This window comes from Sarcophilus harrisii, chromosome 3, assembly GCF_902635505.1.
Source record: "Sarcophilus harrisii chromosome 3, mSarHar1.11, whole genome shotgun sequence".
NCBI lineage: Eukaryota > Metazoa > Chordata > Mammalia > Dasyuromorphia > Dasyuridae > Sarcophilus > Sarcophilus harrisii.
In genome coordinates, this window is record NC_045428.1 from 295,960,108 (window position 1) to 296,211,602 (window position 251,495).

At 34.5% G+C, this 251,495-nt stretch overlaps 1 protein-coding gene across 1 annotated transcript; it reads left to right on the forward strand.

Moving 5' to 3' along the window:
• The first annotated feature begins 108,169 nt into the window (after window positions 1-108,169).
• Window positions 108,170-242,081, forward strand: GAP43 (growth associated protein 43). The gene is made up of 3 exons (XM_003763604.4): window positions 108,170-108,418; window positions 177,118-177,727; window positions 241,395-242,081. Exons 1-3 carry the CDS (start codon window positions 108,389-108,391, stop codon window positions 241,481-241,483), a joined length of 729 nt encoding a protein of 242 aa, XP_003763652.1. The 5' UTR covers window positions 108,170-108,388; the 3' UTR covers window positions 241,484-242,081.
• Window positions 242,082-251,495: the final 9,414 nt, after the last annotated feature.

The window sequence follows — 251,495 nt, forward strand, 5'->3', positions numbered from 1 at the left end:
GAAACATTAGGCACAAAAGAGAGCAATCAATCTGTCCTTTTTCTACTGAAATCTATGGGCACAATGATTTATTGGGAAAGGCCAAAGTCTAAGTTGGTAAGATACTCAAATACAGATCAGTTTTTACCAATAATAGAAAACTATTCAAAGAATACTTAGTGCCTAGAAAGGAATTTTTAACTTTATTTAGTTCAGCAAATCTTCATTAAGCACCTATTATATATACTTTGCTAAATTCTAGAGATTGAAAGAAAAAGCCCAAAGTGACTTTTGCTCTCAGATTTACAAAATTCTTCAAGGTAACACAATTTGTGGACCAATTTAATTTTAAAATGCTCTGCCCTGAGTTAAATTGTCTAAAATATTCCTGAAATAGACACATTTCAGTCAACTATCTTTGCTCAAAAATTATTTTGCTTTTTTTCCCAGTTAGTTTTCAACTAAAGACAAGGACATTCTCTGACGTGATTAAAAATCATTCCTATAAAATATGGCATAGTTCCTCTAATTTAGCCATATTTACAGTATGGTATTGATCAGTATCATAAAGCTATTGATCAGTGGCTTTATTTTTCAATTTAAAAAATAATAGCTTTTCATTTTCAAAATACATGCAAAGATAATTTTCAACATTCATCCTTGCAAAATCTTGTTTTAATTTTTCCTCCTTCCCTTCTTCCTCTCCTAAACAGCAAATAATTCAATATATGTTAAACATGCGCAGCTCTTCCAAACATATTTTGACATTTATCATGCTGCTCAAGAATCAAAAAGGAAAGAAAACAAAAATCAAGCAAACAACAAACATGGTAAAAAAACATTATCTTGTGATTGACATTCAGTTGCCACAGTCCTCTTTCTGAATGCAAATGGCTCTCTTTATAACAAGTCCATTGGAATTGGCCTGACTAGTTCACAGTTGAAGAGAGCCACTTCTATCAGAATTGATTATTACATAATCTTGTCGTTGTGTACAATATTCTCTTGGTTCTACTCACTTCACTCAGCATCAGTTCATGTAATTCTCACCAGACCTTTCTGAAATCAATCTGGAGATCATTTCTTATAGAACAATAATATTCCATAACATTCATATACCATAACTTATTCAACCATTCTCCAAGTGATGGGCATCCACTGAGTTTCCAATCTCTTCCCCCGACAAAAGGGCTATAACAAAACTTTTTGCTCATGTGGATCCTTTCTCCTTTTTTTATGATCTCTTTGGGATACAGACCCAATAGAGACACTGATGGATCAAAGGGTATGAACAGTTTGATAGCTTTTGAACATAGTTCCAAATTGCTCTTCAGAATGGTTGGATCAATTCACAACTCTACCAACAATGTATTAGTGTCCCAGTTTTCCCACATCCCCTCCAACATTTACCATTATTTTTTCCTGTCATTCTACCAGTCTGAGAGGTGGGAAATGGTACTTCAGAGTTGTCTTAATTTGCATTTCTTTAATCAATAGTGATCTAGAGCATTTTTCATATGACTAAAATGGTTTTAATTTCTTTGTCTGAAAATTACTCATATTCTTGTATTCTTATAAATTTGAGTCAATTCTCTTTATAGTTTTGAAAGGAGGCATTTATCAGAACCCATGGAAGTAAAACTTTTCTCCTAGTTTTCTGCTTCCATTCTAATCTTGGCTGCATTGTTTTTGTTTTTTATAAAACTTTTTTTAATTTAATATAATTTTGCATCTCATAATGTCTCTAGTTCTTCTTTGGTCATAAATTCCATTCTTTCTTCAAAGATCTGAGAGGTAGACAATCCTTTGTTCTCCTAATTTGCTTATAACATCACCTTTTATGTCTACATCATGAATCTATTTTGACCTTATAATATCACCTTTTGTGTCTAAATAATAAACCTATTTTGACCTTATCTTGGTATATATAGGGTATTAGATGTTGGTCAATGCTAGTTTCTGCCATACTATTTTCCAATTTTCTCAGCAATTTTTTTTTTTTTGTCAAATAGTGAGTTCTTATCTCAGAAGCTGAAATCTTTATTTCACTAGGTTATTATAGTCATTAGCTATTGTGTTTTGTGAGCCTAACCTATTCCACTTAATCAACAGCTTTAGATAACCCTGAATAGGCAGCAATTTTGAACAGGAAACCTCTCTGACTGGGAAGAACCAATATTTTATTGATCCATCAAGATTTTCCATTGTTCTTTATTTTCAAAGCCATGGATAGACTTCAGTTTTCCTTTTAAGAGAAACTTGATCATGCTTCTACTCTTTGCCTTTTAACAAGATATTTGGAATCTAGGTAGGAGTCTGCTGGAGCTAGCTCCAAAAGGCTCATGCAAGATTTGGTTATTAGATTTTCAGGATGCTCTTTTTAAACATGAAAATCAGCAACTGCTATAAATTGGATCTTGATTTATTGTTTTGTCTCATTTTGTTTTTTGGTTGTCTAGTTTTAGTGAGGGATAATCTTAAAGGTGTGTCCTGCTTTACACCCCCTTCCTCCCAAAAAGCAGTTGTTACACAATGTCTAATTCACATCAAATAATAGTTTCTGTTTTTTATAGAAATAGTTCTGTTTTTAACTATAGCTCTGTTATTGTACTTGCATATACATCACTATACTACAACATAGTATTCTATTGTGTCTATTATAAAAAAAAACTGAGGCCTGAGAAAACTGAGGCCCCTGAGATATAAAATGATTTACTAAAAGTTGCCCAGTTTGAAGTCTAAATTCAATTCCTTTCCAGCTATACTATACTACTACTATCCTTATAGCTTATTTTGGTCCGATACATTTTTAAATGCCCTCCATTCCTCTTGTTCAGAAGTTGCTGAACTCCTCTGGGTGGCATGGTTGAAATTCTTCTCATTGATGTCCTTAGGGGATGTATAGGTCTATGGCTTAAGAATTTTAGGTGACTCAAAAAGTTGGAAGAAGCTGAAGCTAGTTATTCAAACCTCTTATTTTATAGAAGAGTAAAGTATAATTTAGAGAAGGAATTGATCAAGATCATATAAACAGTATATGACCATTTATCTATTGCAGAATGCCTTGTTATCTCACCTCATAAAGACACCATCAACCAATTAGAATACTTCTTACTTATTGGATAAATGATCAATCATAGCATGATAATTTTTGAATCTTTGGATCTTCTTGACTATTTTCATTGCTCCTTGGGTACCAATACTTTTCTTGGCCCATTTCTACTGATGCTTCTCTAGTTATTGGGGGATCTGTATTTCACAGACTTAGAGTCAGAAAAACTCATCTTCCTGAGTTCAAATCCAGTCTCAGATACTTACTAGGTATATGACCCTGGACAAGCCACAACCTTATTTGCCTCAGATTCCTTACCTTTAAAGTTAGGTGGAGAATGAAATGGCAAACCATGCTAGTATCTTTACCAAGGAAACCTTAAATTTAGTCATGAAGAATTAGACACAATTGAAATAACAGAAAGCTTCTTGAGAATACCAGGATTAAGGTTTCTGGATAAATATGATTGATTTCAACTATTTATCAGAAAATTCTGGAATTTTAGTCAGCTCAATTTCCTGAAACCAAATTATAGTCTTATTTGCTACCTGGATATGCAATTGGTCTTTCTGAAAGATCTTTGTCATAATAATTTGAGAAGGAAAAACATAATCAACTAACTCATAGTTATCACATTCACCATAGAATCTTCAGCAAAATAGAATTCTTCCCCATTATAAATTTTGCTACTGGGAACAATGTAAGAATTAGGCTTGAAAGTGGTGAGAATTTTGTTTATTTCTTTTTTAAAGTTTTTATTCTAGATGATAACTAAATGTATGCAAGTGTCCTTTAATATATAGGATAAAAAGAGACAAGGTCAATCTTAAACAAATACAGACTAAGTGGCTGCATACTGTCCTTTTCTCTAGACAGAAATGTAAAGGAAAAGAATGTGAACTTCTTGGGAACAGGAACTGTATCTTTGCCTTTCTTTTTATTCTCAACATTTAACACTGTCTGACATTCTGTAAGTCTTTAATAAATACTTGTTGCCTCTCTATTATCCTCTTCTCTTTAAGGGCTTATCCAACATTCTGTCCTCCCTGGCCAGACTTTGCTAATAACAGCAAGTTTTTATAGAGAGACTTTAAGATTTGCAAAGCACTGGACATGTTATGTCATTTCATCCTCACATCTACTCATCTTTTAACTCATTAATATTTTAGTACTAATCCTTTGCCTACAATAACAGCTAACATTAGGGTGTGTGTGTGTGTGTGTGTGTGTGTGTGTGTGTGTGTGTAAATAGTCACAGATATATCCATACCCATCTATCTATCTATAATTTGATTCTCATAATAATCTTATAAATTAGATGCTATTATTATTCCTATTTCACAGACAAAGGATTCAGAATAGTGGAATGATTTACCTATAATCCCAGAGCTAATGATTGTCAGAAGAAGGATTCCATCGCCTGGTACTCTTGACTCCAAGTATAATACAATCTCTGCTGCACCATGTTGCCTCTTTGCTTAAAATGATTTATGGTATAAATTCCTTAAAGTTCACAAACCTTTATTAAGTGCTTTACTATGTGCTGAGAATACATGTACATAAAAAAAGATAGTTCCTCCTCTTAAGAAGTTTATATTCTAATGGAGGAGAGAAGGGAAGACAGAGAAAACATAAAAGAGAACTGAAAAATGTGTAAGGCAAGATCAAGAACATCATGAGAGTTAAGAGTGGATCCTGGGCAGGAATGAACACATAGCTAGCCTGGATATTTTCCTTAGAATGGAGAATTTCAATAAAATGATATCCAAATATTTTAATTTAGTAATAAAACAATTTAATAGGGAACTTTTGAAGACCAAAAAACTTTAAAGACACCAGGGATGAATATTTATTAATTCATGGAATTAATTCCTACATGCAGTAGGAAAATAAGAAAGATGTTTTTTGAGGAATGCAGGGTTCTTCTCTACTCTCTAGAGCAGTAGTTCTCAAAGTATGGTCTAGAGAATGCTGGGGATCTCTGAAACCCTTTGTAGAGGGTCTACAAATTCAAAAATAATTTTTATTTCCAATATGGTAAATGTCTATAAATATAACCCAGATAAACAAAAATGCATTGGAGAGATCCTCAATAATTTTTAATAGGATAAAGATATTGAAAACAAAAGTTTGAGAACCACTGCTCTAGAGTAAAAGAGTAAAGAAGATTATTTAAACTCTTGTATCCTAAGAACACTCCTAGTGGTCTTTAAGACCTTCAAAAATCTTCCTTTTCCAAGATAGCTTCTGCAATAACCTACAATGAAGTCTTTAATTTCTATGATTAGACTCTTTCCTTTGGATATGTGGCATTTTATCTCTAAATATCTATTGCCAAATTGTAAATATATCATAGTAGAACCAAATTTAAATAGGGGACCTTACTTTCTACCAGTTGACTAGTCATAGAAAACTCTTCCCAGACACATTAATTTTATAGCCTTGTAGCTGTCAAATCACTTAATCAGCCTTGTTTTTGTAAAATGAGAATAATAATAACTGTAATACCTCACAGGGTTTTTGAGGAGATCAAATAAGATAATCTATGTAAGTTGCTCAGTAAATTTTAAAATATTACAAAAATGTCAGTTATTGCTGAAGTTATGGGCCATGCAACATGTAATTACATTGGAAAATTCAGTATAATCTTAAGAGAGAAAAAATCAAATGCATTATTATAGGAATAGTCACAAAGAAGTTAAGGATTGTAAGAAACCCATGTGAGAAGAGAAGGCATTGAGATATGGAGGATGGAAGAAGCAACATATGCAAAGCCATGGACATAGAATTGTGAAGGTGAGTTTGGATGGAAAGGACAGTGCATGAAGGTTCAGGTTCAAGTGGAGTGTTCTAATGGCTTTTGTGCAATTGTTTGCAGGTACAAGAAAGTAAGAAAACCTCTAAAAGTAAACAATTTAACAATTTCTCCAGGGTCATCAGGCAATGTTCTCTTAGTTTAAAAAAAAATGTTGTAGGGAACAAACATGTTTCAAGAGTAGAAAACTATAAAGATAAAACACTTCGGTTTAGTATCAAAACTAATGATTTATTGTTAATATGTTGCATCATCGCTAAACAGATGACTAAAAAAAGATAACTATGAATAAAAAAATTAAATTACCAAATAAAATAGCTAGTTTTTCTCTTCTCACTTTGTTGTTTCTTCAGTATTTATATTTAGTATCAATATCCTAATACTCTTTAAACATTTTTGCCTTCTTTGACATCAGAGCTGACATTTGGATAGTTTTAAGCTTTTTTGTGCATTTGATTTTTAAACAAGTCCTGTGAAATATGCCCTGTAATTTGTATTATTCCTGTTTTACTGATGAAGATAGTGGAGGCAGAAAGAACTTTAGAGATTTGTCCATAGCCACATAGATAGCAAGCATCACAATTGAGATTTGAACACTGATCTGCTGGTTCTGAGTCTATCACTCTTTCCAATTTTCAACCGACATATACAACATTTATTCCTCTGAATATAAAACACAGAACAAATTATATAGGCATAATAATGATCACTTGCATTAAAAAAGACATTTCACTCCCCAGTGAGGACAGTGCCTTTGCCCTGCCCCCACCTCCTGTTGCCCATATGGGCACCAATTCTAATATTCTCTATCCCCAACACATCATGATTCTAAGATTGTAACAATATGATTTTCTTGTGGAAAAGAAGGAATTGGAGAAAGATGTTCTAGAACAGGGGTGGTAACATAAGGGAAAAAAGAGGAAACAGTGAGAACAGTTTTTAGTTTGGGGATCTGGTTATCTTCGGCAAAAGGATGAAACTCCTTCCATTCCATTCTACTCTCACTGAAGAACCAGAAAACAAAGTTCTTAGCACCATGAATACTTCAACAATGTTTAAACAAATTTAAATGAGGATGAAAATATTGTTTTATTATGTGCCAGCCACTGGAAATATAAATAATGGTAAAAAAAACAAAAACAAAAACCAGTCCCTGCTCTCAAAATAAGTATATTCTAATAGGGGAGAGAAAAGTAAATAACTAGTTATATACTAGATGTGTGGGCAATATATAGAAAGGTAATTTGAAAGGAGAAAATCCTAATAGTCCAGAGAATTAGAAAAGGTTTATTAAAGTTGTTACCCTCTAAGAACCATGAGACTTTTTAATCTCACTTCTAGCTGAAATTTACTATATCTGTCCTTTATTAGGATATAACCTACTTGAAAGCAGAGGCAATCTTTTCTCTTTATATTCTTTGTTTTTTTTTTTTTTTTTAGAGCTTTATACATAGAAAATGCCTAACATATGTGTGTAGAAACATATCCTATTTATGTGAACACCCATTATACACATACACATATGTTATATATGTACACACACATATTATATATACATACATGTGTACTATATACACACACACACACACATATATATATATATATATATATATATATCACATATAACTCATTCATTCACTTTCAGACAAAAATAAGCAAGGCACTAAGGTACTGCAGGTTCTATGTGGGAAACTCACATACCTTTTTATGAACTACACTCCCATATATTCTTTTTATTTTTATCTTCAATCCTAAGCACATAGATGGAGGTTAGTAACACTTATTGATTGATTAATTGATTGTAGGGGAGGTACTTTCAGGAAAGCTGGCTAAGTGAAGTTCTATATTTCCCACTGATTTCTCTTTTTAAATGGGGAAAATGTCTCAATGAACCATAAACTTTTTAAATAGAGGGGTCCAGTATCCTCTGGTATCCCATCCTACTGCTTTAATTGACTTAAAAGTAAGATGTAGCAGACCATCAGGAAACATCTAGATTTTTGTGCCATGACTTAATTTTATTTTTTATCTAGATGTGGCTGTGTTGAATATAAATAAAGAAATCATATTTGAAATGTTTGCAGGGGCCATAAATTGAGATAATTCTAGTTACTCGGGCTAACATTTGAAATTTTCCTTGTGTTACAGGTCACAAATAAAGGAAAGGAGAATATAAGCATTTATTAAATGGGAACTGTGTGCCAGGAACTGTGGTAAGCACTTTACAAATATCAACTAATTTGATCCTGAGAAGTAATTATTGCCATTATTGTCATTTTTATAGATAAGGAAACTGAGGTTAAATGACTTGCCTAGGCCACACAGCTTGTAAGTTTCTGAGCCAAATTTGACCTGACTTCCTGATTCTAGCCAAGCACTTAAGCAACTGTGCCATTAAGCTGTCTCAAGGAAGGAAGATGGAGCAGTTCGTGTTAATCTTTTTCTAAGTAGAAGGAGGAACTTAAGAAGAGAAATAAAGAAGGAGAATATTCTTGTCCTTCTCTTGAAACTTTTTAGTTCCTGGAATTTTTAAGCAACACTAAAAGTGAAGATAATTTTATTGGTAATTATTTCATTATTCTTAATCCTGTTCTACTCCCTCTTACCCTAAAAGTTTTCCTTTCTTTACCTTCTCTTATCTCTTTCTTGGGCTCCCTTTGCCATAATGTCCTCATTCTCCTTCCACCTTTTCTTTTATTTCATTCCATTTTCCCCTTATTTTTTTCTCTCTCCTTCGTCCCCTCTCCTTGTTTTCATTTTCAATGATGCTAAAGTAGGAGAGCAGTTTCTGAGGGAATGAGGAGCTATGTTAGTGATAAAGTAGGTCAAACACTGGATTTGGAAACAGAGCAGAGAAATGGAAAAGGAGAAGGAAAATGCTTATTCAAAGATTCCTTTATTTTCTCATTGTAAGGATTCACCATATCCCTTTAAGTTCTTCTTGGCTCCTCTACCATTGGACCCAGTGAGTTCAGCTGTGTACCTTAGTTTTTGCAGAGATGATCATAATGGCTTGATCTTTAGGACGTGGCTTAAATCCACGTACATGACCTGAATAGATATAAAGATAATACTGATTTATACAGGCAGAGAGTGAAATATAATTAATTACATGTTCTAAAAATGTGCTCTGAACCTCTGAAATGAATGCATTTCATAGCAAAACAACAGTAATGATAATAATAGTAATAGAGTTGTGCTTACTACAGGAACCACAAATGCACGATAAGTCGCATGATATGAATTCCTGAGAATTCAGTTCAATGTAAGGTATACAAGTTACTTAGCAATCAGTGAATCCTGTCATTTTCCATCTTATTAATGATTTATAGAGCACTGTGCTTGACAATTATGGGATAAAAGTTAGCCCTGAAAATATTTAAGTAATAGAAAATGTCCTCAAATACAATGAATTACCCATGGCTTATAATAACATAGGAAGATACACAAGTGGCAAAAGCTCCAGCTAATAAATAATCTACTGTTAGGTATTGCCAGGGACTGTGGGTTATAGACCTCCTTTTCTGAAATGAGGTTTCTGAAAAACAAAGAGACATTTTGAAAAATGTTATCTACTCTATAGTACTATCATAACAAAATGTTACATTCAATATTTTTTGGTACCCAGATCTTAACTCAATTGAGCCAGTATGACTTTGTTTGATATATTATATCAGTACCAAGACAAATTAAAAAATGAATGATGAGCTGATTTATGATATTGGAAGCATTTTACTAAAAATGGTCCAAAAATTATTAATTTTAGAGAAAAACAGGTATTCTTCCTATATGGGCTCTGTTGACATTAAGGAGAATACATGCCTCTGTTATCATACTTGCAAATTTTGTTGCTAGCATCATTAATTGCTTTCACTTTTTAAATCCTAATCATTTATGGCCTTATCATGTCTAATAAAGGAAGCAGGTCTCCTTTTTTAGGAGACCAGGATGATTAGGAATGAGTACTACTCATTAAACCATCTACAGAGTTCTTTTTTTTCAGTATCATGTAGGATGTGGTGTTCATAAAAAGGCTGAAAAACAAAACCAATATCAAAACAACAACAACTACAGACCAAATATTTTCTGGAAGAAAAAAATGTCAGAGATATGTATAATATAATTCTGAGAAACATCTGCAATTTTAAGGAAGGAGATGCACAACAAAGGATATTGATCTGAAAGTCAAAAGTTTTGATTCACTTCTGATTCTAATTTTATGCCTTTATATGTTAAATGACAGAATTAGGAATCCAAAAGGTCTGGTTGGGTTAGAATTATGAACCAAACCTAGTGACATGCAATTTAGTAGAGCTAAATGCAAAGTATTAATTTAGATTAAAAAAGAACAAAATTAGTAAGTACAGCATGGGGAGATATATAGTGGTTATTTTGTTGTTTATATAAACAGGCAGATATAGTGTCCTACAGCTTCAATATAGAGAAGCTAAGTGATACAATGGATAGAGCTTTGAGCCTAGAGTAAGGAAAACAAGTTCAAATACAGCTTCAGACACTTACTAGTTGTGTGACCCTGGTTAAGGTAACTTAACCCTGTTTGCCTCAGTTTTCTCATCTGTAAAATTACCTGGAAAAGGAAATGGCAAACTACTCCAGAAAATCCTAAATGGAGTTATGAAGAATTGGATGTGAGTGAAATAATCCAATTTCAACAACAACAATAAATCTTAATGTGACTGCAAGATGACTTCTAATTGATGTTAGGCTGGATAGAGTTCAAATTCAGTGGGCCATTTATTGGGCAATATACTCACTACCCTTTTTAGACCACTTTTATAGGGTTGTGCTTAGTTCTTGGTGTCACATATTAGGAATGATTTTGACAAATTGGAGTATGCTCAAAAATGATGACCCAAATGGTAGTGGGATGATAGTCCATTCCATATGCACTTTTTTTGAAAAACAAAACAAAACAGGGAATGTTACTTGAAGGGAGACTTGTATTAGGACATTATAACTTTCTTCAAATATTGAATAGATTGTGATTATGGAAGAAGTATTAGGTTGCTTTTTAAAGCTGCAATATTACAAACTGAAGAACAGTGTCCAAAGCTGTGAAAACATGGATTTTTAACTGGTTATAAAGAAAAGCTTCATAACAGAATTGTCTAAAAGAAGAATAAGTTACCTTAAAGGTTAATAACCTCTTTCTCTATCCCTATAGATCTCCAAGAGGAGAATTCTAGTATCTCAGAGCTGGAAGTGCTATCAGGAGTCAACTAGGCCACCTCCTCCAATATCCCTGACAAACTATCATCAGCCTCTACATAGCTCATCAAAAGGTTAAGAATATGATCTGTAATCATCCAACATCTTGAAACTTAAGGACAATTTAGTACTCTAAACAAGTGTGAAGGGTTAGAGAATTTTTCAATGCTTTGCTTTGATTGTGCCATATTCTTTTGTCTTCTATGTTCAAGTGACTGTAGTCTGTGTTTGAAATACAACCAAGGCTCCATTTTAGAGGAAGGAGATGCACAACAAAGAATATTGATCTGAAAGTCAAAAGTTTTGATTCACTTCTGATTCTAATTTTATGCCTTTATATGTTAAATGACAGAATTAGGAATCCAAAAGGTCTGGTTGGGTTAGAATTGTGAACCAAACCTAGTGACATGCAATTTAGTAGAGCTAAATGTAAAGTATTAATTTGGGTTAAAAAAGAACAAAATTAGTAAGTACAGCAGAAGTTTTAGAAATACAGATTATGAGGGGAAATAAAGTGTTCAGAATGAGGGAGAGGAGGAAAAAGGATTTGATGTGAAAAGACAACAAATTTGAAAAGTCAAAAGGGAATCCTGAACAGGACATGGTGATAGAGAATGGGGGAAAATAACCATTAAACAGAGAGTTAAGAAACAAAGTTGAGACTTTTCCTGTTTGTTGTCTAGTGTTTAGCATTGAGCCTGGCAGATGGTAGGTACTTATCAAATGCTTTTTGATTTGATTTGACTTGAGTTGAGCAAAGAGCCACTTGTCCTCCAAAAAATAATAAAGTAGAGATGTCAGCTAAAAGATCATCCTGTAAAAAAATAATAGAAGAAAAAAAAAAGAGTAGTAGTTATTAGTAACTTCCTACTAAGGGATACTAATGGATATTTACCACCATGATATCAACAAAAGAGAGAGGTCTTTCCAGGACACGTAACCAAGATATGAGAGTGTGTCCCAAGATTTGTCAAAATGAATGACCACTATTCACTTCTGGTGAGTAACATGAGCATAAATTAAATGGATAGGAAATATTATTAAATCTTGGACAAGGAAATGAAAATCATAGGGTCACAAGAGATTTTCATCACTGCTGCCAATCAAAAACAAAGAAAGATAGGTTTAGAATGTGAACAATTGACTAAGAAGACTGTGAATATGAATGTGATTTAAGTTTTTGGACCATGGCCTAAAATACAAGAAAAATAATTTCTTGGAAGATGGAGTAAACCTGTCAAGATCTAATAAGAATATATTTACCCAGAGTCTTGCACATTTAATCAAGAGGGCTTTAACCTCTTGGTTGATCTGAATGGTATAATCTCAAAATGAGATAGCAAAAAGTCTAACTACAATGTAGAGAGAAGTTATTAAGGAGACATCATCCAAGAAAGGCACCTACAGAAAAACCCATGTCCTAAAATATTTATACGCAAATACATAAAGAATAGGAACTACCATGAATAAGGGGTCCTCATGTGTGGAGGTACCTTTGACCTCTCAGGTGTCAACAAGACTTCAATGATGACATGTGATCCTATGATTTTCATTTCCTTGTCCAAGATTTAATAATGTTTCCTATCCATTTAATTTATGCTCATGGTACTCACCAGAAGTGAATAGTGGTCATTCATTTTGACAAATCTTTGGACATACTCTCATATCTTGGTTACGTGTCCTGGAAAGACCTCTCTCTTTTGCTGATATCATGGTGGTAAATATCCATTAGTATCTCTTAGTAGGAAGTTACTAATAACTACTGCTCTTTTTTTTTTCTTCTATTAATTTTTTACAGGATGATCTTTTATCTGACATCTCTACCACATGTTTCTGAGAGTACATACCTTATTCAAAAGGAACAAAATATACCAAATTGTACAATGTACAACATTAAGGAAGCATAATCATGTGAAGAAATCCAAGAATAAGATTTGTGTGGGGGGTTGGGATTGGGAGAGATATCGTACAGAGTATTTGTGTGATCTTCCTAGAAGAACAATAAAGGCAGAATAAGAAATGATATCTATTTTAAGTTGAATACATAATGTCTAGAAAGAAAGAAGAAATAAAGAGTTTGGAAAAACAGGTTACAAGTCTGTTAAAGAGGCATGATATGGTTGGGATGGGAGGTTTCTATCATCCAGACAGTTGTTAGAGCTGATTTCTCCATACCAAAAGCAGAGCAGCCATATAATCTGACATGTACTTTTGATTTCAGGAAAGCATTATTTTCTTCAGAAGGACTATTAGTAGGATCTGATATATTACATGAAAGGGAAAGACAAAAAAAATGGGAAATTCACAAAAATGAAATTCTGATGAAGAAAAGTTATAGAAATTGTCTGAAGAGAATTTATCTTGAAGGCAATATGGTGCACTGGAAAAAATGCTGATTTGGAGTCAAAATACTGAATCCTGTTTTGTCTCTTACTACCTCAATGACTCTAGCACACAAGTCATTCTTTTCACTCAGCCTCAGTTTTATCATGGGCAACTTAGTGCACAGACTGCCAGACCTGGAGTCAAGAAGACTCCAAAATGAGTTCAAATGCAGCCTCAGAAACACTAGTAAGTGTGATCCTGAGCAAGTCACTTAAACTAAGTTTCCTTATCTGTAATATGAATTGGGGAATAAAATGGCAAACCATCCAGTAACTCTGTAAAGAAAACCCAGAAAGGGCTCACAAAGAGCTGGATATAAATTAAAATAACTGCACATCAAACAGTTTCACCAGCTGTAAAAAGATAAGAGTATATTGGATAATCTCTGAGGTCCCTTTCATCTCTGAATATATTATCCAGTGACTATGAAGGTCTTTTTTACCCAAGAAAGGAGATGTTTTATATAGAGTGAGATTAGATTAGATGATCTATAACCAATCTTCCAACTCTAAGGAGCTCATTCCACCACTAAGCCCCACCTCCTTCCCTTTCTCTATTAATGTAGGGAGCAATACTATTTTCCCAGTCTCCTCAGACTCACAAGCTATGAGTCATTCTGGATTCCTCATTATCTCTCACTCACTTCCTGACTCCCATATACAAAGGTGCCAAGACCACCTTTGTAATATTTCTCCAATACCCTTTGACACTGCCCTCATCACCTCATACCTGGATTATTATAATATGGTTCTGCTGCCTCAAGTCTTCCCCCATTCCTTTCTATTCATCCTCTATTTAGTCACTAAAATAATTTTTCCAAAGAGTCATTACCTACTCAATTCTATTGCTTCTAGGAGCGAATACAAAATGCTTTATTTGGCATTCAAAGTCCTTCATAACCTAGGCTTTTTCTACCTCCTCAATTTTCTTATATTTTATTTCCTAACACATACTCTTTGATCCAATGACACTAGCCTACTAGTTTTTCCATCACACTTTTACTCTAGGTTCTGAGTATTTTGTCTGGATGTCCTCTGTGTCTGGAATGCTCTCCTTTCTCCTCTCCATCTACTGATTTCTTGGCTTCCTTTAAGTACCAATTATAATTGCATCTTTTACTGGTAGCCTTCCACAAACCTTCTTAATTCTAGTGCCTTCTCTCTCTTAATTATTTCCTATTTACCCTGTATTTAACTTGTTTTCTGTGTATTTGTTTTAATGTTGTTTCTTCCATTAGATTATAAGCTCTTTGAGGGCAGGGACTGTTTATTTTATTGCCTCTTTTTGTATACTCAGTGCTTAGCACAGAACCTAATATGATAAATGTTGACTGATTGATTGAAGATATTGCTTAAGGATAGAAAGGCCAATGAGATATAGGGGAAGTAACACTGGATTTCGAGGTATACAACCTGGGTTTACATCTAGTCTTTGCTACTTACTAGCCATGTGATTTTGGCCAAGCAATTTAACTTTTGACCATAATTTTCTCATCTGTAAAATGAGGGCGTTGAAACAAATTATCTCTGAAATCTCATCCAACTCTATATCTGGGGAACCTTTAATTCCTTGTAAAGAAAACATATTAAGACAAGACATTGGGAATACACACAAAAGTACACCAAGGGGAAAATTATTCTAGTGACCATTGATATAAAAGGAACTTAAAGTCTTTGGTGTTTAGAATGTGGAACAGAATGGCCCCTCAGATTGGATTACTCTGCCAGCTAGAAGCAATAGAGAGATATTGCTTTAAAGAGTAGAGGTTGATTTTGAAGAGCAATTTGGAAATTATGCCCAAAGGGTATAAAACCAGGTTTACCCTTTGATCCATCAGTGTCACTACTGAGTCTAAAGAGATTATAAATGAGATTAAAGGAGGTACATATGCAAAAAATGTTTGTAGTAGCTTTTTTTATGGTGGCAAGAAAATGGAAATTGATTGGATGCCCATCAATTGAATGAATAAGTTGTGGTGTTTGAATATAATAGAATACTATTGTTCCTTAACAAATGATAAGCAGGTTGATTTCAAAAAAGCCTGGAAAGACTTATATGAATTGATGCTGAGAGAAGTGAACCAGAAGACAGCAGCAGCAAGACTATGTTGATAATCAACTGTGACAAACTTAGTTCTTCTCTGCAATATGGTCATCCAAGACAATTCCAATAGAGTTGAGATGGAAAATGCCACCTACATTCAGAGGGTGAACTATGGAAACTGAATGCAGATTGAAGCATACTATTTTCACTTTTTTTCCCTTTCTCTTGGTTTTTCTGTTTTTTTTTTTCTTTTACAAAATAACTAATAAGGAAATATGTTTTAACATGATTCTGCATGTATAATTATATCAGATTGCCTACTGATGGGGAAAGAAGAGGAAAGGGAGGGAGAGAGAAAAAGAATTGGAACCCAAAATCTTACCAAAGTGAATGCTGAAGACTACTTTTACATGTAATTGTAGTAAAATACTATTAAATGGAAAAAAAAAAAAGGAGTGGAGCTTGATAGTGGTAAGAAAGGTAATTAGGCAGGCAAAAATCACTAAGAGAAGATTGCAGTAGAATATGAATTACTAAAAAATAGGGAATATTTCACTTTTTTTGGTACCTCTAGGGCTCTGGTGGCACCTTGCATTTAGAAGGCATTTAACAAATGTTTGTTAAATTGAATTGGGTTGACATTGAAAGGAAGATCAAATGTCATCTAGTATTCAAGTCAGATCCTTCCCTATCTCAGTAGTTGATGGTACACTTGAATACATGTTAGGCCTGGAGTCAGGAAGTTCTGAGTTCAAATTTGGCCTCAGATGCTTACTAGCTGTGTGATAATGGAAAAGTCTCTGTTTGCTTCAATTTTCTCAGCTGTAAAATGGGAATAATACTAAAACCTTCAGAGTCATTGTGGGGATCAAATGAGATATCTATTTAAAAAAAAATGTTCAATGTAGTGCCTAGTGAATAGTAGGCATTGGACTTGGAGTCAGAAGATTGGATTTTCAGCCTTCATTTTAGTTGTCTGGTCTTGAGTAAGTCTGCTTGCTTAAGGGTTCTGGCAAAGGATGTTCTGGGAAGATCAGCTAGGTGTACAGAAATGAAAACAGGATATATATAATCTGTATCATTAGTATTTTCTGGCTCATTGTCTGAAGTTTAGACCATAAATAATCAAACTCTGTTTTGCAGGCCATTTTCCTAATTGTTAATAATCACATTGTAAACTTAATTGGTTCCCAGAGCCAATATGAGCCATCTCCAATTCACCACTAGTTCTGGGTCTCAGCTTTTTTTTTTTTTTTTTTTCCAATCTGTATAATGGAACAATAATACTTGCAGTAATTCAAAGGGTTGTTATTAGGAATAGATGAGATGAAACAGAGAAACTTTTCACAGCTGTAAAGCACTACATAATCATGAATTGTTTTTTTGTAATTCCCTGAAGAGAATTTGGAACCAGTAGTCTTATTTCAGGAAGCTAGATGCCAGAAGACTAGGATTTCTCTTCTCCCAAGCTCTGGCCAATAATCTCCACCAATGAGGAGAATATTATATAAAAATAGCTTTTGAGCCCCAGGCTATGTTCTTTAATCCATAAATATGGTCGCACTATTGTATGTACCAGCTTTCTGTACTCCCACCAGAACCACTCCTATGGATCTAACTGTAGCATGCACATTTAAGCTCACACAAACACATGCATTGTCACAGTGATCATAAATGTATTACCCCCTAGAAAATAAAGTAAATGCTCAACCATTCATATAAATTTAATTCAGTGCTCATCTACCTTTCCAGACACACTCACTCAATGTCTTCTGCATACTGATGAAACCTATGTTAAGCTATTACTCTATAGGACTATCATTCTTGTATGTTTGGGCTTTACATACTATACACTTATATACTTTGTCTTGGTTCTATGCTCTCTAGAACATGTAAGTAGTAGGAACTCCTTCAATTCTTGTACGCACAACATTTATCTACATGGCTGCATATACTCCAGAACATTTTACTCCTAGGTCTGTTCTCATGTAAATAAACAGCTCCCATTTTAGACAGGTTATAGTAACATCCTGTCTCATGAAGTTGTTTTTGGTTTAACAGTCTCTTAATTAACCCTATAGACTATTCCTTCCCCCTTTTCTTTTTCATTCCTCCCTCCCATTCTCTGCCTTTCTTTTTCCTTCCTTTCCTCACTCTGGGATGTTTTTTTCTTATGATACTCTGATCTCTGGAATCTATGTCTTGGTAAATAGACAATTCCAGAAAGAAAGTGATGTGCACAAACAAAATAACCTGGGGGTAAAAAGGAGCTGGTTCAGAATACACAATTAGATGTCCAATTTCCGCTTCCTTCATAAGAGGTATGAAATTCTTTTCAGGGGTGTCTTGACTGTATGGAAATTGAATGTCATTGAGAATTTTTTTCCTCCTCTTGTTTCCTTGGCAACAGGTTGGTGATGCAGGAGCTGAAATGCACTTTGTCTTCTTGTCATTGTGGAGATGTGGGACGTGGGCGGGTCATAGACCCCTGGTGACAGCTGTGATGGATATGGAACTCTACCAATCCCTCTGCTCTGGCTCTTCCTTACACATTATTTAAGAGGGTTCAACCCCAGGAAGGGAGGTGTTTCTTTTTATTATTTTTAGCTACATAAGTGTTAATGCTGTGTTTTTAAAAATCACTTTGCTTTTGCACATATACCAAGACAGCAGGTCTTGAGATTTAAAGGTCTAAGTAATTATATCAATTCAGTGTGAGAGCAACAAGTTGAAAAATAAATTTCTTTGTGTTAATGTAGAATTTGGGAGAGGTGGGCAAGGGAATAAAGGTCAGGGCTCTTCCCTCTGGATTCATGTCAGGCATATGGCAAGCCTTGTGCCACAGTGACTACCAATTTATTAGGCAGCCCCATCCTATAGCCTGTCTCTATCCCTCAAATGTTCTGAAACAAATCATGCCTATGAGCTGCAGAGAAAATGTGAAAGGATTGTAAATGGAGATCATCTGTCAGTGTTCTCTCCTAGAAAGCTAGAGAGAGAGGGCAAATGAAGAGGTCAGCCAAGATGAGAATGCTACTCAGAAGGAAATGTATATGAGGAAACTGGAAGGATGAGCCAACAGAGTCTTTGGAGTCACAGATGGACAAGACAGCTGGGACACAGATGGGATGGACCCAGCTTCCAAAGGATAGATGACTTAGACTACTCAGGGTTAGATAAGCAAAGAATCAAAAAAAAAAAAAAAAAAAAAAAAAAAAAAAAAAAAAAAAACAACAACTAGAGAGCAGGAGCAAGGATACAAAATGCTAAGGAGGAAAGAGCAACAGGTGAATATGGGAGGGAGCACAAATATAATGAGAATGATTCCATATATACAAACTTATGAAGAGTAATTGTCTGAAATCAATCAAATAATTACTTTTTTTTTAATTGAATTCAATTAATTAAAAATACTTCTTTAAACTGGCTTATTTGGATAGATTTTAGTTTCATACACAAATGATTGGGAAATGAAAAGAAGTACAAAGAGAAGAAAGGAGAGAAGAAAAAAGAGAGGAGAGGAGAAGAAAAGAGAAGAAAGGCAAAAGTAAAGATGGTAAGTACAAGGCTGACAATAAGGACTGAAGACACATAGGTTAGATGGTCAGGGATGAGAATAAGGAAAAAAGTTGTGGGGACAGATGGAAAGTGAAGGTACCCGAGAGAGTGCAAATGTAAGGAAAGTTCAGAAGATAGAAAGCAAAATAGTTGAAATGGACAGATATATTTATTATATCAATCAAAAAACACTAGTAAAGTGCTAGCTATGTATTAGGAGGGTGAGGAGGTATTAAAAAACAAAAACATAGTGATTACTGATGACAAATAGCTATTTTAGGGAGCTTATGGTCTAATTACATATGTATTTTCATCTTACCTCAATGGAATTCAGTGACCAATATTATGGACTGTGAATATGATCATTTAGAATTTCCTCCAGAGGCCTACTGTCTTATCAATTTCTTGTTACCACAAGTAGTGGGGAGGCATTGTGCCAAGTACTTTACAAATATTAACTCATTTATTTTTGGCTATACCTCTGAAAAGTAGGTGCTGTTGTTATTATATGCATTTTAAAATTGAGGAAACTGAGGCAGACATTAAGTGATTTACCCAGAGTCATACAGTTAGTAAATATCTAAGACTGGAATTGAACTCATCTTCCTGACTCTAGGTCCAGTGATCTAACCACTGCAACTATCATTTTCTCCAGTGTCCTATTTAAGTCATTCTTTGATCCATTGTACTCATCATAATGGATAAGACTTTTGAAGCAATAATCAAACTTGTATCCCCCAAGATTTCTTCTGTGATTTGGAAGAAGACACAAATTCAAGTACACAAATTAAGAAATGAAGGAGGGTGAGAAAAAATTCAAAGGAGGAGTTCAACCAAAGAATTATCAACATTAGAGGAAAGATAATTCAAAAGAGAATTCTTCTCAGAGTAGGAGAAGGTGAAGAGGAAATCTTTATGAAAAACATGCTGATCAATTGAGATTTATAGGAAGGAAAATAGGGATTTTGAAAAATAGGTATGGAAAGTTAAAGTAAGCACATGGGGATGAAAGATAGTAGAAACTATTACTCATGAATATGGGCCCCACTTCCATGAATGCCAATACCAAAATAGGCTGCCAAGCTAGAAACTTGATATGCAAAAATCATTACATAGACTCAGATGAATTAATTGCTCACATAGATCACAACAGGGTAATCATTTTAATATCCTGTGTAAACATGACAGATGAAGGATAGTAGAAACAACTCTCCATGAATATAGCCAAGGTAGGCAGCCAATCTAGAAACTTGAAATCTAAAAAGCATTACATAGATTTAGTTAAATAAATGATTCACTCATATTGATCACAATGGGATAACCACCTGCTTTCTTATATCCTATATAAACATACATTCAACCTCTTTAAGTATACACTTCTTATTCTGGCATTCAACTCCCTTGGCCATCTGGCACACTTCATCTTTTTTGCTTTGTCTGATACTATTCCCTGTTGCATACTTTATTTTCTATCCAATGGTGTAATCTCCACATTCCTTTTTATTTTGCCCCTTCCTTATCTCTATAACTTTACTAAAATCATCTCCATGTCTTCTCCCCATCCCCATACCTATTTTTGGAAGTCCCCATTTCCTTTCCTACAAATCTCAACTGAGCAGCATTTCTTTCATAAAGATTTCTTCTTCATCTTCTCCCACCCTCAGATGAGCCCTCTTGATTTATCTTTCCTCAATTTTTTTAATTTTTTAGTTGGACCCTTTCTGTGCATTTTTTTTCCTCAATCTCCATAATTTCTTAATGTATGTACTTGAATTTTCTTCCATCATATTGTAAACTCTCTGATAGTAGTCAATCAAAAACTCTATCAAATTAAGTTGGGAGGAATCTAGGAGAGTATCAGTGAATCTAAGTTCAGGTAGCAGAGACAGATTCAGTTTGGATATGTGTTCAAATCCTGCCTCAGACACTTATTGGTTGTGTGACCCAGGGCAAGTCACTCAAACTTTCTAAAACTCAAGTCTCTCATCTGTAAAATGGAAGTAATACTTATACCCATCTATCTCATATTATTTACAGTGTGTGTATATATATATATATATATATATATATATATGTATATATATGTATGTATATCTAGTGCTTCTCAAACCTTAAAGTATTACATAAGTGTTATTATATACAGTATATAAATTATATACAGTATATATACATACAGTATAAATATATATGTACATGTACACATAGTGCTTTTCAAACTTTAAAATTTTATATAAATGTAAGTGATGCTGCTACTACTACTGGGTATACATATTATTTACAGTAAACAAATTATATACAGTATACATTTTATATGTAGTATGTATATATATATATATATATATATAATATATATATATATATCTAGTGCTTTTCAAATGTTAAAGTATTACGTCAATGTTAGTGGTGATGATGATGAGGATGATGACAATGATGATAGGTCCTTCTAGAGACAAACAGAAGTGACTCAAATCCAAGGTTAATAGAGAGGGCTATTTGATTTTAAAGAGAGGGTGGGTGAACATAAATAGACTCATAAGAGCATAATTAGTGAGTTAAACTGTTTTAAGCTAGTTGAGTTACAAGACTGTTGCTTTCCTATATATAGCTTATATCCCCAAACTTCCTAGCACTATTTTAAAATAGTCTTTGCACTTTAAATGGCTGACAGGAATGGTGTGCTGAGCAGAATACAGAGGAAAAATGCTAGTGAATGTTATAATAAAAAAAATACAGAATTAGGTCTATGAAAGAGAAACCTCTGAGTACTTGCAAAGTGGTGACCGAAAATTGCCAGAATCGCACTGCAATAAAATTTGATATTTGTCAGTATTCTGATTGGTTTTACAATGATTGTCATGTGTTCTTCACATCTTCATAAGGTATTAAGTTTATAGATGGTGAGCTGATAGAATCCTGAAAGACTATGTCATTCTATCCTCTCATTTTATAAATGAGAAGACCAAGGTCAAGGAAAGTTAAATTACTTGTCCAACATAGCCATTGCAGCAAAATAGAAAAATTTGAATTTGAACCCATGATTTCTAATTCCAAACCCAATGATCTTTCCACTGTATCTCACTGTATGTAGGCCTTATCTCTCTCTCACTTAAAAAAACAAACAAACCTATTTTTCCCTCTTTTTTTTTTTTTTAAACTCAGAGACTAGTACAGTACCTTGATCATACTTATAGGGATTGTGATATGGGGTAGGTATATGATTTCATTGATATAGAGAACTTCCCCCTCTCCCAATACAAACCTTTTCTGCAACTGAGCATCTTAGAGGGTCACTACTTAAATGACTCATCCAAGAGATCATGTCTCATAAGAGTCAAAGACAGAGGAAAACACTATGATCATACAGGGGAAATGAATTTTTAATGAAAGAAGGGAGTTCGAAACATTCCTGATGAAAAGACCAAAATAGCATAGAAATTTTAAGTTCATACACAGAAGAGGAGAAACTTAAAAGAGTAAAGACTAATTAACAGTCATAAGGGACTAAACAAGGAGATAAACATTTTAATATAGGGAGATGATACAAGTGATAGAGTTCTAAGTTTACTCTCGGAATCCTTTCATCAGGAGTTATAGGAGTCTAACTAGACAAAAGGTCTGGCAGTCTTGATGTCTTGATGTGAAAAGAAGAAAGGAAAGAGAAGAAGAGGAATATATTGGGGGAGAAGAGAACAGAAAGTTAAGAAAATGTATCTCACATAATCAGAGTGTATACAGAAGTCTTTGCAAACATGGAATAAGGGAGGGAGCAGACATTTAAACTTCAGTCTCATCTAAACTGGTCAAAGAGAATACACACACACACAGACACACACACACACACACATGCAGTTGGATTCAGAAATATATTTCACTGAACAGGGAAATGGGAGAAAGGAGAAGGAATAAAGGGGAATTAGAGAGAGGGATTCATCCTGTACAAAACAAACTTTAACAAAGAATATACAAGCTTATTTACAGCTCATTTTAAGGTGGCAAGGACTGAGAATCTGAGTAAGTGCCCTCCATTTGGGGAATAGGTTAACAAGTTATGGTATACAAATGTGATGGAATACTAATGTGCTGTAAGAAATAATTAATTGTTTCAGCGAAACATGAGATTTGATGGATCAATGCAGAGTGAAATGAATAATTTATACAATGACAAAAACAACTTTGAAAGTCTTAGCTATTTTAATCAGCATGACCAACTATAATCCTGGTGTTCTAATGATGAAACATATAATTCAAATCTAGGATCTACCTATCTATTTCTAGGATCTACCTATTTGTATATATTATACATATGCATACATTTGTGTTTATGAAGACATATATATATATATATATATATATGTGCTATATAAATATGTTTGCATGAGTATATTTCTTTTGAACATAGCCAATGTGGAAATCTGTTTTGCTTGACTATGCATGTTTATAGCAGGGCTTATTTTCCCTTTCATTTTCAATTAAAGGGTGTGGTGGAAAGGAAAAAAAGCAAGATTTTTGCTGATTGAAAAACTTATTTTAAAAATAGAAAGTCAGATTTTTGAGAGTAGGAATTATTATTATTATTTTGTATTTGTCACCATAGTGACAAAGGCATAGCACTTGCCTGGCCCATAGTAGACACTCCGTCCAGTCAATTCATATTGTTTGATGCCTTCTGAGGCTGTCTGCACTGCTTTACAGATTCTAATCATTAGGAACACTTTCTGTTGAAATTAAGCTACCTTTACGTGGATTCCACCATTTGCCCCACTTCTTCACAATGAAACCAAAATTAAACTTATTCTCTCTTTCATATCATATTTCAAGTATTTAAAGCCAGCTTTCATGCCTCAGGTCTCCAAGTTTTCTATCAGCTAAACATTCTCAGTCTATTTAATTAATTTAAAAATGTATTAAAATATTTATACTATTTCAACAAATTTGTTGTTTTGTTAAAGCACATATATTGTGGAATAGGAACTTTTATTCACATCTGGAGACTAGCCTAAAAAGAAGTGATATGCACTTGGCACTTTGGCATCTGATGAAAGAAATGTGACCCAACCTGGACCAATATGTAATGGGTGACTAATCAGCCAATAATCAAGTTAGCCAGGTCAATCGCAGGTTCTGGGATTGAAGAGGCTGAGAATTCCAGGGTTCAGTTTCTGGATTAAGTGCTATCTAGTGATATATGAGTGATGAAAAAAGTAATATGAAAATAGAAGTTTTTCTTACTTTTCTTTTCTCATTTTGATCTATTCCTTTTTCTCCCTGGCCCCTGTGACTTTTTCCTTATACTTGTTGGTTTTTCATATTTACATTTCTCTTGGTTTCTGTTCTTAGATACCTAGCACTTTTATAGCATTTCACCTATGCCACAACAACTCTCTCTTCTCCTTTTCTTTTCACAAAATGACCTTATCTTATTTGTAGTTCTCCTTAGCATTATCTATGGTTTGAGTTCTCACTTCTCTTACTCCTGTTCTCCTAGGACTTACTCTTCTCCTTGGAGGGAATGGAGGTTTGAGGAAAAGGACATTTATTCCTGGAGTTATCTTTTTTGCCTGATATAATTAGAAGTTCAAAGATGCTGAAAGTGGGCAAAAAGTTGATAAAAAGGTCTTCAAGTGGTTACCCCTCTGAAAAAATCTTCAAAGTAGTTATTAGTATTCCAACATTCTAAGCATTTTTTTCATTAGATAAGAAGATTCTCTTCAGTCTCACTTCCACAGAGCTTCATAGAAATTTCCAGATCTAAAAGTCTAACTTTTGTCTAGTAATTAGGAAACTGAGGGTCAGAGAAATGAAACAATTTGATTTGAACCACACATAAAGTAAGTGGCAAAAATCAAGATCTGAACCCAGGTATTCTCACTCCAAATCAATTACAATTCTCTTCCAAAAGACAAATCTGATTTTAGAGGTAAAAGGTAACACTGTGTTTGTATTTTTTCTCATCTGTCAAAAAAAATTTCAAGTTGCTACCTGAAAATTCATTTCCTTTTTTTTTTTTTTAACTTTCTTACACTTCAATTCAATTCAATCCAATTCCACAAACAATTTTTAAGTACTGAAAATGTTCAATCCATTACACCAGACTTGGGCTAATATAAAACTGCCTCTAATCAAGTCACTTCAGTGATTGGCCATTTCAACTCAATGGCAATGGAACCAGAAAAATCTTTGCCGCTTCTCTGACTGACCTTACTGTCAACCAGTGAAAAGTTCCCTTTTGCTATCCCCAGATTTCTAAACTCAGACACACACACACACGCACACACACACACACACACATTGACAGAGAGAGACAGAGACAGAGAGACACAGGAACAGAGACAGAGACAGAGAGCGAGGTAAAGAGAGACAGATACAGAGAGACAGAGAAGAGAGAAAGAAAGAGAGAGAGAGAGAGAGAGAGAGAGAGAGAGAGAGAGAGAGAACAAAAAGGGGAAAAAAAACATTGAGAGAGGGAAGGTTCTTACTCCCACTTGTTTTACAGCACAGACCCTGAGGCAAAACAGTTGGAGGGAACTCACACTTGAAAGGAGGGTGGTGGTAGCATTGTTTAATTTTGCTAAAACTGCAAAAAATAAATTTTCAAGGCTTGAAATGTCTAAGACTTGAAGTACATTTAATGTTCATATGCATCTTTCATTGTAGAATATAAAAATTCAATCTAACTACAAGCATTTATTAAGTACTTACTATGAGCCAGGTGCGGGGAGGGGGGAGGGAATAGAGTAGCCTACCATCCCTCCCAAGTTTCTGTCCTCAAGAAACTCATATTCTGCTGGAAGACAGATGTGCACAGATAAGTAAGAGGAGATAGTTTGAGGAGAGGGAGAGGGGGCATTAGGAGCAGAGAGGATGAAAGGTGTAGCCCCAAAGTTGGCTCAGATCTGGGTGGGGGTGGGACAGGTCCGGATCTTCTATTGGAATTCCAAGGGATGAGGATTTGTGAACCAAAAGGTAATTACATTAACTAGGAGGGGTTGGGAATCTGAAAGAAAGGAATCTTAAAGGGACCAGATCCTCATCATGCTCACTTTACTCAGCATAAATTCATTTAAGTCTTTTCAGGCTTTTCTGAAATCAGCCTGCTCATCATTTCTTATAGAACAATAATATTCCATTACATTTATTTACCATAACTTATTCATTTATTCCCCAATTTTCAGTCCACTCAATTTTCAGTTCCTTGTTACTATAAAAAGGATCGCTACAAACATTTTTGCATATGTGGGTTCTTTTTCCTTCTTTTATGATCTCTTTAGGATACAGATATAATAGTGACACTGCTGGATCAAAGGATCTGCACAGTTTTGTAGTACTTTGGGAAAATTTCCAAATTGCTCTTCAAAATGGTTGGATTATTTCACAACTTCACCAATAATACATTAGTATTCTGATTTTCTCAGATACCCTCCAACATTTATTATTATCTTTTATTATTTTAGTCAATCTGAGAGGTCTGAGATGGAATAGCAGTTATATTAATTTGTATTTCTCTAATTAATAGCTATTTAAAGCATTTTTTCATATAACTAAAAATGGCTTTAATTTCTTCAACTGAAAATTTTCTGTTCATATTCTTTGTCCTGTTATCAACTGGTGAATGCCTTAAGTCAATTCTCTATATATTTTAGAAATGAGGCCTTTATCAGAAGCACTAGATAAAAATATTTTCCTCCAGTTTTCTGGTTTCCTTTTACTCTTGGCTGCATTAGTTTTGTTTGTGCAAAATCATTTTATTTTAATGTGATCAAAATTATCCCTTTTGCATTCTATAATGCTCTCTAGTTCTTTATTGGCCATGAATTTCTCCCTTCTCAGATCTGACAAGTAAACTGTCTTCTTGATCTCCCAATTTACTAATAATATCACCCTTTATGGGTAAATCATGAACCCATTTTGACATTTGTTGGCATTGGGTCTTAGAGGTTGGTCAATAGTTTCTGCCATACTAACAAAGAACCTAGATACCAAGGTGAGGCATTATCATGATTGATCCATCCTTCCTTCATTCCTCCTTGCCCTTCCCCCACATACACACTCCCTCCATCTTAAACTAAGGAAGCTTTTGTAAGAATGTCCCCAGAACAGTTTAGGTAAGAATCTGAGGTATGTCAAAGCATCAGATTCAGAGTCAGGTGAAATAATTTCTTGTCTCCATTTTTTGTTTTTAAATAGCTATGTGATTTGGGACAAGATATAACTTCTTTGTGCCATACTTTCTTCCCTGGGTAAAATAAGGGGGTTGAATTAGATGATATCTGAAGTCATTTCCATATCTATCATTCTATGACTGTAGTCTTGGATGACATATAGTATAGGAAACAATTTTCAACTACCTCTTAATATCTCAAAAAGAATATCTTTTTGGACATCTTAAACTCAACATGTCTAAAACAGAACTTATTATTTTTCTTTCCAACTCTCTTTCTTTAAGATGGGTTTAGAGAAATCTGGGAAGACTTCTATGAACTGATACAAAGTGAAGTGAGCAGAACCAGGAGGACATTGTACACAGTAATAGCAATTACAATGATGACCAACTATTAAAGATTTAGCTACTCTAATCCATACAATAATCCAAGATAATTCTAAAGGACTCATGATAAAAAATACTATTACCAGAGGAAAATGGAGTCTGAGTACAGATTGAAGCATGATTTTTTTTTCCATTTTCTTTCTTTTTTTTTTTTTTTTCCTGAGACAATTGGGATTGTGATTTGCCCAAGGTCACATAGCTAGGAAGTGTTAAGTGCCTGAGGCTGGAGTTGAACTCAAGTCCTCCTGATTTCAGGATAGGTGCTCTATCCACTGTGCCTTCTAGCTGACCCAATTTTCTTTATTTTTTTCTTGCTTTTTTTCAACATTGCTAATATATATAGCATACATATATAATGAATATAATATAATATAGTCATGTTTTTCATGACTTCACAGGTATAATTTATATCATATTGCTTGCCTTTTCAATGGTTTGGGGAAAGGTTAGAGGAAGGAATAGAATTTGGAATTCAAAATGGAAGAAAAAGAATTTTAAAGATAAAAAAAATAAACAAATCGTTCCCTTTAAAACTTCTCTTCTTTTCCTGTTGTAGACACTAGCATATCATTAAAACCGATATATGTGACATTCTCAACTCCTTATTTTCACCTAATTCATACATCCACTTCATTGCCAAAATCCTATCATTTCTACCTTTAAAGTCTCTCATATACATTTTCTTTTTTCTACTCATAAGGCTACAACCCCAGGTTAGGTTATCTTCTAGACTATTGCTATAGTCTCCTTAACTCATCTCCCTGACTTAAAACTCTTGCCACTCAAATTCATTCTCTTCTAAGCAGCCACAGTGATTATTTTTCTATAGCATAGGTTTTAACTATGTCACTACCATCTAGCAAATCCCAGTGCTTCTGTATCATCTCTAAGAGTCAATATAAAGACTTCAGTTTGCCATTTAAAGCTAGTCACCACCTGGTCCCTTCCAACATTTCTAGCTTTCATCTACCTTATTCCTTTCTATGCATTCTACAACACATGTACATAGTCTACTTGTACTTCCTCTAATACAATATTCATCTCCCATTAACTTTGTACTGGAATGCTCTGTCCCCAACTTCTTGAAGATTGCTCTCAACTTTCACCTTCTTCTGGTTTTTCCTGATTTCTCCCCCAACCATAACTTCCAATGACTTCATTTTCCACACTAACCTTCATATTTTATGTATGCATTATATATTTATATATATGCATATATGCACATGTATATGTTTGGTATACATGTGCATACCAAAGAAAGAGATTTATATGTTACCTTCCCCATTAGAATGTTTACTTCTTGAAAACAGGATTATTTTCATCCTCCTCCCCCACTCTTCACCACTCTGTATTCCCAGTGCTAAGCACACTTCCTGGAATATAATAAATATCTGATATTTGTCAACTGACTTATTGACTGAAACAATGCAATGACTTTAGGGAGAAAACCCATTCTCTTCCTTCCTTCCTTCCTTCCTTCCTTCCTTCCTTCCTTCCTTCCTTCCTTCCTTCCTTCTTTCCTTCCTTCTTTCCTTCCTTCCTTCCTTCCTTCCTTCCTTCCTTCCTTCCTTCCTTCCTTCCTTCCTTTCTTACTTTTCTTCTTCTTCTTCTTCTTTCTTCCTTCTTCTTTCTTTTCTTCTTCCTTCTTCCTTCTTCTTTCTTTTTCTTTCTTCTTCTTCTTCTTCTTCTTCTTCTCCTTCTTCTCCTTCTTCTTCTTCTTCTTCTTCTTCTTCTTCTTCTTCTTCTTCTTCTTCTTCTTCTTCTTCTTCTTCTTCTTCTTCTTCTTCTTCTTCTTCTTCTTCTTCTTCTTCGCTGAGGCAATTGGAGTTAAGTGACTTGCCCAGCATCACACAGCTAGGAAGTGTTAAGTGAGCCACATTTGAACTTAGGTCATCCTGACTTTAGGGCTGGTGCTCTATTCACTGTGCCACCTAACTGCCCCAAGAAAGCCCATTTTCTTTTTTTATGTTAAAGTATATGTTAAATACAATATATGTGTACATATTTATACAGTTATCTTACTGCACAGGAGAAATCAGATCTAGAAAGAAGGTTAAAAAAAAAACCTGAGAAGGAAAACAAAAATGCAAGCAAACAATAACAGAAAGAGTGAAAATGCTAAGTTGTGGTCTACACTCATTTCCCATAATTCTCTCTTTGGGTGTAGCTGAATCTCTTCATTACTGATCAATTGGAACTGGTTTGAATCATCTCATTGTTGAAGAGGGCCACGTCCATCAGAATTGATCCTCATATAGTATTGTTGTTGAAGTGTATAATGAAATCCTGGTTCTGCTCATTTCACTTAGATCAGTTCATGTAAATCTCTCCAATACTCTATATTCATCCTGTTGGTCATTTCTAACAGAACAATAATATTCCATAACATTCATATACCACAATTTATTCAGCCATTCTCCAATTGATGGGCAGCCATTCAATTTCCAGTTTCTGGCCACTACAAAAAGGGCTGCCACAAATGAAAAAGCCCATTTTCAAGAAAAGAAAGAAAACACTTAAGGATGCCTTTGGAAAGGAATATGCTTTTATTGGACGACATGGTCTTGATTTTTGACTTGGAAAATACCACTTTATTTCTTTCCTATGATGAATAGATGGATGTCAAAGTGATCTGGGAAGAGTGCTCAGTATGTGCCATTCTTAACAAACTGATATAAAAAAACTGCTTTGGAACCAGGAAGTTAATTCCTACAGTGAGATTTGAGGACTGCCCTTAACTCTGGCCCTGGTGATCTCAATGCTGATATCTGTCAGAACCAAGAGTGTTCCTTGGAACATTGAACTGTGTGCCACTAGCTTCTTTCTGTCATGGGGATAAGGCTGCATTCAATGGCCACAAGAGCTGATGATGACCTCCAGCAGTGAGCCTGGCAGGAGAAGTGACATAATTTCAGTCAGGATGCTCCTGGCTAAACAAAGGTCTTTTCTTCAAGGAATCCTAAACTTTCTGGATAGAAGTTTCACTCCTTTAAAATGCAAATTCCTTCCTGAGTCATAATACTTTAAAAATTCTAAGTTATTTTAGCTTTATAATCTGCCTGCTTGCCTTGAAATATCTTAGGGGTCATTATGATTCATGGAATTATAGACTGAGTTGGAATCAACCTTAGAGGCCACTTAATGGCCATCTAGACCAACTCCATTTTAGAAATGAGGAAACTCAAGTGGAGAGGTAAAATAACTTGTCTAATGTCACATAGATAATAAGTAACAGAAATGAGATTTGAATCCCTGTCCTTAGACTCCAAATTCAACTGTTCTCCCATTATTACCACATTGGGGTTCCCAAACTGAGAATTTCCTTTTGATATTTCTAGCAAATGGCCAGTTACCTAGTCTCTGAACAATTCCTATAATGGAACCTCACTAGTTTTTACTCTTAGAGTTTTTCCAACTCTAAAATTGAAGTATTTTCCCTCACATTGAGATATAATTTGCCTCTCTATAAGTTCCATCTAACAATATGAGGTATCTACCTTCTTCACATGACAGATATCCTTCCTCTTGTCTTTTTTTGGACTCCTTTTCCTAAGCTAGTTGCATGGGCTCCTATGTTAAACACATCACTTAAACTTTATCTGGGACCATCCCAGATACTTAACAATTTTTAATCTTGGAAAGATTAACTATAGGCCAAATAATTTATTTATCAAATAACAACCAAAATTCTGAAGTTTTGAATTCCCCAGGTTTTAAACCTTATTTATCTTCTATTTTTTCATGTGAGTCAATGGGCAGAGAAAAGACACAGACAAAAGGGGTGTGTGTGAGAGTGTGTGTGTGTGTTTAGAGCAAATTCATTATTTTTGTTACCTTTAGAATATCATTCTTTTTTTTTCCTAGAGAGATCTGACCAATTATTTTCAGCCAAGCTGAACTCAATCTAGACCACAGATTCAAGTTCAGGTTACAATACAATGGAATAGTCATGGACCATAAAATGAAATCAAGATAATTTTATAATAAAGGATTTAAATCATTATTACTAAAATCAAGTGCTGCTTAGATATCTATCTCTACATTTGACAGGCCAGCAAAGTTGGATCAGAAATCTAAAAGAATGGTATGAACTTTGCTAAAACTCAGAAATGCCTTCCCATAGGCAGGGCATTTTATACCCCTAGTCCTCCAGATCCAGTAGGACAGAATCCTTGCTTTTTTTTTTTTTTTTTTTTTAATGGGAAATGATTCTAGCCTTTGTAAAAAATAAACTCTGTTTTTAAATCATCAGTAAAGGTCTGAAAGGGACTTTGCTCCACATCGTTCTGCCTACATAATTTCAAATAGTTTTCCAGAAGGTTTGGGGAAAAAATTCACAGCTCTGTCAACAGTATATTAATGTGCTTATCTACCCACAAGGACTCCAAAATCAACTATTTCTGTCTTGTTATCATATTTGCTAATTTGATGGGTGTGAGATGAAACCTCTGAGTTCTATTGTGCATCTTTTGTTATCTCTCATTTTATTAGTGACATTTAAATCCCTTCTGACCAGTGTATTCTGAAGTCTGAAGATCACAGGATTTGAAGCCAAAAGAGACTTCAGAGATAATTTAATTCAGGACCTTAACTTTAGAGATGAGAAAATTGAAAGCTTGTACTGTCAAGTGTCTTTCATATAGTGTCTTACATATAGTGAGTGAACAGCCCAGCCCAGATTTGAACTAAGGTCCTCCAGCTTCAAAGTCATTGCTCTTCCTATTACAAAGGATCAAAGAATTTAGAGCTAGAAGGTACTTAAGATGTCCTCTATTCCAAATTCCTATTTTTCACATAGGAAAAAACTGAGATCTAAAAAGGTAATGCAATAGTTCCAAAATCACATAGATAGCAAGGAACTTATCTTGGATTCCAATCAGGTTGTTTGACTCCCATATTTAGTACTCACTCAATTACATTACATAGTTGGCCTTTTCAGTCATATGTGACAGGTTGCCTACTGGATATCTCTATCTGGATGTCCTACAGGCATTTATTTATTATTATTTTAAACTCAACGAGTCCAAAACAGAACCCATTATATTTCCCTACCACTTCCATCCTATTACAAATATTCCTATTACTGTTGTACATCCTCTTAGTCACCCAAATCCATAGACTTATTATAATCTTCGACTTTTTACTCTTGTCCTATATATCTAATCAATTGCCAAACCTTGTTATTTCTATTTCTACAATAACTCTTTTTAAAAATAGTATTTTATTTTTCCAAATTCATGCAAAGATAGTTTTCAACATTATCCTTTGTAAAATCTTGTGTTCCAAATTTTTCTCTCTCTCTCCTTGCCTTCATCCTCCCCAAACAAGCAACCGATATAGGTTAAAAATGCAATTCTTCTAAACATATTTCCAAATTTGTCATTCTACAATAACTCTTGCATATGTCTAATCTTTTCCACTCACACAGATATCTCTCTAATTCAGGCCCTTGTTACTTGTCTCCTGGTCTAGTAAAATAATTTCCTAACTGGTCTCCCTGCCTTAAGTCCTTCTCTTTTCCAATTTTTCATATAGCTGTCAAAATAATTTTCATAAAGTACAGATAAGATGTCTCCCCTCTACCCAAAAAATTCCAGTGAATATCTATTACATTTAAGGATCAAATATAAACTCCTCCATTTGGCATTTAAAACTTGGCAAGACTGTCCCTTCTTATCTTCCTACTCTCCTTAAACATGATTCTGCTATTTAGCTATATTGCCTTATTTTTTGTTTCCCATATAGGATATTTCTATCTTTATATTGTAATCCTGGTTTACACACACACACACACATGCACACACACACACACACATACACATGATACACACACCTTTCTATTTCTGCAAATTTCTGGTTTCCATATAGTAACAATAATAACAACAATAATTAGGACTGTCATAGAACTTACTATGTGCCAGGCTTCTTAACTTTTTGGTGCTCTGAGAAATTTTTTAAGGCTAAAAGAGGAAGATCTATATTGGTAGAGAGAGGTTTGCTTATCTGGATATTCCCCTAGATTATTGAATTTATAGATTCAGTAAATTCCTATTTCTACTAAAAACAAACAAAAAGTCTTAGTTTTAACGATCAATTGTTTAGTTTCTTTTTCTTTCAAATTTCATTTTTATTTCCAGAATTTCCAAATTGTATTTAAATTTTTTTGGTCTAACTTTTCCTTTTTTTTTTTTTTTTTTCTTTTTTAGTTGTGTGTTCAGTTGCATGTTTAGCTGCATAACGTCAGACACTATGTGAAGGGCTTTATATATATTATCTCATTTGATCCTCATAAGCACCTATTAGAAGAAGGTGTTATTATGAGTACCATTTTTTTACACTTGAGGAAACTGAGACAAACAGAAGTTCCCTCCTGATGACAGTTTCCTTGTATACCTTCCAATTCACTGGGCATGGTAAGAAAGTTGGAATACTGATTGCTTCCAACTTTGAGGCTCATCTTCTACCACCATGACTTGGTAATCTCAACTCCTTTGAGGTTCAAGAAGACTGTATCTACTATCCAAACAAAGTGCTGATAACTATTGTCTACCAATCTCCAGGACACTACTCTTATGTGCTTGACACCACAATCTCCATTGCAGTCTTCTGTCTCTGGGATTGTTGCCAGCAAAAGAAAATTACTGCTGTTCCTTTTAAAATCTTGTTTTGGTAGAAACATCATTACAAAAGCATTTTTCAATGTTGCAGGATTTAGGTTAAAGGGAAAGAGCAAATGTTAACTGCTGGTCTAATATGATTTTCAAAAATTATCTTTTCCAGTCAAGTGAAACAGTAATATAATATATATGTATAAATAGTTATTTGAATATCTTAAATTTATTTGTGTATGAAGCATTATCTTGTATCCTTGTAATAAGAGCTCACAATTCTATAATGAAGTACAAAATGCTGTAGTGCTTATAGAATCCCTTCTGCATAATAAATCAATGAAGTATTTAGTAAAAATATCATTTTTCCTCTTACTGATAAGAATATGATGTTGGGAGGTTTTATTTTCATTTTTGATACCAAAAAGAGGATTTTCCTCTTTCTTTTTAAAAATCATATTAACTATATGTTTACCTAATTTTTTCTAGGTTGTTCAAAATAAAAAAAAATGCTAAGTAGTAAGGTAGATAGGGAGTCTGCTTCAGAATTAGGTTCAAGTCTAACACATATTGGCTATTTTACCCTAAACAAGTTACTTAGCTTTTTGGTATCCTAAGAAATTCTCAAAAGATAAAAAGGAAAGATCTGTATTGGGGGAAAGGGGGCTTACTTATCTGAAAATTCCCCTAGATCACTGAATTTATAGGTTCAGCAACTTCTTATTTCTTGAAAACATACTTAAAAGATTTTTCTTTTAAGGATCAATTGTTAATTTTTTCTTTCAAATTTCATTTTTATTTCCAGAATTTCTAATTTGGTGTTTATATTATTTTTGATCTAATGCATGTTCAATTCATTGATTTGCTTTGTCATTTATTAATGCAAATATTTAGAGCTATGAATTCTTAATGTGATTGATTTAGCTGCACCCCCAAAGTGTTCATATGTTGTCTAATTACTATAATTTTTTAAATGAAATTTCTATTGTGTCTATAATTTTTCTTTGACTGCCAACTCTTAAAGTTTATAATAATTTCTTTGACTGCATTTTATTGAATATAATTTTTAGTTTATTGTGATCAGTAAAATTTATATTTAATCTCATTTTCTGTATTTTAAGAGGTTTTTAATGCCCTAATACAGAAATAGTTTTTATAAATATAATGTGTAAAGCTGAGAAATCTGCATACTACTTTCTGTCTCCATTCAGGAACAGGCCAGACATCTATCTATATAAATTATCATCTATATAAATTATCATCAGGTTCTTAATTTCTTCCTTGCTTACTTTTTGGTGAAATTTATCTAGGTCTGAAAGAAGTATATTGAAGTTCCTTACTATTATCATATTATAATATTTGTGCCTTTCTCCCTTGTAATTAGATTAAATTTAAAGTGCTTAGATGCTATGTTATTTGGTAAAGATAAATAGTAATAATGAATCACAATATTATCTGGAATATGGAAATGATTCCAGAGACAGAGGACTACAATAGAGAATGAATCATAATCTCTGTTGTAGTCCTCTGTCTCTGGAATCATTTCCAGTAAAAAATAACTTATTGCTCTTTCTTTTAGACTTTTTTTGTATAAACATCATTATAAATTATCTTTTAATATACAGAATTTGGGTTAAAGAGAAAGAGCAAATGAGTCTTTAAGCAGTGGCTTTACAGTTATCTTGGCACTTTTAAGTACAATATAGTTATATTTGTGTTTTAATTGTGTCCATTTTTACCATAGTCTTGCCTGAAATCATAGCTAATCTCCCACAGTTTTTGATTATTTTCCTAAGCTAAGCATAATAAATTTTGCTTCAAGTCCTTATTTTAACACCATGTTAATCTTTTTTGTTCTATATGATTTTCTTACACAATTTACCATTGGTTTCTGCTTTCTAATCCTTTTTACTATCTTATTCTAGTCCATATAAGTAATTTCATGTCATTTGCATTTATAGTTATGGTTATCAATTGTCTCGTTCAGAGGGGAGAAACAACTAGCCTACAGGCCATGTAAGGCTGGCAAAATTATTTGCTAAGGCAACTGCAGGCAGTGATAGTCTGAAAGGTAGGTACAACAACCCATCACTGATTGAGTTCTGCAAGTTCATAATGTATGGCCCACAAATGATGTTATAATTATCCAAATGGCCTTTGGCAGAAAAATAAAAGTTCCCCATTCCTGGTTTCCTTCTATCCTGCCATCATTGTACTTTTCTCTTTCTTCTGGCTTTCTCTCACTTGTTTTTTTCTTTTCAAATTGGCATTAGGAAAGAGGAATTTTGCTTAACACTAGCAATCTAAAATGGTTGTTGTTTGTTGAATGCACAGCTGACCCTCTTCTCTTCTCCTTATCCCATCTCTTTACACCTTACTTTTTTCTAATAACCCTTCACACTATATCTTCTGATATTACATTAATTTGCATATGTCCAAATCAATCCCACCTTCCCTTTTAAATCCCTCTTTCTTTCTGTCAATTTCTCAATTAAATACAATGTTGTTATACATAAAACTATCTGTGTGCATTTGTGTGTGTGTATTTGTGTGTTTGTGAGAGAGAGAGACAAAGAGAGAAAGAGAGAGAGAGAGAGAGAAAAAGAGAAAGAATATGTTCAACCCTTCTTTGCCAGTTCAGATCAAAGTAAAGTTTAGGTGAAACTTGTCCTCAGATTCCCTTTTTCATTTTTTGCAGACTATTCATCATCTGTACTCCTGCTATACATAACAAAGATTGTTCTTTTCCCTTCTTTTTCCTCTGTTATATTCCCATTTCCCCCCTTTTCCCTCTCCTGTTAAAATCAACAAATTAGAACAAAGTAGTAATCCCCTGTTTGTCTATATTATTTAATTTTTTTCAGTCCTTAAAAATATTAGGGTTTTAAAGAGATAGATTTTTTCACTCCAATTGTAATGTAAGGATTTTATCATCATATTGCTCCTTCTAAACACATAAATATCTAATTTTCTTGTTTTCTTTGGACTCCTGTGTTTGTTTTTCAAAACTTCTTCTCATCCCTGTTCTTTTTATCAGGAGGACCTGAAAGTCATCTATCTTACCAAATGTTCTATTCCTTTCCTCCCCCATCATTTCTTCCACAATTATTTTAATAATATATCTTATATTATAAAATATTTTTAAAGTTCTTTGATTTTGTTTTGAAATATATGTATGTATATGCATATATCATATATTTAAATTTTTATAATATTTTTATTTTGATTTTATTTTGTTTTTGTTGTTTCATGAGGGTTTTGAATTATGTTTAGCCTATTCTAGTTTTTTGAAAGTCAAGATTGAAATCAGATTTACCATCTTATGTTCTAAGTTATCAATTCTTTTCTCCAAAGTTCTGATTTCACTTAAACTTATATTGTACATCTCTTCCTTCATTTTTTCTCCAGAAACTGTTATAATCCTAGTATTCTGGTTGTTAGGCTTTTTTGAATGAGCTTCTCTCAATTCATAGTATTTCTTCATTGAGTTCACCATTTTCTTATTTTTGCTTAATTCTCCAGCCCAATTTTTTGTACTGAGAGTATGTGTTTGGGTAAAACTATTTTTTCTGTATTCTTGGATGATGTGGAGAGGGCCTGCTTGCTCAAGGTTGTACTATGATGGGGCGTTGGTCTCAGTAGGAATTCTTCAGTTTTGGCTGATTCTCATGGTAATTCAACTCAAGTTTTGGCCCAGGCCCTTACTTTTGATGTGGGTTGTGGTCCCTTTAAGAATTGATTTATTCCTTGCTTTCTGCTTCCCAACCCCTCTTAGCTGATGCATTATCAATCCAGGAAGCTAGGACCTTTGAATCACAAATCCTGGTCCCTTTGAATCCCAATAGAAAATCTGGGCCTGTCCCAGCCTCCGCCTGGATCTGAGCCAACTTGGGCTGTTACAGCCCCTATTCTAATGATCTGCTCAGGTTTGCAAACTCAAACCCCCACTGAAAGCCAAAAGGAGCCAACATGGGACTCTACCCACAGGCCCCTTTCCTCTCCTTATAAATGAATCAAACTGGAGCCCTCTCTTTGCAGAGGGTTGAAACATGCTGGCACCATACCTGGCACCCTAAGGACCCTCTGTCCACTGGAACCTGTTTCCGATACCCTCCTCTCTCTACCTTCACCTATTTCCTTAACTAGACTTTAACCTTACTTCCAAACCCAATAATAAACCTCTTTTATCAATCTAGCTTTTCAGGCCTGTAAATTCCTTTACAGGGGACTCTTGTGCCACTAGTAAATCTCATTTAACTTTGTATCCTTGTGCTGAATCCAATGGGGTTGCAGGGGAATTCTATTTGACTCCCTGTACCCCGAACCTGCCACTAGACCTCCTAATTTCATTTAGGTACCCCATATCTAAATCTCATCACTTTGACTTCTTGAATATTCCTAATCTTACTTATTTTACTTCATGTAATCTGACAATCCTTAATTAAATTAAATTGATGTAGACTTCCTGCAAGATCTTGGATACTTTGTTTCTCAAATTCTGTCTTTGGCCCATTTTCCAGCTCTGTCTCCTACATTTTCCATCACAGCACCTCAGGATCTTAGATCTAGAAGAAAACTTGGAGATCTTTATTTTTAACACCATTTTATAAACAAGAAAAAGAGAGCCCACTGAGGTTATGATAGAAGTTTCCTTTTCTTTCAATTCCAGTAGTCTTTTCTTTGTTATTGCAAGTACTGAATACAAATGAAAACTTTATGAAACTAAAGAACCTAGATTTTACATTGTACATGAAAGTGTGTATTGGAAATGTATAATTTTTCTCCTCTTAAACAGTTTTTGTTAAGGATTGTGACCTTGGTGTTCTGGGGAAAAGCTTTTTGCTTTTGTTCTTTTTCTTAATTTTAAATTTTTATTAACTTTTAAAATAGTATTTTATTTTTTCTAATTACCTATAAAGACAATTTTAAACATTCATTTAAAATTTTAAGTTCCAAATTTTCTCTCTCCCTCTCTTTTTATCCCTAAAATGGCAAGCAATTTGATATAGGTTACATATGTGCAATCATATAAAATATTTTTTTTTCTATATTAGTCATGTTGTAAAAGAAGAAACTGACCAAAAGAATAAATATGGGACACACACACACACACAAAATGGTATGCTTTGACCTGCATTCAGAATTCATTATTCTTTCTTTCTCTGGATGTGGATAACATTTTTCCATCATGACTCCTTTGGAATTGTCTTGGATCATTGTATTGCTGAGAAGAGTTCAATCCTTCATAGTTGATTATCTCATAATTTTGTGGTAACTGTGGACAATGTTCTCTTACTTGTTTGCATAAGTTCTATGTTTTTCTGAAAGCTGTCATCTCATCATTTCTTACAGCATAATAGTATTCCAATACATTTATGTACCATGTCACAATTTATTTAGTCATTACCCAATTGGTAGCCATCCCCTCAATTTCCAATTCTTTCTGGCAAAAGCTTCTCACAGAAGTAAGAAGTTGTATGAGAAGATTGGGGGAAAGGACTTGGGGAAGAGAGGTAATAAAGGGTAAAAGAAGGCAGGAATTCCAGGTACCAAAGAATAGAATTAAATAGGTGGGAAAGCCCTTTTGTTCTCTCTTGGCACACCTTGAGGCCTGTAAAAAAGGGGGAAAAAGGGAATCTGGAGTCTATGAGAGTGGTGGAGAAAGGATGAATGACAACACAGAAGATAGTGTAGGTGGGAAGGAATGTTTTTGTGGCAGCAGCACATGCTATTTTCCTTTCTATGGACCATTTTCTGGTAGTCCTATAGAAATTGTAGCAACACTAAACTAAATCCCTCTGTACTAGGACTAGTGCCAGTCTTTGTTGTGATAAATATAGATGCTCGAAGGCATATGAGCTGTTCTCAAGAAGGAAATTTAGTCTTGTTACAACAGTGTGCATACTAATAGTAGGCAATATTGGAAAAAAGAGGATAGGAGAACTGGAATCATAGCTGATTTCAATCATGTGTAATGGTGAAGATTCATGGCTTCTTTTTCATAGACTGTTTTCTTTACTTTATTTGACCTTAGCCCTAGCATAAGCATTTTATTTAGCTTTGGTCCCTAGAACCTATAATGCAATCATTTTAAAAACCGATTTATGAGATGCAAATACATTTTGTATAGGTCACACATATTATCAGAGGTACAATACAAATCCAGGTGTGAGTTTGACTACAGAGACCAATACTTTTTTTCCTGTATTATAATGTCTCGTGTGTGTGTGTGTGTGTGTGTGTGTCTGTAGTGTGTAGTGTGACTGAACTTTTTGCTCTCTTTTGTACCTGTTCTCATCTGTACTCCTAGCCACTCACATCATATGAACATTTTGAAATGCATGGGTGAGAGGGGGAAGGGACTTGCTCTTTTCAGTTCTTTTTTTTCCAGCCCCTTTGCAAAAAATGAGCCTGGGGATATTTGTTTCTGCTTGGGGTTGTTTATCTTTAGTTTCAGGTGCTGGAGGTGATCCTCATAGGACTAAGATTCAAACCTTTTTTGACTTTGGATTCAAGATTCAGATGGGATGGTACATCATCAGTTATAGCAGCATAGATACTGAGCGAGATGAGGTGAGATCTTTTAAGACAGTTGTGAAAATCGAGTAAGGCTTCATCTGTTTCAAAGTTTGAGTAGGCCTGAAGGACTTTAAGCAGTAAGTCAAGGGCATACTTAAGTCCCCTCCCTGCTATCCTCCTAAGGGCATACTTAAATCCCCTTATTATCCTCCTATGACATCAGTGTCTTTCTGTTTAGGTCAAATATGGGCATCTATGTACTTATTGGTCAAGTTCAATTTCTTGGGTAGTTCCCACATTTAGAATGTAAGATCCTCAGCCAATAAGGATGAGGGTCAGTGGTGGGAGGGGTATTTGCGTTAGGGATTAAAAATGTTGATCCTGCCCCCTAAGGTGCCTCCTCTCTTCAATTATCTCGATGGGTGGGACACCTGATTCTCTTGAGAACATATAATAAACTTTGCTTCTAGAGATCTCTCCAGATTTTTTATTAAATGGTATCTGAACCACACAATACTTTGAGAATCCGAGGTGTCTAGGACTGGGAGAGTTGCACTATGAACTGGGACTGTGCTTTCTAGGGGCAGAACTAAGCTATGAATCTAACATCCTTTCCCTCCTCAGGTTGAGATGATACAAATGAAGAGGAATATTACGCCTCATGAATTAGAGAAAGTATATGTATATGTGACTATCTTTTGAAATAAATGTATTCCTTTTTGTAGTTACACACATATGTATGTAGAGATATAAACACATAAACACATACACATATATTTTTATACATATATGTATTGTATTCATATATTAAAAGTTTGCAAAGGGATTAATATGCTTCATTTTAGTCTCATTAAAATGATGTAAAGTAAGTACTATAAATCCCATTTTAATGACAAGAAAACAGGTCTGGAGGTCAAGGTTGGTTACAGGCAGATTGCTAGTAAGAATCAGGGGAGGTCTTGAACCTGAGATTAGTGATTTTCAATCCAGCATTCTAAAATCTAAGTGACATAAAACATTGGGTTGAAAACATTAAAATTTATTTCTTTGCCTTCACACTGCTGGAGTTACAGAAAATCTAGTTTTTATTTTATTTCTTAGGATCTCATGAATGTTTGCCACTGGGCTGCTAAAAACAGTTTTTTACTGACTTCTGATTCCATACTTCTTTGGAATTTTCTACATCCTCCTTCACAGCCTTCTTATTCTGGAAATGTATTTCAGGGATGGAGTATAACACTAATGTTACAGGACAATGTCTGTCCCAAGCATGTGAATATTTCCCTAGTGAAATGGGCAGGAGAGAATAATTTGTTCTAAGATCCATGAAGATGACTGAAACAGGGGTTGGAGGCTCTTAGAACTTGGTCAGGCTCAAAGATACCAGGGTCATCCATTGCATCTTAGCCAGTCTTCCTGACTTTTTTCTTGCCACTTCAATGATTCAGGAAGAGAGTGTAGCTAATGACTATGTACAACTCTGGCTCACTTAAATCCAAATTACATGCAAGTCAGGAGAACACCCATTATGTCACATTAGTCCTCTTCAAACCCAGAAGACAATAGGCAACAACTCAGGAGAAGTCTTGTCTCTGCTGCCCTTTTTTCTGATCAGAAAGTCCATGGTCCAGATTGCCTTGTCCACTTTACTTCTGGCTTCATTTCACATATTATAGACTATTCCAACTCTTTCTCAGAAACTTTGAGATTCCTCAGAACCTTATTCTTTCCTTTTTATATGTCATCTTTCTCCATTAAAATGAGAATTTCTTGAGTGTAAGTTCTCTTTTTTGTACTTATGCTTAGCAGTCAGTCAGTAAACATTTATTTAGCATATACTATGTGCCAAATACTGTGCTAAGAGCTGGGAATACAAAAAGGCAGTCAATGCTCTCAAGAAGTTCACTGTCAAATGGGGGACACAATAAACAAATACAGGAAAACAAAATCTATATAGAATTCAGTATGGAAACAGAATGTTTTGTGATCAATAAAATGAGATTGTCTTCTTTGGGGCACTATATTTTGAGAGCCATGTTTACTGTGTACAAAAGCTGAGCAGGTAGCATGGCAGAGAGCCCAAGGAGAAACTTTCCACTGCTTTAGATTGAGTTAACATATTTTTCCTAAAAGAAATAAGATACATAAACATGGGTCCATGATCATTGGTGAAGCAGTGCTGTGGTTGGAGTACTGGTTGTAGAGTCAGGAAGACTTGTTTCATTATAGCCTTAGACACTTACAAGCTATGTGACTGGACTTTTCTGGGTCTCAGTTTCTTTAGAAAAGAAGGCTGTTGGTTTGAAAAGATATACAACTTTGATCTGCTTAAGAACCCTGATCAACCTAATGACCAGCGATGATACCAGAGAGATATTGATGAAGCATCTTTCTGGCAGAAATGAGATGGATAGATTCAGGAGTCATACTTTTGGACGTTGTCAATGCAAGCATTTATTTTACTTAACTATGGATATATATATATATCACAAGTTTTTATTTCTTTCAGTTAAGGGGTGGTAGAATGAGGAGGGAAAATGTTTTTATTAATTGAAAAAGCAAAATAAAATTTAATGAAATGAAAATGTTCTTTAGGGTCCCTTGTAGTTCTGGATTTATAATCCTGGATTCCTTTCAGGTTGACTTTCTGAATTTCTGCTGTTCCCAGAGCTATGAAAATCCCTGTGTGTAACTTTGATCCAGTAGTGTTACTACTGGGCTTATATCCCAAAGAGATCATAAAGAAGGAAAAGGGACCTGTATGTGCACGAATGTTTGTGGCAGCCCTCTTTGTAGTGGCTAGAAACTGGAAACTGAGTGGATGCCCATCAGTTGGAGAATGGCTGAATAAATTGTGGTATATGAATATTATGAAATATTATTGTTCTGTAAGAAATGACCAACAGGATGATTTCAGAAAGGCCTGGAGAGAATTACACAAACTGATGCTGAGTGAAATGAGCAGGACCAGGAGATCATTATACACTTCAACAACAATACTATAAGATGACCAGTTCTGATGGACCTGGCCATCCTCAGCAATGAGATCAACCAAATCATTTCCAATGGAGCAGTAATGAACTGAACCAGCTACGCCCAGAGAAAGAACTCTGGGACATGACTAAAAACCATTCATTACATTGAATTCCCAATCCCTATATTTATGCCCACCTGCATTTTTGATTTCCTTCACAAGCTAATTGTACAATATTTCAGAGTCTGATTCTTTTTGTACAGCAAAATAACAGTTTGGTCATGTATACTTATTGTGTATCTAATTTATATTTTAATATATTTAACATCTACTAGTCATCCTGCCATCTGGGGGAGGAAGAGGGGCATAAGAGATGAAAAAATGGGAACAAGAAGTTTGGCAATTGTTAATGCTGTAAAGTTACCCATAAGGCTATTAAATAAAAAAATGAAAATCCCTGTGTGTGCTAATCTGGAATAATGCAGACTGGTCCAGTTAATCAATCCAAATAGAAATTTATCATTCTGCTTCAGTTTGCTGACTGCATATTAGCACGATGCCAAGAGATCTTAATGAAACACAAATATTTTGGATTTGAATAGGCACAATTTTCATTGAACAATAATCCACTCAGATTTTTTCCCCTGAAAACCTCGTTTATGCTTTGTTTGTCAAGATACTTAAATAGATATTCTTTTGTGTTTTTCCTGAAACTGATCATTTCCTGTCAGGTTAACATACAGTTAGAATAGTTAGTCAGTCAATACACATTTATTAAACACCTAGCATGTACAAAATACTGTGCTAAGCACTTGAGGTACAAAAAAATAAAAAAGTTGTCCCTGACCTCAGAAACTCATAGAATAATGGGAGAGAAAGCATGTAACCAAATATGTAAAAATGAGCCATACTATGTAGGGAAAAAAAATAATTTTAAGAGGGAAAGGACCCAAATTAAGAGACAGAAAAGCTTCCTATAGATCATGATATTTTGGTTGGGATTTGAAGCAAGATAGGGAAACCAGTTAGTAGAAAGGAGGAGGGAGACCATTCTAGGCACGGATGGCAGTCAGAGAAAATACCTAGATTTGAGAGATGGAGTTTCTTGATCATGAAGCAGCAAGGAGGCCATCATTATTAGATTGCAAATATGTGGCAGGGAGCAAGGTATAAGAAAACTGGAAAGGTGCATGTGTGTGCATACTTATGAGTCTTTAAACACCATTCTTAGTATTTATTCCTGGACACAGTTGGATTGTGCATTTCAAAAATCATTTTGGCGGCTGATTGGAGGATGGATTAAAATGGGGAGCTACTTGCACCAGGCAGAGCTACTCTTAGGTTTTGCAGTTGTCCAAGTGAGGTGATGAGCACTTGCACCAATAGTAATAGTGGAGTAGAGAAAGAGGTGTTTTTGAGAGATGATGTAAAAGTGAAATCAACAGGACTTGGAAACAGACTAGATATGGTAAATGAAAGGATAACATCTAGGTTCCTTCTACAGTAATAAAGAAGCTAGAAAATTTAGTGGAAAAGATATTGAATTCAGTTTTGTTCTAATGAATGGTTAAAACAACAAATCATAGAAGCAATCTATAATTTTATCCAAGAGAATGACAATAATGAGATAACATACTAACATTTATGGTATGTAGTCAAAGTGGTTATTAAGGGAAATGTTATTTTTCTAGATACTTACTGCATAAAATAGAAAAAGAGAAGATCAATGAATTGAGCTTGTAGGTGAAAAAGCTAGAACAAGAACAAATTAAAAATTCCCAATTAAAAAAAAATTTGAAATTCTGAAAATAAAAGGGGAAATTAATAAAATTAAAAGAAAACTATTGAGTTAATAAATAAAACTGAGTTGGTTTTATGAAAAAAATCAACAAAATAATTAAATCTTTAGTTAATTTGATTAGAAAAAGGAAAGAAGAAAATCAAATTGTTAGTCTCAAAAATGAAAAGGGAGAACTTTTTACCAATGAAGAGGAAATTAGAGCAATAATTAGGAGTTATTTTGCTCAACTATATGTCAATAAGTAAAATGGAAGAATACCTACAAAAATATAGATTGTCCAGATCTCTGTTTTTGAAACAGAGAAAGAAAATGAGAAACCAATTTCCTCAATGAATATTGATGCAAAAATCTTAGATAAAGTATTAGCAAAGAGATTACAGAAAGTTCTCAGAATAATACACTATGACCAAGTAGGACTTATACCAGGAATGCAGGGCTGATTCAATATTAGGAAAACTATTTACATAATTGATTATAACAATAACCAAACTAAAAAAAATTATATGACTATCTCAACAGATGCAGAAAAAACCTCCAAAACCCATTCTTATTAAAAACACTAGAAAGCATAGTAATAAATGGAGTTTTCCTTAAAATGATCAGTAGCATTTATTTAAAACCATCAGCAAGCATCATATGCAATGGGGACAAACTCGAACCATTCCCAGTAAGATCAGGGGTAAAACAAGGTTGCCCACTATAAGCATTACTATTCAATTTTGTACTAGAAATGCAAACTTTGGCAATAAGAAAAGAAAAAGAGATTAAAGGAATTAGAGTAGGTAAGGACAAAACCAAATTATTACTCTTTGCAGATTTTATATTTAGAGAACCCTAGAAAACCAGCTAAAAAACTACTAGAAACAATTCACAACTTTAGCAAAGTGGCAGGATACAAAATAAATCCACATAAATCATCAGCATTTTTGTATATTACCAACAAAGTCTGTCAGCAAGAGATACAAAGAGAAATTCCATTTAAAATAACTGTCAATAGTACAAAATATTTGGGAGTCTATCTGTCAAGGCAAAGTCAGGAACTATATGAATACAACTACAAAACACTTTCCACATAAATAAAATCAGATCTAATTGAATTGGAAAAATATCAAGTGCCCATGGCAGACTGAAAAAATATAATAAAAATGGCAATACTGCCTAAATTAGTCTATTTATTTAGTGCCTTACCAATCAAACTCTCAAGAAATTATTTTACAGATCTAGAAAAAATAATAACAAAAACAACAAAAGGTCAAGAATTTCATCAGAATTGATGAAATAAATGCAAATGAAGGAGACCTAGCTGTGCCAGACCTAAAACTATGTTATAAAGCAGTGTTCATCAAAATCATTTGGTACTGGCTAAAAAATAGAGTAGTTGATCAGTGAAATAAGTTATGCTTACAGGACAAAATAGTGAGTGACTATAGTAATCTTGTGTTTGACAAATCCAAAGATCCCAGTTTTGGGGAAAAGAACTGACTATTTGACAAAAAGTGCTGGGAATATTGGAACTAGTGTGGTAGAAAGTAGGCATTGACCCACGCCCAATACCATATTTCAATATAAGGTCAAAATGGGTTCATGATTTAGACATAAAGAGTGATATTATAAGCAAATTAGAACATACAATGGTTTACCTCTCAGATCTGTGGAGAAGGAAGAAATTTGTGACCAAAGAACTAGAGCTCATTATTGAACACAGCATAGATGATTTTGATTATATCAAGTTAAAAAGTTTTGTGTAGAAACAAAACAAATGTACATAAGATTAGAAGGAAGCAATAAATTGAGAAAAAATTACATTCAAAGATTCTGATAAAGGACTCATTTCTAAAACATATAGAGAATTGACTCAGATTTATAAGAATTCAAGCCATTCTCCAGCTGATAAAGGTTCAAAGGCTATGAACAGGCAATTTTCAGATGAAAAAATTTACACCATTGTTAGTCATGTGAAAAGATACTCTAAATCACCATTGATCAGAGAAATGCAAATTAAAAAAACTCTGAAATACCACCATATACCTCAGATTGGCTAAGATGAGAGGAAAGATAATGACAAATATTGGAGGGAATGTAGGAAAATTGGGACACTAATATATTGTTGTTGGAATGGTGAATTGAACTATTATGGATTTATTTTGTTTCCATTCTGGAAAGCAATTTAGAACTATGTCCAAAGGGCTAACAAACTGTGCATAACCTTTGATCCAGCAGTGTTTCTATTGGACTTACATCCTAAAGAGACCTTAAAGGAATGAAAAGGACTTACATGTACAAAAATATTTGTGGCAGCCCTTTTTGTAGTGGCAAGAAACTGGAAGCTGAGTGGATATCCATCAATTGGAGAATGGCTGAATAAGTTATGGTATATGAATGTTATGGAATTTTATTGTTCAATAAGAAATGATCAGGAGGATGATTTCAGAGAGATATGAACTGATGTTAAGTGAAGTGAGCAGAACTGGGAGATCATTGTTTTTGGCAACAGAAAAATTATAAGATGATCAATTCTGATTGACGTGGCTCTTTTCAGCAATGGGATGATTCAGGACAGTTCCAATGATCTTGTGATGATGAGAATCATCTATATCCAGAGAGAGAACTGTGGAAACTGAGGGTACTTACAACATAGCATTTTCACTTTTTGTTGTTGTTTGCTTGAATTTTATTTTCTTTCTCATTTTTTTTCTTTTCTGATTTTATTTTTCTTAAGCAACAAATAATTGTATAAATATGTATATCTATATTGGATTTAACATATATTTTTGCTATGTTTAACATATATGGGATTACTTGCCATCTAGGGGAGGGATGGGGAAAGGAGGGGAAAATTGATTTTGCAAATGTTAATGTTGAAAAATTATCCTTGCATATGTTTGGAAAATAAAAAGCTTCAATTAAAAAAAATAAAAAAAGTTCCCTATACTATTGAAACTATAGATCTAGTTTTAAAATTTTATAGATGAAGAAGTTCAAGATCTGAAAGGTTAAGGATCTCACCAATAATTGCTTAGCAATAAATGTGTGGGGGGCAAAAGGCAAACCCAGATCTTCTAAGTCTTCAGTGGGAATAAGGGAGGAAAATGCTAAAATAATAATTAATAACAACTAGTAATTAATAATAAAGTAATAATAAAATTCATTTTGTACTTTAAGATTGATAAATCACTTTATAAATGTTATCACATATAATCCTCACAACCCTAGAAGGTAGGCATTATTATTCACATTTTACAGATGAGAAAACTGAGGCTAATAGAGGTTAAATGATTTGCCTATAGTGACTTGCACAGAGATAATGTGTTTGAGGTCATTTTTCACTTATGTCTTCCTAACTCCATGTCCAGATCTTTATCTATTGTGTCACTTTGTTGCCAAAATGCAACTTGTTTAGAACATACAAAGAACAGACCAGATTAAGCTGTCTTCATTAGGATGAAAAGTTGGATACAGAAAGGGTTAAAATCATATACTTTATACTTCTTTATATGCTTTACAACTCTTAGCACAATACTTTGTGCATAATAGAAACTTATAATAAATATTTGTTGAATGAATGGATGAGTGAATAAATGAATGTCATCTCAGAAAACCTCCAACTTCCTTGTTTCCTCCACAATTCTTTAGTTTTAGTTTTTTGTTTGTTTGTTTTTTTAATGACCTAGAGACCTCAATAGTCATGAAAGAGGAAGATTTTGAATTATACTTCTTGATAGAGATCCTTCTATATTGTAAGGAACATGGAATATGCTGTTCAGAACATTTAGAAAGCCCTCAAAGAAAAGCCTCTTGGGAGCTAATTAAAGTTCAAACAGCAACAGGAATCTAAGAAAAGAAACTTTAATGCTGGAACAGCCAAGAAATGCCCTTAAGGCTGAAAATACAATATAAAAGAGGAAGGACACTGATTGACATCAGTAGACTGGCTATCTAAAGGGTCAAGCACCTTTGGCCAGATGGCTGGTTCCAAAACACCTCCAGGGAATCTCTATTGGTCTCTGTGTATTTGGAGGGAGTGCTTTGGAATATGAGATACTTCCTAGTCTGTTTAGTATTTGGAAATACATACTCCCAAACTTGTAATTGGAATGTATTGTTTGACTGAAATACCCTTTTCTGTTTTTTTGACCAATCAAATATAAAAATCTTACTGGATTATATAGTCTTCTGCTGCACATAATTCTACCTCTATCTTGTGTATACTTAATACACAAAACTCTGCCATGCTGAGCAATCTGTAGCTTCATAACACTTCACAAATGTTGTGCTAAGCATTGAACTAAGAACATCGCAGACCACTTTTCTTGTAGGGACAGATGGTATTCCACTGATCCATTCAAATGCTTGGTGTGCTCCAAGCAGGCCAGGAAAAGATATATAAGCAAATTCTAGGATATCAAGGCTACTCTTAGCAAGAAATCTTCCTTAGTTTTCCAATAGATTATTTATTGGACTCTTCCAGGGTTGTCAATGAACCCACTCTGAGAACTTCTCCAGTAGTTGACATAAGCAAAGGAAGGCAGATGATCAGAAATCCTTCTTGCTGGTTGTCTCTGAGAAAGCCTATAGATCCCATCCTCTGGTTCTCTGGCTATGGAAGAATGTTTAAAACCTAATGAATATTACTTTTCACACAAATAAAGTCAGATCTAAACAACTGAAAAAAATATTAATTGTTCATAATTAGGCTGAGCCAATGTAACAAAAATTAGTAATGTATTCAGTGATATACCAATTAAACTATCAAAAATTAAACAAAATTCATCTGGAAGAACAAAAACTTGAGGACAGTAAGAGAATCATGAAAGAATTGCAAAAGAAGATGATCTAGCCATACCAGGTCTCAAACCATATTATAAAGTGGTAATTATCAAAACAATCTGATACTGGCTAAAAAACAATATAGGGAATAGATTAGGTACAAATTATATTATTGTAAATGACTATTATAATCTAGTATATGATAAACCCAAAGATACAAACTTTTGGAACAAAAATTCATTATTTGACTGGAAAACAGTATGGCAGAAAATAGGTTTAGACCAACATCTCATAATGTATACTAAAATAAGGTCAAAATGGGTATGTGATTTACTTATAAATGGTGATACCATAAGCAAATTAAGACATCATAGAATCATTTATCTGTCAGATTTATGGATAAGGGAAGAATTTAGAATCAAAGAAGACATAGCATCACAAAATGTAAAATAGATAATTTTGATTATACAAAACTAAAAAGTTTTTGCATAAACAAAACCAAAGCAAATAAAATTATAAAGAAAACAGAAAAATGGGAAAAGATTTTACAACTATCCCTGATAAAGGCCTCATTTCTCAAATATTATGGAGAATTGAGTCAAATTTATAAAAACACAAGTCATTCCCCAAATGATAAATGATCAAAGGGTCTGGAACAAGCAATTTTTGAACAAAGAACTCAAAGCTATTTATAATTATATGAAAAAATGATCTAAATCACTATTGATCAGATAAATACAAATTAAAACAACTCTGAGGTACCACCTCACACCTATCAGAGTACCTAACATGATTTTTAAAAAAGGAAAATTGTAGATGATAGAAAATGATAATGTGAGAAAACTGGGACATTAATACATTGTTAGTAGAGTTGTGAACTGATCTAATTTCTCTGGAGACAACTTGGAATCATGCCCAAAGGGTTATTAAAAATGCATACCCTTTGATCTAGCAATACCACTATTAGACATCCAAAAAGGGGGGAAAGAGTTATTTGTACAAAATACTTATATCAGCTCTTTTTGTGGTCCTAAGAATTGGAAATCAGTGGAATGTCCATTTATTGAAGAATGGCTAAACAAGCTGTGGTATAAGAAATGATAAGAAGAATAATTTCAGCAAAAACTGAAATGACTTACATGATCTGTTGCATAGTGACATGAACAGAACCAGGAGAATGTTGTGCATAGTAACATCAATATTATTCAATTAAGAACTTTGATGACTTAGCTATTCTCAGCAATACGTAAATCATTGAATTTAAGACAGTCCCAAAGGACAAAAGATGAAGCATATTATCTGACTCCAGATAAAGAATTGATTGAATACAGACTAAAACATGCTATTTTCACTTTTTAAAACTTGTTTCTTTTATTTGAGTTTTCTTGTATAAAAATAATCAATATGGAAATGTTTAAATGGCATGTATAACTTGTATCTGATTGCTTACTGTTTCAGAGAGTCAGGGAGGGGAGGAGGAAGAAGGGATAGAATTTGAAATTCAGAACTTTAAATAAGAATGTTAAAAAAAAAATTGGAAAAAAAAAAACCTTCATGGTTTTGCTCTTTTTAAATGGGCACCTGGGGTTTCCACAGGTGTTGGATCCAGGCATCCCTGGAGTTAATTGTTACAAATTATTTCTTCTTATAATGATCTTATAATTACATTTTTTTCTCCTGTTCTGATGTTGTTTCTTGTTTAATGTCATTTAGCGTAACCCCTGGCGAATGGAGCTCCAAGCTGTTCCAGCACATGTCTGTGGGTTAGCTTGCTGCCATACAAAGAGCATCTTTAAAAAAAAAAAAATTCCTCTAGCCCTTTTGGCTACTGAGTGAAGAGTCTGAGGGGCAAATAAGCCCACTTAGGACAAGGTGCTCAGAAGTTTATTTCAGGAATCTACAATGATGACTGGCTGGGATGCATAGGATCAAACCTGGGTTGAATCACAAGGGGCCTGGGACAATTGGGTAATTATAGTTGACAACACTTTATTTATAGCAACCTAGAATAATATAATCCATGAATCCAGTGAATGGTGTCATTGTTTTGAGAGAGAGAGAGAGAGAGAGAGAGAGAAGAGAAGAGAAGAGAAGAGAAGAGAAGAGAAGAGAAGAGAAGAGAAGAGAAGAGAAGAGAAAGAAGAGAGATAGAAGAGAAGAGAAGAGAAGAGAGAGAGAGAGAGAGAGAGAGAGAGAGAGAGAGAGAGAGAAAGAGAAAGAAAGAAAGAAAGAGAGAGAGAGAGAGCCCTAGATCATGCAGCTTCCTGGTTTCCTTCCTCAGCAATAATGAATCTTCCATGACCTCACTTGTCTATAGAACCCTCTTATCAAGTAGTGGAGTCCTATTGGAGAGGAGAGGATTCCCTAGAATCCTATTTTGACCAGATTGAGTGCTCCACATTTTCGGGGATCCTGAGATCCCGATCATCATCATCAATAACAACAAAAAAGCAACAAATCCTTCTAATCAGAAAGACCAATTAAAAGATTAAGTGGGGAAAGGTTAAGTCTGTGCCAGAAAAAAAAGAAGGGTTTCTTCTTCTCGTCTCTCTTGTTTTAATTTTAATCATCTCTGTGTGGTATTGTTCCTGGATGAATACCCTTGAGACTAGGTAAGAGCACCACTAGGACAGAAAAAAATGAACAACTCATGCCGGAACAAACAGGCAAAATAGAACTGAGATGAATCCCCATCACTTAGGGCAGCTCAGCTTTGTTGATCCCATTTTCTCCTCCATTTAAAAAAAAAAAAATTCTTCCCTTCAGTTTTAAAGGCATGAGGAAGATTTGTTCAGACTTTGGAACAACTTTTTCATTTGGATTTCAAATTTTGTTTGGTTCAAGGAATCACACATATAGAAGAAGCTACAGGGTAGGAAGAGACAGATCCATTAAATACAGGACCACCACCAAGACCACCACAAAAACAAAAGTAGTTTGTGCCATTGAAAAGTGAGTTCCCTGTGTTTACTAATAATTTTTAGTATTTCCCTACTCTGAGACATCTTGCTCCTTTTACTAGCATTCCAGGTTATTGGAAGAGAAAACAGTACTGAGTAAACTTTATGATTCAATAAAGTATTCAATAAATGACTATCACTTGATAAAAGAGAAGGTGCTTTGTTGAGATTGACATATTAATGTCCGCATGAGGCTATTCATAAAAAAGATTCTGATTTTTTTCTACAATAGAGGATAAAAACTGGACCTATGATTTCAATGATATAGGGAAATCCATAAAGAGGAAACTCACTCTACCAAAGCAGGTCTGTATCTCCTCTGTAATGGACAATCTTAAAGATTTGTTAGAGCAATAACATGTTTGGTCACTTGCCCAGGATGTTACAGTTAATATGTGTCAAAGAGAGAGAAAGAGAGACCAAGAAAGAGAGACAGAATTGGGAGGTGAGGTGGAGTTCAGTCATTTTGTAGTTAGGGTTTCATGAATCCATTTGGAGTTTTCTTGGCAAAGACATTGATGTTATTTGTCCTTTCCTTTTCCTTTTCAGATGAGGAAACTGAGACAGAGTTAAATGATTTTCCCAGGGTCCCCCAAGTAGAATGTAGCATCAGGAAGATGAGTCTTTCTGATTCCAGGCCAAGAACTATATCTACTGTACCACCTACCTATCTCCAGGTGGGACTTTAAATCAGGCCTTCCTGACTCAATTACAGTGTCTAGAATCACTATTTCATAGTAGCCTAGTATATATTATATTATACAGTAGTATAATATCTTCAGATATTTCCTGAAAAAGGAAAAGAGAGGTATTTGGTATCATCAACCCTGAAATGTTATAGTTATTTTTTCTTTGGGGGGGGGGGAGGGAGTGGGAAGGTAGGGATATGGGGTGGGTAAGACCCAGTGCTTGCAATTTAAGAGACAAATCACATACAACACATACACAAGAAACAAAGATAGCAAACAAAAACCAAATCTTTATTTTGATCATTGATATGACTCGTGCCATGAAGAAGTAGTTGACTTACAAAAAAAAAGGGAAACCCTATGAGATAAGCAGACTTCTCAATATGAGCTACTTACATATAGCAGAGAAAGCATACAATTATTTTCAGTTCACAAAGTCTGCCACTGGTCTTTGGGACAGTTTGTTGTATTCTAAGGAATCTCTTGTAAATCTGCTAGCTTGTCACTGGACTCAAGGTCTGAGATAGGGAGACTTTGTGTTTTGGATAGCTTTGTACAAGAATCAGGGTACTGAAAAAGCAAAACTAGAAAGTGTAGACACAAGTGCCCATTTACACTGAAAGGACAACAAATTCTGTAATAGAGTCACTAAAGTGTAGAGGAAAATACAATTCCTCTACCATACCTCCATTTATATGTGCTCAAAACCAAATTGAGATTTTAAAATATTATTTAGTATTAACATTATTTCTTCCCTGAGGGCTTTCCCGATTTGATTATAGAATCAGAGATTTGGAGCTGAAAGCAAGGATGTCCTGGTAAGAGGTTAACAAATAAATCTCTGGAAAAAAAATATATATATAATATATATATATATATATATATATATATATATGTATATATACATACAGATTACACATTGAAGTTTAATCTGCATTATTAAGATTTTCTTCACTATTTTCTTAAATCATTATTTGCAGTTCACCAATTTTTGAGATATAAATGTTCATACTCAGAATTTAACAAAATCTGTATTCAGTAGACAATTTGAGTTGGCTTAAACCAAATCCTGCCTGAAATGGACCTCTAAAGAGATGGATGAATACAAACTCCTCATTTACAGAGAAGAAAATGAAGCCCTGGAATGTGTGGCAACATGTTTTAGTAATAAATTTGAACCCGCGTCTTCTCATGCTAGTACAAAACCTCTTTCTGCACTTCTCTGCCTCCTTTGAAAGAGCTGTGGAATGAATGGGAACAACTAGTCCAAGAAAAATCTGGAATTCCTGAAGATGGCTTCTGCAATGCCAAACATATCAAAATATGTTTTGATATGATATTTTCTTAGATAGCATGGTAAAGTCTGCTACCTATTCTCATTGCCTGTATGGACAGATGAGAAAAACTTTTCTGTTTTCTTGAGAAGAAAACTATTCTTTTCCAAATACATACCAAAATGGTTTTCAATAGTCACCTTTGCAAATTTTATGTTCCTGATTTTTCTCCCTTTATCCCTGGTCACCTCTCTGTCATCTTCCCTCCCTGCTCCCCAAGATAGCAAGCAATCCAATATAGGTTAAACATGTGTAATTCTTTTAAATATTTTCATATTCTTTATGCAAGAATATGGTGGAAGAAAAATCAGATTAAAAGTAAAAAAGTGAGCAAGGAAAAAAAAAAGGCAAAGAACAACATTAACAACAAAAAAGTGAAAACTATGCTTTGTTGCATATTCAATCTCCATAATTCTCTCTCTGAATGACAAGTCTATTGTAATTGCCTTGAATCACCTTATTGTTGAAAAGAGCCAAATCCATCACAGTTAATCATCACATAATGGTGTTGTTGCTGTGTAAAATTTCCTCTTGGTTTTACTCACTTCACTTAGCAACAATTCATGTAAGTCTTTTCAGACTTTTCTGAAATCACTCTCCTCATTTCTATAGAACATTCATATTCCATTGTACATATATACTATAAGTTAGTCAGCCATTTCCCAACTGATGGGCATCCACTCAGTTTCTAGTTCCTTGCCACTACAAAAAGGGTTAATACAAACATTTTTGCACATGTGGATCCTTTTTCCTCTTTTATGATTTTTTTTGGGATATAGATCCAGTAGAAATACTGCTGGATCAAAGCATGTGCACACTTATATAGTCCATTGGGCAAAATTCCAAAATGCTCTCTAGAATTATTAGATCAGTTCACAACTCCACCAAGAATGAATTAATGTCCCAATTTATCCACATCCTCCCCAACATTTGTAATTATTTTTTCATGTCATCTTAGCCAATCTGAGAACCAATATGGCTTTCAGTTGTACCTCAAAGTTGTCTTAATTTGCATTTCTCTAATGAATAGTGATTTATAGCATTTTTTCATGTGACTAGAAATGGCTTTAATTTCTTCATCCGAAAAATGTATGTTCATATCTTTTGGCCATTTATTGATTGGGGAATAGTTTGTATTCTTATAAATTTAAGTCAATTAATTTATACATTTTAGAAATATCAGAAACACTGTCCATAAAATTTTTTATCCAGCTTACTCCTTCCTTTTTAATTTTGGCTGCATTGGTTTTGTTTGTGTAAAGCATTTTTAATTTAATGTGGTCAAAATTATCCATTTTGCATTTTATGATGTTCTCTAGTTCTTATTTGCTGTCATTTCCTCCATTCTTCACAAATCTGAGATGTAGACTATCCCTTGTTATCCTAAATTGCTATAGTATCACCCTTTATATCTAAATCACAAACCCATTTTGACTTTATCTTGATATAGGAGAGTTTTTCTCCTTTTTCATGACAAAATTAAAGCTCATCAAACATGGACCTGGGCATTGGCAATTTTAATCACTCCTATTTCTATGCAGCTCACTTCCAAATCTATGGTTTTGACCCCAGTCTCTTCCTAATCTCCACATGGGTCCCAGAATAACTTAAAACTCAGCAAATCTGAAAGTGAAGTTTTTCTCTTTCCATTAAACTCCCACATGATTGAACATTTCTTTCAGGGTCAGAGCAATTCACCTAATTCCCAGGAGTTGAAACCTTTCCTATTTCTCTTCTCCCTTATTGCTCATATACAAGCAAAACCCAAGTTAATATCCATCCTCTACTTTTTATTCCTGTTGCTACCAGTCTAGTACAGGATCTACCTTGTTAGGAAACAGAATTTAGTTTGGACTTTTTTTTCTTATTCTTGCCTAGACATATTGGGGAATATGAATCCATTTGAGTTATCTTCCTACCTATAGCAAAAGATAACTGCTTAAGTGTAAAGAATAATAAAAAAGGAAAAGAAAACTATGCAAAATTATTCATCAATTTTCTTAGAATATTTGACTCTTTGGATGTTCATTGATATTAGTAAGTTGTCCTTTGAGAATGTAAGTTCTTAGTAAGAAGCAAGGGCTAAGTTCTCTTTGGAATATGTATATTTCTCTTGTTGGCCCAGGAGAACATTTTATGGGAGGCAATGTGTGTCAAGGCATTGGCAGGAGGTTCCATCATTATTGCACCATGGAGGAATATCATTTAAAGAAAATTGCTTCATACTTCTTTTCAGGAACAAAATCATAGATTTAGAGTTGGAAGGAACTAAATCCTTCATTTTATAGATAATAGAACTGAGCCTCAAAGAGGTTGTTACCTGCCCCTGAGTCACACAGGTAATGTCGGACATAGGATTTGAATCCAGCTTTTTTGTATCAAAGTTGATATGCTTAGGATTTAGAGACCAGAATGATAGTGTTTTTCCTAAAGTCTGTGTGATTTTAGCAAAAAGTAATAATTAGTAAAGTTGGTATTCTAACTCAGATCTTCTGACATCAATATAACATTTCCATTATATTATTTTAATGCATTCAGTTTGATTTTGTGTTTTAAAAGTATGGATTTCTTTTGGGGTTGAGTAGGTATTGCCTCTTTATGAAACAAGTTATAGTTTTCGGTCTTCACAGAAGTCTTGTTAGAAGTTTTCAGGCAATAAATGGTTAGTGCATATGATTCAAAAAGTAGGGAACTGGAGAAGAGAAGAAGAATCCAGAGAAGGAAAATGTCCTGACGCAAAAGGCATCATCCTAGGGTTTTGCTAAGACCCATAAAGTGCATAGAAAATTCCAACTTTTTGCATTTACAAGAGGAAAATATAACAAGAAAATTAGAAGGACAAAGAGGCTCACTATCCTGGGAAAATAGATACTGTGAATCTGAACAAAGGTGGGAAAAAGCTGATTTTGGCACCCAGCTTCCTTGATATCCTGCAACCCCAACCAGAGCTTAGTACAGACCTGAAAGGTTTTAGGCCAGTCATTCTCCACAAACAACTCTGTCTTGAAATAGAACTAGCTTTAGATTAAGTAGTAATTGATAATGTTTGAGACTGTGTTCCTCATTGAACTTCTTATTTATATTTTTCATATTGGATAAATGCATCAACGCATTTTAGCATAAAAATTGCTTTGTTTTGCTTTATTATTTTAATAGGATACAACCTAAATCTGTGTTTTCACTGACATTCATTGTATGAGGAATCTCTCTATACCAGACCAAGTCCAGGACTCTTTCTCAAATTTATACTCATAGAGGGACGCAAAGAGGACAGAGATGTCAAATATCTTGTCTGGGTCACAAAATCATACTGAGAGAGGAGGTAATTGAACACAGGTCTTCTTGGCCTTGAGGTCAGCTCTTTATCTAGTAAGTCATCCTTTCCAATTAATAAAGAGTTGATTTTATATATATATATATATATATATATATAAACATATATATATATATATAATGTTTTATTTCCCCCAATTGCATGTTAAAACAATGAGTTGATTTTTTTTTTGTTTTCTGATTATAATTTATTCTACGGAATATAAATATAGTTCTTTCTCTGTATCACTGCATTGTGTGTGTGTTTTTTTTTTAATTTAATAGCCTTTTATTTACAGGTTATATGTATGAGTAACTTTACAGCATTAACAATTGCCAAACCTCTTGTTCCAATTTTTCACCTCTTACCCCCACCCCTCCCCAGATGGCAGGATGACCAGTAGATGTTAAATATATTAAAATATAAATTAGATACACAATAAGTATACATGACCAACCTGTTATTTTGCTGTACAAAAAGAATCAGACTCTGAAATATTGTACAATTAGCTTGTGAAGGAAATAAAAAATGCAGGTGGGCATAAATATAGGGGTTGGGAATTCAATGTAATGGTTTTTAGTCATCACCCAGAGTTCTTTCAATGAGTTGATTTTTTAAAGGAAAGGTATAACTGACTGGATCATATATTCTATATACTTTATGCATATGGAAAAGTTATTTGTTTAAACCATGATAGAATAGTAACTCTGTTTAGCTAATTGAATAATGCATATATATGTATATATAACACATGTGTATGGGTGTTTAAATGCAAATTGAGAAAATAGCAACAAAGGTCTTATTTATACCCACCTATAAACAATATCAATTTTTCCTTTTAAAGGTATCTCTCTAGGGAATAAAGAATGGATGGAAGGATTGTTCCAGTTCTGTGCTGGAGGTTCTTCTAATTGCTGAGAGGCTATTCCTTATTATTGTTCTATAAGAAATGACCAACAGTGATTTCAGAAAGGCCTGAAATGACTTACATGAACTGATGCTGAGTGAAATGAGTAGGACCAGGAGATAATTATATACGTCAACAATAAAACTATATGATGATCAATTCTGATGAATGTGGCCCTCTTCAACAATGAGATGAACCAAATCAGTTCCAATAGAGCAGTAATGAATTGAACCAGCCACAACCAATGAAAGAACTCTGAGAAAAGAGTATGAATCACTATATAGAATTCCAAATCCCTCTATTTTTGTCCTCCTGCATTTTTTTATTTCCTTCACAGGTTAATTGTACACCATTTCAAAGTCTGATTCTTTTTTTACAGCAAAATAAATGTATGGACATGTATACATGTATTGTATTTAACTTATACTTTAACATATTTAACATGCATTGGCCAACCTGCCATCTGGGGGAGGGGTGGTAGGAAGGAGGGGAAAAATGGGAACAACAGGTTTTGCAATTTTCAATGCTGAAAAAATACCCATACATATATTGTGTAAATAAAAAGCTATAATTTAAAAAGAGAGGCTATTCCTAGGATGGAACTGAAATTAGCTACCTGCTGATGATGGTTCTTCTATGAAGAGAATGGAATAATTCCATTCCCTGAACTGAACATCTGCTTTATGTAGACCAGGTACCCTGGGGTGGACTGCGAATGTACAAAAAACAAGATCCCTACTTTCCAAAAAGCTTTGATCTAGTGGAAGAGATGAGAGCTAATTAAATAGCTATAATAAAAGGCAGAGTACACTATCATGTTTGCTGAACTGAACTGAATAACATGTGAGGGCTATCTCCCTCATTCTCTTCTCAGCATAAATTCTTGTTCTTATTTGAGAAAATGCTCAAGAGTCAATATCATTCCTTTTAATGTTCCTTTTTTCTTTGTTCCTCTCTCCTATTAGAATGTAAGCTCCTGGGCTACAGGGATTTCTGCCTGTTTTTTAATATCCCTGGTGCTTAGTATAGTGCCTGTCATGGGATACTTATTAACTTACCATTTTTCCGTACCTTATAACACTCTCCTTGTTAAAGAACTTAAGTCAGAAAATTCTGGCTGTTGAAGAGACCTTAGAGATCAAATCTTCATTTTATAGATAATCTACGAGTCACTGAAAGTTACAAAAGAGTTTTGGGCAGAGACTGGATCAGAAATGAGAGATGTTTTCTCCATTTCCCTATACTGACTTCCTCCTGAAGGGAGGAACTCAATGAGATCAGTCTGCATGATATCAGGATTTCTCTCCCCAAACTAGGTCTTTCCCTCCCTCTGTATCTTTTTCTAATGTGATGCAGGTTCTTTAGGTAGACCCAGAGTATTTAATTGGGGTAAAGAGAGGATGAATGAAGGTTTTGCTTGATCTTCCATTTCTTCTGCCAGTCTCATAGAGCAAGAGAATTTAGAGTTAGAAGGGATGAGGTCATTCAGTACAAATCATTTTACTGATGAACTGAGGCCAGAGTAATTATGTAACTTGCCTCAGATATGCAGATACTTAATGGTCTTATGGATTTTTCTTTTTTTCTAGTTCTACTATGACCTGAAGGTTTTTATACTATATAGGACTGATGTCAACTCAAAAGCTCATGTAGTCTTGCAAAGAATACCCTCTCTTAGAGCCCCTAGATTTTTTTTTCTTTTTCCCCAATTCAAGATTCTATCCTTTTCTGAGAAAAATGCCCTTAGCAGTTCCTTTTGGTTGGGGTATGAGGGCATGGAATGAAGCTCCTTCCTCCTTAAGGCTGAAACTATTGAGAACTGCACGGACTGGGAGTGTTGTAATCTTCTCAAGTCAGCAAAGGCAGCAATGGGCAAGTTCCTGAAGAGTCAGCAATTCGCTCAATCCATGCTCTGACTGTCTTCTTCCTCCACACTAGGAAATAAGAGTATACTCAAGAGAGAACCTGATCCTGGAAGCACTGACTAGAGATGGTCAGCAGTTTTCTTAGAGCATCTTTTGTGATTCTCTAATTTGAGTTTTGATCTCCTTCTATCTCACCCTCCTTTTTTCTATCTAAGTCCCCTGATTTCACTGGTATTGGAATTCCCAGAAAGGAAACTGTCTCTATCAGTTTATGGATTGGTCTCAACAAATATACAAATGCTTTGCAACTTACAAATATCAAGTCAAGGATTCTCAACCTTTAGACTGCTGCTATGGACCTGTTCAGCAGTTTAGTGAAGCCTCTGAACCCCTTCTCTGAATCATGTTCTTGAAACATAAAGTGAAACACATAACATTGTAAAAGAAGTCAATGACATCAGAATACAGTTATCAAAATGCAAAAAATAAGTTCATAGATCCTAATTTAACAAACTCCATTTTAGTGGTTGAAACTGAGGAAACCAAGAGACTGAGTGACTTGCCCACAGATACTATATATATATATATATATATATATATATATATATATACACACACACACACACACACACACACACACACAAAACAGGTCTAATATAGATATAAAAGGTGGGACTTGAACCCAGTTCTACCTATATTTAAATAGAATTAAATTATTCCCAATTGATTAACTTAGCCAATTATTTTATTGCTGTATAGACACAACCAAGTTAGGAACTAATTTCTCCTTCTCGATTAGAATAAGGATGACAGGATGACACTAAAAACCAATTGTATTTTTTATCCTTGTGTAACCCAAGGTAGAAAGTAGAATATAGTATCTGTTGGCTCAAATGTTCCCTATTTATTTAAATTATTTAGAAGGCATAGTACATGGCACATAGTAGGTATTTAATAAATGCTTAATGAATTCATTTAAATAGCCAATTCCCTTCTTATCCTTTTTGTCCTCTTCCTCTGGAAATATTCTGTCATACTGATATGAACATTGAATTAGGCAACAAAAGACCTGGCTTCTTGTCCCAGCTCTGACTCTTGATAGTTATGTGACCTTGATCAAAACACTTACCCTCAGAGCCCCAGCTTGCTTATATATAAAATAGGGATGACAGACCAGACATCATCAAACAGAAACTTAGAAATGTTAAATTAACTTAGCCAAGATCACATAGGTAGGGTGGAAAAGCAGACTGCAGCAGGGATGTGAAAGGGCTCAAATATTAGGTATTTGAATTTTCTCATAGAGAGAATAGTGAACTACCAAAAATTTTGAACAAATGAATGACAGGGTCTCATCTGAGATAAGATATGAATTTACATCCTATATAGATGCCTTGATTTCCTCATGGGATTATTGTGAAAATCTGGAAAGATAATGTACATAAGGCATTTTGTAAAACATGACTGTGAATGTGAGGAGGCATTATTATTAAGGAGAAAGTCAAAGCTGATGCTTGCTAAATGTATAATAGTTTATAACAAGCTGTGCTAATTCTTCCAAAGCCCACAAGCTTATTCAGGACAGCAGAAATAACCCAGAGGTGAGCATTCAGTTGAAACCATGCACCCTGTTGTTGAAGGGGAAAAAAACACCACAGATCTTTCTTTAGGAAAGAGTGAAAAAAAAAAGCAGCATCTTTCATCTGCCTGATCTCTCTGGAAACCCTCTTTTTACCTCTCACATGCATAGCCATGCACACTCCAGCCCAGATTATTCAACAAGGATAATTTCAAACTAATATTCATAGCTTGGAACGGAGAACACTGATTAATCAATTAGCTGCCCTATGTAATAAGAAAAGGAAATACTGCGTCAGCTGCTCTTTTTCTGGCTCAGCACTGCAGTGCTAGGGCGGGGGCTAGCACACAGGGAGGCATCTCTTGGTTTCTGGCTCAATGGGGGATGACTGTGGAATGGGCAGAGTTGGGAAGGTGTCAAGGCTAGGCCCTTAAGCGTGGGGAGCCTGTGGGGCTGGGGCAGGGAGTGCAAGTGGATCTGAACATCTGGTTCTATAGGTAAGAGGATCTATTTCTGTCCCCTTCTCCCTCACTTCTGAAATACCTCTGAGGCACACAGGAGGGGGAAAAGCAAAGTTAAAAAAGTGAATGAGATTTGCACAGATAACCAGGGAGGAAATGTATACTTTTTTTATGTGGCAAGGCAGAGGCAGAAGGAAAGAATAAACTAAAGGATTGTCTGTGGGGGAGGGAATGTTATATTTGTCATTGAAACCATGGTTTTGAACAGCTCTGCCTGGAGCTGGAGAGACTGCAGGCAGGCATTGTGCTGGTTTCTCCCACACAATGCACCTTCATCTTCACCTGCCGACACCTCCTCCTATTCTGGGCCTGAATAAGAGCTAGCAATTATACTGAATTGTGTGGTGTCTGTGAAGGGGAGAAACATCCACGAGAGACTAAAGTCACTGTGAAATGAGATAAATGGCCTCAATTAAATTCAGATTGGAGCCGAAATCACTGCAGGTTGCAATCCAGCACCGTCAGTATTCCTCTCCCCCCATCCCCCCTTTATTCCTGCTGCACTTCCTAATTCCTTAAGAGGTAAGGGAGGCAGGAGGAGATATGTGCCCTGTGGGACTGTCTACGGGTGCCCCAGAGGCATGTTAGGCAAGGAGAGGACCTAAAGGGAGAAGAAAGTCCTGGAGTTGATGAAGTTTGGCTTTGGTGATTCCAGGTTCTGTTTTCTTTAAACCTTTCTGCCATCCTAGAATTCCTTAGTCACTAGGTTTGTCTTATCTAAATTCACCTAGCTATAAATGCTGCCAGAGTCTTCCTATAAACTTCTGATTGGATAATTCATCCCAAGATATGAGAGATATATATGTTACCTCTTTTAGAGTATTTTCATTTTGGGGGGAAAACAGAAGTAAGGAAAATTCTAATATAAAGTAATAATACTCTCAGATTTTACTAGACCTTCCTAGACCTAGTTCCTATCACTTTTTAACTAGGATAATGCAATGGACTTTTTTTTAAACACATTTTTGTCAATTACTTGCTATATAGACACAATAAATCGTATTTTCATAGAGCTTTAGAATTGGAGAAGTATTTTTTCATAAGATTTTATGAATAGAGTAGTACATGGATTTCTCATCCCCATTTTTAATATATGGAAACTGAGGCCCAGAAATATTAAGTGATTTCTTTTTTCTTTTTTTTTTTTTTTGGCCATTTTCACACAACTATCCAGCATGGATGTCATAATTATATTATAGGCTTCCTGATTCCAAGTTAATTATTCTATTTCACTTTTTGTCTAGCACTTTTATGCAATGGGATTCTCTTAATTTCCAGTGTCTTCTCTCTTATCCAGCTATTACATGAGACTGACCATATAAAGTGTCTAAAGAATGGGTTAAATTCTGTTAGTCACCTGCTCAAGAATCTTCAGGAGCTTCCTATTTTCTTTATGATAAAACCCTAATTACTCATTAATATTTCTGACTCCTATCTACCTTTCAATATTCACTTTCTATCACTTCCTATCATTCTATACTATAGTCATACTGGTCTCCTGCTGCTCCTTGAACTTGGTAGTCTATTCTCTACCTCCCTGACCTTGCACAGAATCTTTTCATGCCTGGAATGGCCCCCTCTATCATCTCTACCTCTAAGTTTCCTTTAAGGTTCCTATTACTTAGTCTTACAGGAAGCTGATCCTTAATCACTCAGACTTTCTCCCTCCTCAAGTTAACTGTAATATTATTTGTAAATATATTATATGCTACCAGTAAAACATAAAATTTCCATGAGGTCAGGATTTGATTTTGAAATTTTTTGTATGGTACTTTGTACCTAGTGGATATTAAATTAATGCTTGTTGATTTTAATTGAATTGAATCACTTTAGGAATATTTCTGGGTGGAGATTAACTGGAACCACAGAGGCAGAAAAATATAGGAAGCTATTTTTCCTGGCTTCCACCTCCTCATTTTCCCCTTCAGATCCAGAGTCCAACAGCACCTGGAGAAAATAATCAAAATTGAACTCCATTTTAGTGTCAACCAAATAAGCTTATCCCATTTTTTGAAAAGAGAACGAGATAATTTGATGGGCTAGAAAATTTAAAGAGAAGATGCATTTGAAAGTATGCTACATTTGAGTATTTTTGGAAGAATCAGAAACCATAATGAAAACTGGCCAATATTCTTGGCAGTGAGCACTTAGATAAGACATTTCTGTTCACTGGAATTAGATTTATTCATTAGCAAGATGAAGGAGCATCTCAATTCTAAAATCCTATCACTCCATTGCATTCCATTGCATCTCATCCCATCCTACCCTGTGCAAGTTAGTTAATGGGCATTTTCCATGACTTTCATCAAACTGCATGTTTGGTTCTCCCTTCCTAAATACAGAGGAATGAAGAGTCTCTTCCTACTACTATGTTCATAGAATCATAGCATTTGAGAAATGTAAGTCACTGCATATTCCAACCAGTATCTGTCAAAAATTGCTTTTATAATATACTTGATCACAGAACCTGATTACAAATTTCACTTCTGATTTTTACCATTTTTACCATCACCTTACAAGTCATTTAACCTCTGACTTAAATATCCTCATCTGTAAAATGAAGTAGTTAGAAGATGGCATCTGATGACTCTGCTCTTAAAAGTGCCTCTGCTTAAAGACCTCCATGGAGAAGAAACATGTTAAACGCTTGAGAATAATCCCTCTTACTTTAGGGTAGCTCTAATGGTAAGAAGAATTATCCTTGCAACAAGCCTTGCTTCTAGAACTCTACCTGAATCTAGTCTTGCCCTCTGGAGCCAAATAGATCATAAATAACATATTCTCTCTTTCATATTACACAATATTACACAGATACTTAAAGGTTGCCAAATATGTATACCATACGTTTCCTCTCTTCCAGGCTAAATATACCAGTGTCTTTCGCTGATCCTCAAAGGACATGAACTTGAGACTCTTTACCAATCTGGTTGCCCTCTTTCTGATGTTCATCAGCTTGTTAATAATCTTCCTAAGCTGTGGTACCTGAAACCAAACCCACCATGCCAGAAATTGTCTGATCAGGAAGAGTAGAGTAGGTCCATCACTTCATGCTCAGGAGAGGTAGGTGAACTGTTCTGATCTGAATTTTGAACATTCTACACCGAGGAATTCCTTCTAATGCTTTACAAGCTTCATTGTCAGGCAACGAAGGGCCCAGGTGGTGCAGAGAATAGCATGCTGGCTCTGACATCAGGAAGAATTGAATTGAAATGCTGTCTTAAAAGCTGTGTAATGCTGGGCAAATTACTTCCAAAAAAACCCCTCGGTTTGTCTCGGTTTTCTCACCTGTAGAATGAGGATAGTAAAAGCACTTACCTCCCAAAGGTGTTGAGAAGATAAAATGAGAAATTTGCAAAAAAAAATTTTTTTTGAAAGCTTATAGAACTATATGATTGCTAGTCATTGTTATTAAGTTCTGCTATTCCACACCCCCCCCCCCCCCCCCCCCCCCCCCCCCCCCCCCCCCGCACCTTGGATGTCTAATACCTGTACAATGAGCTGGAACAAAAACATGGCCCTATCAATGTCATTCCACATTTCAGGTTTCAATGATGTCTGGTTAACTATAGTATCAAGTTCACAGCAACCGTGGAAAGGATTTTCTGCCTGTGGAATTTCAGGGTGGAGATGAACAGGCTGGAAGAAGTAGATGAGTCCAATAGTAGCTACCATTCGCATAGTACTTTTAGGCTTTTAAAGTGAAATATATTATGCATATCTTTATTTATATCTATCTTTCTAATGTATATATATACATCTATATGTGTTTATATGTATATTCATTTGGTCCTCATAATAACCCTGAGGTTTAGGTGCTATTATTATCCCAATTTTACAAATGAGGAAAGAGACACAAATAGACAAAGACTTATTGAAGGTCATATAAGTATCTGATGCTGGATTCAAGCTTAGGTTTTCTTAACTCCAAGTTTAGCATTCTATTAGCAACCCATCTCTGCCTTCTATTGTTGAGCCATTTCAGTTCTGTCCAACTCTCTGTGACCCCATTTGGGGTTTTCTTGGCAAAGACCCTGGAATGGTTTGCCATTTCCTTCTCCAGCTTATTTCAAAGATGAGGAACCAAGGCAAACAGGATGAGTTTCTTCATCACATGATGTTTCTATCAGTCACATAGCTACTGAGATTGGATTTGAATTTGGGATCTTTTCCTGGAAGGCCACCATTTATCTCTTATCCTACCAAGCTGTCCCTCTGCCTCCTGGAAATTTAAAAAGTATGAAATGACAATGTCTTTCATGGGGCCATAAGTTTCAAGCAGAAAGGTAAATTCAAGCAGAAAGTTGTCAAGTCCTATCTCCTTTTATAAATAAGGAAACTGAGACACAGTTTGTATGGGAGGTAGCATTTGAAGCAAGATTTCCAGATTACAAAGAGCAGCACTGCATCTACCATACCTTTCCACCTAGCTTTGTTCTTCCATGTCTCTGTGGATACAGGATATACAGTACAGAGAATGTCAGAAATGGGGCTGCTTTAACCATATCCCAGTGTGAGAACTCTTGAATTCCCTTACCATTCCTAGTATAAATAGACTGATGTCAGTGAATATGTTTGTGCTAGCTTGTTCTCTCCCACCCAGCAGGCTGAGTCATAGTCAATACATCTAAAGGTTAGTCAGAAAGCAATGTCCCCTGGTTTTAATCTCTTTAGTAATCCAACAACATCAAGTCAAACAATTCCTAATGAAGAATAATCTCTTGATCTGTTCCAAAAGTTATTGAAGGGATTTTTGGCAAATATGGCATTGTGGAAATGTGTAACTGAGTATAAGTTTTTGAGAACTATCTCAGGAATGATGAATAACAGCCCCCACATGAATCAGAGGAACTACAAGACTGAAGAGAAATATCAGTGAGATAACACCCCCCCCCCCAAACAACCCAAAAAATAGCCACACAAAGACCATGATATAAGTTCTGATTCCAAGCCAGTACTTAAGGACCCTTGTCCTTTACTTCCCAGCTCCACCTAACCTGATAGAGGGATTGGGGCATAGATAAAAAGATCTCTTTTGAGGGGTCCTGTTTCAGGGAGGCATATTTGAAACTGATAACAGACTTCCAATCCAGGACTGTGGCCATGGGCAGAATGCAGGCCTAATGATCCAATTTAAATTTTTTGAGAAGAGGAAGAGAAGAGTATTCTAATAGAGTTCTCATTCATTATGACAGCAAGAGGGTACAGATAAGAAACTACCAAGTTTGATTACTCTATCCAAAACTATGAGACTAGACAAAGACTAAGATATAGGCTTAGCCCCTATTTTTAGAATAACCTCTCTATTGGTATTGTAGACTAGGTAAATCAGTGGGGACAAGGCCAAAAAGTTACTAGCCAGGAGTGCTGGTGTGCTATTCTAGGTTTAGGACTAAGAGCTCAAAGAGCCTTTCTAAAGCCCTCTACTCCAGTGACTAGTATAACAATAATTTCATAAATTATACATGCAGGAGAAGTTTGAAGAAATATCAACAAACCACAAAAAGGAATTTCTGAAGATCTGAGCAAAACAAAAACTAAACCTCTTAAAACAAAACAAAACAAGCAAAAAACTCCCAAAACAAACAAACAAAAAAGAATAGGTCTAGAAATCTGATTAATTCAATGATAAACCATCAGCCCAGAGGTCTAAAGATGAATCTTGCTAGTTCTAAGTGCCAGAGAGATAATGGACTTAAATCTTAAATGAAAAATGCATTTTTAAACAGCCAATGACCAACATGGGGATTTGTTTTGTTGGATGGACATTGTGTGTTTTGAGGATTTGGGGTTTGTTTGTTTATATTTTTGTTTAGTCAAGAGAGATTATGAGAAAGATAATAAGCACTAGTAAAAATCAATGTAGTTTTAAAAGAAATGGACAATTTATCTTAGTTACAATTTTTTTTTTTTGCATAAACCAAATGTAACTGGAATTAGAACAGAAATAATTGGAAAATATTTACAGCAAATATTTATGGGGATAATCCAAGATATATAACACATTTGTATGTAAATACAAAAAAAACTATTCTCCATTATACAACTGGCCAAATGATATGAATAAGAAATTTTCAGAAGAAGAAATGCATACTATCAATACCATATGAAAATATAGTTCAAAACACTAATAATAAGGGAAAAAATGCAAATTAAACAACATATTTGGCAAAGATTAAAATGGTATATGGTAGAAGAACTATGGGAAGATAGCCGTACTAATAATATAGTAACAGAATTGTGAACTGATCCAAATTGGAATTATGATAAAAACAAAAAAAAAATTAAGCGGAATATAACCTTTGGTCCCAAAATACCATTACTTGGCATATAGCCCAAGGAAGTCAAAAATAGGGGGAAAAGCCCCTTATATACAAACATAGTTATAGCAGCATCTTCTTCTCATAAGAAAGAACTGAAAACAACAATTCATTTCTGAATGACTGAAAACATTCTGATAAATGTTATGGAATAATATATCATATAAACATATTTTTATGAAGAATTCAGAGAAATATTTGAAGTTTTATATGAACTAGTACACAATGAAGTAAGTATTCTGTTTGAGAAAGGGGAATATTTTTTCAGGAACTATTATAAAACCAAATATTTCATAACTATGCAATAATTGACTGTGACCTCAGAAGACAAGAAACATTCCAACTTTCATCTGAGATGTGGTATATGTTAGGAGAGAAAACACTTAGAGATAATTTAATTCAATTCATCATTGGGTCAGAAACCAAACATTCTTGGGAAGTTTCTGGGATGAGAAAGAATAGATATTAATCAGTCAGGTGTTGGGAAAGCAATCTGACTAAAGATATTATTAGGCCTTAGAGTCATCATGTATTTCAAATTCTCCATCTCTAAAGAAAGGGATTTATTTATATTAAAAGATTGCCAGTATCCTTTCTAGATATAACAATGTAAAACCAATAGCAAAAATAATAAGGTCTTCATAGCCCAAGATCCCTCAAAGATAACTGTACTCAAACAGACCTTTATCTAATCCGGAGTCCCTGAACTACCAAGGCATCAGTTTTTCTCTTGACTCATGCTTTAGCTCAAGAAAGTTAGGGTAAATTTCCTGAGTTAATCTTAGTTTCTTCAAAGGTGGATATGAGCTTTCCCAATTTTCAATCAGGCACTTATTGTATAATATGGGTATTAGATTAGAAAGTCTTTATTTCAACCACTGGAAAAATACATAAAATGAACATAATTCACAGGTACCCCTGCACAAATCCCAAAACATAAACCACTAAAATGTCCCATTATATTCATTAGACTTCCCTATGGAGAATAAAGAAACTTCATTGGACTTCTGAACAAATAATTTCCATTCATGTTCCACCTGCATTGATTAAGCAATTCAAAGCAAGATTAAGGATTTCTGACAAATCCCAAGTCTCTTAGTGCTCTATAATATGAAAGAAACATATAGGCAAAACAAAGCTGCCTTTGGCAGCCTTATTTTGCCTGTATGTTTCCTTCTGTGAGCACAAGTCAGAGAGTAGAAATATTAAGGAAAAAAAAGGACATTTCCAGAATTTGGGATTTACCTTATGGAAAATGCTGAGTTCTAAAATTCCCAAATTGGAAAGTTCCCGAGTTCAAGAGATCTTGAGTTCATAAACCAAATACTAAACTCTCAGAAAAAAAAAAAAAGGTTTCCTTAATAGCATCCTTCTCTAACAAAGAAAGCCATCATATTACTATTCTTTCTTTCTTTATCAATTTATTTATCTATTCATTTCAATTTCATATTCAATCATTCATTTTTTAACACACATTGCTTTATGAATAATGTTGGGAAAGAAAAAATCAGAGTAAAAGGGAAAAACCATGGGAGAGAGAAATAGAAAAAAAAAAAAAGAAATTTAATATATATTGATTGTCATGTGCTCCTTCTTTTCATTGTTTCCTGTATCTACTCTCCATTCTGGAAATTCAGGGAAGAGAAAGCATGGATAAAGAGGAGAAAAATGTGTTACTCTATTTAAAAATTCAGTCCTATAGACCATAGAGGAGGCAATTTCTCCAACCAGGTACATGCTCCTTGATTATTAGTCACCATTTCATTATAGGGTAGTCCCAATCTTTGGAGACTTTCCAGAGAAGCAGCTTCTTTGAGAACTTGTTTATTTTCAAGTGTATAAGAATATGTTGTCATTGGGACAATGAGCAATGGAGTGGGTCAGTTTCTGGTTGAATTTTAGATTAGATTAAAGTATTATAATTTAGGGTACCCCCAAGTCACTGAGGATTTATCTGAGGAATTCACATTGTCCTCTCAGTAAGATGAAAGTATGCATTCCTCCATAGGAATACATCTTCTGACAAAGGATATTATCCTGTAATCTAATGAAGTTGATGGGGGCTGGGAAGGAACTCATGAAATTGATCATGTTCCCTGATCAAGCCCCATTATAACAGCTGACATTTATATCACATTTTAAAGTTTGCCAAACACTTAAGATATATTATCATATTGTAGCCTCACAAAGTCCCAGTGACATAGCCTCTACAGGTGTCATTATCCATATTTTTTTCCTGATGAGAAAATAAAGACATTGAGTAACTTGTCTCTGACCAAACAACTAGTAACTCCCAGTGGTATTATGAGAACTTAGTCTTTCTTGTTCTATAACTATAAGTCTATCAATTAATCAATTAACAAGCATTTGTGAAACACATGCCATATGCAAGGGACTTTGCTTTATGCTTGGCCCTATCTATGCTGAATTTTGGCCACATGAATTATAGGGAACTAAAAAAACAAAAACAAAAACAAAAATAACATCCAAAAAAACCTCACCAAATCTAGTGAAATTTATTAGAGGAAGGGAGAAAAGTTAATTTCAGAGAATATTGTACTTCATGGAAAAGGCCACCTGGAAAAATGTTATTGGAAATATTTAACCATCAGAATTCAACATGGAGACAATTGGTTCCTAAAGAAGTAAGAATAAAGGGAAAAAACAAAGTGAAAAGATTCTAAAAGCAAGCTTTGCTTCTCACTTTTTCTGAGATTCATTTGTATCCTCAACTATTCTCCTAGCAAAACACAGCTGTTATTTAACTCTTCTCAGGTCTCAGTCCTCCCCCTACATGCATCCCTTTGCCCAGTGCCTTTGAGTATCTAGGCAGGGAGGAGGGGTGAGTCAGCTTTAGTGAGCCAGTTCCTTGGTGATGCACAAGAAAATGCAGGGTATATGACCAGCTGTGCATAGCAAACAGAAAATTTGAACAAGACTGGGGCAAGTCTGCACTTGGAAGAAAAATTCTGAAGAGCAGAAGTCCCTTTGGATTTCAGTAAAATAGCTTTATGTTTTAAATACTAAAAAAAGGACTGAGAAGCCACAGTGTGTCCAAAGGAGAGAAACCAGATTGACACAAGGACTATAAACCATTATATGAGAAGATTGATTAAAAAAGAATAACCAAGATAGGAAAAACAAAATGAAGCTAGTCGAAGTAGCACATGTTTCCATAAAAACAAGGACTGGGATCTATCCCTTAGGAAATAGAAGAGAAGATTTTGAATGGATATTACGCCAGGCTATTTAGATTTGTCCCATTCTCCGAATGGATGAGAAGTGAAAGTAACACAGGATGAAATAGAAAGAAGATGACTTGTGACTTTATAAGGTATAGTCACTAGGCATCAAAGAAATTCTTTCCACTAAGGTATGCATTCATATTTGTCTTATTCATGATTAGTATACCCATGAGAACTTGTTTACTCTCAAGCATACAAGAATATGCTGCCAAAGGGACAGTGGGCAGTCTGCAATCCTCAACAGAGAGGATCAGTTTCTGGTTGAATTTTAGATTAGATTAAAGTATTTATTAAACAGTTACTAGAAGTAAGGGACAGTGCTAGACTATGGGAATACAAATTCAAACCAAAAGGAAAATCATCCCTATCCCTAAGGAGCTTCTATTCTAATGGGGAAAAGCAACACATAAAGAGAACTAAAAAGTTTGGTAGTGAGGAGTGGGTGGAAGTGGAATGAAAGTTTAAATATCCAAGGAGTCAGGAAGAGATTGGAATTAGAAGTGAACACTAGAATTGTGGGCACTTTCTTAAACAGAAGTTCAAAGCAGGACCTCTATAATGTATACATCTCAGGAAGAGAAGAAATAGTGGAGATCCAGAGTGGCAGTATCACAAAATTCTGATTCAATTCCTTGGGCATGAACCATGTTTTTTCACCTGAACATGCAACTAGTTAGTAAGTTTGATTTAGGATTTGAACTCAGGTTTTCCTGATATAAAGTCCCTTCATATTACCCACAAGTCTGATTTGTTCTATCTGATTCTGTAAGGCAGCATAGAACATATGGATTGCATAAGAACTCACTGTTTGACAAAAGTTCTGAGAAAACTGGAAAACAGTATAGCTGAAACTAGGTATAGTTATTATACCTTATATCTTATACTTTATATCAAAATAAGGTAAAGAATAGATACAAAATTTAGACATAAAGGTTATACCAAAAGCAAATTAGGAGAGCAAGAAATAGTTTAACCTATTGGATCTATGAAGAAAGGAAGAATTCATGACTAAATAAGGTAAAGATTATTACAAAATATAAAATGGGAAATTTTGATTATAGAAAATTTAAAAGATTTTGTATAAACAAAACCAGTGCAACCAGAAATTAGAAGGAAAGCAGAAAGTTGGGAAACAATTTTTAACAGCAAATGTCTCTGATAAAGCCCTCATTTTTTCAAATATATAGAACTGAGTCAAATTTATAAGAATACAAGTCATTCTCCAGTTGATAAATGGTCAAAAGATATGATAGTTTTCAGATGAAATCAAAGCTATCTATAGACATATGAAAAAAAAATGTTCCAAGTTGTTATTTATTAGAGAAATACAAATTAAAAAACTCTGACGTACTACTTCACACCTATCAGATTGGCTATGATGACAGAAAAGGAAAATAAAAAATGTTGGAGGGGATCTTGGAATACTAATGCATTGTAGGTGCAATTGTGAATTGATCCAACCGTTCTAGAGAGCAATTTGAAACTGTTTTAACTTTTTAATTTTGAACTGTTTTTTCTTTCATACATGACTAATATGGAAATAAATTTCACATCATTGCACATATATAATCTATGCCAAATTGTTTTCCATCTTGGGGGGAACAAGTTGAGAGGAGACAGAGAAAATTTGGAACTTAAAAATTTTAAATGAATTTATCTTCATGTATAAATAGAAAAATAAAATATTCATTATTATTTACAAAAGAATATATGGATTGAATTTACATAGGAAATTATTGATTTTGTCTCAACCTAAAGGGGGAAGAAATCTACCTAGCACTCAAAGTTATCTATCACAAAAAAAAAAAAAAAGGGCAAGGTTTTCTCAGAGAGCAGTGAGTTCATCCCTTGTTGGTAATATTCATGCAGATTTTGTATGGCTATTTGTCAGAACTGTGGAATTGTACTATATAGCCTCTGAGATTCTATGGGTTTGTGATTTTGTGGCTATAAAAAAATGCTAAAACATAAAACATTTTCAACTATCTCTGTATTTGACATTATATAAAAAATCCAAATGGTTGAATGGATTTTTCTTTTTTTTCCCATCTTAATGATGAATCATTGTGTAGATGCCTTAGAAGACTTAGCCTTCCCACTTCTAGGCTTGAAAAATTGAAGATATTGACTCATCACCATTTCTAAATAACGCAGTTTATAGAATAGCCAAGCTTGGAAACATGTCAAATGAGGATGGCATAAATTGCATGCATCTTCACAAGGACAGATTGGGATCTCTCACTTACTAGCATACCAATTTAAATGGAAAATTGTAAGTAGCAGAAGCAGAATAGGGGATCAAGAACATTAGAAAGGGAATCTTATCTGTCCTAATGGTGCAGTGTTAGCTACAATTCAATAACAAAAGGTATGGTGATTAAATACTCAAATTAAATTAACAAATTAAACTCTAAACAATTACTGTATATAGAACATTTAGTTGCTAAAATTTAAACAAAGTTTAAAAAAAACAGTCTCTGCCCTCATAGACATGACATTCACAGATAACACAAGTGCCTGGGAGGAAAATATCAAGTGGTAAGCCTTACAGAGATGATAAAATGTTGAACTTGGATTCAAGGCATAGGCAGGGATTCAAATCCTTCTGGCATTTATAAACTCTATGACTGCACAACTTCTTTCTAAGCCTTAGTTTCCTTACCTCACACACACACACACACACACACACACACACACAAAGGAATACACAGAAATACTAATAATGTTTACTTCATAGAATTGTGAGATAATGAACATAGTTCTTTCCAAGATTGAAAGTGCTATAGAGATTTCAGTTATTACTGTTGGAGAAACACTAAACTAGAAATGAGGGAAATTAAAAGTAGGAATAGCCAGAAAAAGAGAATAAAAAGGTATTCCCATTTAAAGTAGCTCTAGATTTAGAATTGAAAAATCAAAGAATAGGGAAGTTGTGGTCACAAAATTGAATTTTGAGTTTCAGGTCTTGGTGATAGTATGTGTCCATAAAATGATGAAGTCTAAGCTTGACTATATTAATTTATACCAGAAATGGGTTGAGAAAAGGGCTGTCAGAACTAAAGAGGTTGAGAAATTGGGTAGTTGGGTGGTTACTGGGGCCATTGAAGTAAGTATTGAAGATCTCAAGTATTATAATGAGAGATGAGAGAGGACATGAAGAAGATGCTGAAGTCATTTAGGGAGACAATATTGATCTAGAGAATGATAGATGGAAACCAAAAGGATGGGGAGAAGGTGGTACAAATGGCTTGCATAAACTGTAATGCAAGAGAGCCTATTGAAGGATGAAGGCAACAGTCAACTCTTGGATCAGGGAATGTAGAAACATCTCATTGCTCTGTCACCTATCAGGAAAGAGCAGTAATAGGCTCCAAGAGAGGCAGTTATGAGTGAAATGATATGCTTAAAGAGAAGCGATTTTTTTTCAGTTGAATTAAAGAAATAAAAGAAGTATTAAAGGATGGAATCCAAAGAGAGTTTGTTAAGGATAATTGCTTATATTTGTATATCACTTTAATGTTTCCAAAAGCATTTCATATAATTTTTTTCATTTGTTCTTCACAACCATATCATCCCCATTTAAAAGATTAGGTTAAATAAATTGCCCAGGATTGCCTAACTAGTAACTATTTGAGATAGAATTAAAATCCAAATCTTCCTAACCCTAAGTCTGGGGTGCTATTCATTAGAGAACATTGTTTCCTAAAATGGCTTTTCCATAGAGGACTAGTAAACATGGGCCTAGGGAGAAGTGGGAATGGTATAAATGAATGATGATTTGGTGGTAAATGAATAAAGATTGCTTCTAACATGATAATAATGAATGACTAAGCTTGGGGGAGCAAGTCTGACTGGGAGTACCTTTGAATGACATATTGGAAGTAGGGAAAGATGATTGCTTATCATATAAAAAAATAGGTAATTAAAGAACTTGAAGTTTCCACTAATCCATAAATTCTAAATGGAATATAGAATACCATAATTTGCATGAGTTAATAAATTGAGGTATTCTTTTGAAGGACTCTTATCCAGGATTATGATAGCAATACAACTTCCAGAGAAATAGTAAGGATATGATGTTCAAAGAGTTCACGTGATTTGCTTAAGGTTGCAGCAGTGGTATACAGTAGATCCAGAAATCAAAGTCAAGTTCTCTGACCCTAGATTATTTGACCTTTTTACCACACCATGGGATTTGGGGATTATGGAAATTCTCTTATTTTACCACATTTCTCCTTAACTACCATACTGGCCAGTTTACTGCAAAATAATTGTATGTTCCAATGGAAATTATCCATCATATATATAAAGCTCATTCAGGGAAATGAGGGAGGGGCTAGCCCCATGAACCTTGTTATGAAAAGTAGTGATATTCACATCCAATAGTACGTGATCTTCACCTTCTTGAAACTCTTTTCCTAGCATCTTTTGATTACCCCCATTCTGTATTACATCTGGATGCAGAATCAGATCCCCAGTAGTAATCTCTGGACTAGTTTTCTTCCAAAATGATCAATCATGATCTTAGCATTTTTCATTATGTGTGTTTTTCCCAGAAGCCATTATTGAAGGTAACTATACCATATGGGAGGAAAATTGTTGTTGTCTGGACTACCTGTGAGGTCTGGGACATTCCCTTTGATTAGTGGAATTTAGAATACCTCTAGGCTGCAAAATTACTTAATCAATGCAAAATCTATTAGCCTTTCTCTTCCTCCTCACCTCTGGCCTTCCTAGTCAAGTTTTCAGAATCACTATAGTCAATGTGGTGAATAAGTACTAGACTAGGATTCATGAGACCTGAATTTAATCCTGGCTCTGACACTAAGCAGAGGTTTATTCTTAAATAAATCACTTCACTACTCTTGACCTCAATCTTTAAAATTAGGTTGTTGAACTGAAGATCTGTTGAACTTGTGAGAAGACTTTTCCTCTATCTCCCCACATTCAAACAGTGACATTATACTTAATTTTCAGAAATCCAAGGGCTAATGCTTAGTATCTTACCTGACACATAAAAGACAATTAATAAATGTTTATTGATTGATTGATAAAAACAGAGTACCTGGCTTCATACAATGATGTCCATTTGGCTTATTTACTGTGCCCAAGGAGATTATGTAATTTGGAATTTACCTAGATCAAGAACAGCAGCAGATGGAGATTGCACAGGAGGAAAACTAAGCTCTCTAGCATATGCACCCATCTGTCTTCCTAGCATGTGCAACCTTTTGTTTTCTGTTTAATGAACTTTTGAAAGTGAGTCTCACTTATATTTCTGAATGGTCTAACAGAGAACCAAGTCCTGTAGTTGAAATGATACCCTGCCAGCTCACCAGTGGTCAGTAAAAAAAGTCCCTATCAAGAAGCATGAAAAGTTTGATAGCCTCAAATATAAAAGGTCACATACAGGACAATGGCCACATGAAAAATCTGAGCCTGGGAGAAAGACTAGAAGGGCAGATGTACACTTCTTATTTTATTATATTCAATCCTGATCCTGATTGCCAACAATTTGATACTGACTAATCTCATCCTTCTTTTGCAATGAGTCAATATCATATTTTTCCATCTTGTATGAATTGATTAAGAGAGATAATGCCATTTTAAATAACATCATCACTGTCAATAATTATCAATTTTTGCAGAACGAGGTTCATCTCTCAGATTTCTTATCCACATTACCAATATAAAAGCTACCAATTCATATCCATTTTTCCCCCTCTAGAAATCTTCTTTTTTTCATTCCTGTAAATCAAAGATCACTACCATAAACTCAATATCCTTAAACAAGTGAGAACAAGCCAGATCTTATACAACAATAATTATGATGTCATATCATATACTAATAAACACATTTCTTTCCCTGATCTTTTTTCCTTGAATAGTTGGATTTGTATACAATAGTGGAGGCCACTTCTCTATTATAACAACTACTTCTTTTCTCCTACAGTTCCTTTCCCCTATCACATTTATTCATAAAGTAGAATTAAGCAATCTATAAACTATAGGCTGAGCTCTAAATCATTCTTATCAAGTCAAAACAATATACAAAGTAGCTATTAATTTCCAGAAAAAATTCCAAGAAAATTTCTAGGTAAGGGACTACTTGCTTCCATATAACTGGCTTCTTTAAAGAAGAAACAAAGAGCCTATGAAACATATCCTATGAAGCATTCCTTCTATTAGGCAAATATCTGACCCAGTTTCATCACAGCCTTATTCCTATTGTGATTTGGCCAATTCTGGATGGTCTCCAGATTTCCTTGTTCCCAAAGAACAAACACAGACCAACTGATTAGCTCTCTAGCCAAGCATCTCAACCAGACTTTTCTGGATGAATATACAAGACCAGGGATTCTATTTAATTTTTTTTTTAATTTAAGCTTTTTATTTTCAAAACATATGCAAGGTTAATTTTTCAATATTGACCCTTGCAAAACCTTGTGTTCCATTCCCCCTTTCTCTCACCTCCTCCTCTAGATGGCAAGTAATCCAATATATGTTAAACATGTTAAAATATATGTTAAGTCCAATATAGGCATACATATTTATACAATTATCTTGCTGCACAAGGAAAATAAGATCAGAAAGAAAAAAATGAGAAAGAAAATAAAATTGAAGCAAGTAACAACAAAAAGAGTGAAAATGCTGTGTTGTAATCCACATTCATCTACCACAGTCCTCTCTTTGGGGGTGATGGCTCTCATCATCAGAAGATACTGGAACCGGTCTGAATCATCTCATTGTTGAGAAGAGCCACATCCATCAGAATTGATCATTGTATAATCTTTCTGTTACCATGTGCAATGATTTGGTTCCGCTCATTTCACTTAGCATCAGTTCCTGCAAGTCTCTCCAGGCTTCTCTGAAATCATCTTGCTGATAATTTCTTATTAAACAATAATATCCCATAATGTTCATATACCATAACTTATTCATCCATTCTCCAACTGATGGGAATCTACTCAGTTTCCAGTTTCTTGGCACTACAAAAAAGGCTGCCACAAAATTTTTGCACATTGTGAGTCCTTGTTCCTCCTTTAAGATCTCTTTGAGATATAAGCCCAGTAGAAACAGTTCTGGATCAAAGGGTATACACAGTTTGATGGCCCTATGGGCATAGTTCCAAATTGCTCTGCAGAATGGCTGGATCAATTCACAATTCCAACAACAGTTTTCCAACTTCCCCTCCAACATTCATCATTATCTTTTCCTGTCATATTAGCCAATCTGACAGGTATGTAGTGTTACCTCAGAGTTGTCTTAATTTGCATTTCTCTGATCAATAGTGATTTAGAGCACTTTTTCATATGATTAGAGAGGGTTTCAATTTCTTCACTTGAAAATTGTCTGTTTATAACAGACAATTCTCAGATGAAGAAATTGAAACTATTTCTAGTCATATGAAAAGATGCTCCAAGTCATTATTAATCAGAGAAATGCAAATTAAGACAACTCTAAGATACCACTACACACCTGTCAGATTGGCTAAGATGACAGGAAAAAATAATGATGATTGTTGGAGGGGATGCGGGAAAACTGGGACATTGATGCATTGTTGGTGGAGTTGTGAACGAATCCAACCATTTTGGAGAGTAGTTTGGAACTATGCTCAAAAAGTTATCAAACTGTGCATACCCTTTGATCCAGCAGTGTTACTACTGGGATTATATCCCAAAGAGATTATAAAGAAGGGAAAGGGACCTGTATGTGCACGAATGTTTGTGGCAGCCCTTTTTGTAGTGGCTAGAAACTGGAAACTGAATGGATGTCCATCAGTTGGAGAATGGCTGAATAAATTGTGGTATATGAAAATTATGGAATATTACTGTTCTGTAAGAAATGACCAACAGGATGATTTCAGAAAGGCCTGGAGAGACTTACACGAACTGATGCTGAGTGAAATGAGCAGGACCAGGAGATCATTATATACTTCAACAACAATACTATATGATGACCAGTTCTTGATGGATCAGGCCATCCTCAGCAACGAGATCAACCAAATCATTTCTAATGGAGCAGTAATGAACTGAACTAGCTATGCCCAGAAAAATAACTCTGGGAGATGACTAAAAACCATTACATTAAATTCCCAATCCCTATATTTATGCACACATGCATTTTTGATTTCCTTCACAAGCTAATTGTACAATAATTCAGAGTCTGATTCTTTTTGTACAGCAAAATAATGTTTTGGTCATGTATACTTATTGTGTATCTAAGTTATATTTTAATATATTTAACATCTACTGGTCATCCTGCCATCTAGGGGAGGGGGTGGGGGGGGTAAGAGGTGAAAAATTGGAACAAGAGGTTTGCCATTTGTTAATGCTGTAAAGTTACCCATGTATATATCCTGTAAATAAAAGGCTATTAAATTTAAAAAAAAATTGTCTGTTTGTATTCTTTGACCATTTGTCAATTGGAGAATGGTTTGAATTCTTATAAATTTGAATCAATTCTCTATATATTTTAGAAATGAGGCCTTTAGCAGAATCCTTGAATATAAAAATGTTTTCCCAGTTTTTTGGTTCCCTTCCAATCTTGTCTACGTTACTTTTGTTTGTACAAAAACTTTTTAACTTAATGTAATCAAAAGCATCTATGTTGTGTTCAGTAATGAGCTCCAGTTCTTTGGTCACAACTTCCTTTATTCCCCACAGATCTGAGAGTAAAATATCATATGTTCTTCTAATTTGCTTATAAAATCACTCTTTATGTCTAAATCATCAACCCATTCTAACCTTATCTTGGTATATGGTGTTTGATGTGAGTCAATGTCTAGTTTTTGCCATACTAGTTTCCAATTTTCCCAGCAGTTTTTGTCAAATAATGACTTCTTGTCCCAAAACCTGGGATATTTGGGTTTGTCAAACACTAGATTGTTATAGTCATTGACTGCTTTGTCCTGTGAACCTAACCTATTCCACTGATGGACTATTCTATTTCTTAGCCAGTAGCAAATGGTTTTGATACTGCTGCTTTATAATATAGTTTTAGATCTGGCACAACTAGATCACCTTTATTTGCATTTTTTTCATTAATTCTATTGAAATTCTTGACCTTTTGTTCTTCCAGATAATTTTATTATTATTTTTTCTAAAGCTGTAAAATAATTTCTTGAGAGTTTAATTGGTATGGCACTAAATGAGTAGATTAATTTAGGTAGTATTTTCATTTTTATTATATTTGCTCACCCTACCCATGAGCACTTGATATTTTTCCCAATTCATTAGATCTGATTTTATTTGTGTGGAATGTGTTTTGTAGTTATGTTCATATAGTTCCTGACTTTGCATTGACAGACTCTCAAATATTTTATATTATCAACAGTTATTTTAAATGGAATTTCTCTTTGTATCTTTTTCTAAACTTTGTTGGTAATATATAAAAATGTTGATGATTTATGTGGATTAATTTTGTAGCCTGCAACTTTGCTAATGCTGTAAATTGTTTCTAGTAGTATTTTAGTTGGTTTTCTAGGGTTGTCTAAGTATATTGTCATATCACCTGTAAAGAATGATAATTTGATTTCCTCCTTATCTACTCTAATTCCTTTAATCTCTTTTTCTTCTCTTATTGCCAAAGTTAACATTTCTAATACAATATTGAATAGTAATGGTGATAGTGGGCAATCTTGTTTTATCCCTGATCTTATTGTGAATGGTTTGAGTTTGTCCCCATTACATATGATGCTTGCTAATGGTTTTAAATAAATGCTACTGATCATTTCAAGAAAAAAAAAAAACATTTATTTCTATGTTAAATTTTTTTTTTAATTTTTAAATTATTTCTAGTGTTTTTAATAGGAATGGGTGTTGGATTTTATCAAATGCTTTTTCTGCATCTGTTAAGATAATTATATGTTTTTTTGTTAATTTGGTTATTGATATGGTAAATTATGCCAATAATTTTCCTAATATTGAACCAGCCCTGCATTCCTGGTATAAATCCTACTTGGTCATAGTGTATTATCCTGGGGATGACTTTCTGTAATCTCTTTGCTAATATTTCATTTTAAGATTTTTGCATTAATATTCATTAAGGAAATTGGCCCATAATTTTCCTTCTCTGTTTTCACCCTACCTGATTTAGGTATCAGTAACATATCTGTGTCACAAAAGGAATTTGGTGGGATTCCTTCTTTCCCTATTTTTTCAAATAGTTTGCATAGTATTGGAATTAATTTTTTAAATGTTTGGTAGAAGTCACATGTATTTATCTGAAGGGCAGAGATTCTTAACCTTTTTTGTCTTGGACTCCTTTGGCTGTCTCAGGAAGGCTATAGATATTTTCTCAGAATGTTTTTAAGTAATATAAAGAAATGCTAAATTTCATTTAGAGGTTAATAAAATAATTGTCATTATTCCCCCATCTAAACTCATAGCCCCCTGAAATCTATCTTCTAACTTCTAACTTCTTGAGAATATATGGAACTACGATTAATTTGGCTAATTTGAAACTACCCAAAAAATCACTAAAGTATACTTTGAACCAACAACATAACTATTAGGTTAAAGATTTTAAAGAAAGAGAAGCACAAAATACTTAAAGTAGTTCTTTTGGTAGTATTGAATAGCTGGAAAGAAGGGGGGCACTCATAAATTGGCAAAGGGCTGAAAAATTATGGGAAATGAATGTAGTGGAATATAATTGTGCTCTAAGATATGATGAAAAATATAGCTTCAAAGAAACCTGAGAAAACATGTAAGAACAGATGCAGAGTGCAGTGACAAGAACCAGCAGACTAGTTTATATAATAACAACATCATAAAAACAATCTTGAAAGCAGTAAGAACTTGTATCAACACAATGACCAGCCATAATTCTAGAGAATCAATGATGAAGCATGCTACATACCTTCTGACAAAGAAGAGATGGATTTCGGTGTGCAAAATAAGGCAAATATTTTTTTGGACATGGACAATGTAGGAATTTGTTTGGACTGAACATATATATTATAAAAAGGTTTGCTTTTGGTTTTTATTTTTTTAGTGTTGGAGAAAGTTGGTGGAGCACATTGCTTTTTCTTAATTGAAAATACAAAATTTAATCAAGTGCAAAATAAGAACTCTTAATCCTGTATCTAAGCGACATAGGCACCTGGAAATATACATTCAACTCACACAAAGAGGTACCAAAGAAGATTCCTATAATCTTGTGAAGTATAGAGGTTTCTCAGGTGCACAGTTTTGAAGAAATTTCATGTATTTCCACTTCACAATAACAATTCTTCAATACCTTTCCCAAGAAAGGCTTATGGGGAAGGAACTTTGATCAACAAATATCTACTTATATCTATATACAGATAACAAGTATTGATTTGTCTCTTCTGTTAGCTATCATCCTTGGCTGGTGGCTAGTTGACTGGAAGAGCAATGAAAATGATGCTAAATACACAATATTTGAGGAATTGTGGTGTCTACCCAAAGACAGAGGGATTATCTTCTCTCTTCATATATATATATATATATATATATATATATATATATATATATATATAATCTCATTCCTGCTTGATTACATTACATATTGGACATGACTGGGGTTACATATGATGATGTTCTTCTTGTCTCTTGTGCCTTAGAATTATCTCTTTTCAAACTCTGCATCTAGGGGACCAGATTAAGATTTTTCAACAAAGCCCATTGAGCCTGACTATGACTTCCATGCATAGTTTATAGTCTTAAAACTTCCTTCTGTCTTCTCAGTGGAGAAGAAGAAAATGAAGTGAACACAATTTTGTGTTCTGGATAACATAGATAGCTATAGTATTTTTTAAAACTGGAAAGATGTATTCCCAAATATCAGTTTTGCTTGGTAGTCACAAAAATCTTTTCTTCTTCCTCTCTTCTACCCCTTCCTATAACTCTGTTAAATTGCGACACTACCAGCATTCTGTGAAGACTAGACATCTTTTGGGTAAAAAAAAAAAAAGCTTTGAAGTGAGTTTGTGAATTTCTCAAAGACATGAAAAAGTGCATTACCTCTTTTTCAATGTACTAATGATTTAAGTGATGAAAATATATGCCCTTTATCAAAGTAAATCGCAACTAGTCTTATGGTTCTACTACCACATTATTCTTATTAATTTCTTCTCAGCTTCTCCACAGAAGATACACCTAGGCTGCAAACAACATTATTCTGGATGTTGTTATATCTGGGGAGACCAGTGGAGCATTGGACTTTTTATATATTATTCTTCCTTCTTATTACATATAAAACTGTTTTTCTTATCATATCATTCTTTAATGTATGTCTTGAGAATATATCATCATTAAAAATATTCTGCAGCTTATTTTCATATACCATTATCCTTTAGGCAGCCAGCAACTTGATTCCTTAGAGACTGTAGTAGTGTTTCATAGTGTTTCATAATCTCCTTGAGAGAATTTTTATACTCAAATGATGGGTCTTTGCATTGAGGAGCAAGATGGAGTAGTAGAAAGGATGGTAAACTTAATTAAACATAATTCATTCCATATTTTTCTTTCTGTTCACTTTGTTGTCAATTTCCAATACCTGTGCCAAACATAGGTATGTTATTTGATATACTATCTTATTGGTCTTTCAGTTGGACTGGCCATTTAATTAAATATCTGAACAATGAATATTTTTCATGCATTTGGATTTTTTTTGTTGTTGTGAATTATAGGGAAATTTCTTTTTAATAGTTATAAATCCCACTGAAGATTATTATTGGAATAATCATCCAGAATTTGTAATCATCACCAAATCATCTGCAAACAGGATTGACTTGAAGGATTTCATTATTTATAAGAAGTCCTTCTTACATTTGGACCTTTTAAAAGACATCTTCCATGAATATCAAATATTATTAATGAACATATATATACATTTTTGTACTTTCTTTGATGCTAATAAAATTCATCAAACAGGATCATTTCTAGGATTGCATTTGTCAAGGAATGTTGAATGATTTATTCATATATATATGTACATATATACATATCTATGTATGTGTGTGTGTGTGTGTGTGTGTACATGAGACTGCTTGTTGGAGAAAATCCTCCCCCCCACACACACACACATTTAATTTGTGGTATACTTTACCTAATAAAGTGCTTTTTGGTCATCAGAAACAATGAACATAGTGGTATCTTGTATTCTTTACAAATCAGCTGTGAGATAGTAAGATACTCTCTTTCATAGGTAATAATTTATAAACATTTACTTGTTTCCTTTCCATATTTTCATTAAGGTAAGCCTTAATATGTAGGAAGATCGTATGGGGAAGTAGTCATAATAACTGATAGTTATTGATGTTTTCTCCATTGATTTTTTTGAGTATTGATGTCATTCATATTTTTCCCATTCATTTGTTATTTTCTCTTTGTTAAGATATGTTGTAATGAAATCCTTTCCCTCAGTGCTTTTTTGATTGTATCTCCTCAAGAATGGAATTCTTTTTTATGTAGTTTGATTCAATTCTTCCTATTAAATTTTTGTTCATCCTCCTCAATGCCATTTTTATATCTTATACAACATGGCAGGGACTAGCATAGTAGAATCCAAGTATAATAGTTCTTCTGTGAAAGAAACTCATAAATTTGCTTTATCTCAACCCATTTTTGTCCTTCCACCTTCAACTAAGAATGTTCTTGAGATAATGTGGTTCATGTTGGTTTTAGGTCAATTTTTCTAAAAACTTCATATATCCTAATATATTTTTGCAAGTTGAAATTGCTCATAATATATTATCTTCCCTTATATCGCTTAACAGATCAAATTGTATTCTTAACTAGTTTCATCCTTGACTGTTGCTTTTTTTTTTTTTTTTTTTTTTTTTTTTTTTTTTTTTTTTTTTTTTTTTTTGCCATGGATATCAAATGAATGCTGACTAAAGAAGTTACTGTATTATTTAACCTCCATATTGTGGTTCTTGCTTTATATCAATGAAACATGTAGAATAATGTGACAATTGAAATTAGTCTCTTTGCTTCTTTCTCCCCATTTCCCAAACTAAAAATCATTTAAATAGTTCACATTAAAGATAGTGCAATTGTTTCTACTGTTTTCTTTTTAGTCTTTTTTATTCTGATAGTTATTTTGATCTTTAATTTGATAGTCTGACCTCACATAGATAATTGATTCTGTTAGCAATTTAATAATGGAAACATGTTCACCAGCTGTTAAAATATAAGCAATTTTCTTTTTTAAAAAGTTGTTCAGTATTTATTATTTGTAGCACTTTCCACTCTCTTCTGAAAGAGAGTATTTTTGTTACATAGGCACAAAGTTTCTTAGTAAACCACATATTTTTGGGCCCTTTAATTTCTTAAGCTACATTTTACCAACACATTTCTCATTATCTTCCTTTGTGACCACTTTCATATTGAAGTTACTGGTTATTCAAATATATGTTTATTTAGTCTTGGGTATCATGGGTTTCCCACTACATCCTCTTTAACAGATATTGCCACCTAATTTGCAGTTATTTTCATGATAGTCTTTTCATTTATGCTCATCATAAACACTACAATATAAGAAGATAAAATGCTCCTAGGGAAAGCTCAAACAATCATACATTTGAAGCTGGAAGGGCCGTTGGTAATAATCTAGTTCTACTCTCTGATTTTCTAAATGGGGAAACTGAGGCTCACAGAAGATATGATTTACTCAAGATTATACAGGTAATAAATACCAGAAGAAGCAAAATAACACGATACTTATTGCCTTGTAGTCATGGAACATATTGCAAAATTTTTTATTTGTCTTTTCAAGTAAAACTGTGAGTCATTCAGTCATTTAATTGTAACTTCATTCTCTCTCCAGGTTCCATTTATTGTAAGCTCAATATTGAAATGGTTTAGTTCTTCATATAATTATGTCAATTCCTTCCTTATTGTAAAGATTTCATATTTAGAACAACTGAAGTTAAAGTAATACTTGTAAATGCTCTGAAAACTATATAATTTAAGAATCCTGGGACTCCTATTCTCTGTCCTATTTCCCTCTCCCAATTAGTCCCCTCCAATAAAATAAAAAGTAGAAATACAGGATGAGTAGTACATAGATTTTTTTTTTAATTTTGCCTCATTTTTATATAAGAATTCATCATCTGGTATCAAAACTAGTATTTATTCAAAATGCAATTGAATAAAATTTTCTTGCAGAATAAAATATTCTTAAGGGAGTAATATATTTAGAAGTTGTTTTTAGACTGAAATCCTGGATATCTAGATATAAAGTGAGACTATTTTCTGTTGAGATGAAAAGTGGGAAAATAGTATGTTATGGTGGAAATAATATGAAAAGGAAGTCAGATAATCTGACTTTATCTTGCTAGGTAAATGCTTATAAGTTAATTCATTTCTTTGAGTACCAGTTTGCTCATCTTCAAAAGGAAGAGGCTGGACTCAATAAGCACTAAGACTCTATCTACTACTACTATCCTGTTTACAAAATAATATGCATTTATTGTGCATGTGCTTACAAGAAGCATGTGGGTTTTGCCAGTACTCCAAATGTTTTCCAAGAGGATCAAAGCAAATAAGAATGGTCTACATGTGTAAATCAGAAAAAAAAATGAAACACAGAAAGAAATACACTATCTAATGAGCAAAGGGGAAGAGAAAAGAAATGAATGATGACCAAAAAAAAATGAGAGAATCAATTGTTTCATATATTTGTCACTGGTAAGAAGAATGAAAAAAAAAAAAAAAAAAAAGCAAAAGGAAAGTAGCCAGCTAGACACACAAAGAAAAGAAACTCTTCATTTGAATATTTTCAAATACCCAGAATGCAAGATATATAGTCAGGATGACAAAACTTCAACTTTAGTAAAGCTTAGATGATAGTCTAATCTATACATCTTTATAGAATTGATCCAAACTAGAATAGATTTGTTTTTGTTTTCTTTTTGCTGCCATCATAGTGGATGGTCACTGAGCAATTGATTGTGTAGTTGGGTGGTTGGTCTGATTTGGTCGCTAAGATGGATGAAATAATTGGACTATTTCATGGTTCAGTTATCCTGGGTATGTTAATGACAGAATTAGATTCACTATATGGCAATGTGATCCAAAGCATAAAGATCAATTTATGAATACTAGATCCAAGCAGTCCCTGTTTCTTTGTTGCTTATATTGTTGGAAAGTCAAGAATTAAGGAAACACTAAAGAAAGTCTGAAATGAACACTTCAATGAACAATATAACTATAGAAATGCAAATCTGTAAATGTTTCATATACAATGAATGTATGAAGATTTAATGCTAACATGATGTAGTTGAAAAGATGAGAAATGGAGTCAAAAGACCTGGGTTTTAGACTAAATTTCACTACTTATTCGCACTGTGATCATGGGGAAACCATTTGACCTTTTTGAGGATCATTTTCTCATATATCAAATAGGAATAATAATCAATATCTGCCTACATCACAGGATTATTGAAGAGATAAAGTGAAATAATGTGAAAACAATAGAAAAACAATGTAAGGAAGCTCCTAGAAAGCTTTTGAAAAACAGTGACTAGAGAAACTTTATCCATAAAATTATCAAATTAGTTGTGGTAGATACTGACATTATTCTCTCCTTGTCTTCTCTGTCATAATTTTATGTAAACAGCACTTCCAGTTGCTCTATGTTGCCTTATAATTGCATGGATTAAAATCCGGTTTAGAAATGTAAACAAAAGATGGTAGGAAATGAAAATGTATGAACTTGGTGGGAAGTGTGCTCACAGACGGGTGTAACAGAGCTTGATATTTTAAATTTTGGTTAGGGACTATTTAATATTTTTGTTAATCATCCAGGGAAGTGATTAAACAGCATGCTAATGAAATTTGCAAATGATATTAAATTTTGAAATATTACTTCTATCAATTGTAAAAACAAAAACAATACAAATGGACCTTCAGAGGTTATACATATGAACCCCCCAAAATGAAATAAAATTCTCCTCAGGGAAAAAAATGCAAACAAATATTATATCAAGGGAAAAAAATTATTCAAGATAGACTATGCATGTGTGTGTAGTTACATTAACAATTCACATTTATAGGTCACTTTAAGATTTATAAAGCATTTCATCTCCCATACAAGCTATAATTAGTATGATTGTTATCTCTATTCTGTTCAGGAAACTAAGATTATTAGTAGGGAAGTGACTTGTCCAGAGTCATACAGTTTGTGAACTTAGACCCCAATATTGCTGGATGGTCTTGGGACACATTATGTAAAATAATGGATCCAGTCTTCACTTAATATCGGCTCAAATAAGGAAAATTTGTTCCAAATTTTACTTATATAGAGAATGATGGAGAGGAGAAAATTATGAGTGGGAAAGAGTGTCAAATTTTCCTTACTAACATGTCTGCCAGTTTATAATGGAATCAACATGCCTTAAATAGTAAAATAGCTAGGAAGTCCATTTATTTAAACTCCCTTTTCTCTGGTTTCCTTCCAGCTCTCCAACAATGCTTCTATAATCCTATGATTCTATATTTCTTCTTCCATTCATAATCCAAGAACTAGGATAAGCCAATTAATTACTTGCCTCTATTTCTTCTCTTCCCTCTCCACTGCTTTTTCATAGTTCTCTATCTTCTCATTCTCTTCTATTAGATCTTGTCTCTTCTTTCTAACTATGGGTATTCTCTGAGATGAAACTCTTCTCTCTCTCTACATTTTCTCTCTTGGAGATTTCATCACCTTTCCATCGATTAAATTTCCATTTCTTTGAATATAAATCCAAGATTTAAATAGATAGCCCTGGTTTCTTTCCCAAGTTTTAGTCCTGCACTAACAGTTGTCTGTTCAATATCTCCAACTGGCTATCCTCTTGGCATCTAAAACTCAGAATGTTCAATAGAATTCATTATATTCTCTCAAACCCACACTTCCTGCAAATTCTCATATTTTCTTGACTCCATACACTCAGATACAATTTCTATGTTCTCCTTGATACATCCTTTTCTTCATATCTCTATAAAAGTCTCTTATGTGATTGTTTTAACCAAAATCACAGTGCCAGTAAATAATGAAATTTAGACTTAAACTTAATCTCATCTTTTTAATTACATCATGTTGTGATGTCACAGTTTCCTTTAATTGTCTTGCCTCAGTTTCCCTGAACTATTCTACCTCAGTTTCCCTAAATTGTTCTATTTCAGTTTCCCTGAATTGTTCTGTCTCAGTACCCCTGGTTGCAACCGCCCTTCCTGACCATTAGGACTAATATAATTTAGGGCTGGCTACTCTAGGGTCATAAATTGTAAATGTTTAATCTCAGACAAGGGGGAGATCTATTTCAGACATCCTTGCTCCTAGGTCCCCCTAAATTATCAAAAATTTATTGTCCCCACCCCCAACCTGTCAGAACCAAATTTATGGTCTGCTCACCAGTGCTCTACCCCTTCCCCCTCTGCCTTTGTCTCTCCTGATCACTGGAGTCCTATAAAGAATCCCTGGAATTCTTCACTCATTGCTGAATGTTTTGAGACTCCAGTCCCATTCAGTCTACTGGGGTCAAAATGGCCTGTTTTGGCCTCAGACAATCTCTCCCTCTCAAATAAAATATTAAAAACTCTCTAATCTCTATCTTGCCTCAGTTTCTCCGGCATTACAATGTTAGCATTAAATCTTCATGCAGGCATTGTCTATGAACACTTACAGATTTGCATTTTTGTAACTACATTGTTCATTGAAATGTTCATTTCAGACTTTAGTCTTTCCTTCACTCTTGACTTTCCAACATCATGAGCAACAAAGAAGTAAAGACTAATTGGATCTACCATTCACAGACTGAGTTCTAAGCAAATATCAAAGATTCTATCTCCACATTTTTGAGATCCATCTTTTCATTATTATTAAACCTAATTTAGACCCTCATCAGTCATGGATAAGAATTTTTATTATCATCTTAAACTTCTATTTTCCTCTCCAAACTTCTAATGTCTTCTCTTTACTTTATCTTCCACTAATTTACCTAAAGCTGAAGACTATGTTATTTCCCTCCTCTGGAAATTTCTATGGTACCCTGTTAATTAATACATTTCTCCTTCACAAAATCCATGATTTTCTTTAAGGTTCATCTCAAAAGCCACTTCTTGCCTGATAATTTTTCTAGATCTCAGATGCTAGATTCTTTAAATAAACCTGAATTGCTTTTGTATAGATTTTCTACACACTTATACATGTGCATTTTTTCCTCTTCTGATAAACTCTTTGTGGTGAAGTACTGATTTTTTTTTTTGTCTTGCACTCTAGCACCTAGCACAGTACCTTACTTATAGCATTAGATTGGACTGGAAAACACCAGGTAATCTACAATGAGTAATCTTTCCCTCTCACTGATGCTCTTGTGTGCCAGGGTCTTTCTCCTTCAGCATCAACTAACAACACCTTTTCTGACTCTTTCTGGCTCCCGGGTGCAAAACAATCCTCTTTATGACTCCATTTGGGAGTGGAAATCAGGAACAACAGCAAGGAAATAGAGTGACCAAAAAATCAAGTTTACTAAAGAAAGTGCTTGAGAAAAAGGGAGAGTACAAATATAATATTATCACTGTAGTTTGCTTAACTGTGCAATAGATATTCTGTACCTTAAAATTCTGTCTTATTTTAATAAGAAGTCTTTGTGCTTTAAAATGATTGTGTACAGTGGCCCCCTCTAAGGGAAGATGACAAGTAAAGGATCAAGAATCCCAAAAGGTGTAGTCTTTGGAAGAGAAATCTCTATTGGTTCCCCAGATAGTAAGGAAGTAAGGAAGGTAAGTCAAAAGAATGTGAATAAAATCCAGCATGGAAGCCTTCTTTCCAACACTGGCCTTAGGGGCTACCTTTATTTTATATTATCTCCAAGCTACATATATTCTAGAAGAAAGTTTAAGTTGGAAGGACGTCAGAAAATTAATAAAATCATGGACACAATAATTACTAGTATAGCTTTAAAATTTTTTTAAAGCACTGGATAAATATTATTTTATCTTGTAACAATCCTGAGAAAGAGGTGCTATTGTTCCTATTTTACAGATGGGGTAGACAGAAGTTAAATCACCTGTCCAGGATCACAAACCTAAAGTAGTATCTTAAATAATATTTGAATTGGTGGATAGAAATGACTACACAATTCACTTGAATATATACATAAATACATGTAGCTATATTTTTGGGTTTGGGAAGTTTTTTTTTCAGACATGAAAAAATGCTAGTTATGGCTCTGTGAATATTTAGTCATTTTTTTTTTTTTTTTTTTGCTCAAACAGCTCCCTAAATTTATTATTTTTTAGATATGAAAGAAACTGATTGAAAATGAACTTTACAAATGGTCACAATGGATGGACATGGGTATTGTAAGAGAACTTGGGCCCAATGTGAATGAAGCATGTGCTTATTTCATGATTATTTTCATGATTTCATGAAAAAAAAATCATTTTTTTGCTCATTATCTGGAAGTAAGATAAATGAGAAGAAGCTGAATTGAAACTCGTAAAGGTTGAGTTGGAAGGCAAATATGAGGTGAGTTTGCTTATCTAACCCAATTTCTTCTTAGTCCAAACATGATTTTTTTTTGAACAAAAAGAAATAAGTCTGATATTTGATTTCTTTGCTTTACTAATTTTGATGGTTGACACTAGTGAATGAATTACTAAACATTAGGTTTGAAATAGGTGGTACTCATTACAGTGCTCCAAGGACAGTTCTTTGTCAGCCATGATCACATAAGAAAAAACCACATGCTATTCAATTTGTGTCTTCTTAGTATTGTAGGGAGACCAGTGATTTTTGTGTGTGTGTGTGTGTGTGTGATCTATATCTACAATAAAGACAAGACTTTAGTACAAAGGAGAAAAGGTATGGATTGGTAGTCCTGCCATCTTCATATAGTCCTTTTATTCTTTCTTTGATATTTATTTTTATGCCAATCAGTCATATTATGGGGGTCTGAAGGGAGTCAACCTAATTACGTAAAAGATCTTGGTGGTTTTTGTTCAATTGAGCCAGAAAAATGCTAAAAAGTGATGTTGACAAATAATCCAGAATTTCATAGGAGTTAAAATGAATTTTCTAACTCTATGATAGATATATAACTAGAGCCAGAGCCTTTGAATAGTAGTAGAAAAAGAATAATCAAAAGAATAGACTAAATCTTTGCCTGGGGCTTCTTCTGCCCTTTGTTGGCTGTCTGACTAGTAACAGCTGTCATGTCCCTAGGCAATGCAGACTAAATTAACTTTAGCCTTCCTTAGAGAAGAAGAGAGGCTTACCAGCCACTGCATTTCTGCAGATAGTAAGAGAGTGGCCATATAGTCTGAAGACCAACAGATGAAATCCTAATGTAGTTTAGGGAAGATAGTAGTTAGAGGCCAGTAGTAGTATCCTCCACACAATGGAGACTAAATACCCAGCACAAAACAGCATGGTGAGTCTTGCATCTGTTGTTTATGAAAGAGCTTGTGTAAGGAACATATGTTCCCTAGGCACACTCAAAGAACGATGAGTTGTTTTTGCCATGTCTCTTTATGTGTGCCTATCCATGTATGTGCTTGATTCCATTTGTTTCCTGTATTTTTCTACATGTGCTTTTCTTGATTACATTATGCTTCATCTGTGCATGTGTGTGCATACTTGTGTAGGTATGTGTGTGCGTATTCCTCTCTTGATAATACAGTAACTCATGTGAGATTGTATCTCTTTGAGTATGGGGGGGATTTTTCAAAACTTAATTTGTTAAGTTGTTTGGTCGAATAGCCTTTAGCCTTGGATATTTTGCTTTTAATCCTTTCTGGTTGGCATAGGAAAACGAATATATCATTAGAGGCTTTGAATGGATTCTGAGCCACAGAGTATGTAAACCTCTGGATAATATTCAGGGGAACTCTACTTGAGGGGACCTTAAGTGTTACAGTACCCAGAAAACCTAGTTCATTCAGTCAAATCAGGAGGAAAAAACCACTCCAGCTGACTGTGATTAATGTGTTTCCTTTTCAGTGTATTGTAATGGTATCATTTAGACACCAAGCCTCCAGCTAAGGACATGGTGGAAACACATGTTGTAGCTATACTTACATGATGCTAAGAATGTTTATATGATGGCTGAGCCAAGCAGATGTTGCACTGTTGTCTAATCTTGAAATTTTGGAATAAGTGAACAAAGAATTCATCACTGAGGAGTTTACATATTGGTGATGAGAATCACTTTAACTGGACAGATACTTCACAGGCAGCAAACACAGCAGTCTATCACTGTGATAATATTCAAAACTTTTGCCAGACTAAATTGCCAGAGTGTGTACTTTGTTGGTAAAGCCTTTAAGAACCTAGGGTCACTTCTATATTACAGTGAAGTATCAGATGGTAACAATCTGTGAAGTTCAAATAAAAAATGAAAATTTCAATCATTCCTATTATTTTCCTGAATAGTGCCAATAAGCCCTAGCAGCTAATGTCTTTCCCTCCTTCTGAAATGAATGTGTGTGCGTGTTCATAGTTCATGGTTCTATTTTGGAAACAACCATGGGTTTGGTATTCCACATGGAAAACATGTTGAATAAGGGTTTTTACTTTGGATCTGTGAACTTGTTAACAAAATTATTCAATAACAATATTTCAATATAAGTGTTTTCTTAGTATTCCTGTGTATTGGGATTTGGTGATTTGGGATGGATGTTTCACTTGCACAATGCTTTCTCCCCTCTTTTTTAACTTTGGTATTGCATGGAAGAAGACTCAGAGCCATTGATGTTGTTGGAGAAAATTAAAAGGTTGATTCTGCGGAACCATTCATTATAGAAGCCTTGAATTAAAATAAAAGGCAGATGGTTGCTTTCCAGCCTTGAATAAGTCAACTCACTTCAAGTAGAGGTGTCTTAGAACAATAAAGTATTATTGACACTAGAAAATTAAAGTGATGAAATATCACTACATAGAATTGGACTGAATTTCATGTCAAGTCAAGTAAATAACAATTTATTAAGCACCTACTATGTGTCAGACACTGTGCTCAGCACGGGGATTACAAAATCATGAAAAGTTGAAAAAAGTCTCCCCTCCTACATAGTTAATAGTGTAATGGGGAAGAAAACATGCAAATACCTATGTATAAACAAGCTATATACAGGAAAAGTTGGAGATTATCACAGTAGGAAAACACTATCATTAATATGGATTGGGAAAGATTTCTTCCAGAATGTGGGGGTTTAATAAGGACTTGAAAGAATCCAACAAATCCATAAGATAGAAATGAGGGAGAAAATTCCAAACATGAGGTAGGGAGCAGCCAGTGGAAATGCTCAATCAGGTGATGGCATGTCTTAGATGAAGAATGAAGTCACTGCACTGAAGAATACATAATATGATCTAAGAATACTGGAAAATTAGGAAAGGGTTAAGGTTGAGAAGTTTAAAAGCCAAATTGAGAACTTCATGTTTCATCCTAGAGGCAATAGGATGCGACTAAAATTTATCAAATAGGGAGGTGATAGGGTTGTCAGATTTTCCTGTTGTTTGGCAAGATTAATTTGACAGTTAGGTAGAAGATGGACTGGCAGGAAGAGATACTTAAAGGCAAGGAGACCAATTAGAAGACTATTGCAATAGTCCAGCCATGTGGCAATACATTGTCCTCGTAACAATATCAGCAAACAGAAGGGAGCAAAGGAGAGAAATGTCAAAAGATAGAATTGATAGGAATTGGCAATTGATTTTTTGGGGGGAATGGGACAGATTAAGGAGTTGAAGATGAAACTTAGATTTCAGTTCTGGATAACTGGGAATATGGTGTTATTCTGGACAGTAATAAAAAAGTTAGGAAAAGGTGAAGGCTTGGGGAGAAAAATTTGACCTCTCTACTACCTGTAGGAAAGTAGTAATGTTATTATTCTCACATTCATGACTCATCTATTTCCAATTCATTGCCATATCTATACATATGAACTTTTATGATTGCTTTGATTAGGTTGCTTGGGTAGTAAAGTATAATATCTGATTGATTCAGTCTACTAACAACTTACTTTTACTTCCCTTTTTGCAAATTACCAGTTTAACTGAAATTTTCACCTTTTATATGAGTATTTTGGCATTGTGTAGACAACTTCCAGAAATAGGTCCTTGTAAAGAATTAGTTTTATATCACCTACACAGTATTTTTACTTTACAAGCACCTTAACTTCTATGATTTCCTTTGATGCACACAAAAATCTATGAAAATAATTAAGGTATTATTATTATACTTTTTTCCCCAAGGAAGTATGTGGGGCCTCAGATGGGCTCAGTCAGAGTCTAGGTGTAGAACACAGGTCTTCTGACTACTAATTAGATGTCATTTCCACTACATTAGACTTCTTTTGAGTGGGGAATTAGGGTGGGCAATGAAGTCTTAATTCAATGGCATTTGGGGAGAGATTAGGGGAGAAAAGAGTCTCTGAAAAAAAATTTGTCAAGGGTTCCATGATTTTAAATTATGTCATTGTATTTGCCTATTGTATTGCTAACAAGAATAGTTCATATATTCTCTACACTGGCTGATACAAAGACTATAATTTATTATTCAATTAATCAGTGATTGGCTTATTAGGGTAGTATTGAACATGCAAGATATACTGTTTAGGAACTTATATTTTGATGAGAAACATCACTATTTGAGGGATCATGTCTTGATACTAATGCTGGATGTAGGGGAAGTTATGATGGATAAATATGGTAATAAATAATGGTTGGTAAGAATGGCTCCAAGTGATCTAGATCCTGCCTCTTTGCCCAATAGGAATTAGAAAATTACTCATTATACCAACAGTTATAAGTTGATTCAGGGGATAATAGCAATACTTTATATTGATTTTATATATTATTTCAATTGGGCTTGGAAATGATATTGTGCTAATTACATCAAATCACAGAACACTGCAAGGCTTGTTCATTCATAAATGTTTTTAAAAATTTGGCTTTACTATTTACTCAAGAAATAAACAAATAAATGGAAGAACCTCTATTATCCAGGCTCTGAAATGAATGACAACATACAGAATGAGTCCACAAGTATGTACTTCTTGGATACACACTGGATAAACAATGAATTAGGCTAGAATTTAAGAGGAAGAAGAGAGTAGGATGGATTGCTTTTGGAAATCTGGCAGGTTTTTTTTTAATGACTAAGTTTTGCATAAACAAAAGCTAATAATTTAAGCATCAGTGTTTCCCCCCCCCCCCCCCAGGGATTCTACATGGCTTTAAATCATGGAATGTTATTGCCTCCAGAGTGAAAATTGTACATCACTCAAAAGGCAAGGGAGGTATAGTGTGAACAGATTACAAGATATTACTAATGAACTGAGCAGAAGAGGTAAAGAACATCATTAAACAGAATTATGACAGAAAAGAAAGTGGTTTGCTCATGTAGAGGAACTGAAAAATAGCTGAGAGATAGTCCATATGTTCTACTGGTTTTAATGAAATATCAAGAGATCTTTTCTAGAGCAGAGTTCAACAGTTTGCCAACTCCTGATCCAGTGAAATACCTCAGAATGTTGCATGGTGTGGAATATTTAAAAGAGGATGTGTTATAGTAAGAACCATATCTAGTGTCCCTTCCAAAACTATCTAAAGGTATCATTTTACTTTTTACAGACAAAATGAGCTTTTCTATAAGAGATAAGATTCCTCAAGGCCATATTAGTCTAAGGAACTCAAACTCATACTATTTACATAGCTTGCTGGTTGCTTAATTATCAAAACCTAGTACAAGATGACTCAAGAATTTTGACATATGCTCTTTATTTGGTATGACACCATGGCAAATATGGAGGAAGAATAGTTATAGTCAGTTGGATTAATGTTGTATTCTTGTTGTATGTCCTTTCCTGATTTAGTTAAGTATATTTTTCTTTTAAAAATGTTAAATGGTCTTTAAGTATCTCATTTCATTTTAATTACAATTCTGATCCATCAAATTGGTCTGAGTAAGGTCTGGGTCAAAAGACATGAACCACAGTCACATAGGAAGAAGAAATATGAAAGAGTTTCAATCAGTGCTGTTGGATTATTCAAGTTTATGAGATTACAGATCTACTTTTTGGATAAATTGATGGATTAATCTACATTTTCATCTTATTTGAGTTCTAAAACAATCTTATGAGGTAGGAGTAAGGATATAATTCTTATTTTCTCTTTTTTTCCTCCTTGAAATTGAGCCTGAAAGAGGTTAAGTCACTTACCTAATGTCAATCAACTAATAACTGCAAAACTAACATCCAAACACAGATATTTTGACTCCAAGACTTATGTTTTTTTATACTTTACTATACTGACTCCAGCAATTTGGAATCTTTAAGACAATGTAGTAGTGGTTTGTGGCCATAAAATCTCAAATGTGTCAAACAACAAAGTAATCATCCTTGAATGACTGGTTTTTAACCTTAAATAAATAAATATTTAAGAAGTCTTTTGGAAATTTAAGATTTGCCACTTCTAAATCTGCTCTTAGTTTGGTTATATACTGTAGTATAAATATTACTAGACGATAACATCACTAAGAAAAAAATCTTCTTGACAAAATTCTCTAACAAAGGTAACAAACCAAAATCAAGAATGGATACAACTATAGAAAATAAAATGTCTTTCCAAATAGATTGGAGGTCAAAGAGTATGAATAAGCATTCTCAAATGAAAAAAAAAGAAAAGAAGCTGCTGACATTGCATGAAGATATGATACAAAATCCTTATTACAAAACAAATGCACAGTAAAACAACTTAGTGAATCCACTCTTTCCCCATCATATTGGCAAAGATGACAAAGGGGGAAAACCATAATTGTTGAAATAGTTGTGAGTGAGATAAGCACTCAAATGCAGTGTTGATGGAGATCAAAACCATTTTGGAAAAGAATTTAGAATTGTAACCAGCAATAATTCTATTAGGTATATACCCCAAGGAGGCCAAAGCTAGAGATAAAGGGAAGCTTATGTACAAAAATAATTATAGCAGCATTTTTTGTTAAGGCAAAGAATGGAAACAAAATAGGTATCCATCAAGTCAGTAATGGAGGAGTAAAATGTGGCATATGAATGGGATTGGCTTTAATTGTACCATAACAATTATGAATATGATGTATTCAGAGAATTATGGAACACTTATATGAACTGATACAGAGTGAAATGAGTAGAACCAAAAGAACAATTTTATACAGTGACCAGAATAATAATAATGTGAAGGAAAATAATTCTGAAAGATCTTAGAAACTCTGTTAAAAGTTGTAACCATTCATGAGCTTAAAAGAATAATTATGAAACATACTTCCTACCTCTTGCAGAGAGGATATGGACTACAACTATGAAATCAGACTTAGAAATTAACTGTTAAAAGCTTTTTCTTGATTCTATATTTGTAATACAGTCAGTCTTCTACCCAAGATGAATGATTGGAGGTGGATTAGTAGATGGTAATAGATATGGAAAAGCATCAATTAAACATTTTAAATGGTTAATGAATAAAAAAGTGCAGAAGATGTAATTGAAGCAATTTTGTTACTACTTTACAAGAGATATGTACAGATAATTTTTAGAACTTTGTAACAGAAAGTGGTTTCTTATGTAATGATTTGTCCCATTAATTTTAAGACGCATATTGATGACTGTTGAGTTCATAATGAAAAAAAAAAAAGTTGATATATAAAGAAAGATTGGTAGGTTTGGAATATTAGTATTTCAATTCAAATCCTGACATCTTTGATGCTAAGGTCCCCTTCATCTTACTTAATGAATCCTTATCAAATGCTTTTGAGTTATTTAGGATTATAGATTTAGAGCAAGAAGGGAACAGAGTCTTTCTTATTCATTCACTCTCCTATTCAATCATTCAAAAATATTCACTAAATGCATACTACATATTAGTTTCTATGATAGGTGCTGGAGAAATCAAAACCAAAATAAAATAATACATGACTTGAAGGATCTTACATTCTATTGGAGGCATTTACACAGAAAAATTAAAAACCAAACACATAGGAGGTATTTTCTGAGGGAAGAATAATAATTTTACAAATGAAACTGAGGTCCAGAAAGGCTGATGACTACTTAGACAAAGTTACTCATTTCACAAGATTTAGGATTCAAATGTTAAGTTCTCTGACTTCAAACCTAACATGCATTCTACAGAATTTCATTTTCATGCCCCTATTCTGTTGCCTTTTACATAGGGCTGAGACCCCATATTCTTATTGGATTCACCATACTACTCTGATGCATAGATACCATCAGAGAGCAAAAGGGATTCTGTTATAGTAGGGAGGGCATGGGAATCTAACCCCCCCCCCCAATTATCTATGAATTCTAACACTGGCAAGTTCTCTCTCTCTCTCTCTCTCTCTCTCTAAAGGACTGAAACTCTGAGTTGATGCACTGGGGTTGGACAAGGGAGCACTTAAGGCTAATTACTGATTGGACAATACTCTATTGGCATATGCTTGGAAAATGGCCCTTCCCACTATTCTGTGCTGGTTCAATCTTTTGGTGTATACAGAGAATTGTGGGAGGGATTAGGGGGTGGAGTAAGACAAGCCAGAGTCACTTTGGCAGTAGAGGCGGAGAAGAAGAGTGATGGAAATCCTGTGTCCATTCCCTTCACTTCTGCCCCTACAAACCAAAAAATAAAGACCAAGGACTTTTGCTTATCCTGACTCTAGCTGATTCTAAGGTATCTAGGGTGCTAACTCTGTCCTCATATCTCTCAATATCTATATTTTTCTTAATATTTATTGTGATGGCATTAGATTTGGAAAATTTCTGTTCAGAGTCTTTGAAAATACCATCCTAAGGATGTACAGTGCAGAATATTCCTTTTCTATCAGCATAAAGATATGTAATGTTCTTAATATTTCTAGCTGTGAATCCTTTTAAAATCATAAGTCTGTGTATTAGGCAGTACAAGTATTTAAATAGCTACATAGCAATTTCCTAGCATTCCATAGCAATTTATAACTGAGAAGGAAAGACAAGGTTACTTTTTCAGTCATCAGCATGAGAGGCCTCTTTTACATATGATGCTTTTATCCTGTCTCTGCTGGCCCTGCCTGGGGATGTAAGTGAGGTATCCTTGGCAGTGAACCAGTTCCCTTCCTCTTAAAATGTGTTGAGTAAAAATGAGGCAAAGCATTTATCAATATATATGATGCCAATGTGATACAATTGATTGTATTGATTGATCCCAAATTCATTACTTGATTGATATCAAATTAATACAATTTGAGACCAACCAATGCAGCACTTAAGATAATTTGAGCCAACAGAAGGTCTATTCACAAATTAGCTAATCATTGAGAATACTTGAGGCCATGTGATATGTTGGAAAGAGCAATAGCTTTTGAGTCAGAGGATCTAGTTTTAGAGAAGTCACATAACTTCTCTGAGACCCAGTTTCCTCACTTGAAAAATGAGAAATCTGAACTAGATGGCCTTTCAAGTTCCACCTCCAAATCTGTGATACTATGATCTCTAGGATATTGATCTCCAATAATTGTGTCTAGGCAGAATCAGAGAGCATACATTCTAGATTTTAGGCCCTTTGATACCATGCTTCAATCAGTTCTTCGATATATCAATGTCCTCATTGAACTGCCAGGTCTCTGTCCTGCTTCTTTCCCCATTCACTCCCCTCCCAAAATAAACAACAAAAATCAACCACCATCAACAACCACAGTCACAGCTACCTTCACCACCTCCTCTACCACTATCACAAATCACAATTAATGCCTGCAGATGTTGATAAAGATACTTCTTTTTCTTTGACCATTCCTTCTTTAGATATTCTTGCTCCTTGCTCCTTGCTCCCTGTACCCCTCAATGGTGCAGGCTTCTGCTTTTTTTTTTTGTCAAGTTTCCTTCCCTGACCATTCTAGTTATCATCTGTATGGAACACCTAGAAATTTACATCTCCAATACTGTCTTCTCTTCTGAGCTCTAGTGCCATATCTCCAAATACACTATGTGCACATATTTCCTTATATAGCTACACCTTACTTTGTGACTGAAGACATCAGGGTACAGACACAGTTGAATGGAAAGTGCTGGATATGGATTCAGAGAACTTGTGATTGAATCCTGGGTATGTTACTTTCTCTGTAACCTTGGGCAAATAACTTAACCAATAGTGGGTCTCAGTTTCCTCATCTGTAGTTAATCAGTCAGTTACCATTTATTAAGTGCCTACTATGTTCAGGCATTGTGTTGAGAATTGGGTCTACAAAACCAAAAAAAGTGTTCCTGCTATGAAGGAGGTTGGACTAAAAGATCTTTGAAATTTCTTCCAACTTTATTTCTATGATTCAATGATGTTTTCCCCACATTTACCAATTATGTCATCATTACTTTTCTAATCATCCTGGCTTACCTTCTCAGAAATATATATGACTCTTCTCTCTTACCAATCCCTACCCCATATCCAGTTAGTTATCAAGTCATCCATTCTTACTTTGTAATTTTTGGCACTAGCTGGAAAGGACTCAAAGTCTATTTAGTTCAAATGTTTATCCCATGTACCATGCTGCCTTTTAATCCTTTCATTTCTTCTGATTTCTGCTGCCAGATGCTAATACAGGTCCTTTCAATTCACATGTGACTTGCAATTGGCCCCAACTGGAATCTTTGTCTCCAGTCTTTCCTTACCATCCTATCCAGTCTACAAAATGCTGCTAATTTAATCTTCTAAAATGTGTTCATCACATCACTACCCTGCTCAAAACTCTTTAATATTTACCAAATGAATAAAATCCAAACTTTTTAGCATGGCATTTAAACCTTTTCAATTCCTCCCCCCTCTTAATGCCCTGTTACTATTCTCAGTTAATAAACTCCTATCAGGGAGAAAGACACACCTAAAAAAGTTTCATTTTCGATATGAACAGGGAATCTGAGCCAGAGAAATGAGAGGACAAGTCAATATTTCATGGATTCATGGTTTCAACAATGTGAGTTCTTCCTCTACTGGTACAAAGGGTAACTCAATCATGCCTGCTAATGTTGTAGGACTCTCATCCTTGTCTTCCTACAATTCTCCAATACCTAATTACTATGTACATTCTATTTTTTAAATATTACATCAATAATAATTTAGTATTTGTTTTCAACCTGTTAATACTCACTCTTGCTATACTACTAGGTGACTTACTTTTATGATTTTTTTTATGTTCTTAATTATTTCTTTTGTGCAACCTCTTAAAACAAAAGTTTGTTTTGTGTGTGTACAGCACATTTTTGTGTGCATTAGGGAATGAAGTAATAGAGTAGGAGGCATGTACTTGTGATTTCAAGGAATTTGAAACATGGGAATTCCCTCTATTGTAGAAGATCTGGAACTCATATGTCATATAGAGCCTTGTAGAGTTGACACAGGCATGAAAATATTGTCTACTCACTCATTCATTTATAGTTTTGTTCCTCCTCTCAATAAACATTTATTAAATACTTACTATGGGCCAAGCACTGTGTTACATACTAGGGAAACAGAAAATACAATGAGAATAATATCTGTCCTAAAGGGATTTCCAGAAGGGAAGGCAAACTATATACAAATTAACATGATGTAATTTCAGGATAGGGAAAGGACTAACAGTTGGGTAATGAGGAAAGGCCTCCATAGGAGGCAGCACTTAAGCTTTGGATATATTAACAGATAGTGAGGTGGGAGAGAATCTTAGGCATGAGAAGGACTTGTACAAAGGAGTGGAGATGGGACATTTTGTGTACAAAGAGGAAATAGGTCTATTGACATATAGAGTTTATGAAAAGGAGTAAATCAAAATAGGTCTAGAAAGGTAGTCCAGTCACCCATCTTATATCTAAGTTCAAATACTATTCCTTTTATTGTGTGATATATTTTTCTGCTGTTATTTGAGTCACTCCCGATTCCATTTCTTTGAGATCACAATGTTCCATGATGTGCAGCCATTAGTATTTCTCAGAGAATATTGGACTTATAAAAATGACCTTTTGCAGAAGGGAGAGTGCTGGGATAATTAAAGATGCCAAGAAATTTTCAAAATATAATCCATAGTCTTCATCTCATGTTATTCAGCTCATTGTCCATCATTAGACTCTGTCTAAAATATATTCACTTGTGAACTAACTCAACAAATAGGCAATAAATTCAATTCTGAGTCAAAATCTGGGAGAGAATCTTTTTCTATTTGATTTTTCTCATGCTGATTTCTAAACTATTATCTTTCAAATGACTACTGGGAATTTGTTCTTATTTTAGATATCTTGAAAAATCAACTCTTGAATTTTTGAAACTCTGTTAATTATAACATGAATGTTTTTTCTTTTGTATTTGATGAAGTCTTGTCCCTCCCCACTCCCCTTATGCCATTTATACTTCTTCATATTAGTACTCCAGGCATATGGTCTGCTGTTATCAATAATTCCACTGTCATCAATGATGAGAGTAGATCTCTGTTGAAACATTGGAAAAACCAATCAGTTCTCTTGTGATATATGTTTTTTTTTATCATAATCTGGATTATTTGTCTCCATCAAGAATTCTGAAAATGTATTTTCCCTTCTATTGCTTTTTTTCTAATTTGGGTAGTAATACTATCATAACTTTTACCCTCCTCAATAAGGCTTTTCAAATGAGTCTGTACTTAAATGAGTATTTCTCTTGGCTGCCAAATTTCTCTGCTTGAAAAAAAGAATGAATTTATCATATAAGGTATCATATCATATCATGGGCTCTTTTGGTTTGCTATTAAGGAGATTTTTGTATGAATAAAACTTCCCTAAGCATTGTAAACATTTGGATTCAACATCTTTACTTTTATCCATTTCCCATTTTGTGAAAAAGGCTTCTGCATTTTGGTAATCCCTAATGTCCTTAATGACTTAGATTTTATGATTGTATTAAACACCAAAACCAGTCTAGAAGACCATAAAAGAATCTTAAAGAGCTGCTTCAGAGATGCTTAGAAAGGAGAAGTAGCACCATCCCTCTGCTGAAGCTAAAAATATTGACTAATTAAATTTATAGATTGTCTATGAGGTGAGTTTTTAATACCAAAGTGCTAACTAGTTCAACCAACTTTTACTCTACCATTGACTGGTTTCCATATATATTACTATGAGGCTTATCAGATAAGACTAAGAACAGGATCCTGAATCACTGAAACCTAAAATGAATCTGACAAGGAAAAGGAAAGATTTGTTCATTTTCTTCATTGATGCCCATTTAAACTCATAGAGGGCTATTTGGAAAAAAATGAATTTATTCTTTAAGCTTCTTTTATCTTCTCATCTATAAAATGAAACCAGCATCTATCAATGTTTAATTCTTTACAGGATTATTGAGGTGATCAAATAAGATAATGTGTGGGAAAATAGTTTGGAATTCTATAAAGAAATTTTTAAAGGTATGGCATTATTGCAAATGATTGATCATCCTGATTGCTCAATTGTCATCTCATTGTGACAGGCAAAATTTGAATTTCAGAAATTAAATCTTATTTTCAGTATAAAATATGAAAATAGAAGCATACTGAGAAAAAGGAAAAAAATGGATGTCTACATTGACTAGTCATCTGGGTAAAACCTTGGTGGCACAGTAATTAAATTCCTTATACTGAGGATATAGTTCTCTCTAGGAAAACTTAATCTATGACGGGTGTGGCATGAAGTTTGTTAAAAGCCAAGATTAAATATCATATTCTGCATGATGCTGAACAGGAGGAATTTACCATTTAGACCAAAGGAGTCTTTTCTATTCTATATTCTCTTACTAGAATCCCCAGAAAGAATCTCTGTACCAAATTGGTAGTGTTATCATCAATTGGTGGGGGAAGATTTGAAAAATTCTTTTCAGTGTGTAAATATATAAAACATCAAGGGTCCCTGAAGATAGGTTACCTGAATGTCTAAATATTGTTGTAGGTATAATTAATGATCTGTTTTAAGAGAAATATTTTTCTTCTCTTAAAATGTCCCATATGTAGAAAGAATGCACAAATGTATTAACCATACACACATATGCTGCAGTATGCTAACAGATGCACTTTCATGTTATGCATTATATATTCCACTTTAATAAATAATATTTCTTTTCCTTTCCAAATTATAAAATTCATCAAGAACAATCAATTGTAACTTCAGAGAAATAAGATGTGGCTTGTTGATCCCTCCAAGGCTAGGCAAGCAAGGTATTTTACTTTTTTTTTTTTACTTCCCCATTCTGATCCATGACACCATGGTCAGCATCAATGTGTTGCAGCTTTCCTGTTCAACTGTACTGAGTTTCAGGGTAAATTGATAGAAGCCATGCATGTCACATAGAAGTGTGAGGACTATGAAAGGACTTAATGCTCTAAAAGATTTGAATTTATTTACCAAATTCTTTATATTATACCTATATATTAATTTTAAGTATTCAGAAACTTAACAAAAACATAATTAATGTGAAGAATATGACTCAGTTAATATATGAAGTGTGTGTGTGTGTATATATATATATATATATAACATATATATGCACACACACATATTGCTTCTGTAGTCAGCATATGTAAACCAATGTATGTTTCTGAAAATTTATGTAACTTATAAACTGTGTATGTATATGGGAAAGGGAGGGGTAGATGATCTCCTACATATGTTGCTATTCTTGAAGGATCATAGCCTAGGTGGGGTTTACCTATGTATGAAGCTTAAGTGGCAGAAATAACCTCATTCACTGCATTAGCATTGGGGGGGAACCTATCTAGTGAGGGTGTTCCTTTCTTTTACTACTCTGACAGAAAAAGAGGAAGTCAAGAGTTTCATAAAATATAAGGACCCCTTCAAACCCCCTGTAACCCAAATATACGTCACCCAGTGCCCTATAAAAGCTGTAATATCTTTCTTCGCACCCCCCACCCCCTTACTCTCAGTATAGTGGGAAAGTCAGTGGGTAATTGGGTCCAGATTGGAGATGTTTAAATATTCATGAGACTGGCAGGGGACTGGGAGGGGGTGGCTGTCTAGAATGGGGGTGGGGGCTGGGGGAGGTGACTAGTCATTGAGAGCTAGTGAACAATTCTGGGAAAGATACTGAGGGAGAGAGAGGAAGAAAGAAGCAGAGAGAGAAGGGAAGGAGAAAGTGAGGGAGGGGGTAAAAGAGGAAGGGGAGAGAGCGAGAGGGAGGAGGAGAGGGAGGGATAGATTGAGAGGGAGAAAGAAGGGAGGGAGGGAGAGAGAGAGAGAGAGAGAGAGAGAGAGAGAGAGAGAGAGAGCGCCTATGTGATGAGCAATAGCTGAGGACCTTACAGTTGCTGCTAACTGCCCTGGTGTGTGTGTGAGAGAGAGAGGGGAAGCAGAAAAGAGGTGGAGAGGGGGGAAAATAAGAAAGAGAGAGAACAGGAAAGGAAGGAAGGAAGAAGAAGAGGGGAAGGGACAATACAATCATGCTGTGCTGTATGAGAAGAACAAAACAGGTAGAGCTAAAGATTTTTTTTTCTACTTACTGGTAAGAAATTCCCAGACTATGTATGTGAGGGAAGAAAAATCTTTTAACTGCTTCTAGTCTGGACAAGATGTTTTACATTTCCTTAACATCTGGTAACTGAATGCTACTTCCTTGTCTTTATTCACATTGTCTTTATGGTTTGGGGTTAACGTATGGTCTTTGATTGGGGTGAAAAAAAAAAAGCTTGAAGATGTGCCTGACCGGCAAGAAATAAGGATTCTTTGGGCTACTGTCAAATGCTCAGGATTTTATGTCTCTGATTTTCAGGATATGCATGTAGAAAGGTATGATGTGGTAGTGATCGGGAAAGAGAAGAGATGGTCTGAGAAAAAGAGAGTTCTTTATATTCTGTACAAAAAGGGTGTGTATATGTATGTGTGTGTGTGGGGGTGATTTTTAGTGCTAAATCTGCCTTTTCTGTCATGCAGTTCTGATGTGCAGCCAGAGATGATATTTTTTACATGCATGTGCCCTGGAATGGGAGCAGGTGTACTTTAAAAATCAAAAACGTGGGAAGGTTTTTTTAAGGAAAAAAAAATCAACTCTGAGCATGTAGATGACTAATTTTTTTTTTTATTAGACTAAAGGAAATAACTAATTTCCAGAAAAAAAACAATTGGCCGTGAAGAAAGGGGGAAAAGCCCTCTTCATGATCCCCTTCATAGTAAGAGCAGTTAGACAACTGTGCACCAGCTGGTCTGAGAAGAGGGTGGACCACGCCCCTAGGAGCTTTGAGCTCCGATGGGATGGGAAAGACTAGCCGGGTGTTACCTGTTGGAGACCAGTTTTTTGCCCCCCTTTTTCGTTTTTCTGAAACAAACAAACAAACAAACTAGTTCCCTTTAAATCCCTCTGGTGCTACCAGTGGCCAGGGACACCCCAGACTGAAGATAATAAGCAGATGAGTCGTTTTCATCCGGAAGAAGGACAAACACCAGCTTTCTAGCCCCCCGGCTCCTTCCCCCACTCCCACTTTTTTCTTTCTCCATTTCATATTGCTCACTTATGTCTTGAAAAGCATTTTGTAAACTTGACAGAGGAAATAAAGAAAAGGATGGTTCACAGTATTCCGCAGTTACTGGCTATCTCGAACTAGGATTGGAAAATCGTTGGCATATAGTGTAAATCTTTGAGGAGGATTAAGGGGAAAAAATGCATGCAGGGGTGTGATTGTGTGTGTGTGTGTGTGTGTGTGTGTGTGTGTGTGTGCACACGCTCGCGCGTGCACGCATGAAGCCCTGGTCAAAGAAATCGATATAGAATCATGGCCACGGGGTGGGGGTTGGAGAGAGGATTTGGGCATTCTTCCTGTGCAGGTATTGGATACTTGGCAATTTGTAATCCACTCGGTAAAAATCTGAAAGGGGTGGGGTGGAAGGGAGTGGGCTTGGTGCAGACTGTTAGCTAAGAGCATGTTCAGTTAGCAATGTGGGATGAGGGGTGGAGGCAGAGGCTGATGAAGTCGGAAGAGGAACAGGAAGGCAGACTAGTAGAATGACTGAGCAGGGAGGAGAGAGACAAGACAGATTTTTTTTAAAGTAGCAGATTTTGGGGTTTTGTGGGTGCTGAGGTGTTCAGGAAAGAGTAGTGGGGGTGTGGTCCTTTCTGCAGCATTTCTATAGGGCTGGTCCGTGGTTCTGGCAATGTCTGCTTCATATGCCCTTGCTTTAAGTGAGGATGCTCCTGTCATATCTTCATTTTAGCAATCCGGAAGACACAGGTGTCGGGGTTATGCACACTGATGAACTAAGGTTGCTTCACCAGAGAAATTATATTTGGGAAGGGGAGCCCTATTTGGGAAGCCAACACTTTTCCTTAGAGAAGCTTAATTTTTGGAAAGGAAGCAATGCCCGTTAAAGAAACTGGTTCCCACCCTATTTCTTCAGGGGCAGCACACACACTCATACATACACACTTTGACAAAGAAAACTAAGCATGATTTTAAAGGAGAATTAAAATTAAGGAATCCTCCTCCTAAAAAGAGGCCAGCAGCCATCATTCAAATCCTTCCTTGATGGCAGCCTCTTATATCGTTTCTCTGATGTGCAAACTGCTGAAGTTACAATTTTTGATTTGGGAGAGCATATATGCACACACATACTTAAATTCATGTACACCCATCCATATGCAATCATGGTTTCTATATGGCTCCATATGTTTAATCACAAGCAGAAAGAGGAGGAATGGGAGAAAAGTATATACACATGTATGAGATATGTGGTCTCATATGTATAGCCACATATAGGTACATGCTTTGCAGATATATGCAGTTGGATCTGAAAAATCTTTACATAGGGTGTGTACCAGTACTTGGACAGTATACTGCATACTCCATAGATGAGATGGAAACTGTATTAAGGGTGTGGGTTCACTGGGACACTGAGTGACATTTGTATTACATGAGAGATTCAAAAAGTGGAAAACAGGCTTCCCACTTGTGGGTGATGTGATCATAGAATGTCAAAGGTAGAAACTGAAGGCTTCCATCCTTGTTCAGCCATCTATTCATCATCCCTGTCATTGGTTGGGGGAAAAAACCCCAGCAAGATCCAGCTAAGGTCTCAACTCTGCCACACCCATAAAATCCAGCAGAGCAGAATGGGAGGGGGTGGAGGGCTTTAGGCTTCCTTCCTCTTCTGTTAGAGAAGCAGAAAAAAAAGCTACCATATATTTTCAAGTTGCAGTTTACTGCAAAAAGGTGGGAAGCCAGCATTAATGAAGTATTTCAACAAATAGCCTTTGCTAGGTCTTGCTGTGTCAGGAGCCCAGGAAGAGAAGAGAGGTGGAGAGGGATATAGAGAATGGAGAAGAAATAGAGTAAAAGAGTAGGAGGAGGAAAAATTAATGACTAGCTGACATTTTATTGCTTTAGGATATTAAAATGTCTTGGGCCTCATTTGATATAGTTCAATTACAGTGCACATGAAAGACACTGAAGAACTTGCAAGGTGTGTTAGTATGTAGAGAAACAGGCAAGAGAAGAGATGTGGGTGCTTCTTTTGTTTAAAAAAAAAAAGCATTTAGCTTTAGCCAAAATGAAAAGAGCCATGTTGTGTGCTGGGACCTCCCTAAGCAGGGAATATAATGTGGTTTAGAGTCCTCATTTTACTGGTTTCTCTTTTGCAAGGTTTGGACAGATTAGAAATAATGTTCTTATCCCTTGGTTCCAAGAGATTCCTCCTAGTGGTGAATTGGATGCTTCCTAAATTTTGTATCACTAAGCCACACCCAAAAACTTCCTGCAATAATTAAGTGTAGACTATTCTCAATGCAACAGAAGGTATATTTTAAAAGATGCTTCAGGCAATCTTTCAGCTATCCAAATTTAAACATGAAAAGAAATAAGGAAGGAGTATTCTTCCAAATATCTGCACAAAAAACCTCAGAAAATTGTAGTGAATTTAAGCATGTATTCATTTCTGGTGAATTTATTTTATAATCTAGCCGAAGGCTAGAAAGTGAGCATATAAAATGAAAATTTTTTTTAGCCTTTCAGGCTAATTTTCCTAATATATATTTATATATATATATATGTATATCTATATAATTTATATATATATATGTATGTATATATGCTTTCCAAGGTCTCTTTTCACTCTCATATTATATGAGACAATACTATAATTAGAGAGTTAATTCTTTTTCTTGTTGATTTGACACAATTACAGAGATCTTTTAATGTTTCATGTTAAAGAGCATCATTGAGAGGGAGATCTTTTACTGGTCCCACAGTGAAATCAAGAGCATGCCTGTTTTTCACTGAATATAATTAGTAATTGTCCCAAAACAAGATTCTGTGTTTAATCATTCCCTCATTCTAATTGTGGCACCATAGATTTAGAGCTGAAAAGAACCTTAGAAATTATCTAAGCCATTCATTTTACAGATAAGGAAATTTTACAGATAAAGATACAGAGACTTGGGCCTTATAGAAATACTTGGATTCTTAAAGACTATGTTTTCTAAACACATTCTCTGGGAAGTTCTGTGCTGACAAAGTTTCAGTGAATTATCTCCATCATTGACAGATGATCTACCTAGTTAAATTCCGAGAGATTCATTACTGGGAAGTAAGTACTCGATCATGAATTTTTTGTCCATAGTAATTCATGAAGACCGTTTACTAAGGTACAGAGTGATGTAATCTACCATGAAACCAAGAATTATTAAAATATTGAATTAAAAGATGGTGGCAGTAAATATCATCTCTATACTTTGAAAATTGTGTGTGTCTATTTGCTCTACTATTTTTATAATGGGTCCTTGACCTAGAGTTGTCATTTTTCCAATATGATCAAGTAGTTCATCTAAAAATTAATGACATCTGGTTCTTAAATTGATTTTTAACTAGGGGCAAGTCTATTTTTCACACTGTCAACATTTCTAATCCTTCTCTAGGATCTGAACTAGATCAGCTAACTGGTGGTTGTAGTTGAGGCAATTCCCCTCTCACTTTCCTGGCAGAGAATCTAAAGTAGAGGAGGATGTCTAAGATCATAGGTTGCATAGATTTAGAAGTTAAAGGAACTTTGGAGAACATTGAATCCAACTCTTTTTTTTTTTTTTTTTTTTTTTTTTTTTTACAAATAAGAGAACTGAAAGCTAGAAAGGTTAAACAAATTGCTTAAGATCACATCACTAAATGGAGCCTGAGGCAGAATTCAAACTCAAATCTCCTGATTACTGCTTCAACACACTGTCTATAATGCCACCTAGCTACCTAATCATTATCATTCATATAGACACAGTGTGAAATTATATTTCTGAAGCAATCAGGGATACTTTTTAGGATCTCTATTTGCATGTGATCTGGCAAGTTCAAATAAATATAGTACAATGGATATTGGTTATGAAGTTAGATACCATGTTTCCTGTATAACTTTGAGCAAGTACGTTTTCCTCTCTGCCTTCAATTTCTTAATCTGTAAAATGAAAAGATTATATAGATGATCTTTAGAGTTTTGTTGGGCTCTAAAGCTATCATCATTTATCCTTATTACCTAATTTGAAGATGGATTTAGAGAAGAACAAAATTTTATGGCTGAAAGATATGAATTCCACACTCTGGGATGTTTAACAGTGCTGATTACAAAATGGCTTCCCAACTTTCATTGTACTTGTGGAATTTCTTTCTTTTAAAATTTTTGATGACACAGTGGCACTTGCTATCTTGTACCTTCTGTTCTTTCCTCCAAAATCTACCTTCCTTCTCTTGCTGCAATGTTTTCATTCCCTTATGCTGACAATGTACAGAATGCTCAAGGATTTATTATGCATTCTGGATGGTTTATACTAAAGTGCATGAGTTTGCAAAGATATTTGAGCACAATTTAGAATTCTTTGCAAGTAACACCTAACCTGCCAACCATGTAACAATAATACACAAAATAAAAGAATAGTAAATAGAAATAAATGCATGGAAGACCTTTGCCATCCCATTTAAAGCTTGACTAGGCTAAAGAGTATTGGACATTCAAGTAGTCAAACAGTCTGAAATCCTGACTTTGATAAAGAATTCCTCTCATCTGGATATATCACAGAGGTGTGCTGAAGTCAACTCTTATGTAAATCAGAGAGTTGATAGTTAAATTTTTGTTGTGATTATTTCTACCTCAGAAATCAGCAAACTCTACAAATTAGGATTTGAGATTTATTGTTTGTTAATTATCTAGATTTACAAAAATTATGGAGAAATGTGAATAATTTAGATTAAATTTATAACGTATATTTCCCTTCTCCTCCTTCTTTCTCCCAAGCAGAAAGCTGGTTTTTAAACATTTACCAGTACACTTTTGTATGTATGGTATACACTTCTTCCCAGTGGGATGACATGTATTTAACAATGTGGTATCCCTCTGGTGCCATAAGAAAAGGTTAGGAAACTTAAAGCTTCCTTTCTACTACGTGTATATTTGAATGTGCACACCTTTTATTTAAAGGTATGGTCAGCCCTTCACATAGAAGTGAATCTCTGACCCAACTATAGTTTTTCAAGATATCCTTCCTCACATGCTCATGTTAAATTTCCACTCTCCCTCCCCCTGCCCACTTTTTTCTCTTTAAAATTTTCCTGTTCTCTTCTCTTCTTTATATCCTCCTTTCACTCCTTTTTCTAAATTAAATTGGAAAAAAAATACTTAGTCTTATTATATGTATGATCTTAGACATATCCTTAAACACTCTGGGTCTTAGTTTCTCCATATGCAAAATGAGAGGGCTGTATTAGATGATGTTTCTTTCAGTCCTAGAGTTCTGATTTCTGTGATCCCAGAATCCATTATTTCCCTTATCTGCAGACTCCCTTCACTGCTGCAGATTTCAACTCCATTTTTTTTTTTTAGTGTACTATTTACTATCTTCTAGAATTTCTATAGCTGAAAAATTTATCACCTTGTGGCCAAAATTCAGATGATGATGACGTGTCAAGCTTTGCAAAGCACTTTATAAACAGCTCTAACATTATATCCTCACAATTTTGCTAGGATAATACTGGGATTCCAACTTGGTAGAATGTATCAGAATCACCAGCATGGTGTCTGATTTCTGATCCCTTTTTTTAAAGGCACGCCTTCCATTGATGTAGATTGCAACCCCTCTATACCTTTGTGAATCAGAATTTACTGCAGCCTCCAAAAATCAGCACCTGGTACCCAAATTTCCAGTAAAAAGTTTTTCAACATAACTAGACTGGTCCTCTGACTATGGCTGACTCATATAAACTATCTTAAGTGGACTAAGTGTGAAATAATTCATTATTTAGTGGCCAAACCTCTGTTGATGAACCTATTCTAAATGTTTTAAAAATGGTCCTGGTATTTTATATCTAATTGAAAATTTTTCATAGTGATAGAATCTATGAAACTATTAACATAGTCTTGAGCATACAGTGTTGCCTCCACCACAAGATGAGAAATTGAAATAGCAATAGGAGTATCTTAAAGGGGAATAGATTGTCTCAGGAGATAGCTATAGCTTTTCACAGGCAAGTTTCAGAATCTGTATGAACATTTAACAGGTAGAATGCTGGAAGGATTCTTTTTCAAGTATGGATTGGACTTGGAGATAAATATGAAGACGTATAATTGGGCTTAAAAAAATAACTTCACAATTTGATGATGGAAAAGGCAGAAGTTCCACTTTGAAAAAAATTCTCAGAGTTTTTGTAGACTTTATCTGAAAAAAATATTCAAGAGTTTTTGTGGACTATAATAAAATGTGATATGACAATGAATAAAGCAATCATTATCTTGGATTGCATTTCAAGATGTATACTTTTGGGGATACAGGAATGTTGATCACACTATACTTTGCCCTATTCTCACTGTATTTAGTTCTGGCCATCTCATTTTAGCATGCTGGTATTGTTATTGTTGTGTTCTTTCAGCTATGTCTGACTTAGGGTGACCTCCCTTTGGGTTTTCTTGTTAAAGATACTGGAGTGGTTTGCCATTTCCTTCTCCAGCTCATTTTACAGATGAAGAAACTGAGGTAAACAGGGTTAAGTGACTTACCTGAAGTTGTATATCTAATAGATGTTTGATTTGATCTCATGTCTTCCCAACTCCAGGCCTAATGCTCTATTCACTGTACCACCTAGTTACCCATTTTAGAATGGACTTTGATAAAATGAAGATGCTTGAAAACTAGTTTCATGTTCATGTTATATGAAGATATCCTTAAGTAAGTTTAGATGTGGGAATTTCTATGAGGTCAAAAGGGAACGTTCTCTGTGTCATGGTAATAAGGAAGATATAATGGGAGAAGAGAGGGTCTAGTGTCATTCATCTGCCTTTTTAGAGCCTATTGTATTTAAAGTCTTCTGTACCATTGCAAGTATTCAATAATATATTCTCTTTGGAAGTTAATCACAAATTATTTTCCATCCCATTGGAGTTTCTGTAATTTGTATTTAGACTAGTATAGAATGATAGCAAAAATTAAATTGAAAACAACAACTTGTGGTCACAGGACAATCTCACCCCGCCTTTTTTTTTAAATCATATTTACAGCTAATGATCAGGAAACAAAAATTAAGTATAACTCTAGCCGTAGTTACACACATATATGCATATATATTTATACATATGAATATATACTCACATATTTATATGTGCATATAAACATATATAAATATATTCCATAGAAATTATAAATAGAATTATATATGTAATTAATATAAATATAAATTTTATACACATATATGTTCTATCCTATATCTGATCATGGCATGGAGATGACCCTCTGGTAGATCCTGCCAGCTAATGATGCTAGGAGTTAGGAGTCTAGTGAAACAAAATCTTTTCCTTTTTTGGCATTCTCTGAATCTGTTGGTCTTTTTCTGAGATACTTATCAACTCTTTACTCCTGTAATTCTTCCTTTACAACTTTATGGAAGGATTTAATCAATTAATACCTCTTAATCATAGGTCTTACCAACTTACAAGCCTTCAAATAGGAATAAAATGAAAAAAAAATCATGTCTTTTGCTTGAACTAGCAAAGTTTATGGAGATTCATGGTTACATGGTGATACACAAACACTCAATGATTATCTAAAAGCCATTGAGGGGTTGATACTTTCTCCTTAAATACAGAGCAACAATTTAAAGTCCTAGAAAATTGTCTGAATCTCTGAGTGGTTAATAACTTGCTTATGGTCTCACAGTTCACTAGTGTTACAGTAAAGACATGAGCCCTTATCTTTGTGACTTCAAAAAAACTTTCAAAGAGAACTCCTTTTACTTTCCTTCCCACCCATCCTGATATATAAATATGCACTTGTGCACATTCTATTCCTATTAAGTTCACTCGAGATTTGATGAACATATTTTTACCTTCAGTGAAATTATGTTTCATCTTTGGCCATTCCTATTTGTTACTAATTTGCACTCTCTTGCTAAGACAGTCTGCCTACTGTTATCTGTACCACTCTCTGAGGGCAGAGTTTATCTTATTTTTGTCTCTGTCTTGCTGGAGTCTCATTCAGTGTCTCCTTTCTTGTTCATGACTTCAGTTATGTCTGATTCTTGTGTCCCTATTTGGGGTTTGCTTAGCAAAGATGCTGGAGTGATTTGTCATTTCTTTCTCTAATTCCTTTTACAGATGAGGAAACTGAGGCAAGCAGGTATAATAATAGGTTAACAAATACTTCCTTCTTTTCTGCCCATTCTTAACTCCTTTTTTTTATTTTATGAATCTTGTATATTGCTATTGAATGGAAATAGTTTGAAGTCAGAGAGTTTTTGTTTATATTTGCATTCCTATTGCTTTGCACAGTGCCTAATATAATAGTGTTTCTATTGCTGTTGTTCAGTCATTTTCAGTCAAGTTTGACTTATTATGACCCCTTTTGAGGTTTTCTTGGCAAAGATACCAGCATATTTGCCATTTCCTTCTTCAGCTCATTTTACAGATGAGGAAACTGAGACCGAGAGGATTAAATGACTTGCCCAGGGTCTAATGCTAGATTTGAACTCAGAAAGATGTCTTTTTAACTCTGAGCTTGGCACTCTAGCTGTACCACATAGCTATCTTGCCTAGAATATAGTAAATGCTTAATAAATACATCTTTTCTTGTTGATGAAGTCCTACTATTAGTAGAATGCTTATCCTTTTTGTCCCCAGCATGTCAGTCTATTTAAAGGTAGGACCCTTCAGTCAATTTTGGGAAGAGGGACAAGGATAAAAATTTATGAGAAGCTTCACTGGCAATTAGTCTAACTAAAGAGATGATAATATGAAGTGTTGTTGCTCAAGAGTGTGTTGTTTGTTCCTAACTTTTCTTTTTTCACTTAAAAGGACTAGTAGGACCAGTTTCCTCAAAAGGATTACGGTATGTAGGGTATGAAATTTAGCTCCTTGTGAAATGGTATTCCTTAACCTTAATCATCTCATTTTGGATGTTCTTGAATTAATTCCAGTGATAATCACCATATTTCTCTATTTTTAGAAAGCTGGCGCATCCGAAAACATTGAGCTGTTATCTCCATATGTACCAGTTTTCTCTAAATGTAGGACTTTGGGTAATTATCCTTTCTAGCCACTATTTGTAATTCCAGTTCCAATAAATAATGCCTCAGAAATGTCATCTTTCTGTGAAAATTTGACAGATCATAATATATATCTCATCATTAATAGTTCGTATGACTACATTGCAGAGCCTAGAGAAGGGAATGAAGACAAAATGCAAGATCTTCAAAGGTTAAAGACTTATATGGAAAAATTAAAAGGATTTGCTCCTTTTTCACATGGTACATGTGAAATCATGAATCAGCAGAACAAGGGGGTGGGGGAAAGGTAAAAAAAAAAAAGAGGGGAGAGAGTCTGCAGTGGTAGAATGCTCATTTTCTTTTCAGTAATCCTAGTTCCTACTTGTGATCATGAGAAACACTACACCCCCTTTTCAAAAAGGGAAAAGTACCAGGCACTGTGCTAAACCCTAGAGATAAAAAGACAAAAATCAAACAGTTCTTGACCTCAAAGACCTACAAAAGACAGATGATTTTTAGCAAGAGAGGGCATATTGGAAGCAACTAGAAGAAGAATCAAGATGAAACATGGTCTCATCAAAGGTAAAAACTTGCTAGTCAAATTTCATGAGTGCATATAAATTGAATAGAGTATGCATAAATAAGCCAGTCACATTGATTGAGGTAGTTGTAGCCTATGAATAAACTTGCTCTATCTACCAGTTTCCATTCTATATGATAGAGGAATGACCCTAGTGACTTGAAATATAAAAATCCTCATTTATATGATAGGTTTAGAAGATAATTATAAAATGATTCACTTATAAAAATTCACTGCAGGGCTCCTTTAAATAGGGAGTTCTTTATTTACAAAAGAAAAATCAATTTACATATAGCTTTTTAGGAACTTATTGATTTTGTTAAGTGCATTACACCTATGTTATTTCTTATTTGCCACTCAGTCCTTATAGAGGGCCATTGAGATTATAAAAGCTTAGGAGAATATGCACTGAATCCTTTCCCTTTTCTTCAGCACATGGTATATTCCCAAATTCTGTTTCTAGAATTTGGTAATTTTAAAGGGAGAGAAGATAATAGCAATAGTTTAAAGTATTTTGCACACATACATACACATATACACACATACATGTTATTTTCTGTAGTAAAATGTGAAGTTTCTTTTCTTTTCTTTTGTAGGGTAGATGCTATTTTCACTTTTTTTCCCCTTTCCACAGCCATTAGCATAGTGACTAGTACATAGATAGTGCTCAATAAGTATGTATGGATTGAATGTATAGAAGTTTAGAATTATAAAGTACTTAACCAGCATGATCTCATTTTATGCTCAACTTTTGTGAGAGAAGCAGAGCAGGATTATTCCTGATTTCCAAATACAGAAATTGAGGCTCAGAGAAGTTGTTACTTGCTCTGGGTTATACGTCCAATGGAAGGAGGAATGAGATTTGAATATTGGTCTTTTGATTAAGAACTGGTCCATTCGTTGCTTTTTTTCACTAGATGACCCCCACCCCCACCCCACCCCATGAAAAAAAATTCTGAGACTTTACATCTAAGTTATCATAAGTCTCTAATTTTATCCACAGTTATGAGCTTGATAATCTTTTTTCTAGTGCCTGTTGAGGCTTGATTGGATTACTGTTTGTGGAATACAAGCATCTCAAAGCAACCAGTTTTTATGTTTTTGAAGATTAGTGATAGGAATCAAGGATTCAGATCTCTTAGTTACTTTCCAGAGTTTTGAACTTTATCTTTAACTCTTCCATGCCCCTTGGAAAAAGGAAGATATTTTCAAGAGTATTAGGAAGAAATCATGACTTACAGTGTGGTATGCTATACTGACATTGCAGATTGGTGTTTGGCAATTGCTTGGAATAAAATCTTGCATGTTAATCCCCTTAATCCATTGCTCCTTAGGGTTCTGGGAACCTTTGATTAAAAGACACAGGATGAGAGCATCAGCTGAGCCAGATTCTGAATTGTGACCACTATTAAATATTTTGCTTCAGAGCTATATAGGAAGAAATGAGAAAATGACTTAGAGCCCAACATTGTGCCCTTTTTATCCTGAGAAATCCAAATTATATGTGAGCTTCATGTAATTTTCACAGAGGAGGAACCTAACATGTTTAACAGACACTCAATCCTCCATTTAAATGAAGAATGGAAACTGTGGAAATAAAATATTACCTTAAATTTTGTTGTCGTGGTTCAGTCATTTCTGATTCCTGATGACCCCATTTGGAGTCTTCTTGGTAGGGATCCTGGAGTTGTTTGCCATTTCCTTTTCCAGCTCATTTTATAGATGAGGAAACTGAGGCAAACAGGATAAATGACTTGCTAATAAATGTCTGAAGTCAGATTTGAATTCATATTTAAACTTCCTGTCTCCAAATCCAGGACTTTGTCCCTTGTGCCACTTAACTGCCCTTAAAAAAAATTAGAACACAAAATTCCAGCAAAAAAAAAAAAAAAATAACAGTTATAGGTACTTTAATGACCCAAACCACACTTTCTAAGTATCATTTGGATAATGGCATGTTTAAGAATACAGGACCAGTCTTTATCAAAAAGCCTGAGATTTAAGTTTATAGCCCAAGTTACCTCCTTTGGCCTCTAATCCAAATTCCATCTCAATCTCAATTTGCTTTTTGATAAGAAATGGCTGCTGCTTTTCTGTGAAGTGAAGATTGGGAGTTATTGCCCTCAAACCTTTGCTCCCATTCACATATCCACTACATGGTTTAGCACAAATCATTGTTTCTTGACCAGGCTTTCACTTTTCTGCACAATTATAGAATTATAACATTTTCGATCTGGACAGGACCTCAGAGATCATTTGGTCCAATGCCTTCATTTTACAGATGAAGAAACAGTCAGGCCCAGTGAGATGAAGTAGTCACACAGCTAGTTAGTAGCAGAACTAAGGTTAGAATCAAGTCTCTTGCTGGCTCTTAGTGTTTTGTTCTTTTTTCTTTTCTTTTCTTTTCTTTCTTTCTTTCTTTTTTTTTTTTTACTTTACTCCAGCGCTTTCTAGTGTTCTATGAAATCAATATCACATAGCCCAAAGTTGGGTCTGTTTTATTAAATATACTTTATCAGTTCAATTCAATTAAGCATTTCTTAAGCATCTTTGTGCTAAGCACTGTGCCAGGTAGCTTACAAAGACAAAAAATTCAAACAGGTACTTTTTTAAAAGGAATATATTTTTATATCCATTAGTTCTAGTCCTGACTTCAAGGACCAGTTAGAACACAGCTAATCCTTTTTCCATATGAAAAAAGCTATTAAAACTTAAAACTGCACTGAAGACTTTTGGGATATTGATATCTCACATGTACATAGTTGTTTAAACTAGAATGTGATCTTCTGGAAAGCAGTGACTCTGTTTTTGCCTTTATTTGTATTTGCATTTAGCTCATTGCCTATTACATATTGAGCAGCTCAGTGGTACAGTAGATAAAGCACTGCATTTGAAGTCAGGAAGACTCTTCTTCTGAGTTAAAATTCAGCCTCAGACACTAACTGTGTGAATCTGGGTAAGTTACTTTACCCTGTGTGTCTCAGGTTTTTCATCTATAAAACCAGTACCTTTGCCAAGAAAACTTTAAATGGGGTCTACATATATATGTAGATATGTGTGTGTGTGTGTGTGTGTGTGTGTCCAGACATAATACATAATACAAAAAATACATGACTGAAACATGACTGAATAACAATCAACAGTATCTGGCATATAATAAGTGCTTAATAAATGTTCATTGACTTAATACAATATGATATTATTTCATGACTAAATTGTGCTTAAAATTCGCTAAGATCTGCAGGTTCTTATTTACATTGATTGTTGTCTATATGTGTTTTTCCCAACCATATTTTAAAAATAGATATTTCCATGGAGAACAATTTGGACTGTTGATGGTCATGAAAATTAGTACAAGCCTGAAGAAAGTTATGTGTAGTAAACTGAAAAAATCAGGCTCCTGTTTTCTTGTTATTCAACTAGTATGATTCTACCCAGACCACATTTATTCTCTTGCTACTTTAATATAGGCTATATGATGCTTATATCTTGTTTCTTCTCCTAAAATAATTTTCTGCTCTTTCTCAATTCATCTTAGCAACCAGTATCTTTATTACTTCTTAATGCATTAGAGTTTTGCTCTGAAATACAAAAATCAATGCCAATCTGTGCCCCCTTTCCCAAAAAGGAAATCTTCCATTTTTACCATTGAATTCTGTCACTTCATTTTATGGAGGAAATTTTACCAAAGGTAATCACACATGTGACTTGCTGGCTTCATGGGACTTACAACACTTCCAAGTGCTTGAACTATATTAAAATTAGGAAATATTTAACAATATAAATAAAATCTAGTATATCTTTAGATAATATTAATATATAGTTTTTTAATTCAATATGAGGCCTGCAGGGATCCTTATATATGGTTAAATGTTCTCTGATAAAAATGAACAAAAAGATGAGGAGATAATTCCTGATGACTGGTCTGCTACAGGAGTAAGGATGAACTTTCCCAGGAGATGTGTACTGTGAAAAGTATGTTCCCAAGATCTCTCCTTCTCCTATCCCCACTCTCTCCCATCCACCTACATGTCCTTTTCTTTTTTTCCTATTTGTGAAGCTAGTGGCTGATTGGTTTTCAAAAGTAGACAGGCAAAGCTAATAAAGTGGTTGGCAGAATAAACAGTTAAAACATCTTGATAGAGTAGAATAGTGGGATTGCAGCTAACATGAGGAAATGTATGATAAAAGTAAAGTTCTACTCTTGCACTAAAAAACCAACAATAATGTGTTATAGCTAGAAAGTTCATGTGGAAATTATTTTGAGTTTTTACCAGATTTAAAGTCAGCAGAGTAATATGAAAACCCAAAGAATTAACATGAACTTCACCTATATGAATAGAACTATGGTTCCCAAAAGGAGGAAATGAAAACTTTGCTATTTTTTTGGACTGATCAGACCATTATATAGAATATTGTGTATACTTCTGGGTGTTATCAATTTCTAGAGGTACAATATTATAAGGAACAGAGTAAATAGATCAAAGAGGGGTCTTGAAACTATGAGATGCAATGATTTGTTAAAGGAAATAGAGCTGCTTGACTGGAAAGGAGGAAACTAGGTAATAATAACAATTGTCTTTAAATATCTGAAGATTTCTCAGGTGAAAAAAAATTTTTTTCTTTTGTTCCAGAGGGAAAGACAAAAGTCAATTGTTGAAAGTTATAAGGGGATAAATCTAAGTCCAATAATTGAAGAAAAATAAATCTCTCATTCATTATAGTTATCCAACAATAAAATGGTCTGCTTCAATTCATATTGCACTGCCCACCAGCATAGATCAGAGACTGGTTGACTTATATAGGGAGAGGGAGAAGGGGTTACAAATCCTCTAAATGAAATTCTTTGGTTCTTTGACAGTATAGGCTAGAAGAAAAGGGAAAACAATATAGCTTTATTGTGGCATAAAGCTTTTGTTTCATCTCATAAAGATGATCTAGATTTAAATAATGTTATAACTTGGTCAGATGAGGGGTTACAAATAGTTCAAAACAAAGGTACTTAACGAAACAATATAGCAAGAAAATATTAATAAAATAAACCTTGGGTCTGATTTTCCATAAATACATCATCATGGAAGAGAAGTGGATAAATCTAAGAAACATACTCACAGACATACGTAGGAAATAATTGTCTAGAGAATGTACTTGGAAGAGAAACTCATTGCAACATGACTTATGCTTTCTGGTACTATCATTATAATACTTCCACTGGGCCTAATCCAATTGGTGTCCTGTGGTCATGATTTCATTGGGCAGGAGGTTGTAGAATTTCCCAATTCTTCCAGCTTCTAGCTTCAAATGAGGTGTTAACTTCTCCATATGAGAAAAAAGAATAAATTCTGCTCTCTCTCTTTTAGTTTAGAGCCCAGAAGTTTTTCTTCTATATCTCTTGAAAAAAAAAAAAAAAAAGATTTCACACATCCAGTCAATGGACTGGGGGTGGTAGGGATCTAAACTTTGGCAGATTTTCCCAATGTAGGGAGGGTTTTTCTATTCAAAGAACCTTGGCCATAATAAGAAGTTTTTTACCTAAAGGAAATTTATTGCCCAAGGAGTTAATAGCTTTAAAAAATGCAGAACAATATCAGTTAATTAATGTCTGCAGGTTTGAATCAATTTTATAGACTTTCTGCTTACCAAGGAAAGCATTTCTATATGAAAGCCTAATTTGACTTACAGTTGGAAATCCTTTGTGGATCTCTGTGCAGTACCTGTTTGCTAAAGTTTACTCAGACAGCCAGTCAATACACTGACAAGGAGACTCCCTACCTCTAATATTTACAACACCAAAATTCTCTTATGCAAAAAGATGAGAGACAGAAAACAGACAGGGACAAAACAATATCCAGAAGTAAATATCCTGGTCTTCCTTTTGCCTGAGTCATAAACATGTCATTATCTCCATCTATCTCTAACTGTCTATATACTCATTTCTATATCCTTCCCACTCACTCTTTATCATCTCTATCTATATGAGTATATAGGTTATCTATGTGTATATAGATAGATGTAGATATCAATATAGAGTTGTAAAAATCTCTGTAAAGAGATATCTAGATATTTATATGCAGGAAGTTATAATTATCTGGGTATCTCTATGTCTACACATACACACATATATATATACACATACATATCTATGAAATATTAAAATGGCACTAAGACTTTTGGAACACTCTATATGTCTTATACCTATCCCTTTATTTCATGAAGGAAATAATATTCCTAAGGGTATCAGTATATCTTATTTCACATTTTTGTCTCTAATGCCCAAAACAGTATTTTTAACAGTAGCTCTTGAATATTGTTGAATTGGATTGGGCTATTTCTATAGGGAAATGTCTTCTCTTTCCCAATAACAAACTTACAAATGTGCTTGGCACATGTTTCATTTGTAAGGTGGAGACTACTTGTCTTTTCAAATCTTTGATTAACCTGGAATTCTCAATACTTGATTATGAACATGGTTGAACTCCAAGAAGACCTATTTTCTCCTTAGTGATTTCAAGTAGATGAGCATAAGGAAAAAGAGATGAAAATGATTTCAACTGAAAAAAATGAGTCATTTTTTTCGGTTGTGCATTTATTTCAGTGATTATGTGGGAGGCAGAGAAAGCACTGCATAGTTGAGTAAGTAGAGAAGCAAAAGTCTTCAATGCACAAAGGACTAGATTTGAGGCATGAAAATTTGAAAAGAGAATAATATTACAAGTGAAGGCACTTGATTTCTCAAAATTTGAAGGAATATCACTTTTATCCCACTCATTTACCTTTCTATTTTTCATCTCCTACCTTCCTTAAGTCTTCATATGATTCTATAGACAAGTTCTGTAAAAAAAAAAAAAAAAAAAAAAGATTCCAGTAATTCCAAAGAGATTGTAATAATAACTGTTTTAACGTTTGCAAAGTATTTCACCTATATTTTCTTACTTGAACTTCATAAGGAATCTGTGGAATATTCCACAGATATTATTATCTATTTTATAGATGAGGACAGTGATGGACCAAAATGTTATAGACAGGCAAATTTTATCCCAGACCTTCCTTACTGTAAATTCAGCATTTTGTCCAGCATGCCATACTACATCTGCTCACAACTCTTAACCAAGATCCAGGATACCTCTGCTGATTTAGCACAATTTAAAGAGTCTGGACCATATCAAAATGTCAGCTCTCAGTAATCATTAGATTCTTGAATCAATCCTCAAATCTGAGTGAGTCTTCTTATATTCGGGCATTTGTTTAAACAATAGCTTATTATTCTTTTTGTAATGACAGGCCCCCTTTTGGCATAAAGATTTCTAGAGGGGAAGTATTAAAAGAATGTCAAACCTACTTGCCATTCCAAGTAAATACTTCATCTCTTTCTCTATTCTATCAAAGCATGTTCTGCTTTCCCAATTTTATTTGAGATTCCTCCATGAAGATTTAGTAGACTGTTCTCAACTTGCTCCAGTTATTGCAATCACAACTGGAACCTATACCCCTTCTAGCTTTTCAACTCCTTAATTTACTCCCTTCCTCCCTCCCTCCCTCTCTCCTTCCTTTCCTTCCCTCTCTCCTTCCTTCCTTCCTCTCTCCTTCCTTCCTTCCCTCTCTCCTTCCTTCCTTCCTTCCTTCTTTCTTTCCTTCCTTCCTTCCTTCCTTCCTTCCTTCCTTCCTTCCTTCCTTCCTTCCTTTCCTCCTTCCTTCCTTCTTTCCTTCCTTCTTTCTTCCTTCCTTCCTTTCTTTCCTTCCTTTCTTCCTTTTCCTCCTTCCTTTCCTTCATTCCTTCCACCCTTCCTTCCTTCCTTTCTTCCTTTCCTTCCTTCCTTCCCTCCTTCCTTCCTTCTTTTCTTCCTTTCCTTCCTTCCTTTGTTCGTTCGTTCGTTCCTTCCTTCCTTCCTTTCTTCCTTTCCTTCCTTCCTTCTTTTCTTCCTTCCTTCCTTTCTTCCTTCCTTCCTTTCTTTCTTCCTTCCTTCCTTCCTTTTCCTCCTTCCTTCCTTCCTTCCTTCCTTCCTTCCTTCTTTCCTTCCTTCCTTCTTCTTTCCTTCCTTCTTTCCTTCCTTCCTTCCTTCCTTCCTTCCTTCCTTCCTTCCTTCCTTTCCTTCCTTCCTTCTTTTTTTCTTCCTTTCCTTCCTTCCTTCCTTCGTTCATTCGTTCGTTCCTTCCTTCCTTCCTTTCTTTCTTCCTTCCTTTCCTTCCTTCCTTTCTTCTTTCCTTCCTTCTTTCCTTCCTTCTTTTCTTCCTTTCTTCCTTTTCCTCCTTCCTTTCCTTCCTTCCTTCCACCCTTCCTTCCTTCCTTTTCTTCCTTTCCTTCCTTCCTTCCCTCCTTCCTTCCTTTTTTCTTCCTTTCCTTCCTTCCTTTGTTTGTTCATTCCTTCCTTCCTTTCTTCCTTTCCTTCCTTCCTTCCCTTTTTCCTTCCTTCCTTCCTTCCTTCCTTCCTTCCTTCCTTTCCTCCTTCCTTCCTTCCTTCCTTCCTTCTTTCCTTCCTTCCTTTCTTCCTTTCCTTCCTTCCTTTCTTTTTTTCTTCCTTTCCTTCCTTCCTTCCTTCGTTCATTCGTTCCTTCCTTCCCTTCCTTTCCTTCCTTCCTTTCTTCTTCCTTCCTTTCCTTCCTTCCTTTCTTTCTTCCTTCCTTTCCTTCCTTTCCCTACTTCCTTCCTTCCTTTCCCTCCTTCCTTCCTTTCCTTCCTTCCTTCCTTTCCTTCCTTTTCCTCCTTCCTTTCCTTCCTTCCTTCCTCTTTTCCTCCCTTTCTCCCTTCCTCCTCTCCTCCTTTCCTCCCTCCTTCCCTCCCTCCCTCCCTTTCTTCTTTCATCCTTCCTTCCTCCCTTCTTTCCTTTTTTCTTTCTTTTCTTTCTTCCTTCCTTCCTTTTTTCCTTCCTTTCTTTCCTTCCTTCCTTCCTTCCTTCCTTCCTTCCTTCCTCCTTTCCTCCCTTTCTCCCTTCCTCCTCTCCTCCTTTCCTCCCTCCCTCCCTTCCTTTCTTCTTTCATCCCTCCTTCCCTCCCTTCTTTCCTTCTTTCTTTCTTTTTTTCCTTCCTTCCTTTTCCCTCCTTTTTCGCCTCCTTACTTCCTTCCTTTTTCCCTCCCTCTCCCTTCCTTCTTTTCTTTCTTCATAGAAATTCTAAGTAAAGTCATAGAGAAAAGCCTTATTAAAATTATGGTCGTAGAGGCTATCTCCCAGGGTAACCTATATGATATTTGGAATGATTATTATATACAGGAAACTCAGCTCTGTCCCAAGGTTCACTTGAAATGTTGAACAGTTTATTTCCCCAAGGTAGAGGAGTTCCAGAGGCATTTTGTTACTGCATATATGGCTATTGTCATAGAGGAATAGTGATAGGTTTACTCTAGGAATACAGACAAATTCTTGATCTGAAAATAAGCTAATCATATCTCCTAATATCTTGACATCCTTGATATTCCATAAGCAGATGCTTGGTTTTAAGGATGTCATGTGGGTTTCAGTACAGGCAAGACTGGCTGGCCAGAAAGGGAAGAAATAAAAGCACTTTCTTAAAATTTCTTCATACTATATGTCCTCTAGTCTATTCTTTCAGTGCAACATCTATTCTTTTAGTCTTGCTCCCAGTATATTATCTCCATACCTCATAGTTAGGGCATAGGTACCAGAGCCTCCCATGTATGGAATTCATACTTGAATCTGTGTCTACAGTGCATCCCTAGACTATTAGTATCTTTTCCTTCTCTCATCTCTCAATATCCAATTCTTCCCTCATGACTCAGCTGCCTGCTAGGACCTACTCCCTTAATCTGAACTTTAGGACCTCTTATGTTTTTTATCTGGAAGTCATGGGAGATGTAGTGAATTAGAGAGTGGAAGGGAAGAGGAGTTTGTTTGCCTGACACAACAAAAGCCCTATTTATTTATCTTTGTAAGTTTTAATTGTTTAAATATTTGGGGAAGATTCTCTTGCTGTGGTAAATTTATACTCATTAAATTGTCAAATGCGACTTTATTATTTATTTATTGCTAGAGCTCTAACAAGGAAACGCTAGTTTGTTTCCCCACCCCTATCCCTCACTGGCACAATTTGGTTTTGACTGATTATTGTATTTTACCTTGAAAGTCTCTAGATAGGACAATCACTATGATGAATGTGTGACAATGGGAGATGTCAGGATGTTGAGTGAAAAGCGATAACAAACATACATAACACCAAGTCTGGGAGACAATCTAGAACATACTAGGAGAGAGAATCTATGGTGTTATTACATTTATATTCCATGTTGATTTTCTCAGAACTGTCAGCCCTGAAGTATCTTAAGAGGTCATTTAAATTCCCCTGTGACCTGTGGGCAAAAAGCAGCTAAACTAAATCCAGTGTAATTTTACCTACACAGAATTCCTCAAATACTCCATGTTGCAAAAACATTCAAAGATAAAGACAGTGAAATCACAGACTTAAAACTAAGAGGGACCTTTGAGGCCATTCAGTCCAATCCCTCATTTGAGACATATGGAAACTGAGTCACAGTAAGTGACTTGCCCAATTTCATATAGGCTCAAAATTGACAAAGTTAGGATTACAACAAAGGTCTTCTGACTTTAAATCTAGCGATTATTTATACTGTACTAAATGATGAATCTTGAAATCCCAAGGAGTAAAAGAAATTTACTTTACAGCTTCTGAATTTCCTATGATTCTTCATAGTTGTAATTACATATGGGATTCTGTGGTTTTATTTCCAAGCACCATTGCTTTAAAATATAATTATTTTTGAAAAGAAAATATTTTCTAGATATATTCTCAGCCCAATATACTGTAATTTGATTTGTGGGAATGCTTTTCACAAGCAAACCATTAGAATGGCTAATGTCATAGTGCCAAACTTTGGTCTCAATGAACTTGGTGGCTAAAATCTGAGTGCAGATTGGAACCAAATACCACTGGGATTCTCTCAGCCAGGTTTTATCCGAAGATTTATTCCAGATAAAAACCCAGGCACTATTATTGCTGACCCTGCAAACCTTCAGAATTTCAAACTCATTCTAAAGGTAAAACATTTATGTATCAGATTAATTTTGAGGAGATTGGAACAGTTTGAATTTATTTATTGTCTCAACATTTTCCCTGATAAAATCTCTAAAGTCAAGAGAATACTGTGGGGTCCCTTCCTATCTTTCATTGTCTTAGAGTTTATATATCAATGACCTGTCTTGAGCATCATTGCTGTACTCATTCTTACTTCCCCAAAGAATCCCTGTGAGAGAAAGCAAGTTTATCTTATCAAGAATGGTCATGAGACCAAGCAAGAAGGACTGAATTACCTCAGAAAAAAATCTACTGCTTAGGGATCTGAACTGTCAATTAAGTGAGCCCCTCTCTCTCCTTTAATTCCATATTTGCAAGAAATTGAAGAGATACATACATAATTTTAATAACAAATATTAATCATGGTATGGTATGAAAAAATACTGAAATCTTTTTAGTAGTGTTTCAGAATACTTCCCCCTCCCCCCCCACCCAGGAGTAGCTGAACCTAAATTGGCTCAGAAATTAATTTCTGTTTTCATAGAAACACTATGCTTTGGAAATGAGTCCAATATGTTAATACAGAATTCTTGTGTTTGTAAAAATGCTTAGAATATTTCATGAACAACATTTTGTGCCCTTCCTAGGGATTAGAAAATGAAGCAATCCTGAAAAAGAGAAAATTAGTTGGAGGAAAAAAGATGCATCTCAGAGACACCGAGGAATACCAGGAATGCTCTCTTTACTGCCTACTATTCCAGACTTCCCTAGCTTCCTTTGAAACTCATCTCAAATCCCATCTAATGCAAAACAAACAAACAAACAAAAAAGCTTTTAGTTTCTTTTGTCTTCCTTAAGATTGTTTTCCATCTACTCTGTATATATCTTGAATATACAAAGTTATTTGCCTATAGGCTTGCTGCTGAGAATGTAAGATTCCTTGAGGTAACAGACCATGTTTTTACCTTTTTACCTTTCTTTGTGTTCCCATTGCTTAGAACAGGGTCCAGCACATGGTTGAGCATTTAATAAATATCTCTTGATTGAGTAACTTATATTTCCACTTTTAGATCAAGATGTAGGCCAAAACTCATTATCGGAACTCTTTTATTTTTAAAGTTAAACACTATTGCATTTAATAACATGACAAAAAAAAAAGTGTCATCAATCAAAATATGTCAAATCATGTCTATTAGCCATGATTATTCCTAAGCTATGACTTAATATTACCTCTCTGCCAGGATCCAGAAACTCAGGACTTCGGGTAAATTAAGCTTTGGTAAACAGCTTGTCTGGCCTGATCTAGCAATCTGTCCAATATTTGTGACCTATAAAGATTTTTCTTGCTCATTCTATTAGTGCCTACTGCTTGTATGCTCAGTGGAAACTCCCAGTGCTCTCATTCCATATTTAAGTTTATTTTTAGTTGCATTGCTAATCACTATAATAGTAAATATAATGCAGTATGTTTTACTATTCACTGGAGATAAGCAAGATTCAGCAACACAAGGTCCTTGCTTTAGTCTGGAGATGGGGGTGAAGGCATTACCTCTTGGTTGCAGTCATCCCAACTCCCTTCCTTGAAACGGATGAGTGAATAAATCAGGCAGCAGAGATCTCCCAGGGTTGATGGAAGAGTGAAATTACATAATGACTACAACATTTAAGATGAAAACATATGGAATCAGTCTGAGATAAAGATGAGTTCATCTCTATAGAGATGTAGGGATCTTGAATAAAATCTGATCTCTAAGAATTAAGGGGGGAAACAAGTTTATAGTGCCTTTGGTCACAATTTTTTTTTTAAATTTGAAGATTCCAATGATGCTAATATCTAGCATTAATATGCTCTTTTAAGGTTTGAAAAGTGCTTTTTTGGGATAGGTTTTATCATTGTCCTTGTTTTATGGAGGAATAAACTCAGTCTGAGAAAGTGTAAGTGACTTGTCTGCATTGTAAGCATGTGAGGCAGGATTCAAACATATCTTCCTGACCTTGTTTTCTCTTTCTCTTTGAGACAATTGGTGTTAATTGACTTGCTAAGAAGTGTTAAGTTTCTCAGATGGGATTTGAACCTCAGGCCTTCTGACTACAGGACCAGTGCTCCTTCCACTGAGCCATCTAGCTGCCCCAAAGTTACTCTCTCTTAACTACAGCACTTTATGAAAATGTCTTCTGTGGAAACTGGGGGTTTTTTAATAAGAAAGTGATACCAAAAGACTCCTTCTGTGATGCTTATTTGTTCCCTGATATTTTGGTTTGTGTGGATAGAGTGCTGAGTCTGGATCAGGAAGACTCAATTTCTTGAGTTCAAACCTGACCTCATATACTTACTAGCTGTGTGGCCCTGGGCCAGTCACTTATTCCTGTGTGCTTCAGTTTCCCCACTATAACATGAGCTGGAGGAGGAAATGGCAGTATCTTTGCCAAGAAAACCCCCAAAACAGGATCACAAAGAATCAGACATGACTGAAAAAACAATTGAACAAGTAATCATGGTTTATGGAAAACTTTTAATCATCTTATTATTATACTAGGTTTTAGTCAGCAAGAAATAAATATTTCTAGGCATACTACCTTAGATTTAGGGAGAGTGGGAGGAGATATAGAAGCTATATAAGATAGAGGTCCTGACATCAAGGAGCCTCCAGAGTCATTAAACAGGCAAGATATGTCGTGATACAATGGCAACCAAGGAAGGAAAGAATGAGCATTTTTACATCTATTATGTGCCAGCCACTGTGCTAAGCACTTAACAAATATGATCTCATTTGATTTTCATAATGACTCTGTGAGGAGGGTGCTATTATTCTTTATTTTACAGATTAGGAAGATTAAGTGATTTGCCCAAGATTACACATCTACTAAGTATTTGAGGTCAAATTTGAATTCAGGCCTTCCTGATTCTAGACCTGGGGCTCTATCCACTACATAATTAATTCCTAAGAATAGAATTTATGTGGTATAATACTCCAAAGACAGCAGATTATAAGAACCAAAGTAGTCAAGCCTGCTTATGTGGGATTTGAGTTGGATCTTGCAGGTTGGGTAGATATTTTGGATAAGGAAAGTAACATAAATACAAATTTGGAATAGAAAATTGAGTGAACATAGTGAACATAGATAGACCACTCAATACATTTTGCAATAAATGAAATGAATAATTCAAAATTAGTAGTTCATTCAGTGGAAAGGCAGTGTGTCAGAATGGACAGAGAACTGTCCTCAGAGTCAGGAAGACCTGCCCTTATCATAAATTGGTTGTGTGTCTAAGCATTAAACTCTCAGTATCCCCATTCCCTCAGCAACTCTGAAAAGTCATATATTTCAAGGCAGTTGCTAATTTGAATTTGGGATGGAGTTTCTTCATATCAATGAAATTATGGGTCTGAGTAAAAAAAAAAAAATCAATTTAGTTTTGCAAGACTTTTAATGAGAAGAGATTGAAGTTTCTTTCAAGATAAAGAAGTTGTCACACAGATAAAGGCAGAGGGTACCATGCCAGTAGAGATGGAGAGATTTAAGATACTGAAGAGCAGTGTGAAATAAAGGTGGGATAATTTTAAAGGCACAGGTCCAAATGTAAGACTTGGAAAGGCAGGAGAATAGCTATTCTTAAAATAAAGGAGGGAAGGATGAGAGTTCAGATGTTGAGATGAAAAAGGGATCAAGTTCAAGAGATCCTCGGATGATCTTACTCTCCTTTTTTTCTTCTTGAAGTTGACTGCAGTTCAGACCATCTCTTGAGAGAGATAAAAGTATTTGGATAATTTTATAAGTCATGAGAAGTATATAATAAAGACTTAAAAATTGTGCCATAAATCATTAACAACTTGGAAATGAAATGAGAAACAATAGTCCCCTTTATGACATGTCAGGTCCTGTCTTCATATTCTTAGTTAATCTTTCAATCCAGTCTCTGTTAGATTATATAGAAAAAGAAGAAAATAACATAATATATTGTAGTAGTGGACAGAGGAAATGGCTGTATGATTTGAGATTTCCTTATTAAGGTTCTCCAGGCAGGAGACAATAAACAGTCCCAGTAGTTCTATTAATTCTTTGGTACACTAGTAGGTGATCTTCACTTGATTTAATTTAACTTACGTATTTTTAGGAATATTTGGGGAGGTGAGAGAGAAGGGGGATTTTATTCAAAAGACTTAAAAATCTCTATTTATGTGTTCATCTCTATTTCTCACCCCCCTCCCCCCCTCCTGCTTTGTCTTGCATGATGTTTAAATAAGGTTTCTTTTAAAAAGTTTATGTGACCCTTTCATGATGGTTGAATTTAAGGTATGAAAATGGGCATCATATTGGTCTTTCAAGGTAATTATTATCTTTTCCTGTCTTATGTATGAGACATATTTTGTTTCAAGAGTAGCTGCTAAAAAGCAGCAATGGATGCTGCTATGGAAGGTAAGTGGATCCTGAAACTAAATAAGGAGTAACTATAGGGCTTGACAGCTAGGTGTTGCAGTGGCTAGAGTGACAAACTCGGAATCAAAAAGGCTTGGCAGTCTGAGATTTAATAGCTATGTAACCTTTTTTGCGTCAGTTTTCTCTTCTGTAAAAATGAGCTGGAGAAGGACATGAGAAACCACTCCATTGTCTTTGCCAAGAAAACCCCAAAGGAGTACAAAGAAATAAAGGTGGTGTAAATTTAAAGGCACAGTTCCAAATGTTAAGACTTGGAAAGGCAGGAGAATGCTACTCTTATAATAAAGGAGGGAAGGATTAGAGTTCAGATGTAAAGAGAATTGTTGGGGTACAAAAAGAACCGAGTTCAAAAGGTTCTCGGATGGTCTTAATCTCCTTTTTTTCTTCTTGACATTAAATTCAGTTCAGATTATCTCTTGAGAGAGATAAAAAGTATTTGGATGAACAACAGTAAACTATATGACTCTCAGTAGCCCAAGGGCAGGCTTTGGAGAGAGGAAAACCTAGTTCAGTGGAATCTCTGCCACGTATCATCTGTAAAATTCTAGGCAACTTCTTTGTGCCTCCAGGTAACTCTCTAAGACTTTGAATTATAGATGGATTTCTGATTTGAATTGATGGAAAGCTTCCACACCAGGGAACTTTTTATACCAATGAAAGCACAAGTCTAGACAAAATGGGAAGTAAAGAGGTCTAGTTTTTCCTTCTTTCCCATCCATTTAGTCTGAACAAAGTGCCATGTGTAGTTCTCTCCTTCCTGTTACTGTTAAATTTCTTTAAAAAAGGATTTTTTTTATATGACTGCTTCCTATTTCTTCATTGTCCATACATTTTCTAAGTGCTGATAATCCAGTTTTCCCTCTTATCATTCTACCAATACTGATTTCTTTCAGACCACCAGTGAACAACCAATTTCTATAGCCAGTGGACTCTCCTTAGTACTTATTGTCCTTGAGTCTTTTCTAAGTCAACAGTTTTAACAATTTCTTGTTTCTCAGCATTTGCTTTCCCACTGGCATCTAGATTGTGCTGGTTCAGTAACTATCATTACCTGGTTATTCTGTACTTGGATATAGTTTCTCCATGTTCTGAGACTGTCATAAGATCCGTCCTCTGTATGTACTTTTTTCTTTGGAGCTCTTATTCATAGGCAAGGTTTTGATCACTGTTTATTTCTACAGAGGTGACTCTGGAGACAGCTTGCAGTTTTAACTTTTATAATAATCTCTAATTTCACATCTGTAGTTACCTGCTGCACATCTCTATTTGTATGTAGTAGCACTGATGCATCTAAATGGCACAATAGTCAGCATGATGGGCCCGGAATCAAGTTGACTCATCTCCTTGAGTTCACATCTGGTCTCATATGCTGATTGTGTGACCCTAAATCATTTAATCCTGTTTGCCTCAGTTTACTCATCTGTAAAATGAATCAGACAAGAAAATGGCAAACCACTCCAGGATCGTTGCTAAGACAACCCCAAATGAGATTATGAAGAGTAAGTAGTGACTGAAAAATATCCATGAAACATACTAGCACTTGCTCCAATTCAAAATCTCTAAAATAATTTATTGTCCTTTTCCCCCAAAGAGACTTTCAATCTGGATCTCCCTTTTTTCTCCCTATAGTATCATGATAGTGGCAGTACTTCCTTCTTGTCCTTCCTTCAAAGTTCAGTTTTTTCCCTCTCTTCCTATATTGAGTAAATTTTAAAGTTTTGTGGATTCTCTCAAAGTATCCTTTTTCTTTATTTCCATTGCTATGTCTTGTTCAGATACTCATTGTCTGATGATTGTCAAAACACTCTTCTAGCTCATTTTCATTTCATCACTTGCTCACCACTTCCATTCATTCTTTATACTTCTGTTAAATATATCTTTTAATAACATGTATGTCTTCCTTCAGTGACTTTTTATATACAGGATGAAAGTGCCACTTCTTAACTTGGGACTAAAGATTCTCTTTAATTTTTCTCTACTTCTATATGTTTGAAATCCTTTTCTCTCACTAGTTGATGTTTCAAGTAAGCTAAAATCCACTCCAACTATTTTGCAAAAACTACTCTCTCAAAAATTGCCAATGATCCCTTAAATGCTCTATCACCTCTGTTCTCATTTATCCTTATTTCTGCAACATTTTGAGATTCGTTGGTCACTTTCTTTTCCTGAATACTTTCTCTTTCCTAACACTGCCCTCTCTAGATTTTCATTATATCTCTCTGGCCATTTCAATCACCTTTGCTAGGGCATCATCTATTTTCTTTTAAGTATGATTGTCTGCCAAAACTGTCTCTTTGTCCCTCTTTTCTTCTTTCTTGATGATCTTACCCACTCCCATGGGCTTAAGTGTCATCTCTGTGTGGATGATGAACTAACAGGATTTTTTTACTTATACATTTTTAATTTTTTTTTTTTTTTTTTTTTACTTTTAGACCATCAAGGCCACCTAGTCAGAAGATCATTGATCTATAGCTGGAAGAGAACTCAGAATCCATCTAGTCCAAATCTCTCTCATTTTTATTTGTTTATTCATTCATTTATTGTCTATCCCTCTTCTTTCCCCCATTGGGGAAAATAAGAAAAGTAGAACCCTTGTAACAAATAGGTAAGAATAGACAATTAGGAAAAACTAATTTCTCTATTAACTATGTCAAATATATATATATATGTCTCATTCATCCACCTCACTTTCCAGATGAAGAGATTATAGCCTATAGGTTAATTTTCTTACCCAAAGCTCAAGAGTAGGTATTGGAAATTGGGCTGGAATCCAAGTCATATGACTCTGTTTTCTGTTTCAGTCTATCTGTTTTCTGAAATTCATGCTTCATTCCATCTCTGTGCATTTGCAAGAGCCAATGTTTAAAATGTTTAGAATGCATTCCTTTGTTATCTGTACCTTTCTTTAAGACACAGTTCTGGTGACATTAGAGGCATCCTGCTCTTGTTAATCAGTCTTTCTAATTATGTCTGACCCTTCCTAACCCTATTTGCAGTTTTCTTGGCAAAGATACTGAAATGATTTGAAATTTCCTTCTGTAGATCATTTTACAACTGGGGACACTGAAACAAATAGAGTTAAGGGACTTGCTTAGGTCAAATAAATGAGACCCAATTTGAACTCAGATCTTCCTGACTCCTGTCCAGCCCAAATTTAATTGCCCAAAGCATTCTACAACATAATTTTAATATTTTCTCACTCATTAAATTTTCTTAGAGCATTTTGTTTGATCTCTCTCCAACCTCCTTCATTCTAGAACAAATATTTTCATCCTCTGTGTACATGTCACATCCTCTCAATAAAATTCAAGCTCCTCAAGGGGATAAAATCTTTCATTTTTTTTGTCTTTTCCCTCCATATTACCTAGAATTTTTAAGTGTATGTTCATAGGTTAATGTATCTAAATGTAAATGTAGCCAAAACTAGAAGTCCAAAGACCTCATTTTACAGAGGAGGAGGTTCCAATTATTTTATTTTAATTTACAAAATGTTCTCAATCAGCTATCTTTCAGATTGATTCAAAAGATAAATATATTTCTGGCATGAAGATAAACTGACCTGTTCAAGATTATAGCATGTAAGAATCAGAATGTTGGTCCTTTGACTCAGAGACCATTAATCTTTCTTCTGCACCAAGATTTTGTTGTTATTAAATATTATATCACAGTTAAAGTGCTCTTTGCATTTTCTCTTAAATATATTGTTTTTGTCATTATTATTATTATTTTCTTATGTGTACAGCATCTCCCCAAAGTCTTACTACATTCATTATTTTGTCTACTAAATGGTAAGTTCTTTGAGTATAGGGAGTTCATCTTATACTTTTTGTATTACAAACTTTTAGTTCAGTGCCTGAAAACAGGAGGCCTTCAATAAATGTCTTCTGATTAATGAGGATAATTAAAAAAAATATATTATTTGATATTTTATAGTTGTCTACTTGGTCTATGGTAATATTTGAAAGAGATGCTTGACTTCAGTACTAAATACATTATCAAGATACATTTTCAATCTGATTTGTGGTTCAATTTACTATCTTAAAATAGTAATGATAGTAATTCAAATAGATCTTTCATTATTTTAAAGAATTTCAATGAAATTTCAAAAAAATAGGAATGTTACAAAGATATGTTTCATTTAGTGAGGTCCACAATTCAAAGAATAACTAGGATTTTTTTCTGGGAGAAAATATCCTAAATTTTTATCTCCTTAAGTGAAAGGGTTAAAGCTAAGTGGCTAATCAAAAGTGGACATATCTACATTTGACGAACAGTGATACATTTTTTCTTTGTTGACCAAAGAAGTTACATCTTTTACTACTAAGACAACAGAAGATGGTGTGATTTTTTTGGCCCTACATTAGGCTATATTTGTGATATATATTGATATGAAGAGAGGCTTAAAATAATCATGGACTCCAGAATCATAGATTTAGAAATAGAGGGATCATTGTGATCAACTACTTTAACTACCTTCATTTGACAGATGAGGAAACTGATGTTCAGAGAATAAAGTGACTGCATAGGTAGTAAGTTCTAAAGTCAAAACTTGAACCCAGATTCTCTTGGTGGTTTAAATATTGTTCTGTTTTAGTATGTATGTTTAAGGCCAGAAATCATTGATACATATCTATCTTGCATTGTTACATCTCATGATCCATATCAGTGATTAGTTGCCTTTAGTGGTCAATATAGCAGTTTTGGTCCTACTTCTCCAAGTCTTAATTTTCCTTATTTTTTTCCCTATTTTCCTAATTTCCTTATAAGAGACATGATGTCTTGGACCTGACTTATCCTGGAGTCCAAGCCTGTCTTTCTCATGTCTTTTTCACATTTCCTGGTTTCTGACTTTACATTGTCTCATCTTGAAGCCTTTATTAAAAATGAGTTTGTGACAGAGACCTGCATTCAAATTTATCCTCTCACATTCAGTGCTTGAGTAATTATGAACCATGCACTTAAACTTTCTGATTCTCATCTGTAAAACATAAATTGTGGTATAAGTCTTTTTTTTTTTTTAATGCTTTTTATGAAACCAAATTTAGAAGTAAAGCATCTCTTAAAACTTAATTATAAAAATGTTAACTATTATATTTATTTCTGATTTTGTAACCAAAGCAAATATATAGCAAGTGCAACTTCCTAAAGGTTATGTTCTTAAATTATTATAAACAAATTTTCCTATGCAAAGATAGGTTCTTTTCTAACTCCAAAGACGTATAACCTTTATCATTGTAACCCAAGTCTTACTTGGGTAGATCTATAGTTACAATAAAAGAGAAAAAGGAAGGAGAAGCAGTTGTCTTTCCTACTATCCTTTTCTCAGGTGTCAATAATATGAGCAGTTGTCTGTCCTAGACAAATGATCTAGGAGAACATTTGTCCTTAATTAAGGTTAAAAATCTCAAATAGGTCACTTATGAAAGTGGTGATTTCTCAACTGCTGAACAAGATCTGGGATTGGCAAGTTACTCGAGTTCAATTACTGATTTGGAATGTGAACTTGAACAAGTCACGTACTTGACTTGTTCTCTGTCCAACTCAAGTAGATGACATAATAAATCATAAGATTTTTTTCCCCTTCTTGTCAAGAGCTCCTATGGAGAAAGACACTACAGAAATACAAACCGTCAGTATTGAAGAGCTCAGCTCTTCACAGGAAGATCTGAGAAAATGATGAACAAGGCCATCTTCCTCCTTAGCAACACCCTTTGCAAGACTGTTTTCAAGCCTATTTTTATTTGGACACAAGATGACTGAAGCAAGAGAGTACTTCAGCAAACTCTGCCTTCCATAGGGCAAAGACAATCTAACACATTCACACCCTTAGAGAGGAAATGATTTGCTGAAATATCAACTGTTCTAAAGCCATCTTTCAAGCAAAAAAAAAAAAAAAAAAATCACAATTGCATGATAAAGGAACACATTATGATATTTGTGATTGTTTACAGATGTTTAACTGGTACCCCTTCAGAAAGTCATGAATCTACAGACAGGGCCCTTATAATTATATCAATTTCTGCAAAGCACAGATGTGTAAATTAGGGCCCTCTTGGAAAAAAATAATTTCAAGTTGACTTTGCAGAATTAGGAAGAGTATGGTGCAGCTGTCAAAGTGAGGGTATAAGCCTCAGTAACTCCTACAAACTCAATGCCAGGACATTTCAGGAATAACAGCGAAGAGAGATCTTACAAAGTCCAGAAACCCAAAGAAATAGATATTGAGGCAAAATTGTTTTGTTTTGTTTTCTTTTATTTCCATTTACTATTAAATGGATGCTCTACCAAAAAGTACAATAAGGATGTCTATGGCTAGAAATTTTCTTTTTTCTTTAAAAAAATATTTCCACTTCCAAACATGAAAAATAAAAAAGGAAAAATGTTTCAATTCACAGTCTAATTTGATCAGGTCTTTATCTAGAGGTAGATGGAATTTTCTATTTTATGAGTCCTTTGGAGTTGTAGTAGCATGTTGTATTGATGTCATTAGGTTTTTCACAGTTAATTATTTCTACCTGGCAGATTGTGACATTATGGTATTTAAAAATTGATGGGACCTGAAGGAATGTCCAGTTCCTTATGTTACAGTGGAGGAAATTAAGGGCCACAGAAATGTGGTGACTTCTCTAGGTTCACATAAGTAGTAAGTTGCAAAGGAAAAGGAGGAAACAAGAATTTAATAAAGTCTACTATGTGTCAGACACTTTATCTCATTCAATCTTCACCATAACCTTGAGAAAACTAAGGCAAGCAGAAATTAAGTGACTTTCCTGGGGTTGTATAGCTAGCAAGTGACTGAGATCAGATTTGAACTCAGGTTTTCTTGCCTTTAGTCCCAGAACTCAATTCATGGAGCCACCTCACTATCTCATTGATTCTTGTAGAATTGGGATTAAAGCTTCTCCTTTTTGCAATGTATGTTTGTGTAATACATACATAAATTATTAACATAAAATTTCACCTTGACATATTTTTAAAAAGGACAGCATAATGACAGCTAAAATTTTGCAATAATTGAATAACCTCTTATCAATCATGAGTAAATAATCATACTTTCCTTAAATTCCCTCTGTATGTTCAAATGTAAAACATTTGAAAGAAGTTTCTTTATTTTTTTTGATCTTCAGCTCTATTGTCCTGGGACAATCTTACTAAATCCAAGTCAACCAATCCAAGGGGGAAAAACCCCCAAATAATCTCTTTTAAGATAGTACCATCTTTATTTACTGTCAGAAGTAATTTTTAAAAGCTGGAAGCATTTTATATTGTCAAATCAAATCAATAGTAATTTTCTAAGTGTATGTTATGTGCCAGGCACTGGGCTAAGTGTAGGGAATTCTTTGTATGCAAACTTGATCCCCAACTTCAAGAAGCTCACAGTCTTATTTGGGAGAAACTTGCAAACAACTATGTCCAAACAGGAGACATTGAGGATAAAGTGAGGATAAACTCCTAAGGAAAGCACTGGCATTGTGGGGAATGAGAAAAGCTTCTCAAAGAAAGTGGTATTTGAGTTGAATCTCTGGAGGCTGGGATGAAGAGAAAAGGAGGGAGAAAATTCCAGAGATGGGAGACAGTCGTAAAAATCATAGCATCTAAAGATGGAGTGTCTTGTGGAGCCATTGCCAAGGAGGTCAGTGTTACTGGAATGTAGAATATTTGGAAGAGAAAATTTTTTATATTTTAAAAAAATATGTCACATTAAGTTATTTGGGGATTTTGCGTACAGGGAAAGGTAAACAAGAGCTTTTCTTTCAAAATGTGTTCTATTTTTGTGGCCATGGAGAAATGACAGTAGGATAAAGCTAGATTTCAATAATTAAGTCTGCCTTATTTAGACTCAAAGCAAAAAGAAAATGAATGAGCCCCATCTATATTATTAAGCAAAATCTCTTTCTGCCTTCAACCATCCCTAGCTCAATTCCATCCAAATATAGTCCAAGAGTTGCTTATGTCTATTATGTGTAAAGTATTGTGGTAAGCCAAAAAGGTTAAAGGACAAAAGGAAAAGCAGTCTTTCTCTTCATGGAGCTTGCATTCTTACATAAGTATATGCATATTAATTTGAAGAAGAAAGCTTTTCTTAGGAGGAGATCCATGAACTCAGCTTTAAATGAAGTTAAGAGATAGAATTGAAGCAGGTGCATATTGTAAGCAAGGGAACAGCTTATGCAAAAAGAAAGATGAAGAAGAAAGAAAGTAAAAATGTGGGAAACAGCAATAGGCCATTTTGGTCAGAGTGTAAAATGTACAAATGGATATAATGTAAAATAAAATAATATAAAATTTTAAAAATGGAAGACCGAAATCTGATTGTAATGTTCTTTAAATGCCAAACTAAACTGTCAGTTTTTTCTTAGCGACAGTAGGAAGCCTTGAAGTTTCTTGAAAAATAAAATATCTGGTAAATTTTGTGCTCTAGATAGCACACAATAATACAGCACACTGAATTTGAAGTCAGGAAGACCAGGTTCAAATCTCACCTAATTTGCTTACAATGTAGCACTCAATAAGTCCCTTCACTTCTCTGGACTCCAAAGGAATGAATTTCATCATCTGCAAAATGAGAGACTTGAGCTTGATGGTCTATAAAGTCACTTCCAGCTTTATGTCTATGATCTATGTTTAATGAATATTTTGACAACTGTGTGGAAAAATGTGTTAGAGAGAGAAGAAATGGGAAACAGGGATTTCAGTCAGGAGACTATTTCAATAGTCTATATAATTAGTGATGAAGGTTTGGCATATGGTCATATGAGTATGGCCATTATTCACATGAGTGATGAGAGGATTACAGATATGAAATATATTGTAGAGATATAATTGACAACATTTAGCAAACTTATTAGATGGGGTAGTGAGAGAGAAGGAAGAGTCAAAGATAATACTAAAGTTTTAAACCTGGGCAGCTATAAGGTGATGTTCACAACAGAAAAAGAGAAAGATGGAGGTGGGGTGGTTTGGGAGTGAAGGATAAATGAGTTTCATTTTGAATGTGCTGAATTTGAAGTGGATGCTTATGGAACATCCCACTGGGGATGTCCAACAGACATTTGTTGATGAGTTACTTGAGGTCAGAAGAGATTCCAGGTGGATATATAGCTCTGGAAGTAATCTTCATTAAGATAATAACTAAACCTGCAGGAGACTATGAGATCACTAAAAGAGAAAGTAGGGAAGCAGGGAAAGGTCTCAGGAGATACTCAAGTTTAGGGAGAAAGTTATGGATGATGATTAATAGTTCATAAAGAAAACAGAGTGCAAGGTGGTTCAATAGGTAGAAGGAGGACCAATTCAGCTTTAGAGGATTATGTAGTCCTCTTTTTTGTCAATACTAAATCCTTCACTTGTGCCTTAATTCTATTTCTTGTCCCTGTAGGACCTCACTCCACAGATCATAGCTCACTCCACAGATCATTAGCCATACCCCCCTCATCATTATTTTTCTTTCTCTCTGCCTTTAAGTTCAGGATTCCCTTAAAATAATAATTTAAAAAAACCCAGCAAAACCATTTCCCTTCTTCTTGCCATCTTTCAAGAGCCTATTTCTTCTCTTCCTTTCACTGCTAAAATCTGTACACAAAGTTCATATTTACTGCTTCCACTTTCTCAGCCACCTTACCATTCAAACCTTGGCAATGAGGCTTCCATTCTACTACACTTCTCAAATACCTCTCTCTTTGGTTATCTGTTACCTTTTCACTGTCAATCTAACTTTTTCTCTGCCTTCAACATACTTGATATAGGCACTTGATGTCATCCTACTTTTGAAAAAAATTTTTCCCAAGTTTCCATAACATTTATTTCTTCTTCTTTCTGTCATATACCTATATGACCATTCTTCAAGGTCTCCTTTGTTTTGTCCTTCTTCCTATTTTCACTTCCTAAGTATGGGCGAACCCCAAGGCTCTGTTCCAGCTTTTTTTTTCTTTTTGATCCTTTAGTTATTTAATCTACTCCCATGGCTCCAATTATTACCCATATGCACCTGAGCTTTATCTTCATCACAATCTTTCCCCAGTATCCCATTTTATATTTCTAATAACCTCCTGGGCAACTCTAATTGACTTTTTTCACTAGTACCTCTAACTTTACATGTCCCAAATTGAATTCATTATTTTCCCTATTAAACCTTCTTTCTAGTTATCCATTTCTGATATTGACATCACCAGCCTCTTAGTTATCTAGGTTCCTGCACTTATACATTTTCAATGGATCCCTATTAACTATAATATGAAACATAAACATATCTTAACATGAAATTTAAGGCCCTTCATGATCTTAATCTGTTATTTTTAACCTTTGTTTCACATCCCCTTGTGCCTTATATTTCTGTCATATTGAAACCTCTATTTTTTCTTGAACTGATTCTATTATCTTTCCATGTTCACATAAACTATTTCACATGCCTATATATATTGTATTTTCTTATCATCTGTGTCTGTTGAAATTCCTTGCTTCCTCCAAGCTTATCTCCAGTGCCATATCTTCTACAAATCCTTTTCTGATTACCCCCAATCAAAAATAATTTCTCTTTCCTCAAAAGTCACTTTTTCTTGATCTTTCCTTTACCTTATCATATGCTAATTTGTGTGATACTTCCTGTCTATATTTCACATTATCTCTAATAGATTGGAAACTTTCTGAAGGCATCCTCCTGAAGGATTAATCTTCAAATCTCCAAAAGTAGCATAATGTCATGTGTATAAAAGAAAACTAAGAAATAGTTGTTGACTAATCATTTACAACTTTAAAATAAGAAATAAAATATTTATATGAATACTTAACAATAGTTATTTAGCTGGTTGAAAAATGCACTATGGGATAGCTGAGATTTTAAGAGAATTTTATTTGAATCCTTTCAGGTAGACTCACTCTGTGGCTCAAAATGAGCTTTGCAAAACACTTTGCAGACAAAAGCATTATGGATTGGTCAGCTATTACTATTATTATGAATGGAAATCTATCTATAAACATGTATTTATAATTATCTTTGTAAACAGAGATAAGTATCTATATCTTTATCTATGTCTACAAGTACACAGTGCCTGGACATATGGCAAGATGTCCTGTGTGAATGAATGTGAAATATGATATGCTACCAGCTAGAGTAGGTGAGTTTCCCAGTTTCCTTGCTTTCATTCACCAGTTATGACAACTAATCTCCAATGTGAAGTTTTGATGATGAGTGGATTCATTTCTCCAGGTAAGAGGATGTAGTCTTTGGAGGTCTAGACTGGAATGTGCTTTTCCAAGTGTAAAAAGGTAGGCTCCACCAGGGAGGATGGCAAGATCCTACATAACCAAAGATTCAGACTTTCTCTAAAAGCATACCATTAATGTTGTTCTTGTTGCATTCTATTTTAGGGGGAATTAAATATTTCTTTGGAACAGGCATTTTAACCAGCAATACTGAAATCAATAATAAATCTTTATTTTCATATATAAATGTACTAACTTTCTCACTTTTTGCCAGACCCTGGTGGAAGAGTTACATTTTAAGTTAATCCTTTAATTCATTCATTCACCAGACACATGTGTATTGAATGTTTACACATGGCTTTGAGGAAAGAACAGTAGATTTGCAATTACATGATTGGTATTCAAGTATCAGTTCTACTACTTGAAGTCTCTATATAACTTTGGATAAGTCACTCAAAACTCTCTAGATCTTAATCTCCTTTTCTGAAAAATAAAAGAGTAAAGCAAGATGATTTCCAAATGCTACTTTCAGCTTTAATTCTATGATTATATTACCCTTTCTGATTTGGTGAATTTTCAGTTCTGCCAATTAAGGGGCATGATCTGGAGAAGTCTTTAAATCTCTCTGAGACTTAGTTTCCTTACTTATAAATTGAGGGAGATAGATTTTTAAAACTGTAGTAAGTTTTTTTTTTTTATTTAATACACATTGAGAGAGAAAATCAGAGCAAAAGGAAAAAAAAAAAAAAACATGGGAGAGATTAAAAGAAAAAAAAAAAAACCCAGGAAAAAAAAAAGTAAATATAGCCATGTGTTGATTACAGTCTGTCTCCTTAGATCTTTTTCTGGATGCATATGGCATTTTCTGTCCAAAGTCTATTAGGGATTGCTTCAGATTACTGAACTGCTAAGAAGAACCAAGCCTTTCATTGAACATTCTTGCTGTTATTGTATACAATGTATTCTTGGTTCTGCTTGTTTTCCTCAGCATCAGTTCATGTAAATCTTTCTAGGCCTTTTTATAATCAGCTTGTTCATCATTTTTTTTATTGAGGAGTAATATTCTATTACCTTCATGTACCATAGCTTGTTCAGCCATTCCCCAATTAATGGGCATTCACTCCTTTTCCAATTCTTTGCTACCACAAAAAGAGCTGCTACAAACATTTTTGGCTCCTTTTGAGGAGGATACATTAAAACTAGTTAACTTCTAAAGAGGTACTTTACAAATGAGTGTATTATTTTTGGGGGGTTAATTATTCCATAGGAAAATATGAACAAAAATAATCCTTTCAAAGAGAAATGTTGAGATTAAGACACTTGTCTAGACTTGAAAGATTTTGTTGTTCTGCCAATTGACTGAAAACTAATCTGATAGATAAATCTATGCTGACGGGTCACCTTTTCATTACCCCTTTCTATCCCTAATGCTCCTCTATAATTTCATACCGAAACAGAAAAGGGATTTAAATTAAAATATCAGGGAAAAGGGCAGATCACTGAGGGGTGATTGTCTTGGAGGGACTGACAGGGCCCCTCAGATATCAGCAAACTGGGAAAATCCTGGTGACTTAACCAGCGTTGATCATCTAGGGGATCTATTTTATTTTATTTTTGTGACAACTTGCTTTTTCTCTCATTGCCCTTATTTTTTAACCATGCTCTCTCTCTCTCATTTTCTCTCTCTCTCTCTCTCTCTCTCTCTCTCTCTCTCTCTCTCTCTCTCTCTCTCTCTCTCTCTCTCTCTCTCTGTTTCTCTCTCTCTCTCTCTCTGTCTGTCTCTGTCTGTCTCTGGTGTGTGTGTGTGTGTGTGTGTTTCTGACCTCCATTATTCCTTCTTTCCTTAGTCTGCCTTCTGTGGTCTTCTGCCTTTGTCTCTGTGCTGCCCATCACTCAGACCCTCCCTTCCTTCTACCTTAACATCATTCAACCTTCCCTAGGCAATCTGCTTGGCTGGGCTGGCTTGATCTCAGTGGAAGGCACTCCAGAGGAAGGGCTAAAAGGGTGTGGCTCTTGTGTTAAAGCCTGAAGTCAAGTCTGCTCCTTTTAGCCACTAGCTGCTAATGCAGCAGGAGAAAAGAACAGACATTGCTCTTGCTGCTACAGGCAAAGAAAGCAGAGGCACTCCTCTCATTCCTGACACTCCTGGGAATTCTCTCCTTGCTTTCCTTGATCATTAGGGAGTTCTGTTTGATTTTAATGAACCTCTGCAAACTCTTGTTTGGGAGATAATTGCTTCTTTCCATGACACAGAGAACAAAAGCAGGGACCCAGACCCTCTTCAAAGCAGCCAGGAAAGAGGGATGCAGCGACTCTCTCTTCCTTCTTTACATAATGTGGCTTCATTGCCTGTCTGCAGCTGTCTGACTTCTAGAGACAAGACCTCTGTGCTAGCAAGGTTATTCCACCATGTTGTAGGCTAAGAGAAGGTGGGAAAGAGAAAAGAAAGAGATGGGTGGTCTGGAAGTTGCTTCTCATTTTCCCTTATTGATTTTTGCCTTATACCAGGGCTGAGATAAACACATTAACATTCCTAATGCTTGTTAACTGCCAGTCCCTTTAGGATGTTAAAAAGAGCCATGGATCAGAGGTTAGGTGGAGTTTCTATTTGTCAGGGTGAACATAGTATTATTATTTTTAAACATAAGAATAGTAAAGGAGAGAGGAGAAGGGCAGAGGGGAGAGAAAGTAACATCCTTTGGGAAAACAAATCATCTTCCATTTTAGGGAAATGATCACCTGGTTCCCCCAGAGTAAGCTAGTTAAGCATTACTATCACAGATTTTAGAATTGCTTTTGAGCTTGAGTATACTGGGTGTAAACTTTTCCATTATCAGTGGCACTTTCTGCAGGAATGCGGAAAACTGGGTCACTGATCCTGTGGGTGTGGTAGGATTGAGAGAGTTGGTTCAAAAATTAAAATGATTAGGCGTATAGTATTTCCCACTATCATAAAACAGTATTAAGGTCTGATGGAAAAAAAAGAAAAAGGAGAAAATGAAGGGGCAGTTTGAGTAGGAACAGGAGTCCCTTAAAATAGAAATTTAGGAACAAAGAAGTCTGAGAGATTGACTTGGGAATATTTATGATGTAAATGGGAAGCCTATAGGAAGTTGGAAATTTTTTTCCCTTTTCTATTTTCTGACCTCCTTTTATTTCTGTAACTAGGTTGAAACCAACTGTGACTGAAGCTAGGGGTAGATTAGAAATACGTTTTCCCAGGATTTTTTTAAACTAGGCAGAGAGTATCCATCCTCTCCACCTTGTCCCCATTCCACAGATACCTCAGCTTTGCAACGTTTGACTCAAACATGATTTAAATTCTTTATGCACCATTGAAGCATTTTCAGAAAGAAGGCTAAGAAAGGAGTGTGCTGATTAATGAATAGTACACATAGCAGAGAACTGGGCATCCATCTCTCCTGCCAGAAATTGGCAGATTTTCTTGAAGGAAGGGTCTTCTTTTGGTGCTCAAAGCATTACATGTGACTATGAGAATGAAACAGAAGAAATAAACTGGATTAGCACTTAAGCTTGGAGAAAGATGTGTCAAAACAACTCCTCTACTGGGTAGTTTAGATATGTTGTGCCACAGTTCTCTTTAATTGTCCTGACTCAGTTTCCCTAAATTGTTCTGCCTCAGTTTCCCTAATTGGTCTTGCCTTGGTTTCTTTAATTGTTCTGCCTCAATCTACTTTCTTACAAACTCTCTCTCTGGTTCATTAAGACTGGTATAAGTCAGAGTCATAAATTGTCAATGTGTAAACTCAGAAAGGGGGACTCCAGATATTCTGTCTGCAGCCAGACACTTTCTTAACTCCCAGTTAGTAAGAATTTATAGTTCTATCCCCAACCTATCAGAACCGAATTAATGGTTCCTGCCTGGAGATTCCTGCTCACCAGACTTTGCATTCCACCCCCCTGCCTTTATTTAGCTACGTGTAAATATGTCATTGAGAACTCGAATTGGGTGCTGACTGCTGGATTCTTGGAGATGATAGTCTCATTCAGCCCTGACACCAAACCATGGATCCATTTGGTCCCAGTAAATCTCCCTTTCAACAGAATATTAAAAACTCTCTAATCTCTATCTTGCCTCAGTTTCTCCAAACTGAGGTATTCTCTAAGAATACCTGAGTTCAAAGGTGGCCTCAAACACCTGAGTGATCTTGGGCAAATAAGCTAATAATTGCAAAGTACTTAGCACAGTGTCTGGCACATAGTAAATAGTGTGCAAATGTTAATTATTATTGTTTTCTGCTTTAAGAAGTGACAACTAAACACAGTAGGTACACTTTCTAAGGGACTACTGAGAGCTTCTCTGCTAAGGACTTAGCATGCAGAACCTTATAGTTCCTTGCCATCTAAATCTGAAGTGACTAGTCATGCTTTTGAAATAATCTTTCAGAGATGTGTTTAAAAGGATGCTGAGATGCTCAAAACAGGTATATTTAGTTTCAGTGCTGTAGGCAGTATGCTTTTCATTTACTTTACTCTTCTCACAGAAAACACTGCCTTGGAGATTTTAAGTTTTCCCTTTGCTCTTGCCAGCAGGGTCATTGTGTTCTCAGAGCTCATCTTCTGGATGTCTCTCACAGCTTCGGTCCTCATGCAGACCTTGAAATTGTTAGAAATCGTCCCTGGAGGCAGACATGTTGAGCTGGAGAGTATGATCTTCTGTCTGGTGACTTAACACCATTTAACTTAGTGCCACAAAACCACTTTCTCACATAAAGTGATTTCCTTATCTCAGATGGTTAAAAAAAAAACAAAACAACAACAAAAAAAACATTTTCCATCTCACAAGTGTCTTTCCAGATGCATCTCATTTCCCTCCTTCTGGGCAAGCAGCTGGTATGGTGTTTTCTCACTTCAGCTGGGGCTCAGAAAATCTTCCACAGACTTCCACATCTTCCCACAGACCAACAACTCTTTCATTTTGACTTGATACCTTGTCTAAAATTCTTCTCTATAGTTTACCTCTTGATCAGGATAGTATTTCTGGCAATTTCTCCTATCATTAGTTTTTTTTTTTTTTTTTTTTTTTTTTTCTGTTAGGCAAGTTATATTGGAGGAAGGGGGAATATCCCTCTTTTCTCTTAGGAGTTAATTTATTTTTCCACAAGAGAATTTGGATAATTAAGAAAGTTAGTAAAGAAACTATCTAGGAAGTTTGGGTTCAACTTATTTATTGTCCTTGTTATATATTATTCATAACAGAGGGTAGTGGTGTATTTGCTATTGGTTAGATGGGGCTGTGATATTCATATACTGTTACAAGAGAAAAGCCTACAGAACATTAGATGCATTCACTTTGGAGTACTTCAGAGCAGCATGGAGAAGATGAGAATTGGATGAGAAGAAAAGATAGGTTGCTACCTGCACTCTTTGAGGGAGTAATACATTAGAGGCCATTATTCTGGGACTCTGCCCTACTTATTTTGGTACATCAGTGGATCAATGAGTTCCTCAATGTATGTGTAGGGTACATTTGCATTTGTGTGTGTGTGTGTGTGTGTGTGTGTGTGTGTATTTGTAAGCGTATGTGTGGGTTCATGCCCATACCTGTGCCCATGCCCAAGCAGGTTTATGTGTGGCCTCATGGTTTTTTCTAAATGTAGCTCCTGAAGGAGACATTCATTAGGTATCTGTAGAGTCTTCTCCATCAGTTTTTCTCTAAAGGAGACTTGTATTCCTTCCAAGAGGGCAACAAGAGATTGGGGCTACAAGGCTATCCATTTTATTCTTCTTAGAGATGGGATACCAGTCTGGAGTCTAAATATCCTAAATATTGCTAGTCTGGAGGGGTACATCTTTGGTTAACTTGCCCCAAACTGTATATCTGTAGACTTGATTCCTTTCCCACTCAATGCCAATTATACAAAGATATAGAGAATAGCATATAAAGCTATTTATTCCAACCAATAGCAAAAAAAAAAGTTAGAAAATTTATACAGTTTAAAATTTAACATACAACATACAGAATAAATGAACACTTCCATTGAGAACAAGATATTTCAGCTTTTCCAAAACTCAATCTGTCAATCAATAAAGATTTATCAAATGCTTACTATGTGTCAGACACTGTGCTTAGCCAAAAGAGAGAATGCTTACTCTAACCCAAAGGGAATTCCCTGAAGTCTCTAGTGTAATAATCTGGGAATAGGGACATGATTATTGGGGTATTAGCTCATCTACATGTCACCTTTTCCCCAAAGTCGTTCTTTCTAAGAGGACCTGGAACAAAGTAAATTCACACTTGAAGCTGGAAGGCAGAAGACCAAGAATCTCTACTCTCTTGAGATCTTGCCAAATCCTAGTCTCACTTTGGCATTGAACATCACGTAATCACTCTTTACCAATGATGAGAGTCTTGGGCAAATGATTTTGAACCCCAGATTACATTGGTTTTTTTTTATAAGGAGCAAGTTGAAAACATGTCAGAAAAAACAATAACAAAACAAAATGTAAAAATGCATATAATGATCACAGAGTCAGCATTATTTTATAAAGAATTTTTTTTAAACAGTTGCTAAATTGGTATAGCATATGACACCACAAGCTTATGAACCTGGATTTCAATGAAGTATTTGAAAAAATTTCTTAAGCTAGAAAAGGGCATGGTATACTAAATGAAGTGCTGGACTTAGAGTTACAAAGAGCTACTTAAAATCCTATCTTGGATTTATTAGCAGTGTGATTTAGGATGTTACTTAACTTATCTGTCTCAGCATCTTCATCTACCAAATGATAGAGTGGGATGAGATGGCCTTTTATGACTTTTCCATTGTTAAATCTATAATCTTTGTGAATGGGATAGATAGAAGTGGGTTAGATAGTAGTTAAAGTGAATTAAAAATATGTTGGAAGATTGGATCTAAAGAATACCCATTAATAGGTCAATATCAAGTTGGAAGGAGGTCCCCAGTGAAATGTTTTGTTTTGTTTTGTTTTGTTTTTTGATCTGGATCTGTGCAAAATTTCCATCAATCATTTTGTTGACTATATAACTCATGATTCTTCTCACTTTAGTGTTATTTGAAAATTTGGTAACACATGAGAAAACCGAATCAGAATTCAAGAAACTCTTTAAAGACTTAATCAATGGGCCAAATCTAATTAGACAAAATTTAGCTAGGATAAATGGAACTATGTGCAGTTTTTTAAAATTCACACATAGTTTAAAAGTCAGCTTGGAAGTATATGAGAGGAAAAGGTGACTGGATGATAATTTTGGGGAAAGATTTAGGAGATTTGGGAGGTGAAAGTTCAATATGAATCAACAGTGTGACATGACAATCAAAAAAGCAACCTAATGTTAAAATAAGAGACAATAGTATTAGAAAGAGCATTGGACTTGAAGTTAGAGAGATAAGAGAACAAACCCCACTTCAAAAACATTAATTATATGAGTTTAGTTAAATGCTTTACTATCAACTCTGTTTCATTGTCTGTAAAATGGGGATAATAAAATCTCAAGTACCTATTTTTAAAGACTTATTTTGAGGAACAAATGAAATTACATATATATATATATATATATATATATATATATATATATATATAAAGTGCTTTGTAAATTTTAAAACAATTAAAAGTCCAACTTTGTGCTGCCATGATTTCACTTCAACCATGTGACGTGAAACTTCAATTTTAGTCTTGTTTTCAGATCTGGATATTACATTTCAGTCAGGAAATTGACAAGCAGGGATGCCTAGTGGAGAATAATCATAATGGAGAATAGGCTATGTGAGGACCCTTCGGTGTTACTGGGGTTGCTTAGTTTAAAGAAAAGATAGAATAGATATGATAATTGCTTTCAAATATTGGAAAAGTTGCCATATGAAGGAAAAATTAGGGAAGGAGAAAGGGATGAAATAAGCCTTTAGATAGTTTTAGGAATTGTATTTTTTTGTTTATTTGCTTTGTTTTAATAAACATTTTATTTCACCTCACTACAGCCCTGTGAGATATGTGCTTTTATTATGCCCATTTTACCATGCAAATGATAAGTGTACGAGGCCAAAGTCAAGAAATGGTCTGGACTATTAATTGGGGAATGATTGAACAAATTGTGGTATATGAAATTATTGAAATATTGTTCTAGAAGAAATGACAAACAGTATGATTTTAGAAAGGCCTGGGAAGAGTTACATGAACTGATGCTGAGCAAAACAACCAGAATCAGGAATACATTGTACACAATAACAGCAAGAATGTGTGATGATCAACTATGAAAGACTTGGTTCTTCTCAGTGGTTCAGTGATGCAAAGCAATTCCAATAGACTTTGGACAGAAAATGGCATCTGTATCCAGATAAAGAACTAAAGAGACTGAATGTAAATCAACACACACTATCTTCACTTCTTTTTTCTATTTTTCTCCTGTCCCATGGTTTTTCCCTTTTGCTCTGATTTTTCTCTTCTGACATGATTCATAAAGCAATGTGTATTAAAAATAAGGAAATTTGCTACAATAAAAAAAAAAATTACAAAGCTAATTTCCTAAGGATGATGTTGGAAGAAAAGAAAAAGAATCATTTTTACAAAAATATCTATTGAAGGTCTTTATAATGTCAAAAACTCATATGTAATTTATGTGTTTAGCAGATGAGGGATGGCTGAATGTATTGTAATAAAGAAATGTAATATTATTGTGGCATAAAGATAACAAAAATGAAAAAAAATTTAAAAAAAGAAGAAATGGGCTGGAAAAATTAGCAAATAACCAAAAAGATTCCAAATTGCAGCAAATCTACCATTAATTGATTTAATCTTTAATTTGGGCCAGGTCCTTGTGTTTTCAGAGGTTCTAGAATTTGTCTCAACTTTATAGATATGTTTCAATAGAATCCCTGCTCATTAAGCATGACATAGTGCCTGAATCAATTTTGTAGACATCTGGGATAATGAAATGGTACTCATGCAACTTACCTTTTTTTTCCCCTGGAGGATGTGGAAAAATTCTAGGACATCTTACTTATTTGATTTTGCTTCTTCTTTGAGCATGGAGTGCTGTCATAACATAGCATATCCCAGTATGACCAAATTTTAATAATATGATAAATAATTATAATCATAAATAGTAGGATCATAGATCTGGAAAGGATCTTAGATAACACCTAGTCCAATCTCTTCATTTTTTTCCTTTCTTTATTTTGCTACCCAAGGAATATTAAGGATCAAAGATAGATTTTGAGTTTTTTAATTCCCCAACTAGAGTTAATTCAGAGGATAATAAGATGAGATAGAAACAGTTCAGAATTGTTTGTAAGGGGCTTTTAATCAAAAATTCAGTCAGTGACTGAAATCATAGGGACTATTCTCCCCACTTCATCCTCATACTTACTCTTCTCTCTTAAAAAAATACTTTTTCAAGTATTCATTTTTTCTTTCTTCAATCTCCCCATATTTACTGAAAAAAAGGAAAGATAGAAGTACAGAATCCTTGTATGAAACAAACATAATTAAGCAAAAAAAAAATTCCCATATTGGTCATATCTGGAAATGTGATTCTTTTATTAATTTTAGTCCATCATCTCCATGTTTGTGATGGGCAGCATTTTTCTTCATCATTATTTTGGAAATGATTGATTACTTAGTTGACATAAGTTCTCAACTCTTTTAGAATTGCTCATTTTGTTCATATTAATGCTGTGTCAATAGTTCCTCTGGTTCTATTCATTTCATTCTATATCAGTTCATTCAAATTTTTCTAAAAAGAGAACAAATTCATACATTCAGACATGGTCTCAATCAACATCTTTCAATAAATGTCTCTTGAATTACTTTCCTCATTTAGTAAAAATTTTGCCTTCCCTTGAGACTTGCTTGATTCTTGCTTCTGGTATAAAATAGGAAACCTGATCTCTCTGCAGTCCTTAGCAGAACAAGTGGGAAGCTTCTTTCCTTGCAAGATCTTGACACTGGAAATGAGTCACAGCATCACCTTGGTGATCACTTCCTGATGCCATAGTTTGTTTTTAACTCCATGATTTGCAATTTCTTTTTATTTTTACATTTTAAAGAGATTTTCTTTGCTAAGTAAAATAGCAGGAGGTGGCACAAGTCTTTCAAGTCCTAACATTTGCTAAGTTAAAGCCATAAAGAATGGAGTTTAAAAAAACTCATTGTACCATAGGCCAAATTACATCTTGGCAGGTATTAGCAAAAACAAGCTCCTGGAAGACATCCCCACCCCCTCTAGTGATCTCAAGTCATTTACTAAGATAATAACACTCAAATGTGGCAAGACAGATACTAATAACATTTTCATACTAGTAATAGTAGTGATAATAATAAGCTAACATTTATAATATACATATTTTACAAATTTACACATTTTACAAATGTGATCTTATTTTATCTTTATAAGAGGCAGATGATATTTTATTCTTTATATTTGAGTACAGGTTTGAATTCAAGTGTTCTTGATTCAAATGTTCCAGCTCCAGTATTCTATCTGCACCCCTGCCTGTCACTTTTGTAAAGAAATTTACAGATGCCACTTGTTACACAGGAGTCACCCCATCTCCTCATGAGACTCCCACTCTGGACTCCTGATGACTGAGTTCACTCTTGAGACAGACAGTCTGACTCCAAAGAGAAGATTGACTGGATTTTCTTATTCTTTCTTGTCGATCGTGGTCCTACCCCAAGAGTTCAGAGGAAGATCTCTTAAAACTTAAGATATTTTTCAGGTGTACAGTTTTTCTAAATGGGATTAACTGAGCCCTTTCTAGGAAAAAAGCTTCTCAATGAACAAAAAAGTAGATACTAGGTATAGAACAACTATTTATTGCTATTTCACAAAAGAATTAAACATTGTAGCAACTTAAATTCATAAACTCTAATTAATATATACTTAAAATGATCTATAAAGTATCATTCCTATTATTTTCTCCTGGGAGTTTGAGAAACTTTCACAAAAAGTTCTTACTATTGAACAGAATTTCACTTCAGTATGTACTTTTTGAGCAGCAACTCAAGATCATAATCTGGGCAGCCAAATTATAGTTTAGTATTTGAGGTTCAAAGAATAATCCTTTAACTGAAAAGCAATATAGTTGCAGAAAGCACCTCCCTTTGCCAGTCAAAAGTCAGGAATTCCTAAGTTCTTGAAGTTACTAGGGCTGGAAAAAAAATCTATCTTTTAGTATCCTTGCTTGATCATTTGTGCTAAAGAATAAATTGAGTGCTTCAGGTTATACATACTTTTTATTTAGCATGTTTCTCTCCATGGAGCCAGAACATGTTCTCATATTCTTGAGAAATGTTCCAATCCAATTCCCTACACAAAGAATATTTCACTGAGTTTCACAATGACCCTGTGAAGAAGATACTGCAAGAATTATCACCCTTTTTAGAAGATGATGAAATAGATGACTAGATGCATTACATGACTAAGCATTTATGATAGAATTATGAAGTGTCAGAGAAGGAATTTAAATCCAAGTCTTGCTGATTCCAAATCTAGTTCACTCCTGTGTCTCATTACTTAAGAGTTCAGTGTGTATGGATTCAATATATAAAAGTAACTGACAAAAGGATTTAGTGAGTTTTATATGGAGTGCTATCAAGTGCAAATAATTTTTGAATTTGAATACCATTGCCATTATTACTATTAAGATATTACCTCCAATTGCCAACTGTCATTTTTCAAAAGAGCTTAAGGTTATCTCAAATTTCACTATTAAATTTAAATTTATTCAACATTTATGTATTTCATTAGTTGTAGTTATTTTTAAATAAGTGACATTGAGCCATCATAGAGTCTTGGATTTGTAGACAAGAAGATTTCAGTTCAAATTTAACCTCTGACATTTTTAGAAACTATGTGACCAAGGGCAAATCAGTTTCATTACCTGTTTCTCAGTTTCATTATATGTAAAATGGGATAATAGAACCTATCTCAAAGGATTGTGATGAGGTGCTAATGAGATAATGTATGTAAATTGCTTTTTAAATTTTAAAGCATTATATTTTTATTTCATAATTTATACACTCATCAAATAGGTCAACATGGTCACTTTTTGTCTTTGTAGAGATGTACTTTATTTCATCAATCCTCATTCTTCTCAGTAGTATTTGACATTGTCAATCGCCTTTTCTTCTTAGACACTTTTTTCTTTTTTTTGTATTTTTGTGATACTGATTTCTTTTATTTTTTCTCTTTTCTGTTCTTGATGACTCCTCTTTCCTTGTCTCCTCTGCTAATTCTTGACCCTCTATTCTTGGCTCTGTCCTGGTCCTTTTTTTTTTTTTTTTTTTTTTTTGCTCCATCCTATCTCACTTATTATTCACAATGGGCTTAATTACTATGTATATGCATATTATTCCAAGATATGTATAGCCTTCCTTACACTCTCTCCTGAACTATCGTCATACATCATATGGATGTCCTATAGGTACTGCAAACTCAATATGTCCAAAATAGAACTCAGTATTTTTTCCCCTAACATATTCCCTTCTTTTTAATTTTTCTGTTTCTGTCCATGGTACCAACAGCCTCCTAGTCACCCAGCCTCATAAGTTTGATGTCAAACTTGACTTCCTATTCTCACCCTCATATTTAATGTTGCTGAGTCTTGTTATTTCTGTCCTCACAACATCTCTCATATGTGTTCCTTTCTCTCTAATCATACAACCACAACCTTGTTAATTCTACAATCACCTCTTGTTGGGAATTATTGCAATTGCCTTTTAACTATCTCATCTGCCTCAACTCTCTCCCCATTCCAAAGCATTCTCTACTAAGTTGCCAAGATGATTTTTAAAAAAAATCTATGTCTGATAATGTCCAGTATCCCTCACCCCAACTCACTGCTTAGTAACATCCAGGATGAAATATAAGCTCCCTTTTTTATTTTGAGGAAGGAAATTTAAAACTATCTATGATGTTGAGAAAGGAAATATAAAGCTATCTATGATGTTTCTTTCTTTCCTTTTCAATCTTCTTAGGCTTGACTTCCTTTATACCTTATCCATACAGTATCCAAATCCATTGGCCTATTCTGTCTCCTTTGTACCAGCAATTTCCCATGCCTAGAATATCCTTTTCCCTTACTTCTTTGTCTTGGTTTCCTTGGTAGCTCAAGTCCCACTTTCTGCAGGAAGTATTTCCCACTTTCCCTGTTCTAAATGTCTTTCTTATAAGATTACTTCTATTTACTCTGTATATGTGTGTGGGCATGTGTGTGTGTGTTTGTGTGTGTGTGTGTGTGTGTATGATTTGCCTAGTTATTTTTATATCATCTCCCTATTAAAATGTGTCCTCCTGAGGGCAGAAATTATTTTTACCTCTCTTGGTATCCTAAATATTTAAAACTATGCCTGGAACATATTAAGTTTTAATGAATACTTTTGACTGAATAACTGTTCTCTAATTAACTCTTGTTTTGGAATTGTCTCACAAACAAGATTACAAACTAATTCCTTGAAGGTGGAATTCTGGTATTTTAAGTCCTTTAATTGCTTCAACATCTTTATGTCATAGGGCTTTGCACACAATAAACATTTCATGAATGTTTATTTCATTAACTTACCTCCAAGGCTTGATAGTAGTAGGTAGTGTATGTATGCATATATATATATATGAATAGGAAGTAGATATAGAAATTTGTCATCTAATGAACATAATGAACTCCTACCAATGCAGTTAGGTACTTTCTCTGAAATTGATTGTTAGGGTTTTCTAGATCATTAAAAGTTTAAATTACTTGTCCAGGGTCATACAGCTAGTGTGTTACTAGACACACTTTTCTAGTAGAATCACTGCTCTAAAAGTCAGGAAGGGTTAATTATGGATATTTAGAGCTAATATATGGTATGTGTTTCCCCAGACATGGGAAAATAAAAATCTCATCTCTGGATCACTCTCCATTAGGACGTTCTGAGCTATCATTGTTGATGTGACTTGACGTATTGCAAAGGAAATACCAACATGTGGAAAAGAATGGAATTCTCTGTCATTACAAATATTCATTCATAAAAAGTTACATATTAAATAACCCAATAAACATATTAACATTCATTTAAAAAAAGTTTTGAGTTCCAAATTCTCTCCTTGCTCTCCTTCTCTCTCCCTTACTGAAAAGGCAAACAATTTGATATAGGTTATACATGCAAAACATATTTCCAGATTAGTCCTTTAGTGAGAGAAAATAGAGACCAAGTATGAATGTAATGGAATATTATTGTTCTATAAGATATGATGAGCAGGCTGATTTCAGAAAAGCCTGGAAAGACTTAGATGAAATGATGCTGAGTGAAGTGAACAGAACCAGAACACTGTATACAATAACAACAAAATTATGTGATGATCAACTATGATAGACTTAACTTCTCAACAATACATTGATCCAAGATAATTTTAATAGACTTGGGATGGAAAGTGCCATCTAGAATAAGAAAAAACCAGACTGAATGAGGAATGAAACATATTATTTTCACTTTTTAAAAAAATGTGTTTCCTTTTTCTTTCTTGTGGCTTTCCCTCTTCCGTTCTGATTTTTCTTTCACAACATGAATAATATGGAAATGTGTTTAAAATGATTGTGCACACATAACCTGACCAGATTGCTTGCTGTCTTTGGGAAAGGGAGGTTAGGGAGGGAGGGAGAAAAGAAAATTTGGAACTCAAAATCTTATAAAAAAGCTATCTTTATATGTAATTGGAAAAAATAAAATATTATTAAAAACAAAAAGCAAAATAATGTTTTAAAAAGTATGTTTTGATCTGTATTCAGACTTCATGGGTTCTTTTTCATAGAAATTTTCATTATATTTCTTTGAAATTGTCTTAGATCATTGCACTGTTGAGAATAATTGTCATTCACTGTTGATCATTATGCAATATTAATGTTGCTATGTACTCATTTCATTTTACATCAGTCAGCTCATGGAAGTCTTTCCAAATTTTTCTGAGAGCATCATTTTTTTATAGCACAGTATTATATTATCACAATTATATACCAAAAACTTGTTCAGCCATTTTCCAATTGATGGACATCCTCTCAATTTCCAATTTTTTGCTACCATTAAAAGAGCTACTCTAAATACTTGTGCATATATAGACCGTTTCCCATTTTGTTTCATAAAATTTTATATTAAAAAATAGAAGAGACATATTAAAGAATATTGCCTTTGTACACTCTCAGGTGCTGTGCTTTAAGCAGTTTCCCCATCCTTATAGCCCATGTTGCCACTATCTTTCAAAAACTGTGACTTTTTATTTAAAAGAAAAAGTAATATTGTATGGTAAGGAGGGTGACATTAAAATATTTTTGATGTTTTTGTTCTTTTTAAATTCAGTTTTATTTTTCATCAGTTTTAAATTCTCTTTCTCCTCTTCCCTGAAAAAGAAAGAAAAAGAAAATCTGTTACATGTATATCTACAAATATAATACGTATATATGCAAAACAAATTCATGCATTAGCCATTTCCAAAGTAAAAATAAAGAAAAGGCAAGAAAGAGATGAAAATATAGTTCAGTTTCCACTCTGAATCCATTTTCTCTGTCTGGAGATGAGTCATAAGTTTGGATATCATAAGTTGGAATTAATATTATTGATTATTATGTTGATCAGAGTTACTGTCTTTCAAAGTTGATCTTCACAATATGTAGTAATTATATATACAATTGTTTTCTGAGGTTTTGAAATCCTCCCTTTAATCATTTTTCTTATTGCAGAATAGTAGTATTTCATCACATTTATATACCTTGCCTTCTTCAGTCATTCCCCAATGAAGAGGATACAGATTTTAGAATAATTTAGGAAATAGTATAGATAAAAACAAGGGACATTCAACCATAGAAGTCTTCAAGGTAGAAATGAATAGAAAATAAAGTAGGAAATTAGAAATTCTACCATTCCCACTGTTAGCTTTCCGTTTTCATTAGTGCTTAGCATCTGCTTTCGCCCTTTATATTACCCACTAGCTCACTACTACTATTGCTTTAAGAAATTCCCAAACAACTGAATTCCCAGGCTTTTTCATCTTATCTGAACCTTCACTGTGATGTAGAATGTATTAGTCTTTTATTAGCTTCTTAACACATTACCTTAACTCTCTATCACATTCCCCAATTCTATTTTTTGAAGTTCCTCTTTATCCAAATCTCCTACTCTACTTCTTTGGAATACTCTCTACAAGTGAACTCAATTTCTATTGTACCCACTTCAACTGTCTCTACTCCCTTTCCCCATTACTATAACGTTCTCAATTTTTCATCCTTTCATTTCTCTTTACAGTTACAAAAAATGAAATAGCTTTCTTGCTTGTCAGGGGCTAAACCCTCTATTTGTAATTTTCATCTCATTCTCTGTCATCTCCTTGACTTTTGGTGTTTAATCTTTTTTCACACATCCTTAATTCTTCCCTCTCTTTGACTCTTTCCTTTAACTTTGTAATCATTCCATATCTATGCCCTTAGCAAAAGTTTAAAAAAAAAAACTTATCTTGACCCATTTACACTATTTTTATGGCTTTCTTCCCTTTCACAGAAGACTTCCAGAAAAAGTAGTCTATTCATCAGCTCAGCACACACTCACTCATTACCCCCTTACAATGCATCTTCCTTTTCCCAACCCTCTTCTAAAACAGTACTCTTCAATTTCACTAATGACCTTCTTAATTGCTTTTATCTACTATTTGTTAATCACTTCATCATCCTCAATCTCTTTGCAGCATCTGACACTATGGACCACTTCCCTTTTCTTCATATTCTCCCTTTATTTGGTTTCTGAGACTTTAGGGTAATTCTCTTCCTGCCTCTCTGCCTGATCCAAGTCAGTCCCTCTTTTTGACACCTGATCCCCTTAATACTCCTTAATTGGAGGTGCCCCTCTAAAGTTCTGTTCTTCATCTTAAAGAGCCTTGTCTGTTTCTACATATTTTCCTTTGATGCTATCATCCACATTTTTTACTTCATATTTGACTAAAATCAAATATTCTATTCAAATTCTAGTATTCTATTCAAATCTTTACCTCTAATCAGAGTTCTATTACGCATTTCTAACAACTAATGAATAAGCAAGTCTTTATTGAACATTTGCTGTATGTCAGAACTTTTCTAGGGACTAGGGATGTAGTTCAAGGAATGAAACAATCCCTATTCAAAAGAAGCTTACATTATAAGGGAGGAGCATAATTCTAGTCATCTACAAGCCATTTTTACATGGATATCTCACTACACTAGCACATAAGACTTACTATGGACCAAATCCAACTCCTTCCCCCATCCCAATCTGACTTTTCCTCCAACTTCTCATTTTTTGTTCATGATACCAACATCCTTGACTCATAGTCTTGAAGTTATTTTTTTGTTCTTCCTTCTCCATCAATTTCCATATCTAATTAATGACCATCACTCTCTCTCCCATCTATATTTTCTTTCTATCTCTATAGTTCCGGTCCTTTCTTATCACAATATTGATATATTTTTAGCTGATCATCCATTTTTATTTTCATTTTCCAAACTATCTTTTTAACTTATTGTCCAAATAACAACATTACTCAACTCAAAAATTTTGAAATTTACGAACCTTTTCAATTCAATCTATCATTTCATACTATTCTTCTCAATTTAACTTTCCTGGGAGTCAATTTCTCTTTAGTAAAAGGAACTGTGTGTTGGACTAGATGGTTTTAAGGACATAATAAGCACTTACACTGTACTTATTTTTTCTATATCTTATCCACACAATAGCTTTTAATTCAAAGATTGCCAGTTTTTCATCTATTTTATACAAAGTCTAGCAAAATGTTTGGATGTACTAGGCACTCAATAAATAGCTTTAGATTTAGATTTTAGATATAGTAAATATAAAGGTCCTATTAGAGGAGTAGCTGCTATAATCTTACAATGTTTCTCCATGTCACTCTAGAAGTCTTTGGATGTAATATTTCAGTTCCCCCTCTTAATTTACATATTATACTTCTTAAAATAGTAAAAAAAAAATTTCCTGGATTTAGATCTTAGAAAAATTGCATAGACCATCTTATCCAGTTCTCTCACTTTAAAAATAAGACTCATCAGTGCAATTAAAACTTTGTTCAAGGCCATAGAGATAGGAGATCTGTGGTTTCTTGGTACAAATTTGAAAATGCTACCTTTTTTTCACTAAGCTGTTAGTTTAAGCAAGTAAATGAATCCCCTTTTAGATTCTAGGTGAGATTTTAAAAGAGACTTTTCTGCAATGTCATTTTGGAAGATGTCAGGTTGTACATTTTCTTGGGTGGAAAAAGAATCAGAAAGGATTGTATTAGTGGGTAAGAGAGAGAGAGAGAGCTAAAAAGTGTTTTTAAAAGTAAAACTGGATTCTCCAATTGACTGGCTTTCTAGTTCCTTAACCATGTTGGGACTTTAGGTATGGGGGAATAGTTTGACATTTTGTAAAATAATCCTATGTCAATAAGAAAGGAAATAATCATCTCTCTACTGTGTCTTTGCCATATCCACCGGCAAAGAATCTCTAACGTAGGAAAAAAAGAATTGGGCCGAGAAAGGACTGGATTGCATTTATGAGCAATTTCTGCTTACCTCATTGAGAATAGATAGGTCACACAAATGGATGAGTTGATGAACCAGATTCTTCCTCCCTATATGGAGAAACTAATTCCTTTGAGAGAAAAAATGGACTTTTCCCCCACCCCAGTCTCAGAATATGACATCATTGCATGACCTGACATAAATAAAAGAATAAGGGGACCTTACAGACCCCCTCCAAATGAAGTGTACCACCCCAGGCATGAATAGGCAAAGACACCAAGGCAACTCTTTAGCACTTCTCAGCATTGAGATATACATACACACATAAATATATACATACATACATACATTCATATATATATATATATATATATATATATATATGAAAAAGGTTCTTCTTAGTTGAATTTAATTCATTATTTTTGGTATCTAATCATTTTTTATCTCAATTCTCACTTTCTTCATTTAGACAAGTTCTATAACCTAACAGTTGTTTATGATGATCTTTGTTCTTCAAGGAACAGTCAGGAAAAAAAAAAAAACAATGGAGGTGGGAGTGAGGAAAGGGAGAGGGAAACACCCTAATGTGTGCTCTGTTCTCTGCATCCAGGTAGTCATATAGTAATTAGTTCTCTCCTGAGAACTAATGAAGAATATCTTATCTACTCAACTAAGTAGAACTAAAATATCTTTAAGAAGTAAAATATACATTTAAATTAATTCTCTCTCTCTTAAAAGTTCAAGTATTCTAATAGTCTTTTCCACATTAACTCTATTACCTATGGAAGTAGGAAATTGTTCATTGCAATTTTACCAATATACAAAATGAGACATAGAGAAGTTAAGTAATCTTATTGAGATAACTTATTAAATCAGCAGATGAACTGAGAACCTAAGGAGGATTCCCTTGATCTTTCTTAGAAGTATTCAAATTTTAAAGAATTAAAATTATAGATGTAAAACTAAAATGGACCCATCTAATTCTCACATACTTGAAGATGAGGAAATGGGCACTTATTCAGTGCCCATTCTGACTCAGAATCCAGTAGTTACAAACTTCTTGGGTTTGTGTCTTTGGTGTTTCATTCTCTAGAACAATAAATTTTTCTTTTATCATTTGTTCAGTTTTACTTGCTGAATTCATACTTTTAATGTAGCCAGACTTTGTGCAAAGGAGAAATATTAGGATAGTTTTATATTCTGATCTATATTTTTTGGAATCCTGCTGCTGCTCTTGACCCTTGTTTGGGTCTGGGCAACACAATTGAAGACCTGCATCTAGTTGGCCTCCAGTAGATAGTTAGATGGATGGCTCTATAGGTTTAGGACAATTAAATTACAGGCTCAAACTTGGTCTAAACTTCCTGCTCAGTCTACAGATTTAAACTTGACTTTATTGGGTCTGTGGTGCTGCTCCTTGTCCTGGTATATAACTGAAGGTTCCAGTCTCAGTCCATATTTGAAATCTTTAACTCTAACCCTACATCAGAGTGACAATATTGCCTGATCCTTTCCAGGTGCACCGACTTATATGTGTAGGAATCTGAGATTAAGTATACAGTTACAGACATCACTTTGACTCCCGGTGCTTGAAGGCTCAATATGGATCTTCCTGGTTAGACCCCTCTCCATAGACCAAAGCCTCTAGCCACCTCTTATGCTTACTTGGGCTTTTTCATTGGATTTACTTAGAAATCACCTTGGAATCACTATTCAGTTTGGTGTTCTCCTTTAAATCTTTCTTGGGAACGTGAGAGAGAGCTGAGTTTTACCATTTTCTCTTTGATTGCCATTTTTCTAGGCCACTAGAATTTTGGGGACTTTAAAAATAGCATCAGGTCATGAGATTTGGTGGTAGAAAAGGCTTTCTATATTCATTTTTATCTTGGACATCTTGTACCCACATAAATCTATGCCTATTACTTCTGACACTGACTGATGTATATTTTCCTTCACCCATATATAATGGTTTCCACCTTCATTTCCATCTGCCAGAAAATTGCTCTATTTAACATGCAAAAGATTCTGCCACAGACACTTTGTTATTATGAGAGATTCTTAAAAGTCAGTCACCAGTATCTTAAATACAAAAGTTGAAAGTTGAGTCTCTTACTTTAGGGAATTTGAAACAATGAAATAAATTGGAATTCTTAATGGTTTTCTAGGTCTTTCCACCACATAACTGCCTACCTGAGACCAATCACTTATTGGATGATGCTTTTACAGCATCTCAAATTTAAAGGGGACCTCAAAACCCATTTAATCCTATTTATTTCTGAAGAAAATGTTAGGCTGGTTCTTACCTATAAATAGGCAACAGCTATCCTAAAATTTAAATCTCTGCTCTGCACAACTTTATGGAAAAATTTGCATTTGAAGTGAATATATGTGTATATGTGAATATATATATGTATGTATATGGCATATATACTAGGTGGCACAGTGGATAGACTACCAGAGTTGGAGTCAGGAAGACATATCTTCTTGAGTTCAAATCTGACTTCAAATACTTACTAGCTGTGTGATCCCCAGGGAAGTCACTTAGCCTCAGTTTCCTTATCTATATCTATTTATCTATACAGAGAGAACGAGAGAGAGAGAGAGATATTATATATCTATAAAATGAGTGGAGAAGGAAATGGCAAACTACTCTAGTATCTCTTCCAAGAAAACTCCAAATGGGGTCAACAATAAATGGACACAACTGAAAAATGACTGAACACCACATATCTATTTATGTGTGTGTGTGTGTGTGTGTGTGTGTATATACACACACGTATATATATATATGTGTGTATCACATATATATGAAATTAATATGCATATAGAAAATAGTTATATATGTATACACACATATATATATGTGTTCTCTTTTAGTTTCCAATTCTTTGCAAGCCCAAATAAGTTGCTGTGGATACTTTTGTATATTTAGAATTCTTGTCTCTTTATTTGAACTGTTTGGAATATAGAACTAAATATTGGCACATCAAAGGGAATCTACAATTAATCAACTTTTTAGACATAGTCAAATAGATTTCCAGAATATTTGAACTAGTTGATAGGTCCATCAAGTGTGACTTAATGTATGCATTTGCAATTTTCCTTTTTTCTGGAGAACTTTGGTAATCTGATGGGAGTGAGATAGAACCTTAGAGTTGCTTTGAATTTGCATTTTTCTAATTGTTTGTGATTTGAATCTTTTTTATATAGCTATTCATCACTTGGATTTCTTTCTGTGGGAACTGCCTGATAATATCATTCACCCATTTATCAATTGAGAATCCCTCTTCCACTTCTTCCTAAGCTTCAGAAAACTGAATTTCAGGGGACAAGTACAGAATTACCAAGACTTTTGACTACCTCAAATTTCACATTTTTCTCTTACTTTAGCTTATAGGGAGTGAGAGGGAATAAGTGACTATACAGAGCTAGGCACTGTGTTACATACTTTTTACAAATATTATCTAATTTGATTTATAGTATGAATTATTGCCACCAAACAGGTGTTTAGTTATAATTGAAGCTTTTTTTGTTTATTCTTTAAGATTTTAGTTTTGAGTTTCTTAACATTTCCAGGAAAAGGAAAAAAAAAAACAGAAAGTAGCTGAATGGAGCCTTCTCATAATTAACAGTCATTGCAAAGAATGACTATGCTTAAATATTCTATTTTATTTAAGTTTAGTTTAGTTTTATTCTTTTGGAAGGAGGGGAAAATTTGGAACAAATGCTTAAATATTCTAAGGAAGATCAGATATATGATGAGGAAATCTGACTTGTTTATTTCTTTTAGTCTCTATCTGTGGGCTTAAAAGACCACTCCTAGTGTGGAAACTCTCTCCATGTATGGAGATCAGTAGTAATCCTCTGCAATTGGGAGTCTTAGGTGGGGGGCACTGAGAGGTTAAGCAATTTTCCGAGAATCACACAGCTAGTACTCATCTAAGGTAGTACTTGAGCCGGGGTCACCCTGACTTCAAACTAAGCCATCTTGTCCTTCCATCAAAGGAAAATATAAACCTAGATTTATCATCTGCTGTAGGAGAGTTCAACTTATTCCTGGGTGAGATCTATGGACTCTACGTAGCTCTTTGCCCTCAATCTCTTGTCTTTGTTCTGAGAAATCGATCCACAGCATCTTCCCACTTGAGGTACCACTTTACTAGATGTCTGAGGCTCAGTAGGGGCATGAACTATTGATCAACCAATCAATTTACATTCATTGATTAAGCACTTATCATATACCAAACACTATGTTAGGCCCATGAAGATACAAAAACAAAAGTAAAGACTACTTATGGTCTCAGGAAGCTTATAGTTTAGTGGAGAGGGACAACATGTACTTATATAGGAATATACCAATATTATATATAGTGAGACATACATGCAAGTATACATATGCAATTAAGCCATACTGCATTCACACTTTGTATCTGTTATTTATATATGTGTGTGCATATATACACACACAATCTATTACATTTATTCTGTGTATGTATATTTGTATTTATACACATAAACTATCACTTCTCTGTCAGGAGTTGAATAACATTCTCCATCTTCAGTGTTGACTTTTTTTTTAAAAAAAGAGAAGACTTTAAAATTGGAGCTATCATTAGAATGTTCTTATTATTATGGCAGTTAGAAGGAGTATATATAGACAGAGGGCACGGGTATGAGTTGAATATGAAGGAATAATTTCTTTTTTTTAATGGTGAAATTAAGGGGTGAAAGAGGAATGTACTGGAAGAAAGAGAAAGGGAGAAGTGGCATAATGCAAATTATCTGCCATAAAAAGAGACAAGAAAAAGCTTTTATAGTGGAGGGAAAGAGGGTAGGTGCATCTTATTTTCATTAGAACTGACTCAAAAAGGAAATAACATATGAATTCAATAAAAGTATGGAAATCTATCTTACCTTGCAGGAAAATAGGAGGATATGGGATATGGGAAGGGGGTAGGCTGATAAAAGAAAGGACATAATTGTGGGTTGAGATAAGGGAAAGAATCCAGAGCTCAAATGTCTTAAAAACAAATGTAACAGATTATTTTGAATGTAACTGGGAAAAATATTAAATAAATAAATTTTAAAAAAAATTAGAGTTCTCTCAAGGTACAACAATGCCTTCTTGAGACCAAGATAGTGATTCATTTTCTTCCACAAAATTGTACCTCTGACTTCAGTGGACCACAGAAAAGATTTCTCCCATTCTTAGCACTAGTACCAATTCTTTCCAACATCTTTCACTACCATTCTTCCTTTGATATATGGGTTCATTCAAAAAACCAAAATTGGAGTAAAATTACTTGCATCTTGGCTCCATGCTCAGTTCACAACTGTTAATTTAACAGGGTTATGCTTCCATCTTCTAGTTGAAGACATCCTCACGGTAACAGCTGCTCTATTGCCCCAGATTGTGCTGTGTAAATCACAGTAGGAGATGGCAAGAACAGCAGGATTTCAGGGAAGGTAGTTGTGTATCAGAGAATAGGCTAGTGTTATAGCGTGGGATTGATGAGAGGGTAACTAGTAGGAAGAAATAGGGAGGGGAAAGCTCTCTTTCCATTCATTTATTCATTAATTCTTCATATTGGTAAAGGAATAGTTATAGGAAGCCAGAGTTTTCAACTTACATTTTAATATGAAACTGTATCTTATTTTCTTTACTTTTACTTTGATTTTACTTTGTTTACTTTGATTCATTTGTTCACTTTAAGTATTATCATCTGTGCTGTGTACATTAATAAACTGATGCACTTCTCTACAAAGAGGCACTGTAATACAATGGAAAGACTAAATATCTGAGTTTGAATTGTTGTTTTGCTGACTTTGACAGTGTTGACCTTAGTTAATTTTTCTCAGTTTCAGCTTTCTTGTTTTTGAAACTAAATGATTAAACTAGATCAAAGATTCTTAACTGGGATTCATAGACTCCCAAAATGGCCACATATAGACTTTGGCAGGTCTGTGTACTTGAATGGATAAAAAAAAAAAAAATACATTATGGCCTAGCCATGCCAGATCTAAAAGTCTATTATAAAGTGGCAATCATCAAAAACATTTGAAAAGTGCTGGATCTAAGGAATAGGTTAGGTAGTAAATGACTTTAGTAATTTACTGTCTGATAAACCCAAAGAGTCCAATTTCTGAGGTATGAACTCATTATTTGGCAAAAACTTCTTGGAAAACTGAAAAATAGTATGGAAGAAATTAGCATGGATCATCTTCTCATACCCTAAACCAACATATGATGGAAATGGATTCATGATTTAGACATAAAGGATGATACTATAAGCAAACTAGGAAAGTAAGGAGGAGAGAGGAGGAATTTATGGCCAAGCAAGAGAAGAACATTATTAAATACAAAATGGATAATCTTGACTGCATTAAATTAAAAAAGTTTTGCACAAACAAAACCAATGCAACTAAAATTATAAGGAAAACAGAAAACTGGGGAAAATTTGCAATAAGTATCTTTGATAAAGGCCTTATTTCTCAAATATACAGAGAAAGGAGTTAAATTTAAAAGAATACAAATCATTCCCCAATTGATAAATAGTCAAAGGATTATGAATAAGTAATTTTCCAATAAAGAAATAAAAGCCATCAATATTCATATAAAAAAAAGTTCTAAAATGAAATAAGCAAATTAAAATAACTGTGAGTTACCATCTCACACCTATCAGATTAGCTAATATGATAAATGTTGGAGATCATGTAGAAAAAGTGGGACACTAATGCACTATTAGTAGAATAGTGAATTGATCAATCATTCTGGAGAACAATTTGAAACTATGCCCAAAGGCTATGAAAATAAACATACCCTTTAATCCAATAATACCACTACTAAGTGTATTTCCTAAAGAGATCATAAAAAAAGGAAAGAAGGATCTACATGTGCAGTACCTATTTTTGTAGTGGCAAAGTATTGGAAATTGAGGGGATGAACATCAATTGGAGAATGACTGAACAAGTTGTGATATATGAATGTAATGGAATACTATTTTTCTATAAGAAATGACGAGCAGACAGATTTCAGACAACCTGGAAAGATTTACATGAACTGATGCTGAATGAAATGAATGAAGGAGAACGTCGTACAAAGCAACAGTAGCATTATGTGATCAACTACAATAGATTTAGCTTTTATTATCAATACAGTGAATCAAGACCTTTCCAAAAGACTTGTGAGGAAAAATGTCATCTGGAGAAAGAACTATGGAACCTGAATGCAGATTAAAACATTATTTTCACTTTTAATTTGTTTTTTTTTTTTGTGTGTGTGTGTGTTTTCTTTCTCTTGTTTTTCCCTTTTGTTGAGATTCTTCTTTTACAACATGACTACTATAGAAATATGTATGGCATGATTTGCACATGTATCACCTAGATTAGATTACTTGCTGTCTTGGAGACAGAGTAGGAAAGGGATGGAGGGAGAAAAAATTGGAGACTCAAAATCTTATTAAAATGTATGTTGAAAATTATCTTTACATTTAATTGAAAAAAATAAAATACATTAAGTGCAAAAAAGAATGTAATTTGGAAATGTCTAATTAAATACTATACTATATAAAAGAAAAATATACTTTTTTCACTAACTTCCAATTTACACTTAGCATTTCATTTCATTATTTAAAATTATTTTAAGAAAGCACACATATGCTTCAGCAAATTATTAAATGGCTCCGTGACACTTAAAAAAGGCCAGAACACTTAGGCCATATGATCTTAATAATCTCTTCCATTTCTGCCATTCTCTGACTATACATATTAATTGGATATATAGGTTTGTATCATAAATTAGCAGTACCTGACGTAAAATAGATATAACATGAATGAGTATTTGTTTTTGGTGGTTTACACTGCCTTAACCATACTAAAGAGACTAGGGTCACGGTCAAGTCAACCTGGAAATTAGAGAAAAACTAACCAATTCCAAAAAGCTCTCCAGTTGTTAATTTGGGGAATTTCTTGCATTTTCTCTTTTCTTTCTGACCCCATACCATTTACATAAATATATTGCATTCTCTATTGTTAGCTTTCTAACTAATTCACAGGAGTGATAGTAGAGAGCACTGGGGAGACAAGTAAGATTAGTAAGAGTCTCTTGTGGCTTAAACAGCTTGAACAAATCCTTAGAGGTTAACAATTCTAGAACTGATCTTTGATATTTGAATGTATTGATTTTTGTTTGGTGCAGACATTTTAAACAAGGTGACCTCAGGTGACCCTCTTATTCCCACCTACAATGAGGGATCAAAATGGCAGATTCAATATTGAACAGCAATCACAGCCCTTATGATGCATTCATTGTTTTCTTAAAAGGCAAGATGAGAGATGAACAATTTATTTTTCTTGTAAAAGGTTCACAATATTTTTATTTTATTTTGCATTATATTTGTTTCTAACTATATCCTTCCCTATTCCCTTACCTAGAGAAGATCTTTTGTAACAAAGATTAAAACATAAAGAGAAAACAAAACAGGGAAAAATTATTCTCTGTTGTTTCATTCAGAAGTAAGTAAATAGGAAGGGCTGAGGCCGTTTCATTTTTAAGACTTGGGTCATCACCTTTTTAAAAAAGCATTAAATATATTTGAAACAAACATATCAGCATTTGTGAATTTTCTGTGCTTGAAAAAACTAGATCAAGAAATTATGTAGTTTGCGTTGATATTTGTTTAGGGAACATATATGTCACTTTTCATTTTATCGTTCTATGCCTCTTTGAAGGAGTGTGTGTGGACTCCCCATCTACCAAGAACATTGTTTTCTCTGAAAATTATAGACATATAGTTACCTGGAGCACTGAGAGATTAAATACGTTGCCAGGGGCACCCAGGCAGTCCAAGTGAGGCAGGATTTAGACTCAAGTCTTTTTGGTTTTAAGTATAATAGCTCTTTATAAACTAGGAAACAACTAACTCTCTCTCTCTCTCTCTCTCTCTCTTTCTCTCTCTCTCTCTCTCTCTCTCTCTCTCTCTCTCTCTCTCTCTCTCTCTCTCTCTCTCCCCCCCCCTCCTTATTTCCTCCCTCCCTCTCTCCTTTGCTACCTCCCTCCCTCCCTCTAGTGTTCTCTCTCTCTTTCTTGTTCTCTGTCTCTCTGTCTCTGTCTCTTATCTCATTTTTTGGTTAATGTTAGAGGTCTTTCATTGTGTTTGTAGATTTGAAAACCTTTTTTTATGCTAAGGCACATATGCAGTTTCCAGAGAGGCATAAATATTAATCCCAAGGCAGGAAAGTCAGGATACTCTGTTAGTCTGAAATAGTTCATTGTTCCTGTTCTTTAAAAAGATTTCTTTAATTTCTGCTTGGAACATAGAAGAGCAGAAATGCTTTTGAGCTTATAAAATTTCATTATACAGGATGTCCTAAAAGTCTTACTACATTTTGAGGCTTTAATAACTTTAAACTTCACTTAGAGATTTGGGACACTTTTTATCTGTTATTTGTTGTCTACCCTAATAAAATATGAAATCCTTGAGAATTGGGATTATTTCATTCTTTTTACTTGTATTTTCCATACCTGAAATAACACTCAAATGTCTTCTGTATTCTTTTTTTACCTGTTGTAGGGCAGAATGTTATCATAGGACTCTCTGTTGGACTATTTTACTTAGTAATAGACAAGCAACCATTTTCATGTAGTTACTTAGGTCCTTTCCCCAACTCCAGTTATAGGTAAATACATTCATTGCCCAAAAATTCTTAGCAAAGAAAATGAAATATCTTTAGGGAATATAAAAATGTACTTGAAAATTTTTCTTTTACTACTACCATTGCTATTACTATTACTACTGCTACTGCTGCCATGTCAGTTACCACCACCACCACCACTATCACTACCACCATTATTATTACATATTAGTACTATTATCATCAAAAATCACATAAGCTGTGCAGAAAGTATCCTTAGAAAAAAAGAAATATGAAAATTTCTTGTTTCTTGGGCTCCAGGGTCTAGGGAACTGAAATCTCCTCTCTTCCCCACAAGATCCCTAGGGATATGACTATTTAAGCACTTGGCTTTAATTCTAGGTTAGTTTGGGACAAAATGGTATATGTCTAAATTAAATGCTCTTCATTGACTAACTTCCCATTTCTCTGCTCTTAGGGAAGGATGGCTTACCTCCAGAGCATCCTTAATGGAATCCTTAAATGCACTATAGCCTGAACAGTACTTATTAACTTTGCTTGTGCTCCCCAATTGGATCCTAACTCAGCTTAGAAATATGTCCATCATACTCTTCCTGAGAGAGCTCAGAGAATGGTAGTGCCTTTTGCTGACATAGTAGAAATTTGTAGGTTAAGAAAAGGCAAATTATTGAAAAGTAAAATAAATATTGTGGGGAGATCATAGAGAAGAGATGGGATACTACAGAGAAAAGTGATTTGTGAATACTTTTAGCAAAACAAACAAAATATTTGTTCTCTCTACTACTACTGCTGCTGCTGTTACTAATGCTACTGGTGCTGTTGCTGCTGGTTCAGCTGTCACAACTACCACTACTAGAACTACTAATACCTCCTACTACTATTATCATCAACAACCCACATAAACTATAGAGAAAGTATCTTTAGAAAAAAGAAATGTAAAAATTGCTTGCTTCTTGGGTTCCAAGGACTAGGGAACTGAGACCTCCTGTCCCCTGCTACAAAGTCCCTGAAGATTATTTAAACACTTGGCTTGAATTCTAGGCTAGGGTGGGACAAAATTAAATGCTTGCTCTCTCTCTCTCTCTCTCTCTCTCTCTGTCTCTATCTCTCTGTCTCTCTGTCTTTGTTTCCGTCTCTCTCTGTCTGTCTCTGTCTGTCTCTGTCTCTCTACCTCTCCATCTCTCTATCTTTGTCTCTGTCTCTCTCATATCTTTTCTCTTTCTCCCCTTTTCTCTTCCATTCTCTTCCTCTCTGTCTTTATCGTTTTCTGTCTCTATCTTTCTCTATATCGGTCTCTCTCTACAGACCCAAATACACAAACATATATTCATTTGCCTTTGTCAATATCTATATATTTCTTTATTTCCTAATAGAATGTACCCTGCAAATGGTATAATTTGATTCTTTGTATTTATGCCCTGGACTTGGCACAGTGCCTGGTTCATAGTAGATCCTTAATGGATGCTTGTTGATTGATTGGTAGAATTTGTAATGAAGCTTCCCTGTGAACTATGGACTATATCCATCCAACTGATTGGAAGAATATCTTTTTCATAATTCATGGAGTTGGAAACATTTTTTTATCTAATGGAAGTTTCTTCAACATAAGTGAATTTTTCATAGTTCTCTACAGTAACTTTTAGATAGTAGACAGAAGGTAAATAAAAGCGAGTGAATGAATGTTGATGAATGACTGAATGAGATGAAGAACAGAAATCACCAATTCTAGGAACAATAATGATGAGGTACATTAATGGAGTGTTTTCCACAGAGCAAATATTCCATCCATGAGTTATTATTCTATTGAATGATCTCTCAGATTCAGAAAATGGTCATTGATTCCAATGTGGGTGCCAAAAATGAAAAATTATGTATGTTGTCCTTTTGACTTTTCCATTAGGATAATTCTGTTGAAAGTAACAAAATTAGAGTTTTTAATACAATGCTCCCCCCCCCTTTGATAGGAATGGATTGCTTTTCTCATGTTTTAGTTAATTCATGCCATTTTAAAAATTGAAACTATATTTTTCCATGAAATTTTAAACCAATCCATTAACAAGACAAAACATTTAAAAAAAACTGATTTCTTTATTCTGGTTTGGATGAGTGGTCTTTGAATGGCATGAATAAATTGAATAAATGAGAGAGGGAGAAGGAAAAAGAATGGAAGGGGAGAGAAGATAGAGAAAGACAGAGATAAAGAGATCCAAACAGAGACATAGGGAGAGAAACACATAAAGGGAGGAGAGAGAGAGAGAGAGAGAGAGAGAGAGAGAGAGAGAGAGAGAGCATTTCTTGGACATTATTAAGTTAAAGAGTTGATTTGATTGAGATAATTCATTAAAACTCCTAAATCCACCAAACCTGGTTTGGTTTTGCTTGGTACCAGTTTTACTATGCTATCTGCATCTAATCTATCATTGTTATAAATTCAAGTTGTAAATTCTGGGAGAACAGAATTTGTTTCATAGAATTTCTTGGCATAGTACACTTTGTGTCCAGCCAGAAATACTTAGAAACAGCTTTACTGAGAGCACTTTGGTTATAAATTGGGAGCAAACATGGATTCAAATATTGTGGCCCACCCAAAAAGTACTGGTTTGAATTCAGTGAGAGACAATGTTACTGAAAATTTTTCTTTTCTTTTCTTTCTTTTTGTGTGTAGCCCTTTGGGATCATCGAAGTTCAATATGTTGGGATTTTAAAATCTAAGTCACAGATGTCAGGGCCAAAACAGACTTTAAAAAAAAATAATACCCGTAGTCCCTGAAGACCACAAGTATACTGTTTTCTGATAAGACAGTCTGCCCTTTTTATCTGCCAGAGGCAAGTCTGGCCCAAATCTTGCATTATGGAGATGGGATGCTGTTTGCTTTCTTCCTTGAGCTTTTTTGCTTTTGAGCAAAATGGTATAGTTGAAAGAGAAAGAGTTTGGGGTTAGATGTGTGTTGACCTTTTGACTTATCCATTAGGATAATTCTATTGAAGATAACAAAATTAGAGTTATGATGTAATCCTTCCATTTTTTTTTTGATGGGAATGAGTGGCTTTATATTGATTTTCTAATAGGGGTTCAAATCCCAAATTCAATTGTTTACTAGTGGTATGACCCTTGGTAGATCATTTAACATCTCTATTTTTCATCTTTAAAGGGATAAGGTTAAGATGATTGTTTTTTGTTTGTTTGTTTGTTTGTTTTTTGCTGAGGCAATTGGGATAAAGTGACTTGGCCAGGGTCACACAGCTTTCTAATTCTAAATTAATGATCCTGAGATCCTATATATCCTCATGATCTTTCCCTTTTTTTTTTCCTTTTCTTTCTCTAGGTTGAAAAGAATGATGATGCTGACCAAAAGATTGAACAAGATGGCATCAAACCTGAAGATAAAGCTCATAAGGCAGCCACCAAAATTCAGGCCAGCTTCCGTGGACACATAACAAGGAAAAAGCTCAAGGGGGAAAAGAAGGGAGATGCCGGAGCTGCTGAGGCTGATGCGAAAGAGAAGAAGGAAGAAGCTGCCGCCACCACCGAGGCAGTGGAGAAAAAAGCGAGTGATGCTCCTGCGGCCACAGAAGCTGCCCCAGCTGCTGGTGCTAAGCCAGAAGAGGCCAGCAAAGCTGGGGAGACTCCTTCAGAGGAGAAAGAGGCTGGCACCCAGGCTGCTGCTTCTGAGCAGGCAGCCCCCAAGGCCACTGCCCCCTCAGAGGAGAAGATGGCCTCTGCCGAAACAGAAAGTGCCACTAAAGCTTCCACTGACAACTCGCCGTCCTCCAAGGCTGAAGATGCCCCTGCCAAGGAGGAGCCTAAACAAGCCGACGTGCCTGCTGCTGTCCCCGCTGCTGCCACCACCCCTGCTGCCGAGGATGCTGCTGAGAAGGCAACAGCCCAGCCTCAAACTGAGACAGCAGAAAGCAGCAAAGCCGAAGAGAAGACAGGTGAGTAAAGGGCTAAAGACCAGTCTCGGAGGAGAGCCCAGGCTTTCCATCTCTGAGAGAAGGGGCAGCAAGGGACAAGCTGTCAGGATTCAGTTAGCTCGTACAATCCTCCAAGATCTTGTGGACACTCAGGCTGAGTCTGCCCAGCACAAAGTGAAGAGGAATTCTTATCTTTTTAAAATTTTTCCTTATTTTTATCTTTTATATTTATTTATATCTTTACATAATATTTATTTTATATCTTTTTATATTTTAATCTTTTTAAATTTGATCAATGTAAATAGCTAAACTAGATAATGCAGGTCAAAATTTCACTTTGTTCTTTGAAGACTAAGCCTGATAGGTGATTACCCAGAACGTGTATTTTGTGCATGACAATCAGTATGTTCATTTGACTCCAAGTAGTACCTATTATAAATACCATTAACTACCTGTTGATTAGGTATAGTCTATTAGGTAATTACTCAGAGCTTATATTTTCTGCATGACAATCAGCATATTCATTTGACTCCAAGACATATGGCTTACAAATACCATCAACTACGGGTTAGCCATGGGCAGATTATCCACTTTATGAATTGTCTCCAGAAAAAAAACATGATCTCAAATTGGCTCCCTCCCATTACTCACTGCTTCTGGGCTGTTTCTCCCCTGTTGGTCATTGTTGAATGCTTAATTTTAATGTTAGTTTAAATAAAACATAATTAAGTAGATAATTTTGCTGCCATAGCGGCAAAGATGTATACAGTGCATCCTGAAATCCAAACATGGGTGCTACATCTGGTCTTTTTGTCATCAACATGGATAATTGGGAATTGACTTTGAAGATATAATTGTCAACCCATAAGAATGTATGAAGGTAAAAGGGAACTTTTGGAGGAGTTACTCTTTGAAAGCTGAGATTGTTTCATGATTTTTGAAATTGTTAATAGATTAGAGCTGAATGAGCTCACTTTTGACCACTAACAGCCATTATGATTTTAGATCTATCACCTAAAAAGGCTTCTTAAACTTTTTCCACTTTCCACTTTCAACTCCTTTTCATCTGGCAAATTTTTACATAACACTGGGGATATAGATATATAAAATAGGTATACAAATCAAATATTTATTTATAATAAATGATAATTTAATGACCCTCTTCAGTTACATGACCTCTTATAGGGTTGTGAACTATAATTTAAGAAGCTTTCTGCTAGAATAAGGGTCTAGGCTACTGGATCAAAATGCTTTCAATATTCTAGAATGGCCCACAAAAGTGTGGTTTAAAGTTGTCTTTAAGTATTAATAACTCTAGAATATTAGATTACTTTTAGGCTTTTTTCTGTTATTTTCTTAATGCCACAACTTCCCCTATTTTTCCTGGTTTCTTTCATGTCCATCTCCCCATAGGTGGGTGAAGCTTTCTCCTATTTTGCTTCTGATCTTGAAAACAGCATTTCATTTAATAGATTGGAAAAGAAAAATACAAAGTGGGGAGGGACAATATAAACAGGCAGAGAAGGTAAAGGTGAAAAGAAAAATGGGCTTTCCCTAGACTCCTATATCAACTATGAGAAACTAGTCACAGATACATTCTTCTTACTGTTTTCTTCCTTCCTGTTAGCATCCATCAGCCAGGTTTCATCCTTGATATTAATTCAATGCTAACTCTCCTGCTGTGGTTTTAGCTGCCAAAACTGTTAGTTGCTCAGCCTTCTGCAATCTGTTTCCGCAACACACAGTGACAGAAAGGGAGAAGTTGCAGTTAGTGCCAGGTCTTCTTCTGTAGTCTTCACCCTCCTTTACAGCTGTGTGACCTCTTTTGGTTGTTTGGTATGGGAAAATACTAACAACTTTGAAACCAAGCAGTCAATCAACAAAAAATTGTTAAATACAGATCATATTCCAGGCATTATGATATATATCAGACATATAAGAATACAAGAAGAAAGTAAACTTGTCGAACACTATCTTTTATAGTTATATCCCTGTGTTGGTAAGTTTCATGGGATCACAGAAATTAGAGGTGGCAAAGAGATCTATGAGAGTATGTTGGTCCCAAATCTTTAAGTATTTTGTACCATATTTTTTTCACTGATTTCTGTTGAATTTTATTTTAATCCAGGTATAAATGTCCCAAGTGAAGACTCTTCCTTGCTTCTTTGGAGAATTTTTCCCCTCTTTTAGGATGCACATGAAATATTTAATGTTTTAATTAAAACTCAGCCTGAATTTTGCTTACTAGTAATATAGCACAAAATGTTCCTTCCTCCTCCTCATCATATACTACTTAAAGGAAAAGAGACAGGTAATATCACCAAAATTCCACTGAACAAGAGGTTCCAACTCACAACATTATTACCTCACATTTTCACATTTGGATGGCCTCTTTGGCAAAGGATATTCAAAGCATGCTACCTATACCAATTCCTGGACTGTATGGATGTTCAAATGAGACAACAAAGGGGGGAAAAAAAAAAACATGGAGGGAAGAAAGAATGGGACGAAGGTAGGGAAAATGAAAAGCTGGGGGAAAAAGAAAGAGAGAAAAAATAAAAGAAGATAATTCCTTTATAAGCAAGTCATGGTTGGATCAGATAAAATCAACATTTTAATATTACCTTCATTGATTCTTATTGGTTGACAGTAGGATTCTTAAAAATTCCTCACAATTTCAAAATCTACATGTTTTAACTTTCTCATCTCTTTTTATCTTTTTTCCCTTCTCTTTTCCTATCTCCTATCCTTCTTGTGAAAGAATTCCAGTGCACTGTTATCTATGCCCCCTTGGCTCTCAAAACAATTTCTCTCCTTTAAAAAAATATTTTAAATGTGGATTTCTTATGTGGATAAAATTTTAGATTTTAGATAAAAATAACATTTTAGATGTGGATAGAGAATTCTCAAGACTTTATTTTGCTATATACTAATGTGACTTTGTTAGTTTCTCTGCTAGAAAGCCAGAAATAGTTTTTGCCAGTTCCTTATACTTTAGTAGTTAGCCTTCCTCAGGTCCCACACTCTAGCACCATTTAGAGCTCACCTCTTTCTTTTTCTGTAATCCAGGTTTGTGTTACTATATGATGAGGCTACATTGCCAGTATGATGATGCTATATTGGCAAGGGTAACACTTCCAGCTGGCTACTGGCCATTGTCATTGGTTGGATGTTTGCCATGGTGTGCTTGGCAGCTGCTACTAAGAAGAGCAACTGTAGGTCACTCAGTATTTTTATGGTGCTTACCCAGATTATATTTTTGAATGGACTTATCCCCTCTGATAAATTATTATCAACAGAAAGGAAATTTGAGCTTTTTCTTCTCAATCTCTCTTTTCACTAGAATAAGTCTTTATAATCAAGAAAAGATAAAAAAGATTAAAAAAAAAGAAAAGACAAAAAAAGATATGATTCCTGGATTAAGGGAAAATAAATCAGATATCTATCAGCTTTCCACTGTACAATATTAAAGAAACATTTCCTACAGAATGAAATTAATTGACTGCATGAAAACACATTAGGGAAAATTTGAGAGCCTTAAGAACTCTGATCGATATCATGACCAACTATGATTTTAGAGGATCAATGATGGAGCAAACATTCTACCCAATGGTTAACAAAAAGTTTAGACTCAGAGTTCAGAATAAGATTTTTCTGGATATGGTTGATACTGGAATTGTTTTTGTTTTACTAATCATATTTATTTCAAGGGTTTTCTTTTCTTTTGCATATTGAGAATAAAATTTAATTTAAAACTTGGGTGAAATGTTTCTGGGACATTTCTGAGATTGTCTAGGAATAATTTTTTTTTTTTTGTAAATTTTAGTGTTTACTTAGCAATTCAGCATTGGGACAAGGTTTTCAGACTTTGTGGTGTGATTAATGATGATGTGTTAATGATTGTAAGGCCACATATTTAGTGTTGGAAGAGATCCAATGGACCATTTAGTACAATCTCCTTATTTTATAGATGTTTATCCATCTATGTCTGGGCATTTTATGTGGGTTACACATGTGATCATTATACTGTCTGAAATTAGGGAAAGGCGGCATGGCATAGTAGATAGAATGTCAAATATAGAATTAGTAAGGCCAATATTTGAATCCTACTTCTGACCTTGTGCAATCTTGCACATTTCAATTAACCTTTCTGAACCTTAGATTCCATACCTATAAATTAAGGGGTAGTGGTCCAGATGACCTCTGTGACTCCTGATAACCTTAAATCTATGATCCTATCATCCTTGTTCTTCTAGACCATTGTTTTCTAATTTGCTTGTTCTTTCCTCTTAAATGCCTCATGAAATCATCAATTCCATTCTTCAGCCTCCCCAAAGATATGTACATTATAAAATAGTTTCCAGCAAGCTTAGTCTAATCTTACTTCTAAAATTTGATATTTCCCCAGGATATTTACATTTGTATAGCAGGGTGCCTTATAAGCAATTCTGATTTGAACTTTAGTGGGGTTTTTTAAAGCTATTTCTCAGATTTACATACAGCCCATAAAAAGGGAAATTCAGGAGGTCTGTGAAAACCTATAAATGCTGTCTATAAACGATGGGCACCCTATCGAATTCTCAGCAGAATAATTTCTAAATACTATTTATTATTAAAATTTTATGTTGTAATTTTTATATTACTACAATAATCATTTTTATTGGCTCCTCTTGACAATACCCCAATGGTTTCTGATAAAATTATCCTTCCCCTTTTATAGTCAAAAGAGATTAGGACAAAGTGAAGTAATATTTTTCTCATAAATATACAAATACAGGTTCTCATAAATATACAAATACTTTAACATTACTTACCCTTTCAGAAAGTTTTTCTTGCTCACTCCCCAATTCTTTATTTCCTCTTTGATCATCTTATCAATAGCCAAACCAACACTGTCTATCCAACAATAGCAGCTAGGACAAAGTTAAGCCCTCATTTTTTCTCTCTGTGCCCTGCAAAGTCAATATCACCATGTTCCTGAAGAATAAGGGACCTAAAGTTCTAGGCAGGTCTATTCTTTCAAGTTTTCTTTAGTCAGTTTTACATTCTTTATGATCACAGGGTTAGAAATAAGGATTCATTTTCCCAAACTCAGAATTCTGTTTCCAGTCTTTTTGTTTTTGCCTAGGTTGTTAATCATTTCTGTTATGCACTCCTTTGCCTCCTCAACTTCCTGGATTTCCTAATTTTATGAAAGATTTAGTTCAACTGCTACTTCTTATGGCAGACCTTTGTTTCCTCATAGTTGATAGTGATTTATCCTTCCTCTTTAAGTTATTAGATATATTTCTGTCTATTTAAATAGATTCCTCCAGGAGAAAATAAGCTGCTTGAGCATATTCATACATTTCCCCTCTTTATACCCAGAGGCCTAACACTATTCCATGAAAATGTTTAATAAATGCTTGTTGGAGTCGATTGTATTAAGGTAAGCATAATAATTCTGAGTCCATTTGCATAGGTGACTGTCTCTTCGCTACCTACCTACTTTTGCATCTTGTTCCTAATATTGACTCCTGGAAAGATTATCCTATTTTCTATCTGACAGTGTCTCTTGCTTTCATCTTTGTTGCCTCCCCAATTCCACCTATCCTTCTTTACTAGTCTTATCCCACTAACACTCTTTATCTACTCTGGACAAGAATCCACAATTACAAACTGACAATGACTTTCTATAAACACATTTAACCTATCAATAATACCCATTTATTTTGCTATATTCATTTGTAAGTGGAAGGTGGAGTACTGGTAGAAAAATTGTAATATGGTCTCTGCAGTGATGGCCAAGGCCTGAGCAATGCCAGACTTCTAAGAATGCCTCTTGCATGTTGTTCCCTGAGAATGGTCATTGTGCTACCACTTAGTAGGGCAACTTCTCAATTCTGTTTGAAGGAGCAAGGGAGCTATAGGACCTGAGTTCACATTCCAGCTCTGTCCATTACATCTGTGACATTGGACAGTTTAATCACTGTGCATCTCAATTATTTCATCTATAAAATAAAGGAGTGGACTAGAGAATATCTAGACTTCTTTCCAGTCCTGAATTCTATGCTCCTGTGATCGAATGTTTGCCTAGTAGCTGCGCACAGACAAAAATAATCAATTTCTTTCCTTTGCTCCTTGGACTACTGCAGCAATAATCACTGTTCATGATTTTTGTTATTTAACCAAGTTAGTCATGCCCAACTCTTCATGATCCCATTTGTAGTTTTCTTAGTAGAGATAGTGGAGTGGTTTGGTATTTCCTTCTCCAGCTCAATTTACAGATGAAAAAAAGTTGAGGCAAACAGGATTAAGTTATTTGCTTAGGATCATACAACTAGTAAAGTATCAGTCTGGATTAGAACATGAAGATGATCTGATTTCAAGCCCATTATATCATCCAGCTGCCTTTTTCATGTTTATATATTGCATTAAAATTTGCAAAGCACAAATATTAACTCATTTGATCTTCACTATAATGACCTTGTGAAGTAGGTGCTATCATTAACCACATTTTAAAGAAACTGAAGCTTAGAAAGTCTTGAGTGACTCCATCAAGTCTTGGAAGATGGAGACAGAATTCAAACCCTCCTACTTCTTGAACCTATGTATTGTTCTCTGTCTCCAATAGACTTCCTGTCTTTACTTGTTCTTTCTTTCTATTCATTCTTTATATCTTATAAATAAACAGTAAGGCTTAATGGAGATGACTTAGTGGTTTGCACTCGGGAAAAGTTGGGCTTAATTTTTTCCTCTGCTTCTTATTAGATATGTGATTATGGGCAAGTCATTTACCTTCAGATTGGCTATTGAGGCAGGCATCTTATAGGATCTGGGACAAAAATTAGACAACTTACTAAAGTTCTTTAGAAACTCTAAATTGCCACAGAAATTTTAAATTATTAGTACTAATTATACTTATGTCAGTACGATGAAATGGAAAGAGGTTCAAGTCTTGCTTCTGATGCATATTGGTTACGCTGGACAAATAATTTAACTTCTCAATTCATTGAGCAATTTTCTAAGATTGTAAGTTCCAGAGAGTTGATGGCCTAGTCAACAGAGGAAATATCCTCATTTCTGTTTCTTTGTCAGTGACATCACAGAATCAGTGCTTATCCTCATCCTGTATGATTTTTAAATTAACCTTACTTCTTTGCTCAAATGTCTTCATTGGCCACCTGACTATTGTAAAGGATGCTCTTATCAGTCTGGCATTATTGACTTTCCACCATTCAACTTACCCTATATTTTAAATCTTTTTCCACATGATACTCCTTCCCAAACTCTGTTTTCCAGTTAAATTGGACTAGTCATTTTCTCCCAAGTATGCAGAGCATGTGCTTTCCTGCCTCAGTAACTTTGCTTGTAGTATTCCCTCTTCCTGGAATGTTTCTTTTACTCTGTCTGATGAATTCTTGCTAATATTTTAAATCCCAGTTCAAATGCAACCTTCTTCATGAAACTTTTCCCTGATTTGCGTAGTTGATGATAATCTTTGACACAAAACACTGTGTTTTCCAATGATCACTTATGACTTTGTTTGACAGTTATCTATGTATGTGTCCCATTTCTCTAATAGAATATGAAGTAGAATTGTCTAAGTTTTGCATCTCATCTACTGCTTACTACAATGCTCTGAACATAGTAAATACTTAACAGATACTTTTTTATTCATTCATTCACAATATTCTGAACATAATAGATTCTTAATTACTATTTGAATGAATGAACAAGGCATGACACATCCAGGATCCTAACCCAGTGCTCTAAATAGACTCTACACTCAACAAATGATTGTTGAATTAATTTTAATTGAATTTGTTAACAAGCATGTCCGATTTGTATGGGAAAAAGACACAAAAGTGACATCTTGATTTCTCCATTTGACAGTAAAATGATAGACAATTTCTTTTGAGTTGTGACACCTTTTTGTTTAATTTGATTTATGACACCTCCCACTGTCTAATGCATTGTTTTATCAAAAGATAAGAAACACATGTACACAGACATAGTATATGTGTTTATCTTCATTGCAATTTTTTCTCCCCCTTCCCCATTGCCACACAAGATTTCCTCAGGGAAAGGTAGAAGTGGAGAACAGGCAGTGTTGCACAGTCATTTTGCTAAACAATGGCAGCATGTAGAGCTACAGTCTAATGGAGTAGTTAGTATGAACTGAGCCCATATCAATTTTACTTGTACAAGCAAGATTTTCTGAAACAAAGAATTTAAAACTTCTAATAACTAGACCATAATTCAGTGGAAGAAAAATATTTTCCACATTTGGGGGCTAAAAGGTTCATGATACTGATTAGCTCCAAAGATGATTTAGTTTTGATTAGTCATTCTTAACTTGAAGTCCATAGACTCCCAATGAGGTTGTGGATAAATTCCAGAGGGTCTGTGAATTTTTGGAAGAAGTATTTTAATAACATTTCACTGTAACTGGTTTCTTTTGTAATTTTTCTGTATTTCATTTTATGCATTTAAAAATATACTGAGAGGGAGATCCATAGACTTTACAGTTGGTCAAAATACACCACAACACACACAAAAAAGGCTAGTAAACCTTCTTGAGATATTTTCTCTAAGCTAAAGATATCTGAATATTAGGTTTCAATCTAGTTTAGGAGTAGTTTTTTGTAAAAGGTCCTTATCCTTTTAAATAAAGCCCTATAAAACTAATTTTAAAAAGGTTTAAAATGAAGGTATGATGCTTTCACTTTCAGTCTTGTTTAAGGTTTTATTTATAAAAAAATAATTTACATATGATGCTAAACTTGTTTGCATAATCTAGACAATTTATGATATTTCTTTTTTTATAAAGTGATGTCTTAGGAAATTTCCTAATCTCTCCATCCTTTTATACCCAACAGAATGCTCTGAAGTGACAGAGCAAATGCTTGATAAATATTAATTAAATTGTTTTTTAATCTTATTCTTAATTGACATTTTATTTTTCTTTCACAATTATTTAAGAATATATCTCCTCTTTTCTCTTACCTAGTGAGCTGTTCTTTGTAGTAAAGATGATAATGATAGACAAATAAAAAGGTAGTTTACTCAACACCAATCAAAGTATCAAACAACACATGAAACACTCATAATTCCCTACACTCTGGTACTCTTCTGTGGGACCAGTCTTTATACTATATTGAATGAATGAATAATAAGGCTTAATCATTTGTTAGTGTCAGAATTATGAATCTTGTTTATAAGAAAATTAAAAAAAAACTTTTGGGACTGATTTTCTGATTCACTGGTCTAGAATTCAGGAAACCTGGATTTATATCGCATATCTGACCTACCTAAGATTTTGAATTTAGGCAAATCATTTTGCCTCTCTAATCCTTAATTCTTTTATTTAAAAAATAAAGGAATATGTCATTGATTATTAAGGTTGATTTCAACTTCAACAATTTATTACTTCTGAAATCTGTTTCATCCTCTATCCACAAATTAGAATTCATAGATTTTTTTTCAAAGTGTAGTTCAAATTTCATCTCCTATATAGAATCTTTCCTAATGCCTCTGGCTGGTGGTATTTGTGAAACACACACACACACACACACACACACACATCATGCGCACACACATAATTTTATGCATGCATGCATGTTGTTCCCCTCATAGAAGTTAAACATCTTGAAGTCAAATACAATCTTGTTTTTGTCTTTGTATCCCCATTCCCTATCAAAGTATTTATTATTTAGTAAGTGCTTAATAAATGCTTGTTGATTTGATTAATTTGCATTCTGTGTCTGTTGAATAAGTTTTATATAAAGTAGATATAACATGAATATGCTTACATATATGTGTGTGTGTCACATAAGCATTCCTAGTAGATACTATTCTATACCAGGGGTATGTAGCAGAATAGCTTCATAATCTATTTTCAACTGCTTGACATAATGCAAAGAGAACTAAAATGAAATTCAAGAGAGTGGGACTTAGTTTAAGCACTTCCAGTAAGTAACTCAATGAATGACTAATATCAAGGTGCTGGCTGTGGTACTGAACTAGTCAGGTGAAATAATCTGGCTTGGATCTAAAAGTTCCATATGTTCTGAGTAAACAAAAAGTTTTCTCCTTGACAAGTGAAGAGAACTGGATTCTCCATTTGAGTACATTTGTTAGAAATCTAATATATTCTTACCTACAAAATTTTCCAATTACTATTTTGGTGATGACTAACCTTATCAGAACTTTTCAGTTTTTTTTGTTTTTTGTTTTTTGTTTTTGTTGTTGTTCCTCCAGTGGTTGAGATTATTCAGTGGCTTAATGGTTTAGTGACTGTTGAGTCTTAAGGCTATGAACTACCTCTCAAGGAAATTATGCTTTTGGAGAATCCTTATCTTTTTCCATCTGATAATTAGACCCATTATTCTTCATATTATAAATGTTTTAAGAATGCTCTGCTTCCCTCTTAAGAATCTGTATGATTTCTGTGTCTTTGGGAGACTAGATTTCCCTTTCAGAGATCTGTTTGTCCATATTTTGCTGTGTGGGGATATAAGAATGCAAGAATATGTCCTTAGATGATCAAGAAAAGGCTGGTAGGGAGATTTCATTGATGATTGCCATAAACTATTATATTCTCAGACAAGAAAACCAGGGAAGAAGCAAAATTTGATATGGTGGCTAAACTTCTCTGGAACTCACTTTTCTCATCTGTAAAATGAGGAAGCAGGACTAGATTAGTATCTAATCCCATCTAAAATCTTTGATTTTTATATCTGTCCTAGAATTTAGCACATTCTCTCATAAGAATTAAGTGCATTATTTTTGGATGAAAACATGAATAAATTTCTTTTTAAATTGTAAAGAGCTGAAACTCTTAAAAGGTGTGCTTGAATCAGACAACCAAGCACTTAAGACTAATTACCTATTGGACAATAACTATTAGCATATGCTTAGATGGCTCTATCTTTTGGTGTATACAGATAATTGTAGGAGGGATCAGAGGATGGAGTGAGATGAGCCAGACTCACTTGGTCTTAGGATGGAGAGGAGAAAAGTGTGGAGATTCTGAACTCCAGATCCTTGGTAAAACTCCTGGCAGTTTTGTTCATCTCCTTCATCCTTCCCCTTAAAGACCAAAGACTTTTGCTTATTCTGACTCTGGCTGACCCTCAGGCCTCCAGGGATCTAGGCCAGACTTCACATTAAATAAGAACAAGAAAATAATAGTGGATTATAAGGTCATGCTTTGAGAGCTTATTTTTAATGCACCTGCTTTATTTTGTATTTCATCTCCAATTTTCTTTAGTTTTATAGATAATAGGAGCCAAGGTGGTACAGTTAGGATGGGAGAAAAAGACTCATAGAACCTGTGTATGGCAAGGACTTCAGAAATCTTAGTAGTATAAGTAGAGAGAAAGGGATGATTGTGAGAGATATTGTGGAGATAGAATCAACATCTGACAACTGATTGAAGTAGTGGTTAAGTGGCAATGAAAAGTTGGTGATGGCTGCTAAGTTACAAACCCAGAGTGACTAGAATAATAGTGGTGCCTTTAACAGAAATAGGAAATTTATGAGGAGGGATAGGTTAGGGTAGAGAAATAATGATTTCCACATTCATTATTTTTTTTTTTTGACCTGACTATGGGATGTCCCAATGAGAATGTCTGACAGTCATTCAAGGAGTTAGGACAGTATTCTTTTGGTAGAAGCAATAATGGGAGAAGAGAACTTATTGCAAAATCCTTGATTCTTTATTCACAGGAAATATATTTCTAAGTCAATACCATGGTAATATTACCTGGCTATCTAATTAACCAGATTTCATGATTTTTCTTTCAGTCTAGATCAGACTACTTCTCAAATCTCAAATCAAGACTGATTAAGTGAAACATAATAAAACCTTTTAACTCATTTTGAAGCATTTTGAAGAAAGATAAATTAGCAATGGCTATTTTGCTTAAATTGTGCCAGTTTCCCATTCACATAGATGGTACTACATACAAATTGACACTGGGAAGTACTGAAAATGTTCTTTTTAAGTCTCTTGAAATTAGATTCTTTTGATTGGAAAGATACATCTTTTTCTATGGGAAACCAACATTTAAAATTCATTTTCTTTCCAGGTGGAAAATATTTAATTAAGGCCCTATTGGAAAGTTGTACTTTTAATTTCTTGTTTTAATGTTAAGCTCAGTTCTACTGTGTCTTTTGGAATGTTTATCCCACAATTGCAGAAAGGAAGACCTTTTTTTTTTTTTTTTTAATTGACTGGCAAGATTCTTGCTTTTCCCTAGGATTGTGTTTTGCATGGGAACAGTATTCTTATATGATATCCCTACTTCCTTTCCCCCTCTCCCCCATCCACAAAATGTGTAGGGCAAGCTCTATTTAGAAAAAAAAGTTATCAGAGATTATCTGGGACAATTTTAGGCCAAACATGGAGAAGCACTACAATGCATTTCTGTTCCTTTAGGAGTATCATTTCTCTGTACGATTTTGTGTTTATAGAAACTGATAGCCTTAGGCTAGGGGATTGAATTTTTATGCTAATTTCATAGTAGTCCCTGGAAATAAAAACAAAATCCTTGATTCTGCAAATTACCAACTCTTAAGATAGTAAACATAAAATTTCCTACACATGATAGTACCATCAATCTCTGTTTTTGGATGGGTGGAATGGAGATGGAACAGGGGATCTATTCTCCTATCCATTTCTGAAATAGCTTTTCCTTTTTTGTTATTATTCATAGTAACTATGGAAGGGCATGTAGTAGAGCGAAATAGGATCTGCACTTGAGCAGAAGATCTCATGGATTCAGAGACTGAGTTTTTTATAGGTTATAAAAGATTAATCACCTTTCTGTGTTTTAGACAAGTCTCTAAAACTCTTAAATTTCAAGTAATTCCTTGCTATTGTTAAAAAAAATGCCATTTGTTTTGTTGACACACGAATCAGTTTAACACTCTCTTACTGATTCTTTTGGGAAGTAAAAAGAAAGTAGACTTAGATACCTCTGTTGCTTGTTCTCTTTTCCCACAGTGCCTTTCTCAGGAGTAAACTGCCTCCATAAATAGAAGGAATATCTTATAGATTAGTGGCTTATTTCAAAGATATCGCAGGACTGATATTCATATAGGTAGCGTTTAATACATATCTGACAAATTGAACTGAATAAAGAAAAAACCTCATTGAACATTTAAAAATATTCAACCTTTGAAAAACCATTTTTGGAAGCAAACATTAAAAGCAAGTAAAATCATTAATTTTAATATCAATTCAGCAGCTGCTGAAATGTTTGCTCTCAATATAAAATGATAGATATTGCATTTTGTCTGGAAGATAACAGTATTATGGCAGGTAAGGGGAGGCAAGCATGTCTAGGGATATCAGTGTGCAAATTGAAAACTGCCATCAACAGCCATGAGGCTAATTTGAGAACTGTGAGCAGAATCTGGCTAACAAATTTTGATGGTCAAATAGAAGTATAAATCACCATTGCAATAGCCAGAATTCAATCTATTTAAGGGCTTTCATAAACTAATGAAAAAGTTGCAATATTCTGAGAAGCACATTGTTGAGAACCAGAAAAAACAAGCATTTTCCCTTCCCAAAGAACATGTGATTTATTTCTTCATAGCCTCACAAATAACCTATAGACATTCTCATGTGAGAACTTCCCAATAAGCTTGACAGATATGTGCAGAGAAGGAAAGAGCTGGCAGGTCCTTGGGCTGCTTATCCTGCTTCCATGTTTTTAGATGGTCTTTCCTTATCATTATTAAAAAATGCTGTTGTTCTGTTGACAAATGATTCAGTTTAACACTCTCTTACCATCTCTGTTGGGAAGAGAAAAGGAGATAGGTTTAGATACTTCTTACATATTCTTTTTTTCCCCACAGTGCCTTTCCCATTAATAAATTTATAACTGGTGAATAACTGGTGAATTGTTCAGACCACTGGGCTATGGTAGAAAGTAGAGCAGATTATTCCAAATATCTGAGATGTAACAGATGAAATGTAGAGTAGTAGCTTGTAAAAAGACAAGCACAGTCCCACTATGAAATTTCTGTATGTCCAATTTTAAGGATTAAAGAACAGCCAAGGACCAAGCAACGTGATTACTGCTTATTCCCTAGTATATAAATCAGATGCTTTGAAAAGAAACTAGTACCAGAGCATTCTCCTGCCCTCTGCTGTTAAATTCTGATTTCTTTTCTATAGGTGAATGGTTGACCTGGATGCTATTAGAAAACCGCCTTTCTTATTGCCAGTATTTGGAAGAGGGAAAAGAAACTTAAATAAAAGCTTTTCTGTTTCACTTCATCACATAGACTTCATCAGAACCATAAGAAGAATTCTGATTCTGATTCAGAGTGAAAAAAAAATTTCAAGAAATTTCAGAATATCTCTGGTCAATTAGTAGTGGTCTATACATTTAATTGAGTGTGTATCTCTTATTTTTCATGTGTATGACTTGTTTGTCCCTAGTTGTTTGTGTGTTGTCTCCTGACTAGATGGGAAGTTCTTTGAAGACCAAAGACTGTCTTTTAGTCTTTATATTCCCAATGTTTATCACAGTGTCAAGTATATGTAACAGGCACTTAATAGGTTTATTGACAGACTACAACCAACAGACAATTCACATAGGGTCTCTCCTCTTTGGTTTATATGACCTTAACTTTGTTTATGTTCTCAGAAGTTTGGAAAATAAGATTGTGGCAAACATAACATTAAATATATAAATTGTTGTATTTTTTTGTAAATTGTAAAATGTAATTTTACAATAATGTTGTAAATTGTATAATAATAGTTCACATTTATATATCACTTTAAAATTTGTAAAGCACACTGTGGCATTAGTTTACTTGATCTTTAAGGCAACCCCTGAGAGGCATATGGTATCATCCTTTCCATTCTCCATATGAGAAAACTGACACTTGAAGAGACCAGGTGACTTGCCCAGAGACACTTATCTAATAAGCATTGGAGTTGGAATTTTCATTCAATTCTTTCTCATTCCCAATCTAGCATTTGCTCTTTTATGTCACTCTCTCTCTCACACACATGTTAATAACAAATTAATAAGTAAATAAAAGATGAATGAATTTTGAATTGAAATGAAGTGAATTTATTCCTTTGCCAGACCTTCTTCCAGTCAACTGGCTGATGGAATGATGAGAGAGATGTGTCCTAATCTAGCCCCCCCAATCCATTCTCCACTGTACGCAAAGCTCTACATAGGTTCTCACTTAACTGAGTATGGCCAAAGCTAGGTTTTACCAAACTCTTACATGAACTCTGGATCCTGATAGTTTATTTTAAAAATGTGACTGTGATCATCATGGCAACTTCTTAATAAGAGAATGAATGTATCAGTTCCATTCTGTTGCAGAAATAAGCAAATTCTACAAAAAAAAAAAAATTCCCTAAAAACTACACATAATGGTAACTCCTTATCATTTCAGGTAACTCCCCAGCTGTCTCCAAACACAAACTTTATGTTTCAAAAGTGTCCAATATATGAAATAATTTACTGAATTCATCAGGGCTCTCTCACCAATCATTTTATTTTTGCACTAGGTGGAAATTCATTAGCTAAAAGGGTAGAGTTTGTTAATGAATCAGAATTCCTTCCTCTCCCTCTCCCATTTCTTATTTTCCATCAAGTTGACTTTTGGAGGAAAGGAAGGATACTCTAAAAACAAGAGAAAACAAAATGGAGCATGAAAATAATTTGGTAGAGGGGCTTAATGTACTGTTGCTGTTGAACTAATATATTTTATAATTTTGTATAATCAAGTTATCCACTCAGAGGGCTAGAATAAGTCAATGATGAACATAAATCTAGAAAAATGCCTCATGGTTCTGTGACTAGACTTTGCTTCATTAGGAGCTACACACACATTTTATAAGTTATTTAATTGTTATTCTGTTCTAGATCAATTAGAAAAGAAAAACCTTTTTATTTATTATATTTGTTGAATATACAAATATCAGGAAAATTATTTAGATGTCACCACTGAATTGTTTTACAGCCTTCTTGCCATTAGCTTCTTATATTAATTTTTGATTCCTTTCCATTCCAGTCCACCATTACCATAGATTGGTATATGCTGTAATGCAAAGCAGAAAGATTGTATTCATGTTACTTTTATAGGATGTCAACCCATTTAAATAATCAAACTTAAATTTATTAGCTTTTATTTTAAGAGCTCTTAAAAACTTCATAGGACAATAATGGTTTCCAATATAATACATGTGTGATGCCCTGGAAGCTGGTTTTCAAATTTGCAATCATTTCTCCTGTGCATTGTCGACTTATTAAAGGTTAAGGGAAAGGCTAACGTCTAGTACTCTAAGCTGCAATTCAGTTGAAAAAAAAATAATTGCTATTGAAGGGTAGACTATATTATCCTCTTTACTGTGATCTGAGTTGCATCTTTTTAATGCATTGAAAGACTTTTTATCTTCTCTGAGATGGGTTCAGAGTTCAGATAGCATTGGAATCATTGAAGATTTTCATAACCTCTAATACCCAGTAAAGAGCTGCTGTTCCCTCTTTTCTCATTATAATTTTTAGTGTAAATGATGCTCCCAACTTACATTAATAGGAACATTGCAGTATACTGAAACTTGTGGAAAGGGAGATAATAGAGGATGTCAATAATTATAATAATATCTCTCCATCTTTTTCTTTCTCTTTTTCTCTGTCTTAATCTATGTCTTTCTGACTCTCTGTCTCAGTCTTTGTCTCTTTCACTAAAATCTCTAAAGAACCTACAAAATGGGTGATGTCTTAGAAAAAATTCAAAATGGTTATTAAAATCTAGTATTCTTTATTGAAATGAATCACTGCAGCTATATTGATTTGTGGGCTTCTGAGGTAATTATTTTGAGTAGCAATGAGACCCATTGACTTTTTTCTTTATCTTCTTTTTTTTTTTTTTTTTTTTTTCTGGGCCACTGTCTAATTGTGCAGTTGCAGGGGTCTGGTCTGAATTACCTCTTGTCATTTTAGTAAGGTAGTCTTACAGAGAATTCTACTTTAACTCAAAATAACATATGTTGAAAGGACTGGCTTGTTTGAAAATGCATTTCTCCTTTCTAGATCTAAAGATCATTTTTCGAAAAGGCTTCTAGTCTTGTCATGATGAAAAGTCACCCAAACACAATTCCCAGTTTAAAATTACTCCATTCATTCCGTTAGGCAGACATTTCTTTGTACTGCTTGGGTGGTTTAATTTACAACCAGATGATCCTCATTTACAAAACATAGCAATTATATCTACACTTTTTGTTTTTGTTTAGTACAAAAGGGTTACTTTATGTATACAATGGCATTCATGACCCTTAAGTTATTTCTCTATTATTTTACACTCATGATCCTTAGAGGTTAAGTGGAAGCCATAGAAGTACCAGTACTTCAGTTAAAAGAGCACTGGACTGAGTCAAGAAATCTGATCATGAAGGATATTCTCATATTCAGATAATTAATTAGCTATAGAGTCAAGATCTCCCAATCCCCAAACTAATAATCTATCCACAATATCACATTTCTACTTCATCTAGATTTTTCCTCACCATTTTCTTTTTCTCTTCTTTTTTTTCACTCTTTCCTTTCTTCTGCTTTTCATCATTTTTCTTTTCCTTTTGATCTTCCTTTTGTCTTCCTTTTATCCCTCTGGACTTTAATTTCCTTCTCTATATCACAGAGTTGGATTAAATGTCTCTCAGGTTTCCAGTTATAAAGATTTGCCAATCTTCTTTCTTTAGTATTTGAACAAGGAGAATTGGATTTCTGGAATGCTAGGCTACTACATACAATTCAAACATGTAATTCATGTAAATTCTCCTAATTTTACAACTAGAAAGAAGACTGGCCAGACTCAAGAGGAAAAGTTCTTTTTAGCTTTATTTTAGTCTCTTTAAATACTTTGTTAATATATATATATATATTTGAATAGAATTGCTAAACCATATACTTCATTCCTATGCTTTATGGTTAAGAGGTAAAGAAGGCTCTGCCTCTCATAAGCTGGGATTCTGATATCTAAAAAGAAATTGACTTGTGGAACAGGAGCTCAGTTCTCATGATCTTTACTTGGGAAAATTGAAACTGGAGGGGGAAATATGGTATTATTAATGCAATATGTTACAACTTTACCAAACTCAAGTTGTTTTATACAAAGCTTAGAATTATATAAAATCTGGAGAATTGTGTTCAATGGAGAATTTTTCTTTGTTTTCATGTGGTAGTCTAGACCCATTATTTCACTAGTATAGCGACTCTTAACCATAACTGCATATTGGTAAATCATCTGAAACTTATGTTCTTATTCAATTGACTGGTACACAGAGATGTTCATTGCTTTGACCATCCTCATATAGTCAACCTCTATCAGAGTCAGGACTTGAATATAAATCTTGCTAATTCCAAGTTTGGCTCTCTTTCCACCACTTTCCACCACTATACCAGAAAAGTTTACTGATGAAGTTTGGGCTACTCAAATTAGGCTTTTCTTTGAGCTTGAGTTACTAATTTACCTAATTTATTATTAGGTCAATTAGACAAATTATTAGACAATTTAATTTGCAAATATTTATTTGCATCTCTATGTGGATTCTGCTTGTACTATTTTCTGTCTTCCCAATTAAATTACTAAGTAAATGGGATATATAGAAAGAGAATAAATTCCTTTGAATAACTTGAAGTTTTGAAATTAAGGCCATCATAGCATCTCTTGATGGAGTTTGACATTGGAGTCTAATTCTGTTAGACAATCTATTACAGTGTTTCCTATACTTTTTCTTTCTGTGATGTACTTTGAGATGTCCCCAAGGCATACTGACAAAATAAAAGATGGAATGGCTTAAGGATGGAGTTTTGTGTCTTCTCATAGAGAGAGGAGAAATTATCACTCTCACAGTTCAAATAAGGAAGAAAGAAAATAATTGAATTATGGACTTATTACTGAAGACTCTAGAAATCATTTAGTCCAACTCTTCATGGTATAGATAATGTCCTGAGAGATAAAAGGGAGAGAAAAGGAAGAAAGAACAAAAAGGAAAAGAAGAAAAATGAAAGCAAAAGAAAAGAAACAAAAAAGAAGAGAAAAAAAGAAAATAATGGTGAAAACTAAATAGTGAGGTAGAAATATGGTATTCTGAATGTCTCTAGTTTACAATTTAAGAGACCTTAACTTGAGGATTAAACAGTCTTGTGAACTTGAGTATCTCTTTTTTTCATAACTTCTTTGTCCTGAACATTTGGGATTAACTTGATCAACTTCTTGAAGTTTTCTTCTAGCTATAATATCCTTTAAGTGTTTTTTTGTTAAGTGGCTTCTTTGTAAATGGACTCTGTGATAAAATTACAGCTAACTGGATAGTGTTATCTGGCATCTTAAGTAATTTCCCTTTACAGGTCTAGTTCTTGTTACAGCAGACTGGGTTGACTTTAGTCAGAACTGTCTCAAGCATTTAGCACCAGAGACCTCCTATCTCTCAAAATCTGTTAAATTTTTTAAAAATATAAATATGCAAAGAATCCTCAAATTTAAAATATCAGCCTCATGGGATAAAATAAAATCCTGTATATTAAGACAAATTTTACAAAAGTTCTAGTTACCATGAATGGTTGTGAAATAAACTTATCTTCAACACTTCTGAAATGGAAGGTACTTAAATAGAGGCTGTCTCTAGTTATCAAACATTGGTAAGCACTAAACTTTTATCCAGATAATTGATTATTTAACAAATTAGAGGCCTCAACTCTTTAAAGAAAAGTTCTGAATTCCTAGGAAAGGAAGAAAAGTGGATTTTGAGGTAACAATACCATGAACTCCCATGAAATAAATATATTGGATTTATAGACCATAGAGACTATGGTATCCATAAATAATGCATTAAAATACAATGACAACCCCAAAAGCCATTAAAGATTAGGCTAGTTAGCAATTAACAAAGGATAACTTCTTGAACTTTTTATTTAGTTTCTAGTCAGTGGACCATCAACTAATAAATAATCTCTCTAGATTAATGAATTTTATTTGAGTGTCTAGGAAATTTATGCTTTTCATTGTAATCCAATATGGGAAAGGATTTTGAAAAGCAAAATAGTGGGGCAAAAAACAGCTTTTCCCCTCTACATCACACCATAGTTTCTGTTTTTTACCACTAGAAAATGTCCCCCACCCAGGTATGATGAAATTCTAAGCATCTATAGTATCTCCCCTGTAGCTTTCTTATCCCCATGGTGGTGGTTACATAGTATACAATGGATAGAGCAATGGGATGGGAATCAGGAAATTTCATCTTCCTGAGTTCAAATCTATTCTCAATTACATATAAGTGTGACACCCTGGGCAAGGTACTTGGCCCATTTTGTCCAGTTCCTTGTCTGTAAAATGAGCTGGAGAAAGGGATCCAAACCATTCTAATACCTTTGTCAGGAAAACCACAAATGAGGTCACAGAGTTATGAACACCAATAGCCCCTCCTCCCACCTGAAGCTAATCTATCAACAATTCATATTTAAATCAAAATTATAGAACTGAAAGACCAAGCCCCATTCTAAAATTTTACAGAGGAGAGAAGTGTAACCTGGAGAGGTTAAGCAAATGCATATGAACTGTTACTATTATACTAAGAAATGTAAAACGTGGCTTCTGACATTGTAAGCCTGGGAGAACATGCAATCTTATTAAGAACACAAAATTAGAAAATGATAGACAAAATATTACATGGCAAATTTTTTCAGCATAGGTTGAAAATCCTATAGGATCTCAAATGATGATTGGAGGAATTAGAGGGAAAGCATTCTGGAAGAGGTGGGGCTTGACTTGGGACTTATGCTGAGCATTATAGGATGAGGCATTGTCCACTGGACAATGGACAAAAATAAAACAAAAACACAACAAAGCCATTGGCTCTGAATTCTGTACTCAAATGCAACTTCTGATACTTGTTACTTTTGTGACTTTTGGCAATTCTTAATTCTGTGCTTCAGATTTCTGTCTGGCGATCCCTTTCCAATTTGGATTATGATTCGATGAACTTATAAAACCTCTTTCTATTTAAGGAAAGTAAGGTCCAGAAAAATTAAGTGTCTTTTCCATGGTATCAAAAATAATAAGTTAGAGTGAAATTTTTTTGTGAGCCTACGATTTGACTCTAAATCTTTTCACTGTCCTATGAACAAAGACAATGTGTCTGAAGGAGCATGGTGTATTATGTGTTTATGTACAGTGAAATCAGTCTGATTGTAGCAATCCATAATGGACAATAGTTTAAAAAAATCAGAATGGATAGATAAATAAAAATTAGATTTTAAAGAATCTTAAGATCCTGAAGAAAAGAGCAGAATCTGCTATTGTAATTTCAGTCCAGAGACTCTGAGATGGGTATAGCTAAATTGTTGTTCTTAGTTTTAGGAAAAGCTGGATTCAAATCCTACGTCATATGCCTGTTAGCTGTGTAATCTTAGACAAGTTATTTTAACCTGCCTTGGCTTTGGTTTTCACATATGTAAAATGTGATTAGTCATAACACCTTAACAATAGCATTCACAAGGTTGTGGAACTCAAATGAAATATGTATAAAGCACTATGCAGATATTAAGGGTGCTCTCTAAATGGCAGTTCTTATTAGGGAAAATTGCTTCACTGCACCTTTAAAATTCTTTAAAATAATTTTTCTTTTAGTGAAACCTGGAATGACCAAATTTCAGAATAAACTAAAACTAGAAATTGTTCACAATAATTGCAGCCCTTTATTAACCCGTTTATCCTTCCTTTTCCGTGGCCACACCCTATTTGTCTCATTTCTTCTCTCTTTCCCTCTGGAAATGATTGCTGGTCTCTTTTTCTACAAGCTCAACAGTTAAGAACTAAATTACACTGGTGCCCTCTGCTGGGTCGATATTAGAAATTCACCAAGATACAATGGCGTGCTCATTGGTCTTCCATTCAATACAGAGGCTGGTTTGGTGATGATGAACCTGGACAGCAAACCATGCTCAATAGATCTTGCTTTTTATTGGCTGCGCGGTTAGGTATTTTCTTGCATCAAAGCAAGTTTCATTAACTAAACAAAGTAACTGATTTTTTTTTAATTGTGAGGAGCTTGCCAGCCAATTAAAAAAATAGCCTAAGAAAATTGCTCCTTTTCCCTTGCACTCTATCCTGACAGTTTAGGAGCCAGACACTCTTTTTATTGGATACAATACTATGAAATTTTAAGTAACAGCTGCCTAATTAAAACTTGCATTAGCGGGCTCTGTGTGGGTGGTGGCCATCTTGCAACAGAATAATGCCTCTTGAGACGCAAGTGTTAGAAGCTGGAGTCATTCTTTCTCTGATTGGATTATTTCATTTCAGTGGTGAGGAAAACATTGGTTGGAACTAAACTTCTTGGTTTAGATAATCAACATTAATGTTCTGATGCTAAATTAGATTTATACTGTCTCCTCTTGTCTTCCTCTAGTAAACTGGCTGATTTTCCAGCAAGAGATTAAAACAAAACACCAACAACAAAACCCCACAGATTTAATTTTAATTAAGGTTGTGTGTGTGTGTGTGTGTGTGTGTGGTAAATTTACCATTTACCATTTTGTAGATGTAAGATCTATGAGTTCTCACAAAAGCTAATTAGAGATTTTAAAATAAATCAGAAAAGTATAGACAGTAACTGACTGGAATAGCTCTTTCTAACTTCTCAGTACTTTTTTTTTTTCTGGGATCAATAACATGTCAGACTGGACATGAAGGTCTGCCTCTGGTTTCCATAACAACTTGCCTTATTGAAGGGCTGCAGGCACCATGAATCCTCAATTTATCAGTCTTGCAGGGATTATTAATGGAAGCCAGAACCACAAGGAATCAGGCTGCTCATTATAGGCACGTGCCTGTTGGTCTAGAGGGAGGGGAAGAGATTGGGGGAGGGTATGATGTAAGGGAGTTCAGATGAATAATAACTAGCACACTGAAATAGTTTTAACCAACTTTATTACTACTTACAAGGGGAAGAGGAAATCAACTACTCACAGAAACAATCTGGGTGGGTGGTTCCCTTTTGGGAATAGGGGAATCTATGCATCAGTCAAAAAGACAGAGTTCTTCAGAGCTCAAATGTACACATTGTTTGAGACAAAGAGCCAGGACAATAAGAGACTTCTCTGATATCTATAGGATTAGTAAAATGCGATTTTTTTTTTTTTTTACATTACTCTGGAGTGAGATGTAAAGGGCAGAGAACACCCAATACTATTCCAGCAAAAGGCTTGAAAAGCAGAGACTAGGGCCATCTCAGCCAAACTGCTTTTCATGGGCTCATAAAAAGAAGTAAACAATAAAGTGTGTGGGTAGGGACCATTTTCTCCCCCTTGTTCTGAAGTATCATTAGGGAGGACACAGAAAATTCTATTGGTACTATCATTCCTGGAAAAGGATAGGGTATTACTTTCTCTAGCAACTTAGACCCAATCCAGGTGGAGTTTGGACAAGCCGTCCAAGTAAGAACCATGACCTGTAGTCTCTTATCTATTATTTTAAATTTCAATAGCTTGTTTCCTTTGTTTATATCAAAAAAAGCTGTTCAGATCTTAATTTTCTTGTTTAGAGATCCTCTTTTTGGTTTCTGCCAGAAAGTTCTGATTATTGCCATTCATGAACCTCCATGTCATTCTTTCAACTTTCTCAATGTCTTCAGTATCCTGCTCATGATTTTTCTTGTCTCTCCATTCTCTGTTCTATCATTGGATTTTGAACCAAAGTTACTTAGAGCCTCCTCATTTCATAGAGCAAGAAACAGATTTATAGTCAATTTATAGTCATGAAATTCTTTGCCCAAGATCACATGAGTAGTTGGAGAGCCAGGATTTGAATGTGCAATTCTGATCTAAAGCCAATACTCTTTGTGACACTGCATTTCTCTCAGTCTTGGAAAATCTAAACATGATTCTTATATGATCACATATTTTGTCAGTGTTTTTAAATCTAATAACTATTTTCCCCTTACCTTCCCCAGTGCCTTCAACTACACTCCAGCATGGTTATAATGTAGACCTCAAGATGTCTCAAAGTGATGCTACCCCCAATAATTGGAATTTCTTCAAGAGACCAGGGCTTAAATGTTTCCCACTTGTTATCTCTTTTTGTCCAAGAAGCATTTACATGACCCCAGGTATATGAAATTGGTATATAAATCAAACTTTTACTGATGAGAAATCATAATTTCACTCCTTCACATTCATTTATGAGACCCTATATGGAGTTTTGGCCCACAGTTTAAGAATCTTGGGCCTACTCTTCTCCTAAGGTAAATGACCTTCACTCCCTTCCTAATTTCTTAGTCCTTCCTCCTTTAATAATGCCCACTACTTTAGTCTTCTAGCTACAACTCTAGGATGTTTTTTGTCTAGTGACTTTCTATTATTTCTGTTGCTTAAAACTTTATCTCTGGGTATTGATCCTGCCAGTTGTACTCCAGGGCATCATTGGAACAGAATCCAGTTGATTTACTACTCCACTTATCTGGGTCTTATGTATTACTTGAAAAATTTTCTATTCTATCCTATTCCCTTTCTGTCTCATTTTCCACTGAATCTCCCCAATGAATTCTTCTTAACCCTCCTCCCCCACCAAGTTATCACAAGTCTTCAAGTTCCAACAGATGATCTAGGTTAGGGTAGGGATAGAGACAGAATTTTTGATTTCATTGGTCTAATAAACTACCAAGTGAAGAAACCATGCCAATTCTGGTCTGGACCTTCTCTGCAACTGATTTTTATTAGTGACCTAAAACACTGAGGCTTATCCAGGATCTAGATGTCAGAGGTGGTCTTCTTGGTTCTAAGCAGGCTTATCTTTTATAAATTATCTACCTTTTGATAATACTGAGAAGACTTGAATCCAATCAAAGTGAGCTCCCTCAGTTCTCTTCTTTTCTCCCTCAATTCTTTCAGCAACATGACTCTCCTCCTTCAGTAACAGAATATTTAGCTCTGTCCCTCACTGAGGTCAATCCTCATACATATACCCTTGATTCTGTTCCCTCCTGCTTCATCTGTCTTCTAATTTTCCATGTCTCACTTATACTAAAGTCTCCCTTCATACCCACCCACAGACCTTCAGATCTTTTCAAAACCAAGAGAAAAGTTTTCTTTGATCCTTTTTATTCCATTCAACCACTTTTCTATTTCTAATTCCCTTTACTATACAATCACTTGAAATTATCTATACCTGATATTCCAGTTCTTCATTATTGACTTCTTCCTCAACTCTTTCCAAGATTTATTGTATAATCTTTGGTAATTTCATTGACTTGCGTGATTTTTCACTTGCCACCTACATGCAAGTGATGCTTAGATCTCTAAAGCCATTTGAGGATATGTAGTACAATGGAAAAACCAATGGTTTTTACAACTATGTAAATCAAAGCATTTCAGTTAACCTCTTTGGGCTTCTATTTCTTCATCTGTATAATGAGATAGTTGGATTAAATGGCTTGATGGTACAATAGATAAGATGCTGGACCTAGAATCAGGAAGACTCATCTTCCTAAGTTCAAATCAGTCTTCAGACATTTACTAGCTGTTTGACACTGGGCAATACTCTTAACCTTGTTTACCTCAGTTTCTTCATTTTTAAAATGAGGAGAGATGGAAATAGCAAATCAATCCAGTATCATTGCTAGGAAAATCCCAAATGGGGTCATGAAGAATTGAACATCACTGAAATGTCTGAACAACAACAATGTCCTTCTTCACTCCAAACCTTAATTTTTGATCTTCTTTTCTCAAATTCAAACTAATGGCTCCAAGTTGTTAGCAATGCATCTCTACTTAAATATGTCTAGGACACTTCAAAATCACCATGTCTAAAATTGAGTTTATAATCTTTTCTCCTAAATTTGACCTTCCCTCTGAGTACAAGTCAAGTTGGAAAAAAAAATACCAATCAAGTATTTTGTGCAAGACTTTCTTTTAATCTGAGGCATTACTGTTCACCTGGTATTCTATGTCTATAATCTTGGTATTGTGGTTGGATATTCTTTATTTAGTCATTTACTCTGTTCTCTCCCCTTTGGAACAGCTCTCCTATCTCTCCCTTCCTTTCCATTTGCCCCTAGGACTTCACCTTGTTTTGTAATTATATAATGAACTCATCATTATGTATCCACTTAGGCCTTTAACACCATCTGTTTAGACTGTTGCAAAAGCCTCTATGTAGGTCTTTTAAATTTATTGAACATCCCTCCTTGCTTCATACTGTTGTCATAGTCATATTCCTTATGTGTGATCTGGTTATTTTAATCTACAATTCAAAAATCTAAAGTGATTTCCTATAAATCAGCAGTCAGCCAATTATGGCCCATGGGAGAAATTCAGATTATCATCTGTTTGTACATAACTATTCTTAGCTTAAAAACAGGCAATGGAAGGGATTTGATCCATGGGACATAGTTTGTCAATCTTTGCTATAAGTTCACATTGCTGTCATTCAAGGGTATCCATAATTTCATGCCGCCTCCCTTTCTTTCCAACCTGAATTCTTACTACTTTTCTCCATGCATTATATGTTTCAACCAAACAATACTAAATCTCTTGTGCTCTTGGGCTTCAGTTTTTGGTTCAGTATACTATCCACTATCCTACCTAGCTACATCTATTCTTAGAATATTGATCTATGAAAGTGCTAGTTGATATCCCAATAAAAATAAAACATTCATGCCATTGACAGAGAAGTTATTATCATAGTCTCTTAGATTTAGAATTGGAACCTTTGAGATTAGTTAGATTATCTACTTAATTTTATAGAGGAGGAAGTTAAGAGTGAGAGGGTTAAGTCACTTGCTCAGCATACTATGGTAACTATATATCTGAGGCAGGATTTGAAGTCAGGTCTCCCTGATGTTTAACCCAGCCCTCTAGTCACTGTACTACCTAGTCTTTGTGGTACTTAAGCAGACATTATTATCATCATTTTACAGCTAAGGAAATGGAGGCTTGAAGAGGCAGCATCACTTCCATACATTCACATAACAGTTGTATTTCTGAGATAACATTAGGACTCACTTCAGTAGAACTCTCCTTTTTCTAAGTCAAACGCCCTGCTATTGAACCACACACTACCTTTCTAGATCACCAGATTAAACAAAGTGAGATTCCAGGTGAATTCTATTAATAAATACTTTATATCTGTTTAAAGATGGTGAAGAATAAGAAGTTACATAATTAGAAGGGAACTTGAGAAAACCCCCTCCTACTCTGTGTCCTTAGAGAATTGTGCTCAATTTATGTCAGATTGAAGCCTGTTTCAGTTTTTCATCATCCTCTTGGAAAAGAAAATTCCAAAGCAAATTGGGAGAAATTATTGAGAAACCTGAGGAACCTTTCTTCTCACTATTTCTCCTTATTGTATTGTCATTCTCTTTTCCTTCAGTACTCTCATTTTAGTTCAGATTAGCACTGGGGGAAAAAAAAATCTAACCACCTCAGTCTCCTACTAACATAATCTTGTCTCCAGACTTCACCAGCAGCAGAGAATGATGGTAACAAGACTGTTCCTCTCTTATAGCATTAAAGAGTCTGGACTATTGTTTCCAACTTTGTTTCATACATTGTTTCCTACTGAGATTTCCAGTCCACATGGAGGAAATCAGCCTTGTTTTCTTTCTTTCTTTTTGCCAAGGCAGTTGGGGTTAAGTGACTTGCCCAGGGTCACACAGCTAGAAACTGTTAAATGTTTGAGGTCAGATTTGAACTCAGGTCCTCCTGACTTCAGGGTTGGTGCTCTATCTACTATACCAACTAGCTGTCCCCATCCTTGTTTTCTTAAGATAGATATAACTGTTCAAATGTAGAGGACCATTTTGAGTGATTAGAAAAATAACAAACAAAACTCTTGGAACTGTTAACTCTAATATCCTAAGACAAATAGAAAATATCTTTAAGATAAGCAGTATCAAGTCTATGTGTCGTATTGGTAAACTAGAAATTTTAATAGAAATGCAGAATTTTTGAAGTGGAAAAGACTTCAGTGGCTATCTTCCAACATCCAATGGGTTCCACACATAGTTACCTCAATGGTAAGAATAAAGTCAATGTTTTATAAAGAATTGAGACTTTAATAGAGAAAACTAGAGGAACATGGTAGTTGTCTTTAGGTACTTAAAGGGTTTTCATATGCTTGGGTCCAGAGGAAAAATGATTGTCAGTTGCAGAAAAGCAACTTTATGCTCCATATAAGGGTATTTTATAACAAATCAAGCTGCCCAAAATTGGAAGTCTTTGTAGGTTAGTGAATTCCTCCTTGGAAATTGGAAAACTACTTGTTAAGAATGCTATAGAAAAGATTTTTGTTCAGGTATGGGTCAGACTGAGGTCATTTTTATAGCCTCAAAGTTCCATGAATAAACAAGCCTTTGTCTTCTCAGTAACTAGCTCTGTTGGAATTCTCTGCTTTTCTATTATCAGAGCAAAATTCTCAAAGTCTAAATATCTTAGAAGTCAGTGGTTCTTTCCTCCCCCTTGTACTTTTTGTTCCTAATTAAAATTAGCTTGAATATTTGTATTGCTAATATTCTTTTTTGGAAATCTGTTGATATTTTTCTTGGTTTTGAATTTTCTCATTAATATTTTAAAGGCTAACCTGATCTTTGTACCTTTTTGCAGGTGGATAGTCTCTTACTATGAACCATAGCATAAAGAGATAAAAGGCCTATGCCAGTCAACTCAATTAATTTGAGATGAGTAAATGAAATTATGGATTAATTCCTTCCTCAGCCCAGTAAATTTTGCACAGGGAAATGTTCTGCCATGGGGCCGCATGTTGCATCAGTAGGAATAGTAGAAAATCTCATAAATAGTCATTGTAACAAGGACTAGACAAAATTATGATAATTGGGTTCAGTTCACTGCTGCTAGAATAATAATTAAGGTGAGATGTGGGCTGAGGGATAATAGAATTTATGGCATGTATAGAGGAGGATTTATAGCATTTTTGTGCATGAGAACTACTCTTCTTGTGACCTTGAAATTACCAGGTAGATCTATCTATATGTGGGTGCCACAGTGGGATTCTTGCTGTGATATGAGAAAGAGATGACACTAAGACCCTCAATTAGAACAAATAAAGGAGCCAGTGGTTGTGTTCCCTTCCTCACTGAGAATCCTTAAAGCCTTGAAGATACTGGATGGGCTTATGAGAAGGGATAATGGACGGTGGTGGCAACGAGCTTAAGTATCTATCAATTAAGAATTCAAGACCACCTAGAAGTTTCTGAATTTGTTGTCAAGGATGAATGACCATAAGAATCTATCTATATATACCAAAAAGTAAAATGTTTTGAGTCTCCTTGGGGATTTTTCTAATAGACATGATTTAACCTTGATCCTTTATCTCTGAGAAGTACTCAGAACCAGCATGAAGAAACTGAAAAAGCATTGTACTTGGAATGGAAGGCAAAAGCTTGAGTGCTAGCAGAACCAGAGCCAGTTGGTACCATTTACTAACCTATGATCTTGGGTTACTCAGGTACCTTGTCTGTTAAATGGGATAATAATATGGAATACTCTGTTGAGAGATGCCAATGTGATAATATGTGAAAGCTCTTGGCAACTTCAAAGTGATAACTACATGTGACTCACTCTTGTTTAGAGAAAAGGATATTACTGTCCCATGTAAAGGCATATCTTCCAGGAACAAAGGAGATTATCCACCAGTATTCTGCTCTGGAGAGATCATATGAAAAATACTGTGTTCACTTCTGAGCACCACCATTTGACAAGGACATTGATAAATAGGAGAAATGTGCAGAAGAGAGCAACTCCAGTGATGCAAGGCTTTGTGAGTCAAAGTGAAGAACCCCGGGGGAGGGGGGAGAGAGTGTTTAGTTTGGAGAAGAGAAGATTAAAGGAGACATGACAGAAGATTGCAGGAGGTTTGAGGGGCTGTCCTTGGAAGAGGAATTTGACTTGGTTCTTAGCCTCCAAAGTGTAGAACTAACAACACTGGGAATGAATTACAAAAAAAGGGAACTTAGGCTTGATATCAGAAAACCTTGCTAACAATCAGAGTTGTCCAAAAGAGGAATTGTATTAGGAGACAGTACATCCTCCTGATGGTGGGTCATCAAGCCGAGGCTGGATGACCACATGTTGTGTTTGTTGTAGTGGGGATAACTTTTTTTTTTTTCTTGTATGGACTATATCACTATTCAGGTTCCTTCCAACTCTCATATTCTATGATTTTGTGATTTGCTGATCATGGACATGATTTCTTATACTTGTTCTAGAATGGCGGAATAGGCAGAATGAAAAGGACATGTAAAGACTGTGTTTATAAAAAGCTATTCATCTTTGTTGCTCAGCACCTGTAAAAGTAATAGACATTCTTGAAGATGAGAATTTCCTATGCCTGTTGATTTCAGTGGACCAGTTGTTGACACAGTCTATTTACTGGGAAAACTGTGGTTTCCTAAAGAGATGCTTTTGCACTAGCAGGGGGTTGATCGAAGAATTAAAAAAAAAAATCTTAGCTCAGCTCCACATCTCAACAACCAGTGTCCTGACACCTGCTGGGCACAACAAATTTGTACCTTGTCACTGGGTGTGTAACATGCATAATAGAAATAATAATGAGGTTAATGCTAAACATTCACAAAGAACATTTCCCTTCCTTTTTTCTTGCTCTTTCCCTCTCACATTCTTCTAATATTCTGTGTACTGATGTTTCCCACCTCCCTCCAACCCCCACCCCTCCAAACACACCCACCCATATCTCCTGAGAGTCATTACTACTCAACCCATCAGCCAAAGTTAGTGGGTTTCTATGGCAACCAGGCAGCTGGTGTCTAGACACTGTGAGAGATGCCTTGCAATTGAGCTGCAAATCTAGCTTCCATCACACACTCTATCCCCCCTACCCCTCCTTCTTCTTCCCATTTCCTTTTTATTTACTGCCAGCATTAATGCTGACACAGGATGGAGTTTCTTTTGACAGGCCATTAAAGAAAGGAGAAGAGAGGAAGGGTGAAAAATTCAAGTTTGCTGCATTGTCATACCAGTGAAGGGGAAGACAACTGGAATGACAGGCTCAGATCTGTTACTTTCTTCTTTCCTCATAAAGGATCTTTATAAGATTAAGAAATTTTTTAATTAGAAAACATAGACACTGGCCTATTGGGAGCCATCATCATTATCTTTAAGAGCTGGTAAAAGCTGCTTCCTAATTCTCCCTTAGGATAGGACTTTGAACTGATGCTACTGGACTGAAAATGGGCAGAATCAATACGCTTTCTCTACAATTTATTTTTTTCCTTCAATGGGATGGATGTTGGGCATTTCAAATCTATAACAATTATTATTAGATAGCAAATAATAGATAGTGTTATAGATAAACATAAGAACTTACTTGGAATATGGTGATACTTTATGCCTGATATATAGACTTCAAATTGTTTTACTGATAATAGTCATAGTTATAGTCATGAAAGTTGTAGTCATCCAGGTACAACAAGCTTTAAGATCTTGATTAGCATATTTATAGACAATTCTGGGACTTGATCTGTCCACCTGGCTCCTCCTTGATTCTTCCTCCTTACTTCATAGATACTGTTTCTGCTCCCCTGAGACTTTAAAAGTTGTATACTCTAAATTGAGGCAGGGGAAGAGAAGGGAAAGAAAGTTGTAGTCATTATCATAGTTATGGTAGCAGCTGGTTTCTAGATGACTTTTCACCATTTGACCTTTCCTTTCTTTCTGGTCCCTTTGATTCAACAAACATTTCTTAAATCCTGAATATAAGGTGCTGAGTATACGATGACAATAATGAAATTGTTCTAGTACTTTAGGATCATATATACTCCCAGGGAAATGGAACATGTATTTAAAAACCAAGTACATATCTTTACTGATAAGTTGGAGTTACAAAAAATATTTAAAACATTATTTCCCCCTAATCCTGAAAGTAGATAGACTAGTGGTTCAAATATTGTCATCACAAGAATTTAAAAGATATAGGTAGGATCCCAAATAGCATGTTCAGGAACAATGAAAGGGGGTTTTGCATAGTAAAGTATCTTGATGGATAAGGAGGATGAATGGTGGAAGTTCTTCCCAGAAGAGAAGTTTTGAACATTTTTCCCCCTATAATTGAAAAGATGTTATTTAAGGATTTTAAGCAGGGAAGGGATATAAAATAGGTAGTATTATAGGAAATATTTATGTGGTCAAAGTGGGTAGGTTGGTTGAATGGGGAAGAGTTTAGAGGCAAGAATTTACTTTCCAAGGTGATTAGAATAATCAAGGAATGTTGTTATGAAGGCCTGGAGAATGCTTATAGCACTGAGGATGGAGATGAGGGAATGCACTGAAAGGGATTTCAGAGACTATATTTCATCTCATAATTGATCAAGAATCATTTCTAAGTAATTATCCTGCATTTGCTTGAAAACCACTAGTGAGGGAGAACCTATTACCTTTCAAATCCATTTCATTTTCAGATGCAAAATTCTCCATACATGAGGTTGAAATTTGCCCCTTTATACTTTTCATCCATTGCTTCTAGCTCTCCCCTCTAGGATATAACAAAAGAGGTCTTATTTATCTTCCATGACAGCACCTCTATTACATGAAGACAACTATCATATATTTCTCTACCTCTTCTCAAGCTTTCTTTTTTTTAAGCTAAACATTCCCAATTCCTTCAAATGATCATCATACAGCATGATCTTGAGTACTTTCCTGGTAGTCCTACCAAGATTGACGAAGAGGTTGTAAAGTGTCCTTCTAAAATGAGCATAGAAATGAACAGAAAACACTCTAAATGTGGGATGATCAAGGCATGCTAAAGTGGGCAATCACTTTCCTTGTTTGGAACATCATTCATTTCTTAGTTCAGTCTAATATAACATTAGTTACATTAGCTGTCATATCACACATGCATTGAACTTGTAATTCAACTTCCCACCTCAAGATCTTTTTTGGACCTCTTGCTACGTAGCCATACCTCCATTGTATTATGTAAAATCATATGTGTTTTCACATTTATCTTTATTATGTTGATCTTATTTTCTACCTATCAGATTGTTTTTGGATTTTTTCATCCGGTATGTTAGTTATCCTCATTTTGATATCATGTACAAATTTGTTAAGATTGCAATTTGTGTCTTTATTTGAATCATTAAAACAAACAAGCAAAAACAAAACTGAGAGTCATTAAAAGACTGAAGAGCTGGCCTTGATGCACATATATGCTTGACTGTGTGACCCTGGGCAAGTCCCTTCATTTAAGCAATTGTCTCAGACTATAAGTTGCAAAGATGGGGCTGATGTTCATTTGCAGAAGAATTTTTATTACCTTGAAGTTCCAAGATACCAATCATATCACAGGTTATGTTTCACAAATTAATATTTCTATTAATATAAATATGAAATGTCATAAGATTAAACATAGAGCCCTAGTGCAATCTACCTTTCCATCAATGACTATTTTTGGAGTTCAGTCATTCCGCCAGAGTGCTCTGATCTAACAAAAAAGTAACTTAACTGAGAGAGGAAATGAAATTACTCTAGCATAGCTTGTTCTTCATTAAGCCATACTGACAATTTTTGTGATTTCCCCTTTCTTTTTGTTTACTAACTCATCTCCTCAATAGAGATGATGGAAGTTACATTTTTACTAGATGTGGATACATATATAATACATCCTTTGATGGAAGTAGGGTTTTGGCATAAAGATTTTTAGCATATAGAATAGTCTATTCAGGGAATAGATGAATGAATATCTTCTATATATTCATTTAAGATATTTTTTAAAAGACACATTACAAACAACAACACTTGGTACTCAATAAATAATTATTGCTTGACTAATTTTTTTAGTTTAATGTTTAAAAATAAACTTTTTTACTTCATCACAACTCCTCCTTCAAACAAAACAAAACAAAACAAAACAAAAAATTCAACCCAATAAGCTCCAAAGCCTTGCAATAAACATGCATTGCCAAACAAAACAAAATCTGACACTATTGGCTGATTGGTTTTGCAGCCCCATAACTTTGTTAATTATTTCGCTCTATGTCCTAGAACTGGGTGGAGAAGGATGACTCAGTTGTGGCAATTTGATCATACGCACCTCTTTACTTTTTACAACTCTCCCTTAGATTCAGGAGCTATATTTTGATTTCTTGGTTTTCATTACCCCCATAAGCCTTCCTTCGATCATTATGATGTTAACAATATGGTTACAAGAACATTATCTTCCACCACAGCAATACATGATTTTTTTAAATGGGCAATAACTAAGAACCTGTAGGAAAGTAGAGAATTTCTTCTCTCCATAGCCCTAAGGAGTATCTTGATGTATCCAATATATCCTTCAAATGAAGCACATTGTCATAAACTTGAAATTATACACAGGCATGGTATCTAGATTATACATCAACTAGGATTTTTTTTAAAATCCTAGACTAGTATTTTCTTCTTTCTTACCCTTTTTCATCCACCTCCTCATACATATCTAGCTCACTTCTGCCTGAAAGCTTTCTCCTTCTGCTTGGTTAGGATATCCTCAGCAAACATAAACCAGCTCAGTTCAATTGAGTTAGAAAAGTCAACCTGCTGCAAAATGAGCATTTAGTTATATAGAACTTTCTAAATAGAAATAATTTGTAGATGATCTATTATTTTAGATCAGAATGTATCTTGATTGTGCCACAATTGTAGTTGCTTATATATATTCCCAGAGGTTTCAAATGCATATTGTCAAGTATCGAGAAATTTGAGTTGTAGGAGTAATGCAAACAGACAGGATAGCATATACAGAAATGCCTTATAAATCAGGAAGTCTAGAAATGGCTCTAGGCAGGAAGAAGATTATCTGAATTGTGCCATTATCTACCCGACTAAGGATCAAGTGAGAAAATATTTGCAAAATACTTTGCAAATGTTAACTGTCATTATGACTATGAAGAACAAGAATCATCTGAATTTTTTCCTTTATTCTATCTTACCAATGCCTTGGTCTTTTAGCTACTGGGATATTGGCCACTTTCTTTTTTTCTGTTATTGTTCAAGTTCTTTCTTAGACTCTAGGTCCCAGTTTTCCCTAAATTCATTTAGTCTTATCCTAAAAAGTTCATTTCATCCCCTTAGTAAAAAGAGAAGGAGGGAGGAAGAATAGAGGGGAGAAAAGGAGAGGATGGAAAGATGGAATGAAAGAAAATGGGAGAAAGAGAGAAGTGGAGAAATGCTTCAGATATGATTAATTTAGTTACAGATGCCTAGCACAGCTACCTAGTATTTCAGGCTTTGCTCCCTGTCATAGAGAAATCATATAATAGTCTATAACAATTAAGTGCTTTTCCAATGCAAGAAGGTAATGCAAGAGGGATTTTAGGTACAGAATGTGTCCTGAAGAAAACTGAAAGGCTGGTACTAGTATTCAGTTTTAATTCAGAACAACCCAATTCAATTCATTCAACAAATATTTATCAAAATCATGTTTTTCTAATTCATATGTTGAGGTAATTGAGTTCAAATTCAGCCTCAAACAGGTAGTAACTATGTGACCCTGGGCAAGTCACTTAATTCTGTTTGCCTCAGTTTCTTCATGTGTAAGATGATCTAGAGAAGGAAATGGGAAACCACTCCAGTATCTTTGCTGGATAACATCAAATGGGGTCAGGAAGAGTCAGACAACTGAAAATCAACTGAATAAAAATAACCACCACAACAATAATCTATTTATTGATTTGAATTAGGGTGATGAAACAAAAGGAACATTGGACAGTTTTTCCTTCAGAAGTAGAAAAGACAAAACTGGAGGAGAAAGTCATTGAGTTCTTTTGACAGAGGACACTGAAATAGGCTTAGTATTTCCTAACCTTAAGATAGATATCACTCTTAATTTCTTTTAAAATTCTCTGTCAAGGTCTTGAGCAGCTTGGCCATATAACATAGAACATAAGAGTTTCCATTTTCTTTCAGTGAGTCTGCTTGATTTAGGATCTAGGAATATCTTGCTTTCTCCAGGATAAATTGATCACTTTTAATAGAATCACTGTGCAAATGGTCTCAGCTCCCTCCCCTCTAACTGGAAGGAGGAGCGATATCTCAAATCTTTTTTTTTCTTCTTTTTCTTTTTAATAGAGGGCTCAGATAATTCTCTCGTGTTGTGCTTGGTTTGGACTTTATCAACATCATGTTCTCAGTAATTGGTTCATGACTCAATTTCACCTTTCAACTTTCTTCCCACACTAGCCTATAAGCTTTTTGAAGACAGGGACTCTTTCTTTTTCTTATGTGTATCTTCTATGGGATAGTACAGTACCTAGCAAATAACAGGGGCTTAATAAATGCTAACTGACTTGAATTAATTTCCTGAAGGGCACACATACATAGCACATGGAAATCTGGCACACATGTACATATGGGGAAAGTCACCCAAGAACATCAAACTGCAAAAAGCACAGATTTTTTGAGGAAGAAGGCTCAATTGGTGCTGCCATTTGTATGGTCATGGTCTTTCTTGCTCTTTCAATTATGGCAAACTCTATAACAGCTGTATCATTTGGCCAGCCTTCAAAAACATCAACAGGGAAACCCTGCTTCCATTTGCTTTTATTATTGACTGCAATCAGTCTTAGCATGGGAGAGATGCTAGTGTATTCCTGTGGGTAAGATTGGCAGCAGCTGTTGCCTTCTTACCAACTATAACTCAACTTATCCTGATTTTTTTTTCCTTAGGTAATGGAGGTGCTCAGTTAGTAGATTTTCTTTATTTTTTTATTATAGCTTTTTATTTGCAAAACATATGCCTGAGTAATTTTTCAACATAGCCCTTGCAAAACCTTCTGTTCCAAATTTTCCCTTTCTTCTCCCCACTCCCTCCTCTAGACGGCAGGTAGTCCAATATATGTTAAATATATTAAAGTATGTGATACATACAATAGATGTACAGTTATCTTGCTGCACAGGAAAAATCAAATCTAGAAAGAAGGTTAAAAAAAAAAAAACCTGAGAAGGAAAGCAAAAATGCAAGCAAACAATAACAGAAAGAATGGAAATGCTATGTTATGGTGCACACTAATTTCCCATAGTTCTCTTTCTGGGTGTAACTGACTCTCTTCATTACTAAACAATTGGAACTGTTTTGGATCATTTCATTGTTGAAGAGGGTCACACCATCAGAATTGATCATCATATAGTATTGTTGTTGAAGTATATAATGATCTCCTGGTTCTTCTCATTTCACTCAGTTCATGTAAGCCATTCCAAGCCTCTGAAATCATCCTGCTGGTCATTTCTTATAGAACAATAATATTCCATAACAATCATATACCACAATTTATTCAGCCATTCTCCAATTGATGGGCATGCATTCAGTTTCCAGTTTCTAGCCACTACAAAAAAGGCTGCCACAAACATTTTTGCACATGTGGATTCCTTTCCCCCTTTAAGATCTTTTTGGGATATAAGCCCAGTAGTAACACTGCTGGATCAAAGGGTATAAGCAAAGTTTGATAGTCCTTTGAGCATAGTTCTAAATTGTTCTCCAGAATGGTTGGAGCCATTCAATTCCACCAATAATGTATCAGTGTCTCAGTTTTCCCACATCCTCTCCAACACTCATCATTATCTTTTCCTGTCATCTTAGACAATTTGAGAAGTGTGTAGTGGTATTTCAGAATTGTCTTAATTTACATTTCTCCGATCAATAATGATTTGGAGCACCTTTTCATATGACTAGAATAGTTTCAATTTCTTCATCTGAAAATTGTCTGTTCATATTCTTTGACCATTTATGAATCGGAGAAAGTTTGTAGATTTTCTAAGTGTCATTGTGTTCTGGGTTTGTGTAATCCTTTATATTATATTCCCACCTTCCCCTTTTAATTATATTCACCTTTCTTTATCATTTACTTTGTTTCTTCTTACTTTTTTTTCATATTACCAAAATCTCTTATATTGCTAAATTCAATTTAATTGAACAAATATTTGTTTAGCATTCACCATGAATAAGGCACTGTATACATTGTTGGAGTTACAAAAATGAAAAATGACATGTCTTTGTCTTCATATTCTTTGCTCTTATATTCTATTGGGGAAACAACGATATGTCCAGAGTTAAGTATAAAATAAGGTAGAGTGCATTGTGGAGAAAGGAGAGAGAAAGAAAAAAGCTAGATAACATGATTGCTTGGTCATCTTTCATTCTTGAAGAAAACTAAGGATATCATGAGAGTGATGTTTTGACTTGCACAAAAATTGGATATGTGAGTCAGAATTACCCAGAGGTATCAGTTTTACTCTCATCTCTAGTCGTCGAAGTCCAGTGATTTAGGAGAGATGCAGAATAATTTAAATTGGAAGTTCTGGGAGGGCTTCATGTAGAAGATGGTGCTTGAGCTAAATCTTGAAGGAAAATAGGGATTCCAAGAGACTGAGATAAGAAAGTGGGTATGTTGCAAGTGTGCTTGATAGATGATATAAAGACACAGAAATGTATTGTCATATTTGAGGAATAGTGAGAAAACCAGTTTGACTGGACTCCAAAGAGAATGGAAGAAAGTAATAATAAATATTAAGGTTGAAAAGGTCTGAGGGAGTCAGATCATGAAAAGCTTAAATCAAAAACCAAGGAATTTTTATTTTATTTCAGAGGTGTTAGGAAGCTTCCATTTATTAAGGGATCTATACTTTAGGTATAGATGTATACCTATCAGATCTATACTTTAGATAAATCATTTTGGCAATTGTATGAATAATATCTTGGAGAGGAGAGGATTTTGAGAGCGGAACACCAAGTGTTTCTCTGTTATGAAAGTCCAGAGAAGAGGTAATGAAAGGCCTGAACTAAAGTGGTATCTTTTGAATAGAGAGAAGAGGATAGATGGGAGAGATGTCATAAAGACAGAGAGATAAAGTAGGATTCTGTTACTTCTTATTTATTCCTAATTGTAATTCCTACATTTCTTTGGGCCGCTTTTTGAATGAAGGTCATTGCTGAAATATAGTGTAGCCTATTTATGCCTATCATGGGTCTATCTGTTGCCAGGGGCTAATAAATTTCATTCTACAAATATTATAGTGTCCTGAAATTTTAGAACTAGGTACAGATTCTATTGAAAAATAGTGAATTATAAGTTATAAATATGACTCATAAATATCATGCTCTAATTTTTTAAAATCCAATATTCTTTGTGAATATACACAAATAAGAAAAACCAGGAAGCAATCTTTTTGTTCTAGTCAATATTAACAAAGACACTTGTGGGGTTTGAGTATATGCCCAGCTTTCATTTCTGTATTTTAATATAATGCTGAAAAATAAAGTTTAGGTCAGAAGATCAACAAAAATGACTTAGGGACTAGACAATAAATAAATGAAAGGGAGGCTAAAGGACAACTATTTCTGTCTTCAGACATATGAAGAGTAATAGTGGGGAGGATACTGTGGGAAAGGAAGAATTCTCCAACTCCATAGTACATTGCAGCAGAATTTTGATTAAACATACAGTCCCTACATAGAGGGTAGATCAAATAATGCAGCATCTGGCCCATGGCCTCTGTATGTTCATGGCTAGTCATAAGGAAAAACATTGGAAACAAGATACCACACCAGTGTGGAATTTGATTAAATGAAGGTTTTTTTTTTCCCATTTAAGCAATTTTTTTGATATTTTTTCACATTCCCAATTGTAATTTCCCAATATATCCCTTCCCTGCCCCAAAGAGTTAGTTCTTATAAACAATGAATAAAAAGGAAAATGAAAAAAGATCCAATCAGCCAAATCAACCAACACACCAATTAAATCTGGAACAGGTCATTACAACAATTTTAATACTGTTTTAAAATTATTAAAGAGAATATTAGGGTATCCTATACACATAGCATTCCACACTTATAATATCCCATTTCTAAAAAGAAGTATGGAGAATATATTCTCGTATTTTTTTTTATTATAGCCAAACACAGTCATTATAATTACTGTATACATATCCATAGGGCATTTATAGTAGATAGAGTCCTGGGCCTAGAGTCAAAAAGACCTGAATTCAAATCCATCATCAGACATATAATAGCTGTGTGACTCTAGCTAAATAATTTAACCTTTGTCGTCTGAGTTTCTTCATCTGTAAAATGGGGACAGTAAAAAATTACTAATCTCCCAGGATTGTTGTAAGGGTCAAATGAAATAACTTTTTATAAAGTGCTCGGCACAGTTCCTGGCATTTATTAATAAATATTTTAAAATAATACCAGTGATATGTATATAGAAATTGAGAAACAGAGAAGTTATGTGATTTGAGTAGCATGACTTAACTTTTAAATTGTAAAATCATGATTTAAAAGCAAGTCTTCTGATTACGAATTTAGTGTTATTCCTAACATGTCAAACTACTGGTTCTCACTATACTTTTTTTTGCCGCTTCCCTGAAGAAGGGGAGGGAGTAGGGTGTATCTGTGATTCAATGTAAAATGAATAAATATCAAGACTTCCCTGTGCAGAAATTCCCTCCACCAATGCAGATTGATAACTTGTCTATAGCTCTTTGTTTTAGGGCAAGGATTCTGAACACTTTTTTTGTGTGTGACATGGACCCTTTGGCAGTCTGACAAAGCTTATGGACCCTTTCTCAGAATAATGCTCTTAAAATTATAAAGTAAATTCCTTAAGATTATAAAAGAAACTAAATTATGTTGGTTATCAAAAATATTTTAAAACTAAAGTTTATTAGAAATATTAAAAAATAAACAAGTCCTCAAACCCTAGATTTAGAACTCATCCTAGAAAGTTGCCTGGGGTCACTGAGAAATTAAATGACTTATTCATGGGGATATGTATGCCAAAGAGAGGACTTAAGCCCCAAACTCTTTGATTCTAATGCCAATTCTTGTTGTACTTTTGCAGTATTGCTTATTTTATTATGAGATACTATCTACAATATCAAAATTGAATTAATTTTTTTTAACATGGCCTAAAACATTTGAATTTAATTAATTATATTTATAACTGAGAAAGTATGGCATAGTGGATATAGAGCAAGTCTCAAAATCAAGAAGATTTTGGTTGAAGTTTTGCTCATAGTATATTCTTACTACATAATCCTGGAGTAGTCATTTAATTCCTCAATTTTCTTGACCAGAAGTTCTTAAACTATTTGGTCTTAGTATCTCTTATACTACTAAAAATTACTAAGGAGCATCCCCTACCAAGAGCTTTTGTTTATGGGGCTTGTATCTATTGATGTTTACTACATTAGAAATTAAACAATAGTGTTATTATAAAATAGTAATTTTGACCTTGTGAACTCCATGGAAAAGTCTTGGGAACATTTAGGAGGCCCCAGATCACATATTGAGAACCTCTAATTTAGAATACTTTCTAAGACTATAAATTGAAGAAAAGGTACTGATCTACATTGGATGGAGGGAGTTTTATTTCCTCACTCAGGATTTTCTTATGTCAATAAAATCACAGATTCTGCCCCTTTTCCCCTTATAATTATAACTACCAAATTTATGAATACTTAAAAAAATCAGTCTTAGTCCCTCATAAGCTTGCTATGCCCTAAGAAATTCTGAAATAACATCATTAAGGCATTATAATTAATTTAGCTATAAAGTCACCAAATCCTGCCATAGCTCATTTCTAACATCTGTACCACTGTCCTTATGGAGCTAACAATCTTTTATAAGACTATTTACCTTGTATGTGTCTGCAGAACCAATTAATAATATTAGGTGGCATATGTCTATATGAGAGGGTTTTTTTTTTCCTTATAGAAAGAGGAAAAGGGCACCATGGGTTCAGTTTTCCTTTGATGCTGTGACACCATAATATAACAGATCATCAAACAATCAATTCTCAGTCACTTAGAAAAGCTAATAGCATTGTGGAGCAATTAGCAGGGCTCAGTGAGAACAATGGAGCCACAAAATTTTAATTTATTTTTGTGCTATAGTGCTAGACATTGAAGACCAGGAGACATTAATGTATGAAATCTCTTTGGGCTTCCTGTCCTGCTTGATTTTCATAGGAGTAAGTCAGGATGATGGATTAAGTAGATATGGTCAAAAGAGGAAGGGCAGGGAAGGAAGGAAAGAATTTGGAACTTAATTTTTTAAAAATGAATGTTAAAATTATTTTTATATGTATTTGGAAAAAAATATTAAAAACAACAACAAAAAAGGAGATATGATCAAAGGAATCACATCCTTCCCTGGGCTTCTTCCTAGCAGGGAATGGGGGAAAAAAATCTGAATCTTTTATTCCACAGAGTAAAAAGAAATAAAGAAGTAGTATTGAGTCTGATAGCATATTTACTGTGATCTCATAATTTTCTCAGTGGTAAAAGTAGGTATTTAGATTCCACATTGTCTTCTTGGAATGAAATGAGGGTTAAATTTGTGGGGATCTAATAAACCTCCATAATAATTAGCTATATAATTTCATTATTTCACCCTGAGGCCTTATGTCACATAGTACATTTTAATGAATGAAATAAATAAAGCATTTTTCATGTTCAAAGTGATGTACAAGCATTAACTAATTAGTTCTCACAACACTTCTGTGAGAAATATATTATGGGATAATCAGTCATAATGGTAACTGACATTTACAGCAAACCAGCACCATTTATCCCAAATCCCCAAGCACATTTCAAAATTTACATTCCACTTTGCATCTGTTTGTGAACATATATCTTAGTAATTGATTTATTTATTGATTCCAAGTCTATTGATCCCCCACAGTGAGTTAGGCAATGAAGAATACTTAGAGGGGCAAGCCATTCAGAAAGAGAGCTCTCATCTTCTTAGCATTCACATCTGAAATCAAACTGTCAATAGGTATCTCCCAAGTGCAATGTAAATTGCACTTTTGTTTTCCTTTGTAAAAATAAATGAAAGAGAATGAGTTCAAATTCTATTTACAAAGTTATTTCAATGTTCAAAAATTTTTAATTATCTAGATTTGCTTCTTTCCTGCATGGGTTCATAGGTTTTGGCATGGAGTTTTGTTTCCTTTGTGAGGGGGAGAAGGAGATAAAAACTCCGATTTATTTTTTTATTCATTGGTATTATTTGGGTCTGGCTTGTGTTGGGGTTCAGCTCATTATTATTATTCAATTTGGTTTTTAGTTCACAGTTTCACTTCATTCAAGTACCTGATAAAAAAAAAGTCCTGCTAATCATTTTGACCCATATACTGAATAGAAGTTAACATCTTTCCTCCTGTTCTAATAGCTAATCTGTGCTAAAGCCTTTGGCATATGGCTGTTGCTTAAATAAAAGGATTTAATTGAAGGAGAAGACTCGAAACAATGTAATAAGTGATGGTGACAAAAGGGACCCCAAAGGGATTTAGGAATATTAAAATTGCTTGAGTTTTAGCACACACCCATACACATATATACATAGTTATATCTGAAATGGAACTGACAATAGTTGTCTCGAGTATTACATAAAACACCAAACTTATGTTCATCTCATTTTTTTTCTTTGAAAAAAAAGAAGTTGTGTTCAAATTCTATTTGGAAAGTTCTTTCAACATTCCATAATAATTTTAGTTAGCTAGATTTGCTTCTTGTATGTGGATACATATATAGGTATAACAGGACATAATTAAGCTAAGGCAATTTCATCAGCCATTTAGCCTACTGTCACAAAGAAAAATTAAGCAAAATGGTAGCTCTTGAATGTGATTACAGACTTTTCCCTCAGGAGACACTACAGTTTAGCAACAAAAGTGCTAGGATAGGAGTTAGAAGACTTGGATTTTAGTTTTAGCTGTGGGCATTTGGTAAACCGTTGATTTCCCTGGCTTCCTTTATGACTTAACTTTAAAAAAAAAAAACACCTTTTGTGGGAGGCTTGTCTCTCAATTGCCTTTCCTTTTCAAATTATATTTTATCTATTATGCTTATAATTTATATGTTGCTGTTTTTCAGTCATTTTCAGTCATGTCTGACTCTCTGTGACACCATTTGGGGTTTTCTTGGCAAGGATACTGGAGTGATTTGACATTTTCTTCTCAAGCTCATTTTACAGGTGAACAAACTGAGGCAAACAGGGTTAAGTGACTTGTCCAGTCCAGACAGTAAGTGTCAGAGGCTATATTTGAATTTAAGATGAGTCTTCCTGAATCCAGACTTGGTGCTCTATCCATTGCACCATTTGTATGTACCTAGTTATTTAATTACTGTCTTTTCCAATAGAATGTGAGCTCCTTGCAGTCAGGGGAGTGCTTTTGCCTTTTTTTGTCTCCTTAGCACTTAGCAGAATGTCTGGCACATTGTAAACACTTAAATGCTTGTTGACGGGCTCTGAGCTTCAGTTTTTCCATCTGTAAAATGAGAGGACAGAAGGAAATAATCTCTTTAAAATCCTTTCTAATTTTTATACATGTGTATTCTACTAAGAATTCTAAGATGAAGCTCATACTCATTATTACACATATGTGCAAACATATTTACCCATGCAAAATTGAACTTTTAGAATTCCATGAGAAAAAATATTAATTTCCTTGGGTCATCAGCCTTCATAGCTTTGGAATCATAGTAGAAGAAAATCTTACAGATAATCTAATTCTACTCTCCATCTCTTAAATGTCAACTACATAGAAAGACAAAACCATAGATAATAATTACATATATCATGAAAATAATTTCCAGAAATCTTATCTAAATTTGAAAAGAACAGAATCATGTTAGCCAAGGATCAGACAAATTTGGATTCTGATTTGGACAAATATGTACACCAGCTCCTGTGGAAGTTTTGAAACATCTGTTTAGAGCAAAAGAAAAAAAGGAGTTAAATTAAATTGTTACTAGGTATTCTTATCAGAGCATCAGAAACAATCCTTATTGTCTCTATTCTTGCCTAGAGCTAATGCCTTAAAGTCAGAGATCTCTTCCTCTACTGTGTTTTTTGATGCCATAAAGAACTGATACTGTTTGCCAGTAGATTTACTTACATCATTCCCCACTCTATTTCCTCTCTACCTCTTACCAGGGACATTAAATGATAACTTTGGTTAACATAAATTGGGGGCAGCTAGTTGGCACAGTGGATAGGATACCAGCCCTGAAATCAGGAGGACCTGAGTTCAAATCTGGTCTCTGACACTTAATACTTCCAAGCTGTGTGACCCTGGGCAAGTCACTTTACCCTAATTGCCTCAGTAAAAAAAAAAAAGACAAAAAAAACATAAATTGGGAGACTTTTTTTCAATCAGGTTAAGTAACAACATCACTATACGAAGCCAATCAGCAGGCTGTGTGTAGAAATGTGCATGCACATATGTATTCCCATATATGTATTACATGTGTGAGTATTTTAGAGTCAAACCCACTTGAATTTGGGAGATTTGCTATAACCTAGGAAGAGTGGCATGGATGTATATGATTAATTAGAATTTTATTAATATTTTCATTTGTTTTACTTCAGGAGAAAAGTTAGGATAGTAATGGGTAAATATATATATATAAAGACTGCAGAACCTGGAATCAGAAAAACAAGTTCAAATTTGGTCTCAGACACTTACTAGATGTATGATCCCAGGAAAGTCATTCAACCCTGTGTGCCTCAGTTTCCTCATCTATAAAATGAGCTGGAGAAGGAAATGGCAAAGCACTCCAGCATCTTTGCCCAGAAAACCCCAGATGGGGTCATGAAGAGGTGGATACAACTCACTAAACAATAAAATGTATATATTATATTTAAACAACAAGGCTATTGCAGATAACAATAATATCACGACGAAGTAATAGAGATGTGGTAAATTTTGCTCCTTGCCCCTCTTTTTTTTTCTATTATCTCTCTTTTGTTCCTTCTTACTTCTTCCTTTGTATGAAGAGCAGACAATCTTGTAGTTTGTTCTCTGAAAATAAAAGCCTGACTTCTGGTCCCATATCCATCACTAATTGGCTGAGATTCCAGGGAAGGTCATATTAAGTCTGATTCTCTGATCCACAGGGTAGAGATTGGCCTGACAGTAGCCTACTGAGGGAAGCTCTGTGCCAACATCTGTTGGATGAAGGGAAGATTGTTTTACCCTCCTGGGAGCAGAATAATCCAAGCATGGCTGCTCATGGTCCACATCTCATGTATTACTAGAGTGCTGCCCTTCTTTCTCTACACCCACTAAGATACTTGTTTCTTTTGTGCTCAGGACTGTACAGTAAAACGCTAGTGAGCATAGCTTTCTGTAAGCTACTGGTTATAGACAATGTCATTGTCTCCCACAGCCAAGCCTACATTGAAATCCAAGCAAGCAGATGGGAAGGCAGGTCAAGGTGAAAAGAACAGATAATCTTATCCCTCTATATCTAAGGAATTAGTGTTTTCTAGAATAAAAAACAAAAGGAAGCAATTTCTTCAGCTCTTCATTGAATTTTAGTTACTCAGAATCTGAATTCTAAAATTTTCTTGAAATTATCTAAGTTAACTCCATCATTTTATAGATGGTCAGATTGATTCCTTGAGAGATGAAGTGATTTTCCAAATTCACAGTTACTTAGTGGCAGAACTGCAATAGGACCTAGGTCTCTTAATTCCTAATTCTGTGTCCTTTTCACTAGTCACATGGCACTTAACCTTCCCTCATGTAAAAATTCTGCTATGTAAATACTAGATGCTTAAATGAGACATGATAATGATATCCAATAAGTTATTTCTTTTTGACTAGAGGCTCAAAAGTCAGAAAGCCCTTAGGAATTTCTATTCCAATAATATCAATATGATACTCTAGACCCCTGTTTCTTAAACTGTGGGTCATGACCTCATATAGGGTCTTGTAAGTGAGTAAATGTTTGATTTGTATATCTATTTTATATACTTATATAGAAGGATCACATAAATTTCTCAGCAAAAAGTATCCATGACTGGAAAAAGATAAAAAAGCTTTGCATTAAACCAATGTTTTAAAATTGTTTCAAATGTGATGTCTTATAATGGACATGAAATGGACTTTCAAACAAGTGAAAATAATCTTATTCTAGTAATACAAGAATTCTGATCTAGGCTCAAGATTGACATCTGCTGTACTATTAAAGAGAATAATCAGCTACAATTACAATAATTGTAAAATCACAAAAGACAGGCATATATGGGTCATTATAATATTATAGTTATTTGCATTGCTTTTAATTCTTGGGATAATGCATACTGTTTAGGCAAGACAAATACTTAAACATCCAAATCCTCCAGACCTGAAGTAGTGAGCAATAGGATGGTTGTGGGAATAGATACAAAATGATACCTGATTCTTCTTAATCACTTCTGACAAGGCTAGAGAGTTGGGTAGGTCCCCAGAGGTAATGTTTTACTCGGAAATCCACTCAACCTAATTTCAGTAATGTGGGGGCACAGAAGGGCCTGGAGAGGAGCCGGCAAGCTGGGCCATTACAATAGGCTAGGCAATGTCAGCTGGGAATGCCGCCATCCCCCAATTGCTGTCTGCCTGCCTGAGCTCTGGAGCAGCCGACGCTACATATGTTCCCGATGCTTGCTCCCCAACAGAACTTACAGACATGCTTTTCTCACCCTTTTGAGGAAACTGAATATGGAAAACAGGCAGAAGATACTTTTTGAAGTCTGTTTAAGGAAATATAAGAAATGAGGTCCATCATGTTTTGTGTCAAGGCACTCTGAGAGATGACCCCACAGTGGACAAGCAGCTTTAGTTCAATATTCTTTAAAGGCTAGATCTAGACTCTCTTCCAATTGAATATTTAAATGAACTTTTGATTTCATTCTCCTCTATATAGCCTCCAAATATTGACCAGTTTAGAGTTTTGACAAGGATGGGGAATACAAAACAGCTACATTATCTGTAGTTCCTTAAATCTTAGGCAATAATATTGACTTGTTCAATCTCAACAAAAATTAATATAGATAGATATATCCATATACACATATATAGTATATTTGTACATATACATGTACATATAGTAGAAGTATATGTGCTTACATAGATGTATACATAGATATGTGTATGTGCATATATATGTATGTGTGTATATATAGCATCTATATATCTATCAAAAACTGTATATATCTTTATCCCAGAACATTGATGAGTTTGGGGCCAATTTTAAATGATTCTTTGACCTTTAAAATATTTTATTGATACGCGTTGTCATCAAAACAAAAAAAAGCCTGTATTAAAACATAATTTTTTTGTTGTCCTTTATCATATTGGCCATCTCTGGACATAATTCTCCTCCCCAACACATAAACTCACAGATCCATAAAAATGTTGAAATGTTGTTGACATAAAGGAAAAAAGTCAATTAAAATTGACTTCTACTCAAATTCCTCATCATGATTTTTATAGTGACCTTCAATTCTCAAAATACAAGCCCATTAATCATCAGCTAAGACAGGTCCAAGTCATCTAAAAAAGCTTCAAGTTTGGGCCAAGTGATAGCCTTGTAGTCTGAAAACTATTCTACCTCAATCCAGAGAGTCCCTTGGCTGGATTGACATCCAGTTGATTAATTTTTAAGCCACAATGACTCTTGAAGATTATTACTACATAAAGGGGATTGTTTACACGTATATATAAAGAGTTCCCATACTGTTAAAATCATAGCTCCTTGAAGCATTGAAGTAGAATAATAGTCACATACCCAGGATAATGATTTACTCATTTTTAAGACTAGTCAGACTATAGACAAAGGTAATCTCTCTCTCTCTCTCCCTCTCTCTCTCTCTCTCTCTCTCTCTCTCTCTCCCCTTATTATAATTTCATAATGAATGGTTGATACCTAGATCCTGAGTTTTCAGGTTCCATTCCTCCTCAGCTTAAAATAATTGATGCATTTAATGGGAAGTCAAGGGAGATGGTATGTCAACTTTAGGATCCAAACTCCTCTATATCATATTGCTAATACTCTTTGTATATATCTATATATATCTTTCCTCTGGGTTTTCATGATTCTCTCTCTCTGTCTCTCCCCTCTCTCTGTCTCTCTCTGTCTCTGTCTCTCTTTCTCTCTCTCTCTTTTTTTCTCTCTTTCTTTCTCCTTCTTCACTTTTGTTCCCCCCATGTGATGTCCAACCACTTTTGTCTCCTTTAAAAAAATTATCCATGTTATGCTCACTAACTTTGCTTATATCCTCAGGTCCTCTCCTGGCCCTCCTGTTTTTTGTTTCTATATTTTCTCACTTGGTGATCTCATTAGTTCCCATGGATTCAAGTATCATCTCTATGCAGATAACTACCAGATTTATAGAACCATCCCTAGTGAGTCTTATGAATTCCAATCCTATATCACCATCTAGCTATATAGCATTAAATTGAATCTTATATCAAATTCAGTATGTTTCAAACAGAATTAATTAATTGCCCCCCAAAAAACACACCTCTGAACTTTTTTTATTACTGTTAATGATGCTTCCAACCTTCCAGTCACAGAGTTTATCAACCTTGATGCCATCTTTCACATATCACTCTCACTTACCCCAAATACCCAATCAGTTCCCAAATTTTGGGATTTAGGTTTTGGCAACCTCTCACTTAGATCCCCTCTTGTTCTCTCATTTAGTCACTATCCTAGTTCAGACTCTCATTATGTTTCTCCTAGATTTTTACTGAGATTTTTCCATTTGGTCTTCTGGCCTCAGATCTTTCCCCACTATAACCATGTACCTTTCAAAGTAATTTTTCTAAAACTAAGATCTAATCCTATAACACCTTTGCTCAACAGACTCCAGTGTCTCTCTTACCTCTAGAATCAAGGAGTGAATAAGCTTCTTTGGTTGATATTTAAGTTTCTTCATAACCTGATCTTAATCTTCCTTTCCAGCTTTCTTGGACATTTCTCCTCTTTTTGCATCTTGCACTTCAGTTAAACTCTCTTATATGCCATTGTGCACAAATGATCCCATCTCTTATCTCCATAACTTTGGATGGGCCCCATGCTTGGGCTGATCTCCCTCTTCCCCTTGATTCCTAAGAAATTCCTGTTCCCTTCAAGAATCAGTTCCAATGTTATCTGCCATGTGAAGTCTTTCTTGATATTATCCTGGTGTCATAACAGTTTCCAGGGCCTTCTCTCCCTATATCACCTTGTATTCATTTTCTACACATTATTCCTGTACTTACATATGTGTTGTCTCTCTGATGAATGTTAATTTTGTATCAGTGGCTATTCAACTTTTGTTTTGTATACCCAGCAATTAGCATAGTGTCTGTCACATAGTAAATATCTGGTAAACACTTATTAATTGATTGGCTGATTCTCAGAAAATAGACTCATTTATATAAGATATCAAAAGAGCTAGATTTTTTAAATAAGAGTTTGGTTTCACAATTTTTCTACTTTTCAAAGGATGAAAATAACAGAAGACAGACTCATTTCTGTGTGATTAACATTAAATTCTTCATAAAACAAAGTTACATTTTTATGAAGTATTCTAGTAAATAAAAGACTGTCCAGCAACTTTCTCTGGAAGTCAACAGCAGTATAAGATCAATGATCTACCAGTTCAGTGGGAATGAGTCAAGACTGATAGAACTTTCCCTTTTAATATTCTTTGAGGTCCATGTTTGATTCCCAGCTTTATTAGATCAAGATAAATGTAAATTAATTTCCTTTGAAACAGACAGTTCCCTTCTTACTCCCCACTCCCCAATACCTTCTCTTCCAGTCCTATATATTACCACAGCAGTTTCAAAACTATATCTTTTTAAACTAATTTCAGATTTGACAAATGCAGAAAAGATGTATTTTCTGACTGTTATTGTAGATTTTTTATCTTTTCTGAGAAACTTTCAGAAAAAAATGATATTGTCAGAGGCTAGTAGTAACACTCATTTCTTAAGGTTTCTGACCTAATTAGTTCATGTAATTACTATTTTGCTCTCAAGTCTACTTGAAGAAGTTAAAATTATTGTCAATCTGCAAAACAGTGCCCATAAGTGTTATGTACCTTCAAGGAATCCAAACATTAATTGACAATGTTGGTAGAATTAGATCTTCTGAGAACAGAGATGGTAAGCCATCTAAAAACACAATTCCTATTCAACAAATATTTATTAAGCATCTTTTGTGTTTAAGGTACTGGGGATAAAAGAAAACAAGACAATCATTACCCTCAAAGTGGTTATGTTTTATTGAGATGATACACAAAAAAGTAAATGCAAATTATATACAATTAATTCAGAATCATTTCAAGAGAGAGTTCAAATTCCTGAGATAAGGACAGAAACAGGTTAGAAATGGCTTCATGTAGAAGTGGCACCTGAAGTACATTGAATGAAACAGGGATTCTTGAAGTTGGAGGTGGAGAGATAATACATTGTAATTGTGAAGGACCATTTGTTCAAAGGATTGAACATGTGGCATGTATGGCATATAGTTTATTTGACTAGAATAAAGAGCAAAATGTCAAAAAAAAAAAAAAAAAAAGACTGGAAAGGTTGCTAGGACTTTAAATGCCAGACTGAGGATTTTGTATTTATGTTAGTATGCTAACCTTGACTTCAAATGTCAAACTGAGGAGGATTTTTAAATATTTTATTTATTTATTTTATATTCTATGTATCTTTTTTTTTAATCTGAATAGAATGTTATCTTAGGAGCAATAAAGAATCATTCTTTAATGGGAAGGAGATATATTATCAGACCTGTATTATAGGAAGATTATTTTATCAATTGTAGGAGGATGGATTAGATAGGGAAGAAATTGGAAGCAGAGTCCAGTTAGAGTACTATATACTATAATGTAACATACTGTAATATTGGACTAGATATGAGGGAGCCCCAAACCAGGATGGTGACTATATATATATAGGTAGAGAGAAGAGAATGGATGCAAAGAATGTTGTAAAGGCAAAATTACTAAAACTTCTAGTCGTGTTTTAGTGGTATATAATAGAAAGCACATGGCTCTGGAGGCAAAGAATTTGGGTTCAAGTACCATTTATAAAGTATATTATCTGTATGATGTTGGAAAGTCTTTCAAGGTCCTTGAGCTTCAGTTTTCTCATCTATAAAATGAGGGGGATGCACTAGGTGGTTTTTAAGGACCCTTCTGGATCAAGATGTGTGATGCTCTACCTAAGCAATTCCTAACTCCAGTCTTTTAGTTGTTATGTCTATCTCTAAAGTAAGTTAGGTGTCAAAGATCTGACAGCTTTCATCTGTCCATTTCCAGTTTCATAACCAGAGAGCTTTAATCCTGTCAGGGAGCAATGTGACCATTTCCCACAGCCAAAATCAGCTTTCTTGGATGACTAGCCACTATGAATACTCACTCTCCTTTGAAGTGACTATTTAATTAAAATTTATTTTGCATTAAAGGTTAAAGGTTATTCATTAATATTCCTGTATAGTTCTTCATAGCAAGTATTTGTGATATTTGAAAAAAATAAAACTAAGGTTTAAAAGGATGTCTTCATTTCACTTTCTGCAAATGTTTTAAATATTATTTCAAAAGACAGAATGTAATTTTTTAAAGAGTTACTTATAATTATTTCTTCAAATGTGGTTTTCAAGTTTTCAAGTCCATCTTCCATTAATTTGTCTTTCTTGAATTCTTTTTCACCCATCACTACTGACACAGGTACCAAGATCCAGATAGAAACAGAGGGAGATTGAACAAAAAACAAACAAACAAACAAAAACTCAACATACTTTTCAAGAATTCTACTAGAATGACAAATGTTTTTGTCTTTTTGTGACTAGGGTCTAGGAAAGCATGTAGTAAGTACCCACTGTTTTGAATTGAAAAAAAAATTATTTGAACTGACTTAAAATGAATTTAATTCTATTGAACAAAATTCAATTGAGGTAAGTTGAAGTGAATTGTAGACCACCTGTGTTCCAATACTATTTTATTGCTGAAAGCTTATCAACTAGAAATTAAAATTCTATAATATATTTATTCTTCTTCTAAGGTCATTTGGAAGTCATTTTCTTCATGTTAGCAAAGAACTTGAATTGTGACAAAACAAAAATGATTTTTAAAACTCTTCCAAAGTTCCCATCTCTTCAAAGTAAGCAGATTTAAAATCTTAAATATCAAATTTATATTCTGAAAACATTTGTAGCATAGTTCTTCTGTAGAATACATTTATGCAATAGGCTTGATTACATAGCTATCATAATTAATTCCTAAGTAATTTTAAGGGAAAAAAGTATGCTTCGATGTTAAACCTATCAGGTCATCGTGGACATTCTCTCACATTCTTAGATTGTCATAGTAGAGAATATGGAATATTTTTAAAATATTTTAATGATTTCCTTTCATATTTTAAAATAAATAACTTCTCAATAAAATTATCTTCTACTTGCAATCTTCATGCATCTTCCTGTGTAACAAGTAAATAACCAGCAAAGCAAATCAATCCATTGATATACATCCAAATACATACCTCATGTTTTATCTATTGTACACTATCTTTTTCCTTATAGGTAGGAAACATGTCCACTAAAATCACATTTGGTCACGATATTGACTGAAATTCTTCAATCTTTCACTGTTTTTTTCTTGACATTACTGTAATCACAATTCAAATTGTTCTCCTGGTTCTGCTTACTTTGCATTACATCAGTTCATGATAGTCTTTAAAGTTTCTCTAAATTCTTATTCACCATGTCTCATGTAATAATAATATTCCCTCACATTATTATATCACAATTTATTATTCCATTCTTCAAAAACTAGGCACCATCAATTTATAGATTGCATAGTTATAGATTTAGATACATATATACAAACATATATATGTATATATTTCTCCTTTAATACTAATGCCTTTCTCCTATAGAGTATCTCCAGTTTATCATACACATATACATACATATAACATAAATGTGTATATATTTATGTATACACATATGCTTATATATGTGTATATATATCATATTAGTAAATGTTATTTGCATGTTAAGTATTTAGCACATAGTGAATACTTAATAAATACTTGTTGCTATGATTAGACATATACTTGGGATATTCCCTTTTGTTTTGTTTTCTTTGGTGAATATATAACAATAATTATATTATTGAATCAAAGAGTTTATACATCATTTTCCTTTTTTGTCATCTCTGTCAGTCTGATGAATATAAGTTTAAACTTCAGTTTCTTTAATATTCATTTTTCTTATCAGTGATTTAGAATACTCTTTCATTTGTTTGTTAGGTAGTTTGAATTTTCTTCTTGTGGAAGACAGAGGCAATAGAATTTATAGACTTTTCCCATTTGCGACATCCAGAAAATGCTATTTCTTATTTTGATATTGTTTTGCAACTGATTCTGAAAACAATAAGATGTCTTATGCTACTGAACTTCATTTCAAAAAACCATTTTTTTCTCTGTACACTGAATATCATTCAACAAAACACTGAGAGTCTTTAGATCAAAAGCTGACTTTCACTAGGTCTTCTCTTTCAACAGGATCTTTCCTGTCCTGAAACAATTTCTTTTTCTCATCCCTCTTCCTAAATAGTAATACTGTCTATATGATAAACAGTACTAACTATACTATAGACTGTACCAATAATAATTCTAACTATACATTATAAAAATTTTCATATGTACATATGTGTATTTTTGTGTTTGTGTGACCCCTGAAAACAATTCCATGAGGTAAAGCAGATGGAGTCATTATTATAGTTGTCCCAGAATAAAAATTGAGTGACTTTTCCAAATATATTCAGTAAATTGCAGGCTGAACTAGCATTTAAACCTCAGCTCTTTTGGTACCTAATCAAGTGTTATTTCAACCACACTGATTACTCTCTAGTCTTTTTTTCTATGCCTCAGTCCAATTCTTTCCTTCCTTCCTTCCTTCTTTCCTTCCTTCCTTCCTTCCTTCCTTCCTTGCTTCCTTCTTTCCTTCTTTTTTTTCTTTCCTTCCTTCTTTTCTTTATTTCTTCCTTCTTTCCTCCCTCTCTCCTGTCCTCCCTTCCTTCCTTTCTTCCTTTTTTACTTTCTTCCTCCCTTCTTTTCTCTCTCTTCCTTCCTTCTTCCCTCCCTTCCTCCTTCCTTTTTCTCTCTTTGGCTTTCTTAACCTTTCTTTCCAATGATTTTTTTCAGTTTTTTAACCTTTTTAATAAGTTTTTTAAAAAAATTATATATTCAGTAGTGATTAAAAGTGTTGTTCATTAACACCCATGAGTTAGTTTTTTGGATAGAAATGCCATAATATGGTTAATAGAAACTGACCTCGGTGATATAGGGGATAGAATGCTGGGCTTCCTGAGAATGATTCTTGAGTTCATATCCAGCCTCAAATACTTATTAGTTGTATGACCTGGGCAAGCCATTTACCTTGTTTGCCTCAATTTCCTCATTTGTAAAATGAGCTGGGGAAGGAATGGCAAACCACTGCAATGTCTTTGCCAAGAAAACCCCAAATGAGGCCATTGGGGAGTAGGAAACAACTGAACGACAATTTTACAGACAAAAATGCTGAGGTCCTGCAAGGTAAAGAAACTTGTCTGAAGTCACGTAACATACAACCATGGACCTGGCTAGTTCACATTTCATTCTCTGACAATCCACTGAACTGCTTTTGAAAAATATGTTTTGCCTCTGTGATTTTGCTTGTAAAGAGAACATCATGTTCTAGAAATTCCTTCTTTCCCTTTGGGATTTTTCTTATTTGACTAAGTTGAGACTTTCAGATGAATGTGTGTGCATACATTTTACCTCCTAATCAAAAATAGTTAATAATTATTTCCTGTCATAATGATAGCTTATTGGCTAAAGTGAACTTATATACGATTTTGATTCTTTTTGTAAGACTAAGCAATGGGCACAATAGGGGAAAGTGAAGAGCCTGTGAGTTAATTTTAGAAGGTTGTTTTCTCCAAGTAAACTACAGAAAACCTAATAGCTTCACAGAATCATTTCATTCTATCTTTTTCCTTTTCTTCTGAGAATAGACCCCTCTTTCCTGAACATTATGATTATATTCAATTCACCCTGCCCAACCTGACTTCTCTCAAGTTTACTTTCTCAGTCAAACTTCAGAGCAGTGTTAAAGCTTATATGCTCCTAGAAATGTTTGTTCCTGCTTCCAAGCCACTGATTCTGGAATTGTTTCAATCAAACAATAATAATATATCAGTTCAAGCAACAACCATACTGCAATAACACCATTATCACAGACCTACCTGTTACTTATCATCAACCAGACTTAACACTGAGCCATAAAAATGTAATATCATTTTTATTACATGGAACCATATCAGATGTTAATAATTCCAGTCTACATGGAACAAGAAACCTTTTAACAGATAGAGACCTAGCAAAAGAGATACAAATCTTGTCTAAATAGGACAAAATGAATGTCATCTTTCTTTCCCAGTCTGATACCAAAGATGTACCAAGGATGATTTTGATAAGATTGCAAAGGATTAAAGGGCCAGGGAAAAAAATAGATAAAAATAAAAAATAGAAACTGGAAACTAAATAATCTCATCCTAAAGAATGAATGGGTGAAACAGCAAATCATAGACACAATCAATAATTTCATCCAAAGAGAATGACAATAATGAGACAACATACCAAAATTTGTGCAATGCAGCCAAAGTGGTAATGAGGGGAAATTTTATATCTCTAGAGGCTTACTTGCATAAAATAGAGAAAGAGAAGATCAATAAATTGGGCTTGCAACTAAAAAAGCTAGAAAAAGAACAAATTAAAACCCCCCATTCAAATATCAAATTGAAATTCTAAAAATAAAAAGAGAGATAAAGACTGCAAAGGATAGATATTGACATAGTAATATTTAAAAAAAATACAAGCTGCAATTATTTTATCCACCCTACCTAATCATCAATATATTTTTAATATACAAAGAATAACATCAGTATAACAATTTTTCTCATAACTTTTTTATATTTAAAAAAATTATAACTTTCTTTTTGAACCTCATTGAAAGAGATGAGAATGAACCGTTCACAATAACAACCATATTTATAATAGTAAAACAACATAAATAAAAAGAGTTAAGTTTACATACCACCTCAGATGAGTACTTGCTATAAGATTTACACTGGTAGAGGGAATTTTCTTACCAGGAGGTCTAAATCAACACAACTAAACATGTGGACAAAAACATAAATAAAATCACAGCTTACATTTATTAAGATTTAAGATTTGCAAAGCACTTTCTTCACAAACTAGTAAGTATAAAAATATTATTTCCACTTTACAGATGAAGAAACTGATACTCTGTTAGACTGTGATTGTTCCACAATCTAGTTCAGTACCATATGGTCAATCCAAAGAAGGTACATCATATTATTTTTCATAGTAATATTAAGTGAATAGAATACAACACCCCTTTCCTGTCCCTTCTTTTTTCATTCCCTCCAAACTTTTTTTCAGTCTACTTTGCTAAGTATATTCCCTGAGAAGATTCCAAATAATTTCAATAGAATCTCATTGGAAAACATAGGAGAGTCTCACAATAAGGGCTAAAAGTTATAGATTAATTAGCATACAAGGGTTGTATCTTAAACAAAATTGTCCATTGGGAAATGGGAAAAAGCAAAGAATAGAAAGAAACTACTTTTTGTACAATTGGAATAAATTCACATAATGAAAAAGTGTGTGATTTTTAGACCTGTGATATTATTGGTACTAGCACTCCCAGTGTGGAAACTGCTCCTATCCAAGTGTAACATGTTTAGGGCATTGTCTTGGAAAGTTGCCTGAAAAGTTAAGTGATTAGTCACATAGCTAATATGTAGTAGACAGAACTTGAAGCCATATTTTCCTGACTCTAAAGCCTTTCTTCTTTCTCTCTGATCTGTATCTCTCTCACAGGTCTGTGTGAAAATGAGAGGATTTATAGCAATTCAGAAACTGTGCATGGAGTCAATGACCCTCAATTTATTAGCTCAAAACCATATGAAACAATTGCATGAGATAAATTGCTCAGTATCAGGGCCAAACTAACCTTGGAGGTAAAGAATTATTTTTCTTCATCTTGCTACTTTTAAGTCCATTCCACCATAAACAATATATTGCAAGATGTTTGTGATACCCCCCAAAAATTTCTAATTGGGGAGGGAAAACACATTTATTTGAGAGTTTTGGGTTTTCCTTTTTTGTTTGTGAATGGTTACTAGGGAATATATCTAAGTTTTTTTTTTAATTAATAATATAAGAATTCCAAGAATATGTGGGAAAACTCCCTGGTGAATAATCAATCAAAAAATCCCCAAGTGTATATTAAGTGCAGATACTGAACTAAGGATTGGGAATACAAAGAAGGCAAAAACATGGTCTCTGGTCTCAAGAAACTCACATTCTAATAGGGGAGATAATCCATAAACCAATATGTTCATATATAGTATATTCAATGTAAATGACAGGTAATCCCAAAGGGAAGGAACTGGAAAAGGGTAAGGAAAAGAAGCATGGGAAAATTAGGAAAATGCTTGAAGAAGATGGGATTTGAACTGAGCAGTAAAGACAGGAGGGAGAACATTTGGAGAAAGCTGCACTGCATCAGGAGATGGAATGTCATGTCCAAGGAAGAGCGGGAGTGGAGAAGGAAATTTTAAAATTTGATCTTAACAGATGGAAAAGAAGCTGTCCCTATAACTACCCTTAAGGAGCTTTAAGGAAATTGCTTAAAGGATATTTCAAAAGTAGTCTTGAGGTTTTTTTTTTTCTCTTTTGTTTCTGTATAAAACTTAAAATCATTGATTATAGGAAAAATGGTTTATATTCCTGTAGACATTACAATTTATTGTTCCTAATCTTTTGGGGATTGACTCATTGTCAGAGTAATATACATTAAATGGGATATAATCACCTTGATAGAAGCCATTTTCTTGGACAATTGGGTCAACACCCTAAGTAAAACTAGAAAACATTTAATTTACCATGTGAGTCCAATCTTCTCATGACTTGACTTTTATTTTTAAGAGAATGTGGTCAGCATTTAGTCAATCTTAAGATTTTGACCTGTTCTGTAACAGTATTATGTGAATGGAAATGGGATAGTTGTTTTTTGTCCTTTTAAAAGAATGGAGGTACAGTACCATTTGGTGAAAAAAACAAAAATTTGTTTTTAAAGAGAACATAATAGGTTTTTGGTTCTATCATAGTCTTCTATCCTCCCTCTCCCCCTTGCCCCAACCCTACAGTATACTTCATTTCTCCCCATGGATTGGTTTATGCTTTTCCTTCTGAATAGATTTTTCCCTTGGAAAATCTTGTTGAGTCTAAGACATCCTTATTCCCAAACTATAGCTTCCATCATCATTTAAACCACTTAGAAAATCACATGAAAAATATCAATTTCATTAAGTGTTGACATTTTATTTATTTATTTATTTTTACCAAAAATTGTCTTATCTATTAAAATTCTCCAATTTAATAGATGGAGCCATTTCCAAACAGTAAATCTACCATCAAAGGATGAATATTTGCTCTCAGTGGAGATGTTCAAGAGCATGCAATACAATTTTTAAAGCCAATTAAAAAAAAAAGTTTTCAGAATGTTTTTTTCAAGTGGTAGCACCACTGGAAAAAGTGTATGCTTCTTCAAAAACTACTTTAAAGTGAATGAGATTTGTTTGATAGCATGCTCCTATAGCAACCTGCCATTTTAAATTTCATCCCTTCTCTAATTCTTTCTACATGCTGTTTGCCAAATTAATCTTTCTGGTGAGTTAGAGCTGGGGTGGCAGAGTGGTAAGAAGGAATGTGACTGGGTCTCTACACCCATTGTTTCTACCAAATTCAGAAAGTGCATTGGATTTTATTCTGATGGGGAAATCCAGAAAAGCAGACGAATCCTAAAACATGATTCAGATGATGTCACTATTTTGCTGAAAAACCTTCAGTGGCTCCCTACTCCTGAAGTTGAAGCTTCATCTTCTCTACTCACATCCAAACTCCCTCTCTGATTTTATCTTATACCATACCCACCATGTACACTTTGAGGACCAATGATATCAGACTACTCACTCTTCTGTGACATACTCCATTCATTAAATTACCGTCTCTGAAAATGCCTTCCTTCACTCCATTTCCACCTTTCAAAATCCAAAGCCACCCTCCAAATGCTAATTGAAATTTTATACTTTTCATGAAGCTTTTGTGACACTCTTTCCAACTAATATCTCTCCTTCTTTTGAAGTCAAATACTGCTCTGTTCGTAGCATTTTTATGAACCTTACTTATCATATTTTGTCTTGTTTTGTTGTTCCTTGGAAGTTTACTATATATCTCTTTCTGGATTCTAAACTCCTAGAGAGTAGGAACAGGCTCTATCTTCCTCATCTATCCCAGTCCATCCCAGTGTCTTGAATAATGAAAACATTTAGTGTACTATTTATGCATAGAACAGATAAATGAATGGCTCTTGCATGTTTAAAAATTAGCCAATTTCCTTTATTATATTAGAGTATCTGATTAATTCGTACAGTTATTAATTTGACTACTGATCTACTTTGTTTCCCCTAGAAGGTACATATGCAACCCAGGCTCCTTTAGGTCAAGGTCACTTTCTCCAGTAGAATACTAAGTTTAGGTCTGAGGAATCATCAGAATAATTAGAATGCTACATAGCAGAATTTCAATACCAGACAATCAAGCATGGGCACACCAAGCCAGGACAACTGGACATAGCAGTTGATGTAGGAGTGGAAGGGGAAAAGCTGAGGGTGGGGCACGTGGTCTTGATCTCATTTTTGTGGAAACCACATGCTATGTTGTTCAAAATTTAAAAGAGACAATCTTCTTGCCCCATGGTATTTTAAAACAAATTTTGTGATATTTTGTGAAGTTTGATACATGAAGGTAATATATGTAGTAAACTGAAATAAAATATATCTTTGAACTGATATTACAACTTATTAAAGTGTGAATTTCCTAAAGAAGCATAGGAAACTATAAGTCACAAAACTTTTTCCACGGTGCTTCCATGAAAATACATTTAATGATTGTACATATACAATTTATATCAGATTGCTTGTCATATTGGGGAGAGGAGAGGAGAGGGAAGGAAGTAGGAAAAATATCGAAGTAAAATGTTATAAAAGTGAATGTTGATAATTATCTTTACATGTAGTTGGAAAATATGATAAAAATAATAATAAAAATACTGTTTTGTTTATATTTTTGAAATTTTAATTAATTGATTGATCATTCAGTAAGTACCCACTGTGTTATCCAATAATGTTTTGGGGAGACCGGGAGGATCGAAGAAATTGAAAGACATGTAAGTCAGAGAACTAAAAATCTTATTAGGGATACTAGATGCATGTATATGAAAAAAATTAGAGAACAACATAGAGAACAACATGATAAAATGTCAAATTGCATGGTATAGTTATTACTTGGAACAGAACTTCAGAGAGTTGAGTGCCTGCAAAGAGGATCAGAGGTCATTGTGCTCAGGCTAAAATAGATTTCGGCTGAGGAGAAAAAAAAAAATGGTCTTAGCTTTGATGATATCAGTGGCATTCTAATTGCTATTCAATCCACAGAAAATGGATCTCCACAGACTTACAGAGTTTTTAAAAAAGGAAAAAAGGAAGAAATAAAAAGGTGACTAAGAAAAGGCTTTAAGAACACAGAATGTGTTCTGCACACATATATTTTATCTAGGATATAATATAACTTATTTAACATGTATAAGACTGCCTGCCATCTAGGGGAGGGAGTGGAGGGAAGGAAGGGAAAAATCAGAACAGAAGTGAGTTCAAGGGATAATGTTGAAAAAAAATTATCCATGCATATGTACTGTCAATAAAAAGTTATAATAAAAAAAGAAAAAGGCTCTAATGGGACAAATTGGCCTTTTGGATTAACCCTAGAGATTGGATGGATCTATAATTTCATTGGTGTAGGGAACTTTCAGATGATGAAATACCCACTACCAATTAAGACTCTCTACCAATTATAAATTTAAAGAATCAGTGAGAAGGCTAAGAGGTAAAGAGATTTACCTAGAGTCACACAATTGTAGAAATTAGAGTCAAGATTTGAATACTAGTTTTCCTGCTTTTCAATCTAAATCTCTACCCTCCAGGCCAAGAGCATTATGTTTTTTCATATTGATTTATTTTATTTTGAATTTATGGAATAAAAGGAGCATTTCTATAACATAGTATAATAAAAAGATAATTGCACATGAAACTTCAAACCCATTATATATCTTGATATTCCTTTTAAATATATAATAAAATTATCATGTAATTTTTTTTCTTTCCTTCCCCCCACTCCCTTCTAGAAATAGCATCAATGTTTATTTTTTAGAAAGGGGTCACCAACAAATTTTTAGAAATATTCTATGTTTGGGAGCTAGAGAAGATATAGAATGATTGACAGCTTCTCATGACTGAAAGTAAAAAGACAAACAAGTAATAGTAATTGATACCCACTAATTAGTATATTTAGTTAACCATTTGATATGAAATCAACTATTTGGATAGTTTAAGGAAACTTTAAAAAAGAAGACTTCAAAAAGGTCTCTCATTCTTCAGAAGATTCTCCTGAGAGCTCTCAAAATTGGTTTCAGTGAGCATATGTACCTTTAGGTCCACTGGAGTGATTTATTTATTCTAAATATCTGATTCCTTCTTTCTATTCTCACTGCCACAATCCAATATAAACCATTCCAACCTTCCTTTCACATATATTTAATCAATATTTAATCACTTCTGCTCAGATACCTTCACATGATTGGCTATCATCTGCCAAAGTCTAAAGTAATTATCTTGACCTTCAAGATCATCCAGAATCTGGTATTAGCTGATTGTTTATTCTTTTCTCATACTATTATTTAATAATAATAATAATAATAATAATAATATATTTTACGATAATATACTTTATATGTAATATACTTTATAATAATAATAAACTATTTCATACTACCCTCGATGTGTTCTTCATCTCAACATTCAAGCCACACTGGATTGCTAGTGATTCCTAAAGAATACTCTTTATTTCCATGCCTCCATATCTTTGTCTTACTCTGTTGCTTTTGTGTCCTCCCTTCATATTTTCCCCAAAGGAGGGCACATCTATTGTTTAATATGTAGTTCAAATATCATGAATACTTGTTCATCCCTAAGATGGAAAAATTTTTTTCTCTTTGGACCTTATAAGCACCTTGAATGTCATTCTAACTTTATTGTCTACCATTCTGTATTATAGTCATTTAAGTCCTTGACCTATTCCTTCTCCAACTTCTCTCCCATATGGAAACTTAAGCTTCAGGCAGAAAAGTTTTCATATAGAAGATGCATTTTTAGCCCATCAACAAACATTTGTTAATCATGGCTTAGATGTTTAAATGGATAATAGATATAAATGTACTTTGAAAATTATAAAAAATGTAGTGTGGATACAAGTTAGTATTAATGTTTTTATTAGAAAATGGGTCAATTTAGCTCTAAAGAAAGTAGACTTATGGGCTTTTAAGTGTGATTTGTTGTGTTGGTTTCTTGTAATTTAGGACTTGGAATGTGAAACTGGGTTTACTGCCTAGTTGTAGTCACCATTTCTTCTCAAGAACAATCTCACCACAAAAACTATCCACTAGACTTGAGTCAATTCCTATAGGTTATTGAGTGATTATCTCAAAGCAACAAATTTTTATTATGGAAATTAATTCTTGACTCAATAAACAGCTTTTTTTCCTTCTCAGTAAGTGTGAATGAACTTAATCCTAAAAGCAACCATATACTAATATTAACAATTTCTTTTATTTTTTTCTCTTCTTGTCTTCTTCAGAAGCTGTAGAAGAAACCAAACCTATGGAAAGTGCCCAGCAGGAGGAGGAGAAAGGAGATGAGAGCAAGGCGGACCAAGAACATGCCTGAACCTTAAAGAAATGACTCCCCAACTCCCTTTCCTCCCTCCTCCTGACCTATGTCTCTCTCTGCACCCTCTACCTTTCCCTCACTCCCAAGTCCCCCTTCCTATCCTGCTCACACCTGTGGGCCTGTCTTCTTCCCCTGCCCCCCACAACCCTCTTTCTCTCTGTGTGGCAAACATTTAAAAAAAAAAAAGCAGGAAAGATCCCAAGTCAAACAGTGTGGCTTAAACATTTCTTTGTTTCTTGGTGTTGTTATGGCGAGTTTTTTGGTAATGATGATCCAATCATTTGGGAAATTCTTGCACTGTATCCAAGTTTTTTGATCTGGTGCGTGTGGCCCTCTGGGAGTCCACACTCCCTCTCTCTCTGTTCCAAGTGTGTGTGCAATGTTCCGTTCATCTGAGGAGTTCAAACTATTGAGTGAATTCAAAAACGTTTTTCTTTTCTCCTTTTCAATGTGATGGAATGAACTAAAAAGGAAAAAAATTAAAACCCAGTTTGTTTAAAAAAAATAATAAAGCAAATGTGCCAATTAGCGTAACTTGCGGCTCCAAGGCTCCTTTTTCAATCTGAATATTAATAAATGATGAGAGTAATCATAATACATGACTTTGTGTTTCTGTATCATCTTCTCTTTGGCTGCAGTTTGGTTTGCCTTATGGACTGATAACCTATGTTTCTTCCTGTTACTGACCATGTTCTTAGTGTAGTTACATCAATGTAACACCATTGAGCTGGGAAAGCTAAATATTGGAGAATAGTAACAACAAGCATTGTCAATTAACAGGGATTTATTAAGTACTTACTGTGTTCCAAGCACTGTACTAAGCACTGAGTATACAAAGAAAAACAAAAACATGGTCCAGGCCCTTAAGGATCTAATATTTTAGTAGAATAGATAATATACAAATATGTACCAAAAAGATCGGTACAAAATAAATGGAAGTCAATTTTTTTTTTTGTTTTGGTAAGAACAAAAATAACACAACAACAATTACTGACATTTATGAAAAGTTTTACATGCTTTATCTTATTTGAGCTTCACAATAGCTATGTGAGATAATCTTGTTCCCATTCTCACAGGGATGAAGTCATAATTCAACTTTACTTTTTTGATTTTTTTAAAGGAATTTATTTTGAATCAACTACCAATCCACTTCGTCCAAACTGACATGCTTACAGGACACCCCTAGTCAGGATAGTCATCAGAATCTTTATTAATTATGGCAATCAGTCTTGCCAAAAGTTGATGGGAGAAAGAAATATAGCACATTGAAAGCATCTTTTACTAGCCTAGGTCACATTTCTCTTGAGTCCAAATCTTTGAAACAATTTTGATTTGAAATTAAATAGTTCAAACTAAAACAAAGCAAAAAGTTCATAGTCCCCAACTATTTGTATGACAATTAAAAATCTACTCCCCCCAAAACCACTAGGCAACTTAATCAAATCTACCATGCATCTATTAATATGTTCTACTTTGTGTACTCTGAGATCACATGCCCATTCCACTTCTGCATATATAAACTCAAAACTCTCATCTCCTTATATCACAATATAGTGTTTCTCCCCTGCTGCTATAAAGGAAGAAACTTAATTAAAATAAATACTTCAAAAACAGTGGGTATTTTATAAACCTCATATTGCTAGAAAACAAGAATCTCATCGCATGAGCAGACAGTACTTGGGATGAGGATGACAATACTTGAAGGCTAGCTGAACATCCCTGAATCTCAGTTTCCTCAACTATAAAATGAGCTCATATTAAATGGAATCTAATGTCCCTTCCAGGTCTCGATGTATGAGCCTATTAGCTGTAGATACTTGATCAATCATTCCTTTAATAACAGTAAAGCCACTTCTTTGGTTTGGTCCTTATCAATTAAATTGGTTTTCTACTAAAAAACCCAAAAGCCCACATAAGAGCAGGCAAATGACATTAATCTCCATTAAAATTCTACTCTATTACCTTATCTGCAAAGACTGAACCAGTAGGGTAACACTTTTCACAGAGTATACCAATCTAGAAAGGTTTTGGAATAGATTATAAATCTACTGTCCAAGAATCAGTCATATGAAGGCTGGGTAGGCTGCTTTCTTTGGTCACATAGGGATGCATTTTCTTTTCAGCCACAGCAATTTCTAAAGACTGTGAACAAAGCTGGACTATCATCTGCATTGGTAAAGCAAATTCTCACAACAAAGAAATCACAAAATCCTTGAAGTGTAGAAATAAAAAAGATATTAAAATTATGTGGATTTTTGCTTACTCTTGAGCCAACAATGCAATTCTATATGTCACATGGGTCACATGGATTACTTGACTAAGATTTCATCAGATTTCAGAAAGAGTAATGGGAGCAGCCCTATTTTAGTGAATTAAAAGCTGGCTCAAGAATCAGGAACATCTGAGTTCAAACCTTAGCTTTGTAACCCTATTCAAGTTACTCAACTTCTCGGTCAAGTCAACAAGAATTTATTTAGTGCCTGTCATATTCTAGGTATTGTGATAAGTTCTGGGGATATAAAAAATTTTTTTTTAAAAATAGTACTTGCTTTCAAGGCTTTCACAGTTCAGTATAACTGTGCATTGTATGCTGGGATAATGGCATACAAATAAATATCTGCAAATAAAATTTATACAGGATATTTTGAAAATGATTTCTGAGGGAAGGTGCTAACATAAAGGAGAATAATAAGGAAAGTCTTCTTGCAGAAAGTGATATTTTTGTTGATACTTGAAGGAAGTTATTATCATAGGCAGAAAGCAGAGATTAGGAGGGAGAGAATTCCAGGCCTTTGGAACAGCCAGAGTAAATGCACAGATTCAAGGAAGTTAAGGGATCCAGTGTCACAGGATCCCAGAGTACTTGGGAAGAAGTAAAGTATAAGAAGACTGAAACAGTTGTAGTCAGGGACCAAATTAGAAAAAGTTTTAAAAACCAAGCAGATATTATATTGACTCTTTTTAAAATTTGCTTTTTTATATTAAACATGGTAGAAATCCATGTTAAATCCAATATATTCATACATATTTATACAATTATCTTGATGCACATGAAAACTCAAATCAAATAGGAAAAAAAAAATGAGAAAGAAAAATAAAATGCAAGCAAACAACAAAAAGAGTGAAAATGCTATGTTGTGAACCACATCCAATTCCCACAGATCTCTCTGGGTGAAGATGGCTCTCTTCATCACAAAATCATTAGAACTGGTCTGAATCTTCTCATTGCTAAAGAGAGCCATGTCCATCAGAATTGATCGCCATATAGTCTTGTTGCCATGTACAATGATCTTCTGGTTCTGCTCATTTCACATAGCATCAGTTCATGTAAGTTTCTTCAGGCCTCTCTGAAATCATTTTGCTGATCGTTTCTTATAGAACAATAGTATTCCATAACATTCATATCACATTGACTCTTCGAGGTAAAAGGGAGGCACTGAATTTTTTTGATTAGGGAAAGGGGAATAATAGAAACAGCCCTGTGCTTTAGACAGAATATTTTGACAGATAATTGAAGGATAGATTGTCCTAGGAAATACTGATATACACTTAGATTAGTAGATAGAGTTCCCTCATCTGGGAGTTCCTCAAACCAAAGATATCACAAGTCTACTCTCTATCCGAAGAAATAGGGATCCACAGCCAATGACTGATGTTCAGACACCAGAGATTGCCAACATTTAGATAGACAATTTATATAAAGTGTCTCATATGGATAAAACTTTTATTTGGTCCTAGCATAGATTTATTCTCTCTATTATTATTCTTCCAATTGAATCCATAATAATAGCTAGAAACAATGGTTTATTGTAATTGGAATCTTGGTTATAAGAACAGCTCTGCTTCACTTAAATCTCATTCACTTGTAAATGAAGATATCACCCTCCGGATGTCATTGGTCTTCTTATAGAAGGAAGGATGAACAAGAAGAAGAAGAAGAAGCACTGCATCCTGGGGCTTATAACCACAACTGGGATGGTGTGTTCTAGTATCAACAGCATCTATATTGCTTGGTGATTCACACTGTAGCCCTGACACCAGTTATACCCACATACAACAATTATTTGTTCTTGTAGCTCTTATGTCTTCCCTTTCCATGTAGAGTTCTCAATTTAAGAATAGAAAAGTAGCATCAACAGATGGAATTTATAGGGAGGCAGAGTTTATCTCTCTCTCTAAAAAATCCAAACCCGAACTTTAACTTCCTTACAACCATATATTAAAAAATGACCTAAGGGAATTCTGGAAGTAGTTAGCACTTTATTAATTGGAAGAGATGAGTTGGCCACTTATTGAGGACATCTCATTTTATAGAGGGAATTCTTGCTTCTTATCCCCTACTCCATTCCCCAACTTGATGTCTTAGGACTCTGATTTCTCCAGTCACTTTGGATATGTTATACTCAACCAGAAAGGCAAGATCCAAAAGTTTATGGAGGCATGAAAAGCAATTTTAGAATAGGCTTTATATACTATCATTCTGTGGGTCAGCCCAATTTAGCCCATCTGTTGAGGTGGTTTTCCAGGAGTAACTGCTGGGCATACTACTGCTTCTTAGAACCACACATACCCATACACACTCACACCTGGACATAGCCCCAACCCCTTTCCCCTGCCATATGTAGCTATCACACCTCCCTCCCCAATATCCTACACACACACACACACACACACACACACACACTCCAACAGGTCTCAAATCCACTGATGATTTGGGGGATGTGTCTACTCCAAGCAAGTGAAGACTTCTGCCATTAGAATGGGTGGATAAAAACAATTTTATTCCAATGGCCATGAAAGTGGCTGAAGCAGGCACTGTGGAGAACTTAGAGTTTAGTCATAACTGATTAGTAAAATGGAGAAAAAAAATGATCGACAAATAATTCAGATTGTCCACGAGTAATACTCACTGAGAGACGATATAGATGTGAAATGGAAGGAGCTTTGTATCTCCTTCATGATAAAGAGGGCATACAACTAAAAAACAAAATCAGCTGTGATATCAAGAGTTACTAAAGGACAATAGGGTATTTGACATAGTAAAATGAGAGAAAGGGAAGTTGGAACACCTAGACTCTATTACCAGAATTGTTACTGAATTAGAGTCCTTAGATCAGGTGACTTGTTTCCTATTGCTTAAATTTCACTCTTCTTAAATCACAAGGTCAGCCATATATAACCATAGGAATATGATAAACCCATGTGGGTTAGTTGTTTGGTTGTTTTTCATTCTCAAAGAGGCTCAAAATGACCACTGTGTTAGAGTCAAGTTACAGGGCACCCAACTATGGCTGGTCAGACCAATATGAGCTTGGAATACTCTACCACACATTAGATACAAATTGTCCATGTAAAACTGGCAAAAATAGTATGGCTGATGTCTTTTGGTTGATGCACACATTGGATTTAAGGGAGGCAGAGAAGTAGTCAGTCTCACTATCTCTTCCAGGCTCATCTCAGTAAAGTAATGGAAAAGAATCAAGACAACTGGTGATGGCTTGAGATACCTTGGTATCTCCAATGTCTAACCAAGTTCTAAGCACTCTACAATTCCCACTTCAGACACCTTCAGGCCTTTGTTCTTATCCACCCATCCTTCACATGTCTGGGGTAGCTAACCCTCTAACTCATGGAAGGGTTTGATACTTTTTGGTTCCCTCAAATTGTGTTAACCCACCTGCCAAAACATTTTACTGGGATGTGACCACTGCATGTGCTACAGCTTCATGGACCCATAGACGAGAGCTAGATGGATTAGGTACATACCAAAGGTGGAAAGCTTCCCTGAAAAGGGTTTGGCAACTCTCACACCAGAGATACTACAGGGTAAACACATCCTATCCATCTAAACCCATATACATAGGATTCAAAAGAAAAAAGAAAGAACTAATAAGTATTTATTGGTAAGTCTAAGAAAGACATATGGTCTGTCTCTCCTTTTTATTTGTCATTTATTAATTTTTATTTTTTTTCCTTGGAAAAAATATGTGATGGGGGAGGGGAGGTTGGTTGAGTGTACAATGCTGGAATGGGGAAATATAAAGTTAAGAGACTGTTGAAAGTATGGCTAACGGTATATTAGGACCATTCCAGGACCATTCTAGAAACAAGGACTTCAAATTGAGCAGATGCTTACTACTGCCCTGCCTAGAGCTAGAATTCTTTCCTTTGAGAACATATTTCTATATAGCTTCTTCATATATTCTCCACAAAAGCCTTTACATTAATATCAAACTTTCTAGAAGCCTGGGTTCTCAGTACTGGGTTCCAGCAGTGTTTTATAGTCAAAGCAATTCAGTTTTGAGAAGTAAAAAGCACTTGTACAGATTGATATCCACATTTCAGAAGCATCCAGAAGGTAAATATAATATATATGTGTGTATATATATATATATATATATATATATATATATATATCCCAAGTTCTTTAAATTATAATACTATGAAAATTCTGATAAAAATGCACATGAAATTCAATTGTTACAAATTTGCAATAACATCAGTTTTTCATTTGTTAAGGAACCATAAGGAGGAATTGTGATTTCCAAAGAATTATTTTTCCTATGAATCAAAACATCAAACAACCATCCCACAAGGTGCTTCTTTTAAAAGCCCTATATGTATAATTATGAAATAGATAATAATTATTATCATTATAATTTATATAGATTGTTAAGTTCTTCAAGGTGTTTCATATGTAAATGAGCTTCACAATGAGCTTCATAATTATATTGGGAAGTAGTTACTAGTGTTATATTTATACCTATTTTATGATTGAAAAATTTAAGCTTTGGAGATGTTAAGAACTTGGTTGTGGTTACATGGACAATAAGGGTCAGAGACTGGATTTGAATCCAGGTCTTCCTGACTATAAGCCTAACACTGCTCTATGCTACCTGTAAGGCAAAAACTTTGAGCTAGAAATAAGGTAGAATAATATATTTTAGATTTACATGTTATCTCATTTAATCATTAAAATCGATCAATATTGAAAGTAAATAGTTCAGGGATTATTATGCTCTATTTTATAAGTAACATCAAACATATTAATCATGTAACAAATGCTGTTTATATTGGGCTTTCAATCAGTTATTTGCTATTTTACAGGCTCTCTGCTGAATTGCAACCCCAAATTTCCTACTATCCAATAGATATTTTTACTCAAATGTTGTATAAAACTTAGCACTTTTGATTGAATCATGTAGGTTTCTCCCCAAACCCATCTCTCCTTCAAATTTTCATATTTCTATTGATGGAATAACCAACATCTTCAGTCATCTAGGTTCACACCTGGCATCATCCTTGACTCTTTTCTCTTCCCAAATCTTTATAACCAATCAGTTACCAAACTTCAATAGGTTTGTCTTCTCAATAATTTTTATCTACTTTTACTCAGTCTCTATCCTTGCTGCAAACTTTCATTATTCCTCACTTAAAATATTGCAACAGACTATTTCCTAGATTTCTCTTTTTTCAGTCTCTCCCCTATTTCTCCCCTATTTGATCTTCTTTTAAAGAGATGCCAAAAAAAAAAAAAAAAGTTCCTAAAATATTGCCTCCAGCATTAAACAAAAAACTCAGGCTTTAAAGACCTCTCTGGTCTGACTACCTTCCTAAGATTTTTTCATGTTTCTCCTTTCTGTTCCAGCCTAACTGACACACCAGCTGTTACATTCTATTTCTATTTGACTTTGTATTAGTATTCCTTCATGTCTGGAAAAGTCCTTACTTCACCGATTTCTTCCCTTACTTCAAGGCACAACTCAGGTTTTATCTCCGACCTGAGATTATTTGCACATCCTCAAGCCTGAAATCACTTAGTGTTTGTATGTGCTTTGAATTCACTTACTTGTTTATGTATAATAGAATACAGGCTTCTTGAGGGCAAAGACCATTGGATTAAATTGGAAACATAGCTACAAATAAATGAATGGTACAACCTGTGGATCTCAGACCAATTACATAAACTCATTAAAAATGATTGATTGATATTCCATTATTCAGTATTCTAGGAAAGGGATGGAATTGATGAGAGCTTGAGAGACGAGATATCCTGCTTTTGTAGCTTCCAGCTTCAAGAGGGAAGTCATGGGTTCCAGATTTTTTCAGGTCCTTGAAGAAAAAGAAAGTATCTGGAAAGAAGCTGACATAAGAATCTGGAACTATTTTCTCTTGAAACCAGAAGCTGGAGGACCAACTTCCCTCTTTTCTCTAACTCTCAATAACACTGCTCCTCATGTAGACAGACAAAAAGCATTGAATGACCCAATTCCATCAATGAGGAAAATTTTGTGCAAATAGCTTTTGAGCTGAGTTTACAATGGCAATCCTGTAAACAATAACAATGACATCAACAAAAATTCTGCAACCAGAGCTTCTTTTCTTTCCCGATATTTTTTAAAATCTCTGATTCCTTATGAATAATGAACTTAGGCCAGCTCATTATTTGAAAGATAAAATAAATCCATATAGAATTGTTTTTTGCAGCAAACTTATTCCTATCTATTATTCCTTGTTTTTTTATCCCCCTAGAAAATAAATTTTTGATCACTGAGGTTGTAAAAGAATTTTTTTGCTAAGGGAATATTAAATAATCTTTTGGGAGAAAATAGTCCCTTCAATTGAAAAGTTTGAGGTAGGTTGGACTCTGATTTGCTCTTCTCTGTGAATGTATTATTGTGTTTCTAATTGCAGCCAATTAGAGATAGAGTGCTGGGCCTGAAGTCAGAAAAACTCTTCTTCTTGAGTTCAAATACAGTCTCAGACATTTACATATTCTATTACCGCTGGACAAGTTACTTAACTGGTTTGCTTTAGTTCCTCACCTGTAAAATGAGCTGGAGAAGGAAATGGCAAGCTCCTTCAGTATCTCTGCCAAGAAAACCCCAAATGGGGTCACAAAGAATTGGACATAGCTGAAAAAAAACAAAAAAAAACAACCTGAACAAAAGACTATCCGCATGGTTAGAGCTAGAAGGGATCAGAAGTCACATAACCCAATTTCCCTCTTCTGCCCTTTCACTTTACAGGGAAAAAAACCACAATGATGTGAATACTGTATTTAACAGCCTTTCTATTCAGAAGTGGTCTAGATTGCAATTAGCCAGAAAAAAAGACTTGTTTTTATAATTTATAGGATTAGGGTCATATTAGAAAATAAATATTATATATGGGAAAGGCACAGGATATTAAATTACTAAGCGCTCCATGTGATAAAATTGGAAATGTCAAGGAATCATTCCTTTCTTCCAGAACAAACTTGATCAAAGGAAAAGGATATGATATGATGAGGATGAGGTCTAGCATAATCTGGTGAAAAGAGCATTATTTCTGGAGTCAGAAAACCTATGTTTAAATCCTGTGCTTATAGTTCATACAGCTAATCTTATTTATGTAAGACACAATCTTACCAATAGCTTACCAATAACTCTTCAGACCCATTGATGAAGCCAGGAAAGGATTTTATTTATGTTCTTGCAAGAGTGGGTATCTAAGGTATAGGCACATTTAAGATCAATAAAACATGTGTTTTTATACCCTGTCCGGAAAGGCAAATTCCTCCCCTGATTCCTCACTTACTGAGTGCTACAGTGGTGAGTATGAGTCCCCACCCCTGATTACATCTCATAGGTTTCTTATCCCAATCACTTCTCATAGTACTTTTTATTCTAATTTGTGACTTCCTTTTATATGTTTTGTAACTTTTAGGTTTCATTTCATAGGTTTCAATTTAATTTTTCTTATTTAACTCTGTGGAAACTAAACTCTCACCCAATTCTCACATTTAAGCAAGGTCTTCAGTCTTCTTAAATTAGAATTTCCTCATCTTTGAAATAGAGAGCTGGATTATATGTAGAACATGAAAGAAACCTCTCAAGTCTCTTCTAAATCATAGATTTATGATTTAACAACTAATCACTAACAATCTGAAAGTGGGAGCTCAAAAGCTCCTGAATTCAGATAACACATCATCAAATACTTGCTGGGCATCATGACATTCCATAGAAAA

Excerpts from the sequence above, each read along its gene's own strand:
- GAP43 (XM_003763604.4), top strand. The coding sequence starts at position 108,389 with ATGCTGTGCTGTATGAGAAGAACAAAACAG. Across the intron at positions 108,419-177,117 it reads GTATGAGAAGAACAAAACAG|GTTGAAAAGAATGATGATGC; the intron begins GTAGAGCTAAAG and ends TTCTTTCTCTAG. Across the intron at positions 177,728-241,394 it reads CAAAGCCGAAGAGAAGACAG|AAGCTGTAGAAGAAACCAAA; the intron begins GTGAGTAAAGGG and ends TGTCTTCTTCAG.